General features: G+C 43.4%; 6 protein-coding genes across 15 annotated transcripts; 3 read left to right on the forward strand and 3 right to left on the reverse strand.

Annotated features, from left to right (window-relative positions):
• Positions 1-462: 462 nt before the first annotated feature.
• On the forward strand, positions 463-11,847 carry LOC129830402 (peroxisome proliferator-activated receptor gamma-like). Its single transcript, XM_055892956.1, has 7 exons — positions 463-554; positions 2,176-3,492; positions 3,659-3,852; positions 4,137-4,275; positions 8,778-8,974; positions 9,513-9,990; positions 10,652-11,847. Coding segments are annotated over exons 1-7 (2,574 nt in total). The 5' UTR covers positions 463-553; the 3' UTR covers positions 10,900-11,847.
• A 3,170-nt stretch (positions 11,848-15,017) lies between these two features.
• LOC129830405 (RAF proto-oncogene serine/threonine-protein kinase-like) lies at positions 15,018-47,708 on the reverse strand. 3 transcript variants are annotated; one of them, XM_055892959.1, is made up of 18 exons: positions 47,420-47,708; positions 47,157-47,190; positions 39,299-39,525; positions 38,802-38,914; positions 38,353-38,455; positions 38,100-38,257; positions 35,884-35,976; positions 34,623-34,776; positions 33,875-33,899; positions 33,653-33,762; positions 33,381-33,498; positions 33,089-33,173; positions 32,768-32,944; positions 32,507-32,553; positions 31,620-31,738; positions 31,275-31,406; positions 16,796-16,930; positions 15,018-16,643 (listed from the first exon to the last, which is right to left on the reverse strand). In XM_055892959.1, exons 3-18 carry the CDS (start codon positions 39,497-39,499, stop codon positions 16,503-16,505), a joined length of 1,911 nt encoding a protein of 636 aa, XP_055748934.1. In that variant the 5' UTR covers positions 39,500-39,525; positions 47,157-47,190; positions 47,420-47,708; the 3' UTR covers positions 15,018-16,502. The 3 variants fall into 3 exon arrangements, with proteins under 3 accessions (XP_055748934.1, XP_055748933.1, XP_055748935.1); XM_055892958.1 differs by having other exon boundaries at positions 47,157-47,708; XM_055892960.1 differs by lacking the exons at positions 47,157-47,190; positions 47,420-47,708 and adding an exon at positions 34,056-34,175 and having other exon boundaries at positions 39,299-39,508.
• Positions 47,709-50,484: 2,776 nt separating this feature from the next.
• cnbpa (CCHC-type zinc finger, nucleic acid binding protein a) lies at positions 50,485-54,703 on the forward strand. The gene is made up of 5 exons (XM_055892972.1): positions 50,485-50,595; positions 52,133-52,247; positions 52,626-52,691; positions 53,050-53,248; positions 53,676-54,703. The coding sequence occupies exons 2-5, from the start codon at positions 52,136-52,138 to the stop codon at positions 53,791-53,793; spliced, it is 495 nt and encodes a 164-aa protein (XP_055748947.1). The 5' UTR covers positions 50,485-50,595; positions 52,133-52,135; the 3' UTR covers positions 53,794-54,703.
• A 103-nt stretch (positions 54,704-54,806) lies between these two features.
• LOC129830408 (haloacid dehalogenase-like hydrolase domain-containing 5) lies at positions 54,807-62,181 on the forward strand. Its single transcript, XM_055892970.1, has 8 exons — positions 54,807-55,655; positions 58,108-58,311; positions 59,201-59,313; positions 59,449-59,542; positions 59,625-59,658; positions 59,771-59,945; positions 60,161-60,349; positions 60,602-62,181. Exons 1-8 carry the CDS (start codon positions 55,536-55,538, stop codon positions 60,999-61,001), a joined length of 1,329 nt encoding a protein of 442 aa, XP_055748945.1. The 5' UTR covers positions 54,807-55,535; the 3' UTR covers positions 61,002-62,181.
• An 860-nt stretch (positions 62,182-63,041) lies between these two features.
• Positions 63,042-65,077, reverse strand: gp9 (glycoprotein IX (platelet)). The gene is made up of 2 exons (XM_055892971.1): positions 64,278-65,077; positions 63,042-64,091 (listed from the first exon to the last, which is right to left on the reverse strand). The coding sequence occupies exon 2, from the start codon at positions 64,088-64,090 to the stop codon at positions 63,344-63,346; it is 747 nt and encodes a 248-aa protein (XP_055748946.1). The 5' UTR covers position 64,091; positions 64,278-65,077; the 3' UTR covers positions 63,042-63,343.
• A 102-nt stretch (positions 65,078-65,179) lies between these two features.
• On the reverse strand, positions 65,180-241,558 carry LOC129830406 (IQ motif and SEC7 domain-containing protein 1-like). Of its 8 annotated transcripts, XM_055892961.1 has the most exons (16): positions 240,889-241,558; positions 200,780-200,809; positions 183,956-184,063; positions 92,616-92,868; positions 90,639-91,924; positions 89,833-89,994; positions 88,766-88,888; positions 87,911-88,077; positions 86,818-86,957; positions 77,069-77,098; positions 75,756-75,881; positions 75,427-75,526; positions 75,030-75,191; positions 74,273-74,449; positions 72,395-72,444; positions 65,180-70,931 (listed from the first exon to the last, which is right to left on the reverse strand). In XM_055892961.1, exons 1-16 carry the CDS (start codon positions 241,146-241,148, stop codon positions 70,380-70,382), a joined length of 3,726 nt encoding a protein of 1,241 aa, XP_055748936.1. In that variant the 5' UTR covers positions 241,149-241,558; the 3' UTR covers positions 65,180-70,379. The 8 variants fall into 8 exon arrangements, with proteins under 8 accessions (XP_055748936.1, XP_055748937.1, XP_055748939.1 ...); XM_055892968.1 differs by lacking the exon at positions 72,395-72,444 and having other exon boundaries at positions 70,816-70,931; XM_055892962.1 differs by lacking the exons at positions 183,956-184,063; positions 200,780-200,809; positions 240,889-241,558 and adding an exon at positions 151,731-152,050.
• Positions 241,559-249,717: the final 8,159 nt, after the last annotated feature.

Genomic DNA, 249,717 nt, shown 5'->3' on the forward strand with positions numbered 1-249,717 from the left:
TGAGAGAAATACGCATTTAATTTGCATATTCAAAATGTTGGTTATCTTTTATTTCAGCTCATGAAACATAGGACAAACCGTTTACATGTTGCATTTATATATTTTTTCAGGGTAATTGCTTGACAAAGTTAAAACATTTCAGAAGGATAAAACATTTGTTTAGAAATTATGATTTTATTTTTTACCCCTTTGTGTCAAAATGGACCCCTGTTGGCCTATGGATTTCTGTGTACTGCTGCTCTGATTACAGTGCTCCACACCTTATGAGAATCAAACAATCTCATAAAGGAGCCTACCTATCAAATCAGATAATCACTCTTTGAGCAACAGGTTTGTCTCCAGTGTTCCGTGAAGTATGATTCCAAAGTCCAACCTGCAAATTGATGGGGGATGGGAAGTATGCAGGCTGCAAACTGGGCGAGGGGAACTTCTGTCATTCAGATACTGGCCATATGACCCACATGCAACCCGCAGTGCCCTGGCCTATAATTCAGCAACAACGGGATCAAGAAAAAGGAAGAAAGATGGCGGAATATGTGAATGAAGCTGTACAAGTGCGCGGTGAAGTGTTATAAGGCTATTTTTGTATAGAAGATCAGGACAGGTAGGCTAAGCTATATCAGCCTTGAATGATTCTGATACGTGAGAATGTAGACTGCCTGGCTCAGGCTAAAGGTGAACAAGTGAAACTGATGTCTGACAATGCTTTGCATAAACTGATACTGGTCTTAGATCGATCAAAGGCTTTCATTTATTTCATTTGACAATTTATCTAGACCTATTTGCATTGGCATAAAAAAAAAACATTGTTGGATTATAATAAGGATTTCCGTTGTGAATATAAATGTTAACTTTGTCTGTATTTCAAACTAGAAAAAGGCTACTGTCAACTTTTGACAGTTTGACAAAGATGTCATTTATTTCAATTTATGTTACTATTTTTATTTTATTGTATAATCGAGACCTCTATATGATCACCATAATTCAGGTGTTTCCTAGTTACCAACTTCTAACACACTAACTATTAAAATCATTCCACTTTGGTAAGAAGAATATTCCACAGGACATTGTCAGTCTTCTGTTTAGGTACAGTATGTGTAGATCATTAATCATCATTATGATGCACACACGTTTATTATACTAACCTTGTGGGGTCCAAACAATTGATTCCCATTCAAAATCCTATTTTCCCTATCCCTGATCTTAACTCCTAACCCTTACTCCTAAACCTAACCCCTAACCCTAATTCTAACCCTAACCTTAATTGTAACCCTAAACCTAAGCCTAAAATATAATTTTTCCTTGTAGATACTGGCAAAATGTCCTCACTGTTGGTTCCCACAAGGATAGTAAAACCAAAGAACACACACTTTTTATTGCACACAGCACAGGTTTGAGCATGTGCAAGACCTATTTGAGCCTGTTAGAGGTTGTAATTAGGTCTTGTCTATTAGAAAACAAAACTACTACAATGAGCATTTGACGCATCACACTGAAAGCCTGGCCCTCTTCCCACAAATGTATAATCAAATGATGCATTGCCTCTTGATTTATGGCCAATGCCACCCATTCAAGTTTTCTCGTGACTTTTGAAAGACAATAGCTACACATAACAGAAAGGCAATTTATCATCCTACAATCAGAGATGTTTTATTGAGAGAGAGAGAGAGAGAGAGAGAGAGAGAGAGAGAGAGAGAGAGAGAGAGAGAGAGAGAGTAGTTAGACCTGTCTTTCTTTGAGTCGAAGTGAGCATGGCTATATTGACCTGTCTCTACTAATGCATCCAAAGATCTGTCTGTGTGTTCTATAAAATAAATCATACAGAAGGGTGAGTTTACTTATGGTGTGGCTGAGAGTTCCTACCAGGAGGCGGATTAGTTAGTTTTCACTATCTGTTAAGCACTACTGTAAGCTCAATGAAACCAATCTTAAATTGCATTCCTGTGTTTGCCCTGAATCTAATGTACAATACATAACCAGATCCATATTAGCGTGAATGTAGAATTTGTCCAGTTCTATTTCTTAGTTTTAACAGGCTAAAGTTACAGTACGGTTACAACGGCGGTGGTAATGAATGGTTTTCCTTTCCTGTTGTCTCCTTGATAGCTTTATTTATAGTGAATGGAGATAGTTATTCTGTTGGATGACCTTTTTTCTTTTAACACTGCTGTCTAGTGTCTTCTTATCCAGAGATGGTGGACACACGGAGAGCAGCTTGGTCCTTGCTAAATTTTGGGCTGGACACGTTGGACTTGGCAGAGATGGACAACAAGATGAATAGTTTTGACATGGAGACACTGTCGACGCTGGACTACCCTTATCTCCCCTCTCTAGAGTACAGCCACAACAGTCCCCACCACCACAGCCCAGACAGAAGCCACTCATTCAACCGCAGCCCAGACAGAAGCCAATCATTTAACCACAGCCCAGACAGAAGCCAATCATTTAACCACAGCCCAGACAGAAGCCAATCATTTAACCACAGCCCAGACAGAAGCCACTCATTTAACCACAGCCCAGACAGAAGCCAATCATTTAACCACAGCCCAGACAGAAGCCACTCATTTAACCACAGCCCAGACAGAAGCCACTCATTCAACCACAGCCCAGACAGAAGCCACTCATTTAACCACAGCCCAGACAGAAGCCAATCATTTAACCACAGCCCAGACAGAAGCCAATCATTTAACCACAACCCAGACAGAAGCCACTCATTTAACCACAGCCCAGACAGAAGCCACTCATTCAACCACAGCCCAGACAGAAGCCACTCATTTAACCACAGCCCAGACAGAAGCCAATCATTTAACCACAGCCCAGACAGAAGCCACTCATTTAACCACAGCCCAGACAGAAGCCACTCATTTAACCACAGCCCAGACAGAAGCCACTCATTTAACCACAGCCCAGACAGAAGCCACTCATTTAACCACAGCCCAGACAGAAGCCACTCATTTAACCACAGCCCAGACAGAAGCCACTCATTCAACCGCAGCCCAGACAGAAGCCACTCATATAACCACAGCCCAGACAGAAGCCACTCATTCAACCACAGCCCAGACAGAAGCCACTCATTTAACCACAGCCCAGACAGAAGCCAATCATTTAACCACAGCCCAGACAGAAGCCAATCATTTAACCACAACCCAGACAGAAGCCACTCATTTAACCACAGCCCAGACAGAAGCCACTCATTCAACCACAGCCCAGACAGAAGCCACTCATTTAACCACAGCCCAGACAGAAGCCAATCATTTAACCACAGCCCAGACAGAAGCCACTCATTTAACCACAGCCCAGACAGAAGCCACTCATTTAACCACAGCCCAGACAGAAGCCACTCATTTAACCACAGCCCAGACAGAAGCCACTCATTTAACCACAGCCCAGACAGAAGCCACTCATTTAACCACAGCCCAGACAGAAGCCACTCATTCAACCGCAGCCCAGACAGAAGCCACTCATACAACTACACATACAGCGTGTATCAACGTAAGTCTACTGTAAGGGATTGTCAATAAATCTGTAATTCCCTACAACTAAAAGTGTAATAACTTAATTATCTATCCACATCAATTGAATCTGGTGTTAAAGCAATTGCCACACATTTTGAATGACACTCTTTCCTTTTGCCTGTGATGTTATGTGTATTGTTTAGGTTCAGTAAACGATAAGCCCGTATCGCCTTCTCAGTCCAGCGACTGTAGCATTGTCAGCCTGTCCAGACCCCGGCCTCACTCCAATCCCCCTACTTACACAGACGCCAGCTCTCTGCTCAATATTGACTGTAGAGTGTGTGGGGACAAGGCCTCAGGCTTCCACTATGGCGTCCATGCCTGTGAGGGCTGCAAGGTAGGACTGCGACCTACCTCCTTTGGTTCTGTTGGCTTGTCAATATGTATGATTATTGTGAATGCTTGGAGGTATAGAAATGTCTCGCTATGTAACCTCCATGGGGCCATAATTGGTAAGGACTTAACCCTGAAACATAAACACGCCCCCTGGCCATTGGATTCACGTGAAGCTCATGGTTTGACATCGTTTACATTTCTTTCAATTTTTTTCCCTGTAAAATAACTATAGCCAACTGCTGCTGTAGGATTCTACAATCAACATGTTCTCTGCCTTTCTCTCAGGGATTCTTCCGCAGAACCTTGCGGTTAAAACTGGTGTATGACCACTGTGATCTGCACTGTCGGATTCACAAAAAGAGCCGGAATAAGTGCCAGTACTGTCGCTTTCAGAAATGTCTGCTTGTGGGCATGTCACACGATGGTAAGCCAGCACATTGTTATGTAAATGAAAAATCGACAAAGATTTATAAGGGTCATGATTTGTCATACATGATAACGCCAAACGCTGCGTGTTCTGTAAGGATTTGTGGCTGCTCCAATTCATTTTGCCCGAAAGCTCATATCTTTTTTTGCTTGTCTTGCACTAAATTTGGAAGCGACCATAAGCACATTCCTGTCCGTCTGCCTTAGCTGGTCACATGATGTGTTTGAACATTGCATTTGATGTGCTTTTAAATATAGCCTACTTATGGTGTGCTAATCAGATAAAAATACAATTTCATCCTGTTTGTATGCCAGTGGTATGCAGTCAGTCCACAATCTCAGCGACAGCTTGCTATTGGTGATTTATATGTTAGTTTGTATAACAGTGATCTTTGTACTCTTTTAGTACCTGTGATGGGACAACTGCTGGCAGACACACCAAAGCTCTCAGGAGATGTTGTCATGTCGTTCTGACGTTTCTTGTTTTCAAAATTATCTTTACTCTGTGTATTCGCTAGACATTCTACTGCCCTGTTAGAGCTGTTAACGCCAGCGTTTCACTGCACCTGCTATAACACCTGCAAATCGGTGTAAACTTAGATTTGATTTGTCACCAGTTGACATTGCTCGGCTACACAATATGTGCACGCGACTTTGTCTCAGCTCATCCATATAATGGCGAGGAATTATCCCATTTTTGTTCAGTTAAATATTTGTAGTGTAATTATTGATTAATTAAGACAGATAATGTGGCTACGACATAAAATGCTTAGACAGATGGACCGGGCTCCAAATGGAGACCATGCAGGGGCGAAAATCTGAGATCAACCTTGGAGGGGACAATTACATTAAATTTTCTCAAGAGCAATTCCTGAGGGGTCACCAAAAGTAGTGCTGTAACACATAGCATACGTTGTTAAATGTATATTGAGGAACCATAATTCCTACAACTGGATAATTGATAGGTACAGTAGTTAACTGAAGGGTTTTCCCAACTTGTTCAAATGTTTAAATCATTATAATTCTACTACTAATAATAGTTATAGCAGTGCTCCTTACCAGTCCAGTATGTATGCAGGTATTCGTACTTACAACCAGCAAAATCAAGAAAGGTCAGTAGGTGACAATGGTACTGTACACTGTATGGGTGTAGTTTGCATAAATACAATGAACATGGTGTGATCACATCTAAAAGAATCTCCATTGAGAACCATCACAAAGTTGGTCTCCGTATTGAATTGACCTTTTAATTTGACTTTTTCTGATACAATTATATAGTCATTAAATATGTGCACCTGGCCTGAGTCTACTACAATATCTTTGCAAGAACAAAAAGCTTAAAATAAGTACAGTTCTAAAAGCAAAATAACTACTTCAATGAAAAACCCAAATAAATCAAACAAAATATCCTTCAGTGTCTCAACTCTTCAAACAGCAGCTATGGACAAGTATGTCACACAAAGTATGCCATTTTAAATAAAATAACATGAAATAAATCATTTGTAAGTGTACTGAAAACTACTAAACAAAAGAACAACTATCAATTACACCATGGGTTCTCAAACAGGGGTCCATGGACTAATTGCAAGGGGTCCGTGAAATAAAAAAGTGTAATGAATGTAGTCAGTACCACAAGGTTTCCAGTAAGTTTACATATAATATAGAGGGGGTGGAGGTCCCTGAGGACCGCTCAAAACCTTGCCTGCCTTGCCTCAAAATATGCAGGGGTTCCAGTACCCCAAAAAGGTTGAGAACCACTGCTATACACACTACTGAACAAAAGAACCGAGCATATGTTTGCGGGTTTCCTCAACAACACATCAGTTGGCACTTTCGCAATGCCCTCGCCTGTTGTATAGCTGTATAGCCCAATAAACTCCTTGTGAGGGACAAGGTCATGGTCAACATAACGCAGACAGACATTCTCCTGTTCAGCACCAGAGACATCTTGAGTACCATCAACAATTAATGAAAATTGTACAATCGGAAGAGACCTAATCTCAGCTGCAATGCCTCGAATGACTATTGGCCATGATGTTCAGAATTTCATTCTGTGCTTTTGGGCCTGTGTACATTGTGGTACGCTCTGTTAACCACTTCAGTAAAATGGGATCATCCTCTTCTGCCCTAAGTTTCAAAATCTGGTATAAATTCCCACTGTCATCCGTGTGGCCTCTAAAGGCTTGTCCCTGTCTTACTACATGCCGCACCGAACTAACAATTTTCATCAAGCAATGCCTTGCGTCATCCTGCTGTTTACCCCACGCGCTGGACATAACTGGACACTGATTGGATTTAGCTGGTGTGCTGTTACAATTACAAAGTGGCGGTGGGTTTGGCAATTTTGATGTGCTGTGAATTTTTCAATGCCTTTTCTCCAGTTCCTAAATCCTGCACTAATGAAGGCAGCATCAGCTCTTTGGCCAAAAGATGGCTGGCTTGAAAACCCTTGGCTACAGTGAAAACACAACACTCCTTTTATTGATGGATTATAATGTAGCCAGGGGAAATCGCGAAACCATCTCTCTTGAAACGTCAACACTCTGTTGGCAAGAGTTTGCGGTTCTATAAATTGTGGGTGTGGCTGATATGGTTTTGTGCCATCACTGTGGTAACTGGACAATGCTGTGCCACTGTCCCCTGTACTGGTGCTGCTGGCAACAAGGGTGACACTTGTTCCTGCCGTGGCTGTGACACTGTCCTCTGAAGTCTCTCTCCCTGGCTCTTTCCCTTTCACCACCCTAACTGACTCAGTCTGTCTCCTAGAAAATAAATAAGGTGTTTGCCGTACTCCTAACTACCGGTACCCAAAACTACACAATTAATCACAACAGCAATACCATTGCCGTAAACAAATCTTAGTTTAGTCACCAGTTTAAGTTGAGAGTGGGGGTATCCATGGCATTTTCCAATTATGTCCCTATTTTACAAGTCAAAAAAATTGAGAACCTTTCATAATGTTGCCAAACAAAGACTCAACAAACTTACCTGAGACTCCCTGTCTGCCAATCTGTCCCTGCATATCTGTCCCCAACTCTGCTGTCTGTGTGCCATCTGTTGCCTGCTCTGCCTAATGACATCATTGTGAAACATTTCCATTAGCATTTCACTTCTTTCTTATGAACATTTTATCAACTAGTCTTTGAGATATTAGGATACTAGAGTTCTTACTATGCGTTTTGGTGTACTGACAAATACTCTGATGTCCGTCTTCTTACTTTTTTCTGCCATTTTTCTACCTGGCTGGCTGGCTGGCCTAGCTGCACACACACACATTTACACAACACATGCTGCAACCTTTTGTAATTTAAATAGTTTGTTTCATATTGGCTGGCTTCCAACAATAGCTGAATTTGTAAAGCTAGCGAGCACCAATTCCGTTTCTGTGTGTTTGCTATAATCTTTGCTACCTGGTTAAATAAAGGTGAAATAAAATAAAATAAAAAAAGTTCACTAGCGACAATTTATCTTTTGCAACGAGACCATTATATATATTTAAGACAATGGTAGAAGAGAGTGTAGTTCTGTTCTGTTCAGTTTGGACTTCAGTTTATTGCTAACCTTATCACAGGGACGTCGAAGCACTACAGCTGCATGCTGATCTTGGAATAAACTGACGATAGCAAAGATTCCATCTTTGACGACGCCACATAAATGGAATAGGTACTAGCTAGCTTGATAGTTAATGTTTGCTTTAGTTTGCGCGCTAGCTCTGCAAATTCGTCTAGTGTGTGAACCCTGCCAACATAAAAATAAATAAATAACATTGCTATGGACCTGCTATGGATTGACTGGATTAACCTCACGTCAGTTACGTACATGTCCCTTTCGGACAGTAGATACGAACTCTCTATTACCTTGCCAGCTAAACAACTGGCAGTGGATCAAACCATTGTGCGGCAAAGGGCGGGGGGGGTCGCAATCTTTTGAAATTTAAATGCGCTATTAAGTGTCTATAATCAGCACAAGTGCTTTCATTGCGTATTATTAATATTATTGAAATTACATAGTTATGTTTACAGTGATATATTGGGGGGGACAAATCATATTTTTCCCAAGATGGGGGGGTCGTGTCCCCCCCGTCCCCCCTGGGATTTCCGCCTATGAGACCATGAGAACTATTGTAAAAGTTCATAAGCCCTTCTGCAACAGTATTTATTATACAATCACAATCTGAGTAAAGCCCACTCACAAAGGGGTGACAGGGTTAGTTGTCCTATTTGAGGACACTTATTTCATGTCAAGGGTGTTACACATTTTCAATATGAACTGTTTCAACAGCAGTTGTCTGTCTGTAAAGGGACTTTAGACGTTGGAATTTTTCTACACATTTTTCTACACAGTGGGATGCAGTATAGTCCTTCTTTAGCCAACCTATTTGTCATTGTCTTGTTTGGGCAGGCAGTGTTGTTAGCATTGTTCAATACAGAAAGCGTCTGACTGGCACCCAGGCTAGAATGTAATGCACTAACTGTAAACCTCCCTGATTCCCCCATGCAGCCATCCGCTTCGGCCGGATGCCCCAGGTGGAGAGAGAGAAGCTGCAGGCTGAGTTTATGGATGTGGACCCCAGGAACCCAGAGTCAACGGACCTGAGAGCCCTGTCCAGACAGCTGTGTTTGTCCTACCACAGACACTTTCCCCTGACCAAGAGCAAGGCCAAGGCCATCCTCTCTGGAAAGACCCACGGAAACTCAGTAAGGGCCCAATTGTTACTTGAGATACTGTACATGCACAGACAGTGTTACATGAATTATGCATTGATGTCAATGGGAAATTGGTGAGATCCATCAGAACAGACCCATTGAAAGCCACTTCACCTTTCGCTCTCGCTCTCTCTCACACACTCAAACACACACACACCAGACATTTGGTTCTATTTATTTGAATATCACAGTTTATGGTAGATCCACTCTGTCCTCATTTACTGGTAGCAAAATATCAAAGTACTATAGGAAGCAGTAATATTGGGTCATGTCAGTTTGTCTAAGAGGAAATAACTAATAGACCGTTATTTATATTTTAGAGAAACAGATATATTTTTGGTTCTCAAAGAAACAAACATAAAAGTCAGGATTTTAATTTCCCTTTTATTTCCTAGTTAGATTAACTTTGTGCACCAAGCAAGGTGCCTAATACTGAATCACTACTAAGTGCCAAGAGAATGAATGACAACGGATGGAAATGCTTCTTTACATAGTTAGTTACCTATGGCATGTATCTCTTTTCTTCCAGCCGTTTGTCATCCATGACATGAAGTCTCTGACGGCGGGTCAGTACTTTATAAACTGTAGACAGCTCCCAGTACTGGAGCGCCAGAGGTCCGTCCTGCCCCCTGAGGAGCCTGCTGGGGAGCTGGAGCTCTCCGTCTTCCGCCGCCTCCAGTTCCGCTCCGCCGAGGCCGTACAAGAGGTCACAGAGTTCGCCAAGAGCATCCCTGGGTTCACAGAGCTGGACATGAACGACCAGGTGATCCTGCTGAAGTACGGGGTCATCGAGGTCATGACGGCCATGCTGGCGCCGCTCATGAACAAGGACGGCACACTGTTTGCCTACGGACAGATCTTCATGACCCGGGAGTTCCTGAAGAGCCTGAGGAAGCCCTTCTGTGAGATGATGGAGCCCAAGTTTGAGTTTGCGGTAAAGTTCAACGTGCTGGAGCTGGACGATAGTGATATGGCGCTCTTCTTCGCCGTCATCATCCTCAGTGGAGGTGATTGTTTTTCAGTTGAACATTTATGCATTTATATGCACGATCTGCCAGATTTGCTTTTCTATTGCTCAGAGATGACTTGATTGGGCTGGAGACCAGATATAATGTCACGTTCTGACCTTAGTTCCTTTGTTATGTCTTTATTTTAGTTGGTCAGAGCGTGAGTTGGGGTGGGCATCCTATGTTGTTTTTCTATGTTTTGTTCTGTTGTTATATTTCTATGTGTTTGACCTAGTATGGTTCTCAATCAGAGGCAGGTGTCAGTCGTTGTCTCTGATTGGGAGCCATATTTAGGTAGCCTGTTTTGTCTTTGTGGGTTGTGGGTGGTTGTTTCCTGTGTTAGTACCATACGGGACTGTTTCGGTTGTTTGTTTGTAATTTTGTTCAGTGTTCTGTTGATTGATTAAATATCTCATTATGGACACTTACCATGCTGCACATTGGTCCGATCCTTGCTACTCTTCCTCAGACGAAGAGGAAATCCGTTACATATAAAGTAACGGTGTCCTCTTTTGTGCTGTATCATTTCAATTGAACTTTGCTCATCAGGTAGATCATTATAACTTCAGATAATTTGCTGTAATATCTTTGTCCAGTCTTCCTCTATTTCCCTCTCCCACTCTCTGGTGACTAACCTCGGCCATGTTGTACTCTACTCTAGACCGTCCAGGCCTGGTGAACGTGAAGCCCATTGAGGACCTCCAGGAGACAGTGCTGCTGGCCCTGGAGCTGCAGTTGAAGAGCATCCACCCAGACTGCCCCCAGCTGTTCGCCAAGCTCCTGCAGAAGATGACCGACCTGCGGCAGCTGGTGGCCAACCACGTCCGCCTCATCCACCTGCTCAAGAAGCAGGAGCTGCAGATGTGTCTGCACCCCCTACTGCAGGAGATCATGAGAGACCTGTACTAAAGTAGTGGGGGACTCGGTTTTAACAGCTATGAAGAAAAGAAGACTGCCCACTGTGATATATACAGTAGTACAGTACTATCCCAATTGTGATTCCTATAACAATGTGTAGACCCTTATAGATCTTTAACTAGCCTGGTCCTAGACCTGTTTGTGCTTTAGTCCACTCCTCTGTGGCTGGTATGTCATAACAACAATAGTCACGGAGACCAGGCTATTCTTCATCGGGTTCTCAATAAAACCGAATGTCTGACTTCAGAAGTGACCTCCATGACAAGACGCGCGCTGCCGCTCCGCTGAACCCTGTTTGATATTCAGTAAGGGGAAAGATTGGTTTCTCGGAAGGGTCTTTGAACTGTACCACATTGTGAATTATTCATTACAGAGCTTCTCACCATCTCGTTGTTGTTGCAGCTATTCAGTCTTCTGCTGTGTTTTTTAGTTAAAGGGATGAAAGGAGAAGTACTTTTAATTGCAGGGCATTCATTGGAGCATTCTACAATAAACTAAAGCCTGGCTAAAGGTGTAATATATTGTGAAAACGATGTGTTATCTTAGTACATTTAGTTAATGATACATATTTGTAATAATAACTTTATTTGTATTGCTCTATATCATAAAATAATCAAATCAAAGTACTAAAAAAGAAACAGAAGGAAGGAGGGAGAATGAAAAAATATAGCTAATTAAAATCATTTGTTATATACAGTATATTGAGTCTCCTTGTCTTTGAATCATTCTATAGGGGTTAGATGAATGTGAAAACATCTATTAGTTTCCATTCCCTCAACATGACCCTCTCTAAACATGTCAGTGTATAATGCATCCATCTTTTCGCCTAACATAGTATATAACATGTACTACCATGGACATATATCCTGTGTTATTCATAATGACCTGTATAAGCAATACTAAAATCCTCTCTAATAAATTCATAAAAGTATTGCTCAATGTTGCCATCTGCTGGTGAATATTTTGCACATTCTGTTGCTTTATGACGTTATGCCATGTCATGATATACAACTGTTGCTGACACATGGTGAAATGTTCCAACGCCTATGTTAGGGTGACTTGAATAACTTTATGATTATTGCTATACATAGTGTATTTTATCTACAATGAGATATGGCATGGTTAAAATACTTTTGCTTAGTCAAAACATAATTGGGGAAATGGTACAATAGAGTGGTCCTTTGTAGCTCAGTTGGTCGAGCATGGCGTTTATAACGCTAGGGTAGTGGGTTTGATTCCAGGGAACACCCGTAATGAATAGGTATGTAAGTTGCTTTGGATAAAAGCATCTGCTCAATGACATATATTATATTGCTTCCGTGAACTAATAATGTGCAATCCAGGAAGGAGACCTGCAGTACACACTTATCTACAGTGCTTTAAGTGTCTATCTTTTGAATATTTATTTAAATGTAGATGCCAAAAAAAATGGATTTTGTATATCCAACCAATGCCTTGTCTGTTTCTGCGTTCAGGCACCTGGAACATGCGTTTTGATTGACAGCTTTTGTTTTGAGTGAATCCAGTTTTTATATGGTCCATCTTTTAGCTGTATTTGGTATACACCCTACTGGGCTTGACATGAGTTACTGTCACCATGCCCACGGCTGTCTTCTGTCTTGGTGGACACCTATGCTCTGCAGATTAGATGCTGTGTCTCCTCCAGCATGGCTCTGTGTACTGTGTCTGTGTGCATGTGTGTGTGTTTTTAAAGGGATATCTGCACATGGGTTGCACACGGGCTTTGTTGTATGTGCAAGAGGAAGACCTGTAATACTTGTGTTTGTAGCTATTGAATAATGTAGCCGACTTAAAAGCCCCCTGGATCTGCTACAGCACCCACTGTGTGAGGAGGTTGAATCTGCTGCATGTGTAAAAGCAACGTAGGCAGCAACATGATCACCGAATGCCGCCAGGTGGAGCTCTTGTCGCCATAGGGCCAGATCAGAGTTTGCTCTTTGTATTCTATTGCTTGTCTTATTTTTAGGCAGTCTCTGTGGCCGGTCAGAAAGCAGAAATAGAACAAATAGAAATAGAACACACAGATAGCAAAACTCCACAGAAATAGAAGCCAAGAGGCCAGCCGATAAAGATTGCTTTGGTCTTGCGATTCACTTTCGATGACACCATGGCTATTTATACCCTTCCCTTTTTTTGAGACAAATGATTCAGTAAGATAAAATAAATCATATTACTAATTGCAAAAGATAGCTAGCTGGAGCGATGGTCAGGTAAGTAAGTAACGTTAGAGTCACACCGCTTTTACTTTGAAACCGCTAGAACACGTTTCCTATGGCAGCCCTTCCTAACAACGCCCACACCGTGTCTGGTCATTAATTCAATCTTGTGGACGACATAGAAAAATGAATTCACGTAATCAAAATGATTGTCCGTCTTCGTTGTTTAAGTTCGGATATTGATTGAACAAACCGTACACAAATCCTAACGCTAATGCCACGTCACCAATCTATAGATCGATTTCAGTGCCAACATAAATTGTATTTGAATTCCATAATTTAGAATGTGTAATTTGGATATTGAATTTGAATGAAATACTTCGATGTACAATAATGTGTGATGCACAAATGTAATCATTGAATTCATAAATTGAACTTTTCATGATTTTGAACTGAATTGAATGAACATACAAATTCAATATTTATATGTTGTGTTTCAATATGAAACAGAAGAAAAATGGTAAATATTATGGTAAATTATTATGGTAAATATTGAAATCATTGTCTGTTTATCAAGTTGAATATATTCAACTTCTCGGCTGCATTCAGATTCAGCATCTCTAATTTCAGATTCCAAACCAGAGACAACATCAGGAAATATAGAGAACAGATAGAATCAACTGCTCTTGTGGTTATGGGAAGCTTCTGGTGGGTTCTGAAGCCAATGTGGCATGTTGAATTTTTCTTCTTCCTATGGTCTAAATACTTATGTAAATAAGGTATTTCTGTTTTTTATTTTTAATAAAATTTGCAAAAAATCATAAAACCTGTTTTCATTTTGTCATTATGGAGTATTGTGTGTAGTTTTATGAGGACAATTTTTTTATGAGGAAATTTAATCAATTTTAGAATAAGGCTGTAACGTAACAAAATGTAGAAAAAGTCAAGGGGTCTGAATACTTTCCGAATGCACTGTATACAAAAACAATAGACAACCAAATCTGAATGCATCTGAGAAGTGGAATATATGCAAGATTGAACAACTTGAAGTTATAGTTTGTAAACTTGATGCAAACAGTGAATGCAATATTTACCATATTGAAACTGAATGTATAAATATTGAATTTGAATGTTCAATAAATTGCAATATTCATTCAATAAAGTTTCAAATCATAAAATACAAGTAAAATGTATGAATTCAATAAATCAGTATGTGCATTACAAATAAAAATTCAATATCTAGATACAAATGCAACATTTTTTAATTCAAATACTATTTCTGCTGGCACTGAAATCGTTCCATATCAAATCCCCCAGTTAGGTCTGATAACCAACAGATGCTGGCTGGGCTGACAGGCCAGGCTGGATAAAAACATCAGAGACATCATTATAGAACACAAGAACATAATGGTCTATGACTGCATAAGTGTGTGGATGTTTACAGGGCAGTTTAGCACATAAGACACTTCAACTAAAGTGTTACCCAATAGCTTTGTTGAGATGTGTTATCATTTAATCCCATCTCTCCACCAAGTGTGTCTTTCTCCTCTCTCAGGTAGGCTGTTTTTCCAGTGGGCTTGCCAATAACTGTGGAGCACCTAGTGCCATTGCCCAATGGTGGAATCTCCTAGTGGCGTGTCTGAACTGGATCCATGGTGTGATTGCACCACACTGCTACTGCAACAGCAAACATTGCACCCAGCCACAAAGTCTTGCACATGTATAGGATCCCACTGAGCGGCAGTGCACAGAGAGGCAGCAGGGAGGTTAATGGTGGAGATCAGTGTCTCAGCATCTGGAAACATTCAGATTAAAGCAAGCACTTGAGAGCAGACAAAATCAGTGTCAACTAACCATCTGAGGCCCCACTAAGTCAGTAACTTTTGCCAGTCAGTAGCAACAAAGAACGGAAGGGTTTGAACACTTCTGCAATTTAGTTTAACTTCATTTTATTAAAATAACCTGGAATAAACATTCACCACGTTTACAATAAAAATGTTTAACCTCCTGAAAGAGACATGGCAGACAAAATGCTAATTATGTCAAATATTTTTCTACATATTAAAGAGAACTGCCTAATATCCAGCTTGCGATGGTTCACCCAACGAGAAGGCTGATTCAAATGTGTAGGTAACTACTAAGAACTCTCAGCAAAGCCATGAACCAATCACATGGACCGTAGAAATAGTCAGCGCTTTAGTTAAAATGTGCACACACACAAAAAAATGTCTTCCTCAATCACTCATGCGTGACAGACTGACAGACTATAATTTTCCAGAATAAAAAAAAAGAATAAAAGCATGAAGATGAAGACACTGATAATCATTTAATATCTCTATCCGATTTAAGACGATGCACAATCAAATAATCCTAAGAAACCAACAGATTGCATCACACTTTTTTTTTTATATATAAGAATCATCCTAGGTGAGGTTGTGCCGGGTCTGTGTCGAGGCTTCATCTCCTCTTCGGGGAGGTCAGCTTAAGAGAAACTATTCTTCATAATAAACCAAGGCAGTGAGTCCCTGTCAGTCAGACTGAAAGGTGTGCTTCACAGCACAGAGATAAGAGAGCTTTTTTACTGCTCTCTCGCCTGCGGTTCCTTCAATGTCTCTACCTCACTAACCTAACATAGCAGGCGTAATAGAAACACCTGAGCAACATTTCTCTTTCTGGTCCTGACGAGAGAAGAAAAATAACTGTCTGGGGGAGGTTCTCTTCTGCACTGTTGAACCAATCCACTAAATGTGGAGGAGGAGTCAAGATGGAGTGTCGCCTTGGTAACGTCCAAGACGCAGTACATTACATTTATCATCAATGGCGCACTCAGATCTCTCCCCTTTTCAACTCTGGGATTCAATCTGGCAACCTTTTGGTTACTGGCCCAACGCTCTAACCATTTGACCACCTTGCCCAGCAAACAAAGTGGAAGCGGAAGTCGTGTCACAGGCGCTCTTTTCCATTTCCCCTGAAAACCGGATGCATTCCCGACCCACAGAGGGTGCTGCCTCACTGTCCCCAGGTAGGTGTGCTTCTGTTCACATATTTCATTAACTGCATTGCCACTCTGTCCGTTGCACCCATATTAGCCACGGGGAAAAGTAGGCCTCTGATTAAACCTATAAAAATGGGCATTCATTTCCTTCACTGCCAATCTTCTTCTCCAAACCAATGGGTCGTTTTCCTCTGCTCTCTACACCAAAACCTTCACTGGCACAACTCAGTCAGTGACTGAAATCCCATATTGATCCCATTCACTGTCACCTTTCCTACCAGTCAGTCCTCTTCCTCTTTGCCGGTGATATTCCGTCTGTGTGTGAGCATGTGTGCGTCGGCGTGTGTGTGTGCACGCTCATGCACACGTGTGTATGTTTTGGAATAGGAGCAGGTAGGAGGGGCAGGTTGGGTGCTGTAATTCTAGAACACAGGCAGCCTGCTATAGGTTGATGTGAAGATGTTGATGTCCTCGGTGTGGGAGGCTCTGTGCAGGGAGGGTTCTGAGGCACTACGGTTGATCTTAGGCAGGGAGTGCTGGAGCAGCTCAATGGACGACAGGATCTGGAAGAGAGGGAGAGAAAGCGAGGAAGATTAGAAGCACTCCTAGCAAACGTGAAGGCATTTGGTACCCACTTCAGCCATTTTAGAAATGTCCTAAATAAAGATGGAGAGATAATGTAAAAAGAAAAGCAATTAGCAAGACTCAGGTGTACCTGGGGAAACAGAGGCCTCTCGTCTTTGATTTTCTTGATGCAGTCAGCCACCAGCCTCTTCATGGCTTTGGGGCAGCTCTTATAAAGCTTACTGAGGTCTGGAGACAGGTACCCCCGACCCACCATGAAGATGATCTGACAGGGGAGACAGATGAATGGTCACAGTGTTATTGCTCTCTGTGGAAGTCACAGTGAGTCACTAATATTGTAATACCTGCTGTGACAAGAATGTGGTGACCAGGTGATATTGAAGCAGCTCCATACAAGTCTGTCTGCCAGTCTGAACCACTGATTGTGACATTACTACACTGAGGACAGGTGAGTCATCAGATAATGAAAGGTGAGCCCTCAGATAATGTGAGCCAATCCTGACACCTTGACTATATATAGAGATAGAGAGATAGCGAGAGAGAGAGAAATAGAGAGAATTAGAGTTGGATAAATGTAGATAAACCTGAACTTTTTTTGCAAGGACTTAAACAGAATACTAACCTCAACATTAAAACCATCAATCCAAATAAAAAATTCCATACCTAAAACCTTGATTGGACAAAATTACCTGAATGGACTACTACTACCACCAAGGACTATCAAGAAAAAACTTCTAACAAACCAAAACCTGCACAAGAAAGTACAGCGGAACCTGGAAATACCATCCAACACAAAACTGAGTGAGTAATATTCAGTCTGAAGCTACTTCTGAAGCCAAAAAGTAAAAGATAATCATCTCTAGGTAATTTTGCTATATAAAGCTAAGTAAATAAGCATACTAAGCTACCAAGCTGCTAGGACAGAACAGACCTGGCGGCACCTTCAATTAGCACTGAAGTGTGAAGTCAGATGTTTGAAAACTCTTGAGCCCAACAATGGCAGGAGAGTTTCACAGCCCCCCCCCCCCCCTCCCAAATGCAGAGGCCTTTGAAGCCCCAGTGGCTTATCCCTGTCCAGAGGTCATTACAATACAGTACCCCTTGGATATTAAAAATAACACTGCAAGGAATAAGTACAAAAAAAGCTCCTCAAGGACAATCCAGAGACACTATTTGCTGATTGCTGCAAAGAGGGGAACTTAAGCAACTTATTTTTTTACACAGACCATCCCCTGGCACAGTGCTATAAGAGCACACTATCCCTATGTCAAGAGAGAGGGTATTGGCCCAGGGTGGAAACTCAGAATACTAGACATTGAGGAAATTGAAACAACCTCTCAACGTGTACAATTCCGGGACAGTAATGGTACAGGGCATCCTCATGCACCCAGGCAGGACGCCAGGTGGCACCTACTGTTACACTCTGATCTGTTTCATCTGTCTTTGTGCTGGTCTCCATCCCCCTCCAGGTGTCGCCCATCTTCCCCTGTGTATTTATACCTGTGTTCTCCGTTTGTATGTTGCCAGTTCGTTTTGTTTGTGAAACCTACCAGCGTTTGTTCCCCTGCTCCTGTCTGTTTCTTGCTCTTGTTTCCTAGTCCTTCCCGGTTTTGACCTGCTGCCTGCTCTGACCCTGAGCCTGCCTGTCGTTCTATACCTTGCCCCACCTCACTGGATTATTGACCCCTGCCTGCCTTGACCCTAAGACTCCCTGCCGTTCAGGACCCTTTGCATCCTCTCTGGATTACTGACCTCTGCCTGCCTTTGACCTGTCGTTTGCCTGCCCCTGTATTAGAAATAAAAGTTTGTTTCTTCGACATTGTCTGCATCTGGGTCATACCTGAAACGTGATAAATGTATACCTGGCCCACCACTCCACCCTGGATTTGAACAGCTTTTACGAACAGGTCAACCTCTAAAAGGCAGCAATCCCAACTTTTGCCAGGACCCTGAAGGACGTCACCTTTAAACGTAGCCCCAGCACCTCACACAGGAGCAACAGAGCACCGGACACCCCGCCCTGACCAGCGAGACACCCTCCCAGACCTAGAGGACCTATACCCCTTCTGCCCACCACATGCCCCCCGACCCTGTGGCTAGGACCTCAACATGACAGCAAGATTGATGCCCAGGCCATGAGCAGAGCAACAGATCCAACCCCCACTATTACACACGCAGAAGCCCCATCCTGTGACCTAAGAGGTATGTATCAGATCAAATTGTATTTGTCACATGCGCCGAATACAACAGGTTTAGACCTTTCAGTGAAATGCTTACTTACAAGCCTATAACCAACAATGCGTTACGAAGTTAAGAAAAAGTGTTAATAAAAAAATAGAGAAGTAAAAAATGTAAAATAAAAGTAACAAATAATTAAACAGCAGCATTAAAATAACAATTGCGAGGCTATATACAGGAAGTACCAGTACAGAGTCAATGTGCAAGGGCACTGGTTATTTGAGGTAATATGTATATGTAGGTAGAGGTAAAGTGACTATGCATAGATAAAACAGAGAGTAGTAGCTGCTTAAAAGAGGGGTCTGGGTAGCCATTTGATTAGATGTCTTATGGCTTGAGGGTAGAGGCTATTAAGAAGCCTCTTGGACCTAGACTTGGCGCTCCGGTATCGCTTGCCGTGTGGTAGCAGAGAGAATAGTCTATGACTAGGGTGGCTGGAGTCTTTGACAATTTTTAGGGCCTTCCTCTGACACCACCTGGTATAGCGGTCCTGGATGGCAGGAAGCTTGGCTCCAGTGATGTACTGGGCCGTACGCACTACCCTGTTTAGTGCCTTGCAGTCGGAGGCCGAGCAGTTGCCAAACCAGGCAGCGATGCAACCAATCAGGATGCTCTCGATGGTGCAGCTGTAGAAACTAATGAGGATCTGAGGACCCATGCCAAATCTTTTTAGTCTCCTGAGGGGAAATAGGCTTTGTTGTGCCCTCTTCACAACTGTTCTTGTGTTTGAACATGACAGTTTGTTTGTGATGTGGACACCAAGGAACTTGAAACTCTCAACCTGCTCCACTGCAGCCCCGTCGATGAGAATGGAGGCGTGCTCGGTCCTCCTTTTCCTGTAGTCCACAATCATCTCCTTTGTCTTGATCACATTGAGGGAGAGGTTGTTGTCCTGGCACAACACGGCCAGGTCTCTAACATCCTCCCTATAGGCTGTCTCATCGTTGTTAGTGATCAGGCCTACCACTGTTGTGTCATCGGCAATCTTGATGATGGTGTTGGAGTCGTGCCTGGCCATGGAGTCATGAGTGAACAGGGAGTACAGGAAGGGACTGAGCATGCACCCCTGAGCCCCCCCCCTCGTGTTGAGGATCAGCGTGGCAAATGTGTTGTTACCTACCCTTACCACCTGGGGGGCGGCCCGTCAGGAAGTCCAGGATACAGTTGCAGAGGGAGGTGTTTAGTCCCAGGGTCCTTAGCTTAGTGATGAGCTTTGAGGGCACTATGGTGTTGAACGTAGAGCTGTAGTCAATGAATAGCATTCTCACATAGGTGTTCCTTTATTCCAGGTGAGAAAGGGCAGTGTTGAGTGCAATAGAAATTGGATCATCTGTGGATCTGTTGATGCGGTATGAAAATTGGAGTGGGTCTAGGGTTTCTGGGATAATGGTGTTGATGTGAGCCATATCCAGCCTTTCAAAGCACTTCATGGCTACAGACATGATTTCTATGGGTTGGTAGTCATTTAGGCCAGTTACCTTAGTGTTCTTGGGCACAGGGACTATGGTGGTTTGCTTGAAACATGTTGGTATTACAGACTCAGTCAGGGACAGGTTGAAAATGTCAGTGAAGACACTTGCCAGTTGGTCAGCGCATGCTTGGAGTACACGTCCTGGTAGTCCGTCTGGCCCTGCGGCCTTGTGAATGGTGACCTGTTTAAAGATCTTACATCGGCTACAGAGAGCGTGATCACGCAGTTGTCCGGAATAGAAGTAATTCAGCTCGTCTGGTAGGCTCGTGTCACTGGGCAGCTTGCGGTTGTGCTTCCCTTTGTAGTCTGTAATGTTTTACAAGCCCTGCCACATCCGACGAGTGTCGGAGCCGGTGTAGTACTATTCAATCTTAGGCATCTTAGGGCATAGCGGGATTTCTTATAAGCTTCCGGGTTAGAGGCCCGCTCCTTGAAAGCGTCAGATCTACCCTTTAGCTCAGTGCGGATGTTGGCTGTAATCCATGGCTTCTGGTTGGGGTATGACGTACGGTCACTGTGGGGACGACGTCATCGATGCACTTATTGATGAAGCCAGTGACTGATGTGCTGTACTCCTCAATGCCATCGGAAGAATCCCGGAACATATTCCAGTCCGTGCTAGCAAAACAGTCCTGTAGCTTAGCATCTGCTTCATTGGACTACTTCCCGCTTCAGTTTTTGCTTATAAGCAGAAATCAGGAGGATATAATTATGGTCATATTTGCCAAATGGAGGGTGAGGGAGTGCTTTGTACGTGTCTCTGTGTGTGGAGTAAAGGTGGTTAGAGTTTTTTCCCTCTGGTTGCACATTTAACATGCTGGTAGAAATGAGGTAAAATGGATTTGAGTTTCCCTGCATTAAAGTCCCCGGCCACTAGGAGCGCCGCCTCTGGATGAGCGTTTTCCTGTTTGCTTATGGCCATGTACAGCTCATTGAGTGTAGTCTTAGTGCCAGCATTGGTTTGTGGTGGTATATAGACAGCTATGAAAAATACAGATGAAAACTCTCTCGGTAAATAGTGTCATCTACAGTTTATCATGAGATACTCTACCTCAGGCAAGCAAAAACTTGAGACCTTAGATTTCGTGCACCAGCTGTTATTTACAAATATACATAGACCGTCACCCTTTTTCTTACCAGAGGCTGCTGTTCTATCCTGCCAAAAAAGCTTAAACCTGCCAGCTGTATGTTATTCATGTCATCGTTCAGCCACAACTCTGAAACGTAAGATGCTCAACATGCTCTCCTCTGCTCCCACCTACTGTGATGGTCCGGGCTTAAACCACACGAAAACAACACAAGACACTATGGAACACAAAGCTTTTACTATCTCATTCTGGAATATACAAGGTCTGAGGTCATCTGCCTTTGGCCTAAAGAGCAGAAACCCAGACTTCATCAAAAAAATTGGAAATACAGACATTGTCATCCTACAAGAAACATGGTATAAAGGATACGGACCCACTTGTTGCCCTCTAGGCTACAGAGAGCTGGTAGTCCCATCCACCAAACTACCAGGTGTGAAACAGGAAAGAAAATAAGAAGGTTTGCTAATTTGGTATAGAGCAGACCTAACCCACTCTATTAAATTAGTCAAAACAGGAACATTTTACATCTGGCTAGAAATGTATGAGGAAATTATCACAACAGAGAAAAATGTCCTCATGTGTGCTACCTATATCCCCCTAATAGAATCCCCATACTATAACTATGACAGTTTCTTCATCATATAAGGGGAGATCAACAATTTCCAGGCTCAGGGACATGTCGCGACCTAAATGCCAGAACTGGACAAGAACCCAACACACTCAGCACTCAGGGGGACAAACACCTACCTGGAGATGACAGCATTCTCTCCCCTATATCTCCTATGACACAACTATGACAACATAACCAACAAAGACGGGTCACAACTCCTGCAGCTCTGTCGGACGCTGGGTATGTACATAGTCAATGGTAGGCTTCGAGGGGACTCCTATTGTAGGTACACCTATAGCTCATCTCGTGACCTGGGCCCTGACAGTAAATCTCAGTAAGACAAATATAATGGCGTTCCAAAAAAGGTTCAGTTGCCAGGACCACAAATACAAATTCCATCTAGACACCATTGCCCCAGAGCACACAAAAAACAATACATACCTCGGCCTAAACATCAGCGCAGGTAAATTCCACAAAGATGTGAACGATCTGAGAGACAAGGCAAGAAGGGCCTTTATGCCACCAAAAGGAACATAAAATTCAACATACCAATTAGGATCTGGCAATAAATACTTTCAGTTATAGAACCCTTTGCCCTTTATGGTTGTGAGGTCTGGGGTCTGCTCACCAACCAAGAATTCACAAAATGGGACAAACACCAAATTGAGACTCTGCACGCAGAGTTCTGCAAAGATATCCTCTGTGTACAACGTAAAACACCAAATAATTCATGCAGAGCAGAATTAGGCCGATACCTGCTAATTATCAAAATACAGAAAAGAGCCATTAAATTCTACAACCACCTAAAAGGAAACGATTTCCAAACATTCCATTACAAAGCCATCATAAGCAAGCTGGTCCTGGGGCTCTGTTCACAAACACAAACAGACCCCACAGAGCACCAGGACAGCAACACAATTAGACCCAACCAAATCATGAGAAAACAAAAATATAATTACTTGACACATTGGAAAGGATTTACAAAAAAACGGCAAACTAGAATGCTATTTGGCCCTAAACAGAGAGTACACAGTGGCAGAATACCTGACCACTGTGACTGACCCAAAATTAAGTAAATCTTTAACTATGTACAGACTCAGTGAGTATAGCCTTGCTATTGAGAAAGGCCGCCGTAGGCAGACATGGCTCTCAAGTGAAGACAGGCTATGTGCACACTGTCCACAAAATGTGGTGGAAACTGAGCTGCACTTCCTAACCTCCTGCCAAATGTATGACCATATTAGTGACATATTTCCCTCAGATTACACAGATCCACAAAGAATTCGAAAACAAAACCAATTTTGATAAACTCCAATATCTATTGGGTGAAATACCACAGTGTGCCATCACAGCAGCAAGATTTGTGACCTGCTGCCACAAGAAAAGGGCAACCAGTGAAGAACAAACACCATTGTGAATACAACCTAATGTGCGCTGGGAGTCAGGAAGCAAATTCAGGGAGTGAATCATTTAATAAATAGAAGAAAACATAGTAGAAAACAAGAAACACGAACAACACACAGACATGAAACTGAAACAGAAACAATAACGCCTGGGGAAGGAACTAAAGGGAGTGACATATATATGGAAGGTAATCAAGGAGGTGATGGAGTCCGGGTGAGTCTAATGACACGCTGAGGCGCATAACGATGGTGACAGGTGTGCACCATAACGAGCAGCCTGGTGACCTAGAGGCCGGAGAGGGAGCATAGACGCCGACCACAAGACACCGACCAAAATGACAATCCCGGGGATCAGGAGCGGACACCTCTGCTGAGGCGCGGGAAACCTGTCAGTCCGGCTGAGGCGTAAGAGCCTGATGAGCCGGCTGAGACCTCCCCGGTTACCTCGGTCGAGGCACAGGAACATGTTCACCCAACTGAGGCATGGGAGCCAGTCGATCCCGCCGAGGCATGGGAGCCAGTCGATCCCGCCGAGGCATGGGAGCCAGTCGAGCCCGCCGAGGCATGGGAGCCAGTCGAGCCCGCCGAGGCATGGGAGCCAGTCGAGCCCGCCGAGGCATGGGAGCCAGTCGAGCCCGCCGAGGCATGGGAGCCAGTCGAGCCCGCCGAGGCATGGGAGCCAGTCGAGCCCGCCGAGACATGGGAGCCAGTCGATCCCGCCGAGGCATGGGAGCCAGTCGATTCCGCTGAGGTATGGAAACCTGTCGAGCCAGCTAAGGCAGGGGAATCCTTCGAACCGCCGAGGCATGGGAATCCGACAAACCGGCTAAGTCCTCCCCGGTAGCTCCGGTTCGGACACCCGGACCCGACATCACCTCCAACACGAAAACAAAAAATACTCCCCGATGCTTTCCTTTGGTGAGACGTTATTCTGTAACGTGTGCGCTGGGAGTCAGGAAGCAAGTTCAGGGAGTGAATCATTTAATAAATACATGAAAACATAACAAGAAACACGGACAACACACAGACATGAAGGAACCAAAGGGAGTGACATAAAGGGAAGGTAATCAGGGAAGTGATGGAATCCAGGTGAGTCTAATGACGCACTGACACGCCATAACAAGCAGCCTGGTGACCTAGAGGACGGAGACGGAGCACACGTGACACCTATATTTATATAGACTGTACTGTACATATAGACTGTACTGCATATAGACATTATGACATTTGAAATGTCTTTATTCTTTTGGGACTTTTGTGAGTGTAATGTTTACTGTACATTTTTTATTATTTATTTCACTTTTGTTTTATCTATTTCACTTTCTTTGGCAATGTAAGCATATGTTTCCCATGCCAATAAAGCCTCTTAAAATGAATTGAATTGAGAAAGAGAGAGGAGAGAGTATGTGGTCACTGCACGAAAGGGAAGTAGAGACAGAGATGCACATTGTCCTCCATTGCAAAAAATATCATCCAGCTAGAGTCATTCTTTGAAGAAATTACTCAATTTATTTAAAAATATATTATTATTAAGCCCAGAGGTAAAATGTTAAATACTCATGGGTGAAGGAGCAACGGCTCCTCTTGCAGCCAAATATGTATTTGCCTGCCGTAGCCTGAGGGACACTGAGTAACTAAATCTGTATCAATAAGCAGTAACACAAATAGCAGTAAGTGTTAGTAGGTAGAAATATTGGTAGTAGTAATGATACCTAGTAGTGGTAATGGAGGGATTGTTGTGCTATTAGTCTAAATAACAGTGGTGGTAGCATTCATTTTAGTAGCAATAATAGTAGCGTGTTATTTTTCATGTTTAGCCTATTATTGTCCCCATTATTAATCCTATTTTGATATTATTATCCACTGTTGTCATTCTATTGTTGTCATTTTATTTATTTTACAAGGAGTGTACAAAACATTAGGAACACCTGCTCTTTCCATGACATAGACCGGCCAGGTGAAAGCTATGATCCCTTATTGATGTCAATTGTTAACTCCGCTTCAATCAAAGTAGATTAAGGAGACAGGATAAAGAAGGATTTTTAGAACTTGAGACAATTGAGACATGGATTGTGTAGTGCCTTCGGGAAAGTATTCAGACCCTTGACTTTCCCCCCCCAAAAATTACGTTACAGCATTATTCTAAAATGTATTAAAAAATCTACACACAATACCCCATAATGACAAAGCGAAAATACATTTTTGGAAATGTTTGCATTTTTTATTTTTTATTTTTTAAATACCTTATTTACATCAGTATTCAGACCCTTTGCTATGGAGCTCAGGTGCATCCTGTTTCCATTGATCATGATTGAGATGTTTCTAGAGTCCACCTGTGTCACACCCTGATTTGTTTCACCTGTCTTTGTGCCCGTCTCCACCCCCCTCCAGGTGTCACTCAATCTTCCCCATTATCCCCAGTCTATTTATACCCGTGTTCTCTGTTTTCTCTGTTGCCAGTTCGTTTTGTTTTGTGAATCTTACCAGCAATTTTCCCCTTGCTCCGGGAAAAACTAGAAAACAGGAACTAGAACAAACCGGTTTTGACCATTTCTGCCTGCCCCTGAGTCTGCCTGCTGTTCTGTACCTTGCCACACCACACTGGATTACTGACCCCTGCCTGCTCTGACCCTGAGACTGCCTGCCATTCTGGACCGTTTGCACCCTTTCTGGATTACTGCCATCTGCCTGCCCTTGACCTGTCGTTTTGCCTGCCCCTGTACTAGTAATAAACTGTTGTTACTTCGACACTGTCTGCATCTGGGTCTTACCTGAAACGTGATCATCTGTGGTAAATTCAAGTGAATGATTTGGAAATGCACGCACCTGTCTAGATAAGGTCCAACAGTTGACAGTGCACGTCACAGCAAAAACCAAGCCATGAAGTCGAAGGAATTGTCCATAGAGCATTGAGAAAGGATTGTGTCAAGGCACAGATCTGGGGAAGGGTACCAAAACATTTCTGCAGCATTGAAGGTCCCCAAAAACAGTGGCCTCCATCATTCTTAAATAAAAGAAATTTGGAACCACCAAGACTCTTCCTAGAGCAGGCTGCCCGGCCAAACTGAGCAATAGGAGGAGAAGGGAGGTGACCAAGAACCCGTTAAATTATATGTGATGTCTAAATCTGGCTTCTCTACAGCCTCTGCATGATGAATCAACGCTCAGGGTGAAGACAGACAGCCCATCTCAGTATGGAGCACAGTTCACAATGCATGTAGACCTATTATCTCATCATGGTAATTATTTTTCTTGTGACAGGTAGGCCTACATTTTCTGAAGCATAGCCTATGCTACAGTAATATAAAGACTGAATGTGCATCTAATTTCCCCATCTCCATGTAGCTTTCGGGGGTCATCTTGTTTTTCAATTGTAAAGATGTATTTTTGTATTGCAGCTGCTGTCATGGTTCCTCCTGGCAGCAGGGTCCGGCAGAGACCGCCCTAGAGACTTTTATTGGACTCTGGTGTGTCTGATGTCATGATTGTGTCCCTGTTAAAAGAGGTGTGTTTTCTGTGGTCCTTTGCAGAAGCTTGAATTGTTTACTGTGTGCGTTTGTTTCCCGAGTGAGTTTGAGACGTTTTTTCAAGTGTACTGTGATCCTGTGGCTACCGTTTCTCAGTAAAGTATTACGTTTATCCTTAACCACTGATTCCTCCTCTCTCTTCTCTGCACCTGGGTCCAACCTTGCTACATCACAGCAGGCTTCTGCCACAACATGGACCCAAGCAGAGATCACCAAGAGCCAGAATGTGAGCACCGCTAGAACAGCAGCAAGAACACCTCTCCCAAATCTCCGGGACCCTTCAGGCACTTGCCGAGTCCCTCCAACCACGGCACGCCCCCAACCCAGGAGTAGCCAATGCCCATGTCTCATAGCCCAGTGCTACAGATGTTGCCGTGGTTCCTCCAGGGAACCTGCACCGGGAACCCAAGATCCCAGCCCCCGAGCGGTATGACGGCCACCTGGGAGGATGCAAAGGGTTCCTCACTCAGTGTTCTCTGGTGTTCGAGCTACGGTCCTCCTTGTTCCACACTGATTGAGCCATGATCACCTACATCATCTCTCTACTCTCGGGCAAGGCCCTGGCGTGGGCAACGGCGGTGTGGGAACAGCAGCCACCCAGTCAGCGGACGAGAAGTGACCAGCCGACTGTTCAACCTCCACCAAGGGGCCAGACCAGTGGCTGACTTCACCATTACGCACTCTCGCTGCCGAGAGTGGGTGGAATACGGAGGCTCTGGTTACCGTTTTCCACCAGGGTCTGTCTAACTCCATCAAATATGAACTGGCCACTCGGGAACTGGGAGAGGACCTTGAGTCCCCAATAACGCTGGCAATCGGGATTGACAACGGCATCTGGGAACGGGTGAGACAGCGCCCTTTTGACACCACTCCAGCATTCCTGGTTTCCTGAGGACCCCGAGCCCACCGAGCCCAGCATGGAGGATCCAATGTAGCTGGGTCACAAACGTCTGAGCCCACAGGAGTGTGACAGGCACAGAGTCAAAAATATGTCAAGATAGAGAAGTGTGAGTTCCACGTATTCCAGGTTTCCTTCCTGGGTCACATTATCTCTGCAGCAGGCATCCAAATGGACCCTGAAAAGATTGAGACGGTCGCCAACTAGTCCCGTGCCCCCTCACTCAAGCCGGTCTAGCAGTTCCTCAGGTTTGCCAATTTTTTTTACAGCCGTTTTATACTCAACTTTGGTGCGGTGGCAGGGCCTCTCAGTCCTAACCCACAAGTCCCAGACCCGTGTTTGCTGGACCCCTGAGGCTGACAGGGTATTCATGGAGCTCAAAGGACCCATCGTCGTTCATCCTACTCTGACTCGTCCCTTTGTGGTGGAGGTGGATGCATCGGACACCAGAGCAGGGGCGGTCCTTTCATAGCGGGACGAGGAGTAGATGGAACTGCACCCATGCGCCTTTCTCTCCAAGCGTTTCTCGCCAGGGGAAAGCAACCAAGGTGTAGTCAACCGGGAGCTCTTGGCAGTTAAGTGGGGTCTTGAGGGGTGGAGACACTGGTTGGAGCAGGCACCTCATCCTTTCGTGATCTGGACGGACCATAAGAACTTGGTCTTCCTTCAAGAAGGTTGAATGCTCGCCAGGCTAGGTGGGCTCTGTTTTTTAACAGGTTCGATTTCACACTAGCCTATCGCCCGGGATCCAAGAATCAGAAGGCAGACATCCTGTTCCGCCAACACGATGTCTCTAACAAGGAGAAGGACCCCGAGCTCATCCATCCCCAGCTCAGCATTGTGGTCCCTGTGATATGGAGTATTGAGACCACGGTCTGACAAGCCCAGACCTGAAAACCTGACCCCAGTCGGGGACCCACTAACAGACTTTACGTCAGCCTGGTCCCAAGTACTACAATGGGGACACTCCTAAATTAACTGGGCATCCAGGGGTTAAATCGGACACTGGAGTTCCTGAGGCGGAAATTCTGGTGGCCCAACATGATGGAAGACGTGAGAACCTGTTCCATCTGTGCCCAAAGCAAGTCTTCACGTCAGCGACCGGTCAGGTTGCTCCAACCTCTGCCCATCCACACCCGGCCCTGGTCTCATCTGTCTGTAGACTTTATCACTTGGTTACCTCCATCTCAAGGGCTTATCACTATCTTGGTGGTCATCGATCGGTTCTCCAAGGCAGCCCATTTCATCGCCTTACCCAAATTGCTTTTAGCGAAGGAGACCGTTGATCTCGCTGATGTCTTTCGACTACACAGACTTCCCCAGGACATTGTCAGTTTGTCACATGCTATAGGAAGGCTTTCTGCTCTCTGTTGGGAGCATCGGTGAGTCTCTCCTCGGGGTTCCACCCTCAGACGAATGGGCAAACTGAGCGGGCCAACCAGGAGCTGGAGAAGTTCCTGCGCTGCTTCGTCTCCACTTAGGGCAGCAACTGGAACAAGTTCCTCATCTGGGCGGAGTACGCTCATAACACACTGCCAATCCTCCTTGTTCCGCTCCTCTGCCCGACACCAACATCAGGCAACCCGGAACCTTAACGGCTCCTCGGACCGGGTCAACGGGTGTGGCTATCCACCCGTGATCTTCCCTTAAATGTGGACTCGGGGAAGCTCTCTTCATAGGACCATTCAAGATCCTGAGTCGCATCAAACCGGTCACCTATCGTCTCCAGCTTCCCAGGTCTATGAGGGTCTGTCCATCCTTTCATGTCTCCCATTTCAAGCTGGTAAGGACCAGTCCATTATCTCCCCCCACACCTGCTCCTCTGCCCCCTTGACTTGTGGATGGCCACCCAGCCTACACGGTCCGACGTCTGGAAGCTCGTCAGGGCCGAGGGACCCTGCAGTACCTGGTGGACTGGGAGGGCTAAAGTCCCGAGGAGTGAGCGTGGCTGCCTGCCCGAGACATCCTGGATCTGGGACTTGTTAGAGACTTCATATAACTACGTGGTGGTCATCACGGCTCCGCAGCCGGAGCCGCTCCTAGAGGGGGGTGGGGGGATGGGGGGGTACAGTCACGGTTCCTCCTGGCACCAGAGGGAGGTGTTTTCTGTGGTTCTTTGCAGAAGCTTGAATTGTTTACTGTGTGCATTTGTTTCCTGGGCGAATTTCCGAGACTTAGTGTTTGTTGTTTTTTTAAAGTGTACTGTGATCCTGCAGCTACAGTTTCTCAGTAAAGTATTAGGTTATCCTTTACGGCGAAAGCACACCATGCGATTATCTGAGGACAGCGCCCCGCATACAAACACATGAAAATCATTTTTCAACCAGGCAGGTGCGACACAAAAGTCAGAAATAGCGATATAATTAATGCCTTACCTTTGAAGATCTTCTTCTGTTGGCACTCCAAAATGTCCCAGAAACATCACAAATGGTCCTTTTGTTCGATAATATCCTTCTTTATGTCCCCAAAAATTTCAATTTATTTGGCGCGCTTGATTCAGAAATACACCGGTTTAAACTCGCCCAACATGTCTAAAAAAGTATCTAATAAGTTACCTGTACACTTGGTCCAAACATTTCAAACAATGTTCCTAATCCAACCTCAGGTACCCTAAAACGTAAATAATCGATCAAATTTAAGACGGATTAAACTGTTTCTAATACCGGATAAAAACAACGTGGAGCGCGCTCCTGTTCGCGCGCACCAAAACAGTAGAGTCCACCTGGAGTGACACTTACAATGAATAGGACTACTTCTTCATTTCTCAAAATAAAAACATAGAACAATTTCTAAAGACTGTTGACATCTAGTGGAAGCCATAGGAACTGCAACCAGGTTCCTAATAATAAGGGTATCCCATTGGAAAATCCTATGACCATAATTTTGTTTTCCCCTGGATGGTTTGTCCTCGGGGTTTCGCCTGCCAAATCAGTTATTTTATACTCAGAGACATTATTCTAACAGTTTTAGAAACTTTAGAGTGTTTTCTATCCTAATCTACCAATCATATGCATATCCTAGCTTCTGGGCCTGAGTAACCGGCAGTTTACTTTGGGCACGCTTTTCTTCCAAAATACTGCCCCCTACCCCAGAGAGGTTAAAATCAGTGCACATGCAAGCACTCTCTCGCTGTCTCTCTCTCTCCATCAACTCCATACAACAAACAAACCCCCACTCAGACAGTCAGCCAGCCAGTGACACAGAGCCCATCTACCTCTCTGACACCCACACACTGGAACCCAGGCCAGGGAAATACAGACCACGTGGCTTAAACTGTGTCCTACAATCCAAGTTATATTTGATATGTTAAACTCAAACATGGCAGGTCAAAGTACCATGGTTTTAGATATGGTTATGTGGCAGGCTGCATTTACCTGGTCTCTGTTGGCTATCTGTGAGTATGGCAGCTCTCCTGTCATCAGCTCATAGAGGACAACACCGTAAGAGTATACGTCAGACTGGAAACTATAGGGCATATTGTCCTGCATCCGTATAACCTCTGGAGCCTGAGAACAGAGGATGGAACAAACAAACATGACTAAATTGATTTAATTTACAATTCCGGGAACCATAAATGAGTAAATCTGAAAACCATAATGAATCAACTTCTCATAGGGGTCTGATGGGTGGTAACTTCTGTTTCATTGTGTGTCATTTTCAACAGTTAAGTCAAACACAGAAGAAACGCACAATTAACTTGTCTATGTCCTGTTACTGACCATCCACAGTATGGACCCTGAAGGTTGCTCCACCTGGTGAGAACCACTCCACCTGGCTTTGACTGTGGCCAGGCCAAAGTCGCCAATCTTCACCGTCAGGCCCTCGTGTAGGAAGATATCTGTACTGCTGTCAAGGAGGCAGAGCTGTGGCAGAGACAGCGGAGTCTGTGGAAAAACCTAAATATCTGAGCTCATACATCGTTCGTCTAATGTCAAGCCGACAATGTTTTTTTTTATTCAGTTTTGTCACAAGAGTGACTGAGCATGAAAGAGTATGAAGAAAAGGCCGTGGTGTAAAAAGTATCCAATAGAAGAGTACCTTAATTTAATAGAAAATGACTCAAGTAAAAGTGAAAGTCACCCAGTAAAATACTATTTGAGTAAATGTCTAGAGGTAATTGGTTTCAAATATACTTAAGTATCAAAAGTAAATGTAATTGCTAAAATATACTTAAGTATCAAAAGTATAAATCATTTCAAATTCCTTATTATATAGCAAACCAGACTGCGTTATTTTATTTATTTTTATTTATTTACGGATAGCCAGGGGCATGGTCCAACACTCAGACATCATTTACAAATGAAGCATGTGTTTAGTGAGTCCGCCAAATTAGAGGCAGTAGGGATCACCAGGGATGTTCTCTTGATAAGTGTGGGAATTAGATTACTTTTCTGTCCTGCTAAGCATTCAAAATGTAACAAGTACTTTTGGTTGTCAGGGAAAATGTATGGAGTAAAAAGTACAGAATTTTCTTTGGGAATGTAGTGAAGTAAAAGTAGTCACGAATATAAATATTAAAGTAAAGTACAGATACCCCAAAAAACGACTTAAGTAGTACTTTCAAGTATTTTTACATAAGTACTTTACACCACTGAGAAAAGGATACTGTTTGATTTCATGTCCCGGTGGATGATGTTTTTGGCGTGCAAATAGCTGAAAGAGAAATACAGGGAAAATTGTATTTTAGGACATTTGGTTGCATGTTAAAAAAAAAAAATTTTAACGGGAAAAGATCTAGCATCCTTCTAAAGCTATCACCCTTCTATAGCGTCGATCTTAAGTTAGCATCCTTGTAAAACTAGCATCCCTATACAGCTAGCAATAATACCATTCTACACCCAAGCTTGTCCCTGCTGTATGGACTCACTCCATGCCCTGAGCTGTCTGCCTGGCGATGTCTATGAGCTGGAACATCTGTAAGTTGGTCTCCTGGACATGGAGGTGTTTATAGAGGCTGCTGCCTTCACACCACTGGGTCACGATGGCCAGGTTGTCCTTCGTCATGTAGCCCATGAACAATAGGATGTTGACGTGTCGTGTTTTCCTGTGGTGAAAGAGAGAGAGATAATGCTGCATGAAGATAATCTATCAATAATAAACACATTATAGGGTCAACTTATTGCTCTCTCTAAAGTGAATACCCTGAATGCAATATGGGCATTACTATAGTCCTCTTCACTACTCTCACCTTAGCACAGCCACCTCGTTTCTAAAGGCCTGGAACTGTTCCGGTGTGGGGTCAATCACCTTTAGGATCTTCACTGCTACGTCACCTACAACAGACAAACAACATGTGGTAAAGAAACTTCCTTAGCTGCTGTGCGGCCATTTTCTCTCAACAAAGAGCAAAACAGAGAGGAGGTGAAGCGAATCGCCAAGTCGACTAGACTCAGCACGAGTGTTACACTCGTGGGGTGGTTAGAACAGCCTACAATAGACCAAGCGTTACAAGAATTGTGTTTATCCTGAAGCATGCTCACCGTGCCATTTCCCTTTGTATACCGTTCCGAAGGAGCCTGAGCCAATACGAGAGTGCAGCACCACTTCACTGGCCTCGATCTCCCAGTAGTAACTAGAGTCTCGCTTGTCCCTCGGACGCTGGAGGAGGATAGCCAATATAAGTCCACATTCTCTCTATTCAGTAGGTATTACATACAATACACGTATGCAGTTATTCCTAGGAATTAAAAGTACTGTTAAGATGCTATTAACTCACAGGCACTGTGCAAACTACAAGCGCTGTCTAGCTTACAATTTTGTGTTTCTCTTGAGTGTTGAACGACGGAGCCCTTTCTCGTCTGTCTGGCACTGGGGTTTTAGACTGTGACCAGTTTGTGGGACTCTGGCTGGGGGAACTCCCGTCTAGAGAGGGAAGATGGCCAACGGTATTGAGCACACCAGGTTATGACAAAGTGTTGTTGTGGGATGTTATACATGTCTCCTTTAGCACAGCAGAAACGTTTCAAATTTTTACCTGAGTCATGATTACGCATTGCCTCCTACGAAAACAAAAGAGAAAATATTCTGTCACATTTTTCCAAATATCAAATGGACACTAATCATTCAACTGCTTGATAATTCAGTTAGATACAGACACTGTAAAATCATATGCCATGTTGTTTATCACACAACACTCAGACACTCTGCCTCCTAACCTTGGCTGGGCTCTCTGAAGTCGCCTCAAGAAAAGAGTTGGAGAAGCGAACAATACCTACTCTCCTCTTCAGCCAGAAGCGCCTGCACCAGGAGCTAGGGTAGGCATTCAGGCAATCTAGCTACTCCCAATCAGGGCACGACACAGTGGGACAGGTGAGGACAGGGAAGGAAAGGGAGACAGAGTGAAGGAAGGTAAGGGAGGAGAGAAAGAGTGCTACCTGGGTGTTCAATTTTGTGGGCATATTAGATACAGCATTCGAGTTGTAATTTTGCCAAATACACCCGGGTATGGAGACATAAAAAACGAATCAGAAAAGAATACAGTAAGTGCAGAATATAGAAAGTGACATGGAACACAATCAAGAAAATCATGGAATGTAAACATGCAAGATGGATTACTTAATAGAAAACATAAAGGGGGAGGACGGTAGACAGAAGTGAGGCAGAGGAGGATGGTAGGGATTCCTGGCGTGTAAGAAGGGCCAGATCAGGCAGGGAGGTTATTTTCAGAATGGTTGCCTGGACATCCAGGAGTCCCCTGGGGGCCCCCCGTGGTGTGTTGTTACCTCAATCATGCGGCTGTCGACAGGCAGGGTGGTGCTGACCATGTGGACGTTGGGCGTGGAGGTGGAGCGCTGCCTCTGGGACAGAGCGCCCCCTGTGGGTGGGTAGGGGGCCGTGTAGTTGAAGGCGTGAGGGGTTGAGTAGCGGTGCAGAGAGCTAGGGGGTGAACACAGGGGGAACATCAGGATTAGGAGTTGGGATACCGCCTTGGCTTGTGCGAGCCGGTACGGCTCATATGAGCATCCTGTTTCAGTATTGTGAGGCAGCTTGATGTAGTTAAGTACACCCCCTGGACAGGACACTAGTCTATCGCTTGCCATGACAATTTGGGGGATTATCAAAGATCAAGTAGTATTATTATTATGATTGAATTATTACTATTGTTGTTTCTGTAAGTCTTAGATAGTTCTCAGACAGATGCCATTGAGGTGCTCTGCGAATGCTTACACATTCTCCATACACCATCAGTTCTTGTTAGGGAAAACTTCACACATAAGATCATTCTGAAACTTCTTCAAATTAGTCTCACAGGGTTGTGGTGGATGGCAGCTTGTCAGTTTCATTTCTGCCATGTTGCGTCATTTTTGCCAGGCACGCCCTGGTATACTTCTGCTGGACAGTCTCTTGTACTGTATTACACCACACTTCTTATCGTGTAAAGCACTCTGAGAAATAATCCCCTTTTTGGCCAAAACAGAAATTTGTTTCGAAAGAGCATTTTACATTGTTCTGCAAAGAACAACTTGATACTGTGTGTGAGCTACTTTGGCGATCGGAGTGCTTTTAAACGGTTTTAAATGCTTCTGAAACCACAGGCTCTTTTCACGCCTCTGGTTACGTCAGCCCCCTGGACAGAGAAAGCTTCATAAAGCTGGAGACGTAATCAAAAACAGGCTTTAATTCAGTTTGAGGCCCAAGTTAAGGTGCTTTACAACTTACAGCTGCATCAGCTGAGGGCCAGTCAAGCATGACAACCAAAGAACCCTTAGCATTTGACCACCATTAAATCCACGAGCCAAAGTACTTACCTCAACTTACCGTACTGTAGTTAAATAAATTACTACCACACGCAACCCTTAATCGATGTTAAATAGTAAGTCAATAGGAAGACTTTTACTGAACTTCTGTAGTTGTCTAATTGCTGATGCTGTATTGCTGCCTGGAGTTAACCTTGCTCACAGTGTTATGGTGAAAGTGGTCCATGGGGCCAATATCACTCAGGGATCAGAGGTGATAGGTCAGGAGCCGCAGGGGTGGCCGTACCTGCTAGGGAATCGGGATAGTGATTCTCTCATTCGTCGAGATGTAAGAGGAGGAAGAGATGGACCCCCACTTTCACCTGGTGTAGGGAACAACCTAGAGAGAGAGAGAGAGAGAACGAGACAGAGACAGAGAGATACAGTTGAAGTCAGAAGTTTAAATGTATTTGGCTCAGGTGTATGTAAACTCAGTTTTTCACAATTCCTGACATTTAATCAGAGTAAATATTTCCTGTCTTATGTCAGGTAGGATCACCACCTCATTTTAAGAATGTGAAATGTCTGATTTATTTCAGCTTTTATTTCTTTCATCACATTCCCAGTGGGTCAGAAGTTTACATACACTCAATTTGTATTTGGTAGCATTGCCTTTAAATTGTTTAACTTGGGTCAAACGTGTCGGGTAGCCTTCCACAAGCTTCCCACAATAAGTTGGCTGAATTCTGGACCATTTCTCCTGACAGAGCTGGTGTAACTGAGTCAGGTTTGTAGGCCTCCTTGCGGGCACATGCTTTTTCAGTTCTGCCCACATATTTTCTATAGGATTGAGGTCAGGGCTTTGTGATGGCCACTCCAATACCTTAACTTTGATGTCCTTAAGCCATTTTGCCACAACTTTGTAAGTATGCTTGGGTCATTGCCCATTTGGAGGACCCATTTGAGACCAAGCTTTAACTTCCTGACTGATGTCTTGAGATGTTGCTTCAATATATCCACATAATTTCTCTGCCTCATGATGCCATCTATTTTGTGAAGTGCACCAGTCCCTCCTGCAGCAAAGCACCCTCACAACATGATCCTGTCTCCCCCGTGCTTCATGGTTGGGATGGTGTTCTTCAGCTTGCAAGCATCCCATGTTTTCCTCCAAACATAACAATGGTCATTATGGCCAAACAGTTCTATTTTTGTTTCATCATACCAGAGGACATTTCTCCAAAAAGTACAATCTTTGTCCCCATGTGCAGTTCCAAACCGTAGTCTGGCTTTTTTAATGGCGGTTTTGGAGCAGTGGCTTCTTCCTTGCTGAGCGGCCGTTCAGGTTATGTTGATATAGGATTCGTTTTACTGTGGATATAGATACCTTTGTATCCGTTTCCTCCAGCATCTTCACAAGGTCCTTTGCTGTTGTTCTGGGATGGATTTGTACTTTTCGCACCAAAGTACGTTCATCTGTGGGAGACAGAACGCGTCTCCTTCCTGAGCGTTATGACGGCTGCATGGTCCCATGTTGTTTATACTTGCATACTATTGTTTGTACAGACGAACGTGGTACCTTCAGGCGTTTGGAAATTGCTCCCAAGGATGAACCAGACTTGTGGAAGTCTACAATTTATTGGTCTTGGCTGATTTCTTTTGATTTCCCCATGATGTTAAGCAAAGAGACTCTGAGTTTGAAGGTAGGCCTTGAAATACATCCACAGGTACACCTCCAATTGACTCAAATGATGTCAATTAGCCTATCAGAAGCTGCTAAAGCCATGACATAATTTTCTGGAATTTTCAAGCTGTTTAAAGGCAGTCAACTTAGTGTATGTAAACTTCAGACCCACTGGAATTGTGATACAGTGAATTATAAGTGAAATAATCTGTCTGTAAACAATTGTTGGAAAAATGACTTGTGTCATGCACAAAGTTAATTTGCTAAAACTATAGTTTGTTAACGAGAAATGTGTGGAGTGGTTGAAAAACGAGTTTTAATGACTCCAACCTAAGTGTATGTAAACTTCCGATTTCAACTGTAGATCTGTTTGAAATACTTCAGGATAAAGGAAGCACCATGGAAGGTTGCCAGATAAAGTGAGCCATGTGTCCATTCATTGCCAGTGATAGCCATCTACAAATGCTTACTGTTGAAATATGGAATTCTAAAACCTGTATGCAAAACTGGGTCCCTATGAACTACTCGACTACAGAAACCATATCAACAGAGGCTACTTCATCCTGACCACACCGTTCTCAGCAATTGGAGCTTTCCTTTGTAGAACATGTCATTTGTATCTATTTGTTCTGAATATCTATCAACAATGCAGACTGTGAGAGCAGTACATTAATTTATCCCCTCTGCTTAGAATGTTCATAACATCATTTATTCACCGATTGATATATAGCTGTACTTAACATTCATATTGTTTTGTAAGTGTTCTTGCTATTCAATACAAACAGTTTAGGTGTTGGCAGACTTTTGGTTTTGCTCTGCACAGTAGAGGAGAGGAGACTTACAGGAGCTGTCTGATGTTGCTCCAATCCACACACATCGTGGGCACTTTGGTGCTGCAATGCTCATGGAATTTGTAGCCGCATGTTTGGCAACGGAAACCGTTCAAAAGGAACTTCTGGCATATATCGCAGAAGGCTAACTTAAGAAATGTTTTCCGAACCTGAAAGTTAAAGAGGAGAATTAAGTACTTATTTATTTTCCAGTCAATAGTAACGGCCTGGGTGAATGGTGTAAAATTATGTATGGGCTACTTACAAAGTTGTGCGTCGTCAAGGGGACATGATCTAACACTTCCACCAGCAGTTCTTCCCCAATTAGTGAGGTAGAGTCGGTATTCCAATCCATACGTGACTTTTTACTGTTAGAAAAGGAACATGACACATTTAGTAAGGTAACATCTACCGGAGACTACAGACCAAGACAAGAAAAGGTCATTCAACACATCTTAACCTGAAAGGTGGAATAGCTGTAGAAAGCTTTTTGCAGAAAAGTTTAACCACATCGCTGAAAAAAATAAAACAAGGTATAAGTTTCCCCTAACCACAGATCTAGGATCGGCTTGTCCCACTCTCAATCCTAGCTTGAATTATTAGGTGGGTGAAATAATATCTGACCCTGTGTCAGTGGTTAGGGATAACGGTCACCTACACTGTGGAGAGCCAGTGACACCCCTCTGATCTCCCTCTCCAGTGCCTAGTGCATACCTCCTCTGTCCTGGGTGCAGTCTGAAGACAGCACAGCACTCCGGCTGCAGACCCCGCACCTTCAGCGCTTTGATCAGGCAGCTGTGCAGGGTCATACCTGGCCTCACGTTCACCTGGGGGACCACAACAACAACACTTCATGTGACTAGTTAAAACACAAACATGTGGATAATATATTATATTTTGGGATAATGGGACGATTTGGGATAATGGTATACCTTTTGGTCTGTGTATGATGGTGACCATCAATTTAGGCAGCAATTTTACAGCAATAAACTGCCACACTTAGATGACTCAGTTTAATTAAGCACTCACTCAAAACAACAGCAGTGTGACAGTGTGTCGTCGTTTCCGTAATTCCACTCACTCCCCGTCCTCTGAACTACTGTTTTCGTCGTGTGTCCATGTGTACAGTGTCTTTGGGTGTTTTGAAAGGCCCCTCAAATGAAATGTACCGTCAGTTACAACATGAATATTATTATTCTATTAAGACTCACCACGGTGCGCTGCTGGTTGGGGAGGTAGACTCGGATGGTGCTGCTGGTCTTCGAGTCGGGGATCTTGCTGTCGTCTGAGGAGCGGCGCTGGTAGGGAAAGCCCTGAACCATGGTGGGGGAGAGGCAGGGGCCCTCGAACACAGAGTCCTTCATCCCAAAGCCGTTGCTCAGGGTCTTCCACGCTCCCTGGAGGTGCTCCATCAGCAAACACTAGTGCTCTCAGCGCTCTGGGGACACAGAGAATATCAGGCCACACTAGAGATCAGCCATGTCAGTAGACTGAACTAGGCAAGGTTTCTACACATGATACTGGATGACTCTGTTTAGAGCAAGTAAAGTTGTGTGAGGTTACACGTTGGGTGAGAAAATGTGTTTTGTGACAAAAATCAACAATATTTTTTATAACCGAATGGGTTCGAATACTTCGAAATTGAGTCTCTCGCCTAGAATTAGCTCAGGTAGCAAATGCAAACCTTAAGGCAAGGTTACTCATCACGCAAGCGTGGTTCACCAGCACATCCGCTACATATCAACTAGAGGTCGACCGATTAAATCGGAGTGGCCGATTAATTAGGGCTGATTAAGTTTTCATAACAATCGGACATCTGTATTTTTGGACACCGATTTGCTCCCCCCCCCCCCCCCCCCCCTTTTTTTACAACTTTATTTAATCTTTATCTAACTAGGCAAGTCAGTTAAGAACACATTCTTATTTTCAATGACGGCCTAGGAACAGTGGGTTAACTGCCTCGTCCAGGGGCAGAACGACAGATTTTTACCTTGTCAGCTCGGGGGATTCAATCTTGCAACCTTACAGTTAACTAGTCCAACGCTCTAACCACCTGATTACATTGCACTCCATGAGGAACCTGCCTGTTACGCGAATGCAGTAGAAGCCATGGTAAGTTGCTCGCTAGCATTAAACTTATCTTATAAAAGAAAATCAATCAATCAATCATAAATCACTAGTTAACTACACATGGTTGATGATATTACTAGTTTATCTAGAGTGTCCTGCGTTGCATATAATCGATGCGGTGCGTCTCGTTGCTCCAATGTGTACCTAACCATAAACATCAATGCCTTTCTTAAAATCAATACACAGAAGTATATATTTTTAAACCTGCATATTTAGCTAAAAGAAATCCAGGTTAGCAGGCAATATTAACCAGGTGAAATTGTGTCACTTCTCTTGTGTTCTTGTGAATCAATGTATATGCAACAGTTTGTGCCGCCTAATTTGCCAGAATTTTATGTAATTATGACATAACATTGAAGGTTGTGCAATGCAACAGGAATATTTAGACTTATGGATGCCACCCGTTAGATAAAATATGGAACGGTTCCGTATTTCACTGAAAGAATAAAGGTCTTGTTTTCGAGATTATAGTTTCCGGATTCAACCATATTAATGACCTAAGGCTCGTATTTCTGTGTGTTATTATGTTATAACTAAGTCTATGATTTGATAGAGCAGTCTGACTGAGCGATGGTAGGCAGCAGCAGGCTCGTAAGCATTCATTCAAACAGCACTTTCCTTAGTTTTTCCAGAAGCTCTTCGCTGTGCTTCAAGCCTATCAACTCCCGAGATTAGGCTGGTGTAACCGATGTGAAATGGCTAGCTAGTTAGCGGGGTGCGCGCTAATAGCGTTTCAAACGTCACTCGCTCTGAGACTTGGAGTAGTTATTCCCCTTGCTCTGCATGGGTAACGCTGCTTCGAGGGTGGCTGTTGTCGTTGTGTTCCTGGTTCGAGCCCTGGTAGGAGCGAGGAGAGGGATGGAAGCTATACTGTTACACTGGCAATACTAAAGTGCCTATAAGAACATCCAATAGTCAAAGGTTAATGAAATACAAATGGTATAGAGAGAAATAGTCCTGTAATTCCTATAGTAACTACAACCTAAAACTTCTTACCTGGGAATATTGAAGACTCATGTTAAAAGGAACCACCAGCTTTCATATGTTCTCATGTTCTGAGTAAGGAACTTAAACGTTAGCTTTCTTACATTGCACTTTTACTTTCTTCTCCAACACTTTGTTTTTGCATTATTTAAACCACATTGAACATGTTTCATTATTTATTTGAGGCTAAATTGATTTTATTGATGTATTATATTAAGTTAAAATAAGTGTTAATTCAGTATTGTTGTAATTGTCATTATTTTTAAATCAGCCGATTAATCGGTATCGGCTTTTTTTGGTCCTCCAATAATCGGTATCGGCGTTGAAAAATCATTATTGGTCGACCTCTAATATCAACACAAACGAAACAAAGCACATGCAAAGATTCAAAATCAAATCACATCATAGCACATGCATGTTAACTTCCAACTTCAACTCTATTACTGTTTTCAGATTTTTGATTGCTAGATTTTAGGTGTGTATCAAAAATATTTGGGGCGGGGCAAAACGCTGTATATTCATTGTTTAGCTGGAATGGAATGTTTGTATACTGTATATTTGACTGTGATATGTGGATGTCTCATCTAGCTATCTTAAGATGAATGCACTAACTGTAAGTCGGTCTGGAAAGGAGCATGTGCCAAATGAATAAAATGTCCAATGTAAATGTTTTACATACAGATCTCATATTACTGTATTGATTCATAAGAATAAAACAGTTAAATATTGATGTCACAATTGTAGAATTTGTAGTTCTTTATAAAAAAAAAAAAGTTTTACTTTTGACTGTGTAAAACCCTAGCAGTACTACTTATTTCTCTGAGAGTGCGGCGGATATATAACGTTTTGCAAAAAAAAAAGGATTATTTGTCCATCTGAAATGAAAGGTATCAAGTGATAGATTTCAAACAAATATATTTCTGTCATTGAACAATCCCATGCCATGATTAGATAGTGAGAAAAAAAAAACTCTCTCTTTCATAAATTCTTTAAACAATAAAAACTAATTTACGAACCTATCTGAAAATGGATATATTGCATTTTGGAAAGAAATGCTTCAAATAGCATATTTGTGTCCTCATTGCGATCAATAATTATCTGAAAACAAGAGCACTTTCTAGTCGATAGATCTCATCAAATCGTACCAACAAGCCCTTTGGCCCATTTCACTACAAATATCCACCTGCTTCGATCTTGTTTGCAATACAAATGCAGCAGCACACATAATAAACACAAGACATGTAAATACCGTCTCCGGCCGTGTGGAGTGTGGACACACAAGATACATCTTGAACAGAGAACAGTTGACATGACAGAGATGATTGACTAGCGTTGTCAACTTTAACCTCACAAGGTTCACAGGTCACAACACAAAAACCAAGGGCCTACTCAACAGGTACACGACCACAGCCGGTGAGACCACCATACCTCAGTTGGAGTTGCGATCAAAATAATCAGGTTGACTTTTGTACAGAGGAGGAAGTGGGTGCACCAGCAACAATGCCAATGAAATATAACTTTTCCAGTCCCTGCCATAAGCAGGCTTTGTCACTGGGGCAGGAGCAATTGCACTTGTTAGAGAAATGGACATTGATACTCCTCCAGCTGCCTTCATGCAGACAATGCAGTGTCATCCTAGCCTAGCTGACGTGACTCACAGTGCAGGGAGAGCTGTGACCACACTGGTCTGGAAAGGAGGCCACTAGTTAATGCAATATTCACTCAGAAATTGTGCAACAGGTTCGATTGGTTCCTTGAACAACAACAAAAATCCTCGGGGGTTGAGACCTCGTTGCTGGGATTGCTCGGGGGGCTGTGTTTGGCTGTGCGTGTCGGTGTTTGAGTAAGAAAAACACAAAAGCGAGTCGACCACAGCCTCCTTCATTATCAATGCACTGCGCCAACAACATCAGACTTGAAGTGTTAGGTGTCAGCCAGTCTAGTGTCATCCAGCACTACAAAGACAAATTGTGACAAAGATTGTGTTTATTTATTGGATTCACTAAGAAGTGCCATCCGTTTTGTTACCAAAGTGCCTTATACTACCTACCACTGCGACCTGTATGCTCTAGTCAGCTGGCCCTCGCTACATATTCATCGCCAGACCCACTGGCTCCAGGTCATCTATACGTCTATGCTAGGTAAAGCTCCGCCTTACCTCAGCTCACTGGTCACGATAACAACACCCACCCGTAGCACACGCTCCAGCAGGTATATCTCACTGGTCATCCCCAAAGCCTACACCTGCTTTGGCTACCTTTCCTTCCAGTTCTCTGCTGCCAGTGACTGGAACGAATTGCAAAAATAGCTGAAGCTGGAGACTAACATTTCCCTCACTAACTTTAAACATCAGCTATCTGAGCAGCTAACCGATCGCTGCACCTGTACATAGTCCATCTGTAAATAGCCCACCCAATCTACCTACCTCATCTCCCATAGTGTTTTTATTTATTTTGCTGCTCTTTTGCACACCAGTATCACTACTTACACACCATCAACTGCTCATCACCTGCTCATCTATCACTCCAGTGTTAATCTGCAAAATTGTAATTACTCCGCTACTATGGCCTATTTATTGCCTTACCTCCTCATGCCATTTGCACACACTGTATATAGACTTTCCTTTTTTCATATTGTGTTATTGACTGTACGCTTGTTTATTCCATGTGTAACTCTGTGTTGTTGTTTCTGTCGCACTGCTTTGCTTTATCTTGGCCAGGTCGCAGTTGTAAATGAGAACTTGTTCTCAACTAGCCTACCTGGTTAAATAAAGGTTAAATAAAATAAATAAAGTTGTTTTCAATATGCATGACTAGGCAAAATGCACAGTTCAGAAGCAACAAGTTATACAATGCACCACCACAATTTCTATTCCCGCAAAGTAAACCTAACATGCAAACCTCACCAGCCACGTTGTGTGCGCGAGCGTTGCAAAATAACTGTACACATACATGTTATTCAATCATTTCACTGACGCCGCTCGCGCGTGTATGACTAAGCGTCTGTATAGCCAAGCGCTAAAATAGAACTTGGTTCTATTTGAGACGCTCCACACGCTGCAAGTTATTGGGTATCAGGAAGATACAAACCCACACGGATGCTTGAAAGATAAACGATGAGATATTAATTAAAGATAACGAACTAAAAACTAACTAGGTTTCCCTTTTTATCTGTGGATTTTAACCTGTGTGTCATGGTGTGGATGGACAAAATCAACATGCGTGCGAAGGAGGTTAAAATACCAAAACCAACTGGGAACCAACTATATTAATTTGGGGACAGGTTGAAACACATGAAACGGTCATGGACATTTAGCTAGGTTGGTGTTGCTAGCTAATTTGTCCTGGGAGATAAACATCGGGATGTTATTCTACCTGAAATGCATACCCACTGGGCACAGACGTCAATTCAACGGCTATTCCACTTTGGTTCAACGTAATTTCATTCAAATGATATAGAAACAACATTGAGTCAACCAGCATGTGCCCAGTGGGTATCATCCTTTTTTAACTGGATCTTCTTCGAATTTTAACAAATTCTGAGTCATACAAAAGTGTGTGTTCTCTACCCCGACAATTAATCCACAGATAAAAGGGGAAACATTAGGCTTTAGTTTCATTTTCTTTGATTCATCTATCCCCGTTCATCTTTCTTCTTGCTCTTCTGTGGATTTTATATGGTGGTTGAAAACCAATTTTAAGGTGCATTAGCATTACCAACTGCACTGGTTTGTGGACCTCGTTCATCTCTCAATCACCCACGTAGGTTAGTATGCTCGCAAAAAACAATGAGTAAATGGGAGAGGCAAGACATACAGCGCGTTAAGCTTTTAGCTCAATAATGTCTATCTGCAGACTGAGGTTAGTACTGCAGAAATATTGCAAAATTACTGCAGTAAAAAAAAATTGTTCTTTTGGATGCAGTATTTGCTGATACTGCACTCCAACTGCAGTTATACTACAGTGTACTGCAGTTATACTGCACTCTGACTGCAATCTATTGTCGTGAGAGAGTTCCTAGGTTTATTGTACTAAGATAAATGTATTGATCTTGACTATTGCAATTTCTTTTTACTGGCTTCATGTGGAAGTAACTTTACAACAGATTGATCTTTAATTGGTCAGCAATATTGAAAACATATTATTGTGGGATCATGCATTAACTTCTCCAGCTTTACATTATAGCAATTGACATTGTGTTGCTTTGTAGTGTAGAGAGGTGAGCTACAAGCATTAATTTCAACAGCTACTGGTTTTGGAAGATAAAAGAAAAATCCTATTACAGACACTCTAATGCGTACTTTTTTAAACAATACATAGAATTGTATGAGCTGAACAGAAGCCAATAAAAATTTAAAAACATTTTGACATTTTTCATAGAGTTCTTATGTTGCAGTCCCCACTACAAAAATAATTAATTAAATGCATGTATTTTTGTCCTCACAACATTACACTGATACTGTAAATTCCCATTAATTCTTATGGAAGCTTTTCCTTATCAGGAGTATCGCATGTATTTTTGCCCTCACAACATTATACTGATACTGTAAATTCCCACTAATTCTTATGGAAGCTTTTCCTTATCAGGAGTATCCTAATGGCGGACGGTGATATCAGAACAGCGCCCCCTGTCAGTCATCTAGTGAACACATACACATTGGTGGAATGTTTAGTGAAAGGACACAAGCCTAACACCGAACCCAAACCGGCTATGCGCGTGCGCCATCTTGTATACATTTATTTTGTTCCCCCACAACAAACGCGATAACGACACGCAGGTTAAAGTATCAAAACAAACTCTTAACCAATTATATTAATTTGGGGACAGGTCGAAAAGCATTAAACATTTATGGCAATTTAGCTAGTTAGCTTGCTAGCTAATTTGTCCTATTTAGCTAGCTTGCTGTTGCTAGCTAATTTGTCCTGGGATATAAACATTGAGTTGTTATTTTACCTGAAAAGCACAAGGTCCTCTACTCCGCCAATTAATCCACACATAAAACATTCAACCAAATCGTTTCTAGTCATCTCTCTTCCTTCCAGGCTTTTTCTTCTCTTGACTTTATATTGCAATTGGCAACTTTCATAAATTAGGTGCATTACCGCCACTGACCTCATTCGTCTTTCAGTCACCCACATGGCTATAACCAATGAGGAGATGGCACGCGGGTACCTGCTTCTATAAACCAATGAGGAGATGGGAGAGGCAGGACTTGCAGCACGATCTGCGTCAGAAATAGAACTGATTTCTATTTTAGCCCTTGGCAACGCAGACGCTCGTTGACGTGCGCGAGCAGTGTGAGTGCAATAATTGAATAACATAGATTTCTACATTTATTTTGCAATGCTCGCGTGTAGTCAGCCGGTAACATAATATTTTTGTCCCGTTCCCTCCTTTGCGCAATACTGCGCAGAGCTGACGTTCTTGAACAAACACCGACAGCAAAACAATTCACTTAGATTTGTCACGATCAGTTCATAGGCCTACTTACGACATTAAAGTGTGAAAATGTATGCAATGCAATAACTAAACACGTTCTATAAGTATCCTGGCTATACTACATAAATGTCAGTGTGTTATAGAATGAGAATATAATGCAAAGAATGTATAAGTCAATACATTTGTGGAGGAGAATAGTGTTAGAAATGACTGAATTCTCAGTCCTATAATTTGCTAGGTTAACTCAACATTTCCTCTAAAGACTGTTAGATTGAAGAAGCATAAACAATGCCACGCTGTATAAAATATGACAACAGCCTATCTAGGCCCATTTCCCGTACGATCCAAACTCCAACAGCAACCGAAACTTCACACATCACCATTTTCCTATCACAATAATTACACCTATTTGTGATACTGACTCCAACAAGACTCGCAGTGATCTGGCACGGGAGAAAGACGACAGTTGCAATCCAATTTTGTGCAGAATTAATGGCACTGTCAGAGCAAACTTACCACGACAAGTTAGAAAACTTCAGCTCCGCCATAACTGGAGGAAATGTAGAGTCGATGACATCATCGCAACGCATTCAGGGAGAAAAAAGTAGCGTGTTATTATGATTAATCCAAAATGTGGAGCCCGGAAAAAAAGTAACAATGTATCAATGTAAGCTACCAAAACATTCCCATGTATGCAATAACGTCCATCAACTAGGAAAACCCGATGGGTTACTTAACCAATCCCTAAAAATATATTTAGTCTTTCTTCCATTACTTACGCTGAGTGAAAAAAATGACTGTAGCCTAGGTCCTACAAGTCCAACAGAGACACCTTCTCAAAGTCACAAGTGAAGGATACTAGAACCGTCTGATTCTATTAGGTTGATGGCAAATTAAAACTCAAAAAGTTGTTGTAGCCTAGTTATGTTGTTCGCAATATTTACGGCGATATGCAGAAGGTGAAATACTTTGAGTTCGTGTCGTGCGCCTGCCTGACGCCAGTGATTGAAACAGGACCCTGCAGTCATAAAAATAATTTCAGCCATACACACTCACTGCGCCATAATGTGGACACAAATGTAAGCCCACCCACTCTGACACTTTGATATTTACTTTTTATGTCAATAACTGGCGAAAAGAAACAAAGTCCAAAAAGTAGAGGTGTAGCCTAATAGAAAACAACTACATGGTATTACTGCACTATGAACGTGTGATGCAGGTTGGGGACTGACAGACAGCACACAAACGAGACAACATTTAGCCTAGCTATCTAAAGGGGAGGCATTTAGGATGAATACAATTACAGTGTTGAGATTGAAAAGTAGGCCTGTTACACCAAAATATAAGCCATTCTATCAACATTTCAAAACAAAAATGACATTGCTCAATTGCAAATAACTGTGAATCTATGAAATGTATGCTGAATTAAGATTAAAAGCAGGCAATTATATTATTCAATACTTTTTGTAGACCATACAAAATTGTCTTCAGAAAGTATTCACACCCCTTTACTTTTTCCACATGTTGTTGTGTTACAGCCTGAATTTAAATTGATTAAATTGACCCAATAACCCATCATGTCAAAGTGGAATGATGTTTTTAGAAATGTTTACAAATTAATAAAAAATTAAAAGCTGAAATGTCTTGAGTCAATAAGTCTTCAACCCCTTTGTTATGGCAAGCCTAAATAAGTTCAGGAGTAAAATGTGCTTATTAACAAGTCACATAATAACTTGCATGGACTCACTCTGTTTGCAATAATAGTGTTTAACATGATTTTTGAATGACTACCTCATCTCTGTACCCCACACATACAATTATCTGTAAGGTCCCTCAGTCAAGCAGTGAATTTCAGTTTCAACCACAAAGACCAGGGAAGTTTTCCAGTGTCTCGCAAAGAAGGGAACCTATTGATATTGTTTGTAGATGGGTGACAAAAAAAAACAATTGAATCAATTTTGAATTCAGGCTGTAACACAACAAAAAATGGAATATGTCAAGGGATATAAAAATATATACTGTTAATCAGTTGTAGAATGAGAAATACATAAAAAGTATAACAAGCACCCCATCATCTGGTGAAAATAAGACACTACCTAAAGACTAATTCAGTGGACATCTACATTAGGCTATTTTCTAAAGGCTGTATGTATTTTGTATCTGTACCAGGAGTCAACTGATGAGTCAATTGTCAGGTTAAATAATTGAGTTTAACTGTGTAAATAGTGATCAAACTAGGCCTGTCCATTCGATTTTTCACAGGGGATTTTAAAATCCTGGTGACTTGAAATAGAAAAATATTGGTAGCCTAACAATTTGAAATTGAATCTCAAAATAGTGCATCTATCCTATTTGAGACATGTTCTCATCATGAAATAGATTACTTTCTCATAGCAAAGGACAAGTGTACACTGTTAAATAGAGCAGTTGGATCTTAGGATCTTATCTTACCTTCAAACCAACTACTCAATTGATCATGTGATCAAGATCAGATCCCCAGCCGAAGGTCCCCTGAGGTAACCACGGATGATGACATTGAAGACTCCAGAGTTCTATGGCCAAGGCCAATTGAGGAGGAAAATGATCAGACCACTTTAGTTAAGTGTAGCAATGTTGCTTTCCTCACGAGCACAGACCAGCCTGCTCTCCTTGACGCGATGGGCACACACTGAATACACAAGGCAGATGACATCCTTGTCAAAAACGCTTTGATCATCATAACTTTATAGCTGCATATATCATCTCTCTCCTGTCAAATGCTCACCATTTTTTGATCATATATTTGATTTAATTTCCCTTCCAAAAATCTCCATTAAAGCAACTACCTCATTCATATCCTGGCATCAACAAATCCCACGAATACCAATGCAAACACTTTGCATGCAGCCTAAGAGGATAAGGGTAGGGCTTTTTCACTGTATGATCTTAAGGTAACCATTAGGATGCAGTCTCATCATCAGTGCAACATCAGCTGCAGGGTTGGGAGGAAACCAGAAAACCATTATGTCAGGGAGAAGTGTCCAGTCACTGGCGTTCATTATACCAAAATGATGCAATTTCATTTAGAGAATCCCTCTAGAGTATAGATGGACAATGCATTTAAGGGTTTCAATATCCCACACCACCCTAGTGAAATTGACCTATACTTTCCATGTGCATGACAGCACAGGCCCCTTGAGATTGCATCTTTCCCACTTATTGATCTGACCATGCGCTCAGGGCGCAGTGAGCTGAAATGATTCAGTGTAATGTCTCTCACTAATCACCACTGTACTCAAATAGCCTACCTATGACGCAACCTCTGTGTGGAACAGGGATGGGTCAGTCTGCATCCATTTATCCCATACACTGATATTCTTAAACTTGATATACCCTTTACCTTATATCACAATTATCCACCACTCATTGGGCAATGTTCAATACTGAATGACAAATAATTATATTTGATTGATTGCCTGCATGCCCATAAAATGACTGGTGTTAGTCATTCAACGCTGATGCACACAATGTGTAGCCTATTGCAGCCTACACCTACCGCTCTTATATTTTGAATATTTGGAGATGGAAAGCTATTAGAATGTAAGCTCAAAGAGGAAAGAAGAAGACCCATCATTGTATGTAGGCTAGTTCTACGCGAAATATATGGCAAATTAATTAACATCAAAAGATGGAAATGTGAGATAATCTGAGATTTGACAACAGACAAGAGACACCCTGGGAGGCGGGACATGATTGCTGTCTTGCTCAGTGATTCGCCACTTCATGGAGGCGGTGTCCGCATGCGCTCGTTTGCCATTGGTACTGCAAAAAGACCGTGCCCAAGTGCTGCGTTAGCTTTGACTGGATAACGTGAATGACACATTCTAGAAACTCGTGTTCACACCGCATGTGGCGCAACGGAGAGAGGAGGCGTAAACAGCAGAGAATCGCGTAGCTAGGTTGCTAGCTAAGGAAGGTGAGTAATGAAAACATTTCACGGCGATATTTTAATTAGACAATTTTGACGTTATTATTTCCGACCTTAGCTAAAGTGTCAAACTTAGAAGCGCCATAAAAAAAAAACATTCGAAATCAAGTGTTTTTATTGCGAAATGACTTGCCGAGTGATGTCCGCCAACGCGGGTAACGTTAGCATTAGCCTTTTCTACTGGATCTGTGGCCTAACGTTGTTGTCGTTGGCTAGCTAGTTACTACGATGTGGTTCGTTATGCGCGGGAAATTAGCCCTATTACAATTAGAATTTTCCCTCATTAAAATGTGTCCGACTAAGGCGTCTAGCAATATACTATTGAGACGAATTATTTGTGAATGTGGCTGATCACTTCCATTTTGATTAATGTTGTATGGCTGCGACGCGGCCTAGTACCACACTCAACTGCAGAGGTGGTGCTAGCGTTTTTCTTCAGCCAACAGCAGCTGCTGTTGTCTCAACGTGACAAGGCCAGAAATCCTCATGCACCAGTCATGCTTTTACCGAAGATAAATACAATTTAATCTGTCTAAATAGTAATTCGGTATATCAACATTTCAGGGAGAATAACCCTTGTTTTGCAGTTAACCAGGTTTGTGTGTGCTAGGTACCATCGCCAGTCAACGGACCAGGCGTGACATGTTTCATTACTGTAGCTAGTTAGGTAGTAGGCTGGCTAGGTAGTAGGCTAGTATTGTAGGGTAGGACGTTAATAGTTTATGCCCGCATGTCAGCTTGGTCTAACAGGCAGCCATGGCCAAACCACCGTAGGTATTATGGCTACCACGAAATGTTAATCCATTGCCTCCTTATTGGCATATTCATAACATCCTGCACGTGGCTAACTTCTGAAATTGTATTTGCGCAAGCTACCTTGTAAACAAGAAGTTGACACATTTCGAAGCTGGAATTACCATCAGTTAACGTTAGCACCACTATAACAAGCCACTATTAGTTTACATATTAATCTATCTAGTTACAGTAACTACATTTATACATGTATTTCACTGCCTTTCAGCAAACACTTGTCTTGTGGGGGGGGGGGGGGGGGGGGGTGTAATGGACAGAGAAACTGATGTCCGTGCCTTTATCAATGTATGAATGTGGACAACATGGCAAGGTTAGATACTGTAAATGTAGCTGGTATTGACTCTGAGTGAACATCCTTTCTTTATTTTCAGAGACTAACGAATTCATGCTTGTCACATGTGTACTTTCATACCAGCAGACCATTTGCCTTTAACTCATTGAGAGGCAAATAGTGACAGGTGGCATACCGATCCTTCTTTATGACATTTTAGAATAGTAGCCACCGGCTAGCCAGATACCAGGGCTTACTACTCAAGCTAGCACATGGTTGAGTCAGGAACAAGCCATTGATCCGCCCAGCTTTTATTAGACAACCCTGACCTTTGCCTCTACTGTGTTGAATTGTCTATCATGCCCTTAGAATTCCTGCCTCCTTTGAAATGACTAGACTAATTTTGGTGTCCAATAACAGTCATTTCTGTTTTCCCTGCAGATTATGGAGATGAGCAGTAGCGAGTGCTTCCGATGTGGCCGTCCTGGGCATTGGATCAAGAACTGTCCCGAAGCTGGAGGGCGTGGCCGAGGCAGGGGCAGAGGAAGAGGAAAGGGTACTTTCCTTGTTTTTGGGACACTAACAAATTCTGCACTGTGTGAGAGACCGGTTTGTCAATCAAAGAGCTAAATGACCAATTCTAAGCAGCTGCCTTAATTTTTTACAAAGGTCTTCTCCCATGGAAAATAACCTCAGTGTTATCAGGGGCTTTCAGTCATATCACTTCGTTATCACTGGGATATTCAAATGATGAAGCACGGTTGTCTTAGTCACGTCTATTACTTCATTCTAGTGATTTAGTTCACAAGCACCCAGGTCACAACTTAGCTAACATGGCAGCAAAACGATGGATGTTCCTCCTCGGTAAGTTGCCAGTGGTCTTTTCACGAATGGGTGTAGAGTAAACCTCTGGGTCACCTCTCTTTTTTCCTAGATCTGTTCTGCTATCGCTGTGGGGAGCAAGGTCACATTGCCAGGGACTGTGAACAGACCGAGGACGGTGAGAATACTTTTGATCCCTTTAATGCCAAGTACATGCAAATGGTTTTGTCAATACAACTCCTGAGTTTTTGTACATTTGAACTTGTAACTCTAGTATGGACGTGTTCAGCTTTGGAGTGAGCAATAGTTGTAGCTTTCTCATGACTGTCACTATGTACTGGGTCCTGCTGTTGGGATCTGGGGACACATGGGATTTCAGAATGTTTATTGCACGTTAACATTGTACACCACATTCTTGTTGGTTGAATAATAATGGTGTTTGGAAGATGTGCCTTAATTATTGATAGCCATGTCGTTAATTGCTTTCATGTAGAGGACAAATATTTAGCATACTGTTTTTCGTTTTTTTCCCCCAGCCTGCTACAACTGCCACAGGAGCGGCCATATTTCCCGTGACTGCAAGGAGCCCAAGAAGGAGCGGGAGCAGTGTTGCTACAGCTGTGGCAAGGCTGGCCACGTGGCCCGCGACTGCGACCATGCCAACGAGCAGAAGTGCTATTCCTGCGGAGGCTTTGGCCACATCCAGAAACTTTGCGATAAAGTCAAATGTTACAGGTGAGTGACCACATAGTGAATGTATTTTTTTGTGGGGGGAAATGTGGTAATGAAATCGCATGGTACCGACTCATGCTTGCATGTTCCCATGTACAGAGCAAACTTCACTAACAACTGCTGAAAGCACAAACACAACGCATTTCGACAAGTCTTCTCGGGAGTGTCTCTGGTACCCCCTTCTTTTGGGGACAAATGGTTTTCCTGTAGTCTTTAGTTATAGGCATGTGTCATCTAATTGGTAAGCTTTCAAGTAGTTGTGCTGTATGTCTAGATTTATAAATGTTTGTGCTGTGTATATGGTGCTTTCGCTTTTTAAGAGTTAGCAAAACAATTGCCGTGGCAGCCATTCCCAGTTTAGTTCGCCAGAGCCATGCAAATGTTCACTCTTAAGCTTGGTCGGCCGACATTCTGTTTCCCCTCCCCCCAGGTGTGGCGAGATCGGCCATGTGGCTGTGCAGTGCAGCAAAGCCAGTGAGGTGAACTGCTACAAGTGCGGCAACACCGGCCACCTGGCGAAAGAGTGCACCATTGAAGCCACAGCATAATCAGTGTCCTTTGTTGCCCCTCCTATTTTTTTCTGATTGATGGTTGGTTGTATTATTTTCTCTGAATCCTCTTCACCGGCCAAAGGTTGGCTGACAGAGGCTAGTCCCGGGCCAGTGAGCCCCTCGACATGTAATATGAAGAAAGGGGTATAAAAAAAAAAACTTTTTGCATTCAACACAAAAAATGTTTGTTTAGTTTGGTAGCAGTGTTTATGTTTAATGCTTTGTTAAAGAATCCCCCCTTTCCAAGCCACTGGTGAGCAGAGATGAATGAATGGGACTAAATATATTGGATATAGAGGACCTCTGGGCTTGTGGAAAGTGAGTCTCAGTAAGAAGGGAGTAAAAAGAAACCTGAACTTCCATGTATGGTTTGTTTTAGCGGGATAACATATGAGTTGGCCAAGAGCGTATGACGTGGGTAACAGTTCACACCATATGATCCATCTGCATCTGGGCCCTACAAGCGGCTAAGTGCCGGGCGATAACATAAATGATGTGTTATATCGATAAATGCCGTTACATTTTTGGAGGAATTGAAAGAATCTTAAGTTCTTTTATAATGGAAAACAAATAATTGTTTACAATTTAAAGGAGTATGGGTAAATAGTCCAAGGTAGACGTTTCCCCCCCCAAAAAAACGATTTGGAAACTTTTACCTTGGAGGAAAAATGTGCATCAAGAACACAGTTGCCAGATCATCAGAATTAGCAGTTATTTGGGAGTGGAGAATGTTTTCACAGAAATCAAATGTTATTTTTGTACAATATCACTTAGACTACTGTAAAAATACCATTTGCTTGTACTCAGTTTTTAAGTCGGAAGGAAATGCAACTGAAGTCCTAGAACATAGAAATGTAATTTTAAACTATCAATAAAGCTGGAGGAGCACAGGGAGGATGATTGTTTACATTTCTTTCTATGCTTATATTTCTTCTAGGAATGGTATTGCTACTTTCTTGAAAGTAGTTATGTCTTTGTCAGCACTTGAGGCTAAAACTAACTCTGTCATGTTTAACAAGCCTACCCTAGAACTGTCCTTTAATATTTGTGCTTTTGGGTAGCCCCAGACATTGCCAGCAGTTACAGTGCAGGACTAAGCAACCACAGCAGACGTTTCTTCCCAGAGAGAATGTAGAACATGTGCCAAACTGCATAGGGAATCCTCCTGTCATCTCTTAAGCATTGGGTCAGATGTCCATGTCAAATACCCCCAGGTGGCACTTGCAGTGTAAATTTAGCCAACCTATATATAAAGACCCACTTGGTCCTCAGCTATCCGGTTGTCAATTTTGCATTCAGTTCAGGCCTTATTTGGTCTCTTGTCATTAACAGAACATACACATCTATTGACACATGGATTAAGTCAATCAAATTGTTTTAATTTGGTGCGGTGGTGATAAAAGCAGTAGGTTATAAAATAAAATCTATACCCATACATATTAAAATGTCCAGTATACTTGCTGTTGCTTTTTCCCATGCATTTCTATCGCTCCACCTGATGTTCAAAATGGCAGCAGGGGCCGCAGTCTAGTTTTGCCGCTGTTGACGACTTTCAACAGTCTGCATAATAAAGATAAAGGCCCTCCTACTTCTCATATGTCGTCATTTAGGCTTGCCCAGAAAGAAATACATACGGGAGAAAATTGGAGGAAAACTAGCCCAACTGAACAGCCAGCTCAGCCCAGGCCCTTTTTTTTTTCGAGGCTTCATTGTTTTTCGGTCCTCGGTGAAAGTAGGAGATGAGGGGGCTCCTGCCGTTTTACCGGGCTCTGAACGCCCTGTGTAACCGACAAGTCAAGCGAAGAGCTGGATTTGCCGGTTCTCAGTGCGGGTTTAGCGGAACCGTGTCTGATAGCAAGGTACGATTTGAACTGCAGCTGTTGCTTCCAAATTGATTCGGCACTGTCCGTTGATACATTGTAAACTTCTGGCAATTAATACATTGTAGCCAAGTGTTTCCTTGTAGTAGGAGGCACACAAATGTAGCTTTTGGGCTGTGCGCTTTGTGTCGGAATGTTACTGCCTCTATGGGAGCAGACTTGTGAGGGCAACTAGCCTAAATGCAAGATGTGGGGATATTTTCTTGATAAATAAATAAATCCACAACCCAGTCATTTTTTTTATTTAATGTAGACAAATGTTGCACATTTTGTGGTAACCAGGCCAGTATAAAACTCATGATTTTCCATAATATGTCAAAACAACGTCCCCTTTGTTCATGCCAAATCGTAATCTTGAGTCGATGTCGAGGTTTTTTATGCGGTTTTCAATGCGGATGTTTTAGCCTCTGATGATGCATTCTAATGTATCATACCCAGGGGGCTCGTCGTCTGCCTGTAATCGCACAAACGCACTGTTCTTAGCAGTCAATTCTGCACCACTCATCTTGTAATATAGTCTACAATGAATTGGAATACATCTTGTTTTCTCTCTAAATAATAGGACACAGAGGCGCATGTACAGTGGGGTCCTGAATTATTGGATCCCTTGATGAAGATGAGCAAAAGATACTGTATAAATACAAATACTGAGCAATATGGTATGCATATTCTTATTTATTGTATCATTTTAGCAATTGCTAAAATAAATAATTTTGTTTTCCAAGTAATAAAAAAAAATCTAAAAAAGATAGGGTTTCAATCATTTTGACCTGATTTCAATACTCCAGCACCCACCCCTTGCAAGGATAACAACACAGCCTTTTTCTAAAATGTTTTATGAGATTGGAGAACACATTGCCTGATCACTGACAATGATGAGGCAGCCTATAGGGAGGAGGTCGAAGACCTGGCGTTGTGGTGCCAGGACAACAACCTCTCCCTCAACGCGATCAAGACAGAGGAGATGATTGTGGACTACAGGAAAAGGAGGACCGAGCACACCCCCATTCTCATCGACTGGGCTGTAGTGGTGCAGGTTGAGAGCTTCAAGTTCCTTGGCGTCCACATTACCAACAAACTAACATGATCCAAGCACACCAAGACAGTTGTGAAGAGGGCACAACAAAACCTATTCCCCCTCAGGAGACGATTTGGCATGGGTCCTCAGATCCTCAAAAGGTTTTACAGCTGCACCATCGAGAGCATCCTGACTGGTTGCGTCACTGCCTGGTATGGCAACTGCTTGGTCCCCGACCTCAAGGCGCTACAGAGGGTGGTGCGTATGACCCAGTACATCACTGGGGCTAAGCTGCCTGCCATCCAGGACCTCTATACCAGGTGGTGTCAGAGGAAGGCCCTAAAAATTGTCAAAGACTCCAGCCACCCTAGTCATAGACTGTTCTCTCTGCTACCGCACGGCAAGCGGTACTGGAGCGCCAAGTCTAGGTCCTATTTTGAATTGCCTCCTCCCCTTCTACTACTCTCTGTTATTATCTATGCAGTCACTTTAATAGCTCTACCTACATGTACATATTACCTCAATTACCGCGACACAGGTGCCCCCGCACATTAACTAACCACAAAATCTAAGTTTTGCAATGGCCATCTTAGTCTTCGGACTTCAACCCCATCGAAAACGTGTGGTTTGAGTTGAAGAGGGCAGACGAAGGATATCAATGATCTGGAAAGATTCTGTATGGAGGAATGGTCTACGGTCCCTCCCAATGTGTTCTCCAATCTCATTAAACGTTTTAGAAAAAGGCGAAGTGTCGTTATCCTCACAAGAGGAGGGTGCTGCAGTATTGAAAACAAGGGATCCAATCATTTTGGCCCCTATCTTTTAATTTTTTAATCACTTGTAAATCAAAATCCCTTTCTCTGAGCAATTGTTTTAGTATAAAATATGTTTTATTTTTGGGATCATACGATATAGCTCAATATTTGTATTATTTATTTTATCCAGTATTTTTTGCTCTTTATCAAGGGATCCAATCATTCCGGACGCCATTGTATGGTGCTTAATTTCTCTATGTGAGCCGCCTGCCCAATTCCCATTTCTTTCCACATCTACCTTGAGACTGTTGTAGCTTGATCCACATCATAGCGAAACAGAACGTAAGCTCACAAGACTTCAGGATTGTCATACAAGGCTAAGACGGTTGAGCAACACCCTGGAAATGGATGTGTTGTTACATAGCTATAGAAACTAAATCATTACTAGACGTATATTTAAAACAGAACTACACACTGTAACTATTCCTGTCTATCAACTCAGACCCATGGCTTGGGGATGTTAAATATGTTCTGTCCTATGCTATTGAGTGTAATGATTTTAATGTTGAACGATGTCAACATTACAATTTTTTTTATGTCAGCATGTAGTGATCTAGAAAGTGGAATGTGAGTCACTCTCTCCCTGTCCCATCCTCAGCCACAGCCACGCTTTGGCCTGCTGTTTGACATTGATGGCGTGCTTGTCCGGGGAAAGATGCCCATCCCTGCTGCAAAAAAGGCATTCCAAAAACTGGTCGACTCTCAGGGACAATTTGTGGTGCCAGTTGTTTTTGTTACCAACGCGGGGAATTGCATGCGGCAGACGAAAGCGGACCAGCTCTCTCACATCCTGGGTGTGCCTGTAAGTGTCTCTCACCTACTCACAGCTCTCTTCTGCCACACACAAACTGTAATTACTAAGCCCTCATTTCATTTTGGTCCGTGTGGGAGGTTAGTCGGAACAATATTGCAGTGAACAGAAGGGCAGGGAAGCGAACCCGGGTCTCTGGTGTGAAAGGCATCGTGCCAATAGGGTTTACCCACTTCGTAGGAATTGAAACGTGGATCATACTGTATAGCGAGGATCGCTACAATATGTACCTTAGTGCACTCATGTTGTACATGTTTGTATTTATTATGGATCCCCATTAGGTGCTCTTCCTGGGGTCCAGCAATATTAATGCAGTTTATACAATTTTTAAAAACATTACAATACATTCACAGATTTCACAACACACTTTGTGCCCTCAGGCCCCTACTCCACCACATATCTACAGTACTACATCCATGTGTATGTATAGTGCGTATGTTATCGTATGTGTGTGTGTGTGTCTGTGCCAATGTTTGTGTTGCTTTACAGTCCCCGCTGTTCCATAAGGTGTTTGTTTTTTTTTAAATCAAATTTTACTGCTTGCGTCAGATACTTGATGTGGAATAGTGTTCCATGTTCGTCTGTTGACTTTGAACGAGTTCTCAGCGATATGATGGCGAAATATGATAACCAACAGAGGTACCTAGACAATGATGTTGCAAAGGAGAACTTGTTCTCAACTAGCCCACCTGGTTAAATAAAGGTGAAATAAAATTTCATAAATTGTATGCAGCCTTTTGACAGGACATTAAAGTGTGTGTGTGTGTGTGTGTGTTGTTGCACAGTAAATCAAGCTAATCATCACCTCTTGAAGATAGTGGTAGGTCTCATACCAGTCATGCTCTGGCTCAGCCTATCTGACAGGTATTTTTGTTACCAGATCACCATGGACCAGGTGATGATGTCACACAGTCCACTGAGGATGTTCAAGAAGTACTATGACAAGTGTGTTCTGGTGTCAGGACAAGGACCCGTCCTAGATATTGCCAAAAAGTATCCTTTTGAAATATATGTTGCCAGCATTTGCTTGGCATGATGAGAGAAAACATCTGTTTTACACACAAATGAAGTAACAAGCTGATTAGAATGAATTTGCAATGCGTTGGTGTGCTACTTAACCATGTTAAGCTTGGGCTTCCAGAATGTGGTCAGTATCGACATGCTGAGAGAGTCATTTCCTCTTCTGGACATGGTGGACCACAACAGACGACCCAAAGTGCCGGTGAGTCTGTATACATCAAGATCCAAAGACAGGCTATATTTCAGAGGCTTTCCTAAGCATGTTGCATTTTTTTTATTTTCAGTCCAGTCCAATTGCCAACCTTCCCACGGTAGAAGGTGAGAGCTCGTGAACAGATACTCTTCTTCTGATTTATATTTTTATTGAACTGTCACAGTAAATGGCAAATCATATCCATCATATTCCAATTATTTTCTCTTCCCGGTCCAGCTGTTATTCTTTTTGGGGAGCCCATCCGATGGGAGACCAACCTCCAGCTGATAATTGATATCCTGTTGACCAATGGGAACCTGAGCGGAGCCCACCAGAGCCAGAAGCTACCCCAACTCCCCCTGCTGGCCTGCAACATGGACCTCATGTGGATGGCCGAGGCCCAGTCTCCACGGTAACCAGTGACTTAAAGCCGTTATTGAAATGTTGTGAAAAGGCCGATATGAATAGACTGAAAGACATTTGTTTTTTTTCACCATAGAATCTATTGATGTCCTGGATGCAAAATGGGACCTAGCTCATTGAAGTCTGGCTTTCAGGGAAAGCTGTCGAGTGAACCGGATTAGTTGACTTGTTTCATTTTGCTTCTGTACATCATGTCAACTCCAGGTTTGGTCATGGGACGTTCCTTGTGTGCTTGGAGAACATCTATAAGAAAATAACAGGTAAAGAGGTGAAGTACAAGGCTCTGATGGGGAAGCCCAGTGAACTGACCTATCACTTTGCCGAGTACCTTATCAGAGGCCAGGCCGTGGAGAGAAACTGGACACAGCCCATCACCACCCTCTATGCTATTGGGTAAGACACCTTGCATCTCACTGTTTACAGCAAAAATGGTAGCAATTTATTTCACGTGAAAGAATATATCAGGTTACAAATGGGTAATCACACAATGATAACAATGGAAAAACTCGATTGTTCTTTTGGGATTCAAGGCCTTATCTTGATACTGCATATATGCTGGTGTCCATGATGTGCGATGTTGTGTCTGTACTACTTGATTCCTATCTTTGATTTCCTTTCTTTTTCTTTGCCTCTCTACTCCCTTAGGGATAACCTGATGACTGACATCTACGGGGCCAACCTCTACAACCGCTACCTGGAAGAGAGGACAAGGAGGAAGAACTCCAAAGCTGTCGCCAAGATGGCCACCGCCACGGGCTCCAACGCAGCCCTGCCCCAGGTCAACGACCACGTAGAGAATGCCTGGGAGAGCGAGCTGGCACCCCCCTCCGCCACCTCCTGCAAATCTATCCTGGTATGTACTGGGGTGTACAACCCCCACACCGAGGTGCCCACTGACACCAACCAGTGCATCAAGGAGACTGTGTTCCACGGGCACCGTGACTTCCGCTTTGACCCGGCGCTGGTGGAGCCCGGGCACATCGTGCAGGACGTGGCTGACGCTGTGGAGCTCATCTTTGAGCAGGAGAAGTTTGTGCCTCAGTAAAGTTCTCAAGATAGGTGTCGTCATGGCGACCTCAGTAGAGATTTCGGTTGGCCTGTGCCGGCCATAGAATCAGAATTGATTCTATTCTAATTCTATGATTCTGGCTTTAAAAGGAAGGGGTGCCCAAAATGATACAGAGCAAATCCAACCAACTGACTGATCTGTCCAGTGTTGGGCAGATTTGTTTTGCATGGTACAATGGACATGGAGATTCCCTTGGTTTTTAGCAGGAAAACACCACACACTGAGCTACTTTGGACAGTGTTTACAACTTGTCAGGGCATTGAAGGTTCTTAAGAGGTCACATTCAAACTCATAATGGTGTAAAATATTGAACTCTTAGTCCTTCCGTTGTATTGTTTTATAGTGGGTTTAAAACTAATCAAGTTTAGCACAATTACCCACTTTTAAGTAATGGCAATTGATTTGAATGAAAGCCTTATTTAATGCTATTATACTGTACGTATTTTCTTAGTTGTGATTGCGTATAAAGATTGACAGTATTTTAAATTGTGAGTTGTCTTACGTATCTTTATGACCACAATAAGTTATTTTTATGAAGTCTATGTATAGATTCCCTCACAAACGGACCATATTATTGTCTACCATACATTTTGTCTGTTACGTCTACAGTATGCATGCATTTCATGAGAGAGATTTAATGCATTATACTGTACTGTAAGATGACCTATGATTCTTTAGGTTGCAATACTGTCCTTCAACTGTGCTGTCTACATTACTTCCAGCAATATAAACCATATAACCTGTATTTGCACAGAGCAAAACGATTCATTTGAATTTAATGTTACCATATCTTGCTGGGCAAGTAAACTTGCCCTTAGTTGTAAATGTACAAATGTGTCATATGCATTAGAACTTTAACTGCAGATGCAGAGACTGTATCTAGCCATTTATATTTATATAAAATATATAAATATAAGAGAAGCTATATTTTCACTGGTGGATTAACCATGCATTTCAGTGGATGCATTACATGTTTTACAAGATGTTATCCATGTCAGTGTTGCTTGTACGATTGAAAATGGCGTCCCTTAAAAAAATTTAAACATTCTGGCTACTTATATTTCAGTGCTGAAGATAGGCTACGCGGCATGAGTTTGTTGACATGAAAACAAATGACTCCATAGGAAATAAAACCCGCTTATCTTCTTGCCATAAATCCTGCTTGTTTTCTTCTTACTGTCCTCATGCACACATCTTCAGTTTCATAAGGAAATATTGTCACTACTCTTATTTGCATATTAGAAAACATATAAAATGTAATGGGCACTACTATCAAGAACAGGCACAGTGCAAACTTTGCACCTCGATCGTGTCCATTTGAACTATAGGAAGGATATGCCTACCACCGGCACAGACAGTTGAGGGTATCTCTTCTAGGCAAGGCCCCATCTGAGGGTGATAAGTACTGTTGACATGGGCACTCCCTATCCTCCCAGTGTGGAATAACAGAGCAGTAAGCCAAGTAGATCTGAAATGGTTATTTGGCTACATTGGATGGTTTTGATTGATAGAAAGTCACCCTAGAGAGAGATTAGTCAAAAAGTAGCTATGAGAAGCGATCGTGTTCTTTGGTAACACTTTATTTTACAGCCCATAATTATCTGGTAATTACTCAGAAACTACATGGTAACAAGAGTAATTGCCCAATAATAACTTTGTCACTTGAGGATTCAAGGTAACAAATACCAGGAAGAGCCATTTGTATGCCAAGTCATTTGTAATTAAATAGCAATGGTAACAGGGCTGTAAAATAAAGCATGAGCTGTTTTTTTGAACATGCAATAAAGTAAGAGCGCGATTCAACCCATAGAGCTGAAGAGCTGAGCTATAGCACATTTTACATTTAAAGGCAATGTTCCCACATTCGCGGTAATCGCTGCATATGCCAGCTCAATTGGAAATGACCTTTCAATTTCAATCCCTCTATAACGCGGATCTTCAGCACTACGGATTAAAGTGCATTGCAACAGTAATGTAACGTGTGCGTTTGAAGTCAAATCAATTAGCAACTCTATGTGTGTTTGACGCGAGCACTTTATACTCAATTACATTTATTTTGTATTGGAGATATACAGTGTCCAAGTGTAAAACACATAACAATCTGCTACATAACAACAATGGGAGACATTAGTTCCAGAGCATGATTTCACGGGCTTCATGACAAAAAAATATAATTTCAAGGCATGAGTCAAAACAGTCTGATAAACGGTATTCCAACAGAGAGTAAAACACTCAATCACCAGCTTAGGTTTTAAATCCCCACTCACCCCATGGTGGATTTTAAATCCCCACTCACCCCACGACAATCATCCCAAATCTTATATTGTCTTTATCTTTATATTGTGTTTCTTGTGCAATACGTCCAGTATTTGTGGCAATATCTCCATGTTAATCAGCGGTTTCTCTGGGTCGTTTGTCCGGGTGAGAGAGGCAGAGTTCTCCCTCTCCTCAGACAGTGTCCTCTGGAGCCTCCTGTGTTTGGGCTTCAGCGACCTCAGAGAGTCCAACTCCAACCCTGCGTGTCTCTGATCGATGTACAGAGTGAAGGTGGAGTTCTTGGCCAGCCTCAGACCCCACAGCAGCAGGCCGATGAGCCCACACAGCATCACCCCCACCATGGTGTCATACACCCACCCGGCACAGCTTTGCTGGGCACAGGAAGAGAAGTAGGCATCACTGAGCGCAGTGATCGCCGTGTGTGCCACACCACTGGGGCTGGCACAGGTGGGCACCCCACCAGACACGACAGCCCAGTTCCTCCTCAGCCAGGTCCTCAGGAACTGGATGCCACAGTCACAGTGGAAAGGGTTCCCAGACAGGGTGACCCTCCTCAGGTGTTGCAGCCTGTCAAAGTGCCCTGAGGGTACTGTGGACAGCTGGTTGTCCTGGAGGTAGAGCTCTGTGGTGTCTGGAGAGAGAGGGGGCACTTCCATAAGGCTCATGGAGCTGCAGTTAACCTGTAGTCCTGAAGGCTGGAGAGCTGAACACCGGCAGGGCTTTGGGCTGGGCTGCGCACTGGAAGTGACCAGGAGGAGGAGGATGGCTATCCCCGAACCTAAGAGCATTCTGCAGGCGGAAAAAACATGCCATATCAAATGTATACATACAGTGTAGAAACAAATTGTGATGTTGTGGCAGCATATTTGTTTAAGTAACATGTATGGATTATAAATAATAGTGATGTGGGTAAAACATATATCCTATGGAGTGAACAAGCTCATCATGTTACTTTCAAGTTAATGCGAGGCCTACCTTTCAGTGTCAAGACAACGTAGAAGGTAGTTCTTGTAATTCCACTCATCATTGAGGCCTGTGCTCGCCAGGTGTTCTGTCCAGTGCTGCTCTAGGAGGTCTAGAGTTCGAGAAGATGTCCTTCCAGTCAGCCACTATTCTCCATTTTATAACAGACGTGTTTAAACTGTCAGAATCTCCACAGGACATATGTAACAGCTACAGAGTGTGTGAGAACCACCACTGACAAGGCCGGCTTTGGGTCACGTGATGAGAGGGAAACACCTCTGTCAGGAGAAGATATGGGTTTATCTTCCAAAAGTGTGGTAGAGGCTTTTAAGTGAGTTTGTAAATGTAGTACTGCTATACATTTAACCAATGAGGACCAATGTGGTATTATATACTTCGTATGAGCCCCCATACCTGCCAACAATATGCTCATTCACTTCTTATTGCTATACACCTACCATTACCGTTAGCTGGTAGCCTATCAGTTCTATGTAGAGTATGCTGCTACCCGGTCACAATCTTTCACCAGAGGTAAAATGACGAATTAGGGCATGTGCTGGCATAACTTCAGATTTGACTCTACTGTGTTATAGTAGTATGATCAAGTAGTAAACACTGTCTAGAAACCCATCACACCACTAGGTGGCGTGCTGACACAGCTTCATCTCTATTCATGTGTGCGCCCTCCAGTGGTTGCACTGTGTATTACTGACTTTACTAAAACCATAACACAGGTCAAAAATACAGAATTACATTCCTTTTTTTATTTACCTCACTGATACATATGCAACATGTATCTAAGAAGTTGATAACACGTTCAAAGGGTAAGGGCTGTGCTTAATTTTACTTGGTAAGATAAAAGGAAAAAGATTGACACGATAACGCACATTAGAAGTCAAAGACCAACACATGCATACCATAAGTCATATATTTGTTTATTTAGCGTTGTCAACATTGTCACAGTTGAAGTTTTACGATAACTGGGGTCTTACTGACTCACTACTCACTGGACAAACTGAATGCACATTGAAATGAGGCATCTCTTGTCTTGCCCTTTTTAAAGTGTGGCTCGCGCCTGATAGAACAGCTTGCAGCATGGGATGAGAGAAAGAGAGTGTGTGTGTGCGCGTGTAGGGGCAGGGAACGTTAGAACAGTCTGTCAGAGCCACAGCGAATGACAGTTCACTAATTTCGCTGGCAGAGACGAGCGATATGTTGAAAATCATATCTTCAACCTCCCATATAAGGTCGTCACTTTATATGATGTCCACTGCAGATATTGGGATTAGAGTAGTGATAATGTACTCACTATGTACAGATTATTTTTCTCCCACTTGGTCTCTTCTCGTCTTCATTTTAGCTGAATCACCCTTTTTATAATTCCACAAATCAGCACTTCTACTCCGCCATTTTCAAAGCGAAAGCACCCGGGCTCAATAATAACATTAATGCGACGTGTTCATGGTTTGTTATTTTTACAATGACCACGTACACTACCGGCCAAAAGTTTTAGAACACCTACTCATTCAAGGGTTTTTCGGCATTTTTACTATTTTCTACTTTTGAGAATAATAGTGAAGACATTAAAACTATGAAATGACACATATGGAATTATGTAGTGACCAAAAAAAAGTGTTAAATAAAGCAAAATTATAATTTAGATTTGAGATTCTTCAAAAAGCCAACTGTTGCCTTGATGACAGCTTTGCACACTCTTGGCATTCTCTCAACCAGCTTCACCTTGAATGCTTTTCCAACAGTCTTGAAGGAGTTCCCAAACGCTGAGCAGTTGTTGGCTGCTTTTCCTTCACTCTGCAGTCCATCCCAAACCATCTCAATTGGGTTGAGGTCGGGGAATTGTGGAGGCCAGGTCATCTGATGCAGCACTCCTTCACTCTCCTTCTTGGTCAAATAGCCCTTACACAGCCTGGAGGTGTGTTGGGTCATTGTCCTGTTGAAAAACAAATGATGGTGCCACTAAGCCCAAACCAGATGGGATGGCGTATCGCTGCAGAATGCTGTGGTAGCCATGCTGGTTAAGTGTGCCTTGAATTCTAAATAAATCACAGACTGTGTCACCAGCAAAGCACCCCCACACCTCTTCCATGCTTTACGGTGGGAAATACACATGCAGAGATCATCCGTTCACCCACACTGCATCTCACAAAGACACGGCGGTTGTAACCAAAAATCTCAAATCTGGACTCCAGACCCAGACCAAAGGACAGATTTCCACCGGTCTAATGTCCATTGCTCGTGTTTCTTGGCCAAAGCAAGTCTCTTCTTCTTATTGGTGTCCTTCAGAAGTGGTTTCTTTGCAACAATGCGACCCTGAAGCCCTGATTCACACATCCTCCTCTGAACAGTTGATGTTGATATGTGTCTGTTACTTGAACTCTGAAGCATTTATTTGGGCTGCAAGTTCTGAGACTGGTAACTCTAATGAACTTATCCTCTGCAGCAGAGGTAACTATGGGTCTTCCTTTCCTGTGGCGGTCCTCGTGAGAGTCAGTTTCATCATAGCGCTTGACGGTTTTTGCGACTGCACTTTCAAAGTTCTCGAAATTTTCCATATTGACTGACCTTCATGTCTTAAAGTAATGGACTGTCCTTTCTCTTTGCTTATTTGAGCTGTTCTTGACAGAATATGGACTTGGTCTTTTACCAAATAGGGCTTTCTTCTGTATACCACCCCCCCCCCCCCCCCTCCACAAATGAACTTAATTGTTAATTGAAATGCATTCCAGATGACTACCTCATGAAGCTGGTTGAGAGAATGCCAAGAGTGTGCAAAGCTGTCATCAAGGCAAAGGTTGGCTATTTGAAGAACCTCAAATATATTTGCATTTATTTAACACTTTTTTGGTTACTACATGATTCAATATGTGTAATTTCATAGTTTTGATGTCTTCACTATTATTCTACAATGTAGAAAAGAGTAAAAAATAAAGTACAACCATTGAATGAGTTGGCGTTCTAAAACTTTTGACTGGTAGTGTGTATGTAGATGAAATGCATGCTGAGCTATAGTAACAATCAGCTTAATGTGAGATGCAAGAGCAAGTCAACATCAGGAGATTCCAAATCTAAACCAATGAAAAGAGAGGAAATAAAGTTCATCGACTTTACAAGGCCGACCTGTTCAGTCAGCTCACAGTGAAAAAGACACACGATGCATCAGGTCCATGCAGTGCATTGTGGGGGTACGTATCAGACTATAGACTGTGGACATTTCTTGAAGCACTACGACACATATCAAGATAAATGTATACATTTCGGTCTCTATTTCTACATTGTCCGACCATCTCTGAGTTACAAAAAAGAAAATTAGAAGGACATTCAATTGATTATTCATTTCATAGGTAAGATATGTTTGTCTACATTTCCTTATTTGTTGTTATATCATGGATTTAACATGAACAGACGTGTTGAGTGAAGCCGAGGCCTCAACCCACTGGGCACAGGTGTCAATTCAACGTCTATTCCACGTTGGTTCAACGTAATGTCATTGAGATGATGTAGAAACATGTGTGCCCAGTGGGAAGTCTGACTTATGGTTGTGGTTTCCTTAGTGAATGTTAAAATACATTTACACCCGGAATATTGGGACAAACAGTTGACTTTTACTTTAAATGTACACACGATAATATACTCTTATTTTGTAGAATGTAGAAAGATATTTTCCTTTACATATAACCCAGTTCCTTTGTTTTATTTGCATTTCTTTGCTGTGTATTAGATCTGGATTTCCTGAAAAATGAAAGCGCTCCTTCATATGTGCTTATCCAGCAAAATATTTATGTTCTGCCCAGAGGGAAGCATATTCCTTTATTAAAATATATACACACATTCCTCTTTCTTTTCACCGTCAACCAGTGCTTGACTTGGGACACCGGAGCAGAGTACCGGCACTTCAAACTACTGCTCGAGGTTCTGTTCCTCTTATAGAATCTTAAGCTCATAAGTATCGAGGAGCTCCAGCACCTAAATATAAACAGTACTGGTACCCAAAATGAGTACCGGAACCTATTTCAGTCCGAGTCAAGCACTGCCGTCAACTGTCTAAATAAGTATATCATCTGAAAAAAAAGAAAAAAAAAGAATTCACCTGAATCTCTTCCAGGACGACATGATAACAGACTTGAACCTGTAAAGGGCCTACAAGTCTGCATGTTTTTTATGTGATTGCACTTCAATCGACTATGGTAACACTGATTTGTTATACAATGTGCTGAGGGTAGCCTCACATGAATAACATTACATGCAAAATCACTTCGACATTCCACTGAATTCCACTGAATTCGAAAACTGCAGGACTGTGTTTCTCAGAGAACCACGAGAACAGCCACGCGTTAAGCCACTGAGAGAGAACGACAGGGGTCCGAACCTAAATAAATAACGACGCAACATGAAAACACACAAAACAAACAGAGGGGACACTTTTTTTGTCTTGAATGTACAAAACCAGTACGAAGATATTGCACATACTGTACATAATGATAAAAAAAAACTAAGATGACAAACAAAAAACTAAATTCTAGTCACTCACCTACTCAGGTTTTGTGGTGACAACAAAGATATAGTAAATGATGACAAAAAAAAAAAAAAAAGGATTATCGTATTTTGATTTGAAGAGTCAAGAATGCAGCTGCTTCATATATCAAAGGCATGAGACGTTGTCAGCTTTACTGCGGGTCCATCAGTAAAGCGACGTGAGCCTCAACTTCTATAACGTAAAGTGTCTGAGAGGTCAGGAAAGCTGCGAGCTTAGCCAGCATACAACCAAACGAAGGCCATGAGCTCAACACGAGATCTGGGACACTTCCCCACTGCCATCTTACTACATGTCCTTACTCACAGTACTACACTTCAGTACTTCATAAAGGAGTACTACACCGAGCCAAGTGAGACCCGTCCACCCGGCATAGGAACAACATATGGTCAGTAGACACCCATATCTGTTCACTCTGAGGTTTTATACATGACAGCCCAGCATTAGGAGGGCCATGTGCCACAGCTGCATTCCAGTCTCTCAATGCTCTGGTTGGAAGGCAAAAGGTTCCAGATTAGGTTATTGGCCTGCCTGACAATGTGGCTCCACTCCCCCTTCCCATCTATCCTGTTACCATAGAGTCAGTATAATACTGATACAGTTTATTTCTAATGATAATAATGGTTGTAAGTATAATCTTACAAGGTACTTTACGCACAATATACCGTACATGAAGTCTAGACTAAATAGTTTATGCGTTAGTAATTGGCACATTTATCAATGAGAGCTAGGAGACAACACGTCAAGCTGTCATCTACAGTAAATACAACACTAGAACTACTACGATTGAGACTGTTGTTAGCCTGTCCGTTGGTCTAGTTTTTGTGAAATGATTACGCCTCGCTTTTTTACACTACATGAATTCTAGGAGAGGCAAGAACAAAAAGCATTCTTAAAAATGAAGAGCGTTTCGGAAACCTCAAGAAAGCAGTGTTAAAAGCTAGCTTTGTTTAAAAAGACTGTATACGATTTGATATGCCAATGTGACAGAGAAAACAGTCAGACTTGTTTTCTCAGGCCTATCCCAGGGGGTCTTGTCTCCTGATGACGTGAAGGGAAGACAGGCTATTGAAAGAACAGAGAAGTGGACAGCGGCCTACAGAGAACGCACGGTTCTCTTCAGCCGTCACAGCCGGGTTTGGTGTGAGTTCGTGAGGAGGAGGAGGGAAAGCGTTTCCCCGTACAAAACACCTCCCTGAAGCCCTGACAGAGAGACAGAGGCCCTTACTAAGGTTCGAGCTGAGGCCCTTTGTGGAAGAATTGAGTCTGGTTTCCATCCAGCATAATGGTGAGCAGCTGAAGGGGGGAGGGGATACATGGGACTGCCAGAGGTCCATCTCCATCACAGCAGTGGAACACAGTAGATAGGCCATCGACTGACAGTATACCCTCTGTCCCTTTGGGGGAAGAGACTGTCCCTCCCTTAAGTTCACTCACTCACTCTTTCCTTTTGCTCATTCAACCTTTTCTCTCTCTCTAGCTCTCGCTCGCTCTCTCTCTCTCTCTCTTTCGTTCTCTCTTTTGCTCTCGCTCTCTCTCGCGCTCTCTTTCAGTGAGGGACGTCACACCACGGTGCTGATGCCACTGTGTTTGGGTTTGGGCCCGCTGGGTGCCGGGCCCTGCAGCTGACCGTGGTGGTGAGGGGCATGCTGGGAGTGTGATGCGTGATGGGAATGCTGGCTATGGGTGGCGTGGCTGTGCTGTGGTACATGCGGGTGGGGGTGGGTGTGTTGGTGTGTGTGGGAGGAGGATGCATATGCTGCCGGGTGCTGGTGGTACTGTGTGTGGGGAGGGGGGTGGTAATGGTGGTGGTGGTGGTAGGGAGGGGGGTTCTGTTGGACGTGGCAGTACTGGGAGTGGTGGAGCTGGGCCTGGGCTACCTGCTGGGCTGTGTGGTGGAGGTTGGACGGATGGGGCGTGTGGGAGATGAGGGTGGGGTGACCAGGCAGAGGAAGAGGAGGATGGCTCTGGGATGAAGGCTTCCCCCGTTTGCTGCCAAAGAGCGACCCGAGGAGGGAGGAGGAGTTGGGGATGGTGGGGTGGCCCCGGGGCGGGCCCTCGCTGCGTGGGGTGGTGGCTCTCCGGCGTATGTGAGGACTGTTAATGATGGACCCCTGTGGGAGAGAAGAGGGTAACATCATCTCTATCCATGCCTTCTATACAGGCAGACAACTCACAGTATCACACCACATACTAGACTACCAGCAGTTAAGCTAAGGCATCACCTCATGGAAGTGGTGAAAACTGCCTGCATATTTAAGGGTCAACAGCAAGTTGCAAAACGTTACAGACAGTGCATGCAAAAAAATGAACTAAAAATATCAGCTCATGATGGAGGACAGACAAATAACGAATGGGAATATCAGGGTTATGGCCACTCGACAATGTTACAAATGAAGAAGCCTATATAGAAAAAAACTCAAACTTTCTTAAATGACATACGCGTCAGAGAGATTTGAAAACGGAACCTTCTATTGTAGATGCATCAAAAGTATAAAAGGCTGATAATGTATTCATATTGTTGAACGCCTTCCAAACCTGAGAGTCCCCACATGCAACTGGTTAAAAACAATGGCGGCAGAGGATCCACATGCAGAGGAGGTGACAAGCAAAATCTCCATCCATATTGGCTTTGCATTCAGCCAGACAGCGGGAAGCAGAGATGCTGGAGATCTGGTAGTCACATTTTAAAATAACTCTGTTCACTTATCCACCAATCTAGTTCCGACTCTATCCTTTTTGTGATTCATCCACGTTTTAAAAAGCCCTTCCTTTGGTGCATGCTCTGCCCAAGGTTGTGAAGAGACCATATAGATTTCTTTGAAAGTGGAATGACATTTTCAAGAGTTCCCAGACTTCAAAACCAACACACGGACTCATGGAATGAAGAAATGATGATGAATGAAATCCACATCTTTCATATTGACTCTTTGATATTGTGTGTAAAAAGCTCATCGATAAAGTTCTGACAGTGAGATATTGACGTGACCGTGAGCTGCTGTAAGATAACCTTCCTCCCTAAGCCTCAAACCTCTGTGAGCTTTCTTTCAATAGGACAGGCAGGGGACAGGAGAGGGACCAGAGGGGAGGGGGGGGCTTTAGGTTTGCACAACACTAGGGGGAGAGTAGGTGCTACAACAGGTATTCACTGGCACCCCTGCCGAAGGTAAGAGAGCCCCAAAGGAAAGCCAAACTGCGGGTCGGGACATGGCTGAATGGAAGACATTAGACTGTGATCAAAACAAACAGCTGGGTGGATTAGAGGGAGGAAGGGGGAATTAGTAGTAGAGGCATGCTTGTTTCAAGAAAAAGGGCAAACTGGCCACATGACCAAAACAAGACATGTCTCCCATCTAGCCAGCGTCAGAGGCAGGCAGCCCATGCATGCACACTAACCGAGGCAGGCAGGTTGTTAAAAGGCATCCGAGATTATAAAAAAAGGTCATAAAACAAAATGAACTGAGAGTCTATGAAGCAGAGAGGGGTGCAAGAACAACAAAAATAAACTGTGTTTTTTTTTTTTTTTACAGAGCACATCATCACAGAGTAGCTTGGACACCAGCTGCTTCCAACTTACTTCCATATTGCTGTCTAGTGATCCTGCACTGCTGCGGCGCCCACGCTTGCCTGCCCGAGACATGCAATACCACAGATTAGAAATGGATAGGACAGCACTCCTGGATCAACTACAGCGGTTTAGGCAGCCCTCCTCTCCCCTAGGGGGCAGTGCAGGGGGTTGTGAGTAGTACACTGGAAGCTGAGATAAAAGGGGCAGGGAGTGTGTGGGGGACCGCTTGATAGATAGGTAGGTATTACTGTCACGTCCATTATTTTAGCAGCTTTGTTCATATTTACTTAGGAGATAAGAGACAGACATTTGGTCAGTGTACTTTTACACTACATTTTGAATTTACTGCATTGCTCAAACTGAAAGGATAAGGAAATCATTTTTGCAACATTCAGCTGAGGACATCGGCATAACTACAAAGAGCTAAGCAATGTTAGTATTTCTAAACTACAACGAGTTACGATTATTCATAGATTTTTTTTCCCTGATAAAATGTGACAACACAGATTTAATGTTGTCACAAGATGTAGATTGTCATAAGGAAGGGTAACGGGTGGCTTTCGTAGAGAGCCAATGGCAGTGACAGTCACGGAGGAGAAACATCAAAAGCAATACAATGGCTGTTGCACATGAGGTGTACGAGCACATAGAGCAGTTTGCCACTGTCATTAGGCTCAGCCAATGGATACATGACCAATCTTTACATATGGAGAAACAGTTGAAAACCCAATGGGAATGGAAATATCAGGAAGTACATAATGAGATGGAGAATGGCGAGAAAATGAAAATATATTGTACACTGTTGAGAAAGTTAGGGCTTAAACGTACACAGAGACCTAAGACAGGAGGAAGGAAATACTCCTATGTTGATCTATTGACTTCAGCACTGACTAGCCTTATCGTATCTGTATTTCAGTATAGTACCCAACACGACAATGGAAACAGAGCAAATACATCCTAAATGTGAGCTACTGTAGAAGTCCTGTATGGATTTCATTACGTTACCATGATGTCTTAACATAACTGCGATCCAGAATGAATGACATGTTCACAAGGTGATTCGCTTTAGAGTCGAACCGCTATGTGAAACACTCTCGGTATTCATGACAATGAGACGCTCTTTGTAATTTTGGAACCAGAGCTCGTCTCGCGTCAGTTATCGTATGAGAACAGATCCCCATTGAGTTCAGGAGGTTTGGATCGCAGCAATACGTGAGAGAATGACTGGTAGTGAATAACGGTGGATTAATTAAACATATAACAAGCAAGCCTTATCATGAAATGTTTGAGAGAAAAAAATAGAGATTTAAGAATGAGAATGTGACACGAAAAAGTGCAAAAAAATCAAAGGTGCTCATTGAGATATAAAGTATATTTTGATTTAGATACAGGGGCGAGAGCCATCCTTCCTTCAATATCACTTCTCAGTGGAAAGGCAAACCCTCTAAAGTAGACCTATTGATAACATCCTACCAAACAGCCTATTCATTTAGAAACGTCTATTTTTCCAATGGCACAAACCTACTTCTGTTGTTTCATATCCCAGGTTAGGATCAAATATTTCACATCGGGGTAGGGCACCAGTACCAGGAAATAATTTTAGGACTAAACTAACAGGACCTTAAGCGCTATTATCTTGTGAAGTCTCACACTGCCCAGATACAGAATGCATTTCAGTTATTTAATAAGAACTTCTCACCCGAATAACGTTCTACTTAATCATCAATACAACTTAAGGGAAGTCGGACATCAATTCAAGGTACGATAAAACTTCATCTTGGATGTTCAGAGTTATATTACCATAGGACGAGTGAGGAGGTAAAAAACTACAGGGTCTCTCCCAGGAAAGGACCGTTTTGCGAACACAGTGGTGACCTTTGACCTTACCTGCTTCGGAGAGGTCGCGGAGGGAGCTGCTGAGGGCGCTCCTCTTTAGGCCCTCGCCCATGGTGTAGGTGTCGTCCAGACTGGCCCGGTTCATGTTGCCATTGCCAGCCTCCTTCTTCAGCCCAGAGCTCTGGGACATACTGGGCCTCACCACCCCTTTCTGCTTCTCAAGCTCAGCTTTATATGAACATACATATGGGGAGAGAGTAAGGTAAAGATAGCGTGTGTGTGTGTGTGTGTGTGTGTGTGTGTGTGTGTGTGTGTGTGTGTGTGTGTGTGTGTGTGTGTGTGTTTCAGCATTCATCTTCAAACATACAATATTTCTACATTTCCTCATATAATTTCATTACTGGCACTTACTTTTATATAGATTATTACTATAAATTCGGTAACTATTGCATTTACATAATAATCAAATGTAACATTGTAAAAGTGCACCTAAATCCTTTCGCATATTCGACTCATTCGTAAAAACAGTCTTGTGTGTGTTTCTCTTTGATAAATGCCCTTCCGCAAACACAATCCTCCTCGTGGTAGTCATCCTGTGAACTCTATAAACATACCTTCTCATAAACAGAGAGTGAGTAATGAGGACCAGGCCCTATCTGCCTCTACTTGACTGAGTTTACATGGCTCGCAGCGGCCAGGGAGGGAGGGGCGGATGGAGGGAGGGAAAAAGGGAATGAGGGTGGAGGGAAAAAGGGAATGAGGGCGGGGCAAACAGAGGGAGGGACAGAGAGCTAAAATGTCTGCTCACACTCTATCCTGTATTTCTCCATTTCCTGGACCTCGGCGATAGACTCTCGCAGGTCGTCAGTGAACTTCTTGCGGTCCTGGGGGTTGGGCGCATTAAAGTTGATGAGGACCTTGATGTCGGCACCTGGTATGGCTGATGTAAGCCTGATTCCATTCCCGTAATCTGGACCAAACACACAGAGAGAGACCTTTAAAACTCAGGGCATCGACCACAAAGGAAGTTTAAAATCTGTCTAATGTTTTGAAAGTATAAACAGTGTCTCGTTCCATCATCACAGGATGGTTACATGTATATAGATGTGCAAATTGAACCCGGTGGGATGTACTATATAACCATGCTGGGCTAACAACACATCGCAGAGATGGTGAATGGGCAGGGAGAGGTCTGTTCTACTTACACTGGTTCTCAAACATCAGAACCTGCATCCCATACAGAGAGAAAGACTGCCGGAAGCTGTATGTCACAGAGTTCTTCTTCTTCTGGAAAATCTTTGTCACCTGCACCCAAATAAAACACCCAAACAAGCACACAGACAAATACACAAGTTATACCGTGAGGGCAAGAAACATATTGGAGAAACCCCCCAAAAAGTTTGAACTAAAAGCTCATAGACTGTACTTCTTTGCTCATTGTTGTTGCTGTGAGGTCACATTTGAAAGACCATATTTGACTAACCATATTTAACACAGGACAGGGCAGGACAAAAAGGCGGGAGAGGACACGTACCACCAGAAGGTCATTGAACAGGAAGATCTCCCGCTGGTGCAGGCCTAACTTCTGGAGCTTGTTGGGGTCTGGCACTTCAAACAGCCGACAGTAGCACACTAGCCTGCGATGGGGCAGGGACAGCACCTAGAAACCAACCCAGCGACATTACTCACTAACACACACAGCGGTCAGGCCCTGGGCTTCGGTCAAAGAGTAATATGACCCCAAATTGAAGTATAACTGTTGTTAAGCGCACATGCACACACTCAGACATACGTGCGCACGCACACACACCCCTCAGCTATGCCAACAGGGAAATGAAAACAAACAGTGAGCCTCTATTTTAGGATGACTTAGTGTGAGGAGTGCAGGGGAAAGGGGTTATAATGATGTCTGAATAGTGTGCTATAAAACCCCCTGTGTGATGCTGTTTCTCTCCTCGTTACATTATTCATCCTGATGTATTCATTGTCGTTAGGAGAGGTGGTTTCACCACCCTACTTTGTTCGGGAGTCAAGGGGACACAGAGTGATTAGACTAGGTTCCCTTGGATCAACACACATCTGTCACTTATTCCCCACAGAAATTGTGCTCATAAAACTTGAATACCAGGAAAGGAAGACGGTATAAAACGGTCTCATTCATCCAATGAAAAGCAGGAGCCAGCTGATATCGAGATGATTTTCCTCTAGTCTATGACTATGTAAACAGTGTAATGGCAGTAGAACAGAAGCCTGTGAGCACATAGGTTACAGAAGGTTACATCGTTTATTATTCTCCCAAATAGATTCAGAACAGTCTTTCAGCACGTCTCACCCCTAAAACATTCATGACTAATAATACCCACTCTAACAAATGCCCTCTGTCTGTGGGAGGCTTCTGTGTGGATAGGAGTGTGTGCGTATGTGTGTGTGTGTGTGTGTGTATGCGTGTGTCTGCGTGCAGCCTCTCTGTGTGGTCGGCTTCTTGGCAGTGATGCATGCTCGGCTCAGCACAGTCAGTAAACGGTGCAGCTCACTGGCACCGAGGAATGTATATGTGTTAACTCTGTCTACAGGTGCATCACAGGAGATCCTGCTCATCTCAGTAATAGGTGTGGACTTTTAGGGGCAAGAAGACCCTTAATCCCAACTAAAGCCATCTGAAACAGCAATTATCTACAGGATGTGGATTATTTTAGCCATCCTGACACTAAGACTGGGTGATGTTAATACAGGCCGAACACTGAACACATTTAAATGGCCCTTGCTTTACATAGAAACTGTGGGTGAGTAAAATGACGCATAACAATGACATGATCATTGCATGCCAAACTGTGACCATGTACTTACACATCCTATTCCATGGTGGAGAGATCCAATCTGCAATGGGAGGACAGAGAAAATATCAGAGGGAGACTCTCATTACTGTTTTAAGTGCATACAGGACACGTGCCTACAACCTGTTACATACAGTTGATGTCAGAAGTTTACATACCCCTTAGCCAAATACATTTAAACTCAGTTTTTCACAATTCCTGACACTTAATCCTAGCAAAAATTCCCTGTCTTAGGTCAGTTAGGGTCACCACCTCATTTTAAGAATGTGAAATGTCAGAATAATAGAGAGAATGATTTAGTTCAGCTTTTATTTCTTTCATCACAGTGGGTCAGAAGTGGGTCAGAAGTTAGCATGCACTCAATTAGCATTTGGTAGCATTGCCTTTAAATTGTTTAACTTGGGTCAAAAGGTTTTGAGTAGACTTTCATAAGCTTATCACAATAAGTTGGCTGAATTTTGGCCCATTCCTCCTGACAGAGCTGGTGTAACTGAGTCAGGTTTGTAGGCCGCCTTGCTCGCACACGCTTTTTCAGTTCTGCCCACACATTTTCTATAGGATTGAGGTCAGGGCTTTGTGATGGCCACTCCAATACCTTGACTTTATTGTCCTTAAGCCATTTGCCACAACTTTGGAAGTATGCTTGTGGTCATTGTCCATTTGGAAGACGCATTTGCGACCAAGCTTTAACTTCCTGACTGATGTCTTGAGATGTTGCTTCAATATATCCACATAATTTCTCTGCCTCATGATGCCATCTATTTTGTGAAGTGCACCAGTCCCTCCTGCAGCAAAGCACCCCCCACAACATGATGCTGCCACCCCTGTGCTTCACGGTTGGGATGGTGTTCTTCAGCTTGCAAGCTTCCCCCCTTTTCCTCCAAACATAATGATGGTCATTATGGCTGTCATGACGTCGGCCTAGGGGTAGGTTTATGACAGTCATAAATACCTCTTTCCCCCCCTTTTCCCTCTCCCTACTATAACTGATGTGACATAAGAAAACCCCATGGTTAACATAGAGATTCTAGGAACATCAGAAGTGGGGGGAAATGAACTATATTCTGGTAATCCGACCAACTGAACATATGCGGTGGTACTTAAGGTATATTATGTCAGTTCGGTTGCCCTCTGACACATTCTCATCAATGATAGAATGACATAAACTCTACTGTGGAAAGTCTAGACGTCAGAGGTATCGGATTCACATGGAATTGTTGTTAAATTCAAATGTTTGAATATGAAATTATTTGTGAAGAGATTAATTGTAATTTTAGCTTCCAAATGAGAGATTTGGATTTTCATAAATTTGGGCTTCTGCTCAACTAGGGGCCCGCCCCTGTGAAGAGACATGGATTATAAACTTTTCAGACACACCCCTCTCCCTCCACTATAAAAGCCATTGACAAAAATATAACTTCCTGTTCCGGGTACATTTAGGATGACGATCCGATGTCAGAATGGTTCAGATAATAACTACAGAACTAAGCCAACATCAGCATGGACTTTGGTTGTAACTGGTATGAACTTTGAACTCGTATTCACTACAGAAGTGATACCTCCTAGCCGTTGAGTTAGCAACAGCTGCTACAAACGTAGGTTAGGAAGGACAGTCAGAGTATTCCGTCTACTACACACGACGTTACTCCAACGTATCCAGTGACCACCAGAGACATTCTTCAAAGGACAGAGGACTCGGGTTGGCGATACAGTCTTCCATCTACCACCAACCTACTGAAGCGCAGCTCAGAGTAAATATTTATTGCATTTTCCTTTTTCAAATGGGCGGTAATTTAGAATGCATAAGATACTGTATTTACGATAGCACAGCTTCGGCCCTGTCCCAGTCTCCCGCCCTTTCACTAAAACTCAGCCCCTTTTCTTTGTGTAACAAGCTGTCATATCTATTCCGCCCGCTAGGTACGTTTTTCTTTATGACGGCACTTTGTAATCAAGTTATGATTTAATTGTGTATGTGTGTTTCTGTGTGATTAGTTAGGTATTCAGTAAATAAATAATTAAACTCAATTTTGTATTGCTGATTCAACTTGTTAGCCAGGATTCTTGCAGATAACCAAGGATTTACCACTTTCAGATGAGACTGAATAAAATGACGATTAAGGTGACTGCTATGGATGTAAAATATTACTACATCTTTAAGAGTTTATTCGGAAGATAACAGCTCTATAAATATTCTTTCGTGGTGTCCCTCTCTAGTCAATTATATTTACATGATTAGTTCAATCAGGTAATATTAATTACGGAGAAATTATTTTATAGAATAGCATGTCATAGCAATTAATCTGGCATTGCCAAAGACACGACCAAACATTTCTATTTTTGTTTCATCAGACCAGAGGACATTTCTCCAAAAAGTACAATCTTTGTCCCCATGTGCAGTTGCAAACCGTAGTCTGGCTTTTTTATGGCAGTTTTGGACCAGTGGTTTCTTCCTTGCGGAGCAGCCTTTCAGGTTATGTCTATATAGGACTCGTTTTACTGTGGATATAGATACCTTTGTATCCGTTTCCTCCAGCATCTTCACAAGGTCCTTTGCTGTTGTTCTTGAATTGCTTTGCACTTTTCGCACCAAAATAAGTTCATCTCAAGGAGACAGAACGCGTCTCCTTCCTGGGCGTTATGACGGCTGCATGGTCCCATGGTGTTTATACTTGCGTACTATTGTTTGTACAGATGAATGTGGTACCTTCAGCCGTTTGGAAATTGCTCCCCAAGGATGAACCAGACTTGTGGAGGTCTACAATTTTTTTTCTGAAGTCTTGGCTGATTTATTTTGATTTTCCCATGATGTCAAGCGAAGCGGCACTGAGTTTGAAGGTAGGCCTTGAAATACATCCACAGGTACACCTCCAATTGACTCAAATGATCTCAATTTGCCTATCAAAAGCTTCTAAAGCCATGACATCAATTTCGGGAATTTTCCAAGCTGTTTAAAGGCACAGTCAACTTAGTGTATGTAAACTTCTGACCCACTGGAATTGTGATACAGTGAATTATAAGTGAAATAATCTGTCTATAAACAATTGTTGGAAAAAATACTTGTCATGCACAAAGTAGATGTCCTAACCGACTTGCCAAAACTATAGTTTCTTAACAAGACATTTGTGGAGTGGTTGAAAAATTAGTTTTAATGACCCCAACCTAAGTGTATGTAAACTTCCGATATATGGTCCAAGACATCTGTCTGTTTACGTCTGTATAAGCCATGAGACATTTATGTGCAAGCAACCCTCATGGGAACCTCAAAGTAGGGTTTCAGTAATCCTGTCCGTGAGTCAGTAATGAGTTGAATGAAGTGGTTTAAACAACTGAGGTGAAAACAAGATCTCTAGCTCTACAATACCAGTGGGAAAGATACAGTACATTATTGTAGAATGGAAGTCTAATTTGTTGTTTAATGTCCAGGTACTTCACTGTACCTCCGGCCCTCTGAGGGTTTTGATACTGCCGTTTAGTGATGACGAGGGATCATTTTTCTTTGGGGTATACGGGGTTAATCACTCCTTTAAATTCCTGGGGTCACTGAGAATCTCAGGCTTTTCCCCCTTCTACCTTCACATGACTGAAATGACGCAATCTCCATTGCACTGCACACTGCCCTAAACAAGAGAAATAACTATGTAAGCATACTGTTCGACTACAGCTCAGCCTTCAACACCATAGTGCCCTCCAAGCTCATCACTAAGCTCAGGGCCCTGGGTCTGAACCCCTCCCTGTGCAACTGGGTCCTGGACTTCCTGACGGGCCGACCCCAAGTGGTGAAGGTAGGCCACAACACCTCCACCTCCACCCCATCCTCAGGAGGGGCTGAGTACGCACCCCACAGGGGAGGGGCTGAGTATGCACCCCACAGGGGTACGTCCTCAGCCCCTCCTGTACTCCCTGTTCACCCATGACTGCGTGGCCACGAACGCCTTCAACTCAATCATCAAGTTTGTTGACGACAACAGTAGTAGACTTGATTACCAACAATGACGAGACAGCCTACAGGGAGGAGGTGAGAGCCCTGGCTGAGTGGTGCCAGGAAAATAAACTCTCGCTCAACGTCAACAAAACGAAGGTGCTGATTGTGGACTACAGGAGACAGCAGAGAGAGCACAACCCCATCCACAAGCCCGAAGTAGAAAGGGTCAAAAGCTTCAAGTTCGGCGTGAACTTCACTGACAACCTGAAATGGTCCCTTCACACAGTGCGCAACAGCGGCTCTTCAAACTTGGCCCCTAAGACCCTCACAAACCTTTGAATCTTAGTCACTGTTCAAGCTGGCTAGCACCCGGTACTCTACCCTGAACCCTAGAGAATGCTGCCCTATGTATATAGTAATTAAACACTGGTCACTTTACTAATATTTACATACCGTTTTACCCACTTCATATGTACAGTGCATTCGGAAAGTATTCAGACCCCTTGACACTTTCCAAATGTTATGTCACAGACTTATTAAAAAAATATTTTAAAAACAATGTTTATCAATCTGCACACCCCATAACAAAGAGAAAACAGGTTTTTAAAAATGTTTGCAAATGTATAAAAAATATCAAACAGAAATACCTTATTTAGATAAGTATTCAGACCCTTTGCTATGAGACTTGAAGTTGAGCTCAGGTGCATCCTGTTTCCATTGATCATCCTTGAGATGTTTCTACAACTTGATTGGAGTTAAATTCAATTGATTTGGAAAAGGCACACACCTGTCTATATAAGGTCTCACAGTTGACGGTGCACGTCAGAGCAAAAACCAAGCCATGAGTTCGAAGGAATTGTACGTAGAGCTCCGAGACAGGATTGTGTTGAGGTACAGCTCTGGGGAAGGGTACCAAAACATTTCTGCAGCATTGAAGGTCCCCGAGAACACAGTGGCCTCCATCATTCTTAAAATTGAAGAAATTTGGAACCACTAAGACTCTTCCTAGAGATGGCTGCCCGGCCAAACTGAGCAATCGGGGGAGAAGGGCCTTGGTCAGAGAGGTGACCAAGAACCCGATGGTCACTCTGATAGAGCTTCAGACTTCTTCTGTGGAGATGGGAGAACCTTCCAGAAGGACAACAATCTCTGCAGCACTCAACCAATCAGGATTTTATGGTAGAGTGGCCAGACGGAAGCCACTCCTCAGTAAAAGGCACAACAGCCCGCTTGGAGTTTGCCAAGAGACACCTAAAGGACTCTCAGACCATGAGATTCCTCAAGATTCTCTGGTCTGATGAAATCAAAATTGAACTCTTTGGCCTGAATGCCAAACGTCATGTCTGGAGAAAACCTTGCACCATCCCTACGGTGAAGCATGGTGGTGGCTGCATCATGGCTGTAATCGCTGCCAAAGGTGCTTCAACAAAGTACTGATTAAAAGGTCTGAATACTTATGTAAATGTATTTTTTTTATTTTTTTGTTAAATAAAATTGAAGAATTTCTAAAAACTTGTTTTTGCGTTGTCATTTTGGAGTATTGTGTGTAGATTGATGAGGGGGGAAAAACTATTGCAGAATAATGCTGTAAATTAAAATTGTACACCCAAGGTAGGCTACTGCCCCTTTAAGAGCTAGAAAATATTTGATTCTCACCAAATATATTGTCTTCTCACACTATTCAGACCCCACAAACAAACAGCTTATGAAGCTCTCGTAGTCTATAGATCACATATTGCAAACAAATAATCTGAACTAAAAACTCCACACATTTTGGAATTTCGGTGTGTCCTTAATAATCGCTAATCAATATCCAAAAAATGATGCGAATCTGCACATCAATATATCTTCTCTTTTTTGTGGCGGGTTATGGCAGGGGAAACTGTGTTGCAATAATGTCAAGTGAACCTGGGGAGCTTTCGTTCACATTGTCCTAAAAAACGGAACCGGACCGTGGAATTCAAGGGAACCGAACTCAGACCACCTCTCGAGATGGTCACAGTTCGGTACGCTTTGGGGGCTCTTTTGAGGGGTCTAAGTTCCTTTGGAGTTCACATAAATTGTCTGAAAGGGACCAAGTGTGAACCCTTAAAGACTAACCAAGTGTGAAAACACCCTTAAAGACTAACCAAGAAAGCCTCATAGCTCTAATCGCTGCCAAATGTGATTCTAACATGTATTGACTCAGGGGTGTGAATACTTATGTCAATTAGATATTTCTGTATTTCATTTTCAATAAAATGTGCAAAAATGGCTAAAAAGACGTTTTCACTTTGTCATTATGGGGTATCGTGAGTAGATGGGTGAGAAAATGCATTCAATCAATTTTGAATTAAGGCTGTAACTCAACAACATGTGGAATAAGTCAAGGGGTATGAATACTTTGAGTGCACTGTGTATACTACTGAATAAACCTTTTCTATTCATATACTGTCCATACGATATTTACACATCATTATATGTATATATATATACATTATATGTTTTTATTCCGCTCTCTGACATTGCCCATTCTGATATTTCTTAAATATATATTTTTGGATGGTGTGTTTATTGCTTAAAAAAAATTATTGCTAGGCATTACTGCCCTGTTGGAACTATAAACACAAGCATTTCGCTGCACCTGCGATAACATCTGCAAAATCGGTGTACACAAGCAATACAATTTGATTTGTTGTTTACCCTCTGTTTTTGCTCCTATATAGTAAGTGTAAGTAGGCTATGCCTTTTCACTATACTAAGTGTTATATTAGTGCAGTGGTACTCATTGCGCAGGCCCTTCATTTGCAGATTGCGGTGATTTTCCTAGTTTCCATTCATAAAACATAACAATGATACAATTTCAATTCAATGTGTTTAATGGAAGCCTGAATCACGTCATTGAATATACCTATTGCTCCCTGGACGGCAGATAGATGGCAGTATAGCGCAGCTGTTGAACAGAAAGACCGAAATAGAACGCAACTGCTCAGCTACAGCGACCGACACATCACTCTGCTACTCCCATTTAATTTTGCAGTCTGGTAGACATGGATCTTTTTTTTGTTCTGCATAATAGGACTACCTCACTTTGTCTTATTTGACAGAAGGCAGTCAATTGTTTTGAAGGAGCAAATTTTGGAGCGACATTTCCAGTCACACCATGCCCACTTTGACAAAACATATCCGTCACAAAGCAACCTCCAGAAACATCAAAATAGCGCAACTCAAAAGACAGCTCAAAGGACAACAACAAATGATGGACAGATCTAGCGCGGTTGCAGAGAAAACGACAAGGCAACATATGAGATTGCTTGGATACTTGCGAGAAAAAAAGGCTCTCCTGAACATGGCTCTCTCGGGATATGCTGTCAGAGTCGGTACAGCCACCTGGATTCTTTGTGCATCGTGCCCGACAGGAACAAACATCTCTCCGGGAAGAAGATGGGCGAGGGGTGTATGTTTCATGATTAACGTCTCATGGTGTAATTGTAACAACATGCAGGAACTCAAGTCCTTTTGTTCACCTGACCTAGAATTCCTCACACTGAAATCGCGAACCACCACATTTAACCATGGAAAGGTGAATGGGAATATGGCCGGATCCAAACAGTGTAGTTATTCCCTCTGCAAGGCAATCAAACAAGCAAAATGCCAGTATAGAGACAAAGTAGAGTCGCAATTCAACGGCTCAGACACGAGACGTATTTTTTTTTTTTTTTTTTTTTTTTTTTTTTTTACCGTTATTTTACCAGGTAAGTTGACTGAGAACACGTTCTCATTTGCAGCAACGACCTGGGGAATAGTTACAGGGGAGAGGAGGGGGACGAATGAGCCAATTGTAAACTGTATGTGGCAGGGTCTAGAGTCAATCACAGACTACAAAAGGAAAACCAGCCATGTCACGGACACCAACGTCTTGCTTCCAGACAAACTAAACACCTTCATTGCCCACTTTGAGGATAATGCAGTGCCACAGACGCAGCCCGCTACCAAGGACTGTGGGCTCTCTTTCTCCGTGGCCTACATGAGTAAAACATTTAAACGTGTTAACCCTCGCAAGGCTGCTGGCCCAGACGGCATCCCTAGGCGCTTCCTCAGAGCATGCGCAAACTAGCTGGCTGGTGTGTTTACGGACATATTCAATCTCTCCCTATCCCAGTCTGCTGTGCCCACATGCTTCAAGATGGCCACCATTGTTCCTGTACCCAAGAATGCTAACGTAACTGAACTAAATGACTATCGCCCTGTAGCACTCACTTCTGTCATCATGAAGTGCTTTGAGAGACAAGTCAAGGATCATATCACCTCCACCTTACCTGTCACCCTAGACCCACTTCAATTTGCTTACCACCCCAATAGGTCCACAGACAATGCAATCGCCATCACACTGCACACTGCCCTATCCCATCTGGACAAGAGGAATGCCTATGTAAGAATGCTGTTCATTGACTATAGCTCAGCATTTAACACCATAGTACACTCCAAGCTCATCATTAAGCTTGAGGGCCTGGGTCTCAACCCCGCCCTGTGCAATTGGGTCCTGGACTTCCTGACGGGCCGCCCCCAGGTGGTGAAGGTAGGAAACAACCGCTCCACTTCGCTGATAATCAACACTGGGGCCCCACAAGGGTGTGTGCTCAGTCCCCTCCTGTACTCCTTGTTCACCCATGACTGCGTGGCCATGCATGACTCCAACTCAATCATCAAGTTTGCAGACGACACAACAGTAGTAGGCTTGATTAACCAACAATGACGATACAGCCTACAGGGAGGAGGTGAGGGCACTTGGAATGTGGTGTCAGGAAAACAACGATCGTGGACTTCAGGAAACAGCAGAGGGAGCACCCCCCTATCCACATCAACAGGACAGCAGTGGAGAGGGTGGATAGTTAAGTCCCTCGGCGTACACATCACGGACAAACTGAAATGGTCCACCTACACAGACAGTGTGGTGAAGAAGACGCAACAGTGCCTCTTCAACCTAAGGAGGCTGAAGAAATTTGGCTTGTCACCTAAAACCCTCTAACTTTTACAAACGCATCAACGGAGGAAAACTCCCTGCCCTCCAGGACACCTACAGCACCCGATGTCACAGGAAGGCCAAAAAGATCATCAATGACAACAACCACCCGAGCCACAGCCAGTTCACCGCGCTACCATCCAGAAGGTGAGGTCAGTACAGGTGCATCAAAGCTGGGACCGAGAGACTGAAAAACAGCTTTTATCTCAAGGCCATCAGACTGTTAAAACAGCCATCACTAACACAGAGAGGCTGCTGCCTACATACAGACTTGAAATCATTGGCCACTTTAATAAATGGATCACTAGTCACTTAAATAATGTTTACATAACTTACATTACTCATATGTATATACTGTATTTTATACCATCTATTGCATCTTGCCTACGCCGCTCTGTCATTGCTCGTCCATATATTTATATGTATATATTGTTATTCCATTCCTTTACTTATATTTGTGTGTATTAGGTAGTTGTTGTGGAATTGTTAGATTACATGTTAGATATTGCTGCCCTGTTAGAACTAGAAGCACAAGCATTTCGCTACACTCGCAATAACATCTGCTAACCGTGTGTATGTGACCAATATAACTTGATTTGATTTGATAGTGTGTAAAGAAAAGGCCCAACACTCGCTCTCCATGGATAAATGTGTGTCTTTGGGCTGTATTTGACAAACGGAATGCCATAGTTAATCGAGGGGCTTTGGAGTGACAGATTTAATTAAGACGAGTCATGCCAGAGTAAACCCAAGGGCGTTTCAGGCATCTGCCTTTTATCAAGCACTATGCAAAAAGTGCAGTAGCGGAGGTTTAGGTACATTGTGTGCTCCTCACCGGTTTCTTCCCCACTATGAGTTTCTCCACCTTCTGAACTTGAGACACGTGGTCCTCGTTGGTCTTCAGCTCCCTCTTCCTGATCCTTTCATATATTCCTACCAGAGTCTCCCTGGGGATGTCCTCCCCATCATCCACCCCTGAGGAGGAGAGGAGACGATGGTTACACACACACACACACACACACACACACACACACACACACACACACACACACACACACACACACACACACACACACACACACACACACACACACACACACACACACACAGAGGCACACACACGCAAAAGCACGGACGCAGCACGCGCGCACACACACTTTGCCTTTTCCATTTCGCGTGAGAATATGAATCCCTCTTATCCAGTGACTCCTCCTCGTTTGACCATTTCCGAACACTCATCACGATGGAGGATGAATCCGCCCGTCACGCTTTACTTCTCGAATCAAATCTCAAATGCCAAGCAAAAAAACGACAAGTAGTTGACTGTGCTTCTATCGCGCTGCTCGCCCAAGACTACGAATTGCTAATGTGATTGTGTGAAGGCGCAATTAATGACTGTTGACACATTTCCATCAAGGTCGACGCTACCTCAAAACAGCCTCGACTCAAACACACAGTCGCAGCCTGCCCTTGTGAACTGCCCGACGCTGCCAGATATTGAAATGGAATTTTAAACACGTAACACGTGACAGCCTCTTCAGATAGTCAACATTCTGCCGTCACCCTCCCTATGAAAAAGGTCTCGTCTTCATCTGTGTGCGATGAAAATGTTGCTTTCGTGATTGAAACGCTAATCATGTAGCACAAATGAACCTGTTCCATTTGTGATTGCTTATTCTCTGCTCCACTTCTGTCCTGCTGAGCTGGAGTGGATGTGTGCTTTCTACTTTTAATCCAGATAGATAGCACTGTTACAGTTGTGCCTTGTTAAAAGCGGTGAAGAAATCACATTTTGAATGTCCTCCACTCACCTGTTGAAGTTTTTAGTCGATTTTATCATTCTTTATTTTCTCTAAAATATGTAGAGGACAATGTCTCCGTTTAGTCTTCAGAAACCATGACATTCCCCCACCCCCCCTCTCTCTCACCTCGGAGGTTCTTGACGAAGTCCTCCAGCTTCATCTTCCTCTCTGGCTTGACGTTGGGGCTGTACATGTCTGTGTTGAGGAGGATGATGGCGAAGGCCAGGATGAAGATGGTATCAGGGTTCCGGAACTGTCGCACCACCGTGGGGTTACAGATACAGTAGCGTTGGCTGGAATACAAAACAACAGGAAAGGGAGATGACATCACGTGTCAGAGGTGAAAAGAGAGTCAGAGGCTTTTGACATAGAGAGCCATCATAGAACGCATTTGAATATAAAACCGGATTTTGTCCACACATTTGTCTTATTGACTTGCTGGTGAAAATGTGTAAAGCCAGCATACAATGCATCACATGATGGACAATAACTGTCAACATTGTGTGTGTACCGTGTCATCATTATTGCAGCATTGCGTGAGGAACTGTCCTATTTACTCAAGCAAAAGTAACTGAAGCACCAAGTCCCTCTACGCATTAATAAGTCATTTAGCCAACACGGTGTTGTGAGCAAAGTCAGCAGTGACTTGCATTTTCAAGACATTGGTCAACATTTGCATTACATTTGAAAATGTAACGCAAAAGAGTGAAGAACTGTTAGGTCACTCGTGAGAGAGAAAACGTTATCTGAAACTAATGTGCAGTACTCTAGCGATTATAGTATTTTGGTTGATGTTGATCACGCTGTTACCATTGTAAAATGCTAATACTGACCTGTAGTACCCTCTTGGCCAAACCTGTCTACGTGAATAGCCCCTCATCCTCAGTCTACATGTGTGCTTATATCCCCCCCCCCCCCCCCATCCTAACGTGGCTGTCTACCTAGTATATGCTTCTCGGAGCCGTCTATCGGTTGGCTCACCTGTAGGCTTCGATGAGGCGCTCCACCTTCTGGGCCTCTCCCTGGACCCGGATGTGGTTCTGGAACTTTCTCAGTGCCTCGTCCAGCTCCATTGACGAGAAATCCATCTCGTCCACCACACAGCTGGAACACACAAGCAAGCAACCAATGAATTCCCTAACCAAACAAATATGTAATTGATTTGTATAGTATTTAAAGTTGGAATCCGTAATTGTAACAATAAGAAAGCAGTCACGCCCACCTGTGTTTTGGTCAAAAACTGAGGGATGGGCCTGGAGAAATGTAACCACTCTCACATTCAAAGCGAGCGCCATGTATGCCAGGACTGACCATCCACGATACACAAATGAAACCACGTTTTGAGGCTATGCAAGTGTTTGTTTACATTCACTTTGTTTACAAACAGTGTAAACATACGCTTCAAGAATCAATGGGTATATATCATTAAGACCAAAAATGTATGTGGAAACTAAGGATTCCAGCTTTAACAGCAAGTTCAGTAAACTCCGATATGACGTCAATATCAAATGTAAAAATGCAACCTGATGTCGATATGTACTTTCCATATTGGTGCCCATCTCTAGTTCAAATCTACACGTGGAAAAGTGGTTATTACAAAAGTCCATCTCATTCACTACCCAGCTGAAACGTGCAGATCAGGGGGGCATTCTGCACCCAGCAGGTCAAGATGTGTCAAAATCTAATAGGGATCCACCTAGTAATCCTTTGAAAATACATGAAGCACATTTGAGAGTGTGGACGTTCTACTAGGCTGGCCCAAGGCCACAGATACACAAAGTTCGGCCATCTTACTTTGAGATGTAGAATTTTAAACGGGCACAATGTTGGAACCAGCTGTTCCAAGACAATTACCTCCCAGTTAGGATATAAATTAAGAGCGGTGGATGCAAAGATGGCTTGCTGAACTTGGAACAGTACGTCTATTGTTCTGGCCTGGCCTACAGTATAATGCTAGCTGTGCAAGACACTGTGATCCCCCAATCAATGTTTTTTTGATAGACAATAACAAGTGTCACATGACCTGGCCTTTACAAATTAGTACTCACTCCAGGACGTCTCTGTTGAACTGTTTCTGACGGTTGCCCAGGAACTCTCCAATCATCTGCCTGCTCAGGCCCTTCCTCTGAAGCAGGAAGTGAGCCACACCCACAGGCGTGTCCGGGACGAACCCTCTCTCAGTCAAGTACTGGACGCCTTTCTCTGGCTTCCTGCAGACACACAAGAAAGAAGGGTTCGTGTTTATAGCGAAGCAGACAGACACAATGAGACGGACACCAAAGGTGACCCGACTGAAAAAGTCAAGCATGACATCAAAATAAGGCCTTTTTGAAGCAGGTGTGTCCTTCTGCGACCTATTCAGTCATTTTACAGAGCCAAGTGTGGTGTTTGATTCTGTGACTGATAGGAAGTGGCCACAACAGGAACAGGGTGGTTAATATTTAATAAGGGCACAGAAAACGGAGCGACTGTCTGGCTGTATGTAGTAGAGGATCAACTGATGGACTGTAAAACTGCACCTGTCTGAATTTCTCATCTACAGAATATCAGTCCTATAAAAAGTAGACCTATGAGTCTACAAAGAGTTTACACGAATACACAAATATATACCTTAGCCCATAGGCCTACCTTATACAAATTGTATGCATTTTTACCATTTCATAGGACTTGTCTTTAACCCTGCTAATTCAATTGAATTCGACTGATTGCCTTATATTGTGTGGCCCAAATACAATCCTGATAACTGTAAATAGGTCACCTCGGTTTCTCTATAAGAACCCCTCTACTCATTTACCCTTAATTACACCAATCAGTGGACAACCACGTTAGCACTCAGTCAGAGCTGAGCACCTACTTGTTGAAGAGGTTCAGGCCGATGCGGTAGTGCCTCTTGCGGATCACATCGTTGCTGAAGACGGGCGAGTCCCAGCTGTTGCGTGTCTCTTTGTGGTATGTCTGCTTGCAGAGTGTCTGCTCCCTCAGGCTGTCCCTGGACGACTCAGAGCTGCAATTGATGGTGTCGTTGGAGTTAGACGTGCTATTGATGCTGTCGTTATCCCCGTCTGAGAAGTCAGACTCAGACTTGCTCTGCCGGTTGGCAGAGCCGTTGATGGCCAGGTGGCTTTCCAGCGCCCGGTGGCGGTGGCGGAGGGGCGCTTCGTCATCCCTGGAGGGCGCCCGCGGGGGTGGCCCATGAGAGATGTGTTTGGGGCTAGCCTTGGAGGACGCCATGATGTGGCTGCCCCCGTGAGGCTCGTAGACGGGCGGCCGTTTGACGGAGCTGCGGTCAGAGCGGTCACTGTGTTCGGCGGAGCTGTCGCTGGGCGGCTCGATGGTCAGCAGGGGGAGGTGGTCCACCCGGAGCCGCTGCTCCTGGCACTCCAGGGAAGGGGTGCTGCGGCAGCTGGTGTCTGTGTCACGCCCCTCATCTTTAGCGTCCAGGGGCCAGTACTCCTGGGAGGAGTTGGCTGAGCGCAGGCGTAAGTCTGACTCAATGCTGGAGGGCTGGTCACCTGACCCCCGCGACAGCCCCAGAGAGGGAGACAGCTCCTCCTCGTCGATAAACAGAGTCACATCGCTGTAGGATGCCATCATGTCCTCTCGCATGCGTCCCGCCACCCCGCGGTGAGGCTTCACCTGATAGGCCACCTCCCTCTCCACCTCGGGGCAGCCCATGGCCTCAGGGTCAAGACCCTCGTCGCCCTGCAGGCTGCGGCAGTTCAAGGCGTCATCAATGGATTCGGCCAGAGACTTCACCTGCCTGGAGAAGGCGTCCTCCAACTCCGTGATGGCGTCCGTCAGGTCGTTCTGGGAGGCAGGGTGAGACGCCATGTTGGCCTGGTGGTGGACCTCCATGTCCCCGCACTCGGACTGTACCAAGGCCAGGGGGGTACCGTCGTCTGTCAGGGACACCTGTTTCCCCTCAAAGTAGGAGCTGTGGACTTTCTCAGGGCCCTCGAAGGAGAACTGCATCCTCATGTTGGACAGGACGATGCGTCGGGACATGCGGTTCTCAGACATAGAACTCCTGAGACGCTCAAAGTTTTTGTTCATCTGGTACTGGCGGAAGGCTGTCTGGATGGTGCGGGCCGCATGCCGGGTTATGAAGCGTCCTCCGTATTTACGCTCCAGCATCTCCACCTGACGGACAGAGGAGAACGGATTATCACTACTTCTTGATTATAGGATAAGGATTATATTTTGACAAATGATGACCAATGCTCAAACACTTGTGGGACTGAATGGATCTTTCCAGGGAAACATGGCTATAATTTATTAGTAATACAAATTTCAAGGACGAGCAGAGAACCTGTAGCAAAGCAATGCCATGGTTTTGTTTTCTTCTCAAAGGTATCTGTAGATGTTCGAGTGTTTGTAGTGTGGTCATTGACATAGGGGTTCAGTAAGGGGAATGTTATTTTGTCTTTAAAATAAAGGGAGTCCTATCGAGACCAAGGTCTCTTTTGCAAGGGACCCTGCATCTTACAATTACACAACAAATTACACAGAAAATGAATAAAAAAATACACTCGTGAAAAACAACCCTCAGCAAAGAGGTCCTCAATCAACACTCTGAGCTGTCCGAAAGTCCCCAATACATCCATTTGTAGAGAACTCATAAGAGAGTTTCTTTGCTCTCCATGTATGGAACAAAAAGCTATTTTCCCTAAGTCTGTAGCAACAGACAGCACTTCCAGAGTTCGCCATTCCTTGTGATCTGGTTCGGTAACTCAAACTTTATGGGTAAGTAAAGATGTCAGGTAATATGGGAGTTTTTGCATAAGTCTCAATAGGACATATACAGGGTGGGTCTGAAACAGTGATACCCTACCTGTTTGTCCTGGAGATCAGCGGAGAGCTCATAGCCCTCGGAGAGCGAGCGGGAGCGTTTGATGGCCTCCTCCTCGGCCTGCTTGCGGAGGATGGACTGCGAGTGCTGGAGCTTGGGCCTGCGGGGGGGCCGCTGGGGGCCCGGCTGCACCCCGTGGCCGTAGAGGGGGCCCTCGAAGCGGTCTGGGCTTATCACTGGGCCCCTGTAGCTTGCTCCACCGTCACTCTCACTGGGCCGCGCATCTCCCTCCACACTGCAATGACACAGAGGAAGAGATACAGTTGGTCTACTGCAATGACACAGCAAGAAATACAGTTACTATTTCAACCCCATCCACACTGCAATGATACAGAGAGAGAAAAAAAGTCACTCAAAGCTTTCATAGCCTGTGCTCATCCACTGCTCTCTCAATAGTCATACTGACACTCATTGAGCAGGCATCTCATCCATTACTACACTAGAACCTATTAGGTACAGCAATCACCACTAACATTGACATTTCACTCTTTCATAGTGTGTATATTACTTTAAACACTGTGCTGCAGAATAAGTTCAGGAAATGTCGACGAGTCAAGTACCCACGGCGTGAATTCCAACTAAGCTGTGGATGCCTAAATGAAAACGGCCAAAGGAAACAGTGAGGGTTGAAGTCCGTGTTCCTGTGTGTTCAGAAACTTCATTAAAAGAGCCAACAGTTGGTGGCAGAGCAGCATTCAGCAATACCACGACTCACACGGGTAAATACTGCAGTCGTTTCTCAGAAGTGCTGATACTCTCATTCCTAGACACAGCCTACATCAGCTTCTCCACACTGCGCTGATTAAAAGTGCATGTAAGTGGGTCTGCCTTGATTAACCATTTGAAATATGACTGTTAACAGCCCTATTCATTTTCTAACATGTCACCAACCCAATCTCTATGAATAAATTCAACACAGTCAGGATATTGATAAGGACGTAATCCCACAGCAGTAAGAACCAAGTGGAGCGTCAACAAACGAACCGGAGCAACCCAACCCTTCAACCCGGCATATGGTCAAACAGGAGAGGGTACTCACTCACTCTTACGTTCAACAGTTTGAGAAGACTGCTTCTTCACACGCAGAGACATCCTGTTCTCGATGAACTGCCAACTCTTCCTCCATGCCTTGTCCACCATGTTGAAGATTTGAGTACACGCTCCTCCAGGAAACTCAGTCTGCACCAGGCAGTTCAAAGTTCAACCAGTGACCAATGACAGTTACATCATGTTTGGCATTTAGGAGCCTCACTTCTACTAAAGAGAGTCCAATATATATTCCAAAGTCCAGCTGGAGCGCACGGTGACAAGGTAAATACATCAAACGCGAACAATAATTCAGAACCGACTTAAAACGGAAAACGATTCAACGAGTCAACGTGGAAGTGTGTATGGGAGGCTTCACAATATAACTCCTGTCGTAACTCTGGTCACGGGTGCTTTCACTTTAACACAGGACGTGTTTTGAATAGTGACTTCACCTGTTAGTGTACACCTGACACACCCCTAGTTTCTTAGGTACATACAACCAATGCCCTCCTCATACAGGAGACTGCCAACTACCGAGTTATAGCCAGGAGGATTTGTTGCTGGATGTACACTACAAATAAGGAAATGCATCTTCAAGTTGCAATACAAACTACAGCCAGTGTGGCTTTTGGCAATGATTTCACAGTTTAGCAATGCCTTTTCCAATTTCCATTGTACGCTAAATGAGAAATAGTGATACTGGACAATTGTTTACAGAAATTGATATTCAGACTATTTGACTCATCTTACACCACACCCAAAAGTACCAAACAAGGTCGATTCCCTATAACATGTGACCTACAAACAGATGTCAGAGTCACAGCTGACCACAGTGTCAATCCCCTGACCATGACCACAGTGTATTTCCAGCCTTATAGTGGGACGTCGTGACCTTTAAAGTCTAACCACAGTAACTGTATTGAATATTCACGACACACCCTTCTGCATCCCAAATATATACCGACGCCATCTTTACACCCACAGTAAAAGTTTAGTGGGCCCTCCAACTGCCTAATTAAAATGTAGGGGCCTTCTGACTGATAGATGGGCATTAGCACTACTAACGTATGCATACCACAGCTAAGGAGTCACAGGGGTTAACACGTGAAAGGCATCGAGGAAACGGCCAAAGCCACTCCAGCTTCAATGCAGCTCAATCAGTTTAAAACGTCTCTGAAATGGACACATTGTGCTTTGTGACGCCTTTGTATTCGTTTTAGACATTCAACTGCCTTTCAACCAAACAGCAAAGTGTGATTTCTGTAAACATGTTGGTGGACGTGGCTCTATAGCAGACAGCCAGGATGCCACCTGGGACGTGGAGGAGTTAGCTGAATACAGACACAGAATGGTGAACTACTGCAAAAACGAGGGTCCTGCAGTAAAATTTAAAGTGACGGTTATGTATGTATTAGGGCTGCCCCCCCACCCAAATTTTGTATTTTAATTTTTATTGGTCGACCAAGAGTTGTCCTGTTCTTTTGACCAATCGATTGGTCGAAATGTTTAAACTTATTTTTCAATATATAGACAGACACACCCTGTTTGAATAAAATCAAACTACATATGCACTGAGCTTGTCTGATACTTTAAGCACACTGTTCGATTAAATAATGAAGACACACAAATGACTCAAGAAAGAGCCCGATGGTCACACTGTGTTAAAAAAAAAATGACAGCGAGTGCCTGTGTGAGAGCATTGTCTCGCTCGCTTCCCTACTGCAGCGAAAAGGCACCACAGCACAGCAAGTGTTTATTGCACTGTCCGTGCTGAAGCTGCAACATCAATTTAGCCATTTCTTTTTTACTTGTTTCTGACTGAAAAGTTATGTTACCGAAATCACTCGTTTAGGAAAAACATTCCTTATTCCCTCAACCCTTGCTCTCTTCACGTGAAACATCTAAGCATCGCATGCATGTGATCAGTAGGGCCTGACCTACAGCTGTTCATAATCCCATCGATAAATTGGTTATAACAAACTCCGAACACAGTAACAAGTGACACAAAATGGATGCAGAGGAAGTGAAAAATAAACTCGAAACGGGCGTATGTTTACTGGTTGCTCAGGAGGGAAAGGGGAAGTCAGAACTGTGGAAGACATTTGACTTAGTTGTGGAAACTACTGGAGATCAAGAAAAAGGAGGGTATAGGAGCAAGCGTTGCGTGAATATTGTGTGCCAAATAGTTGCTGTTAGATTACAATATAATTTCCCCGGACCATTTGGAACAGTGTAAACGCTAAATAAGTGGTCCGGAGAGTCTGTTCTAACTGGAAAAAATGATATGTAAAGCCTTTGTTACAGCAGACTAAAAACAGTTGCCAAACAAACGCTTGGTTGCATTTCAAAGCATTACGGTCTCGTATGCTGTGTGACGGCATGAACGAATGAATGATTGATACAGTAGCCTACATATTGAACTATAGGCCTAAGTCAGTTACAGCATAAAGACTAAATAGGAGGTGCTCTTAGGCCTACAGCTCGATGTTGGTTATACGAGGCTGCTATACAACGCCTACTAATGAGAACGACATGACTCATTATTATAATGACGACCATAATAATAACTGTCATAACAAAAAGAAGGAGATCAATAAAAAGGAGGTTATAGGAGCTGCATATTATGTGTGACAAACAAGTTCTGTTAAGATTACAATATTATTTTTCTGCCTGTTTGGAACAGTGTAAACAACACTAAATAAATGATGAGTAATACCAGTCCGTTGTAACGAGAAAAAAAATTGTAAAGCCTTTATTACAGCATAGTAAAGATAAAAAACAGACAAATCTGGGAAATTGCTTTATCTGCCGTTTTGCCATTGCGTGAGACTTGGCGCTCACGGAATTAGTAGGCAATTAAACAAACACTCAAACCGGCAACAGAAACAAGATCCGTCTTATTTCTGTAAATGTATATGGATGATTTATAAAGTCAGGCACATTTAACAGCTAGGCTATTGATTATAGACCTAACTAAGTTTCTCTTCAGTTTTCTTAGACAATTAGGCTAAGGCAAGGGCTGTTTCCTCATTTCTGCTGCTGCTGCCTCCCATGCGTTGATTCAATCCCAATATGCTGGTTAACTTTGCTATTATGCACATAGCAACATAGGGAAAGGCACCAAATCTACAGCCCACTGAATATTATGTTTCAAAACCGCATTTAACACGGGAGAAAGCGCAGTTGTTATAAAATAATATTAGATTCATTAGTGTTGCACAATTATTTCGACATAATATAACCATATATAATTTCAGTACGACGTTTTACGGTGATGGACTGTGCCATCCCCGTGGCCTCCGCAATGGATTAGTCCACTGAGACAGGCGCGAATAAGACAGGTGTGTTGTGCACCACGAAAAAACGATGTTTCCTCGACTAAAGAAATATCAGGTGTTCAACAGCCTACCGACCATACAATTGACCCGTTAACTAAAATGGGGTCAGCCCTAGTACGTATCACGTCGTTATACGTTGTCTGCATTTACAATTTAAGCCCAGCTAAAATAATTGTCCCTTGGGGGATAAATAGGCTACACCTTATCGAGTTGAACTGAATGGTGTGAGTTGAATGAATTTAATGTATTAATAATTCATCTTCACAGCAAGACAATACTGTAAGACATAAATCGGAGCTACACTCCTTCCACAGCTTTCTTCCCCACCAATTTTTCAACAGACTATATCAGAGTAAATTCCTGTGACAGTTTAAGTGGATAACATTAAGTCCCCCTTTCTCTCTAACTCCCCGTTCTTTTGGGTTGAGACACAGAGGGTCACGTAAGGGCATGGTGACACGGGCTACCTTGACAGTAAGCGAATGCTAACCACCTCCCTTGGAACATTAGATATACACATAGCGTCCTGTCTCTAGACCATTTAGACCTGCAGACAGCTAGCTACAGCTACAATACACACAGAGGCCTATTTACTGCATGCAGCACCAAACACAAACCCAGTGTGACAGAGTGAAATCACACGTCTTGCGTAATCGCCGCGGGGACGAGTGTCCCCGACCATCTGTCTTGGCGGACTGTGTGACCATGCGTCCTTCCCTGGAGTGAGAGGAAAGCGCACCGAGCATGCTGCCACAGTACCACCAAAGACCAGCAATAACGATGCTTTATATTAATTTCAGGGGACTGTTGGAAGTGGTGGTTTAGTTGGTGTAACAGACTACACCGAACCGAATAAACATAGCTTCTACATCTGCATTGCTTGCTGTTTGGGGTTCTAAGGTGGGTTTCTGTAGAAGCACTTTGTGACAGCTGCTGACCTAGAAAGGGCTTCATGAATACATTTGATCACAAAGTCCCTGAACCGTGTTATAGTGAACCTCTTGCTCTATGATGCTGGCTGTGTTTTTCACATAAACAGAGACTTATTTTTCCTGATCCTGTTTAAAAATAAACTTTCCAACAGAGATTTAGAACCTGTTTTCTGTAAGCTAGTTGTAAGAGCTTTCAGGGGTTTGTTCTTCGTTGTGTCCGGCCATGGAAGATAGTAGCTAAGTGGACATGGTTGCTTTACAGTGCGCGATTCCCTCTCCTCTACTGCGCTGGCCCTTTCCATGGAATACTGAAGTCACTCACCAGCATTCTTGACCTCACCCTCTCCTCTTCCACTTTTCCAGCTCCATCCATCACCCATTCTCCCTCTGCTTTAATTTCTCCCACGTCAGCCACCAAAATGGTGTAATGTAAGTAAGAAGAGGAAGAAGGTGAGAGAAAGAGACTCCGAGTGATGTTCTCTTCAAGGCCAGCCTCACTTCTCCTCTGTCAGGTCACTTGTTCATGACGGCGGGAAAAGAACCGGGGGGGGGGGGGGACGGAAGGAAGGAAGAAACAGCGGCGTATTAGTGAGCAGATGTTTCATTTTGCGGTGAAAAGAAGGGAGAGAGGAGGAGAGGAAAGTAGGGCTTCAGATGACGTCGCTCCAGGAGAGAGCTTTTAAAGAACAACACATCTACAGACTCCACTTGGTTATTTGAGTTATGACTACAAATCCACTGTCCTTCTCAGCCAATCAGATACAACGGGGATTAACAAAGCACCAAAAAGAAAGGTAAACCAGTGGCAAGGTAATGAATGAAGTAATATAAGACACACCTCCCCCCAAAAAAGAGATTCAAATTGCTTTCCCCATCACATTAAATAAAGTTTGACTTGTCTTTTATTATATTAGCCAACTAGAAGCAGCAACGGTGGTCTAAGATCCTCCTGCCAGGCCTAAAGCCGCCTAGCTCGCTGCCTGGTCTGGGTTTGGAAGGACTGGAGGAGTACGTCAACTCAGCTGGTAGGGATTTTCAGTTGGGGGCCCAGAGGTGGGTCTTCCCTCTCTCCCTCCCCTCCTGGTAAACATGCATAGACTTCAGTGTATTCCATCACACAGTCCAGAGGGAGAAAAATCCCCGCCATCCTGGAAAAGAGGAGTCACATCCACGGAGGTTCTGGGAATAGCGGACTGTTATTATGTGCAGGTTGGAGTTTCTGGCGCAAGAGGAGTTCCAGTGTAGCACTTCACCCTTTCAACACAATTGATTCCCATTCAAAACCCTATTTTCCCTAACCCCAGCCCTAAACCTAACTTTAACCACAAAACCTAACCTTAAACTTTAACCCCTAATCCAAATTCTAACCTTAAACCCCCTAGAAATAGCCTAGTGGGGAGACCCCACTGGGGACTAACAAAGTGTCCCCAGTTGGTCAAATGTTTGTTAGTTTACTATTCTTGTATAGTTAAACACCGTCTACACACACACCCACCTTATTTCTTCATTCACGTGTGACGGTCAGTGTTTTCTCATCAACTGTGAAATATGTTTAACTTGCTGTATGGCAGAATGTCACTCCCTTTCTCATTTAGCCTTTGGTACTCTAAAAGAAACAACGAGGGGACAAAAATCTCACCGTAAGTCAGCTGAATCAATGATTAACTTAATGTGGCATGACAGTCCCTAACCCACACCCCGACCCCTAACCCCACACCCTAACCCTGACACCACAAGGAGTGAGTCCTCTCCTGTAGACCACCAGCACATGTTCTCCAAACACACACAAAAAAAACAGATTTTCTCTCTCTCTACCACCAGCCAGTAACTCAAGAGAGCTCATAAACACAAATGCAAACAGTGGTCGACAAAAGACGCAGACGTGTAGGAATGTTTCGGAGGTCAAAGTTCAACACAGCAACCATCTAATGTAGTGAAAGCGCAGTGTCAGAAGAAGAAATAAATAAACAATGCTGTCTGAACAACACTCCGATACATTACTCCTTTCAGGTCCAAGAATCATGTTAGTGGATCTTTTTAAATGACTCACAAAGGAGAGCTAGTATACGGCAGCAGATTGGAATTTACAGTGTAGTACAGCTGGAAACTGGCTAGCTGTGCCGGCCAAGTTAACCGACGGGATCATTAAGGAGAGTTTTCCGCTAGACGTTGTGTAGTCGACATCATCACAGTCGTGATTACAAACTACTGTGATTTGGACTTCTCAATTTTAAACTTCTGTTAACTAATTCCGTTTCAGTGGTTGTGCGCTAGCAGGAAAGTTGGCACAGTCTCAGGAGAAAGGAATGACCGTCTAGACAGAACACCAGTCCCACTCAGTCTCTGGGACAAACGGTCTCATCTGGCCTGCACAAACATTGATACCCGCCACAATTCTGTTGCAACGCCTATTTTGCCATTGTCTAGCAATGAATCATGCTTCTACTGTAAATAGTTTTAGCCTGGAATCATCACTGTGGAGCTTACTGTATGTTTAAGCCTCACACTGTCACTTTAACCCATATCTAGCTCCACACAGATATGAAATGTCGGTCTGAGCCACTGTGGCTACGACAGGTTCAACGCAGTCATACCTAACCATCCACAAATGTACAGCACATAGATGCTAATACTACTGTGAGGAAAAATCTAATCCAATTGCATTCGTCACCTACACAGTTTACAGCAGGTAAAAAAGGTGCAGCAGAGCACTTGTATGCTAGCTCCCTCAACGTTGAGGTAAAATAACCCAAATCAATTTTTAAAAAATGCCGAATTTAAAAAAAGTACCTTCCCTAGCGATGTTCACCCATGTCCATCAGTGTTGCTCTGTCAAATAGGCACTTGGTATTATCGTCATGAGGTGCTATTATACAAATGATTGTGTACAGGCACACAAGGTGGTACAATCATCTATACTAGTCATGCGAGCCCCATTCATTCATCATCGTGAAGCATTTCTTTTCATTCTCTATGCATTACTTTCCATTGTAAGTGAATAAGTCCCACGTCAATGACTCCCACCTGATTGATTTACTGATTATGGGGTTGATTAACGAAGCACATTATTCATATTATTAAGAAATCCACTCGGTATTAAACCAACTGTCAGATATTAACAGGCACAGCAAGAATGCAGTAAAACAAAAAAAAACAAGAGACCCTTTTTGAAAGAGTGGCGACTTGGCTCGCCGGTGGCGTGTCATCCACAGACCACTCACTCAGTCACTATGATAGTCATCCACAAAACACTGCCCATATAGGCTGCTACAGTCCAGTCCTTACCCCGCCAACACACAGGCCCAGTCAGACCTGGTGCTGGCTGGCTTCTGTCTGAACCTGAGCCTGCCAGTTGTCATGTGTCTCTCTAGTGGCGGTGCTAACAGCCAGGCTGTCATTCTCTCAGTAATGAATAATTAAATAGGCCGCCGCGCCACACTCAGCACCTGCCCTTGACGATCCAGCCATTACAGGACCGCAATGGAATGGTCCTCAACACACGAGGATGGGCAGACATACAGTGCACATACACGTCAGTTACACTGGCCCTATACTGTAGCAGTATTGTTGTAACACATTCAGTAAAGCTATTATTATTCTGTCCAGGTATGCAAAGACGCCAAGTGAAAGTGGTCTATTTTGATAAAGAGCAGATATCAAAACGGCATTAAGTGGGAGAATAGAATACAATAGCCTGACCCTGCTATCACTACTGTAAGATATCTACCTTGGCTCATGTAAATGTGGATATGCTACGCACATCACTGGAACAGCACTCTGTTCAGCATGTCATACACATATCAGAGCACGCATATCGAGATTGTTGTACACACACACAAGCACGCAGACACACGAAAACACATTTCTGTTTATGAAACATCCCCCCCCCCCCCCCCCCCCCCTAACGCAAGTCATGACAACCTCACCCAATGACAACGTGTACAAACGAACAGCTCAGACAGTACACCCACCCTGGGTACCACCCTGCCTTACCAGCTGTCCAGCTCCAGCTCCAGTAAGGACTGGGTCTTCTCGGAGTTACAGTGCAAACACCACATGTTGGCTAGCAGTCGCGAGACGAGGCATCACCAGCCCACTCTACCAGTCCCCATTACTGCCTACGGATCCCTCACAGATGTCCCATCGCTTAGCTCTCTGGGTGTAGCTTCACGTTAGCAGCAAATATTCCCATTGCCTGGCCCTCTCAAGACAGCTCCCAATGGATGTATGGCAGGCAGGTGGCTAGCAGGGACTGCTAAGTGGCAGTCAGTATAGCCACTGATGGATCTCGCTCTCTCTCTCTGTCTCCCCCTCTCCCTCCCTGTGTGGGCTGTTTTCACTGGCCTGTTAGCAGTATGGAGGGGGGCGGGAGCAGGGAAGGGGGTGTGCTCTGTAGCTAGGCAGAGGAAAGGGGGTGGAATTCCTCTGGCAGCACGCTAATGGCATAAGGGGAGAATACAAATTACCCTGGGACCAAGGAGGATAGAAGAAGTCATTCAGTCATGCTTATCTGAGGGAGTAAAAAAAAAAAAAAAAACATGAAAGAGGCTGGGATGGAGGGAGAGAGGACGGGGGAAAGAGCAAGGGGCAGAGAGAGAGGAGGGCTGAAGTAGGGAGAGATGGTAGAGAGAAAGGGAGAGAGACGGTAGAGAGAGAGAAGTGAAAGAAGTTAGTCCACGGTCAGCCCAGTGGAGGAATGTAAGTGGGAACAGTGGAGCTGTCCGACGCAGAGAGAGCAAGCAATGGAGGCACCTCTATTAATAGAGCCATTCAGGGTCCAGCAGAATGTTGGGATATATACAACGAGGAAAAATAGGGAGAGAAGGCTTTCTTAGTATGAATTTAGCAGCCCTCCTCTCTCTATACGCCCCTAATGCAATCCTAACCGCAATCCCATAGGACATAAGAGCTAGTGTACAGTCCCCTAGCCTTTCTGTATCTATGCCCCTCTCTATTTCTGTCGTCAACCCTCTCTCTCATCCCCTATTCTTGCCATCTTCCTGTTTTAAGATGTCTCTTCGGGCATTCTTTGTAATGTCTGTATTCAGTTCTCTCGTGCTCTATCATGGATGGAAGATAATGGAGCAGCACATGGAATGTCTCCCATTGCGCCATAATGGCTTAGTTAACCAAGTGTGTCAGTCAGACATGAGCTGCAGTAACACCATTACCTGCCCGAGGTGCTGTGCTCTCTAGGCTCTTTAGGATTGACTGGACAGGGCCAGAGAACAATTACCCCTCTGAGAGAACGGGTTGGGGCACATGGGGGAACTAGGCCAAACTGCCCCCCCCCCCCCCCCAGTCAGCGATATTTTGGGGGGGGATAATGACAACAGGTACCGGAAAAAATAGGAGGAATAGTTCCCAGATGGGTCAGGTTTACTGGGGACTCTGACACGTTTGTCTCAGGAGGAAGGTGGTGATGTCCTCTAATTACAAGCCTGGACCCTGGGCCTCCCCGTGGAGAACAGTTTTGCTTCCTTTGACCCCTTTTCCCATCTGGGACATCAAACAGAAGATTGAGAGAGAGAGAGAGAGAGAGAGACAAAGAGAGGGATGGAGTCAGAGACCAACAGAGAGAGAAATAGAAGGAAGCACACGAGGAACAAAATGTGAATATTTTACCGTGTGTCTCTGAGCTGAGCTGAGCGCCGGGTGCGAAAGATAAAGGTTATCGAGAGAGCAGACGGCTGTGCCGCTATAGCAGGAGGAAGGCAGACGGACTGAGGATCTATTTCAGATGGAGATGACTGAGACCCAAGACCCTAGTGCTGCTGTACAGCTGTCGACACATTGCGCAGCAGCAGAGACACGACTAGACTTACAGGAATCACCTGTCACGCAGTCTTTCCACTGTTTCGAAGTCCCCGTTTACTTTCCGACCGACAGTAAACGAAACGCCCACACCAAGGAGAAAAACAGTTTCAAAAACTCACAACATCTTAAAACGTCCTTCGATCCAATTTAAAGGCTCATTATTTTGTAATTCAGATGCTTTAGGAAACCTGAGGGGAGAGCAACTAAGCGTCCACCAGCCATTTCAAATGAGTCCTCATGAGTCCTGAATATTATCAAAGCCCCGTGGGCTGCGGCGGCAGTCAAAACTTTGTTGTTTCATCACAAGGGATGAATAAATAAACTCTATCCCTGCTGACATTTGCTTTCGAAACAAGACATGAATAGATATGAGTGGAGGATTTCATTACAGTCTGGTGCAGTGTTGAGATGGGCAGCTGCATAATCAAAGGGCACTTCGATTCGTTCGCCATGATTACACGGTCTGGAGAATATCACTTTTCTTATGGTCAATTAACATTTTGGAGTTGGACATGCAAGTACAGGCATATAATGCAAGTGCGGGCTAATTTGATCCGTGTAAGGAAGACGTATTGTTTGAAGAAAAGATACAAGTAATACAAGTAATGTCTACAAGTAATCTGGAGAATCGATTCATGGACCTCTATTTCTAGTTTAGATGAATGATCTGCATTTTTTTTTTAAATCCTGTTTTTTGATGACAAGTGTATTTTCCCCCCCCCGCAGCAAATCTCAACTATCTCACTAAATACAGTAAGCCAAACACACATCCTAGCACCGTTCAACTTGGGTACAAGAAAAGTCTAGATTTTTTTAAACACTGAACACACCCTCTGTATCTACATCCTCCATCTCGCTCTCTCTCGCTCTCTGTATCTACATCCTCCATCTCGCTCTCTCTCTCTCGCTCTCTGTATCTACATCCTCCATCTCGCTCTCTCTCGCTCTCTGTATCTACATCCTCCATCTCGCTCTCTCTCTCTCGCTCTCTGTATCTACATCCTCCATCTCGCTCTCACTCGCGCTCTCTCTCTCTGTATACAGTATGTGTGGAAAACCTTCTATATCCCCTCTGCCCTATCCAAGCGTCTGCACGGCTCTTTCCATGGGAATGATGTCATGGTTGGGCATTCCAACAGGAGGCCCTTTCTCTGCTCATAAAAACCCCTATTTCCCCCCAACTCACTGCACATGGCCTCCCTGCATTTCAGCTCATACTCCATCACCCTCTCCTGTCCCCTTTTCCCTGCCTCTCCTGGCCTTGGCAAGAGCCATAGTAGATCGGGGACTGCATCTCCACTGCATGGCATACAAGTTGTAGCTTCACAGATCATTTCCACATTTCAGTCTCGCAAGAAAAGCACTTCATGAAGAATATTGAGTTACGAAAGTCTTACATACAGAGAAGGAAACGAAAATATGAATGAAAATGGAAAAACGGGCATCTGCTACAGTACTGCAGATTCCTAAGACCTCAAGCGTTTTTCCATTGAAGCGATAGCTAGTTTCCTGGAGACCCACTCACAAGAGTTAAAAAAAAAATTGTATATGAAAGAGTTGTGCTGTGCCACGCTGTCTACGTCATGTCACGCACCGTTTATCATATCTGCTTTTGCAAGCCAAAGCCGGTAAGCGCTGCACCAGAAATGGAAAATAAAACGAAAAAGTCAGGCTCTCGGCCCGGTCTGGAAGCAATTAGCTTGGCCGATGTCATTGTTTGATACGGCAGCAGTTTAACAGAGAAGTAGGGGGCCGGGATATTTGGAGTGAATAGTAAGCAACACGTTAAAAGTAAAAACGAACACAGTTTTCCCGTTAACTCTTGGGGGGGGGGGGGGGGATTCCTGGAAACAAATGTATAAATGGGCTGGACTGACAGTAATGAACGGATATGAGGCGTTGCTCATCAGATCAAATTCTGTCTGGCAGCAAAGCTGGAACAGATGTGTTGCCTCTGGGATCCTCAAGGAACCATCAAAGATCATCAGACATCGACTAGTGATGTCTGAAGGTCTTAAGAACGTGTCTCTACATCCGTTAGTAATGCCTGAGCTCTCTTAAGTTTAGAATAGGGGGGAATGTGTCTGTCATGTTGTATAGCACCAAAGAATGGAGACGGTATACTGTGTACGCGAAAGTAAGCAAAATATATGGGCTGCTTTTCTTCCTTCCGTCTCGCACTGCAGCAAAACAACAATTAGCTTGCATCAATTAACCCTCCTGTTGTGTTCGTTTCATGTTAATTCATTCTGTGCTCCCGGTCCAAAATGACCACCCCATTATATCTGATTATAAATCCATAATAATACATATATTATCACCTAATGTTGTGTTAGATCTTTTTTTATCAACTTAAGTTTTGAACTTCTATTTGCTATTTATGGCCTGTAGGTCTCATTGACCTGAGCTCAAACAACTTGTTTTTGAGTACAAAAAAAGCATAATGTATGGACTATTTTGACTATAACAAATAGTCAGATGAAACATATTGTGTTGATGCGAATCACCCATTACGTGAAATGTCTGGAGTGACATAGTAGCGCCAAGAACTGCCCGACCAGACTCTGCATCCCATAAACTGGTGGTAGATTCGTTTCTGGATCTGTACACACCAGCCAAAATCAAGAGACCCACGTATGGTTGGACGTGTCTGGTCTACCTCCTTCCAGTTGTCTTTGTAAACGCGTCTCCCCTCAACTTGGTCCTGTTTATCACTATAGTTTCGATTGACTCTGTCAGGAACAGTTCGAAGCAGGATTTTATGTCATATCTCGTTGGCCCTGGGGTCATCCTGATAACATTTTCAACCGACAGCCGACCTCTAAGGTGGGGATGAAGACCAGGACAAATTCCCATTCTTTGATCGGAATGTAACAACCTTAGCCAGGCCCACTTCCTCATCACTGGATTGTTCCACATTGGTTGTCTCTTGTCCTGAATCATGTTCTGTGTTGTCTTCAACTTCTGACACTTCCTCTTCTAATCCATCTTCACTGGCAGTTTCCTGGCCTCTTTCCTCCTCACCAGTGTCATGATCAAAGATACAGTACATACAGTATATCGTTTGGTCATTGTGCTGCCACAGATTGAACTGTGAGCAAGGCCTCAAAAAAGCTTTATATACCAGAGCTGAGAAAAGTTATATATATTATTGAAACAATGTTGCAATTGTTTGTGAGAATGCCAACAGGTGTGGTTCCCATGGGGGAAAGATTCCCATGGGGGTTGCCATGGAAGCCAAGAAAGGGAGTGAAGTAAGTGTGTGTATGTGTGTGTGCGTGCTTAGATCCACATGCATGTGGGGGTCTGGGAGAGGAAGTGTTTCTATCTGATGAATGGGCATGTGCCTGAACTAAATTTTATACACTAATTGTAGTCTCACCAATTCACCGGGAACACCACAGGTGTACAAAAGTTAAACAAAATACCCAAAAATGTAATGAAAATCATCAAAATGTATTTTGTGTGTTCAGATGCCCTGTGTGGACAACGTCATGGAATGTTAATGACAATCAGATTAAATGAACTACATTTTTCAGTTTGACTGATCACAACAGGAGGTTTAAGAACACAAATGTGATTTTTTTGGGGCCGCAGGGAGTTAAGGTGATCTTCTTCTTTTTTTTACACTCAATTAACTATGCAGTATTGAGCTGCTGCACCCAGCCCCCTCTATGTTCAATTATTAGTGAATAAACTTGACGAACTCAGAGCGAGGATCTCCTTCCAGAGGGACATCATATTCTTCAACATACTCTGGCTTTCCTCCGAATTCCAAACGTATTATATACAACGAAACGGATTATATACAAGGCGGAGAAGTCTGCTTTATGACCAATAAGTGGTGTGAAGGGGGAAACTTTGCGAGCTTCTGCTCTCCCGACTTGGAATACTTGGTCATTAAATGTCGCCTTTTTCATCTTCCGAGAGACTCCTCAATAATTACCACCATGGCGTTGTACATCGAAGCCCCAACCGACAATAAAAATGCTCTCAAAGATCTTCATTGAACCCTGAACAAACTGGAGACCGCGTACCCGGAGTAAGCGTTCATTGCCGCGGGGGACTTTAACAAAAGTAAATAGAGAATTGTGCTCCCGAATTACTATCACGTTGGACCACAGCTACACGTCGTTTTGACACGGGTATAAGGCCATCTCCCGTCCTACTCTTGGAAAATCTGACTGTGACTCCATTTTGCTCCTCCCCACCTACAAATAAAGACTCCAGAGGGATGTTCCAGTGGTCAGGTCTGTACCACGCTGGTCTGACCAATCAGAATCCATGCTCCAAAACTGTTTTGATCACGTGGCAGCCTTGTCAGGAAAGGAGTATAGTTAAACAGTACAAATACAACCTACGCAGATCGATGAATCAATCAATCAAATGTATATATAAAGCCCTTCTTACATCAGCTGATGTCAAAGTGCGGTACAGAAACCCAGCCTAAAACCCCAAACAACAAGCAATGCAGGTGTAGAAGCATGAAGATGGCGAGACACAAGTACAGGGACAAAGTGGAGGAGCAATTCAGAGGGTCAGATACGAGGCGTATGTGCCAGGTGCTTCTAATGATCACGGATTATAGAAAAGAACGCCAGTCACATTCTGGAAAGCAACAATTCGAGCAAACTACTCTGAGCTGCCGAGGAGAGCCCCTGAGGACAAGGAGGGCTATGCCCTTATGTTCTTCATGGAGGACGTACAGTTGAAGTCAGAAGTTTACATACACTTAGGTTGGAGTCATTAAAACTCGTTTTTCAACCACTCCACACATTTCTTGTTAACAAACTTTAGTTTAAGCAAGTCAGTTAGGACATCTACTTTGTGCATGACACAAGTCATTTTTACAACAATTGTTTACAGACAGATTATTTCACTTATAATTCACTGTATCACAATTCCAGTGGGTCAGAAGTTCACATACACTAAGTTGACTGTGCTTTTAAACAGCTTGGGGAAAAAAAAAAATGATGTCATGGCTTTAAAAGCATCTGATAGGCTAATTGACATCATTTGAGTCAATTGGAGGTGTACCTGTGGACGTATTTCAAGGCCTACCTTCAAACTCAGTGCCTCTTTGCTTGACATCATGGAAAAATCAAAATAAATCAGCCAAGACCTCAGGAAAAAATTGTAAACCTCCACAAGTCTGGTTCATCCTTGGGAGCAATTTCCAAACGCCTGAAGGTACCATGTTCATCTGTACAAACAATGGTATGCAAGTATAAACACCATGGGACCACGCAGCCGTCCTACCGCTCAGGAAGAAGATGTGTTCTGTCTCCTAGAGATGAACTTACTTTGGTGCGAAAAGTGCAAATCAATCCCAGAACAACAGCAAAGGATCTTGTGAAGATGCTGGAGGAAAAGGGTACAAAGGTATCAATATCCACAGTAAAACAAGTCCTATATCGACATAACCTGAAAGGCCGCTCAGCAAGGAAGAAGCCACTGCTCCAAAATCGCCATAAAAAGCCAGACTACGGTTTGCAACTGCACATGGGGACAAAGATTGCACTTTTTGTCCTCTGGTCTGATGAAACAAAAATAGAACTGTTTGGCCATAATGACCATCGTTATATTTGGAGGAAAAAGTGGGATGCTTGCAAGCCGAAGAACACCATCCCAACTGTGAAGCAAGAGGATCGCAGCATCATGTTGTGGGGGTGCTTTGCTGCAGAAGGGACTGGTGCACTTCACAAAATAGATGGCATAAGAAGGGAGAAAATGTATGTGGATATATTGAAGCAACATCTCAAGACATCAGTCTGGAAGTTAAAGCTTGGTCGCAAATGGGTCTTCCAAATGGACAATGACCAAGCATACTTCCAAAGGCAAAATGGCTGAAGGACAACAAAGTCAAGGTATTGGAGTGGCCATCACAAAGCCCTGACCTCAATCCCATAGAAAATGTGTGGGCAGAACTGAAAAAGTGTGTGCGAGCAAGGAGTAATACAAACCTGACTCAGTTACACCAGCTCTGTCAGGAGGAATGGGCCAAAATTCTCCCAACTTATTGTGGGAAGCTTGTGGAAGGCTACCCGAAACGTTTAACCCAAGTTAAACAATTTAAAGGCAATGCTACCAAATACTAATTGAGTTTATGTAAACTTCTGACCCACTAGGAATGTGATGAAAGAAATAAAAGCTGAAATAAATCATGCTCTCTACTATTATTCTGACATTTCACATTCTTAAAATAAAGTGATGATCCTAACTGACCTAAAATAGGGATTTTTTTTACTAGGATTAAAGGAATTGTGAAAACCTGAGTTTAAATCTATTTGGCTGAGGTGTATGAAAACTTTCGACTTCAACTGTATGTAAGTCATTCAAACAGCTAGCTGTTGTGTTTTCAGATATTTTCAATCTCTCTCTAGCTCAGGCTGTTATCCCCACCTGCTTCAAGATGTCCACTGTCATCCCCATGCCCAAGAAAGGGAAAATAACTGAACTGAATGACTATCGACCCGTAGCACTCACGTCCATTGTTATGGAGTACTTTGAGAGGCTAGTCAAAGACCACATCACCCCCCACAGCTCCAACTCCATCAAGTTCGCTGACGACACGACAGTAGTAGGCCTAATTACCAACCTCCACGAGACGGCCTAATGTGAGAAGGTAGGCACTTTGGCGGTGTGTTGCCAGGTAAACAATCCCTCCCTCAACGTCAGCAAAACAGAGGAGCTGATTGTGGACTTGAACTTGGCTGTGCCCGCCCCCATCCTCATCAACGGAGCCACTGTAGAGATCGTGAAAAAGTTCTCAAAAAGGAGCTGAAATGGTCAAACCGCATGGACAATGTGGTGAAGAACAGCAACTCTTCAACCTCAGGAGGCTGAATAAATTTGTCCCGTCCCCGAGGGCCCTCACAGTGTTCCACAGGAGCACCATCGAGAGCATACTGACTGGCTACATCACAGCCTGGAACGGCAACTCCACTGCCGCTGACCGCAAGGCACTAAGAAGGTGGCACGCTCAGCCAGGTGCACACGGCCCGTCCTCCAGGACACATACAGCACCAGGCGTTGCCCTTAAAATGTCATCTAAAAAAGGCATAACGTTAGATATTTTTCCCCTTCCGATCTCTACAACCTACTCAACATTATAAAAGTGAAAGAACATCCAAATGAATAAGAAATAAGCATGTATTGATGGCGTATGTCTTTACACCCCTGAGTTAACACTTGGTGGAAGCACCTTCGGCAGCCATTACAGCTGTCAATCATTTTGATTAAGATTGTATCAAAAAAATAAAAAAATAAAATTTTTCCCTGTGTTTTTGGGAACGGACTGGAGCTGTGTTTGACCATGAATAAATCTTTTCCCTCCCGTCCTCTTTACCAGGTCTCATATTTCACTGTAGTCTCTTCAAGCCCCGCCCCTGTACAGAACCATGCTTCAGCACAGTGCTGCTGTGCTAAAAATAGAGCCATTTGAGAATGGAGGTGACACTGTGGTAAACACACTGTCAGGGAAATGAACAATTCACCACCACCTCTACCCAGAGAATGCTGGTAACTTGTTTTTTTATTAACCTTTATTGAACTAGGCAAGTCAGTTAAGAACAAATTCTTATTTGCAATGAGAATTTAACTGCCTTGGTCAGAGGCAGAACGACCGATTTTTACCTAGTAGAATGTTTTTTGTCTAATGCTCAGTGACGAAATTCCATTGAAAATGGGCCTACATGTAGGGCACAACAAGGAGATGTGACACATTACTAGGCTCAGTTAGAGTATTGCCATTACAGTTAAGAGTATCCCTAATGGTCGGTCATTACATACAGAACTGTGCTCAGATTACCCCCAACGTGAGTGACCACGGAGAATATAAATAAACAGAATGCCAACTGGAGTGCATGACACAGAATTATCCCTAACCACTTGCGCAGGGACAGATATGTTTTCGTCGCCCTAATAGCTAAATTAGGATTGGGGTAGAGTAATCGGACCCTAGATCCGTGGTTAAGGGCTAGCCTACACAGAGTGCATGACACTTTGATGGGGGTGGGGCCCGCCAGTTGCTCATCCCTGGTCCAGAGTGATAGGGCCACCTGCTGGCCAGAGATGGTATTGTTAAGAACAAATTCTTATTTACAATGACGCCCTACCAAAAGGCAAAAAGTTCTCCTACAGGGACGGGGGCCTGGGATTAAAAATAAATACAGGCCAAAACACACATCAAAACGAGACAACACAACACTGCATGAAGAGACCTAACACAACAACATAGCAAGGCAGTGCATAGAGGTATATGTATAAACAGCCACACGCCCAGCGACCCTGAGGGAGAGCTGAGCTATGATCATGAAGTCATAGGACAAGGAAGTCAGGCATCTCTGCCGACAATGGCGGGAGGGAGGGTGGAATCAAGGCGATAGTTATTCAAAGATCCACAGGATGGAATAAGACACCGACCTGGTTTCGCTCGAGAGTTAAGAAGGCCAGTGGAGCACCATTCTAGTTGAAGCAGTGCATAGAGGCATGTGTGTCCTACGTCATGTGAAGATGGTCAATTGACTTATCGATCACAGAATGCTTGATGCTTATTTAAAAATAGATACATGTCAAATTTAATCAAAACATCACACACCAAAGCAGTACATGGCAGGCCTACACGGTTTCAATTTCTAAACGTGATCAAACTGAGTCTCGTCGTTTTCTGGTGCTGGAAAAATAGAAGTACAGTTGCATTGTTTTTCATCTGCGGTAAATTTCAAACATTTCTAATCGACAGGATAAAATGGACAACTCCCTAACTATCCTTCAGCAGCCAAAACACCGCAGAACCCTTAGAACCCAACTACAGCTTTGAGTTGACATCTGCTTCCTGGTCTAACTGCACCGTGGTGACCAATCCATCATCAGACGGACTCCCCGTCCGTAAAGCGAAGGCCAAACGTCGGAAAAGACACCTCCCCCGGCTCTCCTTCCTTTGTCTGTTTCCTAAACGGATTTTCAATGGCTTTGATATATCAGAGGGTAAAAACTGTCTGCTTCTGACGGTCCCAAAAATAGATTGAAACCTGATAGCTGTCCTCCAAGCGCAAACTGTGTGAGTAGAAAAGCTCTTGATATAATAACTGGCCTGTGTTTGTTTTGGGCCATTGACAAGCACGCCTGTCTCTGCAATCAAATTAGAGACACAAAAAGCAAAGTGAAATCGAATGACGCTGTTGATTTGTGCAAATTGACTGTACGGCTCACAATGACAGCTGTTGTCGGTTTAATCTGCTTGCACTATTGGTTAATCGCGTCAGTGACCGGATAGTCACAAGGTGAAAAAGACAATTATTCTTTGAAGTATGTCCGTACCACGTAAGTATTTACAAGGAGGTTGAAAAGAGCACGCGAGAAAGAGAGCCCCTTCATATTCCCCCCTCACTCACTCACCTTCCAAACCACATCCAGCTAATCACTTCTCCAGACCTTCCCTCTGTGTTGTGTGTCCCGTTCTCTCCCTCTCCTGCTCTCTGTAGCCTGCTCCCTCAGCCCTGGGCTTCTGCTGGAGGTCTGCTAGATCTGCTAACCCACTGCGTGCTCCCCTGCGCTACCCTGGCAGTGACCACAGTGTCTCTGTAACACCCCAGACCCCCGGCCAGAGACACTGGGGCTATTGAGCCCTGGAGGAGCACCTCCCTGTCCGGCCGTCTGCACTGGCGCTGACCATTGTTTGTGTTGGCACAGGGCATAAAGCAAGCCTTTCTCATGCTGCCTGCTGCATCATACATTTTCCCATGTTTGATTAGGGGAAAACACCGACAGAGAGAAATAGGGTCTGCCCTGTGGCGAGGCTAGAGGATGTGTCATCCTGTCAAAGACCTGCACCAAATAATATACTGTATATTACACGGGTTTCTTTAAGAGAAAGAAATGACACAGATTAAAATTGACACAGGCAAAGGTTGAGCGTATGAGAGCTGTGCGGAATGACTTTTTAATTTCGCTCTCCTACTTTGTGCTCCTTCTGAAAAAACACACGGATGATGTTTCACATTAACGACCTCCTCATTTGGCTGTAGACAGTAGTACAATAATTCATTTCGCATAACGTTGTTTTTGGAGAAAGCGCTTTGTACTAAACGATGACGGCCAGCTGCGATTAAGGAGTGACTGCAGCCACGGGGCTAGTCATGATAATGACCCGAGAAGGTGATTATCACCGAGTGACATAATCACTTAATGTCGTGCAAAGGATGGGAAGGCTGAGACAACGAACGCTATATATCACAGTGATTTGGGATGTACAGTTAGATCTCAACTTGAAGGAGAAAAAAGGGAACATCTTCCACACAATATTAACCTTGCCTGCCAGGCTTCTGGGTTATCCTATAGTGCCGTTGGACACCCAGCTGTTAAAAGAGACTCATACAAGCCACAGAGCGCTGCTGTTCGAATCCCAGAGCCAACTAGGGTGAAAAATCTGTCGATGTGCCCTTGAGCAAGGCACTTAACCCTAATTGCTCCTGTAAGTCGCCCTGGATAAAAGTGTCTGCTAAATGACAAAAATGTTGAATGTATGAGTGGAGATCCCAAATGGTGTCCAGCAGGCCCTCATATAATGATACATACATACTCTAGTGTTTGTTGCAGTAACTATAGGCTTAAGGACAGGCTTCCATTGGACAGGCTTCCATTGGACAGGCTTCCATTGGACAGCCAGATAGCTATAGTTTGACCCCTGAAAGCAGTGTGTTGGTGTTAGGGGAAACTGCCATGTCAGGTCCTCAAAATTTGTTAACGAAAGGAAATCCTGCCCAGTTTCGAGCGTCTTCTCTTTTCCAAAACTCTGCCAATCTGAGTGGAAAACAACAACCAAATCCAAACCCCTATCACAGAACGTACCTCTGAAAACTGTCAGCGTAGGCCTATCAGTTTACTGGTGATGGTAACCCGGGACGCTTGCATTTTTTTTCTCCAACGGCAAAGGGACCTGGATCATTAGTATTTAAATATTAACTGAAATGTTTGCTTGAAAGCATCTCAACAATGAAGGGGAAATTAGGAGATAAATTATTCATTACTTTTGTCCCCAGCCTCTGCTGAAATTCCTCCATTTGTAAAGCCTTGGGTTTGTCGTAGGTAGCAATGGACATAGAATAGGTAAAACTAGGTAAAACAACATGGGAACAAAGTGTCCTTTGGGGGGGGGGGGGGGGGGGGGGGGCATACTTCATCTGGGCAACTAAGATTTAACCAGTCATACGTTTCATTTTTTCTGCTCTCACTAAATGTTTTTTCCCCCCCCTATGTGAATATGAGCAACTAAGCAAACTTTTCTGCAGGTCACAAGTGTCAAGAAATGTATTCATGTCGACACGTTGCAGTGGGAACCAGATATCCTGAGTGTGCACATTCCATTCATACTTCATTTCCAGTCCTGGAAGAGCGCAAGTCAGCACATCTACTGTCTCTCCATATTCACAAAAACCCTGCAAGCTGACAGGAAGGATAACCCTTGTTTAATAAGTTTGTGAGAACTGCATGTCGAGACCCACGCCGTGCCGTGCCACAGGCAGGGAGTGGCAATGTATATAGTACATTAATTATAAAAGCACCAAGTTTTATGTTTCGGCAGCGTCGACGCTTCAGTTTGAGATAGTGCCAAGGAATTTACTAGCAGGGGGGATAGTCCTATGTAGGACACATGGATTCATTTACAATTATCAACGACAAAAGACACAGGACTAACTTTGTTTCGTGTCCATTAAATCCATTCAGAACCACAATCTCCTGGATCGCAGGCGACATCCTATTGAAAGTCAATAGGGATGGAAGCCATTTGATCGAATGGAGTGAGAAAAACCACACGACATTCACAACCCCCACAATACATCAACACACAGCTCAGCTCACAACACTACAACCCCAATTAGGTCCTGCAGAATGAATTCCAAAAATTACAGTCGTTACAGAGAAATGGATTACAGCCAGAGAGTCAATCTGTCCGCTGTCTCGGCCTTATCCAGGGCAGTGTGATATATGCTCCATAAGGCTTACTGCTTCAATGACGGCATGCACATCCCTGGTCTTGGTGGGCTGCAGGGTCTATCGACCCGTAGCCCCTAAATGACTCATTAGAAGCCCCCAGGCCCAGTTCTCCCAGCCTACAGAATAACCCGAAGAAAATACTCTGGTCGATTCAAGGGTAGCGGGCCTCATCCGCAGTCTGAATGACCCCTGCTCCCGAGTGGCGCAGCGGTCTAAGGCACTGCATCTCAGTGCAAGAGTTTGGTTTGAATCCAGGCTGCATCACATCCGGCTGTGACTGGGAGTCCCTTAGGGCGGCGCACAATTGGCTCAGCGTCGTCTGGGTTTGGCCGGGGTAGGAAGTCATTGTAAATAAGAATTTGTTCTTAACTGACTTGTCTAGTTAAATAAAGGTTAAATTAAACATTAAAAAAAACAGACCAGAGTCAAGGGATACACAGCTGTCAATCAACTGGAGGCATTAAGAGATCAGTGTGGCTCCTTCGACTGGGTTAGAGATGTGTAGGTGTGAAGGATTTACAGTGAATTAATTGAATCATAAGAGACTTTTCATCATTTTAAATGTACTTACAATTAAAGTTAGCCTCGTACGAACCATCCCGATCTCGTGAGCACACATTCTGTTTCGCTACAGAATGTGGGCTTCGTGAGATCGGGATGGTTCGTACGAGGTTACTTTTAACTGTAAGTACATTTAAAATGTACATTTAAAATAATCAACCAGTCTCTTAAGTTGAAGTGGCTACTACTGTAAAACCCAAACTGAATTCGGTCATCAAAGATACTCAGTCATTCTAATCCAATGACCTTCTGCTAAAACCTGAGGTGCCACTCGGAAAAAGTAGCTTTTTCCACAAGTCATTCCCACTGTGATAACACACAAAATGGCACCAGACACTCCTAAATGTAATCTGTGAGTGACATAAACCAACAGGGGCCATTTCAGAGAGTGTTTTCTCTCATGGCGAAGTCCGTTTTCTCACAATGTACAACCTTAGTATCTACTGTGGAAACAGAGATTACATGACTTTCTTCATGACACTTTCCCCTTTATGTCTCCTTGTCCTTGTCAAACGCTTGTTATTCTCCTGTCTTAGATTTCATGTTAGTTTTGAAACAAAGGACGGGCTGTTCAGACTTAGGTAGAGGCAGTCCAACTCAAAAAGGTATTATGTTTGTGCCGAAAGGATCTGCTTCAACCTTCGGAAGTGTAGGTCCTGTTTTAGATAGGAAGGCCTCCAATTGGAAATACACCTCACCCAGTGCATTTTTAGATTCCTCTTTTTGTAAAAATAAATAAATAAATAAAGTTGGCAGATAAAAAAAAAAAAAATCGGAATACCCCCAAAAACTTATGTTTACTCTCTCCATGGTGATGCTAGCCAGAGTTAAAGGAGAGGAGAAACTAAGCTGGTACACAGAAACCACACAGGCACAGCTCAGGTGTGCTTTCACACCAGCCTCCCTGACAACCAGGATATTACCCTTACCAATCCACACACGTGTACTACAGACGCATAGCAGAACCACAGAGCTGAGAGCCCAGTCTTTGCTGAACAGGAGGGCCAGTGTGAAGGGCGACAAGTCCACTTCATCGGTCTGGAGGTGAAGTACGTCAACATTGACTTGCGCCGTCACGAGGTTAAGTTGTTTTGAGCAGAGGGTTGATCTTGAGGTAAATACTATTTCATAGAGGCAGCAACAGAGTACCCCTGCTCGCTTTCACGACGCCATGCTGAACACAGGGCAGAAAACGGTGTTGTGCACTGTCATTTCCGACATCTTTATTTAGTGCATAAACATACAATGGAATGTGGAGAAAACACCTGGGATTCATAACTCTGTGAATTCTGACTGATGATACTGAGGGGAATTCTGTGGCTCATTACGATCTCTAGCAGGAAAAACAAAACTCACCCGCCCAAAGACAACAAAACAACAAAGAATGTCTGGATGGGATAGAGCGAGAGAGAGAACGAGGGAGGAGGAGTGGCTATTAGGGCGGGGGGGGGGGGGTACACAACGCAGCATGGAAACAGTCCATGCATACAGTACTGTAGTTTCCCCAACCTCCATTCTGCCATATGACTTATGAGACAGAGAGAGACCACTCACAGCTCTGTGCGTTTAATTTGCTCTGGTAGGCCATCCATTTTGTAAACAGCTCTAATGAGTGCAGATCAGTAGTTCTGAGTGAACGGCGAAAAAACAGGCAGGGGTCTGTTACAACCAACACTGCCTCGCACGCATCCGCAGGAACAATTTGAGGAAGAATCGATGTGCAGTCAGAGGGTCCCATCCTGTCCGCTACAGGTTTAATTGAAAATATGCTAATAGAGTGCTGCCGGGTGCTGATCAAGACGAATCACCCTGGAGCTCTGCAGTGAGTCAGAGGGGAGAGCTGGGCTGGCTGGGGAGACATGGCTGCTCCGGTCCATCATAGAGAGGACAGGAAGGAAGATCCAGCACAGATAGGACAGGAGGGAACAACAATTGGTCTTACAGCAGGGATGGGAAACTTTGATAGGGGTGGGGGCCACAAAAAAATCTGAACTCACGAGGGGCCACAGTGAGGGGCCACATTTCGCAAAGAGAAATGACAGTCCATCGTTACTAAGAAATGAAGGTCAGTCAATCCGGAACATTTCAAGAGCTTTGAAAGTTTCTTCAAGTGCAGTCGCAAAAACCATCGAGCGCTATAATGAAACAGGCTCTCATGAGGACCGCCACAGGAATGAAAGACCTAGAGTTATCTCTGCTTTACAGAGTTCAAGTAACAGACATATCTCAACACCAACTGTTCAGAGGAGACTGTGTGAATCAGGCCTTCATGCACAAATTGATGCAAAGAAAACACTACTAAAGGACACGAATAAGAAGAAGAGACTTGCTTTGGCCAAGAAACATGAGCAATAGACATTAGACCGGTGGGAATCTGTCCTTTGTTCTGATGAGTCCAAATTTGAGATTTTTGGTTCCAACCGCTGTGTCTATGTGAGACGCTGAGTAGGTGAACGGATGATCTCTGCAAGTGTGATTCCCACTGGAGGAGGTGGTGTTATGGTGTGGGGATGCTTTGCTGGTGACACCGTCTGTGATTTATTTAGAATTCAAGGCACACTTAACCAGCATGGCTACCACAGCATTCTGCAACGAAACGCCATCCAACCTGGTTTGCGCTTAGTGGGACTATCATTTGCTTTTCAACAAGACAATGACCCAACACACCTCCAGGCTGTGTAAGGGCTATTTGACCAAGGAGGAGAGTGATGGAGTGCTGCATCAGATGACCTGGCCTCCACAATCACCCGACTTCAACCCAATTGAGATGATTTGGAATGAGTTGGACCGAGAGTGAAGGAAAAGTAGCCTAGTGCTCAGCATATGTGGGAACTGTTGGAAAAGCATTCAAGGTGAAGCTGGTTGACAGAATGCCAAGAGTGTGCAAAGCTGTCAGAGGCAAAGGGTGACTACTTTGAAGAATATTTTGATTTGTTTAACACATTTTTTTTTGTTACTACATGATTCCTTATGTGTTATTTCATAGTTTTGATGTCTTCACTATTATTCTACAATGTAGAAAAAAGTACAAATAAAGAAAAACCCTTCAATGAGTAGGTGTGTCCAAACTTTTGACTGGTACTGTATATACATATACACACAGTGCGCGAAAAGGTATGTGAACCCTTTGGAATTACCTGGATTCCTACATAAATGAGTAATACAATATGATCTGATCTTCATCTTAGTCACAACAGTAGACAAACACAGTGTGCTTAAACTAATAACACAAATTAGTGTATTTTTCTTGTCTATATTGAATACATCATTTAAACATTCACAGTGTACGCTGGAAAAAGTATGTGAACCCCGAGGCTAATGACTTCTCCAAAAGCTAATTGGAGTCAGGAGTCTGCTAACCTGGAGTACAATCAATGAGACGAGATTAGAGATGTTGGTTAGAGCTGCCCTGTCCTATAAAAAACACTATTCACAAGAAGCATTGCCCGGTGTGAACCATGCCTCGAACAAAATAGACCTCAGAAGACCTAAGATTAAGAATTGTTGACTTGCATAAAGCTGGAAAAGGTTACAAAAGTATTTCTAAAAGCCTTGATGTTCATCAGTCCACAATAAGACAAATTGTCTATAAATGGAGAAATTCCAGCACTGTTGCTTCTCTCCCTAGGAGTGGCCATCCTGCAAAGACGACTGCAAGAGCACAGCGCAGAATGCTGAATGAGGCTAAGAAGAATCCTAGAGTATCAGCTAAAGACTTACATAAATCTGTGGAACATGCTAACATCTCTGTTGACGAGTCTACGATACGTAAAACACTAAACAAGAATGGTGTTCATGGGAGGACACCACAGAAGAAGCCACTGCTGTCTGAAGTTTGCAAAAGTGCACCTGGATGTTCCACAGCACTTCTGGCAAAATATTCTGTGGACAGATTGAACTAAAATGTAGTTGTTTGGAAGGAACACAACACCATGTGTGGAGACAAAAAGGCACAGCACACCAACATCAAAACCTCATCCCAACTGTAAAGTATGGTGGAGGGAGCATCATGGTTTGGGGCTGCTTTGCTGCCTCAGGGCCTGGACAGCTTGCTATCATCGACGGAACAATGAATTCCCAAGTTTATCAAGACGTTTTGCAGGAGTATGTAAGGCTATCTGTCCGCCAATTGAAGCTCAACAGAAGTTGGTTGATGCAACAGGACAACGACCCAAAACACAGAAGTAAATCAACAACAGAATTGTTTCAACAGAAGAAAATGTGCCTTCTGGAGTGGCCCAGTCAGAGTCCTGACCTCAACCCAATTTCAAATGCTGTGGCATGACCGAGAGCGGTTCACACCAGACATCCTAAGAATATTGCTGAACTGAAACAGTTTTGTAAAATTCCTCCTGACCGTTGTGCAGGTCTGATCCGCAACTACAGGAAAACATTTGGTTGAGGTTATTTCTGCCAAAGGAGGGTCAACCAGTTATTAAATCCAAGGGCTCACATACTTTTCCCACCCTGCACTGTGAATGTTTACACGGTGTGTTCAATAAGGACATTAATTGTTTGTGTTTTATTAGTTTAAGCAGACTGTGTCTATTGTTGTGACTTAGACGAAGAACAGATCAAATGTTATGACCAATTCATGCAGAAATCCAGGTAATTCTAAAAGTTCATATACTTTTTCTTGTCACTGTATATCGCATTTATTTTTTGGGGGGGTGAAATTGGTTGCCTAAAAGGGGGTGTGGGGGGCAGTTGCCCGCCGGCCACCAGTTGCCCGCACCTGGTCTACAGAGAGAGAGACAGCAAAGGACAGAATAGCCACAGATCTACAGTGCCAAACATGTCCTCACAAACCATCTCTGTTCAGACAAGAACACACACTTATGTTAAATAAACGTATGCACATACACACAACTTTTCTCTCTCTATCTATCTTTCTCTCCCCCTCTCTTCTCTACCGCCAGGGGACATGCATCAGCGTGACCATGACATCAGACTACAGAGCAGAGAAGTGGAGCCGGCACTCCGGCGTACCGTTCGATCCGTTGACACGGCAGCCTCTGCTCTCAGCTGCAGCTCTGGATCCATTGTCTGCATCCCTCCTCACTGCCACACACTGACTTAGTCAGCGCAACAACACCGCTTATACCCCACTACTGCAGCCAGCTAGGTACTGCAAGCAACCATCAAACACACACTGACAGCAACAGACAGACATGTGCCCACCTACCTGAGCCTTCATATAATCTGCCACCTCTGTGTCGAGTGTCGAGGAGACAGAGTTCAGGTGGAGCTGAGAGCCCCTGCACTATAAGGCAGGCTCGTTGATCTACGTTGAGCTCAGGTCGATAAACAGGCTGCTAGGCTAGCAGAGGAGAGGAGAGGTGGATAGAGCCGGGATATAGTGCTGAAGTGTAGGCTGCCTGGGGTTAAGAGACATGGAGCACCAGGCAGGAACCTCTATCGGACTGATTTATGCTTTAGTCATCAGCACATTCCCTTGAATGTCAATGAAAAGGAGAGTCTCTCCCTGCGCCCTCCCCCTAACCGCTCTCGCTCTCTCTCTCTCTCTCTCTCTTGCTCTCTCAGCTGCTCTGTCAATCTTCCCTTCTCTCTCTTTCTCGGTCAACTTTCATACCACCATCTTTCTCTCATACACTCAGCTGATTTCTCTCTCCCCCTTCATCCACCCCTCTCTCTTTCAGCGCATTTATTCAGCTGTTACGTTGATCTCGGGCACATTGGGGACGTGTCTGTCCAGAATCAGTTTGTTGCAACGCTGATTCCATGCCTCTCTCGCTCTCTTTCTCCACGACACATGACAGGACCAGAGGGGAAATCGGAGCTTCGTCAGACAACACTCTGAAACAACTGTATCATACCGTACATTTATACTGACTGAATCTGGACTGACTCCTCATACTAGACAATGTATTGCAATCTACATTGGCTTGTAATAAGCATTATATTTCGATCTTAACTGGGTTTGACTCAAACCACTTCAGTAGCGCATGAATGGAAAGGAAAAACGAATCCCCGCATGCGATTGTATAATCTGAAACGGAAACCACGGACATCGCTAGCGGAAAACGCTGTCAGTGTCATCAGGCTTCCAGGAAACCTCCACCTCCCTGTCTTTCCTCTGGGCCTCGTGTCCTGTACAGGCCTCACGAAAGCTCCCTAGCCCAGCCCTCTGGCTCTATGCTGGGCCAGAGACCACAACACTGTATGCCAGCACCTTGCGGAACACAATAGAAACAGCTCTCTCCATGGAAGGCTCCGTTAGTCCAGATTCCAGTGTCCACAGGATTCACCTATTGTGAAATAGCTGCGCTGTAAAATGTTTTTATTTTTTTGTATTTGTATGAAGTAATCTTGGAAACCCAGAACCAAATGTTGCGTAACTGCGTCAGCTACTAGATACTTGTCATGTACGTCTGTCCACGAGAGACTAGTATATATGAATAAATCAATCAAATGGCTGTAATAACCTCATCTCTGTCAATTTCAACCAAGCATTAACCCGGGTCTAGTACATCATATTCATATCATATTTCTTCCAGCACGGCTGCCTTATAGTATAATGCTGCGGTTTTTCCTCCTCCTGCTCCCAGCAGGCAACCCCCATTATCTCTGAACAATAGTAAGTAAACGTTACTTATAGATCTCTATAGAGACAAGCAGTAATCAGATGGAGGAACCGTTGGAGAGACGCCAGGTAGAGAGAGGAGGGAGAGAGAGAGACAGAAGGATAGGGGAGATGAGAGAGCCGAAGAATACTCTTGAGGGAATACACACAAGCCAACTGCTCCCCACATCCTCTCATCTCTTATTTCGCTGTCCCCCAACGGTTAACAGTGGAATACTTGTCCAGTTGTTTGTTAGGGTAAAGACATCCCACATCCTTTCATTTCTCAGGTCTCTTCCCTTGGGGAGTCCACCGTGGCATACCTGGCGTCTCGTTTGTTTTGTCCGGGAGTTAGTTAGTTGACCTGTCTTGTCAGTTAGCCGAGACAGATAAAGGGCTGTGTATCTCTCCTTCACTTACTGCAACAAAACACCAAAGCAACTGTATGGGTGGAGACTTCAGAGATACTGTATGAAGGGAACTTGGTTTGGGAACATTTGAAGCTGTGGATGGGGACTCCTGTCCTCTTTCGTAAAATGTTCTCACCAACAGATGGAGCCAGTGCACAGCAATTCAGTACCAAAACCATGCTGTGCTTTCATTTGACAAGCGAGTGAGTGAAAACAGCGACTGCACTTAATGAAGGAGAATTGTGAGCGAGAGAGAGAAGACGGAGAATATATATAGTGTGTTTGGGGATGAGCAGGAGTGAGCGGAGGACTAAGATTCTCTCTCAGGGGAGCTCATTTGAGGAGGAGTGTGAAGCTGACAGTAACAGTACTGTATAGAGAGAAATGGTTTGATCTCAAAGTCCAATACAGTGGAATGAGAGACAGAAATGACATGTTTCTGAGCCAATTACAGTCTCCGACTGAAATATTTGCCAATGAATCCCACTACAGTTGTTAAAGATCTTTCTTTAGTGTCATTTTGATGACAGAGAGCAATGGATGGAGTAAGTCCCCATTGTACTTAAACTACGATGACAGAAAAATACAGAACATATCCCATTTGGAATACTCTGTCCTTGAGAAAAATATCGACAGAGTAAAGAAAATGACCACTGCGAAAACATGTTCAGTTGAAATACGTGTAAAAGCCTCACTGTGTCACGACGGCTTTGTTGAAAATGTGAATGGCTGTCACTGAGAAAAGCCCTTCCGCGGTGAGGACAGACGGCAGGTGGTCTCTGGGGACCTGCGCACGTGAGCAGCGCACGCTCGTCATCAAACGCTGATGGAACTACTGCACACAGTTGTCACGGTAACAGAAAAAGGCTGACAGAAGAAGTACTTCCTAATAATTGTCAAAGAAGGACTTAGGCCTAAAGGCCGAATCAAATGAAACGCAAACGAGCATCGCTTTCGCGTAGACGCGAGGAAAAATAGACTCGCTTTCTAATTTGAAGCGCATGTCGCTTTTTGACGGCGTCGACGCTCGCGGCTTTCTGTCATTCACTACGGTGGATTCTTATTCCAGTGCGTACACGCTCGTTTGCTTGTTTGTTTGATTTGGCCTTAACGCACAAAATGCCCTAGAAGGATAAACAGTACACTTCAATTATTATTTACATGCAACAGTCCCAACACTGTAATTTCTCACAGAGGCAGGTACTAATTTAAAGATGTGGGGATCCGTCCATGGAGATCAAACAGTAGGCTTTGAAACCATGCTCGTCAACTGATTATACTCAGCAGTGTAGCGTTAGGGTTAGCTCATGCCCAAAATAATAAATACCACAACTTGTTAGTGTTTGTATTTATTATGGATCCCCATTCGCTCCTGCCAAAGCAGTTTTTACAATTTTAAAAACATTACAATACATTCACAACACACTGCATGCCGTCAGGCCCCTACTCCACCACATATCTACAGTACTAAATCCATGTGTGTGTGTGTGTGTGTGTGTGTGTGCATGTGTCTGTGCCAATGTTTGTGTTGCTTCACAGTCCCCGCTGTTCTATAAGGTGTTTTTTAATCTGTTTTTAAATCTAATTTTACTGCTTGCATCAGTTACTTGATGTGGAATAGAGTTCCATGTAGTCATGGCTCTATTTAGTACTGTGTACCTCCCATAGTCTGTTCCGTGTGCCAGTAGTTTAGACAGGCAGCTCGGTGCATTCAACATGTCGATACCTCTCATAAATAAAAGTAGCGATGAAGTCAATCTCTCCTCCACTTTCAGCCAGGAGAGATTGACATGCATATTATTAATATTAGCTCCCCGTGTACATCCAAGGGCCAGCCGTGCTGCCCTGTTCTGAGCCAATGTCAATTTTCCTAAGTTCCTTTTTTTGTGGCACCTGACCACAAAAAAAGTTTGATGAAGTAGTCCAGTATTCTACATCAATAGGTCACAACAGGATAAAAAGCTACTGAATACTTCAACAGGGCAATCAATAGTTAGTCTCAGAGGACCATACTCGGTCTAAAAATGTAATTTGCCAATTCTATGAATGAACGCGGCGTAATAATGATGATCCATTCAGTTATTAGATGACCTCCAACATGTGGACTATACATCTATTAGCACAGGATCCATCGTCAACCGGCTCTGAAGAATCTTGGCCTATGAATTTGTAATGCTTCAGCGTTAACCCAAGGCCCTGGGTAATTGATCTGCTGTTCTCCTGTACAATCTCTCAGACAGACACGGAGCTGAAAGCACTCCAGTGGCCTGTCGAGCTATTTTATCATATTTCTCTCTCTTCCCCTGTTTCTTTGTCTCTCTCACTCACACACACACACACACACACACACACACACACACACACACACACACACACACACACACACACACACACACACACACACACACACACACACACACACACACACACACACACACACACAAAAAACATTAAGAACACCTTCCAAAATTTGGTTGCTGACCCATGTTGACTCCAAATCAATTCAAGCTTTATTTATACAGCACATTTCAGACGTGGAATGCAACAATGTGCTTTACAGGGGGAAAAAACCCAAATAGAAAACACTGAAAATAAAAGCTGAAATATTTACTACACAACAATCATCATATAAAAAAATGATGAATAACACAAACTGAACATCTAAAAAGCACCCTAAGAAATAGCAACGCTAAAAGGATGTGTTTTAAGATCTCCTTTTTATATGTCCACAGTTTCGGCCCCCCTCAGGTTCTCTGGCAGGCTATTCCAGAGGCTGGGGGCAAAACTAAAGGCTGCCTTTTCATACCTCTTGGTCCTAGGCTTTGGGATAGTTAAAAGGCCAGTGCCAGAGAACCTGAGAAACCTACTGGGTACATAACTAAAAAGCATGTGACATGTAAATGGGGCGCACAATCATAGATTGATTTATAAACCAATAGAATATTTTTTTTTATTAATTCTAAAACTCACAGGCAGCCAGTGCAGAGAACTTAAAGCCAGTGTAATGTGTGCTCTCCGTCTGGTCTTGGTCAGGACCCATGCTTCAGCATTCTCTATGTTTTGCAGTTGACCAATGGTTTTCTTGGGAAGACCAGACAGTGGAGAGCATCAAGCCTGCTTGTAATAAAATAAATCAGCCTGAGAGAGAATCGGCCGCACCTTGGAAATGTTCCTCAGGTGGTAAAAAGCTATTTTGGTCACATTCCTAATGTGTGTTTCGAAATTTTGTTCAGAATCTAAAATAACACCTAGGTTTTTTACCTGGTGTTTTATCTTTGTTACCCGTGAATTAAAATGTGCGGCTAGATTCTCTCTGTGCTTTGGCTCCAACAATAAGCACCTTGGTCTTGTCTTGATTTAGCTGGAAGAAGTTGTAAGCCATCCAAGTATTTAAATCACTAATTCAGTCCAATAACTTATGCGAGGAGCTAAAATCCTCTGGTGACACAGAAATGAAAAGTTGGGTATCGTCTGAGTAGTAGTGAAAATCAATGATTTGTTCTTTCTGATAATGCTGCCAAGGCATAACATATATAAAACTGAACAGTACTGGACCCAATATCGAACCTTGTGGAACGTCACGTGATATGTATTTTCTATGAGTTATGTTCACCTAGGCTGACAAAAAAACCCGACCAGTTAAATAGTTCCTAAACAAATTTAGAACTGGATTGGAGAGGCCAACCAACCACTCCAGTCTGTCCAGAAGGACATCAAGTCAACATTGTCGAATGCAGCACTTAAATCTTAGAGTACAAGGACAGAGAGCTGTTTGGCATCTGTGCTGGCTCTAAGACAATTCACCACATTAACTAAGGCTGTCTCTGGGCTGTGTTGGGCACGAAAACCAGATTAGATTTTAATTTTTTATTTTTTTAAATACAGTTTCCACTTAAAAAATAATTTAGCTGATTGGACACCAATTTCTCCAGAATTTTGCGTACGAATGGAAAGTTGGAAATTGGCCAAAAATTGCTAAGAGCTGAAGAATCTAGATAACTTCTCTTCTTATGCTTACCCCAGAGTTGTCAAATTGGCTGGATGTCCTTAGGGTGGTGGACCATTCTTGATACACACGGGAAAATGTTGAGTGTGAAAAACCCAGCAGCATTGCAATTCTTAACACAAACCGGTGCCCCTGGCACCGACTACCATACCCTGTTCAAAAGCACATATATCTTTTGTATCGTCCATTCACCCTCTGAATGGCACACATACACAATCCATGTCTCAACTGTCTCAAGGCTTTCTAAAAATCCTTCTTTAACCCGTCTCCTCCCTTTCATCTACACTGATTGAAGTGGATTTAACAAGTGACATCAATAAGGGATCATAGATTCACCTGGTCAGTCTATGTCATGGAAAGAGCAGGTGTTTTGTACACTCAGTGTATAGCGTGTTGGAATGAAACTCTTCATGTGCCCCTACTATGTACAGACCTTACACACACACACACAAACACCTCCTCACTCACATCACCTCACTCAAAGGCAGATAACGATGTAAAGAAGATGGCAGCCGTGTGATTCTGCAGTAGAGCTAAATTGGTAGCTAATTCTGGCTAGAGGTAGTGGCACCGTACTCTGTGTGCATGTGTTTTGGGAGCGTGCGTGTGTGTGTGTGTGTGTGTGTGTGTGTGTGTGTGTGTGTGTGTGTGTGTACGCTCGTGTGGCATAAACCATATGGTGCAGTGTGTGTGTGTGAGAGCTGCAGTGCAGCAACATGAGCTCATCTATTCTCTCCCATCGTCCCCACCCCCTCCTCTCCTCTCCCATCATTACATAAGTTAATGCAGCACGCTCCCTCATTATCCACCAGGCAGCCACAGAGACGAGATGCTAAGGCATATGACATCAAAAGTAAAAGAGCACAAGGGCTGCTGGAGAAAGATGCCGAAGAAGAGACGGAGACAGTGCCTGCCTTTGAGCTACAGCAGTTACAGCTACACTGATCATGTAAATAGAAGTATATGCCGGAGCCAATCCACACTGTGGCATTTCTTAGTGTATTCTGGTCACCAACACGAGGATACTGTGCTGGAAATGAAAGTGAACGAATGGGGATCGTGTGAAAGAGTGTAGCTTCACCGGCGTAGCAAAACAACTTCTAATGTAGTGTGCCCTACCACAAGAGATTTCAACAACTCAGACGAGCTTAACCCAATAACTCCATCAGTACTCATTAGTTAGGGGTAAATCCATTTGAATTCAATCCCTTTTTGACAGCAGCCCTTTTGTTGGAAACAAGAAGTGGTCAGAAAGTGGCCCTGAATGCAAAAAAAACATTCAGATAAAAAGTTGACCCATTTTGCATACCCCGCCCTACCATGTCTTCATCATGGGAAAAGAACGGTTAAATTGGTTATAATTTAAAAGCTTACAAACAGGGTTGTCAAACTATTTCACAACATGCTCTTGAACACAGGGGGTGGGTGACGTTGCGATCATTGAAATATAATTCCTAGAATGGATCCCTTCAAACCACTGCAATTGATCTGGTACACCATTGAAATGTAAATTGAATTGAAATTGTACACTACATTTTTTGTTGTTGTAGTGGGGACAGTAACATTAGTCATCTCTAAAAATGTCACTGTTAAGAAAATGTTTTTACAGATTTTGACAATTTAAAAGTATGCATTAAGGTGTTTGTAATAGAATAAATGAGGGAAAAATGAATGTAGACATTAATAAATGCATTCCAAAAATGTTTTACAAATGGTGGGGGAGTGCCAAGATGGCGGCACGGTGGCTTCAACACGGTGCCCTCTATCAGTCATCTAGTGTATAAATAAATCATTGATCACAACACATGACCAACTGCAGTGTACAAGGACCGACCGTTCTAAGAATTGATGTTCAGCAATCACAGAAAGGGCTATACTTTTTTTGCATTCAGTGTTCAAGGTGCAGTCTACCCTCTAGGAGTAACACGTTTAAATTATTAAGGATGTGGACACTGACTCCAACATTCAATAGAGCTAAAGAACTGCATGCACACAGAGCCAACAGTAAAGGGACTTTACTGTAGTCACACAAGAAAACATCTAGAGGATACAAATGAATACTGTGTAATTTCCAATTGAATACACTTTGGGTACAGAAGAATCAATTATGAACACAGGTGAATAAACTTGTGAATTTGGACCTAAAGCAACTGTTTGTGTGTGTGTGTGTGTGTGTGTGTGTGGTGTGGTGTGTGTGTGTGAACTTGTGAGAATGCCGCACTACTTTCAACATGATCAATCCATACTTCAACAAATACAAATATCAAACTGTTCCAATACGGTTGGCTGGAAAACAACCACACTTCAAAATGGCAACAACTGCTCATTACCATCTCCCTCAAAATGGCATTTCTGACCAAAATGATTTCCCCAGACATGTCGAAGCTGTTCCACACCAGAAGTGAACTCACCACAGTGGGACTACCTGCCATATTACAGCTTTTCCATTACACACGTCTCTCTCTCTGCCCAGAAAAGATCTCTCAACATAAACCCAGCGTCCCAACACAAGGACCAAACGTGCAGAATCCGGAGTCTCTCTTCGCTGGGTCCAGATGAAAGTCAAGAGGCTGTTGTTTGTCAAGATGTCCAGTTGAAGTCAGAACAGCTTCAGACCAGGTCCACATTCTGGCCTGTACTTCTGGGCTGGGTTAGTCCATGTTGCTCTTCCTCACAACAACCCCGGTTTCAGCCTATTCCACCCCAGTGGCGACACAAACAAAGTTACAGACACTGCGATGGACACGACGACTGACACAGACACAGTTGGAGATGCAGGAAGTGTATGAGACTACAGTGAGACTCCACTGGCTTTAACATTCAGATGAAACCCAACAGCCTGATCTCTTGTTTTTCCCCTCTGGATTGGGGACGGGATGCAGGAGCGCTCGGCACCAGAGACGCTATCCAGACACACACACAGTAAATAAGTCATGGCTGCTGTGATCCACTCCACTCGCTGCCCTGGAATTAGGATCAGATCAGGTTGCTTTGCTTCTACTGTGTCATTTCAGCCGCTTCACTGTCAAACAGTCAGACTATTGTTTTCAACAACTCCCTCAAAAGCCTCTTCACTTCAGACAGTCTAGCTAGCCTTCCTTGCAAAACAACCGTCTGTTCCTGCCAGAGACTAACTCCACTTGAACGAGACACCTGTGAAAGCTTCAGAGTCTGAGATATGATCAGAGGAGACAACTCCGGGAGGAGGCTGGAGAAAAGTTGAGAAAACAGGAGTTCAAAATGAAAGCTTTGTGTGTTTTGAAGAGACAGGCGTTTTACTCCTGGGTCAGTCCGTGTCTTGTGAGGGAGAGATAACAGTTCATTTCAAATCAGCCCAACCGGGTTCAGAAGATGGATGACTCAGAAAAACACTGAAAGGTGCAAGGTCAGGAAGAAGTAACTGGAATAAGTCAATCACAACACGAGCCTATTAAAGGTCCAATGCAGCCCTTTTGATCTCAATATCAAATTATATCTGGGTAACAATTAGGTACCTTACTGTGATGACTTTTGACCATTTTAATTGAAAACAAACAAAAATAGCTTCTTAGCAAAGAGCAATTTCTCAAGCAAGAATTTTGCTAGGACTGTCTGGGAGTGGTCTGAGTGGGGAGGGGAAAACAGAACATTTCCTGTTATTGAAAGATAAATTTGGAACTCTCTTATTGGTCTATTAACTAATTGGCTACGGATCCAGTTTTCGCCCATGCCTGCCCCGCCCCTCTGGATCATATTCTGCTCATGTCTTATTTTATGCGCATTTGTTTCTCTAACGTAGCTGCTGCTCACACTCCCACTCACTTCGCGATTCTCTCTTTACTCACCCTCTTCAGAGCCATGATGACGTAGCCTACGCCTGTCTCTGCCTCATGTTTCTGAACAACTGAAGAAAAAAAGAAGCAGGCGGCGATGTGAACGATCCTCCCAAAGCATATGTTATGAAGGCTACAACTGTCTCTGTTGTCGCGGATATTGCAGTTGCACAAACAGGACGCAGTCAAAACTCTTTGGAGTTGGCTAATCTTTATAGTTGCTGCCATATTGTAGTTCCTCAAAAAAAAAAGAACAGTACTTAACTGCCTGTCTGCTTCCTGCACAGCTTAGCCAATGTTTGCAATGATGGTGAACCCCCCCCCCATTAAATCGCTATTAAGACTGTGTGTCCGTCTTGCTGCGTTCCACCTCTGGGCAGCCAAACGTTCTAGGCAGCCGAGGGTGTTTCCGGACCGTTGAAAAAAAGTCTGACAATGGGCGAGATCGTTACGCCACAAATGCTGATATCGTGAGTAAATAGCTGCATGCAACTCAGCAGCGAAGAAGAACATGAAATCGCTAGACTGTCCGTTTGTGTCGTGCTTATGTTTGCAATACTGACAACAAAGTTTGTACGAACATGACAATAATGTATTTTGTGTATTTTGTCCGTGGGGCGATGCACAATTGGCATAGCGTCGTCCGGGTTAGGGAGGGTTTGTCCGGTAGGGATATCATTGTCTCAGTATGTAAAATGTAATGTAATGTAAAATGTATGCACTCTACTGTAAGTCGCTCTGGATAAGAGCGTCTGCTAAATGACTAAAATGTAAATGTAAAACATGTAAATAGCTGCATGTAGCCTACTAGCTGCATTATGCTTACTGAGGCATGAAATGCAATAGTTTGAACAGTTTTGTGTACAACATGAAGTTTGTAGGCTACGCCAGTGACCAGACAAAGGCGATCAAGCAGGGGGGAGAGGCGGGAGCTGCAGCAGCGGAGTGGGCCCACAAACTATACATGCGCAGAAATATTCATATTTTTTGCCTGGCCAAATTGGGATACAGAAACTCTGTAACTATGATATCACCAGGCAGGCCAAAACTCCATTCTACTAAAACAGGCTGACATTTCATGTGGTCTTATCAAACAACAACTCTTACACAAAAAGGCCATGATCATAATTTATTCCAACCTCCTAGCGTGGAAATGTATATAAAATACAGGAAAAATAAAGTTTTCCCTGCACTGGGCCTTTAAAAATAAGATTTACATTTTTTTTTTTTTTTGACCCAGATCATGTATATCTAAAACTTTGTTCTAGGGACATGTGGGTTCATTCAGGAACAGATGGCTTCTTTGAATAAAATGTCCTCTCATATTCCAATTTACCCCACAGGACTACCTGAGATGAGCCCTCCTCCTGCGGATTGCCTCGAAGTTTTAACACATCTTCATTTCCAAATGAATGATTGGGTTACTACGGGTATGTCATGCAAAATCTAGGACACGTTGCATTGCTGCCACTCCTACTGTCTATGTGTGGGATTTAGCCTAACACTGATGATGATGCCCACTTCCAGGGTATTGAATATGTAACATTTCTCCAGGAGTGCTTCCCTCTCTCTGGGGCCCAGTCCGAAGTGAACCAACGCTCGCGGTCTTTTACCAGACCAGGCAATAGGAGTCATTACAGATAATCTCCTACCTTATTGTTCGGCTGGAAATGCAGTACTTCCACATCACATTCCACGCGGCAGTGACATCACTGCAGACACCAGACACGCAGGGGGACAAATGTGCAGCACGGAACACGCAGGGAGGACGTTTCAAAATGTCCCAAACGCACCAAACTGTGGCAACTCCCCCTATAACAGTCAGTGGTGAGACACACTGTACCAACTCCCATATACTAGACCACAAATTACACCCCACATCCTTTACTTTCCATAGAAAAACACAGAATTCTTTCTCTTCTGGCTCCAGTTCCTTCAGCTGCGCCTTTTAGAAGTTCCCTGTCCCAGATTATCCTGCCCGAGTCCACACTCAGAAAGTTGCTCGACTAGCAAGTTCGCCTGATGACCAAGTTAGGTAAAGGCTCAGTACAGTATGTCTACGCTAACAGATTAAAACCGTCCCTCCTCGTAACAAAAGGCTCTCCACCCACACTGTGAACTACTACACAACCCCCTCCCTCTCTCTCCTTCCTTTGAGGACACCCCTTATTTTTCTTTCCTTACAATGCACACTAACCCATCTGGCTGGGACTGCCTGTGATAGCCACTGGATGTGGGCTAGGCATGCCTGTGTGCTGTGCCGGGTACGTGTATGTGCCTGTGGTAATACACGGGCCCATATCCAAGAACGACAGAGCGCTCAATGGGAAGGCCAAGCAGGGGGAGGGTTAGCCCCGGTTCAGCAGCTGGGAGAGGCTGTTTAGAGTTACTACAGCGGCCTTGCTTTAACAACACAGCTACTAAAGCCATGGAACTCAATGTAACCATGTTACCCTAAACCCTTTGCTGGCGTTTCAAGTTACGCCCCATGACTACATCTTTCCAGTGACTCTGAGGAATCAGGAGCATATAATGAAGTCTTTTAGACCAAGCATAAATTACTTGGCTTCTATAACAGGTTTTGATAATGGAATAAAAAACAACAGCCCTGTAATGCTAAATATTTTCCAAGAAACTATAGTGTCAGAGAGAGAGAGAGAGAGAGAGAGAAAATGACTCAAGTAAAAGGAAAATCACCCAGTAAAATACGACTTGAGTAAAAGTCTAAAAGTATCTGGTTTTAAATGTACTTAAGTAGTGATGGAAAAATGATTCAAGTAAAAAGTTCGTGTAAATTCTATACATCAAGATTCCATTAAGTAAATCATACTGCACGATTTTCTTGTTTTTAAAATGTACGTATAGCCAGTGGCACACGCCAACACGTAATTTACAGAACACAGTATTTTGTGTTTCGTGAGTCCGCCAGATCAGAGGCAGTAGTAGGCATGAATTGGACCATATTGCCGTCTTGCCAGAGCATTCAAAAATGTCACGAGTACTTTTGGGAGTCAGGAAAAATGGACGGCACTAAAATGTACATATTTTCTTTCGGAATGTAGTGGAGTAAAAGTAGTCATAAATATAAATAGTAAAGTACAGATAACCCCCAAAAACAACTTATTTGTACTTAGTTACTTAACACCAAGCGATTAACTTGACACACTATGATATTTGTACCTACAACTTATGGGGATTCACACCATTATAAAAATGGCAGCAGGCCCAATTTTTCAGGGTATAAAAACTGCTATGTAATGCATTAATAATGCAATATGGACATGTCCTCGTACTCTGAATACTAATGACCACAGTGTGCGTGTGTGTGAGCGAAGACATTAGCATATATAGATGTGACAGGGTGACAGGTGCTTCGGAGGGTTCCACAGGCCTTGGATCAGTCTTTCATGTCTCCAAACGCAGCTCAGTTCCGACTCAGTTCTGATGCCGTTGGCAACGTCAAACTAACTATATGGGTAATGTAGGCTATGCCTGTGCTGTATATCATTATCAGCATAACAGTCATGAAGTTGCAGCAGGTGATTGTTTTAATAACAATTAGCTTTTGAAGCTTCAAAATGCCCAATATGAGTGTTTCTTACACACATCTGTGTTGGGGGGGGGGGGGGGGGGGTCCTGCATGAAGTGGCATCAGAAAACACAAAGCAACACGATCACATAGAGAAGCAGCCAGGAGACTGTCAGATAGCCTTTGGAATTATATATATATATCCAGTCAGCCCTTGGTTGTTCCCCTTGATTGTAATAGAGCATATCTATTCTGTGGGAGTCAGCTACACATTTGTATTCTGAACAGATTCATGGGGTAATCACTGCAGCTCTACTGGAATATAGAACGACAGCTATCTATGTTGTGACAGGCAGTCAGGGACACGAGGGGCGTTTTATAGTCCCTGTAGAGTTGCAGGGGAATTGGAGAGGATGAATTGGTTCGTGAGCAGTGAGCGGGGACCCAATTTCCTACCGCATAAACTACCTACTGTATGTACAGTTCTGTGTATTAAAGCTGAGAGAAAACCCTATTCCTAGATTCAGTACAGTGACCTACCCCTGCACTCACTTAGAGCCGATTGAACAGTATTTCCCACTCCTTGTTCCTGCGACTAAGCTGATAACGCCGAGTTGTGGTCCAACCATCTGACATTAAATCTAACCCTATAACATTCCAAGGAAACTGTGCAGTGACACTAATACATTCCTAACCTGTAATGTGTCGGTTATAAACACTCAAAAACAGATTCACAATCTGCTCCGGTGAGCGCAGTAAACCGAACGAGCAACCCTGTGGAGATCCTGCACTAGGTGAAAAGGTGAAGACCACGAGGGAGGAGAGGCGGAGTGGATGCTGAGTCAAGTCACACCTTTTCTCTCCTCCGGAGCACTTGGCAGCTCCAGTCCCTTACACTAGACACCATTAAGTAGACAAGCATCACCAAGAGACCAAGTGAGTTAACCAAGTAGTGCAGGAAAATAAATGACCTTTTAACTAGTTTCTCTCAGGGTAATCAATTGCGGTCCAGTCAGCTCAGGCCCCGGAACCATGTTCAGTCAGCAATACGCCTAAACACTGTTCTGTTGTCATTTTCACAGTTTGTCTCTAAAACATGAATCTATATACAATATTTCATATCGTTTTAATTGACGTTTGGAGTGTTCTAATAAGAGCAGGAAAAAAAGATCCATAAGCCACAGGCACATCTTATCCTATCCTGCAGAACTTCAAAACAAATATGAAAAACGTCTAGTCTCAAGTCAACTTACCTCTTATGAAAGGTATTGTGAGGATGTAGACACAACACATGCCAGTAATCCATACAGAAGGTCTTTAATTTCCACATTTTTTTGCTCCGAAGTTCTCCTGCAAAAGATCAACAGGGGGCCACTATAAAGCGACTCAGAGCAGGTTAGTCCATGGTGCCAGGTGTAGGTTCCTGTGCCAGGTGTGGTGTGTTCTTGTTAGCAGATCCAGTAAACATCATGGCACTACAGATATAGAACGTTGCCCAGTTGTCCACTGTGTGCATTGCCAAACATGGAGTCTCCTCTTCTGGCAAACTGTCCTGGTCCTGAGCGGTTAAACCTCTTTGGACCACTACAGAACTTCTATGGTCATCCGCAGGCCGGACCCAGAACAGCTCTGGACGTGTTTCAACAAACACCAGCGTTAGATCAAGATTCAGACTAAAACCTATTTGGATCTGTTTGGCTCAACCCAAACCCAGTTGAAGTCAGGATCTGTCTCAAATAACTTGCACACTGTGTACTGCCTCAGCTCAGCTCATATCCAGGTCACCCAGGCTGTCCTCTGTTCCCGTCCCTCCAGAGTGGGTCAGGCTGAGAGCCTGTGGGGAGGCATGGCTCTAGATCCACTGCTCCAGCAGGCACAGGTACTGTAGTGTGTTGGAGTGCAGAAGCACGGAGGACGACTCCTCCATACGCCACACATCCCTCTCTTCTCTGCTCTGATAGACACCGTCTCAACCAGGCTTAGAAATGGCCTATTCTGCCTCCCTCTCCTCCTCCTCCTCGGTCGCAGAAGCAAACTTTCTCGATAAAGGCAAGAGATGGTGGCTCCTCTATTACTCTCTCACTGTGTCTCTGACCCCCTCTTCTGCTCCTCCTTTTCCTCCTCTCTGACTAAACTGTCTCTCCTCCCTCAATCTCTGTACCCTAACATGTTCTCTCTCGCTCTCTCTCTCTCCCCTGAAGTGAATAACAGCTGCTGCCATCCACACAGGACCTCCCAGAAATGTGCCGACTGGTTGCCGGGCAACACCATGGTACTACTGAAACTGCAAATGGAAGCTCTCTCATTGGCCCGATGTCGTCGATGGGGAGTGGCCACAATATTGTCCACGACTGCATGAGTGTACACCCGTGCTGTAATCAGAATAGGCAGAGGCTACAAGGGCTGAGTTGTTTTGGGAATAAAATCCTCTAAGGTAGAAGCAGGGCATGCAATGTTGCTTTAAAGCAGCGATCAGCAGTTGAAACAAAGCGATTCCCCGCCCGTTTCAGTAAAAAGCTGAAGGGTAGGGTTGGAGAAATGTAACCACTCTCAAATTCATAGACGTTAAGGCCTGACCATTCATGATAACAAAATTAAAGTTAACCGTGTTTTGAGGCTATATAGTTGGTTTACATTTACTTTGCTTAAAAACATTGGAGTAAAACAAGCTTATATGTTGAGTTCTGATGGGGTATGATAGTTGAACTAAGCTCATGGGGCATTTACTAGTTATATTTTTCAATAATCAATGGGTACATATAACTCATTTTTAAGTGGATGTAGCAACTGCTGATTGCCCCTTTAAACCATCAAGGTCAATGAGGAATTGCAGCGAACACAATGGCACGTGAATTGTAAGAGAGAATGAATATACCTGCTCTCTACATGAAGCTATTTATGAAGTAATTGAATACCTGAGGTGTGAATGGACACATGAGAATAGGTGGTATGAAGAGGTATGCAGAAAAAATACAATGGAATAGAAATGGAGGTGAAAGAACAATGCCCTGGATCAAACAGGTGCAAATCATCATCATTACCACATTGTTCAAACGAGGAGCGGCACACGGCTGAGCAATGGCCGAGATGATAGAAACACTGCTTCTCCGATCGACTGGTGACTTGCACTTGAAGACAAGCGCGGGTCTGTTCTCCTCTGTGCGTCTGAGAAGCCGCGTCAGACTGTTGTACCACGCTGTCCCAGTGTCCATGAGAAACAGGGGTAAGGAGGAGGCCCGGGCCTCTCGTCATTATTCAACCCCCATCCATCATCACCATCCCCCATACTGCTTCACACATGCACACGGAGGCAGACACACACACACACACGCACACAGGCACGCACAAAAGGTCCTGTTGATCTGGGCATTTTGCTCCCTCTCCCACTGACTGGCAGTCACGGCTTGCACCCTTTCACACACTCCCTGGCATAATATGGGCTTCCTGTGATCCAGAAGACCCAGCCAATGGCACCCAGAACTACAACACAAAGAGACAGACAGCAACACTGAACACCTATTGTGAGCAGAGACGGTGAGGAATTAATTAATGCAAACAATCAATCAGTAGCTTATCACAAAGCCTGGGTGCCCCATTTATACGCATCTCACAAAATGAACCACACACACACCGACAGTTCAATTGTCTCTTTTTAATCACGATTTGTTCCTTGAACGCATAACACATTCTACTGAACTGACACTGTGGACTGCCAACAAGTAGGCTATTGTTTTACTGTTAAATTATTGCATTTTCATTTAGTGTGAATGTACTAAAGCACTGTGAAAGTAACCTATTGAATTAGAGACAACGCAAATGCACAGAGGTATGGATTCATCAACATCAACGGTGGTTTTATGAACTTACACACTCAATGTTTTCAGAGAGCCGTGATTGTTTCATCCATCTCAATTCACTGTTTGAGGAGCCATACTGACAAATCCATTAGAGCACTACATGCGTTAGTGTGGGTGGGTCTCTGTGATCACAGCACTTTAGAGTGTGTGTCCGAGGGGGAAGAGAGATGGGAGAATCAACTGGTCAACACATGGGTCTGATTCATACAAATGAATGGTTGTGATCCCTTTCAGGGCCCGATGTGCACATGAACCACAACACATCTCTGAGGATACAGACAGATTCAGATAGCACTGTTTTTGCCATATGAGAAGAGATACATACACACACACACATATATACATATATATCTATATATCTATACATACATACATACATACATACATACATACATACATAGTGGGGAAAACAAGTATTTGATACACTGCCGATTTTGCAGGTTTTCCTACTTACGAAGCATGTAGAAGTCTGTAATTTTTATCATAGGTACACTTCAACTGTGAGAGACAGAATCTAAAACAAAAATACAGAAAATCACATTGTATGATTTGTAAGTAATCCATTTGCATTTTATTGCATGACATAAGTATTTGATCACCTATCAACCAGTAAGAATTCCGGCTCTCACAGACCTGTTCATTTTTCTTTAAGAAGCCCTCCTGTTCTCCACTCATTACCTGTATTAACTGCACCTGTTTGAACTCATTACCTGTATAAAAGACACCTGTCCACACACTCAATCAAACAGACTCCAACCTCTCCACAATGGCCAAGACCAGAGAGCTGTGTAAGGACATCAGGGATAAAATTGTAGACCTGCACAAGGCTGGGATGGGCTACAGGACAATAGGCAAGCAGCTTGGTGAGAAGGCAAGCAGCTTGGTGAGAAGGCAACAACTGTTGGCGCAATTATTAGAAAATGGAAGAAGTTCAAGATGACGGTCAATCACCCTCGGTGTGGGGCTCCATGCAAGATCTCACCTCGTGGGGCATCAATGATCATGAGGAAGGTGAGGGATCAGCCCAGAACTACACGGCAGGACCTGGTTAATGACCTGAAAAGAGCTGGGAGCACAGTCTCAAAGAAAACCATTAGTAACACACTACGCCGTCATGGATTAAAATCCTGCAGCGCACGCAAGGTCCCCCTGCTCAAGCCAGCGCATGTCCAGGCCCATCTGAAGTTTGCCAATGACCATCTGGATGATCCAGAGGAGGAATGGGAGAAGGTCATGTGGTCTGATGAGACAAAAATAGAGCTTGTTGGTCTAAACTCCACTCGCCGTGTTTGGAGAAAGAAGAAGGATGAGTACAACCCCAAGAACACCATCTCAACCGTGAAGCATGGCGGTGGAAACATCATTCTTAGGGGATGCTTTTCTGCAAAGGGGACAGGACGACTGCACCGTATTGAGGGGAGGATGGATGGGGCCATGTATCGCGAGATCTTGGCCAATAACCTCCTTCCCTCAGTAAGAGCATTGAAGATGGGTCGTGGCTGGGACTTCCAGCATGACAACGGCCCGAAACACACAGCCAGGGCAACTAAGGAGTGGCTCCGTAAGAAGCATCTCAAGGTCCTGGAGTGGCCTAGCCAGTCTCCAGACCTGAACCCAATAGAAAATCTTTGGAGGGAGCTGAAAGTCCGTATTGCCCAGCGACAGCCCCGAAAACCTGAAGGATCTGGAGAAGGTCTGTATGGAGGAGTGGGCCAAAATCCCTGCTGCAGTGTGTGCAAACCTGGTCAAGAACTACAGGAAACGTATGATCTCTGTAATTGCAAACAAAGGTTTCTGTACCAAATATTAAGTTCTGCTTTTCTGATGTCTCAAATACTTATGTCATGCAATAAAATGCAAATTAATTACTTAAAAATCATACAATGTGAATTTCTGGATTTTTGTTTTAGATTCCGTTGAAGATTCCTCACATTTGAAGTGTACCTATGATACAAATTACAGACCTCTACATGCTTTGTAAGTAGGAAAACCTGCAAAATCGGCAGTGTATCAAATACTTGTTCTCCCCACTGTATATGTGTTCGATGAGCAGGTGTCCACATACTTTTGGTCATATAAATGTGTACAGTACCATTCAAAAGTTTGGACACACCTAGTCATTCAAGGCTCTTTCTTTAGTTGTTCTTTAGTGCAGGACTGAGCTTGGGAAACCCTGTTCCTGCTAATAATTGATTTCAGCATTAGTCACTAAGAATACACTATATACATGTATGTGGACACCGCTTCAAAATTAGTGGATTCGGCTATTTCAGCCACACCCGTTGCTGACAGGTGCATAAAATCGAACACACCGCCATGCAATCTCCATAGGAAAACATTGGCAGAAGAATGGCCCGTACTGAAGAGCTCAGTGACATTCAACATGGCACAGTCATAGGATGCCACCTTTCCAACAAGTCAGTTCGACAAATTTCTGCCCTGCTAGAGCTGCCCCGGTCAACTGCAAGTGATGTTATTGTGAAGTGGAAAGGTCGAGGAGCAACTTTGGCTCAGCCACACAAGCTCAGAGAACGGGACTGCTGAGTGCTGATCGTCTGTCCTCAGTTGCAACACTCACTACCGAGTTCCAAACTGCCTCTGGAAACAATGTCAGCACAAGAACTGTTAGGAGTTTCATGAAATGGGTTTCCATGGCCGTGCAGCCGCACACAAGCCTAAGATCACCGTGCGCAATGCCAAGCGTCAGCTGGAGTGGTGTAAAGCTCGCCGCCATTAGACTCTGGCGCAGTGGAAACGCGTTCTCTGGAGTGATGAATCACGCTTCACAATCTGACAGTCCGACGGACGAATCTGGGTTTGGCGGATGCCAGGAGAACGCTACCGGTCTGAATGCATAGCGCCAACCGTACAGTTGGTGGAGGAATAACGGTGTGTCCCCCATTTCATTTTAGCAGTACACAGCTGATTCAATTAATGGGGGCAGGACCGAGATTGGGAAACCCTGAGCTAGAAGACAAATACGGCTTCTTTATCGCTAGAGATATATCCTCATGGTGCTGTATTAATAAGAATCTGCTGGTCCAGCAAACTGAAAGTCGGGTAAAGGGCACACTGTGGAGTTGAGCAATCAATCAGAATGAATGAGCTGATCTGCTTGACATGCTCCCACTGTCTCTATTATCCAGTGCACTGCGGTCTGCTAATACAGACCGATATGGGGCATTATAGTAGTGTGACACCCACTCACTTTAACATTCCTAGTCAATCACTGATAATCCGCCAGGAGAATCTCATGGCGTCCAGCCGTCCACGAAGAGGGAGATGTGAACGTGAAGTCAACAAACACAAAGAGAAATGGCCCCTGCCCAGCGCCCTGTGCGATGAGAGGAAGCCTACAGATCAGCACTTTTACATGGGGCAGGGGGATCCAGGAGAGGGGGAGGGGTGGATGAGGAGATGAGAAGCCGTGGTCGATCTATAGGATGTCGGAAAGGAAATATGGTGGCATAAGGTGTAGAGAGACAGTGAAAGAATAAATCAGGGAGAAAGAACAATGGGAATATGGTGGGTGAAGGAGGGATGGCATGCAGATAGAGGAGGGAATTACATCCTGTTCCTAGGCCGTCATTGGAAATAAGAATTTGTTCTTAACCGACTTGCCTAGTTAAATAAAGGTTAAAAAAAATATATAAAAAAATTTAAAAAATGAGGGGATGAATTCATGGATGGATGTTAGAAGTTCGAGGACTAACTGTGATTATACTTAGTCTCTCATATGATTAAGGATGGTGTTTTTATCAGCCTGATCATTGTGTAACTAAGAACAAGGAGTCATATCAGTGTGCTCCGACACAGCAAAAGACAATCTGGATGGTTATCCCTTAGAATTGCACTCCCCCTAGTGGCAGCTACAGTAGCTCCTGTCTTCTGGCAAATGTCTACGGCAGTAAAAGGGGATACCTAGTCAGCTGTACAACTGAATGCGTTCACCTGAAATGTGTCTTCTGCATTTAACCCAACCCCTCTGAATCAGAAGGCAGCACACACACACACACACACACACACACACACACACACACACACGACATTTCCTCCCCAAATTGATTCAATTCAGAAACATATCACACATATCACACACAAAATATAATAGCAAACTTAATTTATTCATATCTCATTCCAATACCAGTAGCCATCGAACTGGCTTACGAGGGGGAAAACAACATGCAATTCTCTCTGATTAATATACAGCATTAGCGAATTCATAAAGCCGTTTCATCTGGAGCACTTGAAGGTAATTCTTTATGATAACCCCAAGCATGTAGCCAGTTGTATTTCTAAATCAGAAGAAATACAGTGACTTCAGAAAGTATTCACACCCCCCTTGACTTCTTCCACATTTTGTTGTGTTACGGCCTGCATTTAAAATGTGTTCAATTGAGATTGTGTGTCACTGGTCTACACACAATACCCCATAATGTTAAAGTCAAATTAGGTTTGATTTTTTTATTTTCTTCTTTTTTTACAAATTAATAAAAGCTGAAATGTCTTGAGTCAATAAGTATTTATGGCGAGCCTAAGTAAAAATGTGCTTAACAAGTCACAATAAGTTGCATATAATGCAATAAGAGTGTTTAACATGGTTTTTGAATGACTACCTCATCTCTGTACCCCACATATACAATTATCTGTAAGGTCCTTCAGTCGAGCAGTGAATTTCAAACACAGATTCAACCACAAAGACCAGGGAGGTTTTTCAATGCCTCACAAAGGGTATCTATTGGTAGATGGGTAAAAAAAAGCAGACACTGAATATCCTTTTGAATACGGTGAAGTTATTAATTACACTTTGGATGGTGTATCAATACACCCAGTCACCACACAGATACAGGTGTCCTTCGTAACTCAGTTGCCTAACTCAGTTGCCGGAGAGGAAGGAAACCGTTCAGGGATTTTTACCAAGGCCAAAATATTTACAGATATTAATGGCTGAGATAGGAGAAAACTGAAGATGGATCAACAAAATTGTAGTTACTACACAATACTAACCTAAATGACAGAGTGAACAAAAGGAAGACTGTACGGAATAAAAATATTCCGAAACATGCATCCTGTTTGCAATAATGCACTAAAGTAAAACTGCCTGAATACAATGCGTTATATTTGGGGTAAATCCAACACAACAATGAGAACCACTCTTCCTATTTTCAAGCATGGTTCAGTCTGCATCATGTTATGGGTATTCCTGTTATCAGCAAGGACTGGGGGATTTTTGATACTAAATATAAACAGTTTAGAGCCAAGTAGAGGCAAAATTATATAGGAAAACCTGGTTCAGTCTGCTTTCCAACATACACTGGGATACAAATTCACCTTTCAGCAAGACAATAACCTAAATCACAAGGCCAAATATACACTGGAGTTGCTTACCAAGACGACATTGAATGTTCCTGAGTGGCCTAGTTACAATTTTTACTTAAATCTGCTTGAAAATCTATGACAAGACTTGAAAATGGCTATTTAGCAACGTTCAACAACCAACTTGACAGAGCTAGAATCATTTTTAAAACAATCCAGGTGTGGAAGGCTCTTAGAGACTTACCCAGAAAGACTTGCAGCTGGAATTTCTGCCAAAGGTGATTCTAACATGTATTGACTCAGGGGGTACGAAAGCGTATGTAAAGGAGACATGTCTTTATTTACATTTCAATACATTTGCAAAAATTTCTAAAAACACGTTTTCACTTTGTCATTACGTGTGTAAATAGGTGAGAAAATAAATATGTGTAATACATTTTCAATTCAGGCCGTAACACAAAATGTGCAACAAGTCAAGGGGTATGAATACTTTGAAGACACTGTAGCTGTTTTGTATGCAAGACCATTAGGGGAAAGGGGAATTGGAGCTCTAGCATCGAGAGGATTGTCTGACATGCATGTTAGCTGCAGTATAAAAGGGCAGATGAGCTCATACAGTAGCAGAGCAGCGGGGAGATTCTCTAACGTAGATTACAGTAAAACCTCTCTTATCACAGAGATAACACTACAGCCGTCAAGTCTTAAAGCACCGTGCAGAAGAGAGGTGGAGGAGCAAGAGAGAGAGTCAATGAAGGGGAGGATGGAGAATGGAGAGACAAAGAAAGAGGGGAGGAGGGAGAGAAAGAGAGGGGAGACGGGGAGAGAAAAAGAGGGGAGAAGAGGACGAAAGAGAGACGGAGGGAGATAAATAGTAGAGGAGAAACGAGAGATCAAAAGAAAGCAAAAAGAGACGAGGAGGAAGGAGAGAGGAAAGACTAGCATAAAACTGGAGGAGTGTTTAAAAGTAGAGAGCAGAAAGCGAAGGGAGCAGAAGAAAGAGGAGAGATCCAGGGCTGCAGGGTGGAAGGTGGTACCCATGTCCTCTCCGTCTTTAATCCTACTATCGTGAAGGCCATTCACTTACTGAGCCAGTGTAACAGAACTGATGGAGAACAATGTATTCCCTGTCAAAGAGAGCATACTTAGACAGCCGCGACAGAGCTCAAAAAAGTGTTGCATGTGTAACACAACATACACGTTACAATGAATTGTTGCGTTTCACCATTATGTCAATTATGAGCGGGGCGAGAAAGCCTTTTTCGTGATTTTGTGAGTTTATATTTTCTTGACATCGGCATGGTTTAGAAGTAAGACTATGCACGGTGACTTGAGTGCATCGCGCGTACAGTGTAGCATATAATGTTGTGACAACATTGCACACAACCGTGACGCTCTAAATTCATGCTAGAATTATCTAGTGCCAAGTAAATCCCGCGGAAATACCAGTCATGAAACCAGAGGATGATTAATATTACACATGCATGCTGTTAGACCTATATCGGTTGAAGACAACCACATGCAATAAGAGTTTCAGTCACAGTACGGTGAAAATAAATGTACTAATGTATGCAATGTTTTGTAATTACATAACAGTAGCATGTAAATATACTTCCCCATAAATGTGTATATATTTGGCCTAGGGAACAAAATGTTCTGCAGGCACTTGCGGCTCTGTGAAACCCTCCTCCCCACTGTGCCTCTGTGTCTCAGTGCCTGACGCTGCTGTCGGCAATGTTAGGGGCCTATTATGGGATGTCACAATCCACGGACTCATAAACACTAGAGTATACCCCTGAGAGAACTACAGCTCCCTGAGATATACCCCCGAGAGAACTACAGCTCCCAAGCAGCGGAGAGAACGTTACCCTGAGCGTGTTCCAAACATTTGTACAGTATCGGACGGCATATCCTGTCATAATGCCCATTACTAATACTACACGTCTCTATGACGGCAGGGGACAGTGGCCCAGGGCAGGGTGAGAGAGTGACAGTGTTATTGTGACTGTATCTGCACATTAGCCCGTGGCTGGCGTAGTGAGCGACTTGCAGGGCCGTGGCGACGTGCCCCGTGTGCAGACTAGATCGGGTGAAACAGAATGCTCTGTGTAGTGTCTGGCCAAGCAGTGAGAGCGGCATGCTTTACAAAGTCACGGTCTTACGTAATGGCCGGCTTGAGCACGGGGGGGGGTCAAATACATTTCATCTTTCCTTCCGATCACTCAACGGTCAATTCCACTTCAATTCAGTCAATAATTCCAAGAATTGAACAACAGGCCATTTCATTGAAAATATACGTTTCCTCCTTCCATGAAATGGAATTTCTATTCATCACTTCCTCTGAAATGGTAGAATGTAAATCGGATACGAGCCAAGCGTTGGCTGTGGCAGTACGTTATGCAGTCGCTCTCTGACTAAGCAGGCCCGTGCCTGACTCTGCAGTTGCAGCGCTGTGCAGTGTGTCGCCACGCACTCCGGGCTAAAAGCAGAGGAATGTGCTGCCAGTGCCTGGCGGCGATGGGCGACACACGCTTTTTTTTTTTCATCTGCCAGCCTCCCGAGCGTAGGCGCTGGCGTCGTCGGGACAGCGGCTTCACAATGCCGCCTGGCAGTTAATAACGGGGTATGGGGCATCCCTGCATCGGTGCCTCGGCCGTCCAGCTACACTACAGCTGCAGCACGTGCCTCCAGAGACTCTTTGACATGATCTCATATGAACCGTGAAATCCCAGAATGTACATCCACTCCATGTAATTGTTTGACTCTACTCTTTCCTTCAAAATGTGTAGATCTCTGCCAGCATAGGAAAGCAATAATAGCTCTTAGTTGATATGCTATGCAGAAAGGTCAAAAGGTCACAATAGACAATTAGACATTATGCCTAACAAGCATTGTAGCTGGCCCATATAGGGAGATGACAAAGCATGCTTCAAGATATTTCATGATCTGGAATTGAAATGGTGTGGTCTGTGTAACAGGAAATACCATGAACTAAATGACTATAGTGTAGCCTGCTGTATCTGCACACAGTCAGTTGAAGTCTACCAGTGCAGAGGTAAGTGGTGAGACCAGGGTGTCTTGTACATGCACTCTGATAGAGCAGCAGGCACTGGGGGGACTGAACAGTGTTGGGGCTGGGCAACAATACTAATGCAAAATATATACACACCTAGGACACAAGGAAAGACAGAGTCAACAAACTCTTCAAATAAACATCTATTTTTTAAATTGCTGATTTACAGATCTTTTTGGAGAGACATGGCTGTACTATTTTTAACACATTTCTCCCAGAGCACGTAGTCAAACTTATATAAGTATATCATAGCCTAAATATCCCTACAACCCCTTAGCCGTGCACTTCACATCTACTCCACCACCCTGTCTGATCTGCACATCGCATCTACTCCACCACCCTGTCTGATCTGCTGGCCTGAGACAACAGGGGTTTCCTCCATGAGGAACAGGGGTTCTACGCTGGAATTCTAGAAGGAAACTGGCCTGACAGTTAAATTGGGGAGGCGTCCCAAGCCAAACACAGTCAGATTATAGTATACAGATTTGTGTCAAACTGACAAGCATATCTATGCGCCTAAAAAAAAAAAACAGCAACAACTGCAGTTCATGTTACACAATGAGCGTGTGTGTGTGTGTGTACGGCAACGTGTCTGTGTGTGTTTTGACCACATCCCTCCTTTAAAGCCCCAGTCCAGAGACGCTACATCCATTTGTGTACTGTTAAATTCATGACATGTAGCAATTGATTCTTGACGTACATGACTTAGAAATTCCTCATTAGCTCAACTATTAGTTCCTCCTAATTCCTCATTAGCTCAACTATTAACTATTAGTTCAACTATTGTACCGCATCAGAACCTAAAATAAGCCATTTTTTCCCCCTCAAATGTTTGTAAACAATGGCAAGGTAAACAAAACACTGTATAGCTTCAAAACATGATTAAAACTATCATTTGGATCTGATGGATGGTCAGTCCTTGTATCCATCGCTCTGTCTATAAACTTGAAAATGGTTATACAGTGAGCTTCAAAAGTATTGGGACAGACACAAATGTTTTTTGGGGATCTGTACTCCAGCACTTTCGAATTGAAATGATACAATGACGACGAGGTTAAGGTGCGGACTGTCCGCTTTGGGACAAATTAACTTAAAATGTGTATTAAAGTAGTAAAGAGTGACGTATTTGCTCCAATAGACGCAGCGCACATTGATAAGATCAAACTTTTGACTTGACAAATAAATGTGTTGGATGCATTTGCTGTTTGTTTTGGTTGAGTTTGATTATTTTGTGCCAAATTGAAATGAATGGTAAATGTATGAATAGAATATGTTTCTAAACATCTATATTAATGTGATTATGGATTGTCCTGAATGATGAATAATAAAATCACACAAATATCATACCCTCAAGACATCCTAACCTCTCACCATTACAATAACAGGGGAGTTTTTTTTGTAACTTTCTCACTCGTCATTATTCACAATTCATATCTGTTATCATCTTAGCATCCACATTAACAGAAGTGTTTAGACATATACAGTATCAGTGAAATGTTTGGCCACGCCCACTCATTCAAGGGTTTTTCGTTATTTAGTTAGCTCTGCTGCAGAGGATAAGGTCATTAGAGTTACCAGCCTCAGAAATGTTAGCTCAAATAAATGCTTCAGAGTTCACGTAACAGACACATTTAAACATAAACTGTTCAGAGGAGACTGCGTGAATCAGGCCTTTGTGGTCGAATTGCTGCAAATAAACCACTACTAAAGGAAACCAATGAGAAAAGGCTTGCTTGGGCCAAGAAACAAAGCAATGGACATTAAACTGGTGGAAATCTGTCCTTTGGTCTGATGAGTCCAAATTTTAGATTTTTGGTTCCAACCACGTGTCTTTGTGAGATGCAGAGTAGGTGAATGGATGATTTCCGCATGTGTGGTTCCCAACGTGAAGCATGGAGGTGTAATGGTGCTTTACTGGTGACGCTGTCTGTGATTTATTTGGAATTCAAGGCACACTTAACCAGCATGGCTACCACAGTATTCTGCAGCAATATGTCATCCCATCAGGTTTGCGCTGAGTGGGACTATCATTTGTTTTTCTACCGGACTCTTGGTTGCTGCTACACACCTCCAGGCTGTGTAAGGGCTATTTGACCAAGGGGAGAGTGATGAGTGCTGCATCAGATGACCTGGCCTCCACAATCACCCGACCTCAACCCAATTGAGATGGTTTGGGATGAGTTGGACTGCAGAGTGAAGGAAAAGCAGCCAACAAGTGCTCAGCATATCTGGGAACTCCTTCAAGACTGTTGGAAAAGCATTCCAGGTGAAGCTGGTTGAGAGAATGCCAAGCGTGTGTAAAGCTGTCATCAAGGCAAAGGGTGACTACTTTGAAGTATCTCAAATATAAAATGTAAATTTGATTTGTTTAACACTTTTTTGGTTACTACATGATTCCATATGTGTTATTTTATAGTGTTGATATCTTCACTATTATTCTACGACATAGAAAATAGTAAAAATAAAAACCCTGGAATGAGTAGGTGTGTCCAAACATTTGACTGGTACTGTAAGTGAATTTGTCCCATATACTTTCGTTCCCCTAAAATGGGGAGACTATGTACAAAAAGTGCATTAATTTCTAAACGGGTCACCCGATATGGTTGAAACTACCCTCAAATTAAAGCTGACAGTTTGCGCTTTAAGCTCATAGTCACTGTGTCATTTCAAATCGCTGCAGCACAGAACCAAAACAACCAAAAATGTTTCTCAAGCCCCATTCCTCAGCTGTTTACCAACACAAGTGGCGGGGAGTGCTTTGTCATTGTTTATTCACCCACAGTGACGTATTATGTGGTGATGACGAACACCTCTTTTTTTTCAGTCATACGAGCCCTGCGCGGAGTCATGTTGGAACACAGATTTTGGCACAGGCGCCTGCACCGAAATAGAAACTCTGACACATCCCGCAGCCGAACCAGAGACAACCAACAAAACAAGAGACGTGGGAGTGTCGAGTTTGGGGTCGCAAAATTCTGCTAACTTTCCCAAAATCTGTACGTTTTCCACAAATCCTGTTACAAGTGTGGGGATAGGTTGTATATAGTTTCCTCCAGACGTGAAGCTTGGTTTCATCAGACCAGAGAATCTTGTTTCTCATGGTCTGAGTCCTTTAGGTGCCTTTTGGCAGACTCCAAGAGGGCTGTCATATGCCTTTTACTGAGGAGTGGCTTCCGCCTGGCCACTCTACCATAAAGGCCTGATTGGTGGAGTGCTGCAGAGACGGTTGTCCTTCTGAAAGGCTCTGGAGCTCTGCCAGAGTGACCAACAAGTTTTTGGTCACCTCCCTGACCAAGGCCCTTCTACCCCGATTGCCCAGTTTAACCGGGCGGACAGCACTAGGAAGAGTCTCGGTTCCAAACTTCTTCCATTTAAGAATGATGGAGGCCACTGTGTTCTTGGCGACCTTCAATGCTGCAGAAATGTTTTGGTACCCTTCCCCAGATCTATCCCTCGAGACAATCCTGTCTTGGAGCTCATCCTTGGAATTCCTTCGACCTGCTTGGTTTTTGCTCTGACATGCACTGTCAACGGTGAGACCTTATATAGACAAGTGTGTGCCTTTCCAAATCATGTCCAATCAATTGACTTTACCACAGGTAGGTGGACTCCAATCAAGTTGTAGAAACATCAAGGATGATCAATGGAAACAGGATGCACCTGAGCTCAATTTCAAATCTCACAGCAAAGGGTTTGAATACTTGTGTAAATAATGTATTTATGTTTTTTTATTTATTATACATTTGCAAAAATTGTTAAATAACCTGTTTTTCGCTTTGCCATTATGGGGTATTGTGTGTAGATTAAATTAAAACATTTCCTCATCAATCAATTTTAGAATAAGGCTGTAACGTAACAAAATGTGGAAAAAGACAAAGGGTCTGAATACATTCCGAATGCAGTGTATATGATATGATTCGTGTGTCCTTTCACAGCCAAAGACCTTTACAGAGATGACAAAGGGACGCTGAACTGGAGAGACAAGCAGGAAACATCCCAAACAGTGAAGAAGCGAGCATCGACATCCCAAAAATTACATTCACCACACAAGCAGTATCATCTGCATCCTTAACACACACGCACACGCACACGCACACACACACACACACACACACACACACACACACACACACACACACACACACACACACACACACACACACACACACACACACACACACACACACACACACACACACACACACACACACACACGTCAGAGCTAGGAGGCAATCACGCGCTAAACAAGAAGCTGTCACAGCGTCACAAAAATGAGTCATATTCTCCTAGTCAGCCACAGTATCGTCACAGCCACTCAAAACAACTAAATGACAGTGATTTCAATAACAATGGAACAAATCTCCCAGTACATAACAGAAATCAATGAACATCCCTCATCATATCTTTGTCAAAATCACCAAAAAGGGAAACAAATGCAATCAAAATGTATTCTTTATATAAATATTAACAGCCATGTCTGCCACAAACCCGTCAACCACACACAGAAATACAACCCACAACATGACCACCATTCCCCATAGGGACGTGGTTGTTTACAAAGAGAGAGCTCTGTAGGCAGAGCCAGAAACTCATCCCCTCTCCAGACAGGCTGAGAGGACAGAGCAAGGTCTGGTCTGCCAGCGCCAGCTAGGTGACTCAGCACACACACACACACACTGGAGACACTGCAATAACAAAGTGCCACACCGCATCCTCGTCAATGAAGGATGGGAGGACCACTGCCTGCACCGCTGCATTCGCCCAGCCACAGCCTCCCTCCCTCACCAGCCACAGCTCCATTCATACAGCATGACGATTCGAAGGGACTGCTACTACTCACATGTCGTATAGCCGGTAGGACATGGCAGAGCTGGGTCTGCCCGGGTGAGTCCCACCCCTGGGCGGCGTGCTGGACTCGCTGCGGGGACGCCTGGGGTCGGTGCTGCTCGCCACGGCACGCCATACGCTCGGCTTGTCCATCCTCCAGGCTCGTCAATGGGACTCAACTCAACGGGAGCAGCAGCGTGTGCATTCAGACTCACACACTCACATACACTCTTACTCTCTCAGTCACAAACAGCCAGCCAGCCAGAGCGAGCTCTGATGTAACGAGGCAGGTCCAAAAGTTCGGGGAGGATGGAGTGGTAGAGCAGGGTACTGGGAGAATGCCCGTTTAACACTGAACGCGTGCCAAGGGCAGAGGAGACAGGGCTAGCCGTCTAAAGCATGGGGATAATCTGCAGGAGGGAGAATGTCGTTTTTTTGTCTCTAATACATACAGAATCTCATCCCCATCCGTTTACCACCTCTCCTCTGCTCACGGTAGTACAGTCCGCAGCTGGGCCATCCGATTGGCTCTCTGATCTCCATGGAAACAGGAGGATGTGCTGGAGGTAGGGCTCATTGTCTTTCTCTCTCCCTGGAATCAATGTGTTTCTTTAAGCCATTCAAAAAGTGAACAAAAAGAGGCTAACATCTATATTATCTAAAGTGTATGCTGTAGATTCACTCATGTAATAACGGCACTCTTACGCATAGCACATACATTTTACAAATAAGCCACCTCAATGAAGCAAGCGGCACACGCACAGACCAAATTCTTGTCAAATTCTGCTCTAGGGGCGAAAAAGGGTCTACTTACCACAAAGCCCTGCAAACACTAGGGCAGTGATTCCCAACCTTTTTTGGTTACTGTACCACCAACTGAACTTTGTTCTGCCCGGAGTAGCCCTGAAGTACCCCCTCATGTGCATTTTACCAGTAAGCCCATGGTCTCATGGCTCTTCTCAAGTACAGCGCCCCCTGTGGATAGGCCAAGTACCCTAGGGGTTCTAGTACCCCTCTCCTCCTCTGTCTTTGCCTGTGCACTGACTACTAACATCGTGCCTTGCGCTTGCAGCTTCGCTCTCAGTGGGGAATGAAAGGGATCTCACCACCCCTCTCAAAGCTCTGTATCTGCTGTGAAAAATGGCACTAGGGAGCTGGGGACTATAAGGAGGGCTGGGGAGAAGAGAACAGGGAGGGCTTTGGATGAGGGCTGGGAAGCAGGGGAGGCATTGTTGACACCCATGCCCTGGTAACACAGGTGTCTATGGAGACAGCTCTCCTCAGGACCATACGCATCGACCCAGAGGGCCGTGGGAGTTCACAGGATCCACTGAGCACCATAGGAAATATTTTACCACCATAGACCTCCCTTCATTTCACTGTTCCAGATAATAATGAGGCTGCTAGTCTGGAGTCTCCGGGGAAGATGAATTTCATTCTGAAAAGGCACTGAGGTGAAAAGGCAATGCGAGAGGCTGTCGCTATTCATAAATGCGGGTTGAGTGTGTGTTCAAATCCAGAGACCCAGAGGCCTCCATCTGAAGTCATCAATCACACATAACACATTAATATCACCTGTCTGGTGTGCACAGAGATAGACAGGTGGGGAACTCTACCCCTCTGTAACCCCCTCTCCCTCTTCTGTTGCTCTGTTCATGTCAAAAGACCAGCTAGCGACGCTCTCCAACGCCATTTTTCACTGCAGACACAGAGCTTTGAGAGGGGTGGTGAGATCCCTTTCATTCCCCACTGAGAGCGAAGCTGCGAGCCCAAGGCACGATGTTAGTAGTCAGTGCACAGGCAAAGACAGAGGAGGAGAGGCGTGCTGAGCGAGCAGATTAACAAATACTGTACTCGTCAGATCGACAAATATCTTCACACTCCTCACAACGCCGGCAATACGGTTCTCTATACAGGTACACACACACCACAAATATATCCACTTTATTCTCTTGACACTGCCTTATGGCTTTTCAACCGTTGACCTAATCTTCTGGACTTAAAGCTGTCTATTTTGATTTAACGGTGTGTCAGTTTGTGTTGTCTCAAACATCAAAACACAATGTCGTCCTCTCCTGCCAACCTCCGCACCCCCACTCGTTGCCATACGGCTTCTCTGTGCCCAGCTGGCCTGGTGGATGAGACCGGGCATCGACTCTGGCAGTAGTATGCTGCATTGAGAGTCTGCATGAACGCGCGCACACACACACCAGCAGTGGGGGCTTTAACCATCACAGGAAGGGCATACTGATGAGTCCCAGCCTAATTGCCTCAGCCCTGTTCTCTGTGAGAGAGGCAGCAAACTGCAGAGCCTTCTCAGTCAATGAAATCCAAAAGTGTCAGGAAATGGCTGAGATAGTGAATAGATAAGGAGCAAAACGCCAATAGGCTGGCCCGTGGGCTGGGGAGATATCTCCATCTGGCTTCTCATTTCCACTGCTGAGAACAGACATTAACGGACAACAACGAGAGGATTTAATAGAGAGATGCAGAAAGATAAGCTCCTCCTGGTGTCAGCATCTGGATGTCAATGCCAGCACCTTGATCTCATTCCTCTGTAACAAAAGCCGAAATGCTTGTGTACGCTATCCCCGACGCGGGAAAAAATAATAATAATTGAATAACGAAGTAAGCTTTATGCAACATATTTTTGAGTGCAAACCCATTACACCTTTGTCTAAATAACACACCAGTCAATGACAAACTGTCTTAGTCTATAAAAGACACGAAGTTGAACAGATCAAAATCAAACTGATAATCAAACCTTAATAAAGAGAGCGAACAGCCCAACTAGTGGATTAACAACTAACAAAAGCAGACCGCAAATCAAACCCATGTTTTTTTTTACATGAAGCATTACACTAGTCACACATAGCATAACCGCTATACAACTACCTTCTGAAAGGCTTCATTCTGATTGGCTGAGGGACGTCCTATAGGGCTCCCGGGTGGCGCAGAGGTCTAAGGCACTGCATCTCGGCGCAAGAGGCCCTGGTTCGAATCCAGGCTGCATCACATCCGGCTGTGATTGGGAGTCCCAAAGGGCGGCGCCGTCCTTGTAAATAAGCCATCATCGTAGGCCGTCCTTGTAAATAAGCCATCATCGTAGGCCGTCCTTGTAAATAAGCCATCATCGTAGGCCGTCCTTGTAAATAAGCCATCATCGTAGGCCGTCCTTGTAAATAAGCCATCATCGTAGGCCGTCCTTGTAAATAAGCCATCATCGTAGGCCGTCCTTGTAAATAAGCCATCATCGTAGGCCGTCCTTGTAAATAAGCCATCATCGTAGGCCGTCCTTGTAAATAAGCCATCATCGTAGGCCGTCCTTGTAAATAAGCCATCATCGTAGGCCGTCCTTGTAAATAAGCCATCATCGTAGGCCGTCCTTGTAAATAAGCCATCATCGTAGGCCGTCCTTGTAAATAAGCCATCATCGTAGGCCGTCCTTGTAAATAAGCCATCATCGTAGGCCGTCCTTGTAAATAAGCCATCATCGTAGGCCGTCCTTGTAAATAAGCCATCATCGTAGGCCGTCCTTGTAAATAAGCCATCATCGTAGGCCGTCCTTGTAAATAAGCCATCATCGTAGGCCGTCCTTGTAAATAAGCCATCATCGTAGGCCGTCCTTGTAAATAAGCCATCATCGTAGGCCGTCCTTGTAAATAAGCCATCATCGTAGGCCGTCCTTGTAAATAAGCCATCATCGTAGGCCGTCCTTGTAAATAAGCCATCATCGTAGGCCGTCCTTGTAAATAGGCCGTCCTTGTAAATAAGCCATCATCGTAGGCCGTCCTTGTAAATAAGCCATCATCGTAGGCCGTCCTTGTAAATAAGCCATCATCGTAGGCCGTCCTTGTAAATAAGCCATCATCGTAGGCCGTCCTTGTAAATAAGCCATCATCGTAGGCCGTCCTTGTAAATAAGCCATCATCGTAGTCCGTCCTTGTAAATAAGCCATCATCGTAGGCCGTCCTTGTAAATAAGCCATCATCGTAGGCCGTCCTTGTAAATAAGCAATCATCGTAGGCCGTCCTTGTAAATAAGCCATCATCGTAGGCCGTCCTTGTAAATAAGCCATCGTCGTAGGCCGTCCTTGTAAATAAGCCATCATCGTAGGCCGTCCTTGTAAATAGGCCGTCCTTGTAAATAAGCCATCATCGTAGGCCGTCCTTGTAAATAAGCCATCATCGTAGGCCGTCCTTGTAAATAAGCCATCATCGTAGGCCGTCCTTGTAAATAAGCCATCATCGTAGGCCGTCCTTGTAAATAAGCCATCATCGTAGGCCGTCCTTGTAAATAGGCCGTCCTTGTAAATAAGCCATCATCGTAGGCCGTCCTTGTAAATAAGCCATCATCGTAGGCCGTCCTTGTAAATAGGCCGTCCTTGTAAATAAGCCATCATCGTAGGCCGTCCTTGTAAATAAGCCATCATCGTAGGCCGTCCTTGTAAATAAGCCATCATCGTAGGCCGTCCTTGTAAATAAGCCATCATCGTAGGCCGTCCTTGTAAATAAGCCATCATCGTAGGCCGTCCTTGTAAATAAGCCATCATCGTAGGCCGTCCTTGTAAATAAGCCATCATCGTAGGCCGTCCTTGTAAATAAGCCATCATCGTAGGCCGTCCTTGTAAATAAGCCATCATCGTAGGCCGTCCTTGTAAATAAGCCATCATCGTAGGCCGTCCTTGTAAATAAGCCATCATCGTAGGCCGTCCTTGTAAATAAGCCATCATCGTAGGCCGTCCTTGTAAATAAGCCATCATCGTAGGCCGTCCTTGTAAATAAGCCATCATCGTAGGCCGTCCTTGTAAATAAGCCATCATCGTAGGCCGTCCTTGTAAATAAGCCATCATCGTAGGCCGTCCTTGTAAATAGGCCGTCCTTGTAAATAAGCCATCATCGTAGGCCGTCCTTGTAAATAAGCCATCATCGTAGGCCGTCCTTGTAAATAAGCCATCATCGTAGGCCGTCCTTGTAAATAAGCCATCATCGTAGGCAGTCATTGTAAATAAGCCATCATTGAAAATGAGCCATCATTGTAGGTCGTCATTGTAAATAAGCCATCATTGTAGGCCGTCATTGTAAATAAGAATTTGTTCTTAACTAACTTGCCTAGTTAAATAGAAAAATAAAATAGGTGTACATTAATCACAAAGCTGAACAGTTATAGTGTCTGCATTGGTAGCCTCGAGTGAGCCGAAGTCCAATTATAGAAAATAACACCGCAGCCAACACAGCTGGCACATGCTGTTCATAAGGGCTTATAAAACAATAATGACGCTTCACAGCCAAGATAGTCTCCTTCAACTGGGACACACGCACAACATCTGTACTTGGTGGACCGGGAGGTGCAGAGTTAGCTGGTTGATTATGGTGTACTGCTTTTCAATATTAAATGTGATGCTTAAGCTAAGCTCGACTTCCTCCAATGCTCCAACATTACTATAGTGTCGAACTAGCACAGCAGATGCCTTCTATGGATTTATCTTGTTGTGTAGCTCTGGAAGATAAGTCGTGGAATTCAGTGTTTCGCTGTACTGGGCTGAGAATTATTGTCCCATGGTGCCTTGCTGATTGTCTTGTTGTTGCTGCTGTGTGTGATGATAGCTGATTGCTGTGCTGATGTCTGTGTGTGTTTGTCAGTGGGACGCTGCTTCATTTAGATCCCCACTCTACTGAGCTGCACGGCAGGGGAGCCTGGCTGGGCTGTCTCCCACAACATAAGAGAGGGAGAGGCAGGAGAGAGGACCTGAGAGAGAGTTACTTACATCACAATCACACACCGCACCCCTTTCTCAGTGTTCTGACGGGCACTGAAGGATGAGCTGAAGAGAACAGCTGTTTGAGATGGAATCTACGAAAAATAACCATGTACGATGAGACGAGGAAATGTATATATGGATTCACAAATTCAGTCATCATCCATACTAAAAAAAAGGCAACCCTGTCCTATTCGAATCGAAATGAAAAGCCTTTATTTGAATTGGCTCAACACTGACCCACTGCAGCCAATAGAATACAAAAATGTGTTGAAATAAGCCAGGATCTTGAGAGCATTGCCTGCGGTCCCGACAGAGATCATCGCGGCGGTTGGCATTTTTCATTCTTCGGTTGAGAGCAGACAGGTCAGACAAACGACTTTTGTTGTCCCGCAGATTATTTGATTTACATTTCAGATTTAAATTTCCTCTCAACGGTCATCTTTCTGCTCATATTGTAAAATATATATATATATATATATATATATATATATATATATATATATATATATATATATATATATATACATATATATACACACACAGCTGAAGTCGGAAGTTTACATACACTTAGGTTGGAGACATTAAAACTCATTTCTCAACCGCTCCACAAATTTCTTGTTAACAAACTATAGTTTTGGCAAGTCAGTTAGGACATCTACTTTGTGCATGACACAAGTAATTTTTCCAACAATTGTTTACAGACAGATTATTTCACTTATACTTCACTGCATCACAATTCCAGTGGTTCAGAAGTTGGGTCAGAAGTGGGTCAGAAGTTTACATACAGTAAGTTGACTGTGCCTTTAAACAGCTTGGAAAATTCCAGAAAATAATGTCATGGCTTTAGAAGCTTCTGATAGGCTAATTGACATAATTTGAGTCACTTGGAGGTGTACTGTGGATGTATTTCAAGGCCTACCTTCAAACTCAGTGCCTCCTTGCTTGACATCATTGGAAGTCTGGTTCATCCTTGGGAGCAATTTCCAAACGACTGAAGGTACCATGTTCATCTGTACAAACAACAAGTATAAACACCATGGGACGACGCAGCCGAAAGCTCAGGAGGGTGATGCGTTCTGTCTGCTAGAGATGAACGCACTGTGGTGCGAAAAGTGCAAATCAATCCCAGAACAACAGCAAAGGACCTTGTGAAGATGCTGGAGGAAACAGGTATAAAAGTATCTATATCCACAATAAAACGAGTCCTATATCGACATAACCTGAAAGGCCGCTCAGCAAGGAAGGAGCCACTGCTCCAGAACCGCCATAAAAAAAGCCAGACTACGGTTTACAACTGCACATGGGGACAAAGATCGCACTTTTTGGAGAAATGTCCTCTAGTCTGATGAAACAAAAATAGAACTGTTTGGCCATGAAGACCATCGTTATGTGTTGCGGAAAAAGGGGAATGCTTGCAAGCTGAAGAACACCATCCCAAATGTGATGTGCGAGGGTGGCAGCATCATGTTGTGGGGGTGCTTTGCTACAGGAGGGACTGGTGCACTTCCCAAAATAGATGGCATCATGAAGACGGAAAATTATGTGGATATATTGAAGCAACATCAAGACATCAGTCAGGAAGTTAAAGCTTGGTCACAAATGGGTCTTCCAAATGGACAATGACCCCAAGCATACTTCCAAAGTTGTGGCAAAATGGCTTAAGGACAACAAAGTCAAGGTATTGGAGTGGCCATCACAAAGCCCTGACCTCAATCCTATAGAAAATGTGCGGGCAGAACTGAAAAAGCGTGTGCGCGCAAGGAGGCCTACAAACCTGACTCAGTTACGCGAGCTCTGTCAGGAGGAATGGGCCAAAATTCTCCCAACTTATTGTGGGAAGCTTGTGGAAGGCTCCCGAAACGTTTGACCCAAGTTAAACAATTTAAAGGCAATGCTACCAAATACTAATTGAGTGTATATAAACGTCTGACTCACTGGGAATGTGATGAAAGAAATAAAAGCTGAAATAAATCATTCTCTCTGCTATTATTCTGACTTTTCACATTCTTAAAATAAAATGGTGCTCCTAACAGACCTAAGACCGTGAATTGTTACTGGGATTAAATGTCAGGAATTGTGAAAAACTGAGTTTAAATGTATTTGGCTAAGGTGTATGTAAACTTCCGACTTCAACTGTACATATAAATAACACACACACACAGTTGAAGTCGGACATACACCCTATGTATGTCCACACACACACACATAACATGCACACACATGCATACTGATGCCACACACACAATCAAACACACACTTTCACACTCACCACATCCGCTGCTGCTAGTCACTTTACCCCTACCTACAGTACATAGCTATTATCTTGTACCCCTGCACATAGACTCAGTACACATTCTCCCTGTATTTAGCCAAGTTCTTTTCTACTACCTACAGAGAACAAGTATTTGATACACTGCCGATTTTGCAGGTTTTCCTACTTAAAAATTACAGACCTCTACATGCTTTGTATCATAAGTACACTTAAACTGTGAGAGACGGAATCTAAAACAAAAATCCAGAAAATCACATTATGATGCCATAGCACAGGCTACCACGGTGACCGAGTGTTGCGCCTTGAAATTATTTTAGAAATATTGATTACCCTGTTATGTGTGTCTGCCTGCAAATCGTCCTCCTAAAAGGAAGACGATATCCTATTTGCAAAACGTAGCTCAAGAGAAAGTGCAAGTGTCCACTCATCATTCTTGCTGCTTCAAGTTCAGCAGCCATACATGCAAGATCAGGAGCAGGTGTGGTCTCAATTAAATAGAGTAGGCTTTAGCCTATGCATGGGCAGAGAATCAGCCTTTTGGGAGCTCTAAGTGAGATTTGGTTTGGGGGGGGGGGGGGGGGGGGGGCACCTCTCGCAGAACATTTTAGTAACCCCCTCGACAGCGGAATTTATTTTTTTTCGATTTAAAGTTAATTTCCTACATTTCTACATATTTTGCCATGACTTACTCCATGTTTATATGATATCTGAGTGAGAATGACTAACATTCATGCGTGCCCGGTCAGTATTTGGCCATGATTAATACAAGTTTAGATAGTCTAGCCACCTAACTACCAATCAAAAAATGTACATGGCTAATTGTCAGCTAATTGAGTGACTGACATAAGAGAAACTGCTGATGTACAACCACATTTTGAAATTGCACCTGGTGTATTATACTATTCTTACTCTCAATAGTAAGTTGAGACCCCGACTGAGCTCCAAAAAACTAAATGCCATTTCTTTTTTATTTGTCTTTTTTTGGTCGGGTTCCCTAGCTGCCTGGGATCCTCAGCAACCTCTTATGTCACTTATGCCTGGAGCCAGCCCTGAAAGGGGCAGTTATTGTTCCAAGGAAATGTACTTCCTAAATATGATTAAGCTATAGTTGATTACATCGCATAGATCACCCTTATCTCCTATTGAAAAAATCCTCCCACTCTTAAAAAGGTAGGCTATAAAATGTAGCTCTAGAGAAAGTGTAAGTCTCTCCACCTCTGCTCTCTTCAAACTACATCTTGTCTATTGGCTGATATAGCCCAGTAATACCGACAGCCTAATATAAAATGGGCCACGTGAGAATCTCTGGTAATTAAACCTATTTTAATTACCAGAGCATTTTCATATTGCCTATAGGGCGCAAAATTGCTGGGACCATGACACTGTGTGACGACTGCGGTTGGGTTTGGGACCAGTTCCTGCTAGCGGGTGGGAGTCGGTTAGAAAGACAGCGGGTGTGGGCAGGTGCTGTATGAAAAGCTGCGGGCGCAGACGGGAGCGGGATGAATAAATCAGTCCCGCGCAGACCTCTACCGTGATCCGAGGCGCCATGTGCACAACTGATTGCATCCCTTAGTCCAGTGGAATTTTGATTCCTTGCACAATCAAACCTGCACATACTGTATCAACCACAAGATGGCAGTCCTTTAACATTGTTGGATGGTTCTGGATCAAATACAGCATTGCCAGATATTACTCACAGATGGCATGGTGGAATGCTCGATACCGATCCTGAGGTCGTGAAAAGCATTTTCACCCCAGAGGAAATTACACTGGTACCCATGAGAGAAAGAGCGAGACAGAGAGCGAGATCCATGTTAGAGTGGGTTGACAAGAGGCAGCGGGTCTGAGCGGAATGCTTATGAATTGATCGACATTTACAGAATGGTAACCTGGAGGAAAATGGGGGAGGGTCATGCTTTTTCAATTTCAGTCAAGGGGAGGGGAAGGTCATGTAATTTGTCATTAATTACATTTGAATGTTTCTCAAGAGTTTTAGAATTAGTTTCTTATTAGGCTAGAAAGTCGATGTGTGCCCCCATCTCTGATTCCCCACTAGACGAGTAATATCAAGTGTGCCTACAGGCTATTTACTGTGGTCTCAATCAAATGATCCATAGCCTGCCTATAGACATATAGGCCACGATGTGCATTCTAAGAGAAGCACAGAACAATGTTATATTTTTAAGATAGCTTCTCGGATGGTGTAAATAAAACTAAACTGCACTAAACATTGCAATGGATATTCCTTGAGCCCTGCCCTACTCTGCTCTTGCTGACCCCCCCCCCCAAAAAAAAATGGTATGCTGCCTAACCAATGTCTATGCTGTGTAGGCCTACGGTGGCAATTCAGGAGTCGTCGAAAGCTTCTTCCGAAATGTTCACCATCTTCCCCCCGGACTAGCCTATAGCCAATGTTCTGTTCCGTTTGAGAAGGAGAGCGTGAAGTTGAGGAGGACCAGAGGTCAACTTTGATAACTTGCTACTACTATAATTGATTTTATTAAAAACGATGTTTCTTGCCCATGATGTATTTATCAGAGTTATTGACCTCACAGTAAAACCAGATTAGAGTAAATTACGTTGTGGTGCTGAAACTTGAAGCAGCAGCTACAGCATAATCAATGGGAAATGGACAGTTCATGGTGCTGAAAGTAGACAAATTATAGTAGGCATAATTCATTTCAAACGTCTTCAATTTCAATTACACTTTAATCACAACAATGGGACTTTGTGTTGGAGCCTATTCCTTCCTATTTAAGAAATAAGAGGTAGGCCTACCTCTTTGGCAGACGAAATTCGGCTATAGGCTGCTATATCCATCGATTTACCGGTCAATTTCTCCAACCACCATCCTCCACCCACTCTTTAAATAACAGCCCTTCACTGAAACGGAGGTAGGCTACGTTAAAACCAAGACTAGAATTGAGGGGCTATGCCATTGTCCTAACTTTTATTAAATAAAATGGCAAAAAAACAGGCTTACTGTACCTGCACCTTGTTAGCTTAAGATTTTGAATAAAATAAAACGCATCCGATTATATAAAGTGATCTTTAACAGCACTTTGGTCCATGATGCTTTATGCTAGAAACGAGCTGTAAAATAGCCAGGAAAGACATGACTCCGATGCATATGGGGATATCATTGTTTTGTTTCGTAGCTACAACCTTCTAAAGCAAAGAGGACAACAAAGTAATGTAATTATGTCACTATCGATTGATTAAACTATTAATTATATGTACAATAGAAGATGTTTAAACCCAGACAGCTTTTAGGGAAACACGTGTGAACTCTCGGTGGGTTAAACCACGGAAGATGAGCAGCCAGTGGTTAAAGGTGACATATTTCTGCATAGGTAGGCCGACTCTGTCTGGGGTGAAAAGATAGCCCTCACTTTCGAAAGTGACGTGCTCAGATTCCTAATTACTTCTCAGTTTTAATTATTTGCCAATAGGGACCGTTTCGTTGCGAAATATGTCAAGGTGAACACAGGCCTATCTCTCTGTACATTCTAAGCCTGTCATTTCTGTGTTTTGTTTTGTATTCAAAAAATACTCTGCTAATATGTAAAATCATGTAGAATTGCATGACAAGTTTATAAAAGGCTATTTTTTCCCCTCTGATCTACAAATACGATGATAGACTCACGCAATGCTTTTACTATAAAGTAGATCTTTCCACCCTTACTCGTGTCCAAGGTTGTCTGTGAACCCACAACCTCAAAATGATGTAACGCTTATGGCAGGGATTATCCACTAGATTCAGCCGCGGGCCTTATTTTCCTTGAGCGAATGGTCGGGGCCCCGGAACACAACAACAAATCATTTGAAGACTGCAAATTGACCGCAAGAAGCCCAAACAGATATGTTTGACTAAAATATAATAATTTCAAACTTTGCTTACATATGTACAAGTCACATGTCTCTCTATTATGCGTGGGAATACTTGGGAAGAGATTTAACAAATGAAAAATCACTTGGAGCTGACTTCCTGGTGTTTTTACAGTCTACAGTGCCTTCGGAAAGTATTCAGACCCCTTGACTTTTCCACGTTTTGTTACATTACAGCTTTATTCTAAAATGGATTATATATTTTTTTTAAATCCTCAACAATCTACACACAATACCCTGTAATTACAAACAGAAAAAAGGTTTTTAGACATTTTAGCAAATTTATCAAAATAAATCAAATGAAATACTTTATTTACATAAGTATTCAGACCCTTTGCTATGAGACTTGAAATTGAGCTCAGGTGCATCTCAAGGATCAAAACATGCACCTGAGCATCCCGTTTCCATTGATCATCCTTGAGATGTTTCTACAACTTGATTGAGTCCACCTGGGGTAAATTCAGTTGATTGAACATGATTTTGAAAAGCACACACCTGTCTATATAAGGTCCCACAGTTGACAAAGATTTGTACGTAGAGCTCCGAGACAGGATTGTGTCGAGGCACAGATCTGGGAAAGGGTACCAAAAATGTCTGCAACATTGAAGGTCCCCAAGAACACAGTGGCCTCCATCATTCTTGAATGGAAGAAGTTTGGAACCACTAATACTCTTCCTTAGAGCTGGCCCGGCCAAACTGGGCAATCGGGGGAGAAGGGCCTTGGTCAGGGAGGTGACAAAAAAAACAATAGTCACACTGGTAGAGCTTCAGAGTTCCTTTGTGGAGATGGGAGAACGTTCCAGAAGGACAACAACCTCTGCAGCACTCCACCAATCAGGCCTTTATGGTAGAGTGGCCAGACGGAAGCAACTCATCAGTAAAAGGCACATGACAGCCCACTTGGAGCGCTCAGGACCTCAGACTGGGGCGAAGGCGGCAGGGACTGGGAGACTAGTCAGGATCGAGGGAAAGATGAACGGAGCAAAGTACGGAGAGATCCTTGATGAAAACCTGCTCCAGAGCGCTCATGACCTCAGACTGGGGCAAATTTTCACCTTCCATCAGGACAACGACCCTAAGCACACAGCCAAAACAACGCTGGAGTGGCTTAGGGACAAGTCTCTGAATGTCCTTGAGTGGCCTAGCCAGAGCCCGGACATGAATCCGATCGAACATCTCTAGAGAGACCTGAAAATAGCTGTGCAGCAACACTCACCATCCAACCTGACCGAGCTTGAGAGGACCTGCAGAAAAGGATGGGAGAAACAGGTGTGCCAAGCTTGTAGCGTCGTACCCAAGAAGACTCAAGGCTGTTATCGCTGCTTCAACAAAGTACTGAGTAAAAGGTACGAATACTTAAATGGTATTTTTTAAATACTTTTAATAAATTAGCAAAATTAGAATAAATGATTTTGCTTTGTCATTATGGGGTATTGTTTGTACATTGATGAGGGGGAAACTATTTAATCCATTTTAGAATAAGGCTTTAACCTAACAAAATGTGGAAAAAGTCAAGGGGTCTGCTTACTTTCCGAATGCACTGTATTATGTCCAACAATATATATATATTTTAAACACTTCCCAGTTGGGGAACTCTGGCTTTTAGGATGAAGAACAGTTTCCAAAACTGCATATCTAAGGCTCTGGTCTATTCAATAAGTGAGGGTGAACAGTAGACATGTTCTCTGCTATCCCCTTTGTTATTATTATTATTTTAGGTATAGGGGAGGGTCACTTGTTTCGTTTTTTCAAAGCTTTTAGCGAGGGTTTAGGTCAAATATACATTGCTGAAGGCAGGGCCATCCATTTTAAGTTCAGTGAAGTCCAATTTCCTCCATGTAACCCTTATTATAATAACGTTCACTCCCTTAAAAGGGGTGGACCCAGATGTGGAGATGTCTTTTTTAAACCATCTTAATTCAAGAAGATTAATTAACGTGCCGATGTACACCGAGCATAGACCCAGTAAATGAATGAAACGGTAGCATGTTTGTCAAGCATCGATAATCGAATTTGAGAGCCAGCGAAAGGAGGGAACAGCAATCACCCAATTAGTAGTAATATATACACATCTGTTTTACATTTTCAAATCAGCACAACCCAATAGGAAAAAAGGAGCAAATATGTTTTATGCATTATAACAGTCAGCGACTTCAGTAGATTGTCATTGAGATGGTGTACAGACAGAACACAGTATTCAACAACATCCTTTGGGACAAAATAAATAAATAAATAACCATCCTATTGTTCCACAGCACCAGACTATTTTTCTGACCTCCCCAATTAACGTCAGAAGCTGGAAAAATGGAACTCCCCTGTGACCGCGACCTTTCACCTCTACTCAGGAAGTCAGAGAGAGAGTTGCAGCAGTTCTTCTTTATGCAGTTTTTTCCTCATAACACCACTTCTCTCTGTAACACAGAGCAGTGTGCCGTGTGTGTGTGTGTGTCAACGCTCTCTCGGTAATCATCTGCCATCTCAGAGATGAGCCTTTCACTCTGTAGGGGAAATAAAGCACTATATCCACTGTGACTGAAGTACACTTCGAGAGTAGCTGCATTCTACACCTGCATTGCCTTGGCATCCCAATGGGACGTGATGAAGATTGATGGTATGGATGAAGTAGGAAATTAGGATTCTAGCATTGCTATAGAATGCAGGGCTGAAGGCTCAGACACTCTGCTAACAGCAACATCAGAATATAAATGTATATATCAGTAAACGTGTGGATATACAGAACTTAGTAACATCTTTACACATGTGCACACACCACATCATATGTGCATGTCACATAAGCTGGGATATCATAAATCTGCGGTTTATATTCAGTAGGGCCTACTGTAATCCTCTTTCGCGTCACACCGCTTACATTCTTGCACTGTATGTAGTTGACTTTCCATGCATAGAAAGCCTAATTGCCCACTGATAAACTGCACTCAACTCATACCCTGAAGGATTCAACCTAAACACTCAAATCAACAGTAGCTAATAACCCACCCAACTACCCTCTGTCAAACACTTTGCACCAAATCCAACTTGCACACCGATATCCATCCTTCCTGGGTAGTTAAATTCCCGAGAGGCGCAGCAGTTTAAGGCACTGCATCTCAGTGCTAGGTGTCACTACAGAACCTGGTTCGAGTCCAGGCTTTATCACAACAGGCCGTGACTGGGAGTCCCGTAGAGGGGGCACACAATTGGCCCAGTGTCGTCCGGGTTCGGGTTTGGCCGGGGTAGGCCATCACTGTAAATAAGAATGACTTCTTAACTGACTTGCCAAGTTAAAAAAAAGGTAACATTTTTTTTTAAATAACTTAAAAAGGCAGCTGAAAAAGAACAAGTTACACAGTATGTCATATTTACAGCGTAACACTATGCCCAATCTAATTGCCCTAGGGGAAAACATTTAATACTTTATTCAGAGCATCTGTCTTGTCGCCTCCCGGCCTAGCCCTGAGCCGGGATACTGAGCTATGGAATTGCAAATGTCTGCTATCAGGCAGAAAGTTAGATCCGAGGCACTATGAGGATCTTCTCTGCCAGATACTGCAGAGGTATGAAACTGATGAAACGATAAGCTTTGCCAGAGACAAAAATCTCCCACTATATCAAATTCACAAAAATGTGGGATTTTTTTTTTTTACTGTGAAAGGAGAGCATCAGTTAAGAGAGAGGATGTCAGAGCATACTGTAGTGCATACATTTATCTTGAGAATGTGTGGAGCAAAGTGTATGTGTTTATCAAAGTGTGTGTGAGCCTGTGAGTGTGCATGTGTGTATCGTGAGTGTCCATCACCCCGGGACTTTGGAAAACAAGACTGATGTCACACCCGATCACATCTCAGGACGTTACACCTGTGACACATCAATAGGCATCTGTGCTTATTTTCATCACCACGAAAAGGACAAACGTACACTATTCCACCCTTTTAACCCTCGCCTCGGGTTAATCGCTCATCTTCACCGTACAGAAAACCTGTCAAAACACTCCCTAAATGGGCCTGTATTACAGTGGAGGCTGCTGAGGGGAGGACGGGCTCAATAATGGATGGAGTGGAGCAAATGGAATGGCATCAAACACAAGAAAACCGTGTGTTTGATACCATTCCACATATTCTACGCCGGGCATTATTACGAGCCCGTCCTCCCAAATTAAGGTGCCACCAACCTCCGGTGCTGTATTACTCTTTCAGGTTCTATGTCCTTAGAGGCTCACGTTTTGACACATGACAACAATATAAACTCTGCCAGCCCCGACTAGAAGATGGAGATCCTCATGCTGATCAGTGATCAGGCGTGATAATCAACTCTCCAGATTGTGATTACAACCCTGCTCACAATGCTGTGGTTTACGGAGCCCTGCTTCCAGCTGCTAGTCCTTAAGACAGTGTGTAGCAGTGTTGCATAGTGCGGTGTGCTCAGTGCAATGCCGATAATTTGTCATAATAACTGACAGTCTACCACAAGGAGCTAGACGCACGTTTTAAAACACTCCAGTTCTCCTGAGAGTAACACGGTGGATATGTGGTACGGATCAGGACAAACATCGTTATTTCTATGGCACATACAGTGCCTTCGGAAAGTATTCAGACCCCTTGACTTTTTGCACTTATTCTAAATTGTATTAAATCGTTATTTTCCCTCATCAATCTACACACAATATCCCATAATGACAAGGCAAAAGTTTTGTATTTTCATATTTGCTAGTTTAACAAATAAAAAACTGAAATATTATTTATATAAGTATTCAGACCCTTTACTCAGTACTTTGTTAAAGCACCTTTGGCAGCGAATACAGCCTTGAGTCTTCTTGGGTATGACGCTACAAGCTTGGCACACCTGTATTTGGGGAGTTTCACCCATTCTTCTCTGCAGATCCTCTCAAGCTCTGTCAGGTTGGATTGGGAGCGTCGCTGCACAGCTATTTTCAGGTCTCTCCAGAGATGTTCGATCGGGTTCAAGTCCGGACTCTGGCTGGGCCACTCAAGAACATTCAGAGACTTGTCCCGAAGCCACTTCTGCCTTGTCTTGGCTGTGTGCTTAAGGTTGTTGTCCTGTTGGAAGGTGAACCTTCACCCCAGTCTGAGGTCCTGAGCGCTCTAGAGTAGGTTTTCATCAAGGATCTCTCTGTACTTTGCTCCGTTCATCTTTCCCTTGATCATAACTAGTCTCCCAGTCCCTGCCTCTGAAAAACATCCCCACAGCATGATGCTGCCACCACCATGCTTCACCGTAGGGAAGGTGCTTGTTTCTCATGGTCAGAGTCTTTAGGTGCCTTTTAGTAAACTCCAAGCGGGCTGTCATGTGCCTTTTACTGAGGAGTGGCGTCCGTCTGGCCACTCAACCATAAAGGCCTGATTGGTGGAGTGCTGCAGAGATTGTTGTCCTTCTGGAAGGTCCTCTCATCTCCACAGAGGAACTCTCTACTCTGTCAGAGTGACCATCAGGACAATTCCTTTGACCTTATGGCTTGGTTTTTACTCTGACATGCACAGTCAACTGTGAGACCTTGTATAGACAGGTGTGTTGCTTTCCAAATCACGTCCAATCATTTGAATTTACCACAGATGGACTCTAATCAAGTTTCAGAAACATCTCAAGGATGATCAATGAAAACAGGACGCACCTGAGCTCAATTTCGAGTCTCATAGCAAAGGGGATGTATACTTATGTAAATAATATCCGTTTATTTATTTTTTATACATTTGCAAACATGTCTAAAAACCTGTTTTCTCTTTGTCATTATCGGGTATTATGTGTAGATTGCTGAGCTTTAAAAAAAAATATTAAAAAAATACATTAGAATATGCTGTAACAAAATATATAAAAAGTCAAGGGGTCTGAATACTTTCCGACGGCACTGTAATTACATCTCAACCACTTCTGAGCTCTGAGTCCACTTCTCAACGACCTCTTCACCGCTCCTATCAGGACAGGTCATTGCTTCAGTCACTCATCATCATAGCAGCAACCGTGTAGTTCCCAGCCAGATAGCGAGACAGAAGACCAGAGCAGTACTCCAGACACTACTTAAATAAAGATCTTAATGGGAGTAACCTCAGTGTGCAAATTACAGCGGGGACAAGGGGGGCTCAGACACCCCAAATGAGACATGAGTGATTCTCTAATTTACCCATTCTCCTGATTGTACTGATACAGCGGTAAATGTGAAAATAAAAGCTTATTCCAAATGAAAGGAACACCCCACCTCTCTATCATGGTTTAAACCAGTGACAGTTGGTTCAGGTTCTTTCGATCGCATTCATCGCTCTACTCCACCTGTGTGCCTCTCTCTGTCTTGAGCTTTTGCTAGCCAACTTGCAACATTGTCTATCGACTGGGTTCAGTCTGCTAGTGAACTTGCAACATTGTTTCAACTGGGCCCTCACAGTTTCCCACTCTGACTTGGTCGGGACAGCACAGCTGTACTTGCATCCCATATTTCAACACCTTTTCAGGTGTCCCGAGATTTATTTATACAAAAAAAAAGTAAATTTGTCAGCAAGACCCATCAATTAATTCAAGTTACAAGAATCTAGGCCTAATGACAATCGCCAAATGTCATTACACGTTTTGGTGTTTTGTAACAGACGCCTGTTTCCATTCATCCAATGGCTGGTGCACAGTTTGTCAACTACAGAATGTGATGACAAAACAGAAACCACGAACATCAAAGAACAACCAAAGCTTAAGAGCTCCCACACAATATGGGTGGTGCTCTTCATAGGCCTATTAAATCATTGTTGCTTACTAGTGACTTCCCATCTGGTGGAATCAAACTTTACAATAGCGGCTGTAGTACTTATCAGAAAGTTTTAAAACTGTCAAGAGGAGTAAAACAAGGATGTCCACTATCGGCAAATCTATGTAATATTGCCATAGAAATGTTAGCATGTTAAAATCAGATCCAACAATGATATCAAGGGGCTAGAAATCCAGGGCTTAACAATAAAGGTGTCATTGTACGCTGATGATTCATGTTTTCTTTTAAATCCACAATTTGGATCCCTCCACAGCCTCAGGGGATGTGGATCCTTTTTCTAACCTCTCAGGATTACAACCAAATTATGATAAATGTACTATATTATCCATTGGATCAAAAACAAATACAACTAGAGTGCCTCTGTGGAGATAGGAGAACCTTCCAGAAGGACAACAATCTCTGCAGCACTCCGTAATCAGGCCTTTATGGTAGAGTGGCCAGAAGACACTCCTCAGAAAAAGGCACATGACAGCCTAAAGAGTCTTAGACCATGAGAAACAAGAGTTCAATCTTGGTTTCATCAGACCAGACACTCATTGGCCTTTAAAGCCAAGCTTCACATCTGGAGGAAACCTGGCACCATCCCTACAGTGAAACATTCTGGTGGCAACATCATGCTGTGGGGATATTTTTCAGTGGCAGGGACTGGAATACTAGTCAGGATCGATGCAAAGATGAACAGAGCAAAGTACAGAGAGATCCTTGATGAATATATTAGCAAACATTTCTAAAATACAGTTTTTGCTTTGTCATTATTGTATTGTGAGTAGATTGATGAGGGGGAAAAAACGATTTAATCAATCTTAGAATAAGACTAACATAACAAATGTGGAAAAAGTCAAGGGGTCTGAATACTTTCCAAAGGCACTGTATATGAAAATCAATTATTCCATTTTATTTGGCATGGCAAGCCAGACAAAATTAAAAGGGGCCAATTTATATAATTTGGAGAGCAGAAATGGTTAAATATTAAACATGACCTCTCACTAAAGGCGTCAGTCATACAAAAGCTACACTAAAATCCGAACTGGTTCTCTAGCAAATTACTAAGAATGTCGCGCCCCATGTTCAATAATGACCTTATTCCTTTATTCAAATTACAATCTCTCACTTTGGTTATTTGAAAATGAAATGATCTCTGAAATAATCGCTCATCCAGAGGCGGCGCTCCTAGTGGCCGGTGACTTTAATGCAGGGAAACTTATGTTAAACAGCATGTGCATCCAGAGGGGGGAAAATTAAATAAAACTCGACCACTTTAGCTCTAGCTCTCACTCACCCTTCATTTGTCAAATCTGACCATAATTCTATCCTCCTGATTCCTGCTTACAAGCAAAAATTAAAGCAGGAAGCACCAGTGACTCGGTCAATAAAACAAGTTGTCAGATGAAGCCGATGCTAAGGTACAGGACTGTTTTTCTAGCACAGACTGGAATATGTTCCCGGGATTCTTCCGAAGGCATTGAGGAGTACACCACATCAGTCACTGGTTTCATCAATAAGTGCATCGATGATGTCGTCCCCACCGTGACTGTACCTACATACCTCAACAATAAGCCATGGATTACAGGCAACATCTGCACTGAGCTAAAGGGTAGAGCTGCCGCTTTCAATGAGTGGGACTCTAACCCAGAAGCTTAAACGAAATCCAGCTATGCCCTCTGATGAACCATCAAACAGGCAAAGCGTCAATACAGGACTAAGATGGAATCGTACTACACCAGCTCCGACGTTCGTCGGATGTGGCAGGGCTTGCAAACTATTACAGACTTCAAAGGGAAGCACAGCCGAGAGCTGCCCAGTGACACGAGCCTACCAGACGAGCTACATTCCTTCTAGGCTCGCTCCGAGGCAAGTAATACTGAAACATTCATGAGAGCATCAGCTGTTCTGGACGACTGCGTGAGTACGCTCTCCGCAGCCGATGTAAGACCTTTTTACAGGTCAACATTCACAAGGCCGCAGGGCCAGATGGATTACCAGGATGTATACTCCAAGCATGCACTGACCAAGTGGCAAGTGTCTTCACTGACATTTTCAACCTCTCCCTGTCGGATTCTGTAATACCATCATGTTTCAAACAGACTACCATAATCCCTGTTCCCAAGACCACTAAGGTAAACTGCCTAAATGACTACCGTGCCGTAGCATTCACGTCTGTAGCCATGAAGTGCTTTGAATGGCTGGTCATGGCTCACATGAACACCATCATCCCAGAAACCCTAGACCCACTACAATTTGCATACCGCCCCAACAGATCATGCAATCGCTATTACATTCCACACTGCCCTTTCCCACCTGGACAAAGGGAACACCTATGTGAGAGTGATATTCATTGACTACAGCTCAGCGTTCAACACCATAGTGCCCTCAAAGCTCATCAATAAGCTAAGGACCCTGGGACTAAACACCTCCCTCTGCAACTGGATCCGGGACTTCCTGACGAGCCGCCCCCAGGTGGTAAGGGTAGCTAACAACACATCCGCAACACTGATCCTCAAAACGGGGGCCCCTCAGGGGTGCGTGCTCAGTCCCCTCCTGTACTCCCTGTTCACTCATGACGGCACGGCCAGGCACGACTCCAACACCATCATTAAGTTTGCCGATGACACAACAGTGGTAGGCCTGATCACTGCAACGACGGAACAGCCTATAGGGAGGTCGTCAGAGACCTGACCGTGTGGTGCAAGGACAACAACCTCTCCTTCAACGTGATCAAGACAAAGGAGATGATTGTGGACTACAGGAAAAGGAGGACCAAGCACACCCCCATTCTCATCGACGGGGCTGTAGTGGAGCAGGTTGAGCACTTCAAGTTCCTTGGCATCCACATCACCAACAAACTAACATGGTCCAAGCACACCAAGACAGTTGTGAAGAGTACATGACAAAACCTATTCCCCCTCAGGAGACTGAAAAGATTTGGCATGGGTCCTCAGATCCTCAAAATGTTCTACAGCTGCACCATCGTGATTATCCTGACAGGTTGCATCACCGCCTGGTATGGCAACTGCTCGGCCTCTGACTGCAAGGCACTACAGAGGGTAGTGCGTACGGCCCAGTACATCGCTAAGCTTCCTGCCATCCAGGACCTCTATACCAGGTAGTGTCAGAGGAAGGACCTAAAAATTGTTAAAGACTCCAGCCTACCTAGTCATAGACTGTTCTCTCTGCTACTGCATGGCAAGCGGTTCCGGAGCGCCAAGTCTAGGTCCAAGAGGCTTCTAAACAGCTTCTACCCCCAAGCCATAAGACTCCTGAACATCTAATCAAATGGCTACCCAGAATATTTGCATTGCCCCCCCACGCCCTCTCTTTCATGCTGCTGCTACTCTCTGTTGCTTTCTATGCATAGTCACTGTAATAACTCTCCCTACATGTACATATTACCTCAATTACCTTGACTAACCGGTGCCCCCACACATTGACTCTCTACCGGTACCCCCTGTATATAGCCTTGCTATTGCTATTTTACTGCTGCTCTTTAATTACTTGTTACTTATTTATTTATTTTCTTAAAACTGCATTGTAGGTTAAGGGCTTGTAAGTAAGCATTTCACTGTAAGGTCTAAACCTGTCGTATTTGGCGCAAGTGACAAATAAAAATGGATTTGATTTGAGTTTTAAAACAAGCCATAGAAAGTTAGTTGCAATTTCAGTTTAATTCACCAGAAAAGACAGAACAAGTAATTCAACAAATAGTGTGGTTAAATGTAAATAGTAAATGATTAAAAAAAAGAAAAAAATAAGTATAATCTTTGTAAATTCTATCATAAATGGGACTGGTGGAGTGGTCACACATGCAGCTAACTTGACAGCTGTGCCAATAACAAAAATATATGGAAATGTCTGTCCTACACAAAATTACAGCCAACTAATTGCAGCATTACCGCAAAAATGGAACAGGCAAGTGGAAGATGGAAAAAGTAAGGAAATTGTCTGTCGGCCTCTCATTATAAATAACATTCTATTTATGGGGGATGCAACCTTCCCGGCAATGCAGATTTTGCTACAAAGTGACAGTCATTAGATTGTTTATTTTGGTTCTGTGCATATGTACAATAGCTTGTTTTTGGTCAGTCCCAGGAATGGCTGAAGAATTGCAACATTTACCTGGAGCCAACTCTGCAGATGAGACTAATAATACTTTTAGCAAACATTTGTATCTTTCATTTACAATCTGTAGAAACTATGAGAGTAGAAATGTTCAGATCTTTTGTGGAACATCACAGCACAGTTGAAATATATATGGAATACAGAAAGCAAACTGGATGGACATCATAAATAGATGGGAGAGGTTGAAGGTAGAAGAAGGACAGGAGTAAAAACAAACCAAGCCTAAGTGTTTTATATATATTTTAAAAGGATATGTATCTATATGTACCGTACCAGTCAAAAGTTTGGACACACCTACTAATTCAAGGGTTTTTCTTTAGTTTTACTATTTTCTACATTGTAGAATAATAGTGAAGACATCAAAACGATTAAATACCACATATGGAATCATGTAGTAACCAAAAAAGCGTTACACCAGCTCTGTCAGGAGGAATGGGCCGAAATTCACCCAACTTATTGTGGGAAGCTTGTGGAAGGCTACCTGAAATGTTTGACCCAAGTTAAACAGTTTAAATGCAAAGCTACCAAATACTAATTGAGTGTATGCAAACTTCTGACCCACTGGGAATGTGATGAAAGAAATAAAAGCTGAAAAAAAATCACTACTACTTTTCTAACATTTCACATTCTTAAAATAAAGTGGTGATCCTAACTGACCTAAAACAGGGTATTTTTTACAAGGATTAAATGTCAGGAATTGTGAAAAACTGAGTTCAAACGTATTTGGCTAAGGTGTATGTAAACTTCTGACTTCAACTGTATACAGTATATCCGATCCATACATCCATCTCTCCAGAACTTGTATATAGCCATCGATCCATGTACAGAACTGTATTGTTATAGTACTTATTCTCACTCTGTTCCCTCTCCTCTGTGTGAAGTGAACCCATGCACCTCAACCCAGTATTATAGTCTGCCTCCTGGCTACGGCTACCCGGAAGCAACATGCAACAAATAACACACTGGCCACTAACAGAAGCACTACCAGCAGCCGCTGATGCAGGAATAGGGCAGACCATTCCAGTAATCAATAGGCTGAGCTGTGTTACTACCGCAGCCAGGCGCCTGAGATAGCCACAAACCAAATCCCTCTGAAACGTCCAGTCACTGTAATGAAGATCATAAAACCTCTGAATTATTAATGTATGAAAATGGAGCTAGTGGATCATTCAGATCCATCCCTCCCTCCTTTCCTCCCGCTGTCCGTCCGGCCATCCGTACCGGCCTGCAGATAGCACATCAGAACCTGGCCGGCACAAAACACCAACCAGTACCCGGTTGGTGCTGTTATCAATGGGATAAACGTTGCGCTGAATCCCATAAGGGACCAAATGGGAACGTCACCAAATGTCCTCAGGACATCCCCTGATTGCTGGGTAGAAGTCAGGGGGGGATTTACACCTCTCGCATGACCTCATAGCCTCACCCCAACCCTCGTATCGAGTAATCAATAGAGAGACGTGTGGTGCAATAGTTACACACACACACACACACACACACACACACACACACACACACACACAGAGAGAGAGAGCGAGAGAAGGATGAGGAGAGAGAGCGAAATAGAGAGAGCACATGAGGGAGGGAGTGTGGGAGAGAGGGATATAGAAATACAGAGAATGTGAAGGAGGAAAGAGTGAGAGGGAGATTGAGCCTACAGTGTATCATAAACCAGACCGGGAAGCCCTGAGCTCTGCAGGCTGAGGGAGAGAGAATCTACATCCAGTAAATAGTGCAGCTTCTGCACACATCGCACTGGCAATATAATGTACTTCCATCCCATTTCCAATCAGGTAATGCATGCTCTGTCCACGTGTTTATTGTGAGTGGTCCTTTGTAGTTCAGTTGGTAGAGCACAGTGCTTGTAATGCCAGGTTAGTGGGTTCGATTCCCGGGACCACCTATATGTAAAATGTATGGAGGCATGAATGTAAGTCGCTTTGCATAAAAGTGTCAGCTAAACGCCGTATATTATATGATACACTGAGCATACCAAACACAACCCTAAGGCCATCCAGCCAATTTGACAACTGTGGGAAGCATTGGAGTCAACATGGGCCAGCATCCCTGTGGAACGCCTTCAACACCTTGTAGTGTCCATGCCCCGACGAATTGAGGCTGTTCTGAGGGCAAAAGGGGGGTTGCAACTCAATATTAGCAAGGGGTTCCTAATGTTTTGCACACTCAGTGTATATACACAGTAGTGTGCCGTTTCAAGATGTGTGCCCTTCAAGTATCTCTGCAGCGAGATGCCTTTGAATATTTCATCCCCTTGGCTGATAAATCGTATAGAGCAATTACCCTGTCACACAATAAACTGCAATCCACTGTCCCTGTTGGGCTGGCTCACTGCTCCACTTTCTCTCTAAGTCTCAACAAGCAGACAATAAAAGCAGTGCTCTCACTGCACACTTGAACAGACTTGACCAAATTTGACAAACCTCTGACAAAAGCATAAACAAAGCGCTTCAATGTAACATGGATCACACGAGGACAACTCACTGTTGTCCTACACGTGTAATAACACAATCAGGAAGTGTTAGTTGTGGGATGGAACATATCTCCCCTGACGTATTCTGGTGTGGTGCGGAGGGATCAGTGGAGAGGAGATCTAGACTAGAGAGAGGAAAGACAAGAGAGAGAAAGGAGAGAGGGGTAAAGAGACGAGAGCGAGGGGGAAAAGGAAGGAGGATCTGTTGAAGTCAACTGGGGAGTCATTTATCACACACTTAGGGCTTTTCCTGTCTACAGATTCATGAGTCAAGGCTATTTTAATTGAAGGATCACACCACAGAGTGCAATGGAACTCTTTTAATGCGGTTCTGTACTGCGACTCAATCAGATGCACAAGAAGTCACTGACAGAGCCAATGAGTCATCGGTCTTAGAAAAGAACATCTACTACAACATGAAACCGGGCCTGTCTTTAATTTCAGAGAATTTTAAGACAGTACACTAACTATGTTTAACCATCAGCCAATGAGGTCCAGTAATCAAAGAAAATATTTTGGTTGATACAAAGAGAGTTTGGACAGGGAAAACATTTGACGGGTTTCCAGGCGTAGTGGCTCACGTGAGTAAAATAAACTTGATGAATAGCCACGTGAGCACAATTAATATTGCGAAGGGTCCTGACCAGGCAGTTCCAGTTCCAAGGTAAATTAGTGAACCTCTTTTGTTACATTTGAAATCAGCAGTAGCAGCAGCAGATTCAGCTAAGCCAGTGGTCCGATAGACATCCCCAATACTACACAGATACAACTACATATATGACCCTTAAACATAGGAAGAGAGATGGAGAAAAAAAAGCAGAGGCCTGCCCTGAACAAGTTCTTCCCTGGGGTATGTTTGTGTTATATTAACTGTGTTGGTTACCTGGAATGTGATGGCTACTCCTCAGAGATTGCTCTACTTCACTTTATAAGCCCATTGACAGAGCAAATCTTTGTCAACAACGCAGCATTGGTATTGACTGCCACCGCGCATTCGGGAAAGTATTCAGACCACTTTACTTTTTCAACATTTTGTTACGTTTACATACAGCCTTATTCTAAAATTGATTAAATAGTTGTTTCCCTCAATCTAAAACACAATACCACATAATAACAAAGAAAAATCTTGTTAAAAAAAATGTTTTGCAAATGTATAAAAAATAAAACTGACATTTTGGAGCAGGTTTTCATTAAGGATCGTTCTGTACTTTGCTCCGTTCATCTTTCCCTCGATCCTGACTAGTCTCCCAGTCCCTGCCACTGAAAAACATCCCCACAGCATGATGCTGCCACCACCATGCTTCACCATAGGGATGGTGCCAGGTTTCCTCCAGATGTGACGCTTGGCATTCAGGCCAAAGAGTTCATACTTGGTTTCATCATGGTTTCCTTTAGGTGCCTTTTGGCAAACTCCAAGCGGGCTGTCATGTGCCTTTTACCGAGGAGTGGCTTGTGTCTGGCCACTCTACCATAAAGGCCTGATTGGTGGAGTGCTTGCCGAGATGGTTGTCCTTCAGGAAGGTTCTCCCATCCCCACAGAGGAACTCTGGAGCTCTGTCAGAGTGACCATCGCCCTTCTCCCCCGATTGCTCAGTTTGGCCGAGCGGCCAGCTCTAGGAAGAGTCTTGGTGGTTCCAAACTTCTTCCATTCAAGAATGATAGAGGCTACAGTGTTTATGCCTTGGCACAATCCTGTCTCGGAGCTCTATGGACAATTCCTTCAACGTCATAGCTTGGTTTTTGCTCTGACCTGCACTGTCAACTGTTCGCCTCATATGGACGCGTGTGCCTTTCCAAATCATGTTCAATCCATTTAATTTACCACAGGTGGACTCCAATCAGGTTGTATAAACATCCCAAGGATGATCAATGAAAGCAGGATGTACTTGAGTACAATTTCGAGTCTCATAGCAAAGGGTCTGAATACTTATGTAATTTAATCGATTTTAGAATAAGGCTGTAACATAACAAAATGTGGAAAGGGTCAAGGGGTCTGAATCATTTCCGAATACACCGTATACCTAACGCTCGAGGACAAAGTGGGCCGATCTACAATTCTGAACATCCCATGTAGTTCAGTCCTAGCACAAAACAATTGAAACTTATCCGCAACTTTAGCTGACTAACATGTTCTGTATAAGTGTGAACAACGCTCACAACAATCGCAACACACCATTTTGAAACTGCATCACAACCTGTGTGTAATACTGAAAGTATTCACGGAGCATATACAGCACCGCTTTCAGTTGAACATTAGCAAACGGGCAAATGTCAATACATGAAATAATGATTCAGCATGCCAAAGGAGATAACAGCAGCTATATGAAATCCCACACTAATAATATTTACCCTCCTCTCCAATACTGCACACACACACACACACACACACACACACACACACACACACACACTTCAATACTGCACGCACACAGGTATGCAGATGAATCACTCTCTTTAATATGGGCCTCATACAGGCCTACCGTGTCACAGCAGATAATCATCACAAAGAAAATAGAAATGGTTTGACATCCGCTTAGTGACACTGTGTAAAAAGCAGTTCTAGCATTGGCTTCCGGAGTAAATGCCTGTTTTCCATTAGTCCCGTAAACTAATCTGTTCCATTAACCTTGAGTGTGACGAACTGTGCCTTTGTGTTGTGGAGGAGGACATTTATTCAGTGTTTTATCACGTGCCGAGACTTTATTCAGTCCTGTCCTGGAGGACAAAGGCGACCTCATAACACAAAAAGAAATGCCAACACAGAAATGATCAAGCACAAGAAAACATCGTTGCCACAAAAGACAAAAAACTAAAACAGACATGAGGAATGAAAGTTCTCATTAAAGCATGTATTACAGAAAAAATCCACCCAAAACCATTCATTCCTATAATTTACAGTGTTAAGACTAATATTTGACAATTTGTTTTTTATAATAAGGTTGGTAGCAACATGTGAAAACCATTGTGGAAATCTGTTGCAGCTCAAGTCATCTACAACATTCACAATGCAATGCTATCTATGAGCTGGCTGGCTAGCAAACGTAGCTAGCTAGCAAACGTAGCTACACACTATAATACCAAAGACAATATCAGCATGTGAAGTAGCTAGTTAGCTGTGAAATCACCTAAACAAACTGCACTATCAATTTAGGAGTCTACAATCTCACCATGTTCAACCTGCAGATCGATGTGCCTCACAAAGTAGAGTCTGACATTCGCAACAGCAGAGATACTTTTAAAGAGATGGGAACTCCATTGGAATCGTTTTAACATGAATGGGCCGCGTGGTGCATTCTGGGACAAGGAGAGCTCAACATTTGCATGCATTACGTCAACAATTATAGGAATGAATGGTCAGTAGAGAGACAAAGTAGAGTCGCAATTCAACGACGAGACGTATGTGGCAGGGTCTAGAGTCAATCACGGACTACAAAAAGAAAACCAAACCAGACAAATTAAACAACTTCTTTGCTCGCTTCGAGGACAATACAGTGCCACTGACATGGCCAGCTACCAAAGCCTGTGGACTCTCCTTCTCCATGGCCAACGTGAGTAAAATATTTAAACGTGTTAACCCTCGCAAAGCTGCCGGCCCAGACGGCATCCCTAGCCCCGTCCTCAGAGCATGTGCAGACCAGCTGGCTGGTGTGTTTACGGAAAAATTCACCCAATCCCAATCCCTACCAATCCCGCATGCTTCAAGATGGCCTCCATTGTTCCTGTCCCCAAGAAAGTGAAGGTAACTGAACTAAATGACTATCGCCCCGTAGCACTCACTTCTGTCATCATGAAGTGCTTTGAGAGACGAGTCAAGGAACATATTACCTTCACCCTATCTGATACCCTAGACCCACTCCAATTTGCTTACCGCCCCAAAAGGTCCATTGACGATGCAATCGCCTTCACACTGCACACTGCCCTATCCCATCTGGACAAGAGGAATACCTATGTAAGAATGCTGTTCATTGACTACAGCTCAGCATTCAACACCATAGTACCCTCCAAACGCATCATTAAGCTCAAGACCCTGGGTCTCGACCCCGCCCTATTCAACTTGGTCCTGGACTTCCTGACGGGCCCCCAGGTGGTGAAGGTAGGAAACAACATCTCCACCCCGCTGATCCTCAACACTGGGGACCCACAAGGGTGCGTTTTCAGCCCTCTCCTGTACTAGGGCCCTCGGACTGTGGTGTCAGGAAAATAACCTCTCACAACGTCAACAAACCAAAGGAGATGATCGTGGACTTCAGGAAACAGCAGAGGGAAATCTTTTCTGAAATGAGATAATTAACTTCATATCTGTAATATTGTATACATTCCTCCATTAATTGCCCAATGGGATTCCTATCTCCTTTCTCTAATATCTCTGGCAACAGCACCATGCAATGCACCCTGGACTTAAGAGGCTGACAAATAGGAGAAATGTGCTGGACCCTCTGTTAAATTACACATTTATCGCAAAATAATGCTAAACGGCTCATTCGAGAGAAGATATCCTCCCGGGTTATGACATCGGCCAGTATTGAAATCTGACATGTATGATAAACATACTTGCGATCTAAAAGTCATATTCTTATTATCTTCCAGTGTAGTGAGAGCAGCTTTATCACAGTACTACGTCATACCGGACAGATTTCTGCCTGCTTGAACGACAACTCAGAAACAAATGAAAACATGAAATGACCCAGGGAATAGATAGAACATCACTCAGAGATGCACAAAAACAATATAACATTCAAATTGGATGAACCTTTCCTTTGAGGACTTTTACTGCACAGTGCTGAGCGATTTATAGAAAAAAATGTCAGGTTTCCGATTACATTTTTTAACATTAAATGCACTATGCCTTTTGTGGGTTGAATGCTGTAACACAGAGTAAAACAATTAATAAAAAGTCCCATGACGGTAGTGACTGCCCATTACTGCTTATCATTTATTAACCATCATTTATTCACATGACGTTACTTTAATAAAAAGGAAAATCAAATAATTGAACACAAGTCAGTCAATTAGTTGTTGTTTTTTTTTTATGGGGGGGGGGGGGGAAATTTCGGTTAATCGTTCAGCAGTAATACTACATGTACTGTGTACACAACGCTGAGCTGCAGTAATTAACACTTCTTAATAGCGTTAATACATTTAAATGTAATAACCACCTGGGGGCTAAATTAACCCAACGAAAACAAAATCAGTAAATTGTCCAAATCATCACTGATGTGTTGGGGGCATATTGGAGTGTTGTGCTCTGTCGTCAGTCAGCTGGTTGGTGATTAGGGACTGATTATGCTAACGAGTCTGTGAAATGATGAAAGAATAAACAACAGCGCTGCGAGCCAGCCTATCACGCTTCAATCACATCCATTATTGCGTCGGCCGTCATAACCCATTTCACCTATTAGCTACTAAAATGTGTTCCTGAAACAAACGCTAAATCGCAGAGGACACAACTGACCGGACATACTAATTACTCAATATGTTCACGATAATCTCCTCTGTTTCTCTGGAAAACGTCATAGAACCCCGTGGCATTTAAAATCAATGAAACACTTCACAACGGCTACAATATCAAGATACTCATATCTCAGGTCTTGGTCTCTCATTTCCATATAAACACACCGTAGATACAGATGGTAAATGTTTTTTAAATGAGCCTGGTATGAGCTTGGGGGATAATTTGAGCCTATAATGAGGAAGGCAAGGCTATTGAGTGGGAGCTCATTGCTATTTGATGATGAAGCACGGGGCAGTGAAGAAGCTTTGAAACCCCCAACAACCTTTCGAAGCTGTGTGTGTGTGTGTGCGTTGTGTGTGTGCTCTCTTATCTCGTCCGGCTCTTGTTGTTTATTGAGAGGCTCTCAGGGTCCAGGTAGTGGGTGGTATTATACACCAACATCATATCTCATTAGTGGACCACATAATGGACAGCATGCCCATTAGGAATGTCCGGGGAAAGAAACAGCCATGTCCCCCCAAGGTGGATAAGGTATCACAACCAGCTCACTAGAATATGCCAATAGAGACTCAAACATGGTGCAACATATCGACCAGAAGGCAATTCTACTGTAAACCCTGTTTATAACATTAACACAATCACATCAAACACTTAAGTCCTGCAGTGTGAACAAGGCTTAATGCTCAAATCTGTTTTGGACTACTGACTGTCAAACAGCACGTTACAAGTGACCAAATTGTATGTATGTGTGGTGTGTGGGTGGGTGTTCAGAAAGCAGTCATTTGCTGACATGGCTAGGCTAGTTGTCATAGTAACGACCGGTGTGTGCACAATGGTATAGGCTGATTGGTGGTGAACCCTGTGCTTCCTATCACTCAGAAGTTGTGTAGCAATCAAAGGTGACAACAATGCCTGCCACGGTCTATTCCCATGTGCTTTGAATGTTCAAAATCATAGTGTAAGAACACTTTTCAAGCCTCGAAGGATAAGATGATCCAACTTTCAAACCAAGTATTGGCTAACCACGGCAGTCAACGAGACAGCTAGGTAGCGGTTTAGCTTTCTAGCACACTCAATCATCACTAACAAGCTAGCTAGCTACCACGTGTTGTTGTCAAACTGTCAGAGTAGCTAGCAAGCAACAAGATATGCCCAATAACAGTCTAAAAACCAGTTGAGGGCAAATAAATCAGATTTGACCATTCAGACAAAGGCCAGTAATAGGATTTGTTTCTTACATCAAACCACCTACGAATGAGGTTTGAAATATCAGTCTGTTCAGACAGCAAAAAAAAAAAAAAAAGAAGATTTGATTTCAGTCACTTCAAAACTGCCAATGTGAAAAAGGATTTGGTCATCTGCAGTTTGAGGGCACCAGTTGTGATTAAAGCCAAACAATACATGTCAGTGCTATCAAGCTTAAGGAGTCCATACAGGCACACTGAACACACACACACACACACACCTGAACAAAAACAACATGTTACTGTACCCGAAAGAGGCAGACTTCCACTTGCGGCAGGGGAAACCTCTCCTACAGCCGGCTGACACCAGACTGGCGGGGTTCTCTGTGACGTCGATGGGCAGAGAGGCATGTCTCCTGTAGAGAGAAACAGAACACAGTCATCACAACCTGACAGGAGCCATTTCATTTGAAACTGAATGACAGGATAAGTGTGTGTGTGTGTGTGTGTGTGTGTGTGTGTGTGTGTGTGTCTCAGGATTGTTCCCCAGGTGACAAGGGGACCTTTTTAATGGCACCTTTCTGCTTCACTCTCAACCTGATCACTCATTATCTTCATACGTCTATGTTTTAAAATGGTGTATTATTGTGTTTAGGATATTAAATCACGTACCCATGCTTTTCTGTTTAACACACATTTTAAAGAGAAAAGCATTCAGGGTTGTGTCCCAAACGAAACAACTACAAGTGTGCATATACTCTAGTTCCTGAACGGCACAGCTAGGAGAGCTCAAAAAAGCAACTTTATAGTTAAAGACTCTTCTTTGAGTCATAAAAATGCATTGAAATGACTTGAGAACTGCGCACACTTTGTAGAAGTGTGTGGCCATTTGGAAACACCAGTTGGTCCTCTCACTCAAACCCTTGTAATTTGTGATGTCTCTTGTTGCGCCTACCCCACATTTTTCAGGAACATTCTTATCATGTTACGGAATGTATCCAGAGCAATCTACTTGGTCTAATCATTTTCCCATACTCTCCAAACGGTTCCCTTTCAATTGCTACCATGGTTCATATTTCTTCAGTGAGAAACATTTCTATGTCGCCGTATCCATATAGGCCAATTGAGTAAAGGGTTAATCACACTAAAGAACTCAATTTGATGGTCTTTTTTTAAAGCCTAGCACACATTACAATCTTTCCACAGACGAGACGTATTGCCTGGAAAATCTACAGTTTAATCTGGAGTCTACGGCATCATACATAATATATAACGTGGGGTTAACAAACACACTTCGTTTTTCCCCAAATCACTCTTTCCTCATTCTAAAATGAATCGGCTGAGCAGCAGGAGTACGGTTTTCATTATTCAGATGGTTCCGCTTGCATTATGATCTATTAACAGCTACACCATGGAAGCGCAGTGGCTCGTAATATTAACTATTCAGTAGAACAACAGTATTTAGCGCAGGACACATGAAATGATCAATTCCCTAGAAAGATATATTTTCAAATGAGTGAATTAAAATCAGCAACATGACATTGATGAGATGTTTAGATCATATGCAGTAGAGCCATTTTAAACAAAATGTTCAGCAGCTGTATGGATACATTCATCGTGAACACAGAAGGCACTAGGAATGAAATACAATGGTACAGTTCAGAGGTCACCTCCCAGAATACACCCGAACCTGCCCGGCGGCATAATGAAGGTTCTGTCTATTGCAGCCGCTACGGCATAAATCTCATCGCCCTGAACACACTTCAATCCTACTTGTGAAAGAGGTAGGAGAGACATGGAGAAATGAAAAATAATTCCAAAGAAAGGACACAAAAGAAACAGAAAGTAATTGCCCATGTAGACAGAAGGTCAGGTTATTTGTCGTGTTTCTACAGTCTTTGTATGTTTGTGTTCGGCGCTGAATTCTATTCTGTCAAGGACCTCTCCTCCTGATGTCGTTATGGCCATCTCTCTCCTTCTTTATTATCATATACCTGATGTAGTTCTCCCCAGGAGCACTTCTCACTCATCTATAGAAGAGCTTCCATGATCCACCTTCGGCCCGCTGGTGCCGGGACCATCCCCTCTTCAGTCCACCGCCAGTCTGCCATCAGTCTCTCAGAGGTGAGGACCTTCATTAAGCATGGAGCCATGTAACATCTGGCCTGAATGCTGAACAGCGGCCATTTTTCTCCATCACAGAACTCTGATCCCATCTCTGTCAGACACACAGAGCAGCAGGAAACGCTATCCGACATCTTTTATACAAGCAGTTTGCTCAATCAGATTAACATTTGGCCTCAGTGTCTTCGCCAATGTTACATGAACAATATCTTGACTGGTGGGTAGGATGTGTGCAGTAATATTCTGTAATCCCTCTATTGAAATTCACAGCTATGTAAGAAAAGTAATTATAGTATGAATATAGGTGAGGAATTACAGTCGCCTTGTATTTCGGCATTATCACAGAGTATAATCAGTTCATGTCTTGCTTGAAAACACCTTCACAGAAAAGCCCAGAACGCTCCGAAAAAAGTTTTTTTAATTTCTCATTTCTGCACACAAGCCATGATTAATATCAGTTGCAAATTGAATCAAGGGCTGATGCCATTTACTGCCGTTTGAATTATTAATTTCACAAATGCTAATGTCCCATCTCTCTCGCTCCCTTTCTCCACTGAATGAGTTTGGGGAGCTGTGAACCATGAATGACTCTGATTTCTTTCCTCTATTAGTGACTGGCAGGGCTGCAGAGACCAAAACGGAGGCACACACAGACACATCTCCAAATCGAAAATCAGCAATGGGTGTTACACAACTTCACTGGTAAATTGTATGAGAGCCTTTCTACCAGCCAGCGGGCTGAGGCAACTTAAAGGGAAAATCATCATAAATAACCTCCGTTCTGCTTGGTCACCATAGATGGTGCAGTTTGTAAGTTCAGCTAGCGGGCTGTCTGTGCTGACTTGGATGTCATACAAGGTGACGCACGGTGCTGAGAATAATGGGAGAGGGGGGGGGGGATATCAAAACAATACCAGGAAATAAATTCCAAGCCCTGAATGCTGATTGGCTGACAGCCATGTTATATATATTTATATACAGTGGCAAGAAAACGGGTGTGAACCCTTTGGAATTACCTGGATTTGTGCATAAATTGGTCATCAAATTTGATCTGTTCTTCATCTAAGTCACAACAATAGACATAGTGTGCTTAACCTGTCTAGGACTGCGTTCTGTGTTCCGCTAACTTGTTCGATCAAGTTCACATTTATATCCAAAAACCTCAGTTTACATTTGGCTTTGCCTCCAAAACATCCCGTGAATTTGCACAGAGCCACATCAAATCACAGAAATACTCATAATAAACATTAATAAAAGATAAGTGTTATTCACAGATTTAAAGATATACTTCTCCTTAATGCAACCGCTGTGTCAGATTTCAAAAAAATTTTACGGAAAAAGCAAACCATGCAATAATCTGAGTACGGCGCTCAGAGACCAACACAACCCAAGAAGATATGTTGACAACATGGCGGATAAGTCAGCATTATAAATACTCACTTACCTTTGATGATCTTCGTCAGAATGCACTCCCAGGAATCCCAGCTCCACAATAAATGTTTGATTTGTTCCATAAAGTCCATCATTTATGTCCAAATTCCTCCTTGTTGTTCGCACGTTCAGTACACAATCTAAACTCACGATGCGCAGGCAGGTCCAGGAGAAAGTTCAGACAAAGTGTCATATTACAGTCCGTAGAAACATGTCAAACGAAGTATAGAATCAATCTTTAGGATGTTTTTAACATAAATCTTCAACAATGTTCCAACCGGATAATTCCTTTGTCTGTAGAAAAGCTATGGAACAGAGCTCGCTCTCACATGAACAAGCGTCACGAGCTCAAAGCATTCTGCCAGACCTCTGACTCATTCCCCTCTCATTCGGCCCCACTTCACAGTAGAAGCATCAGACAAGGTTCTAAAGACCGTTGACATCTAGTGGAAGCCTTAGGAAGTGCAACATGACCCATATCCCACTGTACCTTCAATAGGGAATGAGTTGAAAAACGACCAACCTCAGATTTCCCACTTCCTGGTTGGATTTTTTCTCAGGTTTTTGCCTGCCATATGAGTTCTGTTATACTCACAGACATCATTCAAACAGTTTTATAGTAACAACCGGTGTGCGCACAATGGTATAGGCTGATTGGTGGTGAACCTGGTGGTGTTTTCTATCCAAATATACTAATAATGTGCATATATTAGCAACTGGGATTGAGTAGCAGGCAGTTTACTCTGGGCACGCTTTTCATCCAAACGTGAAAATGCTGCCCCCTATCCATAACAAGTTAAACTAATAACACACAAATTATTGTATTTTTCTTGTCTATATTGAATACATAATTTAAACATTCACAGTGTAGGTTGGGGAAAGTATGTGAACCCCTAGGCTAATGACTTTTCCAAAAGCTATTTGTAGTCAGAAGTCCGCTAACCTAGAAACCAATCAATGAGCCGAGATTGGAGATGTTGGTTAGAGCTGCCCTGCCTTGTAAAAAAATTCACCAAATTTGAGTTCGCTATTCACAAGAAGCATTGCCTGATGTGAACCATGCCTCAAACAAAAGAGATCTCAGAAGACCTAAGATTAAGAATTGTTGACTTGCATAAAGCTGGAAAAGGTTGCAAAAGTATTTCTAAAAGCCTTGATGTTCATCAGTCCACGGTAAGACAAGTTGTCTATGAATGGAGAAAGTTCAGCACTGTTGCTACTCTCCCTAGGAGTGGCCGTCCTGCAAAGATGACTGCAAGAGCACAGCGCAGAATGCTGAATGAGGTTAAGAAGAATCCTAGAGTGCCAGCTAAACACTTACAGAAATCTCTGGAACATGCTAACATCTCTGTTGACGAGTCTACGATACGTAAAACACTAACCAAGAATAGTGTTCATGGGGCGGACACCACAGAAGAAGCCACTGCTGTCCAAAAAAACAAACATTGCTGCACGTCTGAAGTTTGCAAAAGAGCACCTGGATGTTCCACAGCGCTACTGGCAAAATATTCTGTGGACAGATGAAACTAAAGTTGTGTTGTTTGGAAGAAACACACAGCACCATGTGTGGAGAAAAAAAAGGCACAGCACACCAACATCAAAACCTCATCAACTGTATTGTATGGTAATGTATGGTGGAGAGAGCATCACGGTTTGGGGTTGCTTTGCTGCCGCAGGGCCTGGACGGCTTGCCATCATCGACAGAAAAATAAATTCATTTTGCAGGAGAATGTTGCAGGAGAATGTCCATCCAGCTCTGGCTTTCCAAAACTCTGCCACGAGACAGCCATCTCACCTCATTGTGAAATATCAAGTCGCCGTATTCGGTCTGGTAATCCTCTGCCAGTGATTCAGTGCCCTCGCAATAATAATGTTCACCACGCGCATGACTTGCTGCATCACATTCTGCAAGTCACAGTCTTTGAGTTTAGCCACAAGCGCTTCCTGATGAACGATACAATGAAACGTAACAAATTTGGGAATATCCTCTCTCTAACTCATCAGGCCTATGAGTCCCTTCTCCTTCCCACGTTTGGGGCGCCGTCAGTCCACACAGATGCCACATTTGACCAGTCAATATGATTAAATCAGCATAAAATGTAACAAGGGCTTTCAGAATATCCTCTCCTCGTGTTTGCCCCTGAAGGGGCAGTAAACATAAAAGTTCCTCTCTGAACGACACGTTTTGAGGGAAGCGGACCCAAACACATAATTGGGCAATGTCACTTACATTTAGTGCTTTCGTCAAGCGCAATACTAAAACACTGCGCTACGGATATGTCAGTCATCAGTTGCTTACCGACGTCCTCGCCTACGTCTTCTATATGTCTGAGGACAAAAAAACATTCTTTGACAATCTCCGCATCTGTGAAGGCCCTCTTGTTTGCCTCTGTCGTAACAGTGCTAGATCTGTCCACCATCTGTTGGTGTCCTTTGAGTTGCGCTATTTTGATATTTCTGGAGGTTGCTTTGTGGCGGATATGTTTTGTCAAAGTGGGCAGGGTGTGACTGAAAATGTCGCTCTAAATTTGCTTGTTTAAAACAATTGACTGCTTTCCGGCAAATAAGACAGACAAAGTGAGCTAGTTCCATCATGTTGTAAAAAAAAATACTTGTCTGTCCATTTCTTTTGGAACTTTCTGTGTTCTTTTTGAATCGACAGAAGAATAAGGACAGAAGAAAAGGGAAAGGGGGGAAAGGGGACATTAAGGTGAAGCAGTCCTCTAAAGACACAAAAGACAATAATACAAGAAACAACACTTCTATTGCCTCTCCCTCTACGATACGCACTTCCGGGTTGGAGCGAGTAGTTGCATTCCGCTTTGCTCCACAGGTAGTATTACATTTCATTTCATTACAGTACAACAGTTTGATTTGTTTGATCTTAGCTGGCTACATAGCCGTCTTTGTATCCAAGATAATTGTGTAGTCTAGAGTAATTGTCGAGGTTACCTAGCCAGTTAGAGGTTACCTAGCCAGCTACACTTTCAAACAAAGTCAACAACGCAGCCACTGCTAGCTAGCCTATTTCACCAGCCAGCAGTACTATATCATTTTAGTCAATAAGATTTTTTGCAACGTAAGCTTAACTTTCTGAACATTCGAGACGTGTAGTCCACTTGTCATTCCAATCTCCTTTGCATTAGCGTAGCCTCTTCTGTAGCCTGTCAACTATGTGTCTGTCTATCCCTGTCTCTCCTCTCTGCACAGACCATACAAACGCTTCACACCGCGTGGCCGCTGCTACTCTAACCTGGTGGTCCCAGCGCGCACGACCCACGTGGAGTTCCAGGTCTCAGGCAGCCTCTGGAACTGCCGATCTGCGGCAAACAAGGCAGAGTTCATCTCAGCCTATGCTTCCCTCCAGTCCCTCGACTTCTTGGCACTGACGGAAACATGGATTACCACTGATAACACTGCTACTCCTACTGCTCTCTCCTCGTCTGCCCACGTGTTCTCGCACATCCCGAGAGCTTCTGGTCAGCGGGGTGGTGGCGCTGGGATCCTCATCTCTCCCAAGTGGACATTCTCTCTTTCTCCCCTGACCCATCTGTCTATCGCCTCCTTTGAATTCCATGCTGTCACAGTTACCAGCCCTTTCAAGCTTAACATCCTTATCATTTATCGCCCTCCAGGATCCCTTGGAGAGTTCATCAATGAGCTTGACGCCCTGATAAGTTCCTTTCCTGAGGATGGCTCACCTCTCACAGTTCTGGGTGACTTTAACCTCCCCACGTCTACCTTTGACTCATTCCTCTCTGCCTCCTTCTTTCCACTCCTCTCCTCTTTTGACCTCACCCTCTCACCTTCCCCCCCTACTCACAAGGCAGGCAATACGCTTGACCTCATCTTTACTAGATGCTGTTCTTCCACTAATCTCATTGCAACTCCCCTCCAAGTCTCCGACCACTACCTTGTATCCTTTTCCCTCTCGCTCTCATCCAACACTTCCCACACTGCCCCTACTCGGATGGTATCGCGCCGTCCCAACCTTCGCTCTCTCTCCCCCGCTACTCTCTCCTCTTCCATCCTATCATCTCTTCCCTCTGCTCAAACCTTCTCCAACCTATCTCCTGATTCTGCCTCCTCAACCCTCCTCTCCTCCCTTTCTGCATCCTTTGACTCTCTATGTCCCCTATCCTCCAGGCCGGCTCGGTCCTCCCCTCCTGCTCCGTGGCTCGACGACTCATTGCGAGCTCACAGAACAGGGCTCCGGGCAGCCGAGCGGAAATGGAGGAAAACTCGCCTCCCTGCGGACCTGGCATCCTTTTACTCCCTCCTCTCTACATTCTCCTCTTCTGTCTCTGCTGCTAAAGCCAATTTCTACCACTCTAAATTCCAAGCATCTGCCTCTAACCCTAGGAAGCTCTTTGCCACCTTCTCCTCCCTCCTGAATCCTCCTCCCCCCTCCTCCCTCTCTGCTGATGACTTCGTCAACCATTTTGAAAAGAAGGTCGACGACATCCGATCCTCGTTTGCTAAGTCAAACGACACCGCTGGTTCTGCTCACACTGCCCTACCCTGTGCTTTGACCTCTTTCTCGCCTCTCTCTCCAGATGAAATCTCGCGTCTTGTGACGGCCGGCCGCCCAACAACCTGCCCGCTTGACCCTATCCCCTCCTCTCTTCTCCAGACCATTTCCGGAGACCTTCTCCCTTACCTCACCTCGCTCATCAACTCATCCTTGACCGCTGGCTACGTCCCTTCCGTCTTCAAGAGAGCGAGAGTTGCACCCCTTCTGAAAAAACCTACACTCGATCCCTCCGATGTCAACAACTACAGACCAGTATCCCTTCTTTCTTTTCTCTCCAAAACTCTTGAACGTGCCGTCCTTGGCCAGCTCTCCTGCTATCTCTCTCAGAATGACCTTCTTGATCCAAATCAGTCAGGTTTCAAGACTAGTCATTCAACTGAGACTGCTCTTCTCTGTGTCACGGAGGCGCTCCGCACTGCTAAAGCTAACTCTCTCTCCTCTGCTCTCATCCTTCTAGACCTATCGGCTGCCTTTGATACTGTGAACCATCAGATCCTCCTCTCCACCCTCTCCGAGCTGGGCATCTCCGGCGCGGCCCACGCTTGGATTGCGTCCTACCTGACAGGTCGCTCCTACCAGGTGGCGTGGCGAGAATCTGTCTCCGCACCACGTGCTCTCACCACTGGTGTCCCCCAGGGCTCTGTTCTAGGCCCTCTCCTATTCTCGCTATACACCAAGTCACTTGGCTCTGTCATAACCTCACATGGTCTCTCCTATCATTGCTATGCAGACGACACACAATTAATCTTCTCCTTTCCCCCCTCTGATAACCAGGTGGTGAATCGCATCTCTGCATGTCTGGCAGACATATCAGTGTGGATGACGGATCACCACCTCAAGCTGAACCTCGGCAAGACGGAGCTGCTCTTCCTCCCGGGGAAGGACTGCCCGTTCCATGATCTCGCCATCACGGTTGACAATTCCATTGTGTTCTCCTCCCAGAGTGCTAAGAACCTTGGCGTGATCCTGGACAACACCCTGTCGTTCTCAACTAACATCAAGGCGGTGACCCGTTCCTGTAGGTTCATGCTCTACAACATTCGCAGAGTACGACCCTGCCTCAGGCAGGAAGCGGCGCAGGTCCTAATCCAGGCACTTGTCATCTCCCGTCTGGATTACTGCAACTCGCTGTTGGCTGGGCTCCCTGCCTGTGCCATTAAACCCCTACAACTCATCCAGAACGCTGCAGCCCGTCTGGTGTTCAACTTTCCCAAGTTCTCTCACGTCACCCCGCTCCTCCGCTCTCTCCACTGGCTTCCAGTTGAAGCTCGCATCCGCTACAAGACCATGGTGCTTGCCTACGGAGCTGTGAGGGGAACGGCACCTCCGTACCTTCAGGCTCTGATCAGGCCCTACACCCAAACAAGGGCACTGCGTTCATCCACCTCTGGCCTGCTCGCCTCCCTACCTCTGAGGAAGTACAGTTCCCGCTCAGCCCAGTCAAAACTGTTCGCTGCTCTGGCACCCCAATGGTGGAACAAACTCCCTTACGACGCCAGGTCAGCGGAGTCAATCACCACCTTCCGGAGACACCTGAAACCCCACCTCTTTAAGGAATACCTAGGATAGGATAAAGTAATCCTTCTAACCCCCCCCCCTTAAAAGAGTTAGATGCACTATTGTAAAGTGGTTGTTCCACTGGATATCATAAGGTGAATGCACCAATTTGTAAGTCGCTCTGGATAAGAGCGTCTGCTAAATGACTTAAATGTAATGTAATGTAAATGAAATCGGGATAATGTGTATCCAAATCTGTACTGTGTTGTGGTATCAACAAATTGCATATCTGCTTCTCATAGGTTTTGAAAACTAAATCAGAAATAAACAGCGCAACGAGGAAGCGTCAAGAATCACTTAGCAAAGGCTATGGAGGTGAAAGTGGCGCTCTCGAAACGTTCAAACAAACTGCATTAGCCCACCACTATATATATATATATATATATATATATATATATATATATATATATATATATATATATATATATATATATATATATATATATATATATATATATATATATATATATATATATATATACACACACATTATATATGCCCTTCTTATTAGGTACACCACTTGTTCACGAGAAGTGCTCACTCCTACAGAGAGTGAGTCACGTGACCATGGCTTGCTATATAAAAGGAGACAGACAGGCATCGAGGCATTCAGTTACTGTTCGATTGTATGTTAGAATGGCCAAAATGAGTGACCTAAGCAACGTCGAGGATGGTATGATCCTCAAGAGTCAGGCGCGCCGGTTCCAGTATCTCAGAATCTCTTAAAACAGCCCTAAGTAGGGAGTTATTCACATGATAATCCCTGGGTTCTCATGCCTTACAGCTTAATCATTTGTCCAGAATGTTTTCAGTCTGACAGGGGCCTGTGTGCGTTTTAAAAACAGAGGATGGAGGGAGTACAACTCAAGGACAAATCTCCTTCTCGGTGGGCCGTTATCAAAGTTCACCATCACTCTCCATGGCGATGAGATATACGCTCATGAGCAGTAGAGGACAACCTTGTGTGATCCCAACGAAGTGCAGTTGGGAAAACGTTTCAAAACGTTTCTTTCCCCTGGAGAACACTTCGAATGAATCCAGAGGCAAGGTGCAGTGGCAGTGGAGTACAGCAGACACCTCTTCTACCCAGGGACCCCAGTGAGTCCGCATGCAGCGACACTTCCTGGCATCGCACTGTGACTGAGCAAGGTGCAAGCTTGCAGGTTAAGCAGTAGGTTAAACCGTTCTGTCTTACTGTGGTCACCTTGGCACAGACATGTCCTGCTCCCCTGTTGATATAGCCCTGAGGTTCAAATGCAACATTAGTCCAGGTCTGTGTAATGGCTGTACATCGAAGATTTACCACCCGCTCTACCCGAGGTCACTTCATGTGTGAAGCGCTACAAAATGATCTGAAAAAAAGGTGCAATTCTGTATAATTGCACATTCACTCAACCACCATCACATCCTCATTATGCTACAGTATGTACGGGCTACAAAACATGACAGTGGTGTCTTCATCAGCTACTGGATGTTTTAACACATAAGAAGAAGGCATTGGCCTGAACACGAGGGATCAGAGCTGGTGCTTTGTTCTCTCTCCTTCACAGTAATAACAGAGAGGGATTAGAAAACCTATTTCAGTCACACCGCCCTGCTGACAATGACAAGGGAATGAAAAGCCACTGATTCTGTCAGGCCTCTTGTTGCAAAGCGCTTCCGCCGAGCCTCTACAGACTTGGGGTGGCAGGTAGCCTAGTGGTTAGAGCGTTGGGCCAGTAACCGAAAGGTTGCTGGATCAAATCCCCCGAGCTGACAAGGTAAAAATCTGTCGTTCTGCCCCTGAACAAGGCAGTTTAACCCACTGTTCCCCGGTAGGCTGTCATTGTAAATAAGAATTTGTTCTTACCTAGCCTAGTTAAATAAAGGTAATTTAAAAAGGCAAGCAACATCACCACATTGAGCATGGTTATTTATATGCACACAATAAATGTGACTATTGTGGTTAGTCGGGTTAATATAATAGTTTGTTTAAAACGTTTACCTGCTTTGCAAGAAGAACAATTCCCCTAATAATACTGTTTTCATGACAGTATTATTAATCCATAATCAGTTTAAAGCTGATTCATTAGTGTGCATGCAAACATACTCAGTGTCAATCCGCTTTGGACCCACATTACTCCTCCACGTGTCACAGGAGGAACCTCATTCAGGAAAACAGAACGACAACAACTGGCTACTACGACTGGAAGCTATACGGATGTTCTATGATCAAATCGTTTCACAATAACAATGAAAATCGGATTCAATCTAGAGAGATGGTAGAGAGTTGATCACTACCATGCACTTACCTGTAGCTCCTGTGTTTCGAAAATCATTAGGACAATGTTACTAACCTTTTGTGGAACACACACAAACGTACTTATTTGCACACTCTGAAAAAACAGTGTTATTCAAATATTTATGGCGCTTGGATGAACATTGCTTTCATTCATCCCCAGCCCTCGTACTGTATTGAGTGTCTGTCTGACTGTGACTGCTGGTGAGCTCTCCAGCTCCCTCCAGCCCATTGTTCCCTGCTAGTCAGGGTTTATGAACGAGCGCTGCTTTACACATCAAAACCAGGTCGTTGAGGCTGTTCTGAGGCTGTTCACACCAGCAGTCGAGTCAGTCTCTCACACTGCTGGCTGGCTCCTAATCACGTCTGAATGAAGCCATCCATTTTGATTAGCGGAGAAGGCCAATTAATCACAGCCATGTTGTTATTCTTCTCTCATTAGTTCCTCTACACGTCTGCTCACTGTCAGCTACGGTACCTCAACTCGGAAAAGCAAAGCCAAATCCTTAGGTACAATGACTTTTCTATGTTTAATGATAGCGAGAGCTAGCTAACTAGGTATGAAATGCACTAGATTGTAAACAGCCAGGCTCAGTTTAGGTCATGGTGTAGCTGCATATTAACACGCAAGAGACTTGTAAGCAAGCTATGAGCCTAGTGAGTGAGCCTAGTGAGTGTCGCAAGAGAGTGGTACCTCAGTGGCCGTGGAGTGGTTTTGAATTTGAAGAGCCTGGCTTACTTTGAGCTTCAGTATTCTATATCAAAAGGGAAAGACTAGGGTCTGTGATATAGAGCACCGTTTCGGGCTTTACGTGTCAAAAAAAGATACATGTCAAATAACACTATTTGATGTGCCAAGTAAGCTTGGTGACCATTCAGGACCTGAATGTGACTGCACATCACATAATAATGTAACACGTTCATGAATTTTGGACATAGTGATTACACAATCACCATATTTCATAGCAATTCACCGGTATGTATGCTATGATTCTGGTAAAGTTTTTTCGGTCACCTCCCGCTGCCGCACGAGGCAGACATACACTTCCCTAAGCTCTCAGGCAGTGCTGGTCAGAAACAAGCTAGTTAGTTGTTGGAGGCAAACAATGTTCTCCTCCAAAAACAGAGCAAAACAACAATCTGTTTCAGTAGCTATAGTTAGCTAGCTAACTATCTAGCTAGGTGTCATCATCTAAAATACCCCGAATTTATAAGACAGTTTTTGTATTTGGGTGATGATCCCATGCTTTGTCATGCTTATAATGTTAGCATGGGGCGACAAGGTACTGTAGCTGGCTAGCTTGTTTATATTGTTAGCTAGCTAGCTGGCAGGCAGAAGCGGCAGGATCACCATCCTATCTCCCCTGCCTCTGGGATGGTTGCATGTCAGGGAGAACGTTGGACTACCAAGCTAACAATTTTTATCCTGCTCATTTGATCCTGATCTTATTTCAAATGCTCACACAGACATTTTCCCCATTCGGTCTAACAAATAACGGCTTATTACCAATGCTGTATTTTAAACACATTGTGACACGTGTGTGTGGTTGTTTGCAGACATTTTTTTTTTCAGCTTTGACAGCGCTACTGACCGTAGTGGTGACACTTGGCTTGCTAAATGCAAATTCGGCGCAAACATTCTAAAATATAATTGTGTTATTTTGACACGTCAAATGATCAGTTTTATAAGACGGGTCAAAATATTGTTATTTGACTTGTATCTTTTAAAATCACACGCAAAAACCCAAACGGCATCCCATACTGTGAGGCTGTAGGTCTGTGCTGGTTGTCTCGGGACTGTATTAGTGCTGAACGTAGTGGTGGATGTTGAAGCGATTTCGCTCAGCCGGGACCCTGGTTTTACGTATTGATGTAGAAAGACTATAGACATACACACAACGTGAATTTCTGTCTGGGGAGTGTATTACCAGTGGTAGCAGTCGATGCATACTAGCTCTTGGATGACAAAAAGCGTAGATGAAATAGCGTTTGCTACTGTAGCTATGATGATTGACACTACCCATGTGTTTGGATAAAGGCTTAATTAGCCGGATGGGTTATTGGCCAGTTCTCAGAAAGCCTGATAGCGGATTGAAGAGGCCCAAGTCTCTTGTGTTTCACAGTTTGAGGTCTGGCAACCACGCAGCATCTTTAGTACACTGGCTCTGCTGGTGATGCTGCTCAGTGGGTGAGCACACACGCAGCACACACACACACACACACAGGAAAAGACAACGACAGGCAGGCACCTCTGGGGCTCAGCCCTCTCTTTCACCTTCGCCTCAGTAAGAGAGGACAGTACGTACCACAAGAGGCCGGAGCACAACAAATAACATGGGAGGAAAGAACAGAGATAACCTGAATCTAATGTACAGTTGAAGTCAGAAGTTTACACTTAGGTTGGAGTCATGAAAACTCGCTTTTCAAACACTCCATACATTTCTTGTTAACAAACTATAGTTCTTGCAAGTCGGTTAGGACATCTACTTTGTGCATGACACAAGTAATTTTTCCAACAATTGTTTACAGACAGATTATTTCACTTATAACTCATTGTATCACAATTCCAGTGGGCCAGAAGTTTACATACACTAAGTTGACTGTGCCTTTTAACAGCTTGGAAAATTACATCATGGCTTTAGAAGCTTCTGATAGGCTAATTGACATCATCTGAGTCAATTGGAGGTGTACCTGTGGATGTATTTGTGCCTCTTTGCTTGACATCATGGTAAAATCAAAAGAAATCAGCCAAGACCTCAGAAAAAAACATTGTAGACCTCCACAAGTCTGGTTCATCCTTGGGAGCAATTTTCAAATGCCTGAAGGTACCGCTGTACATCTGTACAAACAATAGTACGCAAGTATAAACACCATGGAACCACGCAGCCGTCATACAGCTCAGGAAGGAAAAGCGTTCTGTCTTCTAGAGATTAACGTATTTTCCTGCGAAAAGTGCAAAACAATAATAGAACAGCAGCAAAGGACCTTGTGAAGATGTTGGAGGAAACAGGTACAAATGTATCTATATCTATAAAACGAGTCCTATATCGACATAACCTGAAAGGCCGCTCAGCAAGGAAGAAGCCACTCCTCCAAACCCGCTATAAAAAAGCCAGATCGCACTTTTTGGAGAAATGTCCTCTGGTCTAATGTAACAAAAATAGAACTATTTGGCCATAATGACCATCGTTATGTTTGGAGGAAAAAGGGGGATGCTTGCAAGCCGAAGAACACCATCCCAACCGTGAAGCACGGGGGTGGCAGCATCATGTTGTGGGGGTACTTTGCTGCAGGAGGGACTGGTGCACTTCAAAATAGATGGCATAATGAGGAAAATTATGTGGATATATTGAAGCAACATCTCAAGACATCAGTCAGGAAGTTAAAGCTTGGTCTCAAATGGGTCCTCCAAATGGACAATGACCCAAGCATACTTCCAAAATTGTGGCAAAATGGCTTAAGGACAACAAAGTCAAGGTATTGGAGTGGCCATCACAAAGCCCTGACCTCAATCCTATAGAAATATGTGGGCAAAACTGAAAAAGCCTGTGCGAGCAAGGAGGCCTAAAAACCTGACTCAGTTACACCAGCTCTGTCAGGAGGAATGGGCCAAAATTCACCCAACTTATTTTGGGAAGCTTGTGGAGGGCTATCCGAAACATTTGACTCAAGTTAAACAATTGAAATGTAATGCTACCAAATAGTAATTGAGTGTGTGTAAACTTCTGACCCACTAGGAATGTGATGAAATAAATAAAAGCTGAAATAAATCACTACTATTATTAAAAAATACTATTAAAATAAAGTGGTGATCTAACTAAACTAAGACAGGGAATTTTTACTAGGATTAAAAATTAGGAATTGTGAAAAACTTAGATTAAATGTATTTGGCTAAGGTGTATTTCGCTAAGCTGTATGTAAACTTCCGACTTCATCTGTATACCAACAGCGGTGGAAAAAGTACTCAATTGTCATACTAAAAGTAAAGATACCTGACTAGAAAATGACTCAAATAAAAGTGAAAGTCACCCAGTAAAATACTACTGGAGTAAAAGTCTAAAAGTATTTGGTTTTAAATATACATAAGTACCACACGTAAATGTAATTGTTGTACTTATGTATCAAAAGTAAAAGTATAATCATTTCAAATTCCTTATATGAAGCAAACGTGTTGTTTTCTTAATTTACAGATAGCCAGGGGCACACTCCAACACATAATTTACAAGCAAAGCATTTGTGTTTAGTGAGTCCGCCACATCAGAGGCAGCAGTGTGTGAATTACTTTTGGGTGTCAGGGAAAAGTAAACAGTACATTCTTTTCTCTCGGAATGTAGTGGAGTAAAAGTTGTCAAAAATATAAATGGTAAAGTAAAGCACAGATACCAAAAAAACGACTTTAAGTAGTACTTTAAAGTATTTTTACACCAATGTATATCAAACAACACAAACTCAGCTCCTCTCGGGTTCTCGCCATTCTCAGAAAGCTCAGACAGACAACACTTGAGAGGCAGGAAGAAGAGTGTAATTCACCATCTGCTTCACAGGAGCATATGTGCTGCTTACCCAAGATATTACATCTATATACTATGGAGAGAAGGAGCTGGAGACAACTAGGTTTATTTACTAGGGACTGGGACGCAAAGCACCTCTACTCAACATGCCAGTCATGTTTCCCAGCCCTAGGCACATCACATCAATGATGTATGCTTATTCCAGCTTAAAATCACTCCACTGCTTCACATTTACTGAGACACTCCCATACAAATCTCATGCCACAGAGACTGTATAACTAAAATATACCAGTTAATTGTACTCAACGCAGTCAAGGATTGCACTCAACACAACCTTGGGTTGCACTTAACACTCAAACCCATCATAATGGCCACTAGTGAACATTGAGACACCTCATCAGCACCTAGCTGCTACTATCATCACCCGAGGACAATCACTCATGTCTCTGCTACCGTAGCATGTTTTGTCACAGGGTTCGTCAGCTATAGACCGGAGAATGTAGGGCCTCATAAGTTATCTAGAACCAGAACCTACTCAAGAGAGATCGGTGGGCGGAGAGAGAGCGAGGAGTGAGGGAGGGAGAGGAAGAGAGAGGAAAACAGAGAGAAAGACAGACAGAGAAAGAGTGTCCTTGGTCAGAGTTAATAAAGTCCTAGCTGAATACGTGCATTACATCATGAGTAACGGTGTACGCACCTGACCATTCTGGAGCTGTCACATTCAGATCTGAAAAACAGAGAGGCAATAGATTAGTGTGTTAATCAATTCATTGTAAGTTGATTTATATTAACTGACATTCAATTCGAGCGCACAGTATATGGAAAAATCTAATTGAAACAAATTATCAATTAATCAAGGACGATATCACAATATAAATGACTAGCTGTCTAGCTTGGTTTCTTCATTCAGTCAGTGATTAAGTACAGTGTTATATAAGACATATTACAGGGAAGCTGCAGCGCCGAGCACTTTGCTAAGAGTTGCCTACAATAGAAAAGACCAAACTGAACAGATAAGTTAGGCCAATTACACAGAAACTGAATTACACTGAGAATCAAATTGTTCCCTTTACAATGTATGCCAAAAAGAAACCACTGATTTCAAAAGTTTAACAAATCATATAACACAATAAACACTTACATAAGTATTCAGACCCTTTGCTATGAGACTCGAAAATTGAGCTCAGGTGCATCCTGTTTCCATTGATCATCCTTGAGATGTTTCTACAACTTGGAGTCCACCTGTGGTCAATTCAATTGATTGGACATGATTTAGAAAGACACACACACCTGTCTATATAAAGGTCCCACAGTTGACAGTACATGTCAGAACAAAAACCAAGCCATGAGGTCGAATGAATTGTCCATAGAGCTCCGAGACAGGATTGTGTCAAGATACAGATCTTGTTTCCCATGGTCCGAGAGTCCTTTAGGTGCCTTTTGGTGCCTTCTCCCAAGGCCCTTCCCCTCCTAGGAAGGGTTCCAAAAAATGTATGCAGCATTGAAGGTCCCAAGAACAGAGTGACCTCCATTCTTAAATGGAAGAAGTTTGGAACCACCAAGACTCTTCCTAGGAGGGGAAGGGTCTTGGGAGAAGGAGAAGGGCCTTGGTCAGGGAGGTGACCAAGATCCTGACTGACACTCTGACAGAGTTCCTCTGTGCAGATGGGAGAACCTTCCAGAAGGACAACCATCTCTGCAGCACTCCACCAATCAAGTCTTGATGGTAGAGTGGCAGAGGGAAGCCACTCCTCTGTAAAAAAGCAAATTACAGTCCACTTGGAGTTTGCCAAAAGGCACCAAAAGGACTCTCAGACCATGAGAAACAAGATTCTCTGGTCTGATGAAACCAAGACTGAACTCTTTGGCCTGAATGCCAAGCGTCACATCTGGAGGAAACCTGGCACCCTCCCTACGGTGAAGCATGGTGGTGGCAGCATCATACTGTGGGGATGTTTTTCAGCGGCAGGGACTGGGAGACCAGTCAGGATCGAGGGAAAGATGAACAGCGCAAAGTACAGAGAGATCCTTCATGAAAACCTGCTCCAGAGCGCTCAGGACCTCAGACTGGGACCTTCCAACAGGACAACGACCCTTAGCACAGAGCCAAGACAACGCAGGAGTGGCTTCGGGACAAGTCTCTTAATGTCATTGAGTCTCCCAGCCAGAGCCCAGACTTGAACCCGAGCGCTGTAATCGCTGCCAAAGGTGCTTCAACAAAGTACTGAGTAAAGGGTCTGAATACTTATGCAAAATGTGATAGTTTTAGTTTTAAATTTGCGAGAAAGAAAAGATAAATATTTTTTTTGCTTTGTCGTTATAGGTTATTATTAAGACTAACGTAACAAAATGTGTAAAATGTCAAGGGGTTTGAATACCTTCCAAATGCATTGTACCAACAATACCACATGAAACAAAGAAACAAAATTGAAATCCCTGACAATATATCTTACAACAATAATATTTGCAAAGAATCCAACGCAATTAGATCCCCATTCGATTGATAGTCGGGGTTTATTGAGAGATGACGATATCCCCACCGTGCCACCATGCTAATAATGATAGAGGCATGGCTCTAGTTGGCCACAAGCTGTGCTGGAAAGGAGCTCCACTTTCTTTTTTAGATACTCCAGAGAGCTCAAGACAAAGCTAGTGGTTAGAATTCCTCATTTCAACCTTTAGGTATCAAAAACTGTTTTACAAGGACTGCATGGGAAGAGGATAGTGCTCACTTGAGGAAGGGTTTCAATTCATTTGGAGGTGTATTGTGACCTGGAATGAACGTGGGAAATACATTGGATTTGAGAAAAAAAGTTATCAACCAGAACTGTACAATGTGTGATGTCCAAACTTGTTAAACATAGACGTCTATAATTGTTTTAGATTTGGTCTGGACTAACCAAATGTGGTCTTGTTTGGGGGCGGAGCTCATTACAATAATAGCCAGTGCGTAGAATAATAACCAAATATGCAAAATAAGGACATTACATATTTCTACCTGTGTGTACCTATTCAGGATACACCACCATGAAGAGAATGATTTTCGTATCCATAATTATGCATTCTGTGTAGTACAGATCAGGGACCCGTAATTCCGTTACCGGATGTAAATCCACTGTAGGTCGCTGACACCCCATTCTTTCTGCAGACATCTTTGAATCTCAATTCAGAAAATGTGGTCTCATGAAAAACTGAGTGAGATTTTACTGTAATTCTGTTACCAAATTTTGCATCTGCACAGTTCTTCCAGTATATGTGTTTTTGTGAACATTTTTGTAAATTATTCAAAGTAGTCCTTGTGCATAGAGTTATAAGGTTTGTAGGCTGGGTAATTGCCAGGGACCCTACAATACGATATTACTGAGATACTTTGGTGCCGATACAATTCGTATTGCGATTCTCACGATTCTATATGTATTGCGATTTGATACTCTGATTTTATTGCAATTCAATGTTCCAATCATTTTGCTCACCATACGTCTGCTGCAGAGGGACAAGAGAGGCATCAGAAAACACGTTTTGATCAGTCATGTAAAATAAAAAAAGTGCAGAAACCAAATTGCCTCACTATTTCAAAAGAAGATGGAGAACAAGCTAATGTTGGGGTTTGTTCCTTGTTCCTTGTCAATCATTGGCTCATTGGTGAAATTAGCTTTCAGACAATATCTTTAAGTAAATCGATCATTAATTTATTAATGCAATTGCACAGAAGTTGAGAACAGGAACATAGCACGCATGTTTCCGAGTAAGTTCTGCAAATTGTTCTGCAGTGCCTACGTCATTACCTTCTACTCATGAGACCAAAACCATGCCTACACAGCTATATAAACAAGAGTTTTAGTGTTATCTAAAAGCTCAGCAGTAAATGTCCACTCCCCAAGTTGATTTATAGTGGAATGTCTGACTAGTCTCTAATCTCTTACACTCCCCTCACACATTTCTCAGACAGTTTCTTTATAAGAGGCAGAGATTAGAAAAGACTGGAACAATATTAAACCTTTATGATGAATATATATATATATATATATATTGTTAATCTGTAGTCTAAGACCCTATAAATGTAAGGAGGGGTCTTATAACCCCTCCCCTTCTATTAATACAACATAAGCATAATCAATTATTATAATACATCAAACATTTGGTGCAGCCCCTATCATGACCCCAAGGTGAACCCCCGACACTATGAAGGAAACATACTGGAGTTTTTGGTACAGGTACAGACGACTAGCACAAAACAAATTGTGATATTGTCAAAACAATGTCATCAAAAATAATATCCCGAAGCGCAACTATTTTTTTTCTCCCATCACTAATCGTTTGTTACATTTTGAAATCAACGGTTTTTGTTTGGCATACATTTTAAAGTGAAAAATGTGAGTCAAAGAGTAATTCCGTTAACGTGGTATTGCACAAATGCCACTCTACCGTTAAGGGAAACTGCTCTGTACATGGCTGTTCTCTGGAACACAGCCATCAGAGCCAATATAGCTACATTTATGTGCACACTGATGGCCTAACCATTCTCCTCACACGGAATACCTTCCTCTGCCTTTTCATTAATTATGAATGGACAGGAAATTGCTTGAGTTACTTACTGAAAGGGATAGTTACTGGGGGGGGGGGGGGGTAGTCCATCTTGAGGTGTCATAAATCCCCCCAACGTAAATAATATTCTCACATGAACGTCCCCTTGTACTGTAAAACAAATTGCACCCCCCCCCATTGAATTTAATCAAAAATAATGATTACGACCACAAATAAAAACTGTAGTGAGCCTGTGTTTATAAAAGTCGATATCGACTCTGTCACTTCGGCCTGCTCTTCACAGTCGAAGCCACGCGGGGCTACGGGCCAGAAGGGTTGAGTGTTCGCCGACCACCACGGATGAGCTCACTCTCCCTGCCTGTTTCATTACACTTTGATCAGACCCGGCTGCAGACAATGATCAGCTAGGGGGGGGGGGGGTCAGATTTTCAACATTCTGGTGCTATATTTATAATTATAGAAAATATATGCACCAACAGGTTTCTGTGCCAACGCACCAGACAACCAATAAGAAAAGCATAACTGTATACCGATTACCAACTTTGGGACACCACAATCAAATAGACTATGTCAATCTCAACAAACAGAAAATAGATCCCTCCCTACATTATATCCAGTATAGAAGGCTTGGCTTGACAATCTCTGAATGTCATTCAACTTTTTGGTGTTTTGTAACAGATGTCCGCGGTTCTAAAACAACAGTGCTCTGTTGAATTGGCGCCTTTTCCTTGACCATGTCGCTATGTGCATAATAGCAAAGTTGATCAGCATATTACTGTTGAGAACAATGCGGCGGGGGCAGCAGTGGAGTTAGGAGACAAGAAAACAGCTCTTGCCTTTAATTGTCTACGAAAAGTGAGAAAAGACTGGAACAACTTTTTAAATGTAACCTTTATTTAACTCGGCAAGTCAGTTAGGAACATATTCCTATTTACAATGACGGCCTACACCGGCCAAACCCGGACGACGCTGGGCCAATTGTGCGCCGCCCTATGGGACTCCCAATCACGTCCGGTTGTGATACAGCCTGGATTCGAACCAGGGTGTCTGTAGTGATGCCTCTAGCACTGAGATGCAGTGCCTGAGACCACCGCACCACTCGGGAGCCCTTAACTATCTCTATAATCAACAGCCTAACTGTTAAATCTGCCTGGCTTTATAAATCATCCATATATACTGTATCTACAGGAATGAGACAGATCCTGCTTAAGTTGCCTGTTTGAGTATTTGTTTAGTAGCCTACTGATTCCGTGAGCACCAAGCCTCACGCAACCAAATGTGGCTGTTTTTAATCTTTGCTATGCTGTAATACAGGCTTTACACTTTTTGTGTCGTTAGAAAAGCCTATCTGGGGGGCCTCCTGGGTGGCGCAGTGGTCTAGGGCACTGCATCGCAGTGCTAGCTGCACCACTAGAGTCTCTGGGTTCGCGCCCAGGCTCTGTCGCAGCCGGCCGCGACCGGGAGGTCCGTGGGGCGACGCACAATTGGGCTAGCGTCGTCCGGGTTAGGGAGGGTTTGGCCGGTAGGGATATCCTTGTCTCATCGCGCTCCAGCGACTCCTGTGGCGGGCCGGGCGCAGTGCGCGCTAACCAAGGGGGCCAGGTGCACAGTGTTTCCTCCGACACATTGGTGCGGCTGGCTTCCGGGTTGGAGGCGCGCTGTGTTAAGAAGCAGTGCGGCTTGGTTGGGTTGTGCTTCGGAGGACGCGTGGCTTTCGACCTTCGTCTCTCCCGAGCCCGTACGGGAGTTGTAGCGATGAGACAAGATAGTAATTACTAGCGATTGGATACCACGAAAATTGGGGAGAAAAGGGGCCATTTTTTTTTTTAAATAAATAAAAGAAAAGCCTCTCTGGTGCGATTTGTAATTGATTTAGTGTTCCAAATTGTCAGAAAAATGATATTTATAATAATAACACACCTTTTTCTTGATCTCCTTCTGTTAGTATTACTATTATGATCATCATCATTACAATAAAGTAATATCATCATCATTAGGAGGCTTAGTATTGCAGCCTTGTATAACCACCATTGATCTGTAGGCATAAAAATGCATCCTGTTTAGTCTCAATACCGTAACTTAGGCCTACTTATATAGGCTACTGTATCAATCATTAATTTGTTCATCTCACAGCATGCGATTCATTCATGATTTGAAATGCAATCAAGCATTTCAGTTTTATAAAATAACAAAGCAACCCTTGAAAAATTAGCACAAACAATAAATAAAACTGTTCCATTTCAGAAATTGCATTCACAAATTAATACGACTGTTTTTAGTCTTTGCTGTAATAAAGGCGTACAACAGACTCTCTGGTACACATTTGTAATTTACTTAGTATTGTTTACGGTGTTCCAAACAGTCAGAAAAATTATATTGCAACCTAACAGCACCTGTTTGGCAATAGCCTAATATGCACGCAGCGCTTGCTCCTTACTTTGTTGATCTCCAGTATTTTCCACAACTAGTCAAATGTATTACACCCATCTGACTTCCCCTTTACCGCCTGAGCAACCAGTAAACATTCCCCCGTTTTGAGTTTATTTGTCACGTCCTCTGCATCCATTTCGCTGATACGGTGTTCAGAGTTTGTCATAACACATTTATTGATGTGATTATGATATACTATTAGGCCCTATTGGTCACGTACATGTGATGCATAAAGAGAGCAAGGGTTGGGGGAATAGGGAATGTTTTTCCGAAACAAATGAGGGATTTTGGTAACAACATTTTTCCGTCAGAAATTGTTGTAATTATGTTGCAGCTTCAGCAGCACAGACAGCGTGATAAACACTTGATGTCCTGCGGTAGTCCCTGCAGCAGGGAGGAGAAAGAGACAAACGGGAGAAAGTTCACAGTCGCTCGCTGTATGATGTTTTAACACAGCGCAGCAAATCTGAGCCCTGCCCGTCACAATCAAATAAATTGCGGCCGGACTCCCTCTCATTTGTGTGTCTTAATTCTTTAAATCAAACCGTGCACTTAGAGCATCAAAACAAGCTCAGTGCATATAGCCGATTTGATTAAAACACATATTGTGTATATATGGAAAAACAAAAGTGATGATCTGCAACAGACAGCGTATCTCAGGATAAGAAGTAAAAATACAGATTGGCTTGCTACTGTGCCTTTCTAGATCTTTATAAACTGTCAAGAGTAGAGTAGACCTATAATGGATCCAAACTGAAGGAAAAGTTAAAATCGCAGTGCTTTTGTGCAGTTATTCAAATTTTCACTGCAGTTTACAGCCTAAGTAGACTTTTGTACTCACTTGAAAACAATAATGCAATTATTCATTGCATTGTGATGTTGTAGACTACTTTAGGTGGGATCATTTTATTGTCCCTAAACGAGATCAATAGGGGAGTTTTTTGAGCTAAGGTCTTCAATGTCCGTTCATGCACAATGATGCACCTGGACTCTCCGCTGCACTGCCTATCACCTATTCCTCTTTGTTCTTATGGATTTATATTGAAAATTGGTGCAGCTTTGAATTGTATTGTGTGTGGTATAATTGCTAGTTAGCCTATTGCAGATCTGGACAAACGATCCACCTACCACTATGGTCACTGTGAAATGGTGGATAGAACGCAGGATAGACCGGCTGGTAGACATATATTGACCTGTGGTATGGTAAATGTGCAGAAAAGCATAGTGCATAAGGGAAGTACTAAAACACCTTGATAGGGATGTTTGCTATCAGATCAGGAAATGTGGCAAGAATGGGAGACATTATAGTAATACCTGCAAAACAGCGAATGAAAACCAGGGAAAAGCAACAAAAATAAAGTTAGTCAACCCTCCCCCACCACAGTCATTATTGAACATTGAGCTGAGCTGCAGAAAGAAAACACCAACTGAAGTATCTGACTGCAGCAATTTGTTCTAATTGTGTGGGAAGTTGAATTGTTGACAGAGTAGATGGTGGTCCTTTGGACATTTAGATCTTCACTGTTGTTTTCAACAGAACCATCTGGATTCTCTCTGGGGCTGAAGAATCGCTGCGGGCTACCTCTCAACGCTATACCATCCCAAATGGCTACCTCACCTCCCTTTCACTCTATCTCTTTCTCCCATTTCCCTCTCCTCATAGTACATAGGCAACAGAGGAAGAGCAGAGTATTCTCTCCCAACTTAGCATCTGCTCTGTTCCATAGATATCAGATCAAGGAAGAGATAGAGAAAAGTACTTCAACTTCTATATGGGTCTCTGTGTATTTGTTTTATCCTCAGCCAAACAGTCAGATCGCATGTGATATGACTGCTGGCATATAGTGCTGCTGGTGCCTTCCCTCGTTGTTGTTGTCAGCACCTATGGAAACAGGGGCACACTCATAAAGGACAATGGTCAATCAAAGTGGCGCTATACAGTCAGCGAATGTACCCACCTTTTCTACACAATTTCGTGATAGTTACGATCTTGTCTCATCACTGCAACTCCACAACGGGCTCGGAAGAGGCAAAGGTTGAGTCATGCGTCCTCCGAAACATGACCTGCCAAGCCGCGCTGCTTCTTAACACCTGCTCGCTTAACCCGGAAGCCAACCGCACCAATGTGTCGGCGGAAACTGACGACTGAAGCCAGCATGCAGGCGCCCGGCCCGCCACAAGGAGTGTTTAGAGCGCGATAGGACAAGGAAAGCCCCAAGGCCAAACCCGGGGAGAAGTGGGAGATTATGAATCAATGCAAAAGGGAATTAAAATTATGTAATTGAGTTGGCTAAATGAGGAGTAGGCTACAATGATCAACCAACAGATAGGCTGTTGTTTCATGTGAATAGAGTTGTTGTAACAATTGGAGGGAAGCACAGCTAAATACAGTAGCTTCAATTAGCCTTGCTACTTTAGCTAGCTAGCTAGCTACTGTAGCTAGCTTCTTAAAATCAGATGGTATGATAGACAAACTTGTTGCCACCATAGGTTAACTAGAGCAAGTCGGATTGACTACTTTCTCTCTCCTCCCCTGCATGCCACACACAAAGGCCCCTGCTCCTCTCTTGCCCCACCCCCACCCATCTGCTGAAACAAGTCACTCACTCACCGTGCAAGTCTATTTCAATTAACAGGTGTGCCTTGTTAAAAGTTAATCTGTGGAATTTCCTTAATGCGTTCGAGCCAATCAGTTGTGTTGTGACAAGGTAGGGATGGTATACAGAAGATATCTTTTACCAAACGGCTCAAGTCCATATTATGGCAAGAACAGCTCAAATAAGCAAAGAGAAATGACAGTCCATCATTATTTTAAGACATGACGGTCAGTCAATTCGGAAAATTAAGAACTTTGAAAGTTTCTTCAAGTGCAGTCGCTATGATGAAACAGGCTCTCATGAGGACCACCACAGGAAAGGAAGACCCATAGTTACCTCTGCTGCAGAGGATAAGTTCATTAGAGTTACCAGCCTCAGAAATTGCAGCCCAAATATGCTTCATAAAGTTCAAGTAACAAACACATCTCAACATCGACTGTTCAGAGGATCAGGCCTTCATGGTCAAATTGCTGCAAAGAAACCACTAGTAAAGGACACCAATAAGAAGAAGAGACTTGATTAGGCCAAGAAACACCAGCAATGGACATTAGACTGGTGGAAATCTGTCCTTATGTCTGATGAGTCCAAATTTGAGATTTTTGGTTCCAACCGCTGTGTCTTCGTGAGACGCAGAGTAGGTAAATGGATCTCCGCATGTGTGGTTCCCACTGTAAAGCATGGAGGAGGCTGTGTGATGGTGTGGGGGTGCTTTGCTGGTGACAATGTCAGTGATTTATCTCGAATTCAGGACACACTTAACCAGCATGGCTACCACAGCATTCTGCAGTGATACGCCATCCCATCTGGTTTTCGCTTAGTGGGACTATCATTTGTTTTCAACAGGAGAATGACCTAACACACCTCCAGACTGTGTAAGGGCTATTTACCAAGAAAGAGAGTGATGGAGTGCTGCATCAATAACCTGGCCTCCACAATCACCCGACCTCAACCCAATTGAAATGGTTTAGGATGAGTTGGACCGCAGAGTGAAGGAAAAGCAGCCAACAAGTGCTCAGCATATGTGGGAACTCCTTCAAGACTGTTGGAAAAGCATTCCAGGTGAAGCTGGTTGAGAGAATGCCAAGAGTGTGCAAAGCTGCCATCAAGGCAAAGGGTGGCTACTTTTAAGAATCAAAAATATATTTAGATTTAACACTTTTTTGGTTACTACATGAATAAATAAGTGTTATTTCATAGTTTTTATGTCTTCACTATTATTCTACAATGTAGAAAATAGGACAAATAAAGAATAACCCTTGAATGAGTAGGTGTGTCCAAACTTTTGACTGGTACTGTATATTTTCTTTAAAACATGCATTTCTACTACCTAGATATCCAACAAAATATATTATTCGAATATTGAAATAATTTCAAATGCCCATCCCTATGAGAAATGCCATTTCCTAAAGACCCCAATCGTGTCTGACAGGCTCAGAGTTGAGAACAAACTAAGTCGGTCTCTCTTCAGACAGACAGAGACTGGGCTGTATGAGTTGTCAGAACCCTGGATAGCTCCTTTCTCACCGAGACAGGTCACTTAACGTAATGCTCTAAAACCCTTTCAAAGGGAAGGCTGCAGACAAGGCCTAGGCAATAACAAGGACACTTAAAGGAAGTCTGCCAGAATGGCACATTTAATGGAAGAGCGATGGAAAGTGCAGTACTTTGTACTGTGTGTTACAACATCATCCATTTATATTCTAACTGAATTATATTGCTTTATATACTTGTCTGGGTGGAGGGGTAGCTGACAATTTTACAGGCCTCGAGACTATAGCAAACAATATGCAAGTGCTTTGGAATATCTCCAATAATACATGATTCAATTGTCAGTTTATAGACCTCTTCCGAAGACAGTGGTGAAACGCATGCACCTCTGATAATACAGATATACGTTTTTAATACTGCATTTATGAAAATAAATGTAATCCAAAGCACAAAATTATTATGACGCATTTTTACAAGAGTGAACTTTAAAATAGCCAATTGGCCAGTGTGATTTAAATGCAGACATACAGTGCCACAGCATATCCATCCTTCGAAATCATCCATGTCAATAGTGCCTCAACTATGGCCACTACAACATGCAGCCAAATAAAGAAAAATCTATTATGCATACAAAAAAAGGTGGAAATGGGGACAGAAAGCATGAGGATTCCTCTTTATGTTTGCAGTGTAAAATTGTTCTATACCAGGCTAATACATTCATCACAGGAAGGTTTGGAACGAAAGCCGAATCTATCATGGTTTTAGGAGTATGGTGAATCGGGCTGGCACTTTACTACGGAATGCGATTTACACTCTTTCCTTCTGCATTAGGCCTTACAACAGCTGCAGAGGTGCATTCCAGCACCCAATTCAATAATTGATGAAGTGCCAGATCCCATTGGAGCTATCATTCTACATGACGACCTTTACAGGCTCCCTGATTGGTGGCCGCCCTATCCCTTCTCATTAAGAGTCCAAATCTCCTGTGGCATGGGGAAGATTTCAATCCAGCTGCTTCCTTGAAACCTCATCTCCCTATCACTACTCTCTCTTACACTCTCTCTATGTCTTAATCTCGCTCGCGCACACCCTTGCGCTCGCAAACCTTTGCACCCACAGACCCTTGCACACCATTGCGCTCTCTCAGCTTCCTCTCCTCTGCCCTGGCTAGGTCCAAGCCGACAGGAGACTCTCTACAGGAGACAGGAGACCCTCTACTTCCTTAGAGAGTCAGGGTAAGGGAGGACAGAACAGTACAGGACAAGACAGAAGGGAGCACACCACCACAGGTCTCAAACTGCTGACTCAACCTTTATCAAATCTGCTTTTCTGCATCAGTAAGCGCAACTGGACACGACTGCAGAAGTGCACCGGACGGCTCTTTTGATAATGGCTCCCTGCTTTGCTTAATTTACTTATATTGGCACGCTGTCTATAAAAGGTCAAATAGGGGTTGCTTATATTTGTCCTGCATCACACATGTACAAATGTGTAACCTGTACAAGTGCGTGGAGTGTGGGGCCACAGCCAGGGACCATTGACAGCGACAACCAGAGCAATTAGAGTTAAATGCCTTGCTCAAGGGCAGATCGGCAGATTTGACCTAGTTGGCTCGGGGATTCAAACTTGCAACCTTGTGGTTACTGGCCCAACGCTAGGCTACCTGCTGCCGTTTACGTTTATGTGCTGCACATCCACCACAGACCCCTGATCCACCTCTCACAATACAACAATGAAATCATCATTTGTGAGAGAAATCAATTTTAAAAAATGACATTAAAAAAAATAGACTGACATCTTTTAATTGAACTGAATGACTTCAAACAAACATAACGGTAATTCCACAGTAACGGAATTGCGTTCAGACTAAGATATTTAACTTAGGAATGTATCCCAAACAAAAACCATTGATTTAAAAGTTTAACAAACCATACAACTCTATTCACAGGGACAATATTTAAAAAAAAATACACAGACAATAAACATTTACTGGATGAACTGTGCAGATGCATAGTTTAATAACAGAATTCCAGTCAAATCTCCCTCAGTTTTTTGTGACCACGCTTTCTAAAAACTCTGAATTAAGATTCAAACATGTCTGCAGAAGGATTGGTCTGTCAGCTATGACATGACACCTTTTGGTTATTGAACTACAGTAAGTGAAGTTGATTTACACCCGGTAACAGAATTGCATTAACAGAATTTAATCATGGATCCCTGATCTGTTCTACACAGAAATGCATAAATATGGATATGTGTGTCATTCATGGTGATGTATCCTAAATAGGTAAACTGTACTCTATTTGATAAAAGTAATAATATAAACACAATGAGTGACGATAACTTGGAATTTTAATACATTTCTTCAATTCCTGAACTAATGTGTGTTCATTTACACACTGTGTCACGTTTATTTTGTCCCAGTATGTCTTTATAATTATTCTCCTCTGACTGTGCTAACGTTACTTACTAGCCAGGCAAACCGAGTGTTGGCAGTTGTGAGCTACCATCCACCAATTACAAGGTGTGATGTTAACATGATCCTGCTTGGCTAGCAACCTTGCAAGCTGATTTGTAAGGGAATTATAGGGAATAGACTAGCTTGCAGGCTCCTCCATATTGTCACACACCGCAAAAATAATTGATCCAAAACTAAACATATGTGTTAATATTAGTTGGCAATCAAGCACATTTATTTCTAAAGCCCTTTTTACATCAGCAGTTGTCACAAAGTGCTTATACAGAAACCAAGCGTAAAAACCCGGAGAGCAAGCAATGCAGATGTAGAAGCACAGTGGCTAGGATAAACTCTCGAGAAAGGCTGGAACCTAAGAAGAAACCTAGAGAGGAACCAGGCTCTGAGAGGTGGCCAGTCAGTTTCTGGCTATACCTTTTTAAAAACTTTCTAGAATATGTTTAGAACCCCTTTTACACCTGTTTGTCCAGAAATCAAAGCCTTTGCTTATTCCTAATATTTACGAAAAGAAAATGTTGGAAAAACGTATAGATTTGACTTTTTTCATACTAGTCCCCCGTGGGACTCAAACCCACAACCTTGGCATTGCAAGCACCATGCTCTACCAACTGAGCCACGCACACGACCAAACAATGCATTATACGCTTTCATTTCTCAAAAATACAGACTCCTCGCTTCCATTTGACATGCTCCTGTGAACGTCACATGTTGGTGCTCATGGGTCCTTTTACATAGAAATGACCCTAATAATATCTGGCTAAGAGGAAATGATCACCAAAGCCATTTCTTCTTCCTTGTCTTGTTTTAGGGAAGACCTGACCAACAGTAATTGCTTGCATTATTTGTTATTTCCACACAGTCAATTATTTACTGAGGTTAAGCCTAAAGGCCAAACATACCTTGCAGCTTTTTGTTAGATAACCTTTCGATAATGCCAACATTATAAAAAGGGGAAAAGCTGAGATGAAAGAGGAAGTGTACGTGTGGCTATTTCCTCTTTCTCTCTGGGTATGGAAAGCATGACTAATTACAGTTTGGCCAAGGTACTTTTAGGTGATTTGTTTTCCCAGGAAGATGGCTATTTTAAGTACTGTATGTGCGTGTGACTGTGCCATACAGTATGAGCATCAACCTACCATGAGCATCAAACCAGCCTTTTTGTAGATCTACAGTGGCAAGAAAAAGTATGTGAACCCTTTGGAATTACCTGGATTTCGGAAATTTGATCTGATCTTCATCTAAGTCACAACAATAGACAAACAGTGTACTTAAACTAATAAAACAAATTGTATTTCTCTTGTCTATATTGAATACATCATTTAAACATTCACAGTGTAGGTTGGAAAAAGTATGTGAACCCCAAGGCTAATGACTTCTCCAAAAGCGAATTGGAGTCAGGAGTCTGCTAACCTGGAGTCCAATCAATGAGACGAGATTAGAGATGTTGGTTAGAGCTGCCCTGTCCTATAAAAAACACTCACAAAATTTGAGTTTGCTATTCACACGAAGCATTGCCTGATGTGAACCATGCTTTGAACAAAAGAGATCTCAGAAGACCTAATTGTTGACCTCCATGAAGCTGGAAAGGGTTACAAAAGTGTCTCTAAAACTTAGTCCATGGTAATACAAATTGTCTATAAATGGAGAAATTTCAGCACTGTTGCTACTCTCCCTAGGAGTGGCCGTCCTGCAAAGATGACCTCAAGAGCACAGCGCAGAATGCTGAATGAGTTTAAGAAGAATCCTAGAGTGTCAGCTAAAGACTTACAGAAATCTCTGGAACATGCTAACATCTCTGTTGACGAATCGACAATACGTAAAACACTAAGCAAGAATGGTGTTCATGGGAGGACACTACGGGAGAAACCACTGCTGTCCAAAAAAAAAAAACATTGCTGCACGTCTGAAGTTTGCAAAAGAGCACCTGGATGTTCCACAACGCTACTAGAAAAATATTCTGTGGACAGATGAAACTACAGTTGTGTTATTTGGAAGGAACACACAACACCATGTGTGGAGAAAAAAAGGCACAGCACACCAACATCAAAACCTCATCCCAACTGTAAAGTGTGGTGGAGGGAGCATCATGGTTTGGGGCTGCTTTGCTGCCTCAGGGCCTGGGCAGCTTGCCATCATTGACAGAAAAATAAATTCCCAAGTTTATCAAGACATTTTGCAGGAGAATGTTAGGCTATCTGTCCGCCAATTGAAGCTCAACAGAAGTTAGATGATGCAACAGGACAGCAACCCAAAACACAGAAGTAAATCAACAATAGAATGCCTTGAACATTACAAGATACACCTTCTGGAGTGGCCCAGTCAGTCCTGACCTCAATCCGATTGAGATGCTGTGGCATGACCTCAAGAGAGCGGTTCACATCCGACATCCCAAGAATATTGTGGAATTTAAAGAGTTTTGAAAAGAGAAATGGTCCAAAATTCCTCCTGACCGTTGTGCAGGTCTGATCTGCAGCAACTACAAAAAAAAAAACTTTTGGTTGAGGTTATTGCTGCCAAAGGAGGGTCAACCTGTTATTAAATCCAAGGGTTCACGTACTTTTTCCAACCTGCACTGTGAATGTTTACAGGGTGTGTTCAATAAAACATTTTAATTGTTTGGTGTGTTATTAGTTTAAACAGACTGTGTTTGTCTATTGTTGTGACTTAGATGAAGATCAGATATCATTTTATGACCAATTTATGCAGAAATCCAGGTAATTCTAAAGGGTTCACCTACTTTTTTCTTCCCACTATACTTGGAAACAGTATAAATGTTGTTATTCAAAAGGTAAGCCCTCCAATATCTTGATTCATCAAACTGGTTTAATTTTCAGATTGTTTGGTGCAGAAACAGACAGACAGATATTAAACAAATTCCTGCAAGCTCGAATGAAAATGATGTAATCGTGTCAAAAACAATGTGGGATTTACAGAACTTTTTATAGAAAACAGCGAGGCACTTTTCCAATTTTGTGGTTGTTGCTTTACATCAAAACAATGTCACCAAATGATCAATGGCATGACCTCCTGTTCAGCAACAGTAGCTCACTCATATTGGGTCTCCTGACCCCAACATTTCTGAAGGTCTTTTCAAACAGCTCTTACACTAAAAGGGCATTATCATCGTGTTCACAATATCTCAGTGTAAAAAATATATACAAACCACAAGACAAATCATGTTTTTGACTGCACTGGGCCTTTCTTTGGTCAAACATTAAACCTCGTAAACAATTCATGGTAATCTCAAACAATTCATTTAGACCTAGTGTTTATTTGAAACAGGTGTTCATTTTCTGAAATGTGTGCCATTGCTGGCTATAAAAAGGGGATAGGCAGCTATGAGACTCACCGTTTCAGTTAAGTTTTACATGCATTTAACTTATTTCCTGATATCTTCTAAAAACTACCCATAATACACTCCTTTTCAATATCATATGGAGAATCTACTCCATGTTAGCCAGTTCAGCTACTAGCCATGCAGACCAAATGTTGGCAGTAGTGAGCTACAATCCACCAATTAGGAGGTGTGATGTTAACAACATGATCCTGCTTGGCTGTTCCAGTCCAGGCAGCTCGGACTTCTCCTGCACCACCAGCAGACTTGCCTCTGGCTCAAAAGGAAAGTGGAAAATCACGCCTGCTCTAATTGTTCAGTACCTCGTCTGTTCATTCTTTGTTTTCTGTCCTCCAATTTGTTTGGTCAACTGTTTGACCTGTTCTCCATGAAGTAGGCTACCGTTGTTTTTCAACCTTGGCTTAGTACTAGCGGGCTAAAAGATTGCACATGATCACAACAGCACAGCCATCTGCTGGAGCCTTCCTCCGATTGCCGTCTAATTGTTGACTCTTCCCCTCGTCTCCTGTGCCCAATGCCACCTCTGGATTATTGCCTTTGGAAACTCTCTGTGTATCACTTTTGGATTAGCTGGCTAGGCTAGCTAGAAGTCTAAAATAACTAACTTTTAGCTGGCTGGCTTGCCAAGATAACAGCATATACCGTTAACATTATTTGATAACTAGTTCGATAGAGTAAGGTATTTCCAAAACTTTGGTTTACTTTAATGTAGCTGTAAACTACGTGTTGATAGCAACTGTGACTCATGCAGTCGCATAACGTTAGCAGGCTAGTAGAGATAACGTTAGCAGGCTAGTAGGGCTAACGTTAGCAGGCTAGCAACCTTGCAAGCCGATTTGTAACAATACATTCAGGAAGTATTTGCTTGTATGTTGGCTGAAAATGAAATTGAAACTAGTAGTCATGAGGGCAAACGATGTGGTTTAATTTGATGTTCATTTTGGTTTGAGTTTACATTATAGGGAATAGGCTGGCTTGCCGGGACCTCCATATTATGTCACACACCGCAAAAATAATTTATCCAAAACTAAATATAAGTGTTAATATTAGTTGGCAATCAAGCACATTTATTTCTAAAGCCCTTTTTACATCAGCAGTTGTCACAAAGTGCTTATACAGAAACCGAGCGTAAAACCCCAGAGATCAAGCAATGCCGATGTAGAAGCACAGTGGCTATGATAAACTCTCGAGAAAGGCTGGAACCTAAGAAGAAACCTAGAGAGGAACCAGGCTCTGAGGAGTGGCCAGTCATCTTCTGGCTGTGCCGGGTGGAGATTATAAGTGTACATGGCAGGGGTCTTTACTTCAACATTATTGTGTTTTGATGCCTTCCTAATACATTTTTAAAACTTTCTAGTATATGTTTAGAGCCCTTTTACATCTGTTTGACCAGAAACCAAAGCCTTTGCTTATTCCTAATATTTCTGAAACGAAATGGTTGAAAAATGTTTATTTTACATTTCAGTAATTTAGCAGATGCTCTTATCCAGAGCGACTTACAGTAGAAAGTGCATACCATTTGTTTCTTCATACTAGTCCCCCGTGGGAATCAAACTCCCAACCTTGGCATTGCAAGCGCCAAGCTCTACCATCTGAGCGACTCAGGACCAAATAATAGATTATACGCTTCAATTTGTAAAAAACAGACTCTTCGCTTTCATTTGACACCAGATTTGCTCCTATGAACGTCAGGTGTTGGTGCTCATAGGTGCTTTTACATAGAAATGACCCTATTAATATCTGGCTAAGAGGAAATGATCACCAAAGCCATTTCTTCTTCCTTGTCTTGTTTTAGGGATGACCTGACCCACAGTAATTGCTTGCATTATTTGTTATTTCCACACAGTCAATTATTTACTGAGGTTAAGCCTAAAGGCCAAACATGCCTTGCAGCTTTTTGTTAGATAACCTTTCGATAATGCCAACATTATAAAAAGGGGAAAAGCTGAGATGAAAGAGGAAGTGTACGTGTGGCTATTTCCTCTTTCTCTCTGGGTATGGAAAGCATGACTAATTACAGTTTGGCCAAGGTGCTTTTAGGTGATTTTTTCCCCCAGGAAGATGGCTATTTTAAGTACTGTATGTGCGTGTGACTATGAGCATCAAACCAGCCTTTATGGACCTCCTTGCAAACAGTATTGATGTTGTTCAAAAAAGAAGCATCAAAATTGTTGACATTTTCAGATTGTTTGGTGCAAAAACAGACAAGACAGGTATGAAACAAATTCCTGCAAGCTCGAATGAAAAATGATGTCATCGTGTCAAAAAACCATGTGGGATTTACAGAACTTTTTTAGAGAAAACAGAGAGGCACTTTTCCAATTTTGTGGTTGTTGCTTTACATCACAACAATGTCGCCAAACGATCGACGACACGAACGCCCGTTCGGCAACGGCAGCTCACTCAAATTGGGTGTCCTGAAAGCAAACATGATCCTTATCCAGTTTTCTAGGACTTCTAAGTACCAAACATCTATGTACAGAAACACTGCCCAAGCAGCAGAAGGCCGCCTTTCAGCAGAATGTTTATGATATGGTGTGTGTGTGTTTGTTTGCATGTGTTTACATGTGAAGCATGTACATGGTTCGTTCCAAAACGCTATATCCACCTATTTTGCACATTCGTTTTTTCCCCCCCAGAAATGATTGCTTATGGGTACCTTCATGTTTGTGTAAAATATCACTGTTCTCAGATGTTATGAATAGATTTGAGATGTGTATTGAAATGTTTTTTTTTTCTCTAAACACTATATATCCATTGTTTAGCTGGGAATGGAATGTTTGTATACTGTATATTTGCCTGTGATATGTGGTTGTCTCATTAGCTATCTTAAGATGAACGGAACGAGATAATTGTAAGTCACTCTGCAGAAGATGGTAAAAAAAAAAACACAAATCTCTCATAATGTCTTTAAACAATAAAAGCTCATTCTGAAAATGGATATAGAGCATTTTGGAATGAAACTCTTCATGTGCTCCTGCTCCATCCAGAGCTTTTCCTCAATCTTCAGAGTAAATGAAGACCATTCACCATAAAGGAGACCCATTGCACCACACAGTTATGGTGTCTAGTTACCCCATTACTGAAATCCAAATGATCTGTCAACTACTAATTACAGAGAGAAGTGTCTGGCTCAGCAGTTATGAGTCCGTCTGATCCTCTGGTGTGTTATGTTCTCATGAAGCTAGCCAATGGTCCATCTCCGTCCACAGCAGCTGATTGGATACCCCTTTCCAGTCCTTCTCCTGGTAGTTCCGCTCTGAACAGATGTGTGCGAACGCACACGCACGCTTGTGTAAACTGTCAAAAGTGCACACATCACACTTGCAAAAGTCACACGTCACATGCAGACATCAAAAACATGCACACGGATGAGATGTGCCTCAATCATCCACATTCCATTTCTATCTATCTATTTCCAGTGATTGCACAACAGTGGTCAATAAGTTATTTAAGCAATCGGTGGATGGCATGAGTGGAGCGGACCTTTAAGGAATGATACGTGCTGTCAGTCACCAGTATAGTTGTCAAGCGAGCTGCCATGCCTTTATTGACGGACTGGCTGAAAGATGTTTCATCTGCCTCTCAGCTCCACTTAGCTGCTACAGTACAAGCTAAGTAGAAATGTGGCCTGGTGTCTACCAGCTACAATTGAGACTCAGAATACATACTCATCACCGATCTGCATTTTTCAAACATTAAAATGTTAAAACTAAAGATAGTCAAATAAATGTCTCTATTTCTCTCCCAAAATTAAATCCTAGACTGTTGGCACCAGTGATTTTATAGGTTGGCATGTGTAGACTGTCTGTACAGAGAGCCCGATTTCTCCTCTCCCAACAGAAACTGAAGACTAGCACCGATCCCACAAAAGATGGCTGAATACACAGAAACTCATATTGCAATTTAATTCCAACTGCATTCCAGAATATATTGCTTGGATTTTGAACAGCCTTAGTAATCTTTAGTAAAGGCCAAGGCGAACCAGAAGGCATAGCATGCACTGGCAGATAGTGAACTGAAATCTTTCAATCTATCACACTACCAGGTATTTACAGACTGCTGGCTGAAGGATAGACATTGGGGCGATTCCAGCGATATAGACGTTACAATCGCATGCAAAAATCACACCTTTAATCTCACATAACGGAGAAACAAAAATTAAATTAAACTTTTGATGTGTGTCTATAGTACCCCTTGTGGGGAGAAGTGATTGGACCTCGGGTTTGGCTGGTGAGCGTGTTCCTGTAAGACGTTGTGCCATGGGCTAGCACAAGAACGCGCTCTTTGAAAGTAGGGGTTGCGTAGCGACCCTGGGTTTATAAGCGCGCCTATCGACTCTTGTGAAGGCACGCTGGGCTGAGGGTTGAGGGTTCGAGCCGCGCTTCCTACCCGTTTCATTACAATGAAAGCGGAATTCTAAATATTGGCATGATGCTGAAATAAAGCAAATAAGATGCGTTATGGATGTTATAGGAAATGGACAAGCTTTTTGGGTAGACTGAAAATAATAGGGGGGGGGGAAAGTCTTCGGTCAAAACAAAAACTATAATTTTTAAAAGATGGTCATTTCCATTATTACTTTAGAGAGTAGAAACCGTTATGGATGTTAGAGTCAGAAATAGACATCCTAAATATTCCTTTATCAAAATCTATCATAGCACATTTGTTGTCATTTGGAATGTTTAAAAAAAATAGGTCAGCAAAAGGCATAGTACATAATTATTGCATAATTAGAGGTAGCCTGAATAATATACAAGGCCAGGCACCACAACCTAACATTGCATTTCTATTTAACTTGATATATAAATAAAAATTTACCTTTACCATTTGAATCGAGACACAAATATAATATTTGTTTTTTTATTACTTTTCTGAAATATTGTAACAAAATATGCAAATGAGAGACTATATTGCCAATCCACTTTTCTGGACACTGGATGAGGTCGGTATTTTTTTTTGGGGGGGGGGGGGGGGGGGGGCTTTCATTTGGGGGGAAAATAAATAAACACTCCAGGACTGTTCACAGATTGTCTATATTTCTAATACCTTTTAAATACTTTTTCTGATAGATGTTTTCTAAGACCCACTTTACATCAGTTGGAACAGAAGTCAAAGCCTTTGTTTGTTCCACATTTTTAGGATGGGAAGTGGTTTAATATATTGAAGGGGTTAAACCAAGGCCTCTTACCTTTTAAAGGGTTAATACATTGTTTTATGATCAGCCGTAAGGTCTCCTCTTCTAGGACACCTCTGTGTGTGTGTTAACACCTGTTTTGTGTGTTGTGTCCTTCAGACACTGTCAGAAGGTGTAAACCGCCTACGCTCATACTCCTCCTGTCTGGGCCCCACCGTGACTGTCTGAGGTTCTGAGAATACGACTGGTTGTCTGAGAACACAAGGCTGCAGCAGGCCTGGTGAAAACAGCCACCTGTCAGAAGATGCTTAGACTCGTTCACCTGGTTATGACCCTGTACTTGTGATGAAAGGTCAAGTTTCGGTCAAACCCACTTCTAAGCTTTTAATTGCTGACAAGATGGTTGCTGCTGTCAGGGGAAGGTTAGATTTATTAAAATGTTGTTGCCAGGGAAACTCACAAGGACTGGGAGGCTATATGAGTTACAGGATGTCTTAGACATGTTGCAGACCCTGGGAAGAGCTATCATATACTGCACTCCGTACCAACTTCTGTCTACAATTGTATTACTAAAGGAGAATTGTTATACTTAAAACAAAGAGTGCGTTTCCTTTCCATTACTAATGTACGTTTGATAATTATACAGACCTGATCATCTGTTGAAGAAATTGACCAACAATATACACACAATATACAAAAAAATTGTCTTCGCTTTCATTGGACACCACATTTGATGTGCTCCTATGAACTTCACTTTAGTGCTCATGGGGCTTTATACATGGAAATGCCGTTCGATAAAGGCAGCAGGAAAACACGGAAAACAAAGAAAGAGGAAGCACAGATCTCATTGTGACGTTTTTTTCAGTTTCCAACAAACTGCAACCTGAAACTGAAGACAAAAAAAACGAAAAAGCGTATACTACAACTGCAAATTATTTCAGTTTACAGTGGGAAATCAAAGCAAAAACATTACTGCTAGAGATCTGGGTTCACATATTGACTCGTCAGGATTAGGGCTGTGACGGACGTGGAATTCTCCATTTACGTTTATTGGTCAGTCAAATGACGTGGTCACTGTCATAACCGTTCGAAGAGCTTCTTTGTATTATTATTTTGTGGCCGCACATTTTCTACTCTCCTCTGCTCCTGACTGCATGTGCTGCTTCTGCAGGGAGGGGGGGGGGGGGGCGTTGCCTATGCAACAACGTTTCATCACGTTGTAGAGTCCATAATAGAGCAGAAACGGACTCAACCTCAAATTCCCCAGCCGTCCAGTATTCAGTCATTAGATTTTTTTAAAATTATGGTTATAAAAGATTATTTTTTCATGACAGTCTTCATCCATAACTGTCGGTTACACGGTAATTGTGCCAGCGCTTTTCAGGATCCCAGACACCCTCTAGTGCTCTTTGAGACCACCTCTTCCTCTGATGACCAAGGCTGTATAGCGGCTGGTTCCTGGGGCTATATTTAGCCGTTTACTCAGGCTTCACCGACACAGCCAAGACCCACACACATCACATTCACACTTGGCAACAGCAAGAGTGGCAAAAGTTAAAACGGCCAACCTCCTACAAGTATTTCGTAAAACGTAGGAATCGGCTGCATTAGTCGGGAGAGGCTTAATGTGATCGATTGGGAGGAAACTAAAGACAAACGGAGCTAAAAATAACATTCGGATGATGCATTCTCTCTCTGCCAGACACGGGATCACAGGATTTTATGGAAACATATGTCAACAGCAAAAATGTCAAACCAAGTGGATGCAGTTAGTTTTGTGCATTATGCTGAATAGTTCAACTAACGTAGTGCAAGTGCTCCAAAAAGTAACCATGTTATATCCTGATACAGACGGCTACTGGTAGAGATTCGGGCGCATTTGTATATTTGTCCACAACCTTGGACTGATGGAGAAGTTGACAGTAGAACTCTGTCATACTCTATGCCAAGGGACCTCTGAGTAGTAGAGTGATGACATATGAGGTTCCTTGTCCCCCCCCCCCCCCCATGTCTTTCTTATTGTTAGCTAGTTGTTGTGAAAGAAACACATTTTCAATCGGAAAGTAATAGAAACTATATCTGGTAATGGTGTGATTATCATTCTATCGTGACCCTGAGCAATGGAGCAAAATGCTTTCTCATGGTGGAAGCTTCTGAGAATCACCATTCTGCCAATAGTTGAGCAGAGATATGAGAGGAAAAAAATCAAAATCAGAGTCCAATTAAATTGTGCATTATTAAACGCTCCATAATGACAATCAATGTTGTTTCCACATCATTTCGACCAGAAAATGTAATGTAATCACGTTGAATCAACGTTTTTCACCCAACTTTTAACCTAAATCCAATGACAGGGTGACATTCTTGGTTGGAGTTCATGTTGAATTCACGCTAGTTGAAAACTCAACCAAATGTATACTGGACAAATATATAAAAGCAACATGCAAAAATGGCAAACATTTTACTGACTTCGAGTTCATATAAGGAAATCAGTCAATTGAAATAAATTCGTTAGGTCCTATTCTATGGATTTCGCATGACTGGGCAGAGGCGTTTAATACAGAGAAATACTCCCCAGTTTCATTAGCTGTCCGCGTGGGTGGTCTCAGACGATCCCGCAGGTGAAGAAGCCAGATGTGGAGGTCCTGGTCTGGCGTGGTTACACATGCTCTGCGGTTGTACAGCCAGTTGGACGTACTGCCAATTTCTCTAAAACAATGGTTGGAGGCAGCTTATGGTAGAGACATTAACATTAAATTCTCTGGCAACAGCTTTGGTGGACATTCCTGCAGTCAGCATGCCATTTGCAAGCTCGCTCAAAACTTGAGACATCTGTAGCATTGTGTTGTGTGACAAAACTACACATTTTAGAGTGGCCTTTTATTGTCCCCAGCCCACCTGTGTAACGATCATGCTGTTTAGTCAGCTTCTTAATATGCCACACCTGTCAGGTTGATGGATTATCTTGGCAAAGGAGAAATGCTGACTAACAGGGACGAAAACAAATGTGTGCACAACATTTGAGAGAAACAAGCTTTTTGTTGCTATGGAACATTTTCTGCAATCTTTTATTTCAGCTCATGAAACCAACACTTTACATGTTGTATTTGTAATTTTTGTTCAGTATAAATCAAAACTAGAAGTTGAACTGATGTCTGTGCCCAGTGGGCAGAGACTGGGAGGGAGGCTGGAGAAGCATTTCATCTCCACACAGGACTCAGCCAGAATACATATGAGGAAGGTCTAAAGGCCTGGTCCTCAGACCCGTTTACATTGTGACTACCAGACAAGTCTATCTACGAGAGATTCAAATCAGAAGATCAATGATCTTTGAAATAGATGCGTGAAATGAAGTCCCATGATACACCGCACATCTAAGCCTGCAATGTATTAAAAAAAAAAGAGTGTTATCAAATGACACAGGGAATGAAGAGGGCATTTCCAGCACCCCTCTCTGTTGGAAATCAAATTAAAAGGGAAGCTCGTGGCTAGACTCAGGCCCCACGGTAGTGTGTGTTTGTGCTCCCTCCCACCACCGTCCCACCCCCCTTGGAGTGGCCTTTACGAGAACCACCATCAAATACAGCTAAGAGCTCTCATTAAAGCCATCATTAGCCATCCTCATGGGGGCGGGCCCTGGCTACATCACAGGACACAAACCAAACCTTAAGTCCATCTTAATAGCCCTGATTGGAGCGAGCAGAGGTCAGCACAGCCTGGCTTCCCTCCAGCAGCACGACTTGGGCCACTGAGAAATGTTGGGGCGTGATTCTCAGAGTGTTTGGAGAACTGCACTTCATTAAAGGATGAAGGCTGCTCTGGGGGAATCTGTGTGTGTGTGTGTGTGTGTGTGTGTGTGTGTGTGTGTGTGTGTGTGTGTGTGTGTGTGTGTGTGTGTGAGCCCCAGAAGCAAATTGTCGGGCCATTGCCAGAGATTTATAAGTGGGTCTGAATGCAAATCATCCCTGCGTAGACATTAATCTAGAAGGGGGATTTCATTAAGGGTTTTCGCCATAGAAAGGGAGTTCAGGCGCTCGTAAATTTGGCGTGGCACACTGATTGTTCAGCAGAATCGCCGGGTGAATGACTATACACCAGCAGCCACAGGAAGCAGCTTGCTAGATCATGCTTTAATTTCCTACAGAAGGGTCCCAAAACAAATGCTAACACTGTTAGGACAATCTGCAGCCAGCAGTAGTTCCTTCAGAGAGGGCTAGGCTGCGACGCAGATAGTTTTGTAACTAATTACAGTAAAGACGGGGACACAAAGTGCTATATGAAAACTGACTGATTAGAGTTCTATCTGGAAAAGCTTTTTGGCCAAAATGAACAGCCTAAATAAGGACATTTCAAAATGTCAACGCACTGTGCAAATTCTCCTGACCTGTTTATCACCTGGATAAACACTTAAGTGGGTTGTTTACTTGGCTGGCCCGTTCAGATGATCTAAAGATTGCTTAGTCTGCAGACACCCTGCTTAGTGGATCCTTTAATACGTCCTCATTGTACACACAGTGTGTGTCCCAGAATAAAATGACATAAGACCATCATCAACGCATTAGTTCAAAGCCAAGTTAGTAAGGGGCAATTTATAAAAATGTTTTAAAAAATCATAACCGATCATTGTTTCCATAACATATTAATGTTCCAATTAAAGTTGAACATACATTGAAATTATTAAACAACATTTACAAATCTTTTCAGAGAGCTGCGAAACACAGCCATTTCTAAACGCCAATATCTGAACAGATTTATTGGGAGATTTATTTATTCAGATTTATTGGGTAATTAAGCAATATTAATTTGATATAAAACATGATTATTAACTGTGCAATAGACCCTATGAATCTACCTCGTAGAGGACATATTTCATTTCAGTGGTAACTAGAAGAAAAAAATAATCATTTGAATGTCCCCATAGTACAGATAGCAAATGTATTACAACCAAGTCAAAGTGGTAGAACATGCCTGTTCTGGCACTGATCCTTTACACTACAGTACCAACAACAGAAAGGTCAGATTCTCTCTCGGCCCTTCGATCAGTTCTGGCTGATGTTCACATGAGCTCCATTGCCGCCCCGGATATGAGGGGCGCTTTAGAGCTGGGCATGATTTGTCACACTGTCCATCAATATTTCATCAGGCAAGAATGCTTTTCATGTTTGTTTACTCTAGGCTACGTTTCATGATGCATTCAAGTGGCAGCCTGACATGGCTACCCCAGGGTCCTGCTGGAGCAATAGTTGGTGACGCACGTACAGTGCATTTTGAAAGTATTCAGACCCCTTCACTTTTTCCAAATTTTGTGAAGTTAGCCTTATTCTACCAAAAACTGGTTTAGACATTTTTCCAAATGCCTTATTTACATAAGTATTTAAACCTTTGCTAAGAGACTCGAAATTGAGCTCAGGTGCACCCTGTTTCCATTGATCATCCTTGAGATGTTTCTACAACTTGGAGTCCACCTGTGGTATATTCAATTGATCGGACATGATTTGAAAAGGCAAAGGCACCCGATGGTCAATCTGACAGAGCTCCAGAGCTGTCAGAGTTCCTCTGTGGAGATGGGAGAACCTTCCAGAAGGACAACCATCTCCGCAGCACTCCACCAATCAGGCCTTTATGGTCGAGTGGCCAGACAGAAGCCACTCCTCAGTAAAAGGCATATGACAGCCCACTTGGAGTTTGTCTGTTGAAACCAAGATTGAACTCTTTTGGCCTGAATGCCAAGTGTCACGTCTGGAAGAAACCTGGCACCATCCCTACGGTGAAGCATGTTGTGGGGATGCTTTTCAGCGGCAGGAACTGGGAGACTAATTAGGATTGAGGGAAAGATGAATGGAGCAGAGCACAGAAAGATCCTTGATGAAAACCTGCTCCTGAGCGCTCAGGATTTCAGGCTGGGGCGAAGGTTCACCTTCCAACAAGACAATGACCCTAAGCACACAGCCAAGACAACGCAGGAGCAGCTTCGGGACAAGTCTCAATGTCCTTGAATGGCCCAACCAGAGCCTGGATTTGAACATCTCTGGAGAGACCCGAAAATAGCTGTGCAGCGACGCTCCCCATCCAACCTGACAGAGCTTGAGATGATCTGCAGAGAAAAATGGGAGAAACTCCCCAAATACAGGTGTGCCAAGCTTGTAACATCCTACTCAAGAAGACTCGTGGCTGTAAATCGCTACCAAAGGTGCTTCAAAGTACTGAGTAAAGTGTCAGAATACTTATGTAAATGTCTGCATATACATTTTTTGTTACGAAAAAAGAAACCTGCACACTGCTCTTGCTAGTATTACTGCTCTTTCATAGGTTTTACGTATCGGACTCCAGGCCTACGTCAGAGCTTTTGTGATTTATTTTTATTAGCACCCTTATGTAGACATAGCTCCACCCACATCCGTTCAATGCATCGAATGGAGTTGGAGTCGAGGGAAAATAAGTAAGTCTTACCAAATATAACAATGTGCATTTCATAAATATTCTAATAGTGTGTACATAAAACGTATTAAACACGTCTGTAAAACCACAATGAGGACATCCACCCATCAAGCAAGTGTTCATAAATCATTGGGTACAATGCAAGAAAAACGTCAAAGTAATCTGAAATGGTGGCATTAATTATTGTTCACATTTACAACATAACATACATAGGCATTTCATCATTAAGAACTTCAAGAAATAATGTCTGGAGGGTGAAAATCCAAAAATATTATATTTTGCTCAGAGTATTATTTATTCCCCTGTCTGATGTGTTCACTTTCTTTGTGCCACAAATTCACATGTTATCATGCACCTTCAAAAAACAGATAGCTCTGACGTGCGAATACCTTTTTGAATTCGTTTTAGTTTTTTGCAAAACAATCTACAAACCTGTTTTTGCTTCGTCATTATGGGGTATTGTGTGTAGATTGTAGAAGGAAAACACAGCCTTATTCTAAAATTGATTCAATTGTAACGTAACAAAATGTGGAAAAAGTCAATGGATCGGAATACTTTCCGAATGCCCTGTACACTCCATTTAATACCACCCCAGCCTCTAACTCATATACCAGGGACCATCAACTGTATTAAGTCACAGGACACTTTTTTTATTTTTTTTATCACCCAGTTGGGGAACCCTGTCATAGACCACAGGTCGAATACACACTCTTCCCTATATAGTGTACTCTTGGTCAAAAGTAGTGACTTATAAATAAACGTAAGCATAGCACTAAGTATTAAAGCAGACACAAGTGGGCTTTTCGCCAGAGAGAGGCCCTTGGCTATGCTCCACTTAGTCAAAAGCCCACTGAGGGATCCAACTGTTTTATGCATAACATCACTTCATTATCCAAGTGCTTTGTTGCAGATGCCTCAGTTGGTTTCTTTAAAACATCTTTAAACCAAGGACCTGGTTTGAATAAATTGTTTATATTTCCTGGAATTTTACTTATAAAATAAATGCTTTTGGTTACATCACTTCTTTGACATCTTGCGGTCCGAGAAACTCTCTCTGCAAAGATCGGGTCAGCATCCCAAATATTGTTTGCCGCATGTTGGCCATTCAGGGCTGGGAACTGAGCTAGAATGCGAAATGAGAGCTTGCAGATGTATCTGGCGAGATAAGAAATGAAAGTGCTTGCAAAACCCCATTCATTCCCAGGCCCCAGAGGACCTGTTGGGATCAGAGAGGAGCCACTCTTATTAAACCTCCTGCAGCCTTCTAATGCATCACGCAAGAAGAAGACTGGACCAGGCCACAGTAAATACCATGCTACATATACCCATTCTGCTCAATGACAGACTTTTTTAGTTTGCTCGGGTTATGTTTTACTGAGTACAACTGGAGATTTGTGGCCAGCTAGCCTTAAGTAAGTACAAGTGACTTTGTTCCAGTCTGTATTTTGGCATTCAGGTGACAGGATTAAACTAAGCCATGCTATACCGTTTAACAATGAGGACGAAGCCTAACCTTATTTCCTATTTACTTATTGCACCTCCTGGCCTGACGTACACTTACACAACAACTGAATAATGTACTGTACATTTGTCCCGTCTGTCATTCAGAGACTCTTAAATGGTCTCGAGGAAAATGCAGATGTGGACGTCTGTTCTTTACAAGAGCTGATTATAGAAGCTGCATATGGTCAGCACAAATACTTAGACAACAGAGAGCTGACAAGGCAGACTGTTTAGGAAACATTAAGAAGAGCATGAGCCACTCTCCCCGCCTGTCTCCTCTCCCCGGCTGACTCTGAAACTAACTGCTCCCTTACCTTCCTTTATTTCCAAGAATTGAGTGTGTGTGGTATGAACTTGTATGTGTGTGTGTGTGTGTGTGTGTGTGTGTGTGTGTGGTAGGGTAAAACAAAGAACTGGATAGCAGGCTGCAGTGAGATTTAACCAGCTTTAAAGGCTCTTCATGGTCAATCCGTTATCTACAGTGGCCACACAGCGTTTACTGTGATACGGCCTCTGCAGACGGCAGGGCATTCATACGTCTTACGCTTTGTGTAGCAGAGCAGAGCTGTTGCGAAGGAAGTTGTCAAGGAAATTAGTTTGTGTTTATACAGGACCCCCCCCCACCATCAACCAATCATGTCAAATCGAAGTTATACAGCGCCCTCCGCATTGTTACAAAATTTGGGAGGCACACGGTGACGCGGTACGAAGCTAGAATTGGCCTCTGCGTGTCTCTGGAGGCACCGCAATTGCGTCACACCCTCCATACGAAGCCTCTGACCACATTTGGGATCAAGCATAAATTGGCTTTTACTCAACCTGATCAGCTCTACTCCAGTTGGAACCAGCTTGGGAATTCAAGCCTATATTGGCGGTGAAATCAGATCAACCCCTGCCTAATCACCCTAACCTGGGGGCTAGGATAAAAACTATTTCAAATACATGTGCAGTGGCCCTCTCCCCTCTCTCAGAACATGACATACAGCGCTTCCCAGGGGCTCGCCTCGCTGTGCAGAAACACCCAGGGAGAAACGTGTTTACTTAGCAACACAAGGCCAGGTGTCCCTACGACTCTCTCCACTGGTCTGTGATTTGAAAAGGAGATGTAGGGAAAGAGAGAGCTTATCATGCGCAGGACCCAAGATAAATGTCAGTTTAACAAGAGACGTCTCATCCAGCGGCTGACGGGATGTTCTTTTTTCTGCCCCTGGTATAAATAGACCCGAGGGGATAAAAATAACACCAAGAGCCAAAATAGTAGGCTAGAAATAAGCAAACTTTCAAGTTCTATGTCCTTGAGAACACCTAAACTCGAGATAAGAGAGGTTTCGGTTTGACATTCAAGACTACGCTGCCTCAATGACACGAAAGGCTGATGATTATCTAGTGTCTGATGATATGACGGAAGGCCTATCCTTTCCACACTGCTTTAAAAGCACGCAGTGAGAAATTAAATAGGCATTCAAAAAAACAAGGACAAAGAGCAGCACGTGAGCAGACCTGAATGACAGAATATGGTCCCGAACGTTATCGTTTTCTGCCAATCTCTATATAATGATTTAGATAATGATCAGTCTCAGTGTAAGTGTCATGTACACATTCCTTTTGAATGACATTTCCCTTCAGCTGAAATTACCTTTACAGATGTCAGGCAGTCCTGCTATTTATAAGGAGACAACACAATTTAAAAATTGCCCTCCACATTTATATGCCATTTAGGATTCAGTAACCAGCGAGAAAACCAGGACCGGCAGAAAACGTGTGGCAAGGCGGCATTTGCCACAGAAGTGTGGCAGCACTACACCACTTTTGATTTAGTTTAATAAAATATATCGACAAGAGACTATTTTTCAGTCTGATCAACTGTAGGGTTACTAACAGCAGCAGCTGCCTGCATAGTCTAGCCTGAACCAAAAGCTGGCTTTACAGTAGACGTTGAACATGGTAAATCTCCTTTGGATTCTGTTTCAAGTCTAGCGTACTATAAGCCCTGTCCCAGGGTAAACAAAGTGGTAATGTTGTGCATTTATAGCCCATTTGTTTGTGAGAAAATGTAAAATGGGATAACATTTGTTTTATATTCAAACCTGGGCTGACTAGGTCTACCTAAACTTTTTCAATCCAAAATGATTAACTTGAATTGTTCATTTAACACAACGGCTGACAGACTGCGAGTACATTTTTTATTAGGCCTACAGTGGGCAGGACTAAACGATGCAAACCTGCATAAAGCAAGCTCGGCCGTGTGAGTTTTACTGTCCAGTCATGTTGCTTTCTCTGAGTCTGTGTATAGGAAACCCGCCGAGTCTTTTAAAATATAATATTAACAGGTACAAGGTTGCTGCAGTTTGACAGGATTTTCATTTTTATTTATTTTATTTATTTAACCTTTATTTAACCAGGTAGGCAAATTGAGAACACGTTCTCATTTACAATTGCGACCTGGCCAAGATAAAGCAAAGCAGTTCGACACATACAACAACACATAGTTACACATGGAGTAAAAACAAACATATAGTCAATAATACAGTGAAAAAAATAAAAAAAATAAGTCTACAGTATATACAATGTGAGCAAGTGAGGTAAGGGGGGTGAAGGCAAACAGATATATGTATAAATAAATAAAAATATAAAAAGGCCATGGAGGCGAAGTGAGTACAACACAGCAAGTAAAATAAAAACTAAAAAAAACACTGGAATGGTTGGTTTGCATTGGAAGAAAGTGCAAAGTAGAGACAGAAATAATGGGGTGCAAAGGAGCAAAATAAATTAATAAATAAATACAGTAGGTAAAGAGGTAGTTGTTTGGGCTAAATTGTAGATGGGTTATGTACAGGTGCAGTAATCTATGAGCTGCTCTGACAGCTGGTGCTTAAAGCTAGTGAGGGAGATAGGTGTTTCCAGTTTCAGAGATTTTTGTAGTTCGTTCCAGTCATTGGCAGCAGAGAACTGGAAGGAGAGGCGTCCAAAGGAAGAATTGGTTTTGGGGGTGACTAGAGAGATATACCTGCTGGAGCGCGTGCTACGGGTAGGTGCTGCTATGGTGATCAGCGAGCTGAGATAAGGGGGGACTTTACCTAGCAGGGTCTTGTAGATGACCTGGAACCAATGGGTTTGGCGACGAGTATGAAGCGAGGGCCAGCCAACGAGAGTGTACAGGTCGCAGTGGTGGGTAGTATATGGGGCTTTGGTGACAAAACGGATGGCACTGTGATAGACTGCATCCAATTTATTGAGTAGGGTTTTGGAGGCTATTTTGTAAATGACATCACCGAAGTCGAGGATTGGTAGGATGGTCAGTTTTACAAGGGTATGTTTGGCAGCATGAGTAAAGGATGCTTTGTTGCGGAATAGGAAGCCAATTCTAGATTTGACTTTGGATTGGAGATGTTTGATGTGGGTCTGGAAGGAGAGTTTACAGTCTAACCAGACACCTAGGTATTTGTAGTTGTCCACATATTCTAAGTCAGAGCCGTCCAAAGTAGTGATGTTGGACAGGCGGGCCGGAGCAGGCAGCGATCGGTTGAAGAGCATGCATTTGGTTTTACTTGTATTTAAGAGCAGTTGGAGGCCACGGAAGGAGAGTTGTATGGCATTGAAGCTCGCCTGGAGGGTTGTTAACACAGTGTCAAAAGAAGGGCCAGAAGTATACAGAATAGTGTCGTCTGCGTAGAGGTGGATCAGAGAATCACCAGCAGCAAGAGCGACATCATTGATGTAAACAGAGAAGAGAGTCGGTCCAAGAATTGAACCCTGTGGCACCCCCATAGAGACTGCCAGAGGCAGAGGCATCTTCCCCAAGGAGGAGTTTTTTTAAAGCCATGTGACCTGATTAGAACTCTGGTCTCATCCTAGCCCATATTAAACCTTTTTACAACAGATAAATCAAGTCATGTGTTAAAATACCCAGAGTTGTACCTGTTCAGGTTACCAGGTCAGGAGAAACTACATGCCGAGATAAAAAATAAATTCACCACACAACTCTGGAACCTGTATAAAACCCACTTAACATTCATAATCTCTGTCATATTTAATCAGGATCATAGAGGAAGAGCACAGACTGCTAAGTAACCAGCATCACATAGTACTGGAGGCCTAGGCTATCTCTCAGTGCCATCACCTATAATGTAAACCCTGGAAGGCTGATGCTATGTATTGTCCAATTAGAGGCTTTAAAAGCTACCGTACGCCATATTGGTACTCCCCAGAAGCAGCAGTCTTCCACAGGAAATAATGGAATTCTACAGGACAAAATTATGTGCATTTCTTTGTTGAAGTGGGGCCATTATCACTAAAACTTTCTAAAAATATACTTTAAGGAATAGGTTATATTTTAAATTATGTTCAGTTCACATAATATCATTTAAAAGTATGCATTAAGGTGTCTGTAATAGAATTGACTTGTCAAAAACGAATGTAGACGTTCTCCCGTGTGGCGCAGCGGTCTAAGGCACAGTCTATCGCAGCACATCGCAGTGCTTGAGGCATCACTACAGCCCAGAGTTTGATCCCGGCCGTGACCGGGAGACCCATGAGCACAATTGGCCCAGCGACGTCCAGGTTGGGGGAGGGTTTGGCCAGCTGGGATGTCCTTGTCCCATCACGCTCTAGCGACTCCTAGTGGCTTGCCGGGCTCCTGCAAGCTGACTTTGCTCGCCAGCTGTACGGTGTTTCCTCCGACACATTGGTGCGGCTGGCTTCCAGGTTAAGCGAGCAGTGTGTCAAGAAGCAGTGTGGCTTGGCAGGGTCGTGTTTTGAAGGACGCATGGCTCTCGACCTTCGCCTCTCCCGAGTCCATACGGGAGTTGCAGCAATTGACTGTAACTACCAATTGGATATCACAAAATTGGGGAGGAAAAAAGGTAAATGTAAAAAATAAAACTATATGAATGTAGACATTAATAAATAATGAATACATATTTTATTCAACGGAGGAGTAGCAAAATGGCTGTGCGGTGGTTCAATACGTCGCCCCGTCAGTCATCCAGGGTTTATATACATCATTGGCTTTCACCCAACCAATGATGAACACTGAGTGTATAAAATATTATGAACACCTGCTTTTTCCATGGCATAGACTGACAAGGTAAAAGCTTGGTTCCCTTATTGATATAATTTGTTAAATCCACTTCAAATCAGTGTAGATTAAGGGGAGGAGACAAGTTAAAGGAGTTGTAAGCCTTGAGACATGAAAAGAACACCTTCCTAATATTGAGTTTTAATGTTTTGTACACTCAGTTTATATAAACTAGAGCCGGGACGATAAACCAAAACTTGTTGACACCAACCACTTATTGTGGACATTTTGCAGATGTCGTTCATTATGATAAATAACCTATAGGGCCAAACTAGAGAAATGTGAAGTTTGAAATAAGTTTGCTAATATGGGTGATTGTTGATGGGACAATTGATAGCTGTGTCGTTCCATGTTATTTCAGAAAGCCATGACACCCACCATCTCAGATTGTTCTGAAATCATTTTTGGTAGCTAGAAACAGATAAGCATTTCCGCAACATTATTTTTTATAATATAATCTCAGAGAAATTAGGTTAATTGATTGGTCCCGAATAGGCCATTTTAATTAATAGGAGTCATATAATATTCAATAAATATAATACCCAACATCCAATTTGGAAGAAACTTTTTTTCTAACAATGAGTCAGACATGAAGCATCCAACGAAATGGTAAAAAGCCACCCACGGAGCCCCAACACCCCACGCCAATCCCAACCCAACAAGTACACAGTATCAGTTCTCTATGTCTGACAAGTAGTATGGAACTGCGGCTTAGAGTATTATTTCTTCATCCTATATAATGTTCTCAGGGAATTTGGTGATGGTTACTACTTGATTGTACAAGTGTCATTTCATCGTTTTGATGTCTTCACTATTATTCTACAATGTTGAAAAGAGTAAAAAAAATAAAGAAAACCCTTGAATGAGTAGGCGTGTCCAAACTTTTGACCGGTAGTGTACATATAACCTCAATTACATCGACTAACCTGTACTCCCACACATTTGACTCGGTACCCCCTGTATATAGCCTCATTGTTGTTACTCTTATTTTTCTACTTTAGTTAATTTAGTAAATATTTTCTAAACTGCATTGCTGGTTAAGGGCTTTTAAGTAAGCATTTCACGGTTCTACACCTGTGACATTTGGCGCATGTGACAAATTTGTTTTGAATGGACTTTAAACAGTGCTAAATTGAGGAGGGTAATCCTGACAGCTTGTGTATCACTCGGTCTGTGATATATGCTCCATTACCCTAACCTATCCCGCCCTGCCTTGCCCTCGGCGGCTAAACCTCCTATCATCCCCAGACAAGAGCCACCCAGACTGCCCTCCTACATAAAAATGAAACATGGAAGTAATTGCATAATTGATCTATCCCAGAGCTTGTACCACATTCCATAAATATCCTGGATTTATGTCCCTGCCCCACACATGAAATCCACTTAAAAGACTAGCACACCGAGTCTAAGCTAGCCTGGCATGGGAGAGTCCTCAGCCAACTGAGGTTACCAAACAGGGAGCAGACAGACTCCATGACACTAGTGAACCTGACAGCCTGGAGGCTCAGTCTGGTCTCTGGGATGAGTGACCAGGACGGAGAGAGGCTGAGATGATGAAACCATGGGAAAGCCATGGCAGTGTTTTGTATTGACGACAAAACAAATAATATGACCCTCAGACAGTCATACTGCAAATCTATTTTTGAGTCTAATGCCCGCCAACCGGATGCAAGATAAAACTTGATTTACACAATTAGATTACATAATAGCCCACTCCTTTGTAAACATGGATACCACAAAACAGATGTAATGATAACAAAGCCCATCAAGTCAGGCGCAAAGGAATAAAATGCACTCAAATGAAGAAAGAAAAAATAGCCTAGAATGATTTCAAGGACATTTCATTCATATGAAATGTTGGAAACCCCATTGAAAACGAATTGCTCCACACAATAACTCCCAGGTGCTTGAATGAAATGCACAGTGCCTCAAAGGTTTCCAAATAAGGTCATATTCCAAGCTCTGTATGGCAAAACTTCTATGAGATCAAACTGTGCATAAAGCTTCCATTTAATGTGCCCAGCAGCTCAGACCCACAGGGAGAACGCAGTAGGTAGCCTATTGAAGGACAGTTCTATTACGGACAGTTTCACATGACCCTCCCCTTGTACTGTAAAGAAAAAAAAGAAAAAAAAAAAGTGCACACACTACCCTCTCATAAAATGAACTAAAACAATAACGATTACCACCACATATAACAATAACTCTAGCAACCCTGTGTTTATAAACATGGATATCAACTTGACGCACATCAGCATGGTTTTGTGGCACAGTCGATGGGTTGAGGGTTCGCCGACCAACACAACTCTCCTTGCCTGTCTCATTACACTACAATCATTGACTATAGCTCAGCATTCAACACCATAGTACCCTCCAAGCTCATCATTAGGCTTGAGGCCCTGGGTCTCAACCCCGCCCTGTGCAATTGTGTCCTGGACTTCCTGACGGGCCGCCCCAGGTGGTGAAGGTAGGAAACAACAACTCCACCCCGCTGATCCTCAACACTGGGGCCCCACAAGGGTGCATGCTCAGCCCCCTCCTGTACTCCCTGTTCACCCATGACTGCGTGGCCATGCACGCCTCCAACTCAATCATCAAGTTTGCAGACAAGACAACAGTAGTAGGCTTGATTACCAACAACGACGAGACAGCCTACAGGGAGGAGGTGAGGGCCCTCGGAGTGTGGTGTCAGGAAAACAACCTCTCACTCAACGTCAACAAAACAAAAAGGAGATGATCGTGGACTTCAGGAAACAGCAGAGGGAGCACCCCCCTATCCACATCGACAGGAAAGTAGTGGAGAAGGTGGAAAGCTTTAAGTTACTCGGCGTATACATGACAGACAAACTGAAATGGTCCACCCATACAGACAGTGTGATGAAAAAGGCACAACAGCACCACTCCAATCTCAGGAGGCTGAAGAAATGTGTCTTGTCACCTAAAACCCTCAAACTTTTACAGATGCACAATTGACAGCATCCTGTCGGGCTGTATCACCGCCTGATACAGCAACTGCACCAACCTCAACCGCAAGGCTCTCCAGAAGGTGGTGCGGTCTGCACAACGCATCACCGGGGCCAAACTACCTGCCCTCCAGGACACCTACAACACCCAATGTCACAGGAAGGCCAAAAATATAATCAAGGACAACAACCCAAGCCACAGCCTGTTCACCCCACCACCATCCAGAAGGTGAGATCAGTACACGTGCATCAAAGCTGGGACCGAGAGACTGAAAAACAGCTTCTATCTCAAGGCCATCAGACTGTTAAAACAGCCATCACTAACTCAGAGAGGCTGCTGCCTACATACAATGATCAGCTAGGGGGAAATCAGATTTTAAACCTTGACGGTATATTTATAATTATATAAAATGTATGCAACAATTTTCCACCAACAGGTTTCTGTGCCAAAGCGCCACGCAACCAATAAGCAACGCATAACTGCATAGCAATTACTGACATCGAGCGCTTATGATCCTAGTTGGCGGTTTCAACACCACAATCAAATTGACACACTCTATCTCGACAAACAGAAAATGCATCCCTCCCTACTCAGTATCAAACGCCTGGCTTGACCATCTACGAATGTCATTAAACTTTTTGCTGGTTTGTAACGGATGCCTCTATCCATTCTTCAAATGGCCGGGGCACAGTTTGAATGCTGGAATTATATTCCGATGAATGTTCGCAGGTAGCCGACAAGAGACTTTTGAAGAGGCCTAATCGGAGTATTTGTGACTGGTTATGTTCATCCCACACATAAAAAGGTAATACATTTTTAAAAGTTAATTGACAAATATTTAGGCTATATTGAAGCGTTAGGTTCTAGGTCATAAATAGTGACTCGGATCAGAAAGGACGCTAAACGTGTGTTGAGCTTTCCTAAATAACTGGGCCTGCTGGAAGCACAGGCCTATGTGGCTGGACTGTATAGGATGACCTGTGAAAATGATGATTGGCAACAAACAACGCATCAGAAGTAAAAAAAACGGCCAGACTGTCCTGTGCCTTTCTAGACCTTATAAAATCGGTCCAGAGTAGACCTGCAACTGATCCAAATGGAATGAAACATTCAAAATAACAGGGTTTTTACATCCATTATTCAAATGACATTTTCACTGCTGTTTACAGCCTAGAGTAGAATTGAACTCAATTGTACTGACTTTAAAACAACTATGCAAATATCCGTTGCATTGTGGTCCTGTAGGCTAGTCGAGGTAGGAAATGGTGTTGTCCCTAAGGCCATACAAATTGTATTAACTGTATAACTCATTTATTTTGTTGAAAAGTGAGGTGAGCCTCCAAAAGAATATTTGTAAAAATCATCATAAAAAAAAATACAAGTTGCACTGCTTGTAATACTACTAAACAACCTTTTACAACACGTAGCAACCTCACCAAGATATTTTAGCCTTTTGGTATTGTAGCAAACGGTCGCTGGTGTTTAAGACAAAACAAATCTACACATAGTGGCAATAGGGTTAATCCGCTTGCTGGGAATTGTAAAGTGGCTCATATAGCTAGGTTTGCTTCACTGCCCCCATACTTCACTGCCCTCATACCCATCGCCAAACCCACTGGCTCCAGGTCATCTACAAGTCTCTGCTAGGTAAAGCCCCACCTTATCTCAGCTCACGGGTCACCATAGCAGCACCCACCCGTAGCACGCACTCCAGCAGGTATATCTCACTGGTCACCCCCAAAGCCAATTCCTCCTTTGGCCGCCTCTCCTTCCAGTTCTCTGCTGCCAATGACTGGAACAAACTGCAAAAATCACTGAAGCCTCATATCTCCCTCACTAGCTTTAAGCACCAGCTGTCAGAGCAGCTCACAGATCACTGCACCTGTACATAGCCCATCTGTAAACAGCCCATCCAACTACCTCATCCCCATACTGTATTTATTCATTCATCTTGCTCCTTTTCACCCCAGTATCTCTACTTGCACAGTCATTTTCTGCACATCTACCATGACAGTGTTTAATTTCTACATTGTAATTACTTTGCCACCATGGCCTATTTATTGCCTTACCTCCCTTATCTTACCTCATTTGCACACACTGTATATAGACTTTTTTTCTACTGTATGTTTGTTTATTCCATGTGTAACTCTGTTGATGTATGTGTCGAACTGCTGTGCTTTATCTTGGCCAGGTCGCAGTTGTAAATGAGAACTTGTTCTCAACTAGCCTACCTGGTTAAATAAAGGTGAATTAAAAATTTACAAAACTGGGTTACATGAGGTTGTGTTGCACACCCCCCTCCAGCCAGGTATTATTCTGCACTTTTTTAGTGAAGTGGGTGTCTCAATACCTATCAATTTAACCACTTTTGCAGTCAAATATTTTAACACAACCATCCATTTCACATATGGGAAAACTTAAGAGATATGGAGAAGAGGTATCAACATTTTGGGGGCCTTGCCAATGACCTATGTAGGGCCTATTATTGTTCAATTATATTGTGGCGTTTCAAGCCTACTGGCTTGGCTGATATAGAATGCCAGTGTCCAATTTGATCTATTAGAAAATAACTTTCGATGCAATCCTTTACTTTAGTCTATGTTATTAGCTATAAATCTATGGAGACTTTTTTAATCTATAACATTATACATTATACAAAAGTGTACGTTAGTTGGTGTGCGTTTATCTGGGGTTTAAAGAGCAGATTCCTGCCAAGGACTTAGTAAAATATGGGACATTAATTGCGACATCTATCAAATGTTTTCCAATAGTGCAGTGAGTGCAATAAATTCTTACTTTTCTTGGGTGATGTTTTCCTTTATAGCACCTAACGTTGCGTGGCTGTTGCCCTGTTGCAGCAGCCTACATGTAGCCAGGTGCCGCTGATACTGGTCTTTCAAGCAGGCGTTTTCCGAACACAAGTCGGACACCTGCAGCTCCAGCTCCTCTATCCTAGTCTTGTGCATCTCCAGTAACTCCTGTTGGGTCTCGATAATGTTATTAAGCTCCTTCAGATACTCCGCAGCCCTGGTTGGGTTCTCGGTCGGGCTTTCCATCTCGCTCCGACTCCGGTTTCCCCCCCGATCTCAGTTTTCTCGAAGCCCGTTTTCAACCTACGTTATGGCTACGCGCAGTTAAATTCCAACCCGATGTGCCTTTTTGCGCCTCGCCATTGTTTCCATGTACTGTTTGAAAGAGCGAGAATGAAATGTGCCCAGTGCAAAGCGCGTTCTAACGGCTACAACTAATCTCCGAAAACCACTCCAGTTAGGGAAGAAAACACATTTAACCCTTAAAAGAACGTCGAACCAGCTGTCTCATATCCTTCATATCCCTTTAGTTTGCCAATTTATTCGAAACATATACGAGACTATCTGAAATTAATCCCTTGTAGGCTACTGTTCCAAACCACCGTAAAATGTCTCCTTGTCATCCTCGGGTCCACGTTGTACCCGTGACTTTTCGTAAACAGATGGTGGTTGTCAAGTAGGCGGGGTTTTCAAGTTTTAAGAATCTGTTTGGTGCAAAATTGCGGTTTAATAAAACCCTATTCGCACGGGACTAATATTACTAGAGAACGTTGGTTATGTAGGTGTGACCCGATAATGTACATTATTCCAGAGAACGATTCGGACGGGATTCGTTTTTTCCAAACTGCCCCCTGTATTTCTTGCTTTTTTAAATGTAATTTTTTTTATATAAATTGACAGATATAACGGAAGCCTGGAGTTTTTTTTTTCTTGGCGTGAAGATATTTCAACAAGTCCGGGCAATAGCAGGGTACACTGATAACTCGAGCTTGCTTCCCAAATTTCTAAACCATAACAAACTATCTTTGGTATAGTGTCGCCATAATATTTGAATTGAGGAAGTGTGATCATAATCATTAGGATATTTCAGCGATCCGCAGTAGAAGACGTCCTAAATGACCCCCCCCCCCCCGCAATATTTTATATCTTCAATTCATTCGCACATAACGTAAACAAAAGCATTCACTGTGAAAGTTGATAGATGTAGGCCCTTCATATAAAAGGCTATGAGCAGCACTTTGTTTAATTTCTCGAATCAGTTATTGTTTCTTGCTCAAACCGCGAGTAACACCTGTCAAACTCAGACATTTATCTCAAAACACAGGGGATGTCGATTCGCACGAGACTAGGATTTTGGAGTTTGCCAAGAGTAGGTTATTATGTTTGATATTGTAACTCTCCTGCCATGTCAAAAATAATGGCAGATTCGGACGTGACTAAATTTACAGATCTTGTGTTTTGTGCTCGTGCACATAATAACATTCCCCGACCTCCCCCAGCAAAACTAATCCGGGATTAATCTGGGACTGGATTAGTTTTACTGGGGGAGGATCTGTCATTTTAGTCCCGTCTGAATCTGCCATGTCAGTAATTTTGACATGGCAGGAGAGTAACAATTCCAGACAGAATAACCTACTGTTTTTTGGAGAACTCCAAAGTCCTCTAATACTGGTTCCGTGCGAATCGACATCCCTGTGTTTTGAGATAAATGTCTGTGTTTGACAGGTGTTGCTTCCGGTTTGCGCAAGAAACAATAACTGATTCGATAAATTGAACGAAGTGCTGCGCATATCCTATATATGAAGGGTTTATGTAGTCTATTAACTTTCATAGTGAATGCTTATGTTTATACCTACGTTTTGTGTGAATGAATTGAACTTCACAAAATGCATTAAAAAAAAAGATTGCGCCTATCTAACGCAACCCTTTCTGTTAATAGATTGCAAAGCGGTATAAAACTGACCTAAACGTTTGGAAATGACAAATTCACTTTTTCATCCATAGCCATATAAAGTGCAAGTGCGCTGCTACGGTGCCCACAAACTGTTAGGGCCTACACAAAGCTGTCCCAACAGCAGTCCCAACACCTTACCACTGCTACACCTGGCTATCAGCAGAGCCTTGTCTGGCAGCGAAACAGTTCATTCAGCCAGCCTTATTTACTGCCTTTTTTTAAAACAGCTGATATGGCTGACTTTCTTAAACATTCAGTTTCTACAATTTAGATGTACAAACTGTGGCATAAGGAGATGACAAAACGGATAAGAGGCAATCCGTAATTTCGATTAAGACATTAATGAGCGAGTTGGGATGGAATTTGTTAAGCACTTTTGAAATGTACATGGCCCGTTCTTATTGTTCTCCCTGTAAACCAAATCAGAACCGTAGCATAAATGAAGGGGGCGTATAAGCAGACAATGAAAGCTCTTACAATATTCAATGAATACATTTATCTAAAACAGGTTATAGGCTACATGTGCACCACCAAGTCCGAATTGTAGGCGAAATTAAGAGAGGAAAATAGACCAAATTATTAGGGTGAAGCACATGCACTAACAGCTTACTACACAACATACACTTAGTATTACTTTCTTAGCTCCAGTATACATATCTCCCTGGCACATGATATAATTTATGCAGCAGCATACAATACATTTTTGGACTCATCTTGTTGAATGTTTGTTGAATGTTTATAATTCTAAACTCTGTAAGGAGACCGATAAACGGAGAATTGGGACCACACACCCACTCCACTGAATAGCAGGCTAGTGATAGCTTTGCAATGGTTGCAGTTGGCCAATGATTCCTTCCAAACCACTCATTGTTGAATTTGCGATTTCTTACTTCTTGTTTATCTCCAATGGCCGATGAGCACCGATACGTTTTATCTATAATTTCTCTTCATTATTTCTCTTCATATGATAAGAATTAAAAGGGATTTGCCAGTAGAATGTTGACTTGATTCCTGATTTTATTATTTGTTTCTATTTTTAGTTTTTGCATGTTGTATTTTTTATATTCATTATACAAAATTCATCAACAACTTACATCAAACATGTCTAACAAAACACAGGTATAAACAAGAAAATATTAAATACATACAATATACAGTATATATATAAACATAAAAAAAAACAAAAAAAAAAAACTATATTACAAAAATATGACAATTCTAGTACAATTGTAGTCACTCTGAAAAAATCTAATTTTGATTCAGGAAGAAGTTTTTTTGCGAGTCACTATGGATAATGCCTTAACAAGATGATTAAATTCAATCAAAAATATTTGTAATTTTGGTATAGAATTCTGGAATTTTTGTTTGTGTATAAAGTATTTGGAAACAAGAATAAAAAAATAAAAATGTTTCAATGGTCTTGCTATCATTGCAATAGTAACAATATTACATCCTCCATGTCAAAACCATGGGTATTGTTCAAAAAAGATAAGTATTCTGCAAGGTTTTTCCAAAAATCTATCACAGATTTACATTCATAGAAGTGAGTCAGATTTTCACAATTTTTTGTAACACAAATGGAACTATGTTGTAACCCAAAAGTGTTAAATAAATAAAATACATTTTATATTTGAGATTCTTCAAGTAGCCACCCTTTGCCTTGCTGACAGCTTTGCACACTCTTGGCATTCTCTCAGCTAGCTTCATCTGGAATGCTTGTCCAACAGTCTTGAAGGAGTTTCCACATAATCTGAGCACTGGTTGGTTGCTTTTCCTTCACTCTGCGGTCCGACTCATCCCAAAACATCTCAATTTGGTTGAGGTCGGGGGATTGTGTAGGCCTGGTCATCTGATGCAGCGCTCCATCACTCTCTTTCTGTATAAAATAGCCCTTACACAGCCTGGATTTGTGTTGTGTCATCGTCCTGTTGAAAAACAAATGAGTCCCACTAAGTGCAAACCAGACGGGATGGCGTTTCACTGCAGAATGATGTGGTAGCCATGCTGGTTAAGTGTGCCTTGATTTCTAAATAAATCACAGACAGTGTCACCAGAAAAGCACCCCCACACTATAACACTTCCTCATTCATGCTTTACGTTGGGAAATACACATGCGGAGATCATCCTTTCACCAACACAGCGTCTCACAAAGACACAGCGGTTGGAACCAAAAATCTCCAGACCAAAGGACAAATTTCCACCAGTCTAATATCCATTGCTCTTGTTTCTTGGCCCAAGCAAGTCTCTTCTTCTTATTGATATCTTGTAGTAGTGGTTTCTTTGCAGCAATTCAACCATGCAGGCCTGATTCACACAGTCTCATCTGAACATTTGAGGTTGAGATGTGTCTGTTACTTGAACTCTGTGAAGCATATATTTGGTCTGCAATTTCTGAGGCTGGTAACTCTATTGAGCTTATCCTCTGCAGCAGAGGAAACTCTGGGTCTTCCATTCCTGTGGCGGTCCTGACGAGAGCCAGTTTCATCATAGCACTTGATGGTTTTTGCAACTTCACTTGAAGAAACTTTCAAAGTTCTTGACATTTTCCATATTGACTGACCTTCATGTCTTAAAATAATGTTGGACTGTCCTTTCTCTTTGCTTATTTGAGCTGTTCTTGCCATAATATGGACTTGGTCTTTTACCAAATAGGGCTATCTTCTGTATACCCCCCTACCTTGTCACAACACAATTGATTGGCTCAAAGGCATTATGAAGGAAATAAATTCCACAACTTTTAAGAAGGCAAACCTGTTAATTGAAATGCATTCCAGGTGACTACCTCATGAAGCTGGTTGAGAGATTGCCAAGAGTGTGCAAAGCTGTCAAGGCAAAGGGTGGCTATTTTAAGAATCTCAAATATAAAATATTTTGATTTGTTTAACACTTTTTTGATTACTACATGATTCCATATGTGTTATTTCATAGTTGTGATGTCTTCACTATTATTCTACAATGTAGAAAATAGTCACAAAAAAACACTTGAATGAATAGGTGTTCTAAAGCTTTTGCCCGGAAGTGTACATCTCTAACAAATTGTAACAAAAAGGGGGAAATAAGGAATAAATATCTTCTAGATTTTTGTGACATAGTTTTCTTGTTCCAGGTACAACCCTTTGCCTCCGGATTGAAATAACGCCAGGCATCATCAACAGAGAGATCGTTGCATAATGTTGTGATGATATTGCTATTTTGAAGGCTTTGACTCATTCTAGGAGGAAAATTATCAGCAGAGTCATCAGGTGTTTCGTTAAAATCCCCTGAGAGAATTAGAAAAACAAAAGTATTTGTTGTGTAAATCCTGTCATTTCCTGGTAAATTGGGCAAAAAGGGTCTTATTTGGAGCTATGTCCATTGTCACGACTCCCACCGAAGGTGATTCATCTCCTTGTTCGGGCGGTGTCCGGCGGTCGGCGGCCTACTAGCCATCACCGATCCATTTGTCCTTTTCCGTTGGTTTTGTCTTTGGTTCATTCACACCTGGTTTTAATTTGCTTTCATTTCTGTGTGTATATTTACCCCTGTTCCCCCCGCTTAGGTTTGTGCGGGGTTATTTTTGTGTTGCTCGTGGAGGTTTGTTCCTCAGTTTATTCACATGTGTACCGTGTGTTTAGTATAGTAAGGAGCGTTGGTTTCCTCCTTCCGTGAGTAACTGTGTGTTCTATTTTGTCTTGGGCGTTTATGGACATTGTACCTGTACCGTTTTGGGACTTGCCTATTAAAGACGCTCCATTGACATCTCTGCTCTCCTGCGCCTGACTCCTTACCTACCTTCAGTACGATTACGTAACAAAACCCCGCACCAGTTTATGGAGTCAGCAGGAGCAGACGCTCACCCGATATCTATAGAGGAGCCCGTTCAACAACACACGGCAGTACTGCAACGTCTGGGAACAGCGATCGATCAGGTGATGGCGACGATGGACAGGTGGGAGAGAGGTGGCCTTCCTACACCTCCACCAGCCACACTACAACCACCCCCACAACCCTCTCATTCGTCGCCTGGTTCCAGTGGTATTCGACTCGCGCTCCCGAGGGAGTACGATGGGACGGCTGCCAGGTGTCAGGGGTTCCTACTCCAGCTGGAGCTCTACCTGGCAACCGTTCACCCGGCTCCTTCGGGACGTGAGAGCATGAACACCCTTGTCTCCTGCCTCTCAGGCAAAGCCCTGGAGTGGGCCAATGCGGTGTGGAATGAGGCCGACTCGGCGAGGGACCACTACCCAGAGTTCACCTGCCGCTTTCGGGCAGTGTTCGACCACCCACCTGAGGGCCGAGAAGTGGGTGAACGTCTGTTCCATCTGAGGCAGGAGACGAGGAGCGCGCAGGACTTCGCACAGGAGTTCTGGACCTTTGCCGCCGGCGCGTGATGGATGGACAGGGTCCTGATTGATCACTATAGTTGCAGTTTGCGCGAGGACGTCCCCCGGGAGCTAGCCTGTAGAGATACCACCCTCACCTTGAACCAGCTAGTGAACATGTCCATTCGGCTGGACAACTTGCTGGCTACCCGCGGACGTCCGGATCGGGCTCTGTCAATTTCATCCCCCAGCACCTCCGCTCCGACGCCCATGGTCAACCGGAGGAGGAGCCCTTTCCTGTACCAGTTGTGGTCGTAGAGTGCACACTGCTGACCGGTGCTGGAGGAGCTCTTCTGGGAGTCGAGACGACAGGCAGGGAACTGTTCGGTCACCCCAGGTGAGTAGGCACCAGGCTCACCCAGAGTCCCCTGTTGGTCACATGTATGTGTTGATTTCTTTTCCTGAGTTTGCCCTTCATTCCCAGCATAAGGCACTAGTAGATTGAGGCGCAGCGAGGAATTTTATTGACCGTCGTTTTGCGTATAGTTTAGGGATCCCTCTTGTGCAGATTGATAAGCCCTTCCCAGTGCAGGCGTTAGATAGTCGACCATTAGGGTCAGGGCTAATCAGGGAAGCCACGGCTCCACTGGACATGGTTACACAGGAGGGTCAGGGGAGAGAATTAGTCTCTTCCTTATTGATTCTCCTGCGTTTCCCGTGGTGCTGGGGATACCCTGGTTGGCCTGTCACAACCCTAAGATTGTGGCAACAGAGGGCTCTGAAGGGGTGGTCAGAGGAGTGCTCAGGCAGGTGTGTAGGAGTTTCCATCGGTGCAACGACGGTGCGCATTCCCTCAGAATATGCCGATTTGGTTATCGCCTTCTGTAAAAAGGAGACTCAATTACCACCTCATCGACGAGGGGATTGTGCGATAAATCTCCTGGTAGACGCCGCACTTCCCAGGAGTCACGTGTATCCCCTGTCACAGAAGGAGACGGTGGCTACGGAGACATGTCTCTGAATCTCTGGGGCAGGGGTACATTCGGCCCTCCACGTCATCTGCCTCCTCGAGTTTCTTTTTTGTGAAGAAGGAGGGAGGTCTGCGTCCGTGCATTGACAATAGAGGTCTAAATTCCATTACAGTGGGATACAGTTACCCGCTACCTCTCATCGCCACGGCGATTGAGTCATTTCACGGGGCACGCATCTTCACAAAACTGGATCTCAGGAGCGCGTATTACTTGGTGCATATCCGGGAGGGAGATGAGTGGAAGACAGTGTTTAGTACCACATCCGGCCATTATGAGTACCTGGTCATGCTGTACGGGTTGAAGAATGCTCCAGCAGTCTTCCAATCCTTTGTAGACGGGATTCTCAGGGACCTGCATGGGCAGGGTGTGGTGGTTTATATCGATGATATTCTGATATACTCCGCTACACGTGCCGTGCATGTGTCTCTGGTGCGCTGAGTACTTGGGCGACAGTTGGAGCATGACCTGTACGTCAAGGCTGAGAAATGCCTGTTCTTCAAACAGGCTGTCTCCTTCCTAGGATATCGCATTTCCACATCAGGGTTGGTGATGGAGTGTGACCGCATTTCAGCCGTGCGTAATTGGCCGACTCCCACCACGGTAAAGGAGGTGCAGCGGTTTTTAGGGTTTGCCAACTACTACCGGAAGATTATCCGGGGTTTTGGGCAGGTGGCTGCTCCCATTACCTCACTGCTGAAGGGGGGATCGGTGCGTCTGCGGTGGTCGGCGGAGGCGGACAGAGCTTTTGGTCGCCTGAAGGCTCTGTTTACCTCGGCTCCCGTGCTGGCGCATCCGGATCCCTCTTTGGCATTCATAGTGGAGGTGGACGCGTCCGAGGCTGGGATTGGAGCCGTGCTCTCACAGAGCTTGGGTACGCCACCGAAGCTCTGCCCCTGTGCTTTCTTTTCGAGGAAGCTCAGCCCGGTGGAGCAAAACTATGATGTGGGGGACCGGGAGTTGTTGGCTGTCGTCAGGGCCCTGAAGGTGTGGAGACATTGGCTTGAGGGGGCTAAACACCCTTTTCTCATCTGGACTGACCACCGTTATCTGGAGTACATCCGGGTGGTGAGGAGACTGAACCCTCGCCAGGCAAGGTGAGCTATGTTTTTCACCCGGTTTTGGTTTACGATGTCATATAGACCAGGTTCACAGAACACTAAAGCAGACGCACTGTCAAAACTGTATGATACGGAGGAGCGGTCCATCGATCCCACTCCCATACTTCCGGCCTCTTGTCTGGTGGCACCGGAGGTGGATGCGGACATCGAGCGGGTGTCACGTTCAGAGCCAACTCCAACTCAGTGTCCAGCTGGACGGGTGTACGTTTCGTTCGATGTTCGCGACAAATTGATCTGGTGGGCTCACACGTCACCCTCTGGTCATCTGGGCATCGGTAGGACAGTGCAAAGTCTTAGTGGGAAGTACTGGTGGTCCACTTTGGCCAAGGACGTGAGGGTTTATGTTTCCTCCTGCTCGGTGTGCGCTCAGTGCAAGGCTCCTAGGCACCTGTCCAGAGGGAAATTACAACC

Source organism: Salvelinus fontinalis, chromosome 31 (genome assembly GCF_029448725.1).
Source record: "Salvelinus fontinalis isolate EN_2023a chromosome 31, ASM2944872v1, whole genome shotgun sequence".
Classification (NCBI taxonomy): domain Eukaryota; kingdom Metazoa; phylum Chordata; class Actinopteri; order Salmoniformes; family Salmonidae; genus Salvelinus; species Salvelinus fontinalis.

Excerpts from the sequence above, each read along its gene's own strand:
- LOC129830405 (XM_055892960.1), bottom strand. The coding sequence starts at position 39,499 with ATGGAGCACCTCCAGGGAGCGTGGAAGACCCTGAGCAACGGCTTTGGG. Across the intron at positions 34,176-34,622 it reads TCGACAGCCGCATGATTGAG|CTAGATTGCCTGAATGCCTA; the intron begins GTAACAACACAC and ends GATTGGGAGTAG. Across the intron at positions 32,554-32,767 it reads CAGACAGCTCAGGGCATGGA|CTATTTGCACGCCAAAAACA; the intron begins GTGAGTCCATAC and ends TTTCTCTTTCAG.
- LOC129830402 (XM_055892956.1), top strand. Across the intron at positions 3,493-3,658 it reads CACATACAGCGTGTATCAAC|GTTCAGTAAACGATAAGCCC; the intron begins GTAAGTCTACTG and ends TGTATTGTTTAG. Across the intron at positions 3,853-4,136 it reads ATGCCTGTGAGGGCTGCAAG|GGATTCTTCCGCAGAACCTT; the intron begins GTAGGACTGCGA and ends CCTTTCTCTCAG.
- LOC129830408 (XM_055892970.1), top strand. The coding sequence starts at position 55,536 with ATGAGGGGGCTCCTGCCGTTTTACCGGGCTCTGAACGCCCTGTGTAAC. Across the intron at positions 55,656-58,107 it reads GAACCGTGTCTGATAGCAAG|CCACAGCCACGCTTTGGCCT; the intron begins GTACGATTTGAA and ends TCCCATCCTCAG. Across the intron at positions 59,543-59,624 it reads ACAGACGACCCAAAGTGCCG|TCCAGTCCAATTGCCAACCT; the intron begins GTGAGTCTGTAT and ends TTTTATTTTCAG.
- LOC129830406 (XM_055892961.1), bottom strand. The coding sequence starts at position 241,148 with ATGGAAAGCCCGACCGAGAACCCAACCAGGGCTGCGGAGTATCTGAAG. Across the intron at positions 89,995-90,638 it reads GGCCTGAACCTCTTCAACAA|GAAGCCAGAGAAAGGCGTCC; the intron begins GTAGGTGCTCAG and ends GTGTGTCTGCAG. Across the intron at positions 88,078-88,765 it reads CGCCTCATCGAAGCCTACAG|CCAACGCTACTGTATCTGTA; the intron begins GTGAGCCAACCG and ends TTTGTATTCCAG.
- cnbpa (XM_055892972.1), top strand. The coding sequence starts at position 52,136 with ATGGAGATGAGCAGTAGCGAGTGCTTCCGATGTGGCCGTCCTGGGCAT. Across the intron at positions 52,248-52,625 it reads GGGCAGAGGAAGAGGAAAGG|ATCTGTTCTGCTATCGCTGT; the intron begins GTACTTTCCTTG and ends CTTTTTTCCTAG. Across the intron at positions 52,692-53,049 it reads CTGTGAACAGACCGAGGACG|CCTGCTACAACTGCCACAGG; the intron begins GTGAGAATACTT and ends TTTTTCCCCCAG.
- gp9 (XM_055892971.1), bottom strand. The coding sequence starts at position 64,090 with ATGCTCTTAGGTTCGGGGATAGCCATCCTCCTCCTCCTGGTCACTTCC.